Source organism: Pongo abelii, chromosome 3, assembly GCF_028885655.2.
Source record: "Pongo abelii isolate AG06213 chromosome 3, NHGRI_mPonAbe1-v2.0_pri, whole genome shotgun sequence".
NCBI classification, from domain to species: Eukaryota; Metazoa; Chordata; class Mammalia; order Primates; family Hominidae; genus Pongo; species Pongo abelii.
In genome coordinates this window covers 180,483,555-180,727,347 of record NC_071988.2, presented here as the reverse complement: position 1 = coordinate 180,727,347, position 243,793 = coordinate 180,483,555, and the positions used below count along the sequence as shown (strand labels likewise).

Below are 243,793 nucleotides of genomic sequence, written 5' to 3'. Positions count from 1 at the left end.
GACTATAGAGGAATTCTGTTTTCCAAGATCAAATTTCAAATTAATTTCATAATAAATAATTGTGATCTAAATTGCCCATTTTAAGCTGAAATGATTGATATGTGTGTGTGTTTGTGTGTGTGTGTGTGTGTGTGTGTGTGTGTATGAGCTGAACATGTAGCCTCCTTCTGACAACATGGTCCCATGATCACTTTTAAGGAAATGTTCAAGAAGTAATTGACCCTGTTGGCTAATTTTTCTCAGGAGCAACAACTCATATCACTAATGATCAAAACAAAATTGTCATTTTTTGACAGTTGTCCCCAAACATCTAGACAGACTGTTAGATTAATGCTTTTAGTGATCTAGGAGGGCATGTTTTACAGTCTGCTGTAGAAACAAGAGTAGCTGTGACAATTTGGCTATGCGGTAACTTCTTTCCTTCTTTGTGAAATAGGAGTGTAACATCAGCCTCACAGTTATGTTTTTATTTTTTATATATATGAAATGTTTATTTTAGCTTTATTTGTATTGTCAAAAACTTAAACCAAACTGAGGTCAACCTGGAAAGAATTAGTTGAATAAAACTGGTACATTCCTGCAATGGAACTATGCATCTATTAAAAACAAATGATCATATCTATGTCAGTTGAACTGGATATATGTCCATCATATAGTAAGTGAGAAAACATATCACAGGATAAATAATTGCATTTTTGTAAAAAAACAAAAACAAAAACAAAAACAAAAAACAAAAACAAAACAAGCCACAAGTCATAATTCCCAATTTCTGTTTATATAGCATTTTGTTTATGCTTAAAAGGAATGGAGGAATAACTTTCTCTCCATACCTTTTTGGTAGAGTCACTTGAGCATGTTTGTTGTTTTTTCCCGCCTCACAGGTTTAGTAGCCAAGGTCACCTTTTTTAAATTGACAAATAAAATTTTATATATTTATGGTATACAATATAGTGTTTTGATATATGTATACATTGTGGAATGATGGTCAACTTTTTTTATGATGCTTTGCACAGATTTCTGGAGCTCCAACAGAGTTCCACAATTTAAACAGATCCATTGCTGCAATTTGAGAAATGTCATAACCCTCACTGAAACCCTCCTTAGTGAAGTGAGATATTCTTTTCAGTGGGCAACAATACAAACCCTTTTTTTTTTTGCTCCTCACTAGTATCCAGGGCACATAAATTACTCTTTAGTCAACAGCATAGAAATCCTGAATTTCTTATTGTCACTAGTGATCTCAATTATGACATAATCCCAGCACTTTCGGAGGCCGAGGCAGGTGGATCACTTGAGGTTAGGAGTTCGAGACCAGCCTTGCCAACATGGTGAAACCCCATTTCTACTAAAAATACAAAAATTAGCCAGATGTGGTGGCATGCACCTGTAATCCCAGCTACTTGGGAGGCTGAGGTGGAAGAATCGCTTGAATCCAGGAGGCAGAGGTTGCAGTGAGCCAAGATTGCGCCATTGTACTCCAGGGTGGGCAACGGAGCAAGACTCTGTCTCAAAAAAAAAAAAAAGGCTCAGCTGATACAGGTAAAAGTCAGGGAGAATTGCATAAGCAATCTGGTAGCCATTAAGCCCTGTGGCTTTACTAAACTTATTCATCCTTCAAATTTGAATTCTAGAAATCTATACAACTAGACAGTATTATTTGGCCACTTGCAAAAATAGTATGTATTCATTTGTTTGTTTTTGATGGTTAATACAAGAAAATACCTTGGGGAGGAGCAATTCTCTGTTTTGGTTTTATCAAGAATGGTACCCATTATATTATTTAATGTTTCTCTTATAATGTAGAGAAACCATAGAGATGGAAAACCATTAATAGACTATTTTGTTTATGTACGGAATTTCCTGAACAGAAGGGAGATAAATTGGAGAGACATTATACAAGAAGAATTGACAGATTGTGACAGTGAACGTTCCTGAGATCTACTGTGTGCAGAAGTAGAGTGAGATCTTAAGGGTTTCTAGACCAAGGTACCTTTAAAAAAAAATAGAGAGGGTAACAGGAGAAGGTAATTTGAGTGTAAGGTATAGATAAGAGTTCACTTTGGGATATATCAAGTTTGGTGGGATATGATATTGGAAAGAGGACTAAAAAATTCCCATGTGCCAATCCATCTTCTTTGAAATTCAAACCAATCAAATTCAAACTGTTAGTAATCAAACTGCTACAAAATTCAAACTGTTAGTAATCAATATGTATCTAGGATGGTTAATATTGGCATTAGGATACAGAAGGTACCTATATGTGAAAGCATCTGGCACACAGTAGGTATGGAGTAATGTTTGTTTTTGTATCTTTAATTCCCAGAAATCATTCTGCCAAAGAAACAGAATCTCAAGGAATAAAACTCTCTATTATTAAGAAGAAATTATTATGTTTATAGGATTTTTAAATTCTATGCATCATTTTCAATAAATTTTAATGGTATTACAATAGTAAGATTACTAGGAATAAATGTTAAGACTAGGAATATAAAAAATGAAAAATCACAGGTTATTTTATTTGAGATATAATACCACACATTTTTAACGTCTCAGCAAGCTCATTAATTGCCTCCATGTCACTACATTCAGTGGATATCTATCAGTCTTCTTTTTGCTTAATTTCCTAGTCAACTTGTTTATCACTCTCTCCTTGAAACACTCTTTTTTCCCGTCAATGTCATAATGCCACATTTTCTTCCTGGCTTGTCTTTCTACTCTTCTTCTCTGCCTCCATTGCAGACTCATTCTTCTCTCCTCTTGGCCTTTAAAAAGTGCAGTTTCTCAAGGCTCTGTCCTAGGATCTTTTCTCTATTCACCCTCTACTCCCCTTGTCCAACTATTACACCTTTCCCCACTAAATTATCATCTGTATACCATGATACCTAAATTTATGTCTTAGTGTTAGATCTTTCCCTTTATATGTCCAACTAACTACTCAGTATCTCTATTTGGATGTCTCAAAGGTACCTCAAATTCAACATGTCTGAGACCAAAGTGATGATATTCCACTCAAACACTATCTTTTTCTTCCAGTGTTCCTCATCTCAGTAAACAGCCTCACCATCCATCCAATTGTGTATCTCAGGAAGCCAAGTGTCATCCTTTTTCCATTCTTCAGTCATATCCCACATCCAGTCCAACACTTGTTACTGTTGATCACCCCTGTACCTTTCCCATCCACCCATTTTAATCCATCTTTACTATCACAACTTTAGTACAAGTGGAGTCATCGCTCACCAATAGTAAACTGCTCAGTGTCCTCTTTAAATCCATTATGGCTCCCCTCCATTTTGTTCTCCATGCTAGAACCAGAACAGTCTTTTTTTTTTTTTTTTTTTTTTTTTTTTTTTAAGACAGAGTCTTGTTCTGTTACCCAGGCTAGAGTGCAGTGGCATGATCTCAGCTCACTGCAGCCTCCGCCTCCTGGGTTCAAGTGATTCTCCTGTCTCAGCCCCTCAAGTAGCTGGGATTACAGGCACCCACCACCACGCCCAACTAATTTTTGTATTTTTTGTAGAGATGGGGTTTTGCCATGTTGGCCAGGCTGGTCTTGAACTCCTGACTTTGGGTGAGGTGATCCCCCTGCCTCAGCCTCCCAAAGTGCTGGGATTACAGGTGTGGGCCATGGTGCTTGGTCCAGAATAGTCTTTTAAACATGCAAATCTTTTCATGTCAACCCTGCTGAAAATCCTTTTCATTCATTGGTTTACTGTTGCTGTTGGGAAAATATCTTAAATCCTCAACAGGTCACAAAAGTCAAGTCAATCAATAAGCCCTAACAGATCCTCTCTATATAAACTCTTCTACTTAGCATAACCCTTTTTCAGAGACACCAGCGTCTGTTAGTTGCACATCTATTTGTTTCTTTTGGCTTCTATCTCTGCCCAGAATTAGGGAAGTTCATGGAGATGCCAAAAGATTGGCACTAATTCTCTAACCTTTCTCACTCCATGCAAAGTGATTTGGTGGAAATTTTATTATTGTTTTTATTTCCTGTGGAAAAAATGTTTTATTTGCCTCTATTCACATTCTATAAATACAGAATATCTTACAAAAGGTATAAAAACCTAAACCATTTTATTATGAGATCTCAAAACCAAATTATATAGGGATAAAACAACTCCAGCATTAATGTCAGAAGGAGCTCAGGGGCCCTTTATATATCATGGTATTTTAAAACAAATATTTAAACCTATCAAGATTGTTAGATTATATTTTTCTAGTATATGGTAGAAGTGGTTTTAGAATCATATTGGGCAACATTTTTTTACCTCTCTAACCCGTATTTGCCTTGTAAGGATTAGAGAGGTAAAATGGGATAATAAAGTTACCTACATTTCCAAGTTATTTTAAGGACTAACTAAGATAAAGTATGTAAAGTACCTAGCACAAGTGTGGCGCATAGTAATGATCGATAGGTGCTAATTATTACTATTTTTGTTTATGATAGTCACGAAGTCATTGTTTTAAAAGTTCTTTTAGGTTCATGTAACTTTTTTTTTCTCCAGAGAAAAGAAATACTGAGGATTTGAACAAGTCTATCATTGGTTTTGTTCTATCAAATACGGGTAAATATACTTTTTCAACTGAAAACAGTAAACATTAATCCTATTACTCTGCAGAGAAGAAAATAATCTTACTGCTCTTCAGAAAGATTTTACTATTACTCCTTATTGCACATAAGCCCTGTCTATTGTGCTATTGTGAACTGATAATCAATATCCTTTTTTTGCCATTGTCACTTCCAGCTCCTAGATGAAGAAGCTTGTCCCGTTGGGAGTCCTCAGGCACAAAGTCCACTGCACCACTTCTGTCTGTGCAATGATTTCTGCCAGTGGTGGAGACTTTGCTGTCCCCTGGTGGCATTTGCTGTCTTTCATTTATTCAATGTTCTGGCTCAGAAGACCTACGGTTATCCTTAGATATTCGTAAATTTAGCAGGCAAAACCTGAGAGTTGCTATCTCATTCTGATCTGTAATCATGACCCTTGTAGTGGAAGCATCACTTTCTCTATGTGGTTCAGAGCAGGAATTCTTGGTTAGGAAACTCTCCCACATGTTACTGTCTCATCAACACCAGTGCTTCCTCTAGGAAGGAGCAGAATCATTTCGTCTCCTCTTTAAGGAGTTACATGCTAAACTGTTCTTTGGAGTTCTATCTTTGGTTTCAGAGTCTGATTCTACAGACAGGATCCTGAAATTTCCTCTTCTAACTCTACTATCCTTCCTGATTTCTTATCTTTGACAAAGAGGTTGGATGTTACTTCAAAATTGTCCAGGATCCTAGTAAGGACTTCAGTGATCTACAACCTAACCTATGCCCATGTAAAGGAATAAAGTTAGATCTGTATGAAATACAACTTTATTTTTCTATAACTCTGCTGAAATTCAATTTTGAATTGCCTGTTTCAAAGGGCTGGTAATATCATAATCCGTGTCTATTTCTGGCATTCCTCCTTTTTCTCACTTGGGGTTGGATCTAAATTCAAAAAGGCCTAATATAACAGCACATTTGGGGGTTTGGAGCCTCTGGTTCTCAATGTGATCTGTCTACACAGGCATCCAGTGAGAAATTCATGATCCTAACTCAGTTATCAGTTCTACAAACCTCTAATGAGTTCAGAGTTCCCTTCTGCAAGCTCCCTTTAAATGTGGAGGCTGCCTTTCTTTTCCGTGTCAAACATGGGTGTACAGGGATATTGTTTTGTTTCCACTTCAAGTTAGGGCATACAAAATCTCTGCGACCCTGTCTAGTTCCCATCTACCTACTCACACCATGAGTCTTGTTCTCTTTCTGGGGCCTGTTGCCTTCCTGGGACAGTTCAGGAATCAAGGAACACGTCCCTCTGCTCCTGGATTTCACAAATCCATCTATGGAGGTTTGGTGGCTTCCCAGGTATGTGACGGGGACCATGGTAAGATCCCTGTCTCTGGACTGTGGAAATCTGCCTTGCCATTGCCTCCTCTCTCACTTTCCCCTGTGCACCATCCACAATCTTGTCATCTCCCAACACAGAAAGTGGATTTTTTGTTTGATTTTTTTTTTCTGAGAATGGAAAGCCATGATCTTATAAAAGATGTTTTGTCCAAATCTTTTGCTATAGCCAAGAGTCTTATCTGTTTCTGTAAAGCCAAGCCTTTTGCAACACCAAAGTCAGGAAGAGACTCCCTTTGTTCCCTCTGCTTTCTTTGCTGTCACTTCTTTCTTTAAAAGCAAAGAGCACAGAATGCCTAGCTGTTTGTTTGGGGTGATGGGCAATGAGATTGAGAGAAGAGAATATTGGGGAGGAAGGCAATCTATTAGTATTATTCTACCACATTTATGAGCAACAGACAGAAATTATAACAACAAAGCTATAAGGAAAACTCCCCACTCCATCTGGATGAAACTGTGCTCTCAACCCTAAGAAACGGGGCATGCTTTTGCCTCTTCTGTTCTTTTCCTTGCTAAGCACAGACAAGATGTCAGAACTCAGAAGTCCTGTTCCATGTAAGCAGACTGACAGTAGGACAAGTGTTTTCTAGGAAAAGGTTTATCTTTTCACTGGAGATCCAGTTCTGAGTGGTTTTGAAAGGTACAATTCTTTTATTTGGTTTGGTTCTAGGAACATGACAGTTTATATAAAGCTGTTGCTTTACTGTGAAAAACCTAGACATAGTGAGAGTAACATCTGAATTAATCTTTTACACCCAGGAACCTGTAGAGCAGAAAGAGTCACTTTTTTTCCTTGTAAGAATGCAAAGGAATCCTCAAAACTCCTTTGCAGTTTTAACATTCATTTTGAAATATGTTGATGTAACTATTATAATGAAGTATTAGGAACTTATGGTTAGTAATTGCTTAGACTTATTGAGTACTTACTATGTGTCAGATACTAAAACACTTTTATTTAATCTTTTTCATTTCATCTTCATAATAACCTTAGGAGATACATATTATTATTCTGATTTATAGGTGAGGAAAGTGAGGCACAAAGAGGCTAAGTAACTCGTCCAAAGGCACAAACTATGATCTGTTACAGACTGAATGTGAACCCCAGAATTCTGATGGCAGAGAAGATATGCTTACCTAAGTATATTCATCATGATAATAATGGTTGAGAGGCTATGGCATATGAGTATCAATTCTTGTAATAAAATGTTAAATTTAAGCTAGTAGATCAAAATAAAAATGTTAATGTGAACTTATTGTGATATATGTGAGACAAAGTTACCAGTTTGCAGCCAAGACATGAAACTGGATTAGTGAATGATTTTGATGCTCTAGTTTATCAAGGGATACAGAAGTTTTGTTCTGAGCCATCCTGGGTCTTCAGGGAACCACCATGAATAAATACCATGAATAAACACCAGGAATTGGAGAACATAAGAAATTAACATTTTATATTTATGTTAATGTGCTGGAATTTGGAAGGATCAGCATGAAAATCTGATACAGAGAATCATTTTGAATTACACTTAAAGGCATGGAAATAAAATTTCTTGTTAACATTGTTTTATAAAATTCTCAAAGCCATTAGTATTTTGTATAATCCATTCATTCAAAAATATTTACTGAGCACCTACTATGTGTCAGGCACTGTTAGAAGTGCTGGGGATAGAGTAATGAAAAAAACAAAGGTTCTTGTCCTTGTGGAGCTAAATTTTGTTTTTTTAAACTCCTCTTACTATCTATCATTCCCAAGGAGCTGATTTTTAATGAGTAAGTGAAATAAATAAGGAAACAGTATATTACAAAGTTATAAGTGCTATGGAAAGATAAATTAGGGGTCTCTTTGAGTTTGTTCCTTTTAGTGTTTCTTTTCCTTTCTATTTCAGGGATAAAATGGGCTAGGTTATAAAACTGTTACTCATTCTGAAAACTCAATCTGAAGGAGCTGAACGAAAATACAAACCAAAGTATGACTTCTGATTTCAACGTTGAAACCAGTTAATACGGTTAGGCTTTGTGTCCCAACCGAAATCTCATCTTGAATTGTAATCCCCATAATCCCCATGTGTCTAGGGAGAGACTCCATGTGTCTAGGGAGGTCGGATCATGGAGGTGGTTTCCCCCATGCTGTTCTTGTGATAGTGAGTGAGTTCTCATGAGATCTGATGGTTTTATAAGAGGCTGTTCCCCCTTCGCTCCTCACTCTTCTATCTTGTGCCACCACATGAGAAGGTCCAAGTGTGCTTCCCCTTCACCTTCTGCCATGATTGTAAGTTTCCTGAGGCCTCCTTAGCCATGTGGAACTGTGAGTCAATTAAACCTCTTTCCTTTATGAATTATCCAGTCTCGGGTATTCCTTTATAGCAGTGTGAAAATGGACTAATACACAAGAGGTCCAGACCCACCTGAAGTAGCAGCACTATCTGAAAAACTGGCTTCTCATGGAGAAATAACATTCTTTTTGCCCATTTTCACTTTACAAGTATATATAGTTCCCCTCCTTTGAAGATGCTCTTTACCTGTTCCCTCCTTAACTGTCTTCCTTGCCACATATGCTCCTGTGACTGATCTTACTCATATTTCTGACCTTAGAAAAGGCTACTGTGTTCACTGCCCCTGCTGTGTGCTGAATGTGATTGTCTTTTTCCTATTAAAACACTAATTATATTGCATTGTAGAGGTTTATTCAATAGTCTTTCTCCCCCATAAGACCGTATAATTTGTGTAGTTAAGGATAAGGGGCCAGGCGTGGTGGCTCATGCCTGCAACACTCTTGGAGGACAAGGTGGGCAGATTGCTCCAACCCAGGAGTTCAAGACCAGCCTGGGCAACATGGTGAAACCCCGTCTCTACTAAATTGTTAAATTTAAGCTAGTAGATCAGAATAAAAATGTTAATGTGAACTTATTGTGATATATATGAGACAAAGTATAAGTTACCAGTTTGCAGCCCAGACAAGAGACTGGATTAATGAATGATTTTGATGCTCTTGTTTATCAAGGGACACAGAAGTTTTGTTCTGAGCCGTCCTGGGTCTTCAGGGAACCACCATGAATAAATACAATGAATAAACACCAGGAATTGGAGAACATAAGAAATTAACATTTTGTATTAATTTTAATGTGCTGGAATTTGAAAGGATCAGCAAGGAAATCTGAGAGGAAATCATTTTGAATTACACTTAAAAATTTAAAAAAAATTACCCGGGCATGGTGGCATGTGCCTGTAGTCCCAGCTACTCAAGAGGCTGAGGTGGGAAGATCACTTGGGTTCAGGACGTTGAGGCTACAGTGAGCTGTGATTGCACCACTGCACTCCAGCCTGGGTGATAGCACAAGACTCTGTCTCAAAAAAAAAAAAAAAAAAAGGATAAGGAATATGTTTTTTTCATCATTGTATCATCAGCACTCAGAATGGAGGTTGGCATACAGTAATAGTAAGAGCTAAATATTTGTCATATAATTGAATCAACTTTTGCTGAGTATCTATGTGGACATGCCTATGTATGCATGCATTTTGTTAATGAGGCAAATTTGTGATTACACAGAAAAATTCAATCAATATAATATCCTTACTGATTTGTCCTAAAATTTCACTGACACCTATTATTTATTTTTTCACAAAAGGTAGGTTGGTATTTTAATTAAAAACGACTCTATAAATTGGTTTTATTATTTATTTATTTATTGTTTAGAAAATATTTTTTGTAGAGATGAGGTTTCACCATGTTGTCTGGGCTGGTCTTGAACTCCTGGGCTCAAGCCTTCCACCCACCTTGGCCTCCCAAAGTGCTGGGATTACAGGCGTGAGCCATCACACCTGGCCAACAAATTGGTTTTATTATGAGTAGCTAGTAATACATGTAATTTCTCTTTTACTTTTTAAAATATTATGAAAAAATTTAAATGTGCAAAATAAAGAAGAGTAGTATAATAAACTCCCATTCACCAATCATCTGCCTGGCCCTTATGTTTCATCCACAGCCCAACCCACTTACCTGACTCCAGGTTATTTTAAAACAACTTCAGGCACCATAGCATCTAATTTTCAGTAATTTAAAAAAAGAATGTATAAGAACGCTTTAGAGATTACAAGGCAAATGCTTACACATTATCTTTTTCCATTCTCATACCCTGTTCTTTGGCACTTTACCGAAAAGGAAATGAGAAGGGTTCAGAGAAATTAAATGACTTTTCTTTGATAACATTCCTAGTATATGTATAGTCAGAACTTGAAGCTTTTGTTTTTTTTTTTCTTTTTTAACATCAACTTTCGTGCTTAGTCCAGTGTATAACATCACAGGCAAATTCAAACTGAGAATAGGAACCAGTTGTTCTTCAACCGTAACCCTTCTTTTACATATCCTAAGACTGGGTAGCAAGTAGGGCAGGAGCCTTCATCTAGAGGGATGCTGGCAGCTCTGATAGGGGAAAATTAGCACTGGTCTTTCCTTCCAAAAAGCCACTCTGGCTGCTGCTGTTGACACAAGGCTCCTGGCTTTTGAGACATTATTTGAGTGCTGGATTCCAATACTTTTTACTTTCTCGTAAGAAAAAAAAATGTTAAGCATCTAAGGATATCTCATGCCTTATTGATAAAGTAAGCCTCAGGCTGAATCCAAATTGCTGAGCTCCAACAGAACTACAGGGCAAAGCATCTACACAGGGAATTGCCACTCTTCTCCAAAATTAGGCTTTATTAAGAGGAAAGGCTATGTTCTCCTCATATATATGTGTGTGTGTGTGTGTGTAAAAAGTAAATGTTTTACACAGATCCCCATAAGGGAAAAGTGGGCTATAGTAATACAGTATTTTTTTGTTTTTCTTTTTTTCGAGGGGGGGACAGTTTCGCTATGTCACCCAGTCTGGAGTACAGTGGCGCGATCTCGGTTCACTGCAACCGCCGCCTCCCAGGTTCAAGCGATTCTCCTGCCTCAGCCTCCCGAGTAGCTGGGACTACAGACAAGCACCACTACGCCCGGGTGATTTTTTTTTTTAAATTTTTTAGTAGAGACGGATTTCATCATGTTGGTCAGGCTGATCTCGAACTCCTGACCTCAACTGATCCGCCCGCCTCGGCCTCCCAAAGTGCTGGGATTACAGGCGTGAGCCACCGCGCCCTGCCAAACACAGTTTTATCAGGAATCAAAACTGTGCTCTCTTCTGGACTCTCAGCTTTAGCTGTTTGGAGCATTTAGTCTAACCCTTACCACTTACATTGTAATGTGAAGATCAAATTGTAACGACATGGCAATAATAAGGCTCCTATTGGTTGGGTACCACCAGTTTATGCCAGGCATTGTACTGATTCATGTCTTTAATCCTCAAAACGACCTTCCGAGGTCAGCCTTTTTATTCTCTTTTTCCAGACGAGCAAACTGAGTTTCTGAGAAGTCACACCCAAGTTGGTGGCAGGGCTGACGCTGGCATGGGGCTGACTCCAAAGCTCTCTACGCCACGAGGGTAGGAAAGACAATGAAACACAAGCAGAATAATGAGAACTGGGATCGTAACTTCATTAAATGAGAAGCCAGGGAACAGGTGGCGGACGGCACGCGGTTCGCTGCACGGAGTCGCTCGGGCGCTTTGAAACACCGCGCGGGGGAGCGGGGCGGTGCCGGAAGTCAGGCCATAGCTTCCGGTTCTTGCGCCGGAAGTGGCCGGTCAGCGTCGTTGCCGGTCTCCGGCGGAGACTGGCGCTCTGAAGTTTGAGCTGACGGGGCGGCCACGAGGTACACTGATCTTCCGTCCTAAACACGTCTGCAAGTCGAGATGTCGCACCCGTCCCCCCAAGCCAAGCCCTCCAACCCCAGTAACCCTCGAGTCTTCTTTGACGTGGACATCGGAGGGGAGCGAGGTGAGCGGAGTCTGACGCTCGCGAAAAAGCCCCTAGGAGGCGGGGGTTCCCGGGATTTGGGGGATTCCAAGGGCGGAATGCGGCTCCGGCCGGTGGCTGCTCGGTTTCGCGGAGGGGATGGCTGCCTAGGCTGGTCCGCCGGAGCAAGCCCGGTGATCTAGGGCTAGATCGATCCAGCGCCCTTGTATCAATGCCATCGGTCGTGCGGAAGTTTCTGGAAATTTCTAGTTCGGGAATTGTGGCGTCCTTTAGGTTTGCCTCCCGATTTGGTTGCACTTCCACGCCACCTTTGCACTACCAAGTTAGCATGAAATAAGATTATTTTATGTTGGCAATGGGACAGTTCAGAAAGCATATCCTGGGATATGCGTCTGCTGGGCCCCAGGAAACTATATTTGCCACGAGATAATATATCAGCACGTGCTGTGTTATTTATACGTTAAAGGGACTTGTTTGCTCATTGCTTTTGCCTTATTACTGATTCTTAACTTAGAGGTCCGTTCAGATGAGCAAACATTTTCTCTTAATTTGCCATTGGGAAAATGCGCTCAACGTAGTGATGGTGTTGCCTAGGTTACATAGCCGCTCAGAAGTTCCTAAGGCCTGGTGAATTAGGGAGCGTGTTGCTTTGTAACTGGATTGGCCTTGTTCTGGAACATGTTGGAATTGCTGGCCAGGCAATGTGTTTGAATGCATGTACAGGACACACACACGTTTACACGTACATTCAGTTTGTTGCAACTAGCTAGGGCTAGGTTTAATTTCACCTGTCTTAGCTGCTGTCTAGAGGAGGAACTTTCACAGCTTTTGCTTCAGAGGCTGCACGAGGCAGCCTCTGAAGCCTCTGAGCCTTTGTGTTCAGAGCACAAAGGCTGCAGGTATACGTAACACGTGGCCAGTCCGCCCACCCAAAGACTGTTTAATTTTCTCCTGTTGGTTGCTTGGTGATTGGAAATTCTCAGTACCTCTTGAAGAAATTACTCAGGATTTAAAACTATTTATATTTAATGATATCTCTTACATGGTGCTAATCTTTTGGCTACTATAATTGGTTATGATCCTTGGTGTGATGTTTCAAATCTGTTTATATACATACATGACAGTAGGTAGACTAAATTTGAATATTAGAATAAAATAAGATTCACTAATTCTAGTGAGTATATTCAAAGGAAATGAAGTTTGTATGTCAAAGAGGTATCTGCACTCCCATGTTCATTGCAACATTATTCATGATAGCCAAGATAATGGAATCAAACTAGGTTTCCATCTACAGATGGATTTTTTTTTAAATGTGGTATATGTGCACAATGGAGTACTATTCACCCATAAAAAATAATGAAATCTTGTCACTTTTGACAACATGAATTAATATGGAGGACATTATGTTACATGAAATAAGCTGGGCACAGGAAGACAAGGCATGATCTCACTTATATGTGGTTTCTAAAAAAGTTGACCTTGAAGTAGAGAATGGAATGGTGGATTTCAGGGATTGAGTAGATGTTGATCACAAGAGACCTAATTTCAGTTAGAAAGGGGGAATAAATTCAAGAGATCTATTGTATAACATAATGACTATAGTTAGTAGCAACGTGTTGTGTTCTTGAAATTGCAAAAAAAGAGAAAAATTACAATAAAGGGGAACTTGGTAATTCATGATTGATCTGCCACCATAATTATACCAACCTTCTTTTTATCATTTGTCTATTTGGTTGTTTTGCATACTGACAAGATTTTCTTTTCTTTTAGTTGGTCGAATTGTCTTAGAATTGTTTGCAGATATCGTACCCAAAACTGCGGAAAATTTTCGTGCACTGTGTACAGGAGAAAAAGGCATTGGACACACGACTGGGAAACCTCTCCATTTCAAAGGATGCCCTTTTCATCGAAGTATGTGTAAATTTTCTGAATCTTGTTATTCTTCATATAGACAAGTCCTGTTCTTTAGGAGTTGGGTAAGAAAACACTTAAGTAGGAAGTGAAGCTTAAAAAGTACTATTAGCTTCCACGTCTGAGGCAGTAACTCAGTTTCATAAAGGTTAGGCTGTGCGAGGTGGAATTACTTGTGGTACTAAGGTTTATCTATAGAGAAATGGACTCCCCTAGCTTTACCCATCCTCTCATTCTCCTTCACTCTAAGATGATTTGATTGAGAAAGGAAGGCCATAGTCAACCAACCTTAGGTAGCTTCATTGCCTGGTGACAAAAAAGTTATGCGTAATTTTTGGGCGTGAGTGCTTGGAAAGGCAGCAGGTTTGAAGATTCAGTGTTTTGGGCACACGGGTGATAATGTGGTCAAAATATGCCATTTCATACTGCTTATCACACTTTGTAATGAATCATTCTTTTGTTTAGTGATAATGGTTCTCCCAATAGACTGCAGGCTCTATGAGTTCAAGAACTGTATGTTTTCACCATTTTGTTTTTGGCATCTAATACAGTTATTGAGTAGGAACTCAGTAAGTATTTGTTTAATAGGCGAATAAGCAGTAATCACATGAGCAACTTTTTTTTAACGATTTATTAAGAAAAAATTAACTTTTTAAAAAGTATTTAAACTGTTTACTTTCATGTTTAATAAAAACTTGAAGTATGCTAATAAACTATATGCAGAAAATATTTAACATAGCAAGTGTGAGACTGCTATCTTTAGAAAGGTCTGCCTGCAAGAGTAGCACTTGTTTGGAGTCTGGGAACTTGACACTTGTACCATTTCCTAAATAGTAACGGTGATTTACTATGCCTAGTCTGTTTGTACAAATATGAATGTGTGCTTTCTTTTGGGGAGTCTGGAATTTTGGTATATGCTAGGTAGAGTGTGCCCAATAAATACCTTGGGTGCTGAGTCTCTGATTGGCTCTCCTGGGCAGAAATACTGTGTACATGTTGCTGCATTTTTGTTTCTGGGGGAAGTGTGTGTTCTGTGGCACTTCATGGGACGGAGAAAGCATAAGGAAGCCTGCACATGGATTTTTCCAGACTCTGCCTGTGTCTTTCCGCTCGTCATCTTGCTGTGTATCCTTACCACTGTGATCCAACCAATTACTGATTTGTGTGAGCTCTAGGGTTCTCTGAACATGAAAGTAGTCTTGGTAACCTTTGACACAAAGTGATATATTTGCTGAAAATTTTCCATTAGGGTAGGACAAATCTACTGGGAATCATTGGTCTTTATTCAGCAGACATTATTGAGTAACTAATATGTGTATATGCACATAGTTACAAGGATGTAAAACAAGGATGTAAAAGGAGGTCATTGTTTGCTGGAAGGGGCAGGTCATAATGCCATATGTTATGTAGGCAGAGTCAAGATACTATGGGAGAAAAATTAGGACATACAGCTTTGGGATTTCAGTGACAGTTTTATAGGGGAGGTATCATTTGAACCGATTTTCTGAATGTTAGCAGGGATCAGGCAGTGAAAGTAGGTTGGATTCAGATGGTGAAAAGCCTGAAGCGTTTGGAGTTGCGGAGACGGGTGGGGAGGGACAAACAGGAGAGTGACATGACTAGAGTCATGCACTACAAAGTTGTCTTACGTACATATCCATTAGTAAGCATTGCTAAAGGCATCCATGTCTCAGTCACTAATAGCCATTTTCTTTTTTTGTAGTTATTAAGAAATTTATGATTCAGGGTGGAGACTTCTCAAATCAGAATGGGACAGGTGGAGAAAGTATTTATGGTGAAAAATTTGAAGATGAAAATTTCCATTACAAGGTAAAGTAGAGAAAATGCATGTTATTGCTGATAAAAAGATTGTTATATATCTGGAATACTTGTTGGATGAAGACACCAAAAAATGTTTCAAGTGTGCTTAGATTCTTCATTTCTTGTAATAGGAATCACTTTTGTAAATAATGGTTCTTTAATATGGAAAAGTTTTCATTCAGTAATGATTTTATTTAGCATTATTTCATTGTGATCCAGTTTTTATATGCTTCTTCAGTTAAGCCAATGAGTTTTTAAATGCAACCAGCATCTAGCAAAATTGTTTCCAGGAAAAATGTTTTCATTGTTGGAAGAATGGTAACTTGTGCATCCTTATCCTTGAATTTGAAGAGCAACAAAACCATCAGTAATATCCAGGATGTCAGGGGATTTGCACACTAGCAGATACAGTTAAATGTCCAAGCTCCTAAAGGACTTTAGTGGTGCCTTTGCCTTCTTGTCTTTGTTGTCCCAAGATGTAATTGGGGTATATTGCATCATTCAAGTTATAAGAATGGACATGTAAGTACAAAAGTAAAGTGATATTTTTGGAAATAAGGAATATGAGCAAGGTTATTACGATAATTTGAAAAAATGTCATCAGTCTTCCAGCCAGTGTTTATTGAGCCACTGTCACTGGCACCAAAGGGTTTATAAAAATGAAAGGCCTTGATGACAAAGAATTTAGAATCCTACCTCAGAGACAAGATTAAGATACATGGGACTACTGGAGAATAATAGTATATAAATAAATGCTAAATTGATTGAATATCCTTGCTTGTATAACATTGCTAATACATACTGTCTGTATACTGCAGGAGAAAGATGTGATTTATGCAGTCTGAATTATTATGGAAGTCATTGAGGAGGAATGGCTACTTGGGCTGTTCAGACTGGGTCTTGCAAGGCGGCAACACGTCTGAAATTTGGTTAGGCAGGAACTGTAGTATTGATGCAGAATTTAAAAAGGGACGTCGTTGAGGAAAGACAAAGGCAAGAGACGTTGAGGAAATAAAGTTCTAGTTACTGTTGTATCAAAGGAAGCTACCAGAAGGATGAAAACTAAAGGTGATGTGATGATCACATTAATATAGAGAAAAGGGGCCTATAGACAAGACACATGGTTCTTGCTTTCTATAAACTTGGTGGCCTTAAAATCTGTATTTGATTTAGATTGAGGGGAGTAAAAGGCACTTCGGTGGGGTGGGGGGTGTCATGAAACATTATATAACATGAGAGTTACGGTGCATGCACCAACAAGGAATACATTTAGAAAGCCCAGGAGATAAAGTGAAAAGGTTAAGAAATTGCGTTTCATAGATCCTTTGACAGGATTATGCCTAGGTAGAATTTTGATTTCAACATGTACGCAGCAGTTTCTTTTGAGCACTCTCCGAAGAGGTGATTCATCTGGGATGAAAACCTAATCCAAATCCTGTATGATTTGGATTCTTTTGAGATTAGGAAAGTACCAAACTGAATGTCTTGGGTAAATTCAGTATCCCATTATTGTTCTCATTTTATTGATGTTGTATAAAGGAAGACTCATACTGTAGGCATATTTATGAATTTGGAAGACCGTTCAGGTCTTCCCAGAAAAAAAGAGCATTCATCATAAAAAGGGCAAAATATATGACAAGAGTTTCATAATGCTGCATCTTCATTTTAAAGGTGAAGTGTAAGTATCTTCTCATGGCCAATTTAGAAATAACCCTCCCCCCAACTATTGTTTCTGTTACTATTTACTTTGATAAGGTTTTTTAAAGTTTAAAAAGTGATTAAGTGCCCCATGTTTTGTGAATTAAAGGTTGCAGTTTATAAAAAAATAAAAAGTAATTAAAAAATTTTATAAGTGAAAAGCAAAAAAAAGTAGTTTGATCTAAATGGTAGTATAGTGCACCCCAGTTTTATGTTCAGTAAAAGAACGGTTCAGACTAACACAATTCAGAAAGAACACATCTAACCTTGGTTTTCTTTTAATTTTTATTTCTACAGCATGATCAGGAGGGTTTACTGAGCATGGCAAATGCAGGCCGCAACACAAATGGTTCTCAGTTTTTTATCACAACAGTTCCAACTCCTCATTTGGATGGGAAACATGTGGTGTTTGGCCAAGTAATTAAAGGAATAGGAGTGGCAAGGATATTGGAAAATGTGGAAGTGAAAGGTGAAAAACCTGCTAAAGTAAGTAAAAAGTTACAGTGAAATACACTTATTATCTTAGTTGCTATCTTTTTTTTTTTTTTTTTTTTTTTTTTGAGATGGAGTCTCACTCTGTTCCAGGCTGGAGTGCAGTGGTGCAGTCTCGGCTCACTGCAGCCTCTGCCTCCTGGGTTCAAGCTATTCTGCCTCAGCCTCCCGAGTAGCAGGGATTACAGGCGCGCGCTACCACACCCGGCTAATTTTTTTTGTATTTTTAATAGAGACGGGGTTTCACCATGTTGGCCAGGCTGGTCTCAAACTCCTGACCTTGTGATCCGCCCACCTCGGCCTCCTAAAGTGCTGGGATTACAGGCATGAGCCACTGCACCCAGCCTCTTAGTTGCTATCTTAAAGAAATATAAGTAAAAGGATCAGGTGATTATTAGCTGGAAAAATGTTATAATAATTTTGCGTATAGTAGCCTGGATCTGCTACTTTTTTTTTTTTTTTTTTTTAAACTTTTCTACAATGGGAAAGACAATTAGGGTAGTTTTAAAGGAGATTTTTAGTATTTCAGCTTTCATTTGGTGATCTTTGCTAGTTTACATTGTCTTCCTATACCTGCAAAACTGTTCAGTTGGTATGTATAGCAGTACATAGTAGAATGAGGGTAGTAAACCTAAAATCTTGTCTGGATTGTAGCATTAACTAGAGGCTTGGCCTTGACCTTGTTACTTAACTTTTCCACACGTGTTTTCTCCTGTCTAAATTACTTATGGGTTTAGACTAGATTATCTCTGAAGACCCTTGTGTACTTAATGTCTGTGAATCAAAATGACCTTAATATTGGCTGGGCATGATAGCTCATGCTCGTAATCCCAGCACTTTGGGAGGCTGAGGTGGGAGGATCACTTGAGACGAGGAGTTGGAAACCAGCTTTGGCAACATAGTGAGACGCTGTCTCTATTAAAAAAAAAAAAAAAAAAAAGAAAAACCCCTAAATGACCGTAATACTACCCAGCCTAAGTGACAGGGTTGTGAGAGAGAGTTGGAAGCTCAGTTACTTGTAGGAGGTAGGCTATCACTCAGTGTATGACAAGAATAGTAGTAAACCAGAAGCTCATACCCCACCTAACGCCACTTACATAGACAGTGATAAAATTGCCAACTTATTCTGTGTTTATTGAGCTCCTGAATAGCAATAAAATGCTTATGTAAATACTAACATTGTCGTATTAGTTGGAATGTATAAAAACAGCATTATAGTACATAAATGAGCCTCCTCACATAAATCTGTGAATTGGACAGTGTTGCATATGACTTCAGCTGTATAGCTTTTATCTCTCATTATTACGATAGTGCACTTCTACAATTTAGGGTTATTTTTACAGTTGTGCGTTATTGCAGAATGTGGAGAATTGAAGGAAGGAGATGATTGGGGAATATTCCCAAAAGATGGCTCTGGCGACAGTCATCCAGATTTCCCTGAGGATGCGGATATAGATTTAAAAGACGTGAGTATTTTCAGATTAGTCAAACTTTAATTAATTTAGTAAGTGAAAATATTTAGTACTAAAAGTTTGAGCTTTTGTTTCAGTCTCTCATATGATAGAATCTAGTATTAAACCACATTACTTACTAAAATCCAACATATTTATATTTTTTTATACAGGTAGATAAAATTTTATTAATAACAGAAGACTTAAAAAACATTGGAAATACTTTTTTCAAATCCCAGAACTGGGAGATGGCCATTAAAAAATATGCAAAAGTTTTAAGGTAATATTGTTTCTAACAAATTATTTTTAAGAAATTATAAATTATAAACTAAAATTAAGAATTGCTCACTATATTTTTGCAAATTACTTGTGGAATAACCAGGTGTGTTGAAATAGTTGCATTTCCTTTTTTTCCCCCTCAGCTTATTTTGAGAAATTTCAAAAGACAGAAGTTGAACGAGTAGTACATAATTACTCATATGTTTTACTTACGTTGACCAATTTTTAAATTTTGCTGTTTGTTTTTACAGAACTATTTTGATAGGAAGTTGTTGATACTGTGATACTTCCCCCTAAGTATTTCAGCCTGTATTTCCTAAGAAACAAAGACATTCTATATAAGTTCAATACCATTAAAACACCCCAAAGTAATATTGATAGATAATATCAGTCCATATTTAGGCTGGGCATAGTAGCTCATGCCTATAATCCCAGCACTTTGGGAGGCCAAGGTGGGCGGATCACCTGAGGTCAGGAGTTTGAGACCAGCCTGGCCAATATGGTGAAACCCTATCTCTACTAAAAATACAAAAATTAGTTGGGCATGGTGGCGCACGCCTGTAATCCCAGCTACTCGGGAGGCTGAGGCACAAGAACTACTTGAACCCAGGAGGCAGAGGTTGCAGCAAGCCGAGATTATGCCACTGCACTCCAGCCTGGGCAACAGAGTGAGATTCTGTCTCAAAAAAAAAAAAAAAAAAAAATCCATATTCCAACTTCCCCCAGTTGTTTCCATTTCTTAGAAAAATCCAGGGTCCAAACTAAGATTATGTGTTGTATTCAGTGGTAGTATCTCTTATGTTCCTACCTCCTCTGGTTTTTTATTCATTTGAATTTTTGTGGAGTCCCAAGTCAGTTTTTATAGACTTCCATCTGTATGTGTGTGTTTCCTTAAGATTAGTTTGAGGTGAAATATGTTGGCAAGAAGACTTAGGTAGGTGTTGTTTTGTATTACCTGTGATATCACATCCTGAAGACACATTTCGCTTTGGCCTGTTTGAGTTGACACACGTGGTTAAAGTCGTGTCAGCCAGAAGCATTTGTTAGTCTGAGGTGGTATCGTGAAATTGTGTGAATATCTAGTCCCCAACAACCTTTCACACAGTGGATCTTAGCATCATTGAAAATCCATGTCTGAATCTGTTATTATACTGATCTTCTAATTTTATCATCATACAGTTATTAACTAGCATTCTTCTGTTTGCAAGAGCCTCCCACATATTTTTTAGGTATCACTATAGACCTGTGGATATTTTTCTTTTCTTTTTTTTTCCTTTTATAGAAACAAGGCCTCCTTTATATTGCCCAGGCTGGTCTGGAACTTTTGGGCCCAAGCAGTCCTCCCTCCTCACCCTCCCAAGTAGCAGGGACTAGAGGATATCTTATAGGTAGTTTTCAATTCCGTTTGTTAGTACACTATTACTGTCATTGTTTTTCATGCTCAAAGGGTTCCAAATTTGTTCAGTGGAAGGCCCCTTTCCTTTGGCATGTTCTTATTAGTCTGCGAGCACTTGCTTGCTTTTTTGCCCAGGATGTTCTAAGCTCATCTTACCTTGCTTTCAGATCTGATATGGCAGTTTCTCCAAGGACCTCTGATTTCTTTCAGAGAAAGGAAACTTCAGAAACTAAATTCTAGGGGCCAGGTGTGCTCAGTTTCTGGGCCCTTTTCAGGGACAATGCAAAATCAACGCAATAGAGTTCTCCATCTCTCCCCTATTGAATTCCCTTCTATTATGAGAATCCTGGTTCCAAACATAATTATGTTAGAAAGTACATAGTGGGGACCTGAGTTTTAAAAATAGACAAGTGTTACTAGTGCATAATTAGATTTGGGAATTGGTCTTAAATTGTCCTCTTTGAACACTTTGGGGAAGAAAAACAATTTTTTTTAAGCCTTAAAAATTTTAAAAAGTGTGATCATTAAGATTATTAATAGCAGTTTTAGAGCTTTTTATATCAGAAATGACATAACACTTCTGGACATACAGAAGAAGAGTAATTCCTGTTTATGTGGCCTTTCATACTGCTTTTATTAATGCATTCTGCAGATACGTGGACAGTTCAAAGGCTGTTATTGAGACAGCAGATAGAGCCAAGCTGCAACCTATAGCTTTAAGCTGTGTACTGAATATTGGTGCTTGTAAACTGAAGATGTCAAATTGGCAGGGAGCAATTGACAATTGTTTAGAGGTAAGTCTGTTTGATTTTGAACTTTTTGAATAAGTTGGATTAAGACTTAGTTTGAATAGTAGCAATTTTTATGTACGTTAATATATCTTATTGCATAGGACCTAATGAGGCTTAAGAAAACATTTTGTTTCTAAATATTTTGGACCCTCAGTTCTTTCTCTACATTCATTTTGTTTATAACTCTGTGTCACTTAACAGCTATGAAGATCCTTGCCTTTTTTTCTCAAAGCACATATATCAGCTCATGTATTCACTTAAGAGCACCTATTATGTGTTAGGCATTGGAAGACAAAGTCAGGAATGATTAAGAATGTGGGTTATGGAGTCAGTCAGGCATGGCTTCTTTCTTTTTTTTTTTTTTTTTTGAGATGGAGTTTTACTCTGTTATTGCCCAGGCTGGAGTGCAGTGGCGCAATCTCGGCTTACTGCAACCTCTGCCTCCCGGGTTCAAGTGATTCTCCTGCCTCATCCTCCCGAGTAGCTGGGATTACAGGCGTGTGCCACCATGCCCAGATAATTTTTGTATTTTTAGTAGAGACAGGGTTTCACCATGTTGGCCAGGCTGGTCTCAAACTCCTGATCTCAGGTGATCCACGCACCTCAGCCTCCCAAAGTGCTGAGATTACAGGTGTGACCAGCGTCAAGTAGTTATAGAGAGTTATATAACAGAATGTAAGGCATTTATTGTAGTGCCTGGCACATTTTAAGCACCTAACAGAGACGAGTTATTTTAATTAAAAGATCCATACCCTCAAGAAGCTTAATAAGTGCTTCAGGATAGGAGGGGTCAGTTTCAATTTAGGTTCATCAGGACTTGTGTATGGAGAATGGGTTCTATTGGAACAGGTCATTTATCTTTAGGAGGGCCATCCAGGTATGCTAACTGATAAAGCTAGAAAGATGGCAGTTTTACCTTCCTCAAATAGAGCAATTATGACTCTCTTCCTTGTTGTATAGTTTGAAAAGTTTTCCAAATTAAACATTTTAAGAATTTTACATATTAGGCCATGCACCTAGACTAGCTATGCTCAGAGCAAGTAGAACTAAAATGAGATCCTAATTTTGTAGGGTAGATGGAATAAGGGATAGGAATATATTTAGAAAGGGAGCATACAACAGAGGAAAAACTTATCAAAAGAAAAGATGGGTTTTCACTCTGGGTTTCTTTTTTTTTTTTTTGCTCTGTCACCCATGCTGGAGTGCAGTGATGCAATCAAAGGTCACTGCAGCCTCAACCTCCTGGGCTCGGGTGATCCTCCCACCTCAGCCTCCTAAGTAGCTGGGACTACAGGTGCTCGCCACCACACCCAGCTAATTTTTAAATTTTTTGTAGAGATGGGTTTTCGCCATGTTGCCCAGGCTGGTCTCTTAACTCCTGGGCTCAAGCTGTCCACCTGCCTTGGCCTCCCAAAGTGCTGGGATTACAGTTAAGAGCCTCTGTGCCCAGCCTGGATCTCTTTTTGACCTGTGAGGCAGATAATAAAATCTGAGTACTGGCCGTTAAAAGATGTTACATAAACAAAAGATAATTTTAAAATGTTTGTTCTAGGGGAGAGACCTGATGCATAAAGTCTCTTAGGTTAAAAGACCTTTTGTAAGAAAAAACCTAGGTTAGGTATGGTGGTTCATGCCTGTAATTCCAGCAGTTAGGGAGGCCACGGCGGGCGGATCGCTTGATCCCAGGAGTTTGAAACCAGCCTGGGCAACATGGTGAAACCCTGTCTCTAAAAAAAAAAATTAATCTGGTGTGGTGGCACATACCTGTAGCTGTAGTCCAGCTACGCGGAGGCTGAGGTGGGAGAAGCACTTGAGCCTGGGAGGTTGAGGCAGCAGTGAGCTGTGATCAGGCCACTGCACTCCAGCCTGGGCCACAGAGTGAGCCCTTGTCTTAAAAAAAAAAAAAAAAAAAAAAAAACAAACTTAAGAGTTTATAGCTTAAGAGTTATTAAGTTATTAATGTTCCTAAAAAACTTATAATTCAAGTAAAAAGTGTATACCCATTTTTCTTCAAAATGATTTTCTCTTAAAAGTGTTAGTTCAGGCCCATTCGGGAGATTGACACCACAGTGGGGAGCATTTTGGAAACTAGAGAAATGTCTTTCTCCTCCATGTCCATTCAGTGCCCTCTGCTGACAAAACTTAGTGCCCACTGGCAGAGGAGAGCTATTTGCAGGTTTCAGCTCCATTTTCACAGAGCAGTGAAGGATGGGTTTGGAGTTGATAGGAAATGAATTGAAATCTGGCATATATGCTTAATACTTAATACTTTGATATAAATACTAGCTTTATACTTTTTTGTAGGCTCTTGAAATAGACCCATCAAATACCAAAGCATTGTACCGCAGAGCTCAAGGATGGCAAGGATTAAAAGAATATGATCAAGCATTGGTAAATTTTGTTCCAAATGTTTAATTTTTTAAAATAGACAAGTACCTTTATAAATCATACACCTAACTTAAATGTTTTTTTCAATTAAAGGCTGATCTTAAGAAAGCTCAGGAGATAGCACCAGAAGATAAAGGTAAGTTGGCAGCTTTTGTATGAAAGTTAATTTTGTTATTTAAAAATTTATCCTCAGGAACCATTGTTCACTTTGCCAGATTTTAGATGTTTGTTCAACAGATATTACAGAATGCCTGCTGTTGGGCCAGGCATTATCATATAGCAATGAACAAGACAGTCAAAGTCCCTGCCCTCAAAGAGCTTACATTCTACTCCCGCTCAAGAATATACTAGTTTTTCACGTTATTTATTCTTCAAGTTATCATCTCTGTAGTTTTTTATATGTCTAAATACTGTTTGTCTTATGGTATCCTTTGAGACTCTGTTCCTATTCTGGTTATTCTAGTTGAGAGCTCAGCATTGTAAGACACAGTATTCATGGTAAATTTAACATTTGGGACCATTCTTCAAGTTGAATGTGGCCATAACCTTAGTATTGAAGTACTGGTTATATGTTTTAGGAAACTATGACAAAAATAAGCTTTTTTTTAAATAAACCAACTATGAATAGTGACACTAGATCTGGGTATTACAAATGTCTTTGGTCTCTTATTACTAAAATGAAACAAGGGAAGCAATTACTATTCTCTAATGTAGAGGGAGAAGGCAAATCTTGATGTATTTGAGTTCTCTCAGTTGACAGTCCTCTAAAATTACGTTTTATTTCTGTGTTTATGTGATTGCTCAGATTTTCTGTTACTAGGGCTTAGTTACTTTATGGAGAAGTTTTTTCAAGGGGTAGTTAACATTAAAATAGTTTGTTAGTCACCATAATTTTTTGGATATTTTGAGAAATAACTCACATTGCATATTTATTTTACAGCTATCCAGGCAGAATTGCTGAAAGTCAAACAAAAAATAAAGGCACAGAAAGATAAAGAGAAGGCAGTATATGCAAAAATGTTTGCTTAGAAAGGATTCAGTTTTGCTTATTGTGTGTTGATTGTATAAATGCAATAAGAAAATGTAAAGGTTTTTGTCTAGTAATATGATCCCTAATGTGTTTCTTTTGACACCTTAGTTCCTTACTGTTTACAGTTTAGGAGTACTGATAGGGGTTCATGCTTAATAAACATGTCACAATACAGTAAGTAAAGTGGTTTTGTTTGTTTCTTTGAGATGGAGTCTTGCAGTGTCACCCAGGCTGGAGTGCAGTGGTGCAATCTCGGCTCACTGCATCCTCTGCCTCCCGGGTTCAAGCAATTCTCCTGCCTCAGCTTCCCAAGTAGCTGGGATTACAGGCACGTGCCACCATGCCCGGCTAATTTTTGTATTTTTAGTAGAGACGGGGTTTCACCATATTGGTCACGTCACGCTGGTCTTGAACTCCAGACCTCATGATCAGCCCCCGCCTTGGCCTCCCAAAGTGCTGGGATTACAGGTGTGAGCCACCGTGCCCGGCCAAGTAAAATGTTTTTTAAAATGGTTATGTGCATTATTCATAAAGAATAATGGTGTCCAGTCTTTTTAAACTTGTAAAAACACATCTTATTGAATAAAGAGATGAGAGCTTAAGTTTGTATATTGTTTCCTTCAATTCTTTGATGTATCCATGGTTGGATGATGCTAGGTTTTCATACTTATAGATAATACACACACACACACACACACACACACACACACACAAACTTGTTCAGGGATGGGCATACTTTTTCTGCAAGGGCCAGATCATAAAGTTTTTAGGCTTCGTGGACCATGTAATGTCACACCCACTCAACTGTGCAGTTGTAACTCAAAATTAGCCATAGACAATGTGTAACCAATGGGTATGGCTGTGTTTCAATAAAACTTTGGTCTAGAATATATATTCATTTTTATATTTGATTACTTAACTTTGGCAAGTCAAACGTAAAGTCCAGTAGTGAATTTTGCTCTTGGTACTGAATCTCTGAAGAACTGAAGAGGTAGGAAGATGCTGCATTCTTTTAAAGGTTATTTAAAAGCAATACTCCTAAGTTTTTTATGGGACAATCTTAGATATAGTATAAAATTTTTATTTGATAATCATTTTGTGACTATTCTGTTCAGTAATATGCAGAAAGACATTTTGACATCTGTTAATCTCTAAACATTTTAAAGTTAGCTTGCCATACTTTAAAGAAACTGGCTAGCTGCAGTTTACATTCCATTGTAAGCAGGTCCTCCTCCACCTTCAGGTACTACCCAGTTAATATTCTGACTTGGATCTTTAATATCACATGTTTTACAATGTACACAGTTCTGAGCATTTATCTGTAACCGAAATCCATCACCTTGTTCCACAGGTACAAATTCATAAACTCCTGAAAAGTAAAAATAAATAATATTGAAGTGCCTAACTTTAAAAAATTTTTAAATTCAAAAGTAAAAATTAAGGTAACAGTAGCCACAGAAACCTTAAAGGTTGCTTTCTGAATGCTTACCCATAGAGAATATTATGAAGACCTTGGTGCATTGCTATTGATATGAGTATAAATTACATGTACATAATAAAAGGAGGTACAGCAGTATTCAGCTGAGTTGTCTCACTATCAAGGGTACTCGACACTCAGTGTTTGAGTTCCACACAACCTCGAAGTACTCCCTTATTCACAGGGGACAAGTTCCAAGATCCCCAGTGGATGCCTGAAACCTCAGGTAGTACTCAACTTACGCTGTCAGTCAGAACACGTTTCTGTTAATGTACTTCATCCACAAATGTGATGCCTTTTCCATCTTAAGGAAGCACTTGCCACACTCTGGCTATAACTTCTACAGTTCGAGGTCCAACAGCAAAATGCACAAATTTCTTTTTCCTCTTTCACAGAAGATACAGTCTTACTGTAGACCTTAGCAACCTCAGCATAGGATTTTTTTCTCTTTATAGAGAACTTTCTCCTTTCACTTAAAGGAAGCACTTTATGGCATCTCTGAATTGTCAGCATCACAGCATCTTGCGTTGTGGGGATATTTTTAAGTAAAATAAAGGTTACTGGACACAAGCATGATAATGTGACAGTAAATCTGATAACTTAGATGGCTACCAAGTGATGTAACGAATGTTATGCGTGAATATGCTGGACAAAGGGATAATTCACATCCAGGGTGGGACAAGCCAGAATGGTACACAATTGAAAACTTAACATGCACAATTTAGGACTCAAGAATTATTTGTTTCTGGAATTTTCTTGTTTTCAGACCGTGGGTGACTGGGGGTAAGAGGAGCCTAACGGTACAGCTAAAAAACCAAATTAGATCCAGTCCTTAGTAACCTCAGGGAGTTTTCAACCCACTGTAATGACAAAAGACGAAGTCACACTGTATCTTCTTTTGTGAATGTACTAGTTTTCAAGTATTGGAATACTATTTTGTTCTACCATATCATCTGAGACGTGGTTCCTACTACTGCAATTTCAGTTGAAAGCTCAGCTCTAAAAGAATATTCATGGTGAATTTAAAGTTTCAGAGCATTCCTTGGACTGAATGTAACCATAATGTGCTATTCTAGTACATGCACCCAAATACATACAGATGAGCTGCCATGACAAATGACTTCAAATAGTCACACGAACATGCAAAGAGAGGTATTTCATTTTCAAGAATCTTCATCTTAGTCTGAGCATAGACAAAGGGCTTTTTTTTTTTTTTTGAGAAATGTCTGAACTAGGCTTAACAAAACCAGTAGTTAAAAGTATGTTTCCTAAAGGAAGCTGGATGAAGTCATTTGCAATTTCTAAGGAATGGAAGGAGATACAGAAATCATTTTTTAAAAGAACAAAATCACATTCCTAAAATGTTTAAAGCAAATATTTAGGAATAGATGGAAATTATTACCTGCAGGACAGAATCGCTGCTCAGGCCCATCATATATCGACAGATTTCTATTTACAGGTATACTGTCATCCCTTAAGGTTAAATGTGCCGGCTGGTCATGTTCATGATTAGTACCACTCAGAGCCACAGATGACAAGAGGTCAAAACTGATCTGTCCGTCGGGTTTTGGATACTCAATAGGTGTGCAATCCTTGGCTGGCTTGAGCCGTTCAAAGTCAGAACCTTCAACAATTTTGAGGGAAATGCTTAACAAAATATGATTTTGAAGTACTTTTTCTTAAGCCTATTTGTATAAAAACTTCAAAATATTGTTACACCAAAGAAATATGACTAGCCCTCAAGTAATAATATACTGTTTTTAGACACTAAATTTATAATTTCTCCAAGCAAGTTTAAAACATTAAAACGATCACTTTCTCTAATTAATGGATCCCATTCATGAATTTTTAATGATCATGTCACTCATACTCTTGTTTGAATTACCTTTATGTTTCAGAGTCCATGGCTCCATTCCTCTCAATATCCAGTAAAAGATTCCAGTGTAAATCATCCCTCCATATACACCCAGTACTCCATGGCAGGACGGTCTTATATTTCTGACAGAATATAGCTCTTTCCATACCCATGAATTCTTCAAATTGTCCTCATATTCAGTTACATGGAGTCCTTTTATTAAAAACATGAAATGTTAAGTGTGAAACTGCCCAAATGTGCATAAAATATGCTAAAGTATTTTGCTACTTATCTGATGAGTGAAGTTTTTTTTTTCGAGACAAGGTCTTGCTCTGTCACCCAGGTTGGAGTACAGTGGTGTGATCACGGCTCACTGCAACCTCCACCTCCCAGATTCAAGCCATCCTCCCACCTCAGCCTCCTGAGTAGGTGGGACCAGAGGCACATGCCACCACGCCCTACTAGTTTTTGTATTTTTGGTAGAAAGAGGGTTTCGCCATGTTGCCGAGGCTGGTCTTGAACTCCTGGGTTCAAGTGATATGCCTGCCTCAGCCTCCCAAAGTGCTGGGATCACAGGCATGAGCCACCGCACCTGGCTGATGAGTGAATCTTAAGTAATTTTTTAAAACATGGTCCACAGTGAAGGCTCTTTCATGTACAAATGTTGGCATCTTCCAAAAAGACAACCATTAGATATAGATATGTTAGTAGGCAGTAAGGCATTTGATTTCTTACATTGGTAGCATGGAAAATTAGTTTCAAATTTTAGTGAAACCGAGAAAGAAGCTTTAAGATAAAAAGTTCATGCTACCTGTAGGAGTGAAAAAATTTCATAATTTACAACTCAAACTATTTCTACCTGCTATGGGTTGAAATATGTCCCCCCCAAAATAGGTTTTGAAGTCCTAACTTCCAGTACCTTAGACTGTGACCTTGTTAGTGGCTGTAGATATAATTAGTTAAGAAGAGGTCTACTACAGTACAGTGGGTCTCTAATCCAATATGACTGGTATCCTTAGAAGAAGGGACAGAACTGGGCACGGTGGCTCTAGCCTGTAATTTCCAGCTACTTGGGAGGCCAAAGTGGGAGGACTGCTTGAGCCAAGGAATTTGAGATTACAGAGACCAAAGACTGCACCACTGCACTCCAGCTTGGGCAACAGAGAGAGACCCTGTCTCTAAAAACAAAAACCCACCACTTCATAGAGAAAACTCGGTGCATGCACTTAATATTTAAGAGGACAAATTGGTTCCCTTATGGCCTTTGGTGGACTTCACATGACTTCTTCCAGTCATTGTTTCCTGTTCTGACTCCACTCCCCTTTTCTTTAGGCTTTAACCCTCAATCTAGTCTTTGGTGATATACTGGCTCCAGTATTATCTATGTGTGGTACTATATGCACATGATACAGCAAGTATGGCTGGTGGTCCAACAAGGAATGATACTTGACAAGAAAATTAGAAAAAAACTTCTACCCAGCCACTGCACTCCATCTTGGCTATTCCATTCTCCCTGAAGTGCCCTTTGCCCTTTCTGTTTTCCACTTCATCTCCCCATGCTAGGCCTCCATTCCTACAAAGATTTGAAGGCATAACCTAGTTACATACCTCTAACTAGAGGAACATTTACTGGGGATTCTAAGAATTAAGACTCACTTATCAAATATCTATGGAGTCGCTACCGTGTGCCAGGTGTGTAGGATTCACACTAAGCAACACCTCTAGTCTCTTGGAGTTTTCACCCAAGTGGCAGAAGACAAAAAGTTGATAAGTAAATAATATAATGTGCCAAAAGGTGGAAAATGTGCTAGAAAAGGCCTTGCAGGGGGAACTGGTTGTGTGCTTTGTGTTGTGCGTTAATTGGTGTGGTCAAGGCAGGGCCACTATGAGTGCTATTTAAACAAAGGGAAAGTGAACAAAGGAGCCAGCCGTGAGCAAAGACCATGAGGTGGGAGTGCTTGGCATGTTCCGGGAACTGTAAAGAAGCCAGTGTGGCTGAAGTTGGTAAAGGGTCTTTTTAGATTAAAGCTTTACGGAGGTATAAGTGCTGGCTGTTTCTCTCTACCACAGCAGAACAGTCATAGGCCTACACTTACAAAGCTTGCTAAAGAACAGGTAGCTAATTCTGCCTTTTGTAAAGGTGTTCGTTCTATTGATACTTAAGTATTTGGGAGGTATCTTAATTGTGTGTATTACATGTATGCAATATAAATGCAGTACTGTCATATTTGTAATAGTTTCTAACTAGGTGGGACACCACTGGTTCTTTTCTTTTTTGTGTGTGGGGGATGGAGTTTTGCTCTTGTTGCCCAGGCTGGAGTGCAATGGCACGATCTTAGCTCACTGCAACCTCCACCTCCCGGGTTCAAGTGATTCTTCTGCCTCAGCATCCCAAGTAGCTGGGATTACAGGCACCTGCCACCACACCCAGCTAATTTTTTTGTATTTTTAGTAGAGACGGGGTTTCACCATGTGGGCCAGGCTAGTCTCGAGCTCCTGATTTCAGATGATCCACCCGCCTCAGCCTACCAAAGTGCTGGGATTACAGGCATGAGCCACCGTGCCTGGCTACCACTGGTCCTTTTCTACTTTTTTGATGTGAATAAAACAGAACATATAGTAAAAAATCACTGACTGTAATTATTGAGAATAAGTCATGTAGTTTTCTTTGCATAGCATGCTTCTTAATACTTTCTATAAAGTGACAGATGCAATACAAATCTTTTAATGTCAATTGAAATACACATAACCCAGCAATTTTCTCTTTTATACTTTACACAGGAATTTCTTACCCATTGTCTTTGATTGGAGATTTTCACTAGTTAGTTGATTAAAAATAGATTCTGCTGCTAAAATTCCACTTTTCATTGCTGTGTGAGTACCTTTGATCTTGGGAACATTCATAAAACCAGGACTACAACCAATTAGTAAACCACCAGGAAAGGTGAGTTTTGGTATAGACTGAGGAAAGAAAGATTCAGAATACATTTGTTAGCTCAAATTAAACAAGAACAACAGAATACTCCAAATCAGTCTTAAAGTATTCTAGAGCTGTAGGGAAAGGTTGAAAAATAAATACATGAAAATGAATTGAGCAAAGGAATAAAACAGAGCAAGGGCAGTTTTCTTCTTCCTGCCCTAAGAGTGAGGATTAGGACTATTACTATCTTTCTGTGAGAGTTTTTCTTTTTCCATCCTTATAACTGATCTACATGGGACAGATTTAGGACTGAAGCATCAATATGTTTTAAATAGAATGTTTTATTTATGCATATCCATGTCATAGTTAAAATATTCTCTAAACCTGAATGCTGTTATCTAAATGGTGATTTGCTTGCAAATCAAAACCACAATGAGATATCATTTCATCCTAGTTAGAATGGCTATTATCAAAAAGACAAAAAATATACTGGTGAGGATGTGGGAAAAAGAAAACTCACACATTGTTGGTGGGAATGTAAATTAGTACAACCATTATGGAAAACAGTATAGAGGTTCCTAAAATAGCTACAAATAGAACTACCCATATGACCCAGCAATCCCACTATTGGGTATATATCCAAAAGAAAGCAAGTCAGTATGTGGAAGAGATATCTGCACTCTCATATTTATTGCAGCGCTATTCACAATAATTGCCAAGATACAGAATCAAACTAAGTGTCCATCAACAGGTGAATGGATCAAGAAAACATGGTATATATATATACACAATGGAATACTATTCAGCCGGAAGAACAAATGAAATATTGTCATCTGTGACAACATGGATGAGCCTGGAAGACATGTTAAGTCAGTCAAGCACAGAAAGATAAACACCCTATGTTCTCACTAATATATGGAAACTTAAAAAGTTGATCTTATGGAAGTGGAGAGTAGAACAGTGGCTACTAGAGGATGGGAGTGGTAGAAAGGGATGAGGGGCATGGGGGTGGGATACGGAGAGATTGGTTAATGTATACAGAAATACAGCTAGATAGGAAGAATAAGTTCTATTTTTCTATAGCACTGTAGAGTGACTATAATAAAGAATAATTTGTTATTTTTTTCAAATAGCTAGAATAAAAGATTTTAAATATAACCAACACAAAGAAATGATAAAGGTTTGAGGTGATGGGTATACTAATTACCCTGATTTGATCATTAAACATTATACACATGTATGGAAATATCACATTGTATCCTCTCTCCCCTCAAAATTAAGTGGGCCTGAAAATTTCAAAGGGCATATATAAAAAAAAAACTGTAATTTGCTTTTACATATATTCAGGGTAATACAAGACTTACAAAGGATACTATACACCCTCTTTATTTTACTTTGACAGCTAGGGATAGAAACCTATGCTCTAATCATGGCACCACTGCAACTAGCTACTACCCTAAACAATAGATTTTGATTAAGGACAAGCTGAATTTCCAAAATAAAATAGATAAAGACAATTCTTAGGACCTTAGTATACATTTCTGATTAAAAAAACAATGTAATAAAGGGTGGGATATTTTTCAGCTTACACAATAAATGTCTATATGTAGCTCACAATATAATAACTGAACTGTAGATTGTTTGCATGGGAAAATGTACTCTATAGTTTGAAAAGAAGAGCCAAGCAGCATTGTTCTTTCCACATTCTGTACTTTTTTCTTCTCTGAGGATTTCCTAAAGTAAGCCATGGGGTCTTTGTTGAGAAAATGGTGAGTGGTACATTTGGTTGATGGTATTAAGAGGGACTCAGAGGAGGGAGCTAACAAGAAAACTATTGACATCAACTGCAAAAGAGACATGGTGAGCACTCTGTTGCCACAGCTCTCATCAATGATAGAATTCTGTGAGGGAATAGTGAAAAGCAAAACTAGGGGGCAGAAGGAATGCTGGTAAGAGAGAAGGATCAGGGCCCAGGTCCTTTCATAGTATATGTGGGGAATGAATTTATGACTGTGGTTCTCAGACCAAACTCAGGATTAGGACCACTTAGATAAAAGAGCATTAAATCAGGACCACAGAGCAGACAATGGGGAGGAGGTACTATCTGGAGTGCTACTAGCTGAAAACAGATAAAGACTAGGGACTTAGATGCTTTTCTCAAATAAGGCTGTGGCTTTGTTGACACCAAGTTTGATTCAAGAACCAGAAGAATGTGAAATTTAATAAAAGGATATAAACTATGAGTGCAAGTTCTTCCAAAATAGGTGCTTAAATCCTAAGAATAAAAATATTACACCCAAGGAAAATGTATGTTTTTAAGTTCTAGGAGGATCCTACCTTGGGTGGGCTGGGTTATTAGCAGCTACGCACCTTGTTTGGGACATTCATGAAACTAGGGCTACAAGTAATTAGAAATCCACTAGGGGAAGATGAGTTTTGGTATAGTCAGCTGAAGAAGGAGAAAAAAGTTAGACAGTATTTGTTAGCTCAAAATAAATAAAATTGAATGTTTCGAATTGTTGCCTCTTCTTTTTCTTTACCTAACCGGGAGCCACTTGGACTGCATCCTTTCCCTCTCACTCTCCCTAAGGAAGGATAAAACAATCATCAATGCCGAATGGCAGCTGAGCAAAGCAATATCAAGAGCCGGGCGGCATCATGCTTGGGAGAAAATACTGCGCTCTCCTCGAGGGTTCTGGTGCTTGCTACACCTTCAGAGAAACTTCTCTAGTATTGAACTACAGAAATGATCCCTGAAAGTATAGTCTTTGTTGCCTCTTAAGGTCTTCAAGACCTTAACTGGAAATAAGTTTCTGAATCTCTGGCCAATGAAATCAGAAAATTCAGGTGAAAAGTGTGCGTGTGCATGTGTGTGTGTGCGTGTGTGTGTGTGTGTGTGTGTGTGTGTGTTGTGGGGGGAGGGGAGAGTCATCTGTCGATTTGCAAATCATTTGACATGTTTGACATGCTTAAGTATACAAGGTAGATGGTTTTCAATAAAAATCTGTGTACTATTGAATATACTGAAACCTTTATAAATTACAGAGTAGGGTTAGATTGACAGTAACTAGTATGGACATTATTTTTAAAAGTTTAATAGGCTTGAATACAATTATGTAATTCAATACATATTTCTACCAAAGGAATTACTACTCTAGAAACAAAAACAATCTCATGAGAAGTAATCTCATGACAGACTTTGGGGACAGCATTATTTTAAGATTCTAGTGATTATGTTTATAATATAGCTATGGTTTTGAGTTTATGAAATACTATTACAGTAATAAAGTAGAACCTCACTTTTAAAGATAAGTCAATTTCTCCTCCCCAAATTTTCCTATTATCTGTTACTTTTATAATAAGTTTTTTAAAAGAAATCCAATTTCTAAGATAGTCCTAGATTCCTAGAATATTAGAGACAGAGGGATCATCTTTATTTTACAGATGATCTCTTAAGGCCAAAGTTAAAGAACTTGCTCCAAATAATTTGGTACAAGCTTTAGAGCAGATTTTTAGATCATCTTACCTGTATGATAACATTTCTACAACAGTATTAACAGCTTTTATGACAATTAGCTACTAGGTCTTATTTCATGGTTTAATACATACTGAATACATTATATTTGAGAAGAGTTTGAATGTATATAAAAATAGGACAATTAAGGTAAAAGCTTAACAGAGGTAACCTAAAAGGCATGAATGTTACTAGGTAGTTGGAATGAATGATGTTTGCTGAAAACTAAATTTGCCTTTGAGTTTCCTGGCAGTTAAGGAATAAAGAGAAATATTATGGATTACGGTTTTTATTTTCTGGTTAAAACAACTAACAAAATGTCCAAGAATTTATCTCTAGAGATCAATATATTATTTTTTCTTTTTGTTTTTGAGATGGAGTCTTATTCTGCTGCTCAGTCTGGAGTGCAGTGGCACAATTTTGGCTCACTGCAACCTCCACCTCCTAGGCTCAAGTGATTCTCCTGTCTCAACCTCCTGAGTAGCTGGGACCACAGGCGCTCGTCACCACGCCTGGCTAATCTTTCTATTTTTTGTAGAGATGGGGTTTCGCCATGTTGCCCAGGCAGACTGTCCAACTCGGCCTTCCAAAGTGCTGGGATTACAGGTATGAGCCACTGTGCCCAGCCTAATATAGTCTTAAAACTAAATTCATGGTGTAATTGAAGTACTGTGTGACACCGTTTTATAAACGCTACATACTTTTCTTGTTCCAATATTGTTTTTATTCTTTATCTAAATTTGTTACATTGTATGTTCAATTCTGAATTTATAATACAGAAATAAGGAAAATAAAAGTTGGAAGAGTTACCTGAAAGCCACCTTCATTGAGAGCTCTGGCTCCATATGCAATCCTTTTTCCACCTTCCAAGGTTGGCCGAATGCTAGGATGGTGTTTCCACCTCTGGAACTCTCTAAATGGACTCAGGTATGGATTCTGATAGTCTAGACCAACCTTAAAAATTTACATTTATATTAAATTAGACATTTTTATTTCAAATTAAATCAAGCTAAAATGTGAGCCATGTTTATCAGAAAACAAGTATGTTAAATTTCTTGTACTCAAAAGTATTCGGAGCACTATGTGCAGTAATCCAAATGTAAATTAAAAATTGTATAAAATCTGTTTGGAAAAGAAAAGGTAAAAGGATAGCATGTGTTTATTATCATCAAAATTATGAAAATTTAGAACATATTAACAAATCCTTGTGCTCTGGAACTCAAAGTCCAAATTAGAAAAACATAATCTATCATGAGATTAGAAAATAAAAATGAACAACAAAAAAAACAAATTAGAACAATATCTGTAGGTAAGCATCTCAGATTATGTTTCTATGAAAGGAGCTGTAATGATTTATTATACATTAATCAATACCAATTTGAAAGAAACTAATAATCTATACTACAGTACAACTGGGGCAAAAATAAAAAGGATGTAAACTACACTTAGAAAAAAAGAGGCAAAGAAATATAGAAGGTTACATTTTAGAATGCATTACCAAAGTGTTAAAATTAACCACATCTTTTTCCTTTGATACAATTAAGTCACAGGAATAAATATCCAAAGGTGATGGGATGAACATTTGACTGGGGGGTCAAAAAACACCAGTAACACATAAATTTAACAATGTATCATATGGAGGTCTAATCATGACACTAAACTATAAAGCTGCCACCAATTGCAAGGTACAGAAACTAATTTTTCCATTCTTTGTAATGTTCAACATGTAATTTACTGCAAAGATGTGTAGGAGGCCAAAAAAGGAGAAACTGCTGGTATTGTTAAAAAGTTCTAAGTTCAAACCTAGTACTGATTTCATTTTCAGTGGTAGCATGCCACAGTGGAAATGGGATTTGAGGTCAGACAAGGTCAGGCATTTCTGCCTGTTATTTAATGGGTGTATATGGGTAAGTTGTTTAACTTATTTCAGTTTTCTCATCTGTAAAATAAAGATATACCTATTTCACAGTTATTATGAAACTTACTTAGAAATCTCAGAAAAGCATCCAGCACAGTGCCTGGAGTGTAGCAGCTACTATTACTATTGCTACGTGTGTTTAGTAGACTTAATGACACAGCAGCCATAAGCACTTTACATATTGATAAAATTAGAAAGTAAGCTTTAAATAAAAAGCATTTTACAGTCTTCAGATTCAAAACCCTTATTTTATAACACTGATGGTAATATAACTCTAGCAGTAGAATTTTCCCTAATGGGAATATAACTTACCACAAGACCAAGAGCTACTAGGGGTTCACCTTCATTCAAATGATAGAGGAAAGATCCTCCATAGGTATGTCTGTCCAAGGGCCAACCAACAGTGTGATCTACTCTCCCAGGTTTCCAGTTCTTTTCATCAATAACCCATAACTAAAAAACCAAAAACAAACAAAAAAATAAGTCCTGCAGTATTTTAAAAATGTTTTTATGTCACCACAATGCATAAAACTTGCCAGGTTTAATGTCTTATTTATGAAAATTATAAGTGAAAAACTGTAATATAAGAATACAACAAAATTACTTCAAATATCAAAGAAGGCTGGGCACGGTGGCTCACACCTGCAATCCTAGCACTTTGGGAGGCTGAGGTGGGCAGATCACTTGAGGTCAGGAGTTCGAGACCATCCTGGCCAACATGGTAAAACCCCGTCTCTACTAAAACTACAAAAATCAGCTGGGCATGGTGGCGGACGCCTGTAATCCCAGCTACTCAGGAGGCTGAGGCATGAGAACTGCTTGAACCCGGGAGGCAGAGGTTGCGGTGAGCCAAGATCATGCCACTGCACTCCAGCCTGGGTGAGAGAGCATGACTCAGTCTCAAAAAAAAATAAATAAATAAAAAAGAATACAGGTGGATCACCTTGAATATCCGAGAAAATTATATCAAACTGCAGCATGAGTCAGAGTAAAGAAACAGATCAGAAAACTTATGAACTCTTTAAGACATTAAATAGATTCTCAAATTGGTAAAGACTTTTATACAATTACAGGAAATTAGGAAACCCTACTGAAAGGCTGAGGGAAAGTTCTGCGGTACTAGTAGTGTTCTCTATCTTCATCTGGGTGACAGCCACATGGGTATGTTCACCATGTAAAAATTAATGTAGCTGTACACTTAAGGTCTCTTCATAATAGACGTGTCTTCTCCAACAAAGTAATTTATTCGCGCTACCCTGCCCCCCACAATTGAAATAAATTGTTCACCCTCTTTTCAGACTGGTACATTTTAAATTCTGAACAATTTCTATCTGAAATGTTATCTAAGTCAGATAATATTATGTGCAATCAGACACATGCAATCTATCAAAACAAACCCTTATTCACAATATAATGAATCTAGTTTTATATAGACTTTGAACCCTTCTGAGATTTAACCTAAAATAAATTTTTTGTTGTTAATTACTATATTTTTTATTTTTTTAGAGATAGGATCTTACTCTGTCACCCAGGCTAGGGTGCAGTGGTATGATCACAGGTCACTGCAGTCTTGATCTCTTGGAGTGAAGTGGTTCTCCTGCTTCAGCCTCCAGAGTAGCTGGGACTACAGGTGTGCACCACCACACCTGGCTAATTTTTAAATTTTTAGTAGAGATGAGGTCTCACTACATTGCCCAGACAGGTCTTGAACTCCTGGACCCAAGCAATCATCTTGCCTTGGCGTCTCAAAATGCTGGAGTTATGGGTGTGGGCCACCATTGCTAGCTCCACAAAAATATTTAAGCAAAAGGGTTATAATGAAAATTTTACATTTACATTCTAATAAGCCTAGGATTTGGGAAAATAAGACTAGAGAATGGATAAATTGAGAAAATGTACAATACACAACCTAATTAAATTTTAGGTTGCAGATTAATATACTATGGCTGAGTGTATCTTTCATAAAGAAAATTATCTTCACATTACAATTTTGAAAAAATAATTCTTTGTAGGATGTGGTCATCCTACAAACAGCATATGGATCACAAGAACAATCCTAACAGGGCAGATGGCATTACAATGAAAATAAAAAAGATTCAAATATTCACAAGTTCAAGATTCACTTCAAGCAACACTTGATACAACAATTCCAACATGTAAAACTAACTTAACCAGTAATAGAATTTGATCAGTAATATCTTCTAGCCCCTTGAAAAATATCCCAAATAGTTTTAGTCATAATGAACATTTCAAGACAATGAAAAAATATAACTAAAATTAAATCAGTATTATAAACTACCTGATAATACAAATAAATTTAAATTCCATCTTTCAAAATTAAAATTACAGAGACAAACCAGGATACCTCCTTCAGTCCAATCCCGTAGGTTTGAGGTTCACAATTTGCTCTCAAATCAAACTTCTTATATAGTTGCTTGGCTAGATGTCCATGGCAACCTTCTGCAAAAATTGTGACTTTAGCATGTAGTTCCAGTCCTCTCTCAAATGTTGCCTAAAAAGCAAAAACATGTTAAATGGCAACATTTGACAATTTAAAATACATTCACATTCTGGTTAGATTTAAATTGAACTATGATTCAGATGTAGAAGAGACAGTGCAAATGTATAATATTATAAAGAATCACATAGTAAATATATAATATATAGAATCATATAATCTTACTCTTCTCACTTAAAATACCTCATGGAAATCTTTTCAAGTCACTGTATAGCTCAAATCTTTCTCTTTAATGGCTAGGTAGTAGTCCATGTAGAGAGACAGGATAGATTATCCAGCTCCTCTGCCAATGGATAATAGCCATTCACTGTTTCCAGCTTATGCATGAACATAAACAATGTTATAAGATATAAACACTCTTGAATATATATTTAATATAGAGCTGACCCTTGAACAAGATGGGTTTGAACTGTGTGGGTTCACATATACAAGGATTTATTTTTAACCAAATAAGGATTGAAAATACAATATTCACCAGATGTGAAACCCGAGTATATGGAAGACCGATTTTTCATACATGCAAGTTCTGCAGGGCTAACCTTGGGACTTGAGTATGCATGAATTTTGGTATACTTGGGGGGTTCCTGGAGCCAGTCTACCGTGCACACCAAGGGACACCCGTATACACGTACCATATTGGTGCTTTTATTCCTATAAGATAGATTCCCAGGAGTGGCCCTCTTAGATCAAAGGGTACATCTATTTTTTTAAAATTGATATTATCATATTACTTTCCAAAAAGCCTGAAGCAATGAATGTATTTCCATCAGTAGTATATAAGACCCTTTCCCTATAGTACAGTTAGTGACAGATATAATTGTTCCTTTTACATTTTTGCTAGTGTGTCAAGTGTGATAACTCACTACTATTTTAATGTTTTAATTTTTTTTTTTTTTGAGACAGAGTTGTGCTCTTGTTGCCCAGGCTGGAGTGCAATGGCACGATCTCGGCTCACTGAAACCTCTGCCTCCAGGGTTCAAGCGATGCTCCTGCCTCAGCCTCCTGAGTAGCTGGGATTACAGGCACTCGCCACCAAGCCCAGCTAATTTTTTGTATTTTTAGTAGAGATGGGGTTTCACCATGTTGGCCAGGCTGGTCTCGAACTCCTGACCTCAGATGATCCACCCACCTCCGCCTCCCAAAGTGCTGGGATTACAGGCGTGAGCCACAGTGCCTGGCCCTCAATACTATTTTAATTTGCACTTCCCTGATTACTATTTTGAGCATCTTTTCTTTTTGGTTCAAGAAATAGTGAATGAATATCTACAATGTGCCAGGTTCTGTGCTAGGCATTGGGAATACATGGATGAATTAAAAAAAAGATATGTTCCTTTTCTTTGGACTAGCCATAGAGACAGACGTTAAATAAATACATGAGTATATAATTACAAATTGTTTAAGTGCTATGAAAGAGAGCAGAGGGTATTACAAGGGAGAATAATAGAAGCCAGCTATTCTAGATTGAGTGAACAGGAAAGTCCTCTTTGAAGAAATGACATTTAACCTCTGGACTCTGAAAAAAACTTATTTAAGTATCTTTACTTATGATTAGTGGTCATTGGAGTTGTTCCTCTATGAATTGTTAATTTTTTAGACTCTACCCATTTTTCCAATGTGTTGTCTTTTTTCTTGTCGATGTTTAAGTGCTCCTTGATATTACAGATAGTCAAACATTTACAGACTTTACAGTATATTTTGGTATAAAGAAGTGTTTAACTTTTATATATTAAGTTAAAAAAGGTTTGGTTTTTTTACAGGTTTTTAGTATCTTGTCGCTGTAGGGTGGCTTACCCTACCCCTAGATTGTTAACTGTCATCTCTTAGATTTCTGATTTGTATTGTTTTAGATCTTTAAATCACCAGAAAGAAACAACCAGCAAACCGGGGTCCAACTCTATTTGCTTCCAGATGGATATAGTTTCCCCAGCACCACTTATAAAATAATTCAATCTGTATGAACTAAAATATTAATTAACATATTTCTGTTTCTTCTTAGAGGTAACATGCCCTTTAGTGTTCAAGGGAAAGGCCGTGGAACCACACAGCCTGTATTCAAATCCCAGCCCCACTACTTACCAGGTGTCTGACCCCAGCCAAGTTACTTAACCTCTGTAACTTAAAAATGTCCAAATCAGAATTCTTATAATAAGATGCATATTGGATATAGGAACCAAGAGAAGGCTGTAAGAGAGCCAAGTCAAAAAAGTGTTTCAAGAAGGAAAACATAATCCAACTGTGTCAAGTGCTACCCACTAGAAGATCAAGTAAGGGAAAACAGAGACCTGTCCAGCAGATTGGCAAAATGGAGGTATTTGTGACTCTAACAAGAGCTGTTTCAGTGAAATGGCAGGGAGAAAGTCTAGCTACAGTGGGTTAAATAGAGAATGGAACAACACATTAAACAGAATCTTTGATTTTCCCCACTCTAATCTTGTGGTAGTACTATCTTTAAAAACTTAGATTTTGGGGCTCAAATTACTAAGACTCCATTGTACTCTTCTATGCTATTAGATCTCTATAAATACAACATACAAAATATAAACGTTTTTACAAATGCAAAGCATAAAGTTAAAAACCATATATATGTCTATTTATTTATTTATTTATTTATTTTATTTATTATTATTTTTTTTTTAGACGGAGTCTCACGCTGTCGCCCAGGCTGGAGTGCAGTGGTGCGATTGTGGCTCACTGCAACCTCTGCCACCTGAAATAAGCCCATATTTGAACAAATGAGAACACACAAAAATGAAATGTCAGAATGGTAGAAATTGAGTACTTCAATTTTGTTATAATATAAAATACAAAAATATTTAGACTAAAATATAATTTATAATTAGTCATAATATAGAAAAGAACCATAATATATGAAAAACCATATTCTTTTACTGAGAGGCAGTATGAGACAACAGTTCTTTACAAACCTGGCTATGCATCGGAATCCCTGGAGGCTTGTTAAAAAACAGCTTCTTAGGCCTTACTGCAGGACAGGCTGAGCCCCAAGATGTCACATGATTCTGATGTGGCCAGTTAAACCACTAGGATTCCCAAACAGGATTTGCCATTTGCCTTTTTTTTTTTTTTGAGACGGAGTCTCGCTCTGTTGCCCAGGCTGGAGTGCAGTGGTGTGATCTCGGCTCACTGCAAGCTCCGCCTCCTGGGTTCACGCCATTCTCCTGCCTCAGCCTCCCGAATAGCTGGGATTACAGGCGTGCGCCACTACGCCCAGCTAATTTTTTTGTATTTTTTTTTTTAGTAGGGACATGGTTTCACCGTGTTAGCCAGGATGGTCTCTATCTCCTGACCTCGTGATCTGCCTGCCTCAGCCTCCCAAAGTGCTGGGATTACAGGCGTGAGCCACTGCGACGGGCCGCTATTTGCTTTTAAAGCAGGAAATGTGAGAAGGAGAAAGTCTGCTGGAAGAGACTCTAGATTCCTAATTCCATTCCAAGAGTGGCAGAGAGGAGGATAAACTATCAGTTGACAAATATTTACTGAGACCTAATATGTACCTGGCATTATGCCAGGCACTGGAATAACCCCAGGATCTCCATCCTTAGGGAGCTTATAATCTAGTTGGGAAATTGGATAATAAATAAACCTGAATAGACAGGTTAGTTGATTGAGATGTTAATTTGTGTTTTGTTCATATTATAGGACAGCAAGCTATTTTTTTCCTTATCTTTTCCAAAGAGTGAGAATTCTACGTTCTAATGGTTTTGCTTTCAGATTCAAAAATACAAGATGTGAAAACCTGAAAATTATCCAGGTTTATATTTTGAATGGGAGGTGAAGAATCAGTTTTATATCTACCAAAAGATGTTAAAATCATGTCAAAGTGCTTAAGAATATTGTGATGAAGGCCGGCCACCGTGGCTCATGCCTGTAATCCCAGTACTTTGGGAGGCCGAGGTGGGTGGATTACTAGGTCAGGAGTTCAAGACCAGCCTGGCCAACATGCAAAACCCTGTCTCTACTAAAAATACAAAAAGTAGCCAGGCATGGTGGCGCATGCCTGTAATCCCAGCTACTCGGGAGGCCGAGGCGAGAGAACTACTTGAACCTGGAAGGCAGAGGTTGCAGTAAGCCAAGGTCACGCCACTGCACTCCAGCCTGGGCAACAGAATGAGACTCCATCTCAAAACACAAACAAACAAACAAACAAGTCAAAGTATATCACTATTTACCTACTGATAGTAATGCAAAATGATTCTTGTCCAAAGAAATTAAAATTGTGGAGAAATAAAAACTGCGGAAATTATTTTCATCTGATGTACTTGGTTAATGCAGTGGATTGATGGCCTATAAATGTGTATATGTTTGAATTCTCCTTGCACTGGCTGTAACATCTTACTGATTCTCTCCTTAACTAAATGAAATAAAATCTTTGACATGTGTTTGACTTATGTTTGTATATTTGTATGTCATTATCTTTAAAAAAAATTTTAAATATAACTACTTGCCTAAATCATTGTTAGCTCAGAGTTGCTTCTATATTTTTTAATGAGACAAAAATTCCATATTAATTACTGTATTCTAACACCCACATTTTTTGACATTTTTAAAATTTTTATTTATTTATTTATTTATTTATTTATTTATTTATTTTGAGACCAGGTTATAAGACTGGCTAATTTTGTATTTTTGGTAGAGACAGGGTCTCACCATGTTGCTCAGGAAGTTCTCAAACTCCTGGGTTCAAGTGATCCACCTGCCTTGGCCTCCCAACATCCATATAATTAATGTATAGTTTGTAGCAAGACCTTTATTGAATCTAAGTTGGTTCTTTCTTCTTCTTCTTCTTCTCCTTCTTTTTTTTTTAAGACAGGGTTTTGCTCTGTCACTCACCCAAGCTGAAATGAAGTGGTGTGATTATGACTCACTGCAGCCTCGAACTCCTGGGCTCAAGTGATCCTCCTGTTTCAGCCTCCAAAGTAGCTAGGACTACAGGTGTATACCACGAAGCCCAGCTAATTTTGTTTTCTTTTTTTGGAGAGATGGGGTTTCACTTTGATGCCCACACAGTTCTTTCTGTTGTTTGTCGCTTTGTTAAGCACGTAACTATTAAAAAGGTTTACCTTTGGTGCACCATCCTTTTGTATCCCTACATCGTTAGTGGCAATTCCTTTTACACTACCATCATCATGAAAAAGGACCTAAAAACAATAAAAACAAATTTATTCATACCTTACAATTCATAATAATCTTGAAAAAACAGTAAATAGCCTTAGGTTTCTTAGAAGGTGAATATCTTCTCTAGATTATAGAAATACAGAGTTTAAAATGTTCAAGTAATAAAGAGACATGTATTAAGGTACTCCCTTCTAGAGTATTAAAGAACAGAGCTCGCACAATGGGAAATGAAAACAATGCCACAACCTTGATGAGAAAGAAAAGGGGGAGACTACTAGAGAGATTACTAGGGAAACCAGTAAGATTAAACAAGAAGTGCCCTTCAGATGTCAAATCATGTGTAAAGAATCTGAAATGGAGGCCTGTAACACATGAAGAACATGAAGGTGGAGAGGAAGAAACTGTCAGAAAAGCTTACATCTCAAATGAGTGAAGACTTCAATAAACAAGAACTAAAGAAAACAAAACAGGGAGAAGCTGAAGACAAACCAAGGATGATAAAAGTTTATTTTTGGAGCAAGAAAAAGGGGGAAAATAGGTCAAAAGTGTAATTCTGATGAGGAGAAATAGCAATAGTCTGTAACTCTTGGTTTCTGTTTTCTCTGTGGAGGAAAATGTTCGTTGGATAGTAAAGTACAAAATGTGCAATGCAATTACACAGCAGATTATAAGAAAGCATGGGTGTGGAGAAGTACAAGAAAAGATTAGCAGCAATGGATATGAACCCACCACCCCGCAAAAAAAAAAAAAAAAAAAAAAAAAAAAAAAATATATATATATATATATATATATATATATATATATAAAGGTTTTATTTGATATCCTGAAAACGAACAAATCAACAGCAAAATATGGCTACAGACTAAACTGAAGTTTGGCTCAGAGTACCCTCAAAATCCCTGGCAAAGAGATCAATAATCTGTTGATGATAATCATTAAGGACCTGAGAAAAAGAAGAGTGATACAAGTGACTATAAGTGTTCGTGTATGTATTCCAAAAGTGAAAATCATGGATTCTACAAACCACCTACCCGTGACTTTGACACTGATTCCAGTCAACAATGTTTAACAAGGAGAAATGCAAAATCCCACACTTGGGTCCAAAAACCCAAATGCATGTATATGGGTTAGGAAAACACAAATTTATAGCAGCAAGTATAATACAGGGACCTATGTGTTTTATTTGACTTACAAACTGTAAGGGTAAAAACAAATAGAAAAAAACTGAATTTTTCTTGCTGCCAATAACTTTTCTTTCAGCATTTCCTTTAGCAAACTTCCAACTGCAAATCCTCTATTTGTCTCTCTGAGATACATGGCAGTCTTTTTAAACTGCATTCCAGGAATGTCTTTTTTAGGGCTTTGGAGCCATTGCTTTGAAATGGACCAACAAGAAGGATGCCTCCTGTCTTCCTGTCTGTGGGAATTTGGGTAGGTGTTTGGCTCTAAGTTGTAACTTCCTGCTTATCAAAAAACAAAACAAACAAACAAAAAAACCAACAACAAAAAAAACATTTTATTTTTCCTTAGAGTAAAAAAGAGTTAACATGTATGTAATGAATGGATTGTATCTGCCTGGCTATTTAAAAGGGTGAGATTTCTGTCTTGGCCTGTAATATGCATCATAGTTTTGGTTTAAGGCTAATTCAAGAATAAAACTGTTTCGTTCTTTTTTTTTTTTTTTTGAGACGGAGTCTTGCTCTGTCGCCCAGGCTGGAGTGCAGTGGCGCGATCTCGGCTTACTGCAAGCTCTGCCTCCCGGGTTCACGACATTCTCCTGCCTCAGCCTCCCAAGTAGCTGGGACTACAGGCGCCCACCACCACGCCCAGCTAATCTTTTGTATTTTTAGTAGAGGCGGGGTTTCCCCGTGGTCTCGATCTCCTGATCTCATGATCCGCCCGCCTCAGCCTTCCAAAATGCTGGGATTACAGGCGTGAGCCACTGTGCCCAGTCTTTTTTTTTTTTTTTTTTTTTGAGACAGAGTCTCACTCTGTTGCCAGGCTGGAGTGCAGTGGCACCATCTCGGCTCACTGCAACCTCTGTCTCCTGGGTTCAAGTGATTCTCCTGCCTCAGCCTCCTGAGTAGATGGGATGACAGGCGCCTGCCACCACGCCCAGCTAATTTTTGTATTTTTAGTAGAGACGGTGTTTCACCGTGTTGGCCAGGATGGTCTCGATCTCTTGACCTCGTGATCCGCCCACCTCGGCCTCCCAAAGTGCTGGGATAACAGGCATGAGCCACTGCGCCTGGCCTGTTTCATTCTTTTTTATAATTTATGAAGGGAATTTTTCTGGGTCCTCAGGCGATTTTATTTTTTATTTTTTGAGATGGAATCTTGCTCTGTCGCCCAGGCTGGGGTGCAGTGGCATGATCTTGGCCCACTGCAACCTCTGCCTTCTGGGTTCAAGCGATTCTTCTGCCTCAGCCTCCCAAGTAGCTAGGATTACAGGCACGTGCCGCCATGCCCGGCTAATTTTTTGTATTTTTAGTAGAGACGGGGTTTCACCATGTTAGCCAGGATGGTCTTGATCTCCTGACCTCGTGACCTGCCCGCCTTGGCCTCCCAAAGTGCTGGGATTACAGGCGTGAGCCACCACGCCCAGCCAAGATTTTATTTTTAATAATTTCCCCAGTAATGCATAATGAGAATCAATAGTGTGATGTGGTTGCCAAAAAAGTAATTACTTTGAGGGAATTAATGTAAGACCAGTTTCTAGAATGGAGAAGATAACAGTTCTACACTAGACATGAAGTGGTTTATTCATTCTGGGTGCCACTTTGTAAAGGGGATAAAAAGAGGATCCATTCAGAAGTGGGCAGCAAGAATACTGAAACAACTCAAAACTCAAATTATGTACCGTCATGGCTGAAAGAACTGAGAATATTTAAGCTAGTGCTGGGGCTCAGAAGATAATACCCTAAAAAGTATGTTCCTGGCATGCTGATGTTGAGGCTCAGAAACTGATATCCCAAAATATGGTGCTTTGACATGCTGAACTGAAGAAGCTTCAATGTCTCTCTGACCTTCCCCGGCCAGCTGTCCCTGTGTCTTAATCGTCTGTCTCTCCCAAAGCACAGGATGAAGTTGTTCTCTGAAGTTCCCTTATCTTCCTAAAATATGGGCCTACCAAAGAAGCAAACAATTACTTCTGGTCCCTTTCCTGAGTTTTCATGAACTGAACTCATATTGCAGGAAGAATGACTGAAGTCTGTCAATAAACTTGGACAGGCTTCTGTCAGAAACCATTGTCTCCTCTGCAGGCTCAAGAGACTTTGTCCCAGGTCGTTGTATGTTCTTCAAGCCCACTGAATTTCCCTAAAAATCATTTACTATGCCCCTAAAGACATCCATACTTCCCCATCTCCATTTTCCCTACCAAGGAAGGCCCATAACTGTACCCCATTGCGTGTCAGGGTCATCACTCTGAAATATTCCCTTCATGCACGCTGATAAACCTGTATGCCTTTTCTCCTACTAACCTGCCTCTTGTGAGCCGATTTTTCTATGAACCTTAAGAGGGTGAGGAGGAAGTCTTCCCTTGGCACTCAGCCCCTATGCTGAGTACCTGGAACTGAAGAAAGACTGGAAGGCCTCAGAAACAAGGTCTTTCTTACATTCTCCCATCCCTCTTTCTCCCCTAAAGCAAGTCACAGAAACCAGGATTCCTCTTCCTCAAGGTGAGTCATAGAAACCAGAAATCCTCTCCCTTAATACAGGCCATAAAACCTAGAAAGGTTATTTTCTTACTTCTCCCTTTCCCCTTGAAAACTCTCATTCCAGAGGAGTTCTGCTCCAGCCATACCTCAGAGGAAGAAATGCTACACAAAAAGGCCAAAGAGAATGTGAACAGACAGGCCTTGCTTGGCTTCCTCTCTCAGTCTACTACCGTTAGATCATACCCTTCTGTCTAATCACATTTCAACATGGCTGTCCATTCTTATTGTACCTAAGCATAAAAATGGTTTCCCCTGGGTCTTTAGGGCCTTTATTTCTGGAGGATTTCATATCATGTAAAACTTTGATTAAATAAATGTGTTATGTTATTCTTGTTACCCTGTCTTTTGTTATAGGAGTGTCAGCTGTGACCCTTATGATGGGCGAGAAGGGTCACACCTTTCTGCTATTGGGGCTCAGAAAATGATAGGCTAAAATATGGCACTCTGGCATGCTAAACCAAAGCAGCAGCTTCAAGGTCTCTCTGACCTTCCCCCCCTCCTGTCTTTCAATCCTATCTCTTCTAAAGCACTGGATGCGGCTCTTCTCTGATATTCCATTCTCTACCTTAAGACCAGACCTGTCAAAGAGAACACAATGGTCTTCCATCCCATTCCCGAAATCTTATTATTAACATCTATTGCAGAAAAGAAAACAGAAAAAAGCAACTACACCTAGACAAACACTTTTTCATAAGATCATGCCTGCCTCTCAGGCTCATTCAAATTCCAAAGAGAATCATTTACAAGTTAATTTCTGTGTCTTGGGTGCATTCATTTTCCCTAAAAATCATTCACTTCCTTTCAAGATTGCTAAACACCCAATTTCCCCTTCCCTTCAAGCGTTTGGACCTCACTGGGTTATTGGATCATCATTCTCTTGTGCTTATGCATGTTAAATAAATCTGTATGCTTCTTCTCCTATTACTCTGTCTATTGTCAGTTCATTTCTGGTGAACCTTCAGAGGGCAGAGACAAACCTTTCCCTTAACTTCTATACCACCCCTATACTGGGAAATAAAAAAACATTCCAGAGTAAAGATAGGGAGGAAGAGAGAGCAGGGAATAATTATAATTAGAAAGTTGTCCTTGGAAGAGGGCATAGATTTGTTCTGGATAGTATAAAACTATAGGTAAGTTCTGTTCAAAATAAGGAAGAGATTACCAACAATCCACAATTTTTCATCCCTTATGGTGATCACTCATAAGTTGGACAATCACTTGAGGGGGTACAACATGAAGAATTCAAGTACTCTTTGGATTAGATACTTTAAAGATTCCTTCTAATCTTATAATTCTAAAATCCCATGGCTTTTAAAAATATTTATTTCTTCAACTTTATAAAATTCTCCACTTATTAAAAAAAGAGAGTTCCTATAAATATTAAAACAAAACAAAACTATACAAACCTCAGCAGCTGCATAACCAGGGTATACTTCAACACCAAGGGCTTCTGCTTGTTCGCCCATCCAGCTCACTAAATGTCCCAAGCGTACAATGTAATTGCCATGATTATTCATTGGAAGCCCTATAAATATATGCTTAATTTATAATTCTGACTTTTCATTGATAAGACATTACAAAAACATAAATACTTTAAAATTTCAAATCAATATATATTTCTACATAAGTGCTATATTGATGGTCACACTTTCAACTTATTTTCTACAATTTTGGTCTAGAGTTCTAATTTATTACATTACAAACAACACTAAAGCACTAAGTTAGAAATTCCGGCTTGGCTTACAAGGCTGTCTCAATTCTTCTAGACTGGAAGACAAAAGAACTGAGTTCTAGTCCTGCTTTCCCACCAGCTAGCTGTATAGCTTTGAGTAAGTCCTTCAAATATCTGGGCCTCAGTTCTCATCTGTGAAAGGAGGAAATTTCGCCAGATGAAATGTAGTTCCTTCCAGCTATGGAATTCCATAGTTCTATGAATATTCACTATACCTTACCTGGAAGAATTGGCACAGGAATTCTATATTTCTCTGTTAAAATTCCAAATCTGTCTTCTGTTACAGGAGTGTTAAGTGGAGCCTAGAAATAAAAGAAGAAAAAGAAACGTTTTTAGTTTATATTTGCAAGTGTAAATATAAATACAAAAAACTATAAAATGTACTCTGATGACAAAAAAAAACTCCCCCCTAATTTTCTTTCGGCATTTCCTTTATAAAACTTGTCACTGTGAACTGTGAATCCTTTCTCTGTCTGAGATGTATTGGAATTTTTTTTTTTTTTTTTGAGACAGTGTCTCTTTCTGTCACCCAGGCTGAAGTGCAGTGGTGCAATCTCAGCTCACTGCAGCCTCTGCCTCCTGGGTTCAAGTGTTTCTCCTGCCTCAGCCTCCCAAGTGGCTGGGCTTATAGGCACCTGACGCCATGCCGGGCTGATTTTTGTATTTTTAGTAGAGAGGGGGTTTCACTATGTTGGCCATGTATTTTTAGTAGAGAGGGGGTTTCACTATGTTGGCCATGTATTTTTAGTAGAGAGGGGGTTTCACCATGTTGGCCAGGCTGGTCTCGAACTCCTGACCTCAAGTCATCCACCCCCCGCCTTGGCCTCCCAAAGTGTTTGGATTACCCGCCTGGCCAGCTGGGAATCTTTTAAAAATCTAAATAAACCTCTTGCCAGTTTTGCATCCCAGGAATATATTTCTTGGGAGTCTTGGAAACACCTTTGAAACGTGACCATCATGTCTTTTTGTCTCTGTGGAGAGGTTAGCCAAGGTGCTTGGCTCTAAGTTGAAACTTCCTGGTTGGTGAAAGGTAAGAGAAGTTTTATTTTCCTTTTGGATAAAGACAATTAACATGTTGTTACACTGTACCTGCTGGCTATACATATTAAAAGGCACCAAAGTCTGTGTGGTGGCTCACAAGCCTGTAGTCCCAGCATTTTGGGAGGCTGAAGCTAGTGGATTTGAGCCAACATGGCAAAAATCCCGTCTGTACTAAAAAAATACAAAAATTAGCTGTGTGTGGTGGCGCACGCCTATAATTCCAGCTACTAAGGGGGCTGAGGTGGGAGGATTACTTGAGCCCCGGAGGTTGAGGCTGCAGAGAGCCATGATTGTGCCACTGTACTCCAGCCTAGGTGACAGAGTGAGACCCTGTCTCAAAAAAAAGGTGCCAAAGCAATAAAGGGCTTCAACACGAAAAACATTTTCTATTAGAATTGATATTATGTCAATGTTAATTCAATAATATCCATTTCTGATATAATATCAAAGGGATAAATTCAACTAGGCCCAATTAAAGTATTTCTAGTTTAAGGGAGCTTGATATTTCAGAAAGGAGAGCACAGATGAAATTTTTGGAATGCAACTTATTCCACATGGAAAGAATACAGATATTTATATAATTTTTGATCTTTGCAAGTATATTCACAACCACTGAATAATCTAATCTAGGAGGTAGGACAGGTATAATATAACCCATTAGAGAAGAAAAAATTGACAATCTAAGATTTTAACCAAATTCATACAAATTTTATTTAAGACAATACAACTTGGACTTGCTCCTCTGTATATCACACCTGTGGTTTTTCTGCTTAGGTTATGGGAAGCCATATTAATATGTTTCTTCAGAAAATCAGGTTATCCTCTTTGGCCTTAGATATTGCATTGTCCCAGAAATTATTACTTTATTAAGAACAATCATACAAAGACTTAAAGTTTAAAAATACCCTCAAAATACAAAATGCCTCCCAAGAAATATTCAAAGGTCTTCTCAAGTTATTATCTTCTCATATACCCATTACATAAATACATGTAGAAAGCATTACACAAAAATATTTGTTAATATCATAAATTAAAATTCTGATATAAATTTTTTTTTAATTTAAAAAGTATATAATTATTCTCTTAGAGTTACATGGGCTGGGTGTGGTGGCTCATGCCTGTAATCCCAGTGCTCTGGGAGGCCAAGGCGGGTGGATTGCCTGAGGTCAGGAGTTCGAGACCAGCCTGGCCAATACAGTGAAACCCTGTCTCTATTAAAAATACAAAAAATTAGCTGGGCATGGTGGCAGGTGCCTGTAATCCCAGCTACTAGGGAGACTGAGGCAGGAGAATCACTTGAACCTGGGAGGTGGAGGTTGCAGTGAGCTGAGATCGCACCACTGCACTCCAGCCTGGGCAACAAGAGTGAAAATCCATCTCAAAAAAGAAAAAAAAAAAAAAAAGAGTTACATGAAAAGGGTTTCCTATATTCCAGTAATTTGGGAACAATTACTGAAATACAATTACAAAAGATTAGACTTTGTATAAAAAACAATTTTTCATACCCCCTTCTCTTTCCAGTCTGGGAAGAGTTCTTTAAAAGCACCTGGATCAAGGCAAGCCCCTGAGAGAGTATGAGCTCCTATCTGGGCAGCTTTCTCCACTAGACACACACGGATGTCCTTTTCATGTGCCGCAGCCAATTGTTTTAGACGAACAGCTGCAGAGAGCCCTGCAGGGCCTGCACCAACTATTACAACATCTGCTTCTTCTGCAAACCTTTCCATGTTCACTCCTGGGAGAAATAAAAATTCTGGGATTAATATGACCCAATAATCACATGATAAATCACATGACAGTTAAAAAATATCCACTGTGCTTTAGAGTATTATTTATGGAAATTCTCCCTGTGTTTTGCACAATAATTATATTAAGCATATTACTGTATTAGTATGATTATATTCTTAGGTTCTGTTCCAGTACATACTTTATTTCAGTTTCCATAAACTAATTCTTGGCTTTGAGATTTATTATTATACATTTAGCAAATATTTACTTGTGTAAAATACAGTCACAAGTCGCTTAATGACAGAAATGGTTTCTGAGAAATGCATCGTTAGGCAATTTTGCCCTTTTGCAAACATCATAGAGTATACTTACACAAACTAGACTGTACAGCCTATGATACACCTAGGCAACAGGGTATAGACTATTGCTCCTAGGCTACAAAGCTATATAGCATGTGACTATACTGAATACTGTAGACAACTGTAACATAATAGTATGTATGTAACTAAACACATCTAAACACAGAAAAAGTACAGCAAAAATACAGTATAAAATATTTTAAAATGGTATATCTGTACAGGGTACTTACCATGAAGAGAACTTACAGGACTGGAAGCTGTTCTTGGTGAGTGACTGAGTGAGCAGTGAGAATGTGAAGGACAAGGACATTACACTACTATAAACTTCATAAACACTATACACTTAGGTTACACTCAATTTATAAAAAAATTTTTTCGTCAGTAAATTAAACTTAGCTTACAGTGATGTTTTTATTTTATAAGCTTTTAAATGTTTTAAACTTTTTGACTCTCTTGTAATAACACTTAGCTAAAACAAACACGTTGTACAGCTGTACAAAAAATGGTTTTTATATCATTTTTCTTTAAGTTTCTTTCTCTTTAAAATTTTTTTCCTTTTACCTTTTAAACTGTTTTATTAAAATTTAAGACACAAACACACACATTAGTTAGGCCTACACAGGGTCAGGATCATCAATATCTTCCACCTCCACATCTTCTCCCACTGGAAGGTCATCAAAGACAGTAACACGCATGGAGCTGTCATCTCCTATGCAAATAGTAGCTTCTTCCAGAATACCTCCTGAAGGACCTGCCTGTGTCTGTTTTACAGTTAACTTTTTAAAAAAATTAAGTAAGAGTACACTCTAAAATAATGATAAAAGTATAATACAGTAAATACATAAACCAGTAATAGTCGTTTATTATCAAGTATTATTTACTGTACATAATTGTATATGGTAGACTTTTAAAGAACTGGCAGTAGAGTATGTTTGTTTACATCAGACTCACCACAAATAATTGAGTAATGTGTTGAGCTACGATGGTCTGGAAGCTATGTTCTAAAAGATGTCACTAGGTGATAGGAATTTTTCAGCTCCATTATAATGTCAAGGGATTACCATCATAAATGTTGTCATGTTGTTGACTGAAGGGTCATTATGCAGCATGTGACTTGGTAAAGCCATAAAATATTATTAGATGTTTTTAAGTTATGAAAAATATAATACTCTCCTCCACAAAATGAAACAAAGTATCCAGAAAAGTCTCAGGAATTGTACACAAATTATTACTTACCTTCCCATCTCTTGTCCTTATCCCGGGGATAAATAGTATAATGGGTAGTAATTCGAGGCACAGTAGAAGTTGAAGACCATCTTGTAGCACATAGAGGTAGATAATTTTTCTTAATTTTTAAGGCATGAAAGCACTGATATGCTGCACAAAAATTATGAAAATTATTATCTTCCTTAAAATTAGTTTTCCTCAGTAGACTGAAAAAATATAAATGAATGACTATACTCAATGAGTATAGTGAAATAGACTATAATCTTTCCTAGGTGAACAATTTGAATAGCTTTTTCTCATAAAGCAATGTTTTCAATCTTAAATATTTTAAAACTAATAAGCAAATTTATTCAATTTAGCTCATATCAGGCTTAACTATGGATTAGTCATGAAAGCTGAACACTTTGAGAGTAATATGGAGTAGTATAATAACTGTGTTAGGTCAATGGCTTTAAGCACAAACTTGGTTTTATAGTCAGGTTCTTAAGACAATATCTTCTTCTTTTTCTTCCTCTTTTTTTTTTTTTTTTGAGACAGAGTCTCATTCTGTCACCCAGGCTGGAGTGCAGTGGTGCAATCTCGGCTCACCACAACCTCTGCCTCCTGGTTTCAAGCGATTCTCACGCCTCAGCCTCCAGAGTATCTGGGACTATGGGTGTGCACCACCACACCCAGCTAATTTTTGATTTTTTTTTTTTTTTTTTTTTTAGTAGAGATGGGGTTTTGCCATGTTGGCCAGGCTGGTCTCGAACTCCTGGCCTCAAGTGATCTGCCTGCCTCAGCCTCTAAAATTGCTGGGATTATAGGTGTGAGCCACTGTGCCTGGCCACAGTATCTTCTGATATCCTTAAAAACCTTAAAAATGTATAAATTTTTGAGTTAGCAAAAAGTATTTTATGGAAATGAACAGAAATGTGCAAAGATTTATCTGCAAAAATGTTCACTGAACCTTCTCTGTTGTCCTCAAACCTTCAACTCCACCTCTTCTTTCCCTTATCCAGGGCAGGTACCCTAGCATCAAACCTCATAAAGATAGAAGCAATTAGATGGGAATTTTCTCAACTCCTTGGCAGTAACTTCTAATATAATCTGTATTTGTGCCCATACTTTGTTCATTATCTCAGTTTATAGCAGAAGAGATGTCTTTTCTCCCATTGATTGTACTCAATGAATATAGTGAAACAGGCTATATTCTCCTCCACTGGGATTAATCTTTCTAGCTGGATGACAAGGCTTATGTCTCCCGTTGTCTAGAGACATTCCTCCATCTGATACCATCCCTTCTGAGCTTCAATTTTGACACCCTTCTCAGCCTCTGTTCATCTTGATAATTGTCCCTATCATTAAAAAAAGACAAAGAATCCTCCCATTAAACCACTCTTGACAGATATAAAAACTTGTATTTGAAGTTATATTCATTAGAAGTCTGTCATAGGAGAAGGGATAGAATAATTAAAAAAAGAATAAAGAGTTCAGAAATAGAGTACACATAGGTATATGGTATATAATAAAGATACCATTTCAAATTAGGGAGAAGAAATGGTTACTCATTAAATGGTGCAGAGATAGCTAGAAAGCCATTCATAAAAAAGTATACTCTGCTCCCTAGGTCAAAATGAATTATATTTGATCAAAGATTTTATTAGGGAAAGTTCAAAGTATAGAAGACTATGGTGGGCTGGACACAGTGGCTCATGACTGTAAATCTCAGCTATGGTGGGAGGACTGCATGAGGCCAGAAGTTCAAGATCAGCCTAGGGAATATAGCAAGACCTCTTCTCTACAGAAATAAAAAATAAAAAGTAAAAAGATTAGCTAGGTGTGGTGGTATGCACCTGCAGTCCCACCTACTCAGGAGGCTGAGGTATGATGATCACTAGAGCCCAGTAATTCGAGGCTACAGTGAGCTAGGACCACATCACTGTACTCCAACCTGGGCAACAAGCACCTTGTCTCAAAAAAAAAGATGGTGATACATCCATAAATTCTTCAATTCTCTCCTCCCTTTGAGTGATGTGGGATGAACTTATTGAGTAGCTTCTAAAAAGTAGAGAACGGAAAGTGAAAAATGTTAACTTTACAGTAGAGAAATATGGCAGATACCACTTTAAGCAAGTGATCAAGTTTAATGTTACCAGCAATAAGACATACTGATACCATGTATCCCTGATATGATGTGGTGAAAAGGGTTCTTTACGTCTGTGGTATTTATCCCCCAAAATCTTTAACCTCAGTATAATCATAAGAAATGATCAGACAAACTCAGATTGAGGGACATTCTACAAAATGCTCGACCAGTACATATCAAAAGTGTAAAGGTCTTGGGACACAAGAAAAGACAGAGGAACTGTCAAATTGAAGTAGACTATGGGGACCTGCCAACTAAAGGCAACCTTGTGCCCTGGACTGGATCCTGGAACAGAAAAAGAAGATCTGAATAAAATCTGTAGTTTAATTAACTTTATTTCATCAATGTTAATTTCTTAGTTTTGATAATTATACTATGGTTACATAAGACATGAAGCTCAGCAAAGGGCATATGGGAACGCTCAGTACTATCTTTGCAACTCATCTGTAAATCTAAAACTATTTCAAGATAAAAAGTTAAAAAAAAAGATTATGGTGATAAAAAAGTTAACTCAAGAAGATCAAACCCAAATATAAGAGCTAAAACCATAAAACTCTTTGAAGACATGAGTGTAAATCGTTGTGACCTTGTGTAAACCAAAAATAAAATTCTAAGGCCCCCAACCAACTGAATGGACTCTCTTCTTGGCCAAGGGGATTCCAAAGAAACCCAAAAAAGTAGTTCATGCCATGATGGTAAGTGGGGGGTCAGACATGCCTCATTATACCCTCTCCCTTTTGGAGTTTAGACATAACTGACCAGCATTAACATTAATATTGAAATCCTAAGACTGACAGAACAGACTCTTTGTAGCAATAAGATACCAACTCCAACCTGACTCTGGTATAACATCACATGACAACAGGCCCTAGAGGAAATCAAAGTATTGTACCCCAAAATATATTTCTTGGACATAGTTTTTGGATTGGCCCTGCAAAGCTGTCTCTTGTGAGGAACATTTACATTCTGTGGAGAATTCTCTTCCCTTTCTAGGCCTTTTCCTGATCTAGGAGAGATTTAACTAAGAGTCTGATACCTTTTAAGGCAAGCTTGTTCAACCTGCAGCCTATGGGCCACATGTTGCCCTGGATGCCTTTAAATGTGGCCCAACACAAATTCGTGAACTTTGAGATGTCCTGCCTTTCCAGGCCAAGCCAATGTAAACCTTACACGTATTGATTAATGTCTTTGCCTGTAACTTCTCTCCCTAAAATGTATAAAATCAAGCTGTAACCCAACCACCTTGGGTACATGTTCTCAGGACCTCCTGAGGCTGTATCGTGGGTCATGGTCCTCACATTTGGCTCAGAATTAATCTCTTCAAATAGTTTACGGAGTTTGGCTTTTTCGTCAACACTTGGGTTAGGCAATGATTTCTTTGATAGAACAACCAAAAACACAAGCAACAACAAAAAATACAGTTAAATTGCACTTCATCAAAATTAAAACCTTTTGTGCATCAAAGGATACCATCAAGAAAGTGAAAAGACAGCCCGTGGAATGGAAGAAAATATTTTCAAATCACATATCTGATAATGGACTTATATTTAGAATATATAAAGAACTCTTGTATCTAGTAATAAAAAGACAAATAACCCAATTAAAAAGTGGGCAAAGGATCTGGATAGACTTTTGTTCAAAGATGATATACAAATGGCCAATAAGTACATGAAAAGATGCTCAGCAGCATTAGCCATCAGGGAAATGCAAACCAAAGCCACATGAGATACTACTTTACATCCACTAGCATGGCTATAGTCAAGAAGTCAAGCAATAATAAAACCACCTTTGCAAAAATTATAACTGAGAAAATTATTACAGTGAAAGAGATCTGACCTAACTGACTCCATCTTGCTTCTAACCTCCAAGTAGTCCTTGTTCATTCCTGGGAGTAGGCTGAACTAACTTTGGGAGTTTATAGTTTAATTTTGAAACAAAGACAATCACAGCCCTTTCCCAGAACAAACCCCCTTCCTTCCTGGGGACCAGACTGTCTTTGCAGGACTAATAAATTAGCTACAAGGTTAGAAATTATGGTTTAAGAGTCATGCAGCTGGAGGTGGCAAGATTCTGAACCTTACCAAATTGCTGCTGGGGATAACATCACAACTGTAAAATCTAGGATCACTACTTGAGATATTTTGCAGATCCTGCACTTGATGGATCAGCTGGCACCACCCAGATCGATGAACTGGCTCATGTGGTTGTTTGGCTCCCACCCCGGAACTGACTCAGTGCAAGAGGACAAACTCACCTCCCTATGATTTCACCTCTGACCTGACCAATTGGCACTCCCCACTTTCTGACCCCCCAACTCATCAAATGATCCTTAAAATCCCCAGTCTCCAAGTTTCGGGGAGACTGATTTGAGTAATAATAAAACTATGGTCTCCTGTACAGCTGCCTCTGTGTGAATTAACTCTTTCTCCATTCTAATTCTCCTGTTTTGATAATTGGCTCTGTCTGGGTAGTGGGCAAGGAGAACCCGTTGGGCAGTTTCAATAACAAGAGTTAGCAAGGATGTGGAAAAACTGGAACCCTCATACACTCCTGGGGGAATGTAAAAATGATGCAGTCTCTTTGAAAAACAGTCTGGCAGTTCCTCAAAAGGTTGAACATAGAGTTTTCATATGACCCATTCCTAAGTCTATCCCTAAGATAATGAAAACACACTTCCACACAAAAACTTGCACAGGAATGTTCCTAGCTGACTTTTTTTTTTTTTTTTTTTTTTTTTGAGACAGGGTCTCACTCTGTCACCAAGGGTGGAATGCAGTGATGTGATCATGGCTCACTGAAGCCTTGACTTTCCAGGCTTAAGTGATCCTCCCACCTCAGCCTCCTGAGTAGCTAGGGCTACAGGTGTATGCCACCATGCCCGGATAATTGTTTCTATTTTTTCGTAGACAAGCAGTCTCACTGGGTTGTGTAAGCTGGTCTCGAAATCCTGGGCTCGAGCAATCTGCCCGTCTCAGCCTCCCAAAGTGCTGGGATTCCACGTGTGAGCCACCACACCTGGCCAACAGCTGAATTATTTATAACAGCCAAAAAGTAGAAACAACCCAAATGTTGATCAATAAATGGTAAGAAGTGATATATCCAAATAATGAAATATTTAGCAATAAGAAGAAATTGAATACTGATATATGCTACCACATAGAACTTTGAAAACAATATGCTATGTGAAAGAAGCCAGTCACAAAAAGATAACATAGTATATGCTTCCATGTACAGGAAATATTCAGAATAGGCTAGTCTATAGAGACAGAAAGTAGATTAACTGTTGTCTAAGGTTGGAAGGGGCTTGGGAATGAATAGTTTCTTTTTGGGGTGATGAAAATGTTCTAAAATAGACTGCAGTGATGGTTTCACAACTCTGACTATACTAAAAACCATTGAATTGTACATTTTAAATAGTATATATTGTATGATTTGTGACATATCTTATTAAAGTTTATTAAAGCTGTTATAAAAAAGCATTTATAGCCACACACAAAAATATTATGAAGAAAACAGGTAATTTTTTTTTTAGAATCTAGGATTTTCAAAGTTATTTTCTAAGAATGATAAAAATCTAAAAAGTTACAATATCACTAGACTAAAAATTTAAACCATTTATGTGACCAAAAAAGGGTAAAGATATAAATGTCTTTAGTTGTCTGTATTCTCCAGCAGATAGCATGCTCCAAAAGCACTGACCTTGTTGTATGTGAAAACCTAATATTAGGTATACGTATTTGTTGACTAAATATTAGATAGTCCTTGACACATGGTACTATAAAAGATTAATGCTTTTCAGAGTCATTTTCTGTGAAAAGGCAAATCTTTTAGGCAATAAAAATCTGTGTTTGGTCATTTTTTTTTAAGTGGCAAAGAAATGAACTTACTTATGCATACTGAAAACTATAGCACTGGGGCCAGGCATGGTGGCTTATGCCTATAATCCCAGCACTTTGGGAGGCTGAGGTAGGAGGGTCACTTGAGGCCAGGAGTTTGAGACCAGCCTGGCCAACATGGCAAAACCCCGTCTTTACTAAAAATACAAAAATTAGCCAGGCATGGTGGTGGGCGCCTGTGATCCCAGGTACTACGGAGGCTCAGGCACGAGAATCACTTGAACCCAGGAGGCAGAGGTTGCAGTGAGCTGAGATTACATCACTGCACTCCAGCCTGGTCGACAGAGCAAGACTGTCAAAAAAACCCCTAAAAATAAAAAAACTATAATATTGGGAACATTTTTAAGCCTTAGATAACTATTCACCTATCCTAAATTTTGAAAAAAAAAGTATATTAAATACATAAAGATATTCTAGAACTCAGTTCAAGAGTTCAAATACACTATAATGAATATTTAAAATATTTAGTTTTCAATGCATTGTAGTTTAGTGCATAGAAGTTATTTACTTCTGAAAACTGATGACTGACATATGACAAACTGTTTCTACTGCTTGTATAGCTACTGATTTTCTTGAGAATATTTGGAACTGTGTAGTCTGAATTTCTCCAAAGGATTGGAAAAAAAAGTCACAACCTTTACTCCTTTTCTGAAAACACTTCCGATATGTCACTTTAGAGATGTGAATATTCAGTCTCCGTGGTTGAGAAGAGAGGTCACAAAGTCCACTGAACTCATAGCATCACCATATCAAAGTCACACTGATGGCACATTGGTGTCTACCTCTTTCATACCAGCAGGCTATGAAAATGGCAATGAATTGCCATCCAAAGAAAACAGAAATGGTAGTGGAATTTGGTTAGCACTGTGCCCAAGGCTGATTGCATCTAAATTAGGTTCTAAGGCAGATAGCATCTGACTACTTTAATGTTCCAAGCACCATCTTATCCATACATTAAGTGCAGCAAAAAATGCATGGGTGACGTGAAATTTAAACAAAGTTCTAATATCTTAATATATGGAAGCCAAATTTAGCAAAATTCTACTTTCATGAAATTTCATAAGAATATCCTTGAATTTGTAATATTTATACTTAGTGATTCTATCACCAAAACCTAAGTAAACTAAAGATTTAAAAAAATTAAGCCAGTTATGACAGAATATGAGATCCTTTAGGGAACTTTTCTGTTTGAATTAACAACAACAACAAAAATTTAAGTAAAACTTTAAAAAGACCATCCAACTTCATCTGTCATGATGGTTCAAAGAATACCCGTAACACGATAAAGCCCTTAGAGTTAATTTAATTTTTTTTTTTTTGAGACAGAGTCTGGCTCTGTCACCTAGGCTGGAGTGCAGTGGTGAGATCTCAGCTCACGGCAACCTCCACCTCCGGGGTTCAAGTGATTCTCCTACCTAAGCCTCCTGAGTAGCTGGGATTACAGGAGTGGGCCACCACGCCCAGCTAATTTTTGTATTTTTAGTAGAGATGGGGTTTCAAAATGTTGGCCAGGCTGGTCTCGAACTCCTGACCTCAGGTGATCCATCCGCCTCAGCCTCCCAGAGTGCTGGGATTACAGGCGTGAGCCACCACGCCCAGCCCTTAGAGTTAATTTTAGACAACGCAAAAAAACTCCTGGCTCCAGATACACTCGGGTGACTTGGTCAACATATGAATGTTAACCAGGATGTGACAGATCAGACTTCAATTTCTTTAGACTTGAACCAGGATGGCTGAGAAGACGAAAGTCAGGTCAGGACCAGGGAGAAAAACTGGGCAAATACGATTTTTTTTTTTTCCATTTCCAACAAAGGTTTGAGGATTAGAACCAGGATTTGGGAAGCCTCAGTTCAGGAGTCCACCGACCTGTGTGTTGACAGGTGGTGGGATGCCGAGGGCGTGTTGACAAGTTTTCCCCGCCCTTGACCTTTAGCCTAGATATTAATTCTACCAACTGGGGCAACCCCAGAGGGAGGAAGCCAGGGTCCACCACCCGGCTGATAGAGCGTGACCTTTGCCCTAGATAGCCTGAGAAAGCTGATGAGAGACGGGGAGAGAGGTGCCTACAGCCCCTAGGACCGGCCTTGTCCCTTTTGCCCTAACTCCTCCACTTATCCCCACCGCCCGTTCCCTCTCACCCGGGCAGGACAGCTTGGCTAGCGGCACCAGCATGTTCAAAGTCACCAGGACTCTTGGTCGGACACAACAGGAGGACTGTCCGCTGCTCGCGGCGAGCGCTGGACCTCTAGGCCGCGGGGGGCGCCATCACCTGCCGGAAAGCAAGAACTCTGCGGCAGTTCGCCTCCCCGCTCTGCCGACCGCTCTTGCTTCACGGCGTTCCCACCTCCTTCTCGCTCTGCGCCGGCGCCATGGATGACGCGGCGGCCAGCCGAGGCTTCCGGGTCATGTACCAAACCGGGGAAAGATAACGGACTCCAAGTCCCAGCCGGGGCGCGGTGAAACAGCCAGAGCGCGGCCAGAGAGGTCCGCGAATCCCACAGCACAACGCACGCGCAGTGAAAGGCAGTAGAAGGCGGGGCGACGCACACGGCTTCCTGGGAGGTGTAGTTTTCTCTACCAGCGCCCTTTGAGATCGACTGGAGGCTCGCGCAGGAGCCGTGAGCTGCCTAAGGTGAATTGACTCATATGATTGGCTGTCCCGAAAAATGAAACGTCTTTGTGGTCCAGGGCTCAGACCCACGAGGAGACGGGGCGGGATTTCTGGCGTTAGGAGGCGGGGCCTCTCGGCTTTAGGCGCGAGTGGTTAAAAGATAGTTGGTGTCGGTTCGGCTTCTTGGGTCGGATTCCGCGGTCCCAACCCTTCCCCATGGCCGACCCTGAGGAGTTGCAGGTTTCTTCGCCGCCCCCGCCGCCTCCCTCTTCTCCCTCCTCTTCAGACGCCTCTGCAACATCTTCCCCGGGCGGCCCAGTGAGTTTGGGCTGGCCAGTTCCGAGCAGGAGCAGCGGCCCAACGGTGGACCCGCTGGAGAAAGTGGAGCTGCAGATCGGAGACGTGAGTGTGGTGTCGGGACCGTGTCCCCCCTCGGCGCCTCTGGGAAGACCGGTGGCGGCGGGGCTCACGAGGCTAGGGAGTCGGTCCCGCAACCCCCACGACCCGGGACGACCGGCCCTTCTGCGCCCCAGAGCGTGCGGGCGGGAAGCGGGGGGGATGCCAGCAGCTAAAGTGCCACCCCTCTCTGAGGGTTCCCCCTTTAGATTTAGTGGTGAGGAGTCTTAAGGGGTTATCCCTCCACCCGCCCCACCCCTCACTGGTTTCTTTTTGTCTCGCCTTCTGGTTTCAATCATCCGCAGTAACCCGAAGCCACGCAGCTCTGCGCTGCCTGTTGCTGGCTCTCTTTGCCTCCTCCTTTCCCATCGGAGAATAGTTTTCACTGCATGGGTTTGCTGGCTGTCTGTGGGTACTTAGGATCAGGTTGTGATTTCTTTCCATGGGACTTAGAGCCTGCTGTTCTAGTTGGCCACCTGCCCAGGGACAGCTGATAATGCCATTGTCTGCCCCAGGCCTGCTTAGCGCTGGACCCAGCTTGAAGGGTTTAGGTCACGTGGATTGGTTTCTTTGACGGTTTAGTTCAGGACTCCTCCCTTTGTATGATTGCTAGAATGCATACTTAGGATAGTTTCTGTTAAATCTCGAATCCCCAGAAACTAGCACCCCACCTTCCAACCCTAACTCACACACCACTGGAGGAGAGAAGACAGGGAAGGGGAGTTTTATGTTCTCTTGAGTGAGTCAAGTGGAATGAGGTATGTAGGGTGTAACCTTCTGGGAGAGTTCTGTGGCCTGACCTTTCCTGCAGATTGGAAACTAGGGGATGAACTAGATTATCTCATTGCTCCGCAAGTATTTTCTTTTAAGGATGACTAGAGTGCTTATCCAGCTTTTATTTTTGCAGAACAAACTGATTGCAAGTAAATATGTAGAATGAAGTGCTAATGTGTTATTGAGGAACACTGTTTTATTTTATATCATCGGTGAAGAAAACGTTTGGCTGAAAAGTGAATTTTCCACCAGAAGCTGAGTGTTCTGCATTTGTGTCTGATTTTTTAATGTTATTTGTCAGAGCTCAGAGTTTCTGTTCTTTGATCTATACATTTTCATTGCTTAAAGTGTTCACAGGTCAATGCCCATGTTACCCAAATAGCAGTAAGAATTATTTATGATGAAATCTCTAAGATACATCTGGCACTTAGTGTCAAGGGGTCCAAGTCATCTTGTTGAGCTGAGACTCTAGTGTATTTTCATAGGAAACAGCAATACTGGGCCAAGCACTGTGGCTCACGCCTGTAATCCCAGCACTTTGGGAGGCTGAGGCGGGCGGATCACCTGAGGTCAGGAGTTCGAGACCAGCCTGACCAACATGGAGAAACCCTGTTTCTACTAAAAATACAAAATTAGCCATGCGTGGTGGCGCATGACTGTAATCCCAGCTACTAAGGAGGCTGAGGCAGGAGAATCGCTTGAACCCGGGAGGCAGAGGTTGCAGTGAACCGAGATTGCGCCATTGCACTCCAGCCTGGGAAACAAGAGTGATACTCCGTCTCAAAAAAAAAAAAGAAAAAAAAAGAAAACAACTATACTGATTTGTCATGTCTCAGACATAATGGATATTTTTCTAGCAGACCTGTTTCTTCAGTCTACTCAATATTAAAGAATTTCTTAGGTTCCCTGAAAGAGCCAGTGCTTTAGTTTGAAAATTGATTACTTTTAAAGAAAATAACATGGGCATTGGATTCAAAGCCTTAAGCTATTTTTAGACTGCTTACAAAATGAGATGAGAATTTTAAAAATAAAATTATGTTTGACTTTTTTTTTTAGGCAGCCTTTTCATTAACCAAACTTCTTGAAGCCACATCTGCAGTATCAGCTCAAGTGGAAGAACTTGCCTTCAAATGTACAGAAAATGCACGTTTCCTTAAAACATGGCGGGACCTCTTGAAAGAAGGCTATGATTCTTTGAAACCTGATGACTAATTTGGCATACTTCGTTGTTTAATAATGACTGCAATAATTCGTACTTCTTATGTCATATTTTGTACATGTACCACACATATAGGATGACCTCTGTCCAGCAGTTCTGTATATACTCAGAATGAAATTTTTCTTGGTTTTCTTGGTTTTTGTGAAAGCAGAATACCGATGCTATTTTTGTTGCGGACCAGTACTTGTTTGTCCTTAAATATTTTATGCCTCTGAACTTTCATAGAATCCTTTATGAAAGTTAACTTCATCAATAGACGGTTAATATTAATAGAGCCACAGTGCTACCAGTAGCAAACTAGGTAGACCATTATTTGTTTTGCAACAAGTTGCTAAGCATGGCAGAGTTTGAAGTTGCGTTTCATCTTAAGGACCAAGGGAGATAACTTTAAGGTTGCCAGTGGTGGATCCAGCTCCGTTAGGCTAAGTTGTCTACAGCTAATGATTGTGTCTTTATTCTATATCCCCAGCACCTAAAACAGGGTCACACAACACTCACTAAATGTTTGTTGAATAAAAGAGTTAACAAACATAATTAAAAGCTTTTTTTTCTTCCTATATTTAGCATGAAGACTGTCATTGTTTCTCTAGGAAATGTATGAATCTGAACTTTCTTGACTTGAAGAAAAACATTCTTTTTTTTTTTTACAGAGATTTGGACTTTGATGATAGGTTTTAAAAATATGTGATAAATATTTTTTGTACTTCTTTGATTTTTTTTTTAAAGACTTTACTTCAGAAAAGGAAAGACTGTCTAGAAAGAATGCATATTTTTTCCCTATTTATTTCTGTGGTTACTGCTTTTGCAGTTTAACAGTGTTTGTATTTGATATTTGTATATGTTTGATTGCTATCTTTAAAGTGCCTTATCAGATTTATGGCTCTGTGCTATTACTTTTTGAGCTTTGCAAGTTGTGTACATAATAATTCTAAAGAAGTTACTTTGTTTGCAATGCATCAAATTTAAATGATGTGATTTTTTTGTATTATTTGATCTTAGTGACAGTGTTCTATTTTGCATCCTGTATCTTATGTTGCTTTTGGTGTTTTATGTTGTGTGTCAACAATTAAGCCAACTAATTCTCTACCATATATAACTTCTAGACATTTTTGATACAACATCTTAATTCTTTGTAGATATGGAGATAGGTACAGAACTATATTCTAATGCCCCACAATGGGGCTATGAGAGGGGACAGATGGATGGGCAAAGAACAGTTTTGTTTAACATATTAGGTCATAGTTCTTGATTAGTTTTTTTAGTTAAATATAGACACATAGGGTATGATTTCTATACCGAAGATATGCTTATTTCAGTATTAGAAAAATATTCTTCTTACATGTCCTGAAAATTGCAATTTTAAAATGTGTAAAAATAAATTATTATTAAAAGCACATTTTATTTCCATTTCTTTGGATTCATTACCTTAAAACTTTTTACTGACATATTTCAAAGACATAGGAAAGGTAAATGATTTTAAGAAAATCCATGTATTTCTACCATGCAGATGTAATAAATGTTAGCATTTGGCTATATTTTCTTCAGACACACATATGTATGTAATTGCAAATGTTAGATACATTTGAAGTTTGCTTTGTTACCTCTTTGATCCTGTCCCATTCCTCCCTCCCCAGAGTCCCCAGAGGTAACCACTAGAAGGGGCATATATTCTAGCATGTGTTTTTATATTTTTAATACAAATATATTTTTTTAAAGTGCTACAAAATATTGTTTCATATATGTGGTAGCCAGCCTCCAGATGGCCCCAGTGATCCCTGGCCTCCTGGTGTTCATGCCCCAGTATAGCCTTCTCCTGCATTTTACAGTGCTGACTTTTGTAACTACCAGGATATTGAGCAAATGCAGTGTGTGATTTCTGAGGCCATATCTTTTACTCTTTTTTTTTTTTTTTTAAGAGACAAGATCTCTATTGCTCAGGCTGGAGTGTGGTGGCAGGATCATAGCTCACTGTAACCTTAAACTTGGACTCAAACAATCCTCCCATCTCGCCTCCTCCTAAAGCACTGGGATTACAGGCATTTTTGCTCATTTTTCTATGTTGTTTTTTTACTTGTCAGTTTTTAGATATTACATATTTTGAATACTAATGATCTGTTATGTATGTTTCAATTATCTTTTTTAGTCTGGTTTGTCTTCATATTTTGGTTATGAAATCTTGAATTTTTAAAAACGTAATTTTACCAATCTTTCATAATGATTTGCTTTTTCTGGTTTTTATATAGGAAATGTCATAAAAATAGTCCTATTCAGCCTTCCAAAAGTTACAAAATTTTTGTTTTTAACATTTAGATGTTTAGTCCAACTGAAATTTGTTTTATGGCATGATTTTGGAATCTTGTTTTAATTATTTTTACATATTTATAGCTGTTCCTCCAAGTATCAATTTTTCAAGTGCAACATCTGTCATGCAGTTACTCTGTAAGGGCCAGATTCTGACCTTTCTGTTCTTTTTATCTGAAGGAAATTTGAACATGCCACCCCCAAATATGCCGATTTGGCATACTGATTATTTTGAGCTAAAGGTACTTGAGAAACAGTGGTTGCAGAAATGGCTATCTTAACTGTCCTTTCCTACCTGTAGCAAGCCATACAAACTTCTTTGAGAAAGATGCTTTCCTGATACCAAGATGAGAAGATGGCTCTAATCAGCTGAGACAGCACCAGAGGAATCTACAAACAAGAAACTATTAGTTTCTTAACATATATTTACCTTCCCATAGTTTCTGCCTCTGGAAGCCTAAAACTGCTTTCCTTCGTCTTGTCACACTTCTCTGAAATGTATTCTTTGTGGAAGATGCTATATAATCCAGAGTTGTAAGCCACTACTTGTGTTTACCTTTTCATTGAGTTTTCTTCTGTGTGATGTACACTGCATATATTAATAAAATTACTTGTTTTTCTCTTGTTAATCTGTCTTTTGTTATAGGGATTTGTCCCAACTATGAACTTACGAGGCTTGAGGAGAAATTGTATTTCCTCCACTACAGATTTATTTGCTTAACTCCATGCTAAAACTCAATTTGTCTTTCCCTGTAAGAAAAGAAAAAACATGTTACTGATTTCTAATTCTACTGAGTTACGGTCAGCTTAGGACAACTGCTGGTGTCAGGTAGTGAGCTTTCTATGGGCACTTTAAGAGTTTACAAAGTGACCTTTTTACGTTTCTGTTTGCTTTATGGGAGAGGTTGGGGAAGAGCTGAAAGCGTAAGTATTTCCTCAAAGACTTAAGAATTTTTTTTAAACTTAGTAAACAGTCCATTACCAGCCCTACAAAAACCCCAAAGGAATGATGTAAATTTTTTTTTGAGACAAATTCTCACTCTGATGCCCAGGCTGGAGTGCAGTGGTGTGATCTTGGCTCACTGCAACCTCTACTTCCCGGTTCAAGCAATTCTCCTGCCTCAGCCTCCCTCGCTGGGATTACAGGTGCACGCCACCACATCCGGCTGATTTTTGTATTTTTAGTAGAGATGGGGTTTCACCATGTTGGCCAGGCTGGTCTTGAACCCCTGACCTCAGGTGATCCATCTGCCTTGGCCTCTCAAGGTGCTGAGATTACAGGCGTGAGCCACTGCGCCCAGCTGATGTAAATTTTTTAAAGCCTCAAGAGACTAAAGTCAGTAAGATGAAATTGTTAACATAAAAAAAAGTGTTAACGTTTCAAACATTCTGAGTTTGAAAGATGTGCCAGGTACTATGTTAAGAGCTTTATGATGGGGCATGGTGGCTCACGCTTGTAATCCCTGTGTGTCCGGAATTGGTGGGTTCTTGGTCTTGCTGACTTCAAGAATGAAGCTGCGGACGCTCGCAGTGAACATTACAGTGCTTAAAGATGGTGTGTCCGGAGTTTGTTCATTCAGATGTTCAGATGTGTCCGGAGTTTCTTCCTTCTGGTGGGTTCATGGTCTCACTGACTTCAGGAGTGAAGCTGCAGACCTTCATGGTGAGTGTTACAGCTCTTAAAGGCGGCACATGTGGAATTGTCCGTTCCTTCCGGTGGGCTCGTGGTCTCACTGGCTTCAGGAGTGAAGCTGCAGACCTTTGCGGTGAGTGTTAACAGCTCATAAAGGGGGCACGGACCCAAAGAGTGACCAGCAGCAAGATTTATTGTGAAGAGCAAAACAACAAAGTTTCCACAGCATGGAAGGGGACCCTACCAGATTGCCACTGCTGGCTCAGGTGGCCTGCTTTTATTCCCTTATCTGGCCCCACCCACATCCTACTGATTAGTCCATTTTACAGAGAGCTGATTGGTCTGTTTTGACAGAGCGCTGATTGGTGAGTTTACAAACCTTTAGCTAGACACAGAGTGCTGATTGGTGCCTTTATAATCCTTTAGCTAGACAGAAAAGTTCTCTAAGTCCCCACCTGACCCAGAAGCCTAGCCAGCTTCACGTCTCAATGGCACTTGCCATGGGACTTTGTGGCACCTAGCCCAGGCACTCCAGCAGCCCAGAGGGAGCTCGTCCCTCGATCAAGCCCACCTGGAACCCACATCGGCCCGCAAGCACCATGTGCAGCCCTGACTCCCACGCCTCTCCCTCCACACCTCCCTGTGAACAGAGGGAGCCGGCTCTGGCCTCGGCCACCCCCATGGTGCAGCGGCAGGCTGAAGGTTCCTCCAGTGCATCCAGAGTGGACACTGAGGCCGTGGAGGTGCCAAGAGCAAGCCAGGGCTGCTAGCACATTGTCACCTCTCAATCCCCCCTTCTAAATAGGATACTTTAACTGCTGTTGGGAATTTGGCTGATGACTGCTCTAGCTACTTCCTGCTGGATAGGGGTGAAGAAGTGGCCCTGCAGTTGTAGTGTCCTCCAGAGGGGAACTCTTTAGGCCAGTGGAAGGGCCAGCAGGTCGGTCCAGGGGTCCTCAGTAGAAGTTGTTAGTTGAGCTCATTTGGGGTTCCATTTGTAAGACCATCTGTAGCTTGATGGCCTCGATTCTAGAGGAAACAAATTTGACAAGAAGGTTAAAAATACAGGGTCCAAAGGCGAGTAACAGCAAGATGGCTGCCACAGGACCTAGAAAGGGGAGAAGCCATGTTGCCCAACTCTAGAAGTTGGTATAAGAGTTTGAAAGGCATTGTCTGATTTCAGAAGCCTTTTCCTGAAACACCAGGCAGCATCTCGTACTATCCCTGACTGGTTAGTGTAAAAACAACACTCTTCCCCTAAGAAGGTGCAGAGTCCTCCTTTCTCAGCAGTGAGGAGGTCTAGGCCTTGGCAGTTTTGGAGAGTCACTGCTGCTAAAGAGTCTATTTGGGATTGTAGATTAAGAATAGATTTCATCACTTCCTGTAAACTGAGAAATCCTTTGAGAGTGTGTGGCAGTAGGATAATGCATGTTACACTACTAACTTTTAGCAAACTTTACTTTAGTTGAAAACCTTGTAAGTTTGGGATTTCAATTATTCTTTGCTATTAATAAGACCTTGTTCAGTCCATATTATAGATGGCTCCTTCCTGATTCTGTAAGTACGTTAAGGTTTGGATGAGTGCAAACAGCTCGCATGTTTAAGCAGACCAATTATTGGGCAATTTTCCTAACTCTGCTTCTATAAGAGTTTCCTTATTACTTACTGAATACCCATTGTGTCTTTTTTCCTAATTGCCTGGGAGGAAACATCTATCATCCTGTCCTGAAGGGAGTTCCTCCTATGTGTGGTCGGACCTTCAGATTTAGATCTCCTGTTAGGAAACCTGCTGGGTTAAGGATTTTTGATAGGAAGGCTACGGGTTGTCAGTGGCCTCAGTGCTTTCAGGCTATGCCATTGTTTACACTGACAACAAGGTGGTATTGGAGTGTTATAGGGTTATAGAGAAGACCTTAAATAATCAATTATAGGTTTTAAATTTGCCCTGGCTTTTAAAGGAATAGGGTACACTGTTTTTCTTTACTACTTCCATCTCTCTTTCTCTTTGAATTCTTTGTCTCTCTCTTCCTTCTGTCTCTCTCTTTGACTCCTTCTTTGTCTGTCTCTTCCTCTCTCTCTCCTTCTTTCTTTGACTTTTTGTATCTCTTCCTCTCTGTCTCTCTCTTTGACTCCTTCTTTGTCTGTCTCTTCCTCTCTCTCCTTCTTTCTTTGACTTTTTGTCTCTCTTTCCTTTCTATCTCTTTCTCTCTTTCCTTCTTTGACTTTGTATCTCTCTTTCTCTCTGCTGATCTTTCTCTGCCTCTGCCAGCTGCTTATGCTGCTGTTCTCCCCTCGCCTTCCCCTTTTTGATGGCTTCGGCAGTGTAAGACTGCCACCTCTTTGGGTTTTTGCACTGCGTGCAATAACTCCATGGTTTCCTTGTGGTATTTAATGGGAGTTCCCCCAGAGGTTAGGAACTCCCTTTCTTTCTATATTGCAGCATGGGCATGTAGGATTAGATAAGCATACTTGCTATCTGTATACACACTTATTCTTTTTCCCTTTCCCAGTTCTAAGGCTTGGGTAAGTGCTACTATTTCTGCTAACTGGGCACTGGTCCCTGGGGGAAGAGCTTACTTTCAAGTACGGTTACATCACTAACTATGGCATAACCTGCCCTTCATATCCCATTACTCACAAATGAGCTTCCATCGGTATACAGGTTAAGGTCAGGATTAGCTAAGGGAACTTCTAAGAGATCATCTCGGGCGGCATAAGTCTGGACTATAATTTGTTGGCAGTCATGCTCAATTGGTTCCCCATCCTCTGGGAGAAAAGTGGCAGGGTTGAGGACCACGCACGTACATATTTGAAGCACAGATACCTCAAGGAGTAGTGCCTGGTATCTAAGTAGGCGGTTGTCTGATAGCCATAAACTTCCTTTGGCACCTAGTATGCCATTTACATCATGAGTAGTCCAGACAGTGAGATCCTTTCCTTGTATTATCTTGATAGCCTCTGACACTAAGACGGCCACCGCCACAACTACCTGTAAACAGTGAAGCCAGCCTTTTGCTACTATATCAATTCCTTACTTAGGTAGGCCACTGGTTGTGGGGTTGTCCCACAAGTCTGAGTAAGGACTCCAAGAGCTATCCCTGCTCTCTCTGTGATGTATAAAGAGAAATTTTGTCCTGTGGGAAGGCTTAAAGCTGGAGCTTGTACTATGGCCTGCTTTAAGGGTTTGAAGGCTGTTTCTGCCCCTGGTTCCCATTCTACTGGATGAGTATTTGCCCTCTGGGTCTCCTTGATTATAGTATAGAGGGGCCTGGCTATCTCACTGTATCCGGGGATCCATAGTCGGCAAAAGCCGGTGATTCCAAGGAATCCCTGAACTGTTTTAATGTCTTAGGGTGAGGATAAGCCAGTATAGGCTGTATTTGTTCCTTGCTGAGGGCCCTGGTCCCTCTGGCTAAGATTAGGCCCAGATATTTGGCCTGCTGTAGGCAAAGCTGGGCCTTTGACCTAGAGACCTTGCACCCTTGATTAGCTAGAAAGTTCAAGAGATCTAGAGTAGCCTGCTGGCATGAGGCTTCCGAACTGACAGCCAAAAGTAAATCATCCACATACTGAAAGACCAGAGTGACTGGACTTGAGAAGTGGCCTACATCTTGGGCCAGTGCCTGAGCAAATAGATGAGGGCTATCCCTAAACCCTTTGGCCAAGACTGTCCATGTAAGTTGGGGTGTGTGGTCTGTGGGATCCTGAAAGGCAAAGAGAAACTGGGAGTCAGAGTGCAGGGGAATACAGAAGAAGGCATCCTTGAGGTCCAGAACAGTGAACCATTCTGCTTCCTCTGGTATTTGAGAGAGCAGGGTATAGGGGTTGGGTACAACTGGATATAGAGGAATTACTGCCTCATTGATGAGTCTAAGATCTTGCACTAGTCTTCACTGACCGTTTGGTTTTTGTACTCCTAGAAATAGGGTGTTGCAAGGACTGCTGCATTTCCTTACTAAGCCTTGAGCTTTTAAATGTTTAAAAATATCCTGTAAACCTTTATGAGCTTCAGGCCTTAAGGGATATTGCCTTTGATAAGGAAAAGTGTTGGGGTCTTTTAGCCTGATTTGGACTGCATGGGCATTTTTTGCCCTTCGAAATTGTCCTTCCAATGCCCAGACTTCAGGGTTGAGTCCCTCTTCAAGTAGGGCACAAAAAATGGGTAACTTGTTCTCCATATTCATGTAGATAATAGCTCCAGCCTTGGCTAACATATCCCTCCCAAATAAGGGTGTGGGACTTTCAGGCATAACAAGAAAGGCATGTGAAAAGAGCAAAGTCTCCCAATTACAACTGAGGAGGTGGGAGAAATACCTGGTTACAGGCTGTCCCAGGATTCCTCGGATGGTAACGGACCTTGAGGACAGTCGTCCAGGATAGGAGATTAACACTGAGAAGGCCATGCCAGTGTCCAGGAGGAAGTCAATTTCCTGGCCTTCAATGGTTAAACATACCTGGGGCTCAGGGAGGGTGATGACATGAGCTGGTGCTTGCCCTGGGAACCCTTAATCCTGTTGTTGGATCATCTGGTTGGGGGCTTCTGTCCCAAAGAATCTTCATCCTCTGGAGCAGTGCATCCTCCAGTGATTGCCTCAGCATAGCAGACATGGAGGAGGGGGTGGCTTGTTTCTCACTGGACAATCTTTTTTAAAGAGTCCTTGTAAACCACACTGATAACAAGCCCTACTAGGTGATTGGCCTGCTCCATTTTCTGTCTTCTCTGAACCACCAAGGTTTGTTTGTCCGAGGGCCATGACTAAGGCTGTGGCCTTTCTCTGATCTCGCTTTTCCTTTTGGGCCTGTTCCTCTTGGTCCCTATTATAGAACACTGAGGTTGCCAGGTTTAATAACGCCTTCAAATTTTGTTCAGGGCCCAGGGCTTGCTTTTGGAGCTTTCTTCTGATATCTGCTGCTGATTGGGTAATAAACTTATCTTTTAGAATCAATTGACCCTCAAGTGATTCAGGTGACAGGGGAGTATATTTTCTTAAGGCCTCCCATAGCCGCTCAAGGAAGGCAGAAGGATTTTCTTCCTTTCCCTGAGTTATGGTGGACATCATTGAATAATTCATGAATTCATGGGCTTTTTCCTAATTCTCCTTAGTCCTTCTAGAACACAGGTCAACAGATGTTTACGACTCCAGTCCCCATGATCTGAGTCAGGGTCCCAGTGGGGATCCATACTGGGGATTGCTTGCTGACCAGTAGGGAATTTATCCCTTTCTTTGGCTGTCATTATTCTATCATTTACTTGACTGAGATACCAAGTATCTCCAAACTCTCAGGCTGCAGCTAAAGCTGCATTCTTTTCATTAAAGGCCAGGGTTTGATCTAACAGCATCATGACATCTCTCCAAGCGAGGTCGAGGTTTGCCCTAGACCTGGTAGGACATCTATATACCTATCAGGATCATCTGAAAACTTTCCCAGGTCTGCCTTGATCTGCTTTAAATCAGAGAGGGAGAAGGGGACATGTACCCAGGTTGGGCCAAATTCCCCTCCCCCTACAGCTCGAAGGGGACATAACCGATGGTCCGGGGAGATTTGTGGTTCTTTGGAGATTTCTTTGCTTATTTCCTTCTGTGCAGGGGAGATTAGAGGAGGATTATCATTAACAGTAAGGGAAGCTATAGGGAGGCTAGGATATGGGGGTAAACTGAGAGGTCCTCCTGTGGGATGTAAATTGAAAGCTTTGCATAGTTGTGTATTCTCCTTCAATGAAAAGAAAGCTTGGACATAAGGTATTTCTCTCCATTTGCCTTCCCTCTTACAGAAAAGGTCAAGCTGCAGGATAGTATTGTAATTTGTACTTCCCTCAGGTGGCCATTTTTCTCCATCAGAGAGAGAATATTGGGGCCAGGCTGTAGTGCAGAAAAAAATGAGCTGCCTCTTTTTCAGGGTTTGTGGGTCAAATTGGTCCCAATGGCTTAGGATGCATTTCAAGGGTGAGCCTGTTGATACCTGAGTGTTTCCCATCTGAAAGACAAAACCACCCACAGTTTTGGTTTGTTTTGTTTCTCCCTCTGCCTAAGAACCTGCAATGGTCCCTGGACCCTGCTAATCAGAATAGTTGTGCTTACCGATGCAGCAGCAGAAACAACCCCTGCCCAAGAACCTGCAACCATCCCTGGACCCTGCTGATTGGAATAGTTGCACTCACTGACACAGCAGCAGAAATGCAAGTTTTCCTCCAAGACCACAAAGAGGACTGAGGAAGGTTGGATTTAGTGGCCCTTACTGACACATTCTCAAAAACCTGCACCCTTGCCTGTCCTCCTAGACCACAAAGAGGACCGAGAAAAATCGGATTTAGTGGCCCTTACCAACACATTCTCGAAAAACTGTTAGAGTCCTAAGCATTCTCCCGTTAGTATTGTGACCTTACCTGTGTCCTATAAAGATGTTATACCCCAAAAATGAAGTGGAGAGCCATACCCTGAGGAAAGGAAGGGATCTCCAGAGTTGGAAGAGTGATGCCTTTTGTCCTCACTTATATGAATAGGAAGGATACAATTTCTGAGGCTCCCAATATCCTAGCTTCAGGAATAGCTTTTGTTAGGCCTGCTTGTCTGAGGAGGTATCCTAAAATTCCAGATAGTTCCCCCTATGATGGGGCTTTGGGCAAAAATTATGTCTTTCTGATTGGTGAGCCTGGGTGCCTAAAGAAGATAACAGAGTCCTGAAGTTTATACTAGAAATCATTGTTATAGGAGAAACTAGAAAAGCACCAGTGATACGGAGTGGTTTTTAGAAGGGGGGCTAGCCTCAGAGAAAAGAGGCAAGAGGAAGTTTGTCTGGCAAGCATTAGGACCCAGGGAACAAGGGTCAGGATAGATAGGATAGACAGGCGAGTCTCACTTGGGTGACATGCCTTTGAGAGTTCCGCTCATGGCTGCGGGGTCAACCAACTTGTTGTTGGCACCCCGGAGCTGAATGGCTTTCCTCTCTGTCGACGCTCGGCTCAGCCCAGAAGTACAGGAAAAGCGGAAGCTGGTTCCAGGCAAACCAACGCTCCCAACTCTGAAGAGCTGGAGATTGTTAGAGAGCTCTTTCCCAGAAAGCCTGACACCCATGTCTTTAGTCCAGTGGCCATGCTAGTCGCTTTTAACTGGCTGACAGGTGCCCGGTATTTAGCCCCCGAATTCTAAGAAAAAATAGGGCAGAATAGCAAGCGAAAGGGGTTCGATGAGACTCTCCATTTGGCGATAGGCAATGGTCTCAACAATAGGCGATGGTCTCACTGCTTGACGATAGTCTCACTGCTTGACGATAGTCTCACCACTTGATGGTAGGCGATAGTCCCCTCGTGGTCGCCAAAATGTGTCCGGAATTGGTGGGTTCTTGGTCTCGCTGACTTCAAGAATGAAGCCGCGGACACTCGCAGTGAGTGTTACAGTTCTTAAAGATGGTGTGTCTGGAGTATGTTCCTTCACATGTTCAGATGTGTCCGGAGTTTCTTCCTTCTGGTGGGTTCGTGGTCTCACTGACTTCAGGAGTGAAGCTGCAGACCTTCACGGTGAGTGTTACAGCTCTTAAAGGCAGCACGTCTGGAGTTGTCCATTCCTTCCCATGGGTTTGTGGTCTCGCTGGCTTCAGGAGTGAAGCTGCAGACCTTCGTGGTGAGTGTTATAGCTCATAAAGGCGGCGCGGACCCAAAGAGTGAGCAGCAGCAAGATTTATTGTAAAGAGCGAAAGAACAAAGCTTCCACAGCGTGGAAGGGGACCTGAGCGGGTTGCCACTGCTGGCTCAGGTGGTCTGCTTTTATTCCCTTATCTGGCCCCACCCACATCCTACTGATTGGTCCATTTTACAGAGAGCTGATTGGTCCGTTTTACAGAGAGCTGATGGTTCCATTTTAAAAGAGCACTGATTGGTGAGTTTACAAACCTTTAGCTAGATGCAGAATGCTGATTGCTGCCTTTACAATCGCTTAGCTAGACAGAAAAGTTCTCCAAGTCCCCACCTGACCCAGAAGCCTAGCCGGCTTCACCTCTCAATGGCACTCGCCGTGGGACTTTGCGGCACCTAGCCCAGACAGTCCGGCAGCCCAGAGGGAGCTCGTCCCCCAGATCAAGCCCAGTAGGTGCCAGCTGGCCACACCTAGTGCAGGGCCTACCGAGCCCGCACCCATCCGGAACCCACACCGGCCCACAAGCGCTGCGCACAGCCCCAGCTCCCTCCCGCATCTCTCCCTCCACACCTCCCTGCGAGGAGAGGGAGCCAGCTCCGGCCTCAGCCAGCCCCAGAGACGGGCCCCCACAGCGCAGTGGTGGGCTGAAGGGCTCCTCCAGTGCAGCCAGAGTGGACACCGAGGCCAAGGAGGCACCAAGAGCGAGCCAGGGCTGCTAGCATGTTGTCACCTCTCACCTGCACTTTGGGAGGCTGGGGGCGTTGTGGGGGAGCAGATCACCTGAGGTCTGGAGTTTGAGACCAGCCTGGCCAACATGATGAAACCTCATCTCTACTAAAAATACAAAAAATTAGTCAAGCATGGTGGCAGGCGCCTGTAATCCCAGCTACTCGGGAGGCTGAAGCGGAATAATCGCTTGAACCCAGGAGGCGGAGGTTGCAGTGAGCTGAGATTGCACCACTGTACTCCAGCCTGGGCAACAAGAACAAAATTCCATCTCAAGAAAAAAAAAGCTTTTTTCATGTAACCATATCAGTTTTTTGAGGAAAGTGTCATTACTGTTTACCAAAAGGAAACAGGCTGAGATAAAATATGCCTGTGAGTCTTGACACCAAAACTAGTACGCTTGTCTACACCACGCCTAGCCACCTAGCTAGACTTATTAATACTCAGGCTTATTATATTATTTACTCTCCCCATATGTGATGGTTAATTTTATGTTTCAACTTGTCTGGGCTACAGATCCCGAGATATTTGTTTAGATAATATTCTCACTTTTTCAGTCAGGATGTTTTTGGATGAAGGCAACATGTAAATCAGTGGACTAAGTAAAGTGGATTGCCCTTTCTAGTGTGTGTTGTGATCATCCTATCCCTAGAAGACCTGACTAGAACAAAGGGCTGACCCTCCCCCAGCAAGGGAGGATTCTGCCTGAAGGCCTGGTCTTCCAAAATCAGCTCTTCCTGACAGCCTTTGGCACTGGCTCTTCCTGGTTCTAAACAGCCTGTGTGTCTTTCAATTGGGACATTGGCCCTGCAGATGTTTAGAGTTGCCAGTCTCCATAATCATATGAGACAATTCCTTAGAATCTCTCTCTCTGTTTCTATGGCAAACCCAAAATAATACAACATCCAAAAGCAGAATATTTGTGCTAGTAAATGTATAACACTCAATTTTTTTTCTAAGATTATTTTAAATTTTTTTCATAAGCTCTAAAAACCTATAAAAATCAACCGACCAAATTAGAACTGGAGGTATGGAGGCTTGTTAAAAGGTTATTGCAAATATCGCAATGAGACATAATGTTGGCCCAAACTAAGGTGCTGGGAATTGGGATGAAGAGAGTGGATGGATTTAAGAGATGTGTATGAGGTAGAATCAAGGCAGGACTGGGTGATTTGATATTGTGGATAAAGGAGAAGGAAGAGTCAAGGATGACTCCCAGATTTTGAGCTTGGCCCATTGGGTGCAATTCAGCAAGACAGGGTCTATAGGAGAAGAATCAGATGTCAGATTCTAGTCTATTATTTAATGCATAATAATGACATTAAAAAGCCAGTGAGATACTCAAGTGGAAATGTCAAGTGGGCAGTTGTATACACAAGTGGGCAGTTTCAGGGAGAGAATAAGCTAAAGGCAAAAATATGGGAATCATTAGTATATCCATGGTATCTGAGGACATATTAAAGTGGATGAGATTGCCCTAGTCTGTAGATAAGAAAAAGGCTTAAAACAAGAGTGAATGAGGCTTCCAGTGAAAGATTTTCTCTAAAAGAGGAGCAATTTTATAAAAATTAAACCACTTTTTGTATTTTTGAGGTCTCTTACCTAGAGCAATTCACTTGACAGTTTGTCAAGTAAAATGCATGGCTTTACAATTCCAGCTGTGTCTTCCTTCCACTTTGCTCTTTGCCTTCTACTTTATCCACATCTAAATTGCCAAGGTTTACCCAGTCATTTAGGAGAGATGATGTGTTAGTATGATGAATTAGTAATTCTTAAAAAATGTAAAAAATAAAAGTTGAGGTTTTCCTGATATAAACTTTAGATTTTTAAAACAACTTAGGCTCGCTTGATTTAGAGGATTGATTTGACCTAGATCATGGTTATAAGCTACATTTCTAAGCAAACCTTGATACAAATCGTAGTTAACTGAGTGCTTCTGTTTCATTATCTGTGGAAGTTTCTAAGGAGATAGTTATGTAGTATGTTAATAATTACTTATCAAATTAAATTAAATTGAAGTTACTCTATTTCAGGAGGTCGAAGGGTGGAAGAGTGAATGGGTTGAGCAGACAGGAAGTCAAATGGCCTCTAGAAAGTTGTTTAAAAATATGTTAAATGCTAAAGGAAGTTTCAGATGTGTATTTCGTAAATTTAATGCATTTCTAAGACTCTTAAACAGGTTAAGACCATGATTTTTGTTGGACTAAATTTCTTGTATCCATGAGTATTGCTTTTATTCTTTTTTGGTTATTCTAATAAAAATATTTGGCTGGGTGCGGTGGCTCACACCTATAATCCCAGCACTTTGGGAGGCTGAGGTGGGTGGATCACCTGAGGTCAGGAGTTTGAGATCGGCCTGACTAACATGGTGAAACCACGTCTCTACTAAAAATACAAAAATTAGCTGGGCATAGCAGTGGACGCCTGCAATCCCAGCTATTCAGTAGGCTGAGGCAGGAGAATCACCTGAACCCTGGAGGTGGAGGGTGCAGTGAGCTGAGATCATGCCACTGCACTCCAGCCTGCAGTGAGCTGACATCATGCCACTGCACTACAGCCTGGGCGACAAGAGAGACTCCATCTTAAAAAAAAAAAGGCTGGGCGTGGTGGCTCACATCTGTAATCCCAGCACTTTGGTTTCAGAGGCCGAGGCGGGTGGATCATGAAATCAGGAGTTTGAAACCAGCCTGGCCAACATGGTGAAACCCCATCTCTACTAAAAATACAAAAATTACCCAGGCGTGGAGGCATGCACCTGTATTCCCAGCTACTTGGGAGGCTGAGGCAGGAGAATTGCTTGAACCCAGGAGGCGTAGGTTGCAGTGAGCTGAAATTGCACCACTGCACTCCAGCCTGTGTGACAGAGCAAGACTCCGTCTCGGAAAAAATAAAAATAAAAATAAAAAATAAAAAAATAAAAATAAAATTTCCTATTCTATTACTTGGAATTAGTAGTAATAGGACTTCTAAGGAATTAATCCTAAAATAATCTTAAGAAAGAATTAGGCCGGGCACGGTGGCTCATGCCTGTAATCTCAGCACTTTGGGAGGCCGAGGTGGGCAGATCATGAGGTCAGGAGTTCGAGACCAGCCTGGCCAACATATGAAACCCTGTCTCCACTAAGAATACAAAAATTAGCCAGGTGTGGTAGCACGTGCCTGTAGTCCCAGTTACCTGGGAGGCTGAGACAGGAGAATTGCTTGAACCTCAAAGGCAGAGATTGCAGTGAGCCGAGATTGCACTACTGCACTCCAGCCTGGGCAACAGAGCAAGGCTGTCTCAAAAAAAAAAACAAAAAAAAAACAACAAAGAATTAAAAAAAAATTTTTTTAGAGACAATGTCTTGCTCTGTCACCCAAGCTGGAGTGCAGTGGCACAATCACAGAACACTGCAGCCTCCAACTCCTGGGCTCAAGCAGTCCTCCCACCTCAGCCTCCCTATTAACTAGGACTATAAGCATGTGCCACCATGCCCAGCTAATTTATTTTTTAATTTCGGGTCTCGTTCTTTAGGCTGGTCTTGAACTCCTGGCCTCAATGATCTTCCTGCCTTGGCCTTCTAAAGCACTGAGATGATAGGTGTGAGCCACTGCACTTGGCCTGTTTTCATTTTGTATAAGCTTTTTTAAATTTACTTTTTGTAGGCTATTTTTAAATTTAAAAATTGTAGCCTATTTTATTTATTTATTTCTTTATATTTTAAAGACAGTGTCTCACTAGGGTGCCCAGATTGGACACAGCCTCTCATGTAGCTGGGACTACAGTTGCATGTCACTGCACCTGGCTATTTTATTTATTATAGAACTATCAGTAGTTATATTATTGAATATTATAAACAGAACTATAGTTTTCTATTATGCTCTGAGTTACATTGAAATTATACCATGTTCTTCATGTAGAAAACTTATTGAGATTATTCCAAGTAAGCAGAGAAAAAAACCCAAAGCAATCCATTTTTAATAGAGTTAAATTTCAGATAATTTATTTTCAAAACAAATCTATACAACTATATATTCAATAAGTGCATTATGGTTTGATTCCAGTATTTTTGTGTTTCAAACATTTTTGGTGTATTTGAAACTATCTGAAAACATTCTCTTCTCCTGCTTAAAGTTTTCAAATTATGAAAGCAAAAAATTCTAATAACGTAGAGACTAGAGAAGAACAACTAGTTAAAAAGTTAGTATCTCACATGCTGGCAGTGCAAAGAGAAGGTAGTCATTTCTTGAAGAAAGATTTTCTGCTTAAAGTGAAACATGTACATACAGACCTTTCCCTCCTGAAATTAAGTTCCTGAATCAGTGCATTCCAGCTCTTTTTCCTTTTAACTGCTTTATTGAGATATTTCACACACCATAACATTCACCCATCTAAAGTGGGTGAATTAAACCACTTAAGTCTGTTCTTAAAACAGCACAGTTTGTTGAAAGCCTTTTTGTCTTGGTATCCTTGTTGAAAATCAGTTAACTGACAATACAAGGATTTATTTCAGGAGTTTCCACTGATCTAAATGTTTATCCTCATTCTAGCTTTTGTGATCCACTTCTCTGCAGTACTCATACTCTCCTATTCCAATCCCATATGATGATGTTCATTTAAAGCAAAGAGAAAACTGGGCAGGAAGTGCCAAAAGAAGTGCTGTTTTTGAGTTTCTAGCAAAGCATCTTTTTAGTAATAAATATGTTGTGTTTGCTCTCAAGTGTATGGAAACTTAAAGAGAGGTAAGATGGATTCTTAAAACAGAATATTATTTTGCAAACAGTCAGACATTTTCTATGATGCAATTACACTGAGTATTCCAAAACTTTAAACCTTTATTTAAAAGTGCCTATGATTCTTGCTGATGCACATGACAGGCAAAGCTCTACTTTAAACTAGGAACTGCAGATGGACTTTGTATAGTCTTTTGTAATTAAACACCATCTACAGATTGAAAGGTTCTGTACTGTCTATTTCCAGGAATATATTGCAATGCTATGCACATAGTAGTGGGTACTCAATAAATGCATGTTAGAAAAATGAATGAATGTTACTGAAGTAGATTTCTCTTAATTTCTTATGCAAAATGTCTACTAATATATATATATTATTGATATAATTACTTCCCTTTGTAAGAGCATTAGTCATTTTTATTTTTCCTCATGTCCTTGTAAACTATTTATCTTAGCCATTATTATAAATTAATTTTGTGGTATTCATTTCATACCAGTAAATCCCTCATGAAGCACCCCCACAGTATTCTCTGTGAAGAAATTAATTTCAGAGTCAGTCATGAATAGGAATTGAGTCTCGTTGATTGAGAAATCAGTGACATTTCACAGGGGTATGTGAAAAGGTCCGGCTTCATTAACTCAGGTGGCATCTCCTGCAGTGGCCACATTTCCACCCAGATGAATGATGGAGCATAGGTTTTCTGACCTTTGCTGTCCATAGATTTTCTTTGTCTGTAGTTATACCAAAACCGATGAATCATTTCTTTAAACGGTCTTGTGGTCAGAGTATAGAGAATTGGGTTCAAAGCACTGTTAATGGGCAGAATAAAAATTACTACCCAAGAGGTTATGGTACCTAGAAAAGAAAAATGAAATAGTTTTAGTGTTTATAGATGTTTACAAGGTATAGAAACCCAATTTCCCTGTTTCTTTCATCCCAACCCCTTTTTGAGTTTTGATTTTTTTCCTTTGATGTCACATAATTAAATACCAAGTCTATATTTGTTTCCAAGATATCTTTCCAGAGTGCCAGTGTGTGAGGGGAATGCTAGTGCTGAAAAAGAATGGCATTCTTTGCTAAGTAGCTATTCTTGAATGCACTAACAAAAATATTCCTTTAGGTAGAAATATTTTTCACAAAGTGATTACATATTATGATTACATTTTAGGAAAAAACATATTGTTTAGTATTTAAGTCATAAATTTAAGTGCCTAATAATTAAAACACTTTTCGAGTATTTTAATAGTGCATATAGTATTTGCCAGAATATGTAAGCTTGTATTTAATAGATTTCTTTTTTGCCATTTGATGCCAAAGTGTGCATTTTTTTAGCTTTTGTCCAGATATTTATTTCTGTAAAAAATAACTTTGGCTAAACCCATCTTAAAAATCACTCTAATATATATAGAAATACCAAAATACTCTGATTTTATTATAATTTAATTGATGCTGTCATTACTCTTTGTTTTCATGTTTTTGTTTTTGAGACAGGGTCTCATGCTGTCGCTCAGGCTGGAGTACAGTGGCATGAACATGGCTCACTGCAGTCTCGACCTCCTGGGCCCAAGTGATCCTTGTACCTCACCCTCTTGAGTAGCTGGGACCACAGGCATGTGCCACCATGCCTGGTTAATTTTTAATTTTTTTATTTTTTGAAGAGTTGGGGTCTCAGAGTCTCCCTGTTGTCCAGGTTGGTTTCAATCTCCTGGGTTCAATCAGTCTTCCCCACTTGGCCTTCTTTTTGTTGTTCATAAAATGTAAGATACTATCACCATCATCCATGGTACAGAACACAATTAAAATTACGTATTAATATATACAATTGTTTTTTTTTCCTGAGATAGAGTCTCGCTCTATTACCCAGGTTGTAGTACAATGGCACAATCTCCGCTCACTGCAGTCTCTGCCTCCCAGGTTCAAGCATTCTCATGCCTCAGCCTCCCAAGTAGGTGGGACTACAAGTGCCTGCCACCAGGTCCAGCTAAATTTTTGTATTTTGAGTAGAGACGGGGTTTCACCATGCTGGCCAGGCTGGTCTCCAACTGCTGACCTCAAGTGATCTGCCCACCTCAGCCTCCCAAAGTGCTGGGATTTCAGGTGTGAGCCACTGTGTCCTGCTACATGAAAATTTTAAAATGTGAATACAAACTGCATTTTATATATATATATATATTTATATATGTATTTTTATATATTTATATATATATTTATATATATTTAACAGGATATATGCACTTTTCATTGTGGTAAAATATGCATAACATAAAATTTACCATGTAACCATTTTAAGTGGACAGCTCAGTGGCATTAAGTACGTTCACATCATTGTACCATAACCACCATCCATCTCCAGAATGATTTCATCTCCCAAACTGAAACTCTATGCCTATTAAACAATCACTCTCCATTCTCCCTTCCTCCAACCCCTAGAAAACACCGTTCTATGTTCTATGAATCTGACTATATCAGAAACATCATGTAAGTGAAATAAAATATTTGTCCTTTTGTGTCTAACTTATTTCACTTAGCACAGTATCTTCAAGGTTCATCTATATTGCAGCATTTGTCAAAATCTCCTTCCTTTACAGGACTAAATACTAATCCATTGTGCGTATGTACCACATTTTGTTTATCCATTTACCAATCTATGGACATCTGTAATGCTTCTAAATTTTGGCTATTGTGAATAATGCTGCAATGAACATGGGCGTACAAATATCTGTTTGAGTCCCTGCTTTCAATTGTTTTGGTTTTTTTCTTAGAAGGAGAATTTCCACATTGGATGGTAACTGGACCATTTCCACACTGGATGGTAACTAAACCATTGGATGGTTTACATTTTTGAGGTACTGCCATATTGTCTTCCATAGCAGCTGTATCATTTTATTTTTCTACCAGCAATTCACAAGGATTCTAATTTCTCCACATCTTTACCAACTCTTAATTTTTTTTGTATGTGTGTTTTTTTAAAATAGTAGTCATCCTAATGGATGTAAAGCACATTGTTTATTTTTTATTTCTTATTTTTATTTTTTTGAGACAGGATCTTGCTCTGTCACCCAGACTGGAGTGCAGTGGTGCAATCATGGCTCACTGCAGCTTTGAACTCCTGGGCCCAAGTGATCCTCCCACATTGGCCTTCCAAAGTGCCAGATTACAGGCGTGAGCCAACATGCCAGCCTACATTCTTTCTAAATGCCAAGAATGTTTGCTTCTATTATCTCTCACACTCTGGCATGATCTTCTCTAAATTGCATGTATTACAGGAAGAAAATTTTCTTATATTCTGAAAAAAAATGCAGTAATTATTTAATAATTGTTTTGGCCTGTTTTCCTTTCTAGTCACCTTAAGCACGTGATGATTAGAATTTCAACAATGTGGAATTTATTTTGGTCACTCATTGCTTGTTTCATAGTAATTGTATTATTAGGCATTTATGGAAAAAAATAAACAGTTCTTCCCCAGTAAATGTTATACTGATGAGCAGAGCCAAAAGTACCTACAACTCTGACTTACAATTTAAAAAAAATTTTTTTTTTGGCTCTGTCACCCAGGCTGGAGTGTAGTAGCGCAATTTCAGCTCACTGCAACCTCTGCCTCCCGAGTTTAAGCAATTCTCATGCCTTAGCCTCCTGAGTAGCTAGGACTACAGCAGTGCACCACCATGCCCAGCTAGTTTTTGTACTTTTAGTAGAGATGGGGTTTCCCCATGTTGGCCAGGCTGGTCTCAAACTCCTGACCTCAAGTGAGCCGCCTGTCTTGGCCTCCCAGAGTGCTGGGATTACAGGCATGGGCCACTGTGCTCAGATCTGATGTACAATTCTTTAAATTGTTTAGTGTTAAGAATTTTAATGTTTTCCTTAAAAGAACACTGTGAAAACAGATTTATTATTTCTTTAAGGAGATTTAAAAATATTGTACCTGGTATTTCTACCTGAAGCAGTGAAAGAAATTTCACTACAAAGATGGGTATCCAGCATAATGCATCAGTAAATACTATAAAGAAAAAACGTTTGGCAAGGATCATCTCTTTTTTAACTTGATTCCGTATTTCAGTTGCTGTTATGGCACTTTGATGAACACTATAAAACATGCTTCCATAGGAAAAAACTATGATGATAAATGCGGCCAAATTAATACCTATTTGGAATACAAACAGTATTATTAATGCATAGAAATATTTCTTTCAAAATGAACAAACAGAAATAAAACATTTTTATTATTAAAGATACAAAGATGTTATTACTAAAGATACAAAGACTATAATGTGTGGGTTTTTTTCTTCACAAAGAATTACTAAAGTCCACAAAAATCATGAATTTTTTTGAGATGAGGTTTTGTGGAAGTAGTGAAGAATGATAAAATGTTTACTTTTAAAATGAGATATTGAAATTGCAGTAATTCAATGAATATCTTGGGTTTTTAAGCTTTCTAGTATTAGTGATGTTTTATTTTTAATTTTTTTAGAGATGGGTTCTTGCTCTGTCCCTGACTGAAGTGCAGTGGTACAATCATAGCTCACTGCAGCTTCAAACTCCTAGGCTGAAGCAATCCTCCTGCCTCAGCCTTCCAAGTAGCTGGGAGTACAGGTGCATGCCATCACACCAGCTAATTTTTTTTTTTTTTTGAGATGGAGTCTCGCTGTGTTGCTCGGGCTGGAGTGCAGTGGCACTATCTCGCCTCACTGCAACTCTGCCTTCCGTGTTCAAGCAATTCTCCTGCCTCAGCCTCCTGAGTAGCTGGGACTACAGGTGCGTGCCACCATGCCCGGCTAATTTTTCTATTTTTAGTAGAGACGGGGTTTTACCATATTGGTCAGGCTGGTCTTGAACTCCTGACCTCATGATTGGCCTGCCTCGGCCTCCCAAAGTGCTGGGATTACAGGTATGAGCCACCACCACGCCTGGCCTCACACCAGCTAATTTTTTAAAAATAATTTTGTAGAGATGGGGTCTTGCTATGTTGCCCAGGCTGGTCTCAACTACTGGCCTCAAGTGATCCTCCCACCTTGGCCTCCCAAAGTACTGAGATTATAGCACAAGCCATTGTGCCTGGCCTAGTGATTTTTTTCTAATTCAGTTACTTTTTGCTGTACTCTTGAGAATATTTTTACATTGCTGGTTTAGAACAGTTGTATGTATACTCACAAGCCAAAGATGTGTGTTGCCATGAATTTGAAAAGATAATAAATATCATTATGTTCATATTGTAAAGCAAAGAGCCAAAACATATGTTGCTTAGCATGTTTAGGGTGAATACATGAAATACAGGTGTTTAGTGTCTTTTATTAAGCTGTGTCAGGTTGGAATTTATATCAGAGTATAATTTGGGGAGGAAAATCCTTGCTGGGGATTCTGATAGAACTCACCCTCATTCTTACTAACAAAAACTGGTTGGAAGATTTGAAATAAAAACTTGTGAACATTAGTTTCTTAGTTTCTTACCAAGAAAAATTGCCACTGAATAAACCTGGGCTCCAATACTTTCTGTATCTTCTGAATGAAGAGGGAAGCATACTCCATTGGTACCATAGTAGTTTTTGAAAAATTCCTTATTGCTCAATGGAATGAAAGCCACTATAAAACCAGTAATCCAAATGAGAATCAGAACTGTAATTGTTCTGCATTTTCCAGGTCTCACACATCTAAAAGGATAGACAATGCAGATGTATTTTTCCAATGTCAGAAATGTTAACAGTAAAACTGATACTTCTGTGGACAGAATGGCCAAAGATCCTACAAGCTGACAATGAGTACTCTCCATCCACAGCTGCGCATGCTTATTGTATTCTCCACGAAACTTTAGGTCAAAGCCTCCGATCACGAATAAATATATTCCCATTAAGCAGTCGGCACCTAGAGGAGTCATAGTTTCACAAATTTAGAGAAATAAATAGGTATCATAAAATCATCAATAAGCAATAATATTTTTAATGCTAGAAAAAATAGTCAAGTTTCTTCCAACTTAGGAAGAGGTAACTTTTATTCTCCCAAGAGTTCATTTACAGATGAGGATCTATTCATAGACTCTCTTTGGTAAGCACTCTCAAAGGTACTCTCTACAGTTAATTATGCAATCATTTCTTCATTTTCCTTTAAAGTGCAATTCTCTAAGAGCAGAGATCTTGTCTATTGTATTATCTGTTCTAGACCCATCATGTAGAAGTGTCAAATAAATGTACAAAATGCAATCACGTAGAGCATTCAGTTAGGGACTTAGATGAGGATGGCATTATTTGGTTCAGCTCTTCCACTGAAATTCTCCCAACGCAACAAGCTCAAGGTGTCATATAAAATCTTGGAGAAAGTAATTCACAAGTTCCTATGATAGAATAATGACTGAATTTTGAAGCCTATAATTTAAGAGATATGAATAATTATGAACTGCTTTGCAGTCAGTACAATTTTAAGGGGCTTAAATTACTTACCAGAGTTGGTCTAAGCAAAACTGTTTTCTCTCTCTTTCAATTTTTACATCTTTTTCTGTCTCTTTTTAGGGTCTCCAATCCCAGGAATTAGCTCTCTTACACTACTTGGCATATTTCTTTTTAAGCAAACGTTACATATCAGAAAGTGGGTGAGATTTTTGGACTGCACAAGCATTCTACACAAAATCCCTAAAATCACATCACTGTATAAATCACAAGGCTGACCCTAAGCCTTTAACTCTGAAGTTACAGTCTAGGCTTCACCAAGGAAATTGAACTGACTAAAAATTTTGTAGCTAGCAATACAAAATAGTAAATGGCTTCTGAGTTCTGTTTCTTACATAGCTTGCAATAAAAAAAAATTTAGACATTAGACTTTGAATAAGGATGGAGACAGTACATGGGGGCAGCACACATATAAAAGTAGAACCTCATGTAGATTGATGCTTTACTTGCTTGAGGGAGCATGGATAAATTCTAGGCCACTTGACCTAGACTACAAACATTCTGAGGACTGGTTTCTTCCTTATTTTTCTTTGCAGTGTTCATTTAACATAATACCTTGCCATTACATTGCAACAACTTTTTGAAAAAATGAATACTCCCTAAAAACATTTTCTTATTTACACATTTCAGTTAGAGTGGAAAAAATTTCTAGTAGCTCAGAGATCAGGAAAGCATGTACTTGTTAAGTCAACATCTGTGAACTGGACATACACATAAAAAAGTAAGTATAGGTCTGCACGTAAAATTGTGACCATAGGAGGTTGCAATTTTATTTGTAGTGAAAGATTTTAGATGCGTCAACAAAATATTGTGCCTTCGGAGCCACTGTATGAGAGAGAACTAATAAATGAAAGCTTCCTTAATTTGTGTAAGGTGATTAAATTTCCTAGTTTAAAAAAACATACTTTTTCTTATTGCTAAAGTAATTCTATTTTCTTTGTAGAAAATGTGAAAAGAGCATACAAGCAAAAAGGAGAAAAATGTAAAATTCCATAATTCTACCACTCACACAACGTATTTTCTAATAATAATGCTTTTGTATATTTCAAAACTACAATTCCCCTTTAACCAGGAAATACTCACAGCAGAGAGAAATGATTGACATGGCATACAGCTTGTTTTCAGACCTGATATAAGGTCGCATGCAAATGACAAAAACGTTTCCAAAGCAGGTAACTGCAGATACAACCCAGACAAACACTCTCTGAATAATGCTTGCCAAGAGATTCTCTAGAGATGAAATTCCATCAGTGTTTGGTTTACAGCTGCGAACATGTGGTGCATACCCACAGTACTGGAATTTCTTAAAATATCTGGTATACAAAGAGAAGGTAAAATAAGATTTTCCATTTAATTCAGTGTCACCATACATTCATATTTATTTCCTACATTTTATTGGTAGAAAGAAAGTGTCTTAAGACGAAATTGAGAGGACTAAAACATTAGGGATTCTGAAACTTTAAACTTACATCCGATTATCACTAGCTTGATTTCACTGTTAAAGAATGTGTGGGTGAGAGTAGCAAATAGGCATAATAAATATAACAAGTGTTAGACATGTCTTAGAATACAAACTGTTAGATGTGATCAAGAGAATGAATCCCTCCAGAGAAACCTTTATCGTACTTGCAATGTTTAGTATATGTAAATGAAGTTACACAGCTCCTATTGTGCTGCAAGTGATTGCTTTCTATCCCTCAGGGGAAGAGTTAAGTGTTTTCTCTTCTGTGCTTCCTTGGCTTTTTGTTATTGAAGTTATGATGTTATTTCAACACCAACGAAAGAAAAAAAAAAGAAAAGAAAACATCCCATTAAAAAATAGGCAAATGATCTGAACAGATATTTCTCAAAAGAAGACATACAAGGCCCGGCACGGTGGCTCACGCCTGTAATCCCAGCACTTTGGGAGGCCGAGGCGGGCGGATCACGAGGTTAGGAGATTGAGACCATCCTGGCTAATACGGTAAAACCCCGTCTCTACTAAAAATACAAAAAATTAGCCAGGTGTGGGGGCGGGCTCCTGTAGTCCCAGCTACTCGGGAGGCTGAGGCAGGAGAATGGTGTGAACCTGGGAGGCGGAGCTTGCAGTGAGCCGAGATCGTGCCACTGCACTCCAGCCTGGGCGACAGAGCGAGACTCTGTCTCAAAAAAAAAAAAAAAAGAAGACATACAAATGGCCAATTATACTTGAAAAAATGCTCGACCTCACTAATGATCAAGGAAATGCGAATTAAAACCACAATGAGGTATCATCTTACTCCAACGTTGGATGGACGGCTATTATCAAAAAGACCAAAAAGAGAAAACAAATGCTGGTGAGAATCTGGAGAAAAGGGAACTCTTATTGGCGGGAATGTAAATTAGTATAGGCATTATGGAGAACGGAGAACAATATGGGGGTTCCTCAGAAAACTACAAATAGAACTAGCATATGTGCTGGGGGCAGTGGCTCATGCCTGTAATCCCAGCACTTTGGGAGGCCAAGGTCAGTGGATCACGCAGTCAGGAGATTGAGACCATCCTGGTTAAAATGGTGAAACCCTGTCTCTACTAAAAATACAAAAAATTAGCCAGGCATGGTGGTGCACACCTGTAGTCCCAGCTACTTGGGAGGCTGAGGCAGGAGAATCGCTTGAACCTGTGGGAGCAGAGGTTGCAGTGAGCTGAGATTGCGCCACTGCACTCCAGCCTGGGTGACAGAGTGAGACTCTGTCTCCAAAAAAAAAAAAAGAATTAGCATATGATCCAGGAATCCCATTCCTGAGAATCTATTCAAAGAAAAGAAAATCATATCAAAGAGATATCTGCACCCCCATGTTTATCACAGCACTGATACAGGAGCTAAAAAGGAAGTATTTAGGTAGTTAGTGAGGGTAAGAGAGTCCTCGGTAAGCTTTCTCTTTTAATAAAAAGCAGCCTCCAAATAATTTCTTTTCTAACAAAGAGCAGCCTGAAAAATCAAGCTGCCGACATAGAAAAGCAAACTAGAAGCTTGCACAGGTGAATGCTGGCAGCTGTGCCAATAGGAAAAGGCTACCTGGGGGCCAAGCATGTTCAACATGGAGGCTCCATCTTTCCTTTTCTTTGTCAACCACATGTACGATAAAGAAGCAGACAACATGGTGCCAAACAGGTAGAGAACCCATCTGCATAATGAAAGATTAGGGTGGGGCAGCCAGCTTCTTCGAATGCTATGCAAATGGCACACCTGGTCCAAGCAATCTTTTGGGCCCTATGTAAATCAAACATGGCCTCCTCAAGCTACTGTATAAAACCCTGTGCATTTCACCACAGAACTGGAAGACCTATTCAGGAGCCCCTCTCTCTCTGAAGGAGAGAGAGCTTTTCTCTTTTTCTCCCTTATTAAACCTCTGCTCTTAACCTCACTCCCTGTGTGTCCACGTCCTTAATTTCCTTGGTGTGAGGCAACAAACCTCAGGAATTACCCCATACAAACAATGCTACTTCAGCACTATTCACAATAGCCAAGATATGGAGTCAACCTAGGTGTTGATGAACAGATGAATGGATAAAAAAATGTGGTAGATATACACAATGGAATATTTGGCTATAGAAAAAGAATGAAATTCTGTCATTGTGGCAACAAGAGGGAAATGGAGGATATTACACTAAGTGGAATAAGCCAGGAATAATGTTAAACACCTCATGTTCTCACTCATATATGGAAGCTAAAAATGTTGATCTTACAGAAGTAAAAGTAGAACAGAGGATACTACAGGCTGGGGAGGGTAAGGAGAAGGAAGAGACAGGGAGACTTATTAAAGAATTCAAAGTTACAACCAGAAAGGAGAATAAGTTCTCATATTCTATACCATGGTAGGATGTCTATAGTTAACAATAATGTATGGTTTCAAATAGCTAGAAGGAGGATATTGAATATTCTAAACATAAAGAAATGATAAATGTTTGAGAGGATGGATATGCTAATTATCCTTTATCCTGATCTGATCACTATACATTGTATGTACCAAAACATCACTATGTACCCCACGAAGATGTGCAATTATTATTTGTCAATTAATAAAAATAACAAAATAATATTAAAGATTTTAAACATGGAAGTGCCACAGTAAAAGAAAAAAAAAAGAAGTTATGTTATCTGTAACTACTTGCTAACATGCCTATCTCTCACACTAGATTTTGGTACATAATAAAGTGTTCAATAAATATTTGTTGAGTGACTTCTTTCATCAATAGAGAGACTTTCCTTGTTGATAAATATACCATGTGGATAATTTATAATTACTATTGTGTTACCACCAACACCAACACCTTTTATTGAGCATTTCTTAAGTATCAGAAATAAGTTCTCAAATGAATTCCGTGAGGTAGGTGTTAGCATCATTAATAGGAATAGATGAATCTTCAATGGAGGCAAGTTATTTGCTAGGAAATTTTCTACTAAATACGCAAATTGAACTTCAAATTAGATCTATTTTTCTATAAAGCCATGTGTTCTGCCAAAAAATATAAAGGATCTTTAGTGTATAAAGAGCTACAGTAAGAAAAGATAAAAACCTGACGATTACAATTTGTCCTGTCAAGCTCAAGGTCAATTGCTGATATTTCCATTCGGTTATATCCATTTATTCTGTAAACCATGAAGGACAGGAGAGCAGAACATGAGGAAAGGAGGAGTGTTGATTGGTATTTTACTGTGTGTCTTAGGCTGAAGTTTTGCTTTTATCAACAGAATTATAGTAACTCTGTTTGCTACTTTGGCTGCCCAGCACTTAATCACTCTTCTGATAATAGTGTTCTGATTTCCTTTGAGAGAATTACTTCTCCCTTTTTGAGAAGTTATGGTGGGATCTTCAGTGGAGGCAATCCCTAGCCCAGAGTAGGTAAGTGCCCTAGACGTGATCAACTAGATTCTCTCTCCTGGAACTCTGAATCTGATTGAATGACACTTGGATGGATAATTCCAGTGGCTATAAATTATTCCTCAGATTTTGTGTTATACCATTTTCTTCCAATAAATTCTGTTCTATTTAATTTAGTCAGATTGCTTTATGTTGCGTACAAGAAAGGAATCTTTTACAAGCCATCTTTCTGAGGAACTATGGACAACAAAAACAGGGTTCTGTGTTAGACTTAAAATACAAGCAAGATTACAGAGTTGATGGTAGCTGACATTTTCTAAATTATTGAAAATTAATTTCCATGGCATGGATCATCCTAATAACTGCTATAAAATTGCATTCAATTAAAAAAATGTTTCTAAAGCATGTAATCACAGGTACAACCAGACATACTCTTTGAATAAAAGATTTTTCAAAGTTTACCATTTCATCCATGCACGCTTGCTTGAATCATGACGATATGTGGGGATATTTTCATTGAGAAAGACTTCTTCCTAACTACCTTCATTTGCAGCACTGATTTATTTATAATTATTTTATATTGCCTATATAAATTCCTTCCTCTTCATCTGGTTTGGATATTTGTCTACTCCAAATCTCATGTCAAAAATTGATTCCCAATGTTGGAGGTGGGGCCCAGTAGGAGGTGTCTGGGTCATGGGGTAGATGCCTCATGAATGGTGTGGTGTCCTTCCTGCAGTAATAAGTGAGTTCTCCTTCTATTATTTCACATGAGATCTGATTGTTAAAAAGAGCTGGCACCTCCTCTTCTCTCTCTGGCTTTCTCTCTCGCCATTTGACACACCTACTCCCTCTTTGCCCTCTGCCATGATTAAAAGCTTTCCTGACGACCTCACCAAAATTAGAGGTTGGTGCCATGTTTCTCTTACAACTTACAGAACTGTAAGCCAAAATAAACTCTTCCTTATAAACTACCCAGCCTCCGATATTCCTTTATAGTAATGCTAAATGGACTAACACACCCTATACACAAATTACTAGCTCATTAGGCAAACATCAATATCTGTGAACAGTTATTAGAGCTGAGGAGAACTTCTTACAAGACCAAGTGGATTTCCCTCACACTCATGTTTCCTGAGATTGAAAAAATCTCCTATGAGATTCTACCAGACTGTGGAAAACAAAAATCATCTCACCCAATGTCAAAGGTTTAAGAGTTTTTTTTCTTATTTATTTGTTTTTATTTTATTTTATTATTATCACACTTTAAGTTTTAGGGTACATGTGCACCATGTGCAGGTTAGTTACATATGTATACATGTGCCATGCTGGTGTGCTGCACCCATTAACTCGTCATTTAGCATTAGGTATATCTGTTAATGCTATCCCTCCCCCCTCCCCCCACCCCACAACAGTCCCCAGAGTGCGATGTTCCCCTTCCTGTGTCCATGTGTTCTCATTGTTCAATTCCTACCTATGAGTGGAACGTGCGGTGTTTGGTTTTTTGTCCTTGTGATAGTTTACTGAGAATGATGATTTCCAATTTCATCCATGTCCCTACAAAGGACATGAACTCATCATTTTTTATGGCTGCATAGTATTCCATGGTGTATATGTGCCACATTTTCTTAATCCAGTCTATCATTATTGTACATTTGGCTTGGTTCCAAGTCTTTGCTATTGTGAATAGTGCCACAATAAACATACGTGTGCATGTGTCTTTATAGCAGCATGATTTATAGTCCTTTGGGTATATACCCAGTAACGGGATGGCTGGGACAAATGGTATTTCTAGTTCTAGATCCCTGAGGAATTGCCACACTGACTTCCACAATGGTTGAACTAGTTTACAGTCCCACCAACAGTGTAAAAGTGTTCCTATTTCTCCACATCCTCTCCAGCACCTGTTGTTTCCTGACTTTTTAATGATCACCATTCTAACTGGTGTGAGATGGTATCTCATTGTGGTTTTGATTTGCATTTCTCTGATGGTCAGTGATGGTGAGCATTTTTTCATGTTTTTTGGCTGCATAAATGTCTTCTTTTGAGAAGTGTCTGTTCATGTCCTTCGCCCACTTTTTGATGGGGTTGTTTGTTTTTTTCTTGTAAATTTGTTTGAGTTCATTGTAGATTTTGGATATTAGCCCTTTGTCACATGAGTAGGTTGCGAAAATTTTCTCCCATTTTGTAGGTTGCCTGTTCACTCTGATGGTAGTTTCTTTTGCTGTGCAGAAGCTCTTGAGTTTAATTAGATCCCATTTGTCAATTTTGGCTTTTGTTGCCATTGCTTTTGGTGTTTTAGACATGAAGTCCTTGCCCATGCCTATGTCCTGAATGGTAATGCCTAGGTTTTCTTCTACGTTTTTCATGGTTTTAGGTCTAACGTTTAAGTCTTTAATCCATCTTGAATTAATCTTTGTATAAGGTGTAAGGAAGGGATCCAGTTTCAGCTTTCTACATATGGCTAGCCAGTTTTCCCAGCACCATTTATTAAATAGGGAATCCTTTCCCCATTTCTTGTTTTTCTGAGGTTTGTCAAAGATCAGATAGTTGTAGATATGCGGCATTATTTCTGAGGGCTCTGTTCTGTTCCATTGATCTATATCTCTGTTTTGGTACCAGTACCATGCTGTTTTGGTGACTGTAGCCTCGTAGTATAGTTTGAAGTCAGGTAGCATGATGCCTCCAGCTTTGTTCTTTTGGCTTAGGATTGACTTGGTGATGCGGGCTCTTTTTTGGTTCCATATGAACATTAAAGTAGTTTTTTCCAATTCTGTGAAGAAGGTCATTGGTAGCTGGATGGGGATGGCATTGAATCTGTAAATTACCTTGGGCAGTATGGCCATTTTCGCGATATTGATTCTTCCTACCCATGAGCATGTAATGTTCTTCCATTTGTTTGTATCCTCTTTTATTTCATTGAGCAGTGGTTTGTAGTTCTCCTTGAAGAGGTCTTTCACATCCCTTGTAAGTTGGATTCCTAGGTATTTTATTCTCTTTGAAGCAATTGTGAATGGGAGTTCACTCATGATTTGGCTCTCTGTTTATCTGCTATTGGTGTATAAGAATGTTTGTGATTTTTGTACATTGATTTTGTATCCTGAGACTTTGCTGAAGTTGCTTATCAGCTTAAGGAGATTTTGGGCTGGGACAATGGGGTTTTCTGGATATACAATCATGTCATCTGCAAACAAGGACAATTTGACTTCCTCTTTTCCTAATTGTATACCCTTTAGTTTCTTCTCCTGCCTAATTGCCCTGGCCAGAACTTCCAACACTATGTTGAATAGGAGTGGTGAGAGACGGCATCCCTGTCTTGTGCCAGTTTTCAAAGGGAATGCTTCCAGTTTTTGCCCATTCAGTATGATATTGGCTGTGGGTTTGTCATAGATAGCTCTTATTATTTTGAGATACGTCCCATCAATACCTAATTTATTGAGAGTTTTTAGCATGAAGGTTGTTGAATTTTGTCAAAGGCCTTTCCTGTGTCTATTGAGAAAATCATGTGGTTTTTGTCTTTGGTTCTGTTTATATGCTGGGTTACATTTATTGATTTGCATATATTGAACCAGCCTTGCATTCCAGGGATGAAGCCCACTTGATCATGGTGGATACCCACTGTCAACATTAGACAGATCAACGAGACAGAAAGTTAACAAGAATACCCAGGAATTGAACCCAGCTCTGCACCAAGCAGACCTAAGAGACATCTACAGAACTCTCCACCCCAAATAAACAGAATATACATTTTTTTCAGCACCACACCACACCTATTCCAAAATTGACCACATAGTTAGAAGTAAAGATCTCCTCAGCAAATGTAAAAGAACAGAAATTATAACAAACTGTCTCTCAGACCACAGTGCAATCAAACTAGAACTCAGGATTAAGAAACTCACTCAAAACTGCTCAACTACATGGAAACTGAACAACCTGCTCCTGAATGACTACTGGGTACATAACAAAATGAAGGCAGAAATAAAGATGTTCTTTGAAACCAACGAGAACAAAGACACAACACACCAGAATCTCTGGGACACATTCAAAGCAGTGTGTAGAGGGAAATTTATAGCACTAAATGCAAACAAGAGAAAGCAGGAAAGATTCAAAATTGACACCCTAACATCACAATTAAAAGAACTAGACAAGCAAGAGCAAACACATTCAAAAGCTAGCAGAAGGCAAGAAATAACTAAAATCAGAGCAGAACTGAAGGAAATAGAGACACAAAAAACCCTTCAAAAAATCAATGAATCCAGGAGCTGGTTTTTTGAAAGGATCAACAAAATTGATAGACTGCTAGCAAGACTAATAAAGAAGAAAAGAGAGAAGAATCAAATAGATGCAATAAAAAAATGATAAAGGGAATATCACCACTGATCCCACAGAAATACAAACTACCATCACAGAATACTACAAACACCTCTACGCAAATAAACTAGAAAATCTAGAAGAAATGGATAAATTCCTCTACACATACACCCTCCCAAAACTAAACCAGGAAGAAGTTGAATCTCTGAATAGACCAATAACAGGCTCTGAAATTGTGGCAAAAATTAATAGCTTACCAACCAAAAAGAGTCCAGGACCAGATGGATTCACAGCCGAATTCTACCAGAGGTAAAACGAGGAACTGGTACCATTCCTTCTGAAACTATTCCAATCAACAGAAAAAGAGGGAATCCTCCCTAACTCATTTTATGAGGCCAGCATCATCCTGATACCAAAGCCGGGCAGAGACACAACCAAAAAAGAGAATTTTAGACCAATATCCTTGATGAACAAGAGTTTTAATTATTGTTTAGACATGTCTCAGTCCATTTGGCTGCTGTTAACAAAAATACCATAGACTGACTTAGACAATGAATGTTTATTTCTCACAGTTCTGGAGGCTGGGAAGACCAAGATCAAGGTGCCAGCAGATTCAGTGTCTGGTAGGGGACCACATGTTTCATAGATGGCCATCTTCTCTCTCTGTCTTCACAAGGTGGAGGGGCAAGGGTGGTCTCCAGAGTCTCTTTTTTCCCTTTTCTTTTTTTTTTTTGAGATGGAGTCTCACTCTGTCGCCCAGGCTGGAGTGCAGTGGTGCCATCTTGGCTCACTGCAACCTCCACCTCCAGGGTTCAAGTGATTCTCCTGCCTCAGCCTCCTGAATAGCTGGAATCACCACCATGCCTGGCTAATTTTTGTATTTTTAGTAACGAGGTTTCACCATGTTGGCCAGGCTGGTCTTGAACTCTTGACCTCAGGTGATCCACCCACCTCGGCCGCCCAAAGTGCTGGGATTACAGGCATGAGCCACTGGCCTGGACCAGAGTCTGTTTTCTAAGGGCACTAATCCCACTCATGAAGGCTCTGTCCTCATGACCTAGTCACCTCCCAAAGGCCCTACCTCCTTGTACCATTGCAGTGGGGTTAGTATTTCAATATATACATTTTGGAGGAACACAAACATTCAGTTTATAGCTGGCAAATTAGTAGAAAATATTAATAGATTGGATGCATTATCATAATATACGTGGAAACAAATATTAAAATCACAGTGAAAAGCAATAAAATATCTACTTACATGTGAGAGAGATTCATAAGAGGTCTAAACATCCTTTGTTGGATATTTGAAATTTCAATCCCTTCTAGGCTGCTAAAAATATCAAATTAATAATCAATCAAAAGAACACATATTATACATGGTTTAATAAATTGAGTTTTAGTGAAGGACAATTTAATAAAATGCTTTTAGTTAACACTTACTCTGAACAAAATAATTATACTCAGCCCACCCACTTCCCCAAATCCTCCTCCTTCTGATTGTGTTATTTGTACACATATTATCTTCCTTATTTGATTTTTTTTAGATCCTCACAGATCATGGCACAATGCTTTGTGCGTTTTAACTAATCAATAAATATGTGTGGAATAAATGCACAAGCATTATCTTTTGTACAATATTACAATAGCAGAGATGTTTTACATCCTTAAAAATTTCCTAGTAATTTTTAATTAATAATTTTTTTCTAATAAAATGTCATTTTACTGAGGGCACACTCAAAATAAATGAAGTGAAGCTTACCTTTTTTTTTTTTTTTTTTTTTGCGACAGGGTCTTCCTCTGTTGCCCAGGCTGGTGTGGTGGTATAAACATGGCTTACTGCAGCCTCAACCTCCCAGCTTAAGCAATGTTCCCACCTCAGCCTCCCAAGTAGCTAGGACCACAGGTGCATGCTACCACGCTCAACTAATTTGCTTATTTTTATTTTTTTGTAGAGGCAGGGTCTCCCTATGTTGCCCAGGTTATTCTTGAACTCCTGATCTCAAGCAATCCTCCTGCCTCAGACTCCCAAAGTACTGAGTTTACAGGTGTGAACCACTGCACTCAGCCCTGAAGCTTATCTTTTAAGGCAATTCTTTGGCTCTAACAGAATTTTTGTCTTTTTTTGTGTGTGTGGTACAAGTAAGGATTTATATAATCTAGAATATTCTACCTTGGGGTAAAAACACTTATAATAAATTATAAAATATCCAGTGTTAAGAGAGTGAATATGCACAGATGTCTTTGAAGGGTCAAAGCAAACAAATCAACATAAGCTCCTAGTGACTTATAGAAAAATATAAAATAATTCATCATTTTTTTAATTTACAAATATATAAGATAAAACTAATAGTTGTCTGTTTATAGTTCAGCAAGCCCTTATATGTTTTTGTAGAGCTAAACTAATGTCTTGGAAATAAAGTTTATGATTTGAAATAAATATATAAAAATATACATTGTTAATATTTAAAAAACAATTTTATCATAGAACTATCCCCATATGTGAATACTTACAGAGACTTGAGTTTGACAAGATAATCAAATTGGTTTGCTTGAATTTTCTGGATTGGATTATAGGAAAGATTCCTGTTTTTTAAAAAAAGCAGCAATAGGTCATTTCTAAAAACTACATGAGTAAAGCAAGTGAATCTGTTTATTTTGGGTTACTTTAACATATTTATGAACAAAAGTATACAATAACTCATAATGGATGAAATACTTAAACTGTAAAATTACAAAATGACTAGAAGAAAACATGGGTGGAAAGCCCCAGGACATTAACCTGGGTGATGATTTTTTTGGATATTGCCCCAAAAATATAGGCAACAAAAGTGAAATAGATGAATGGGATTACGTAAAACTAAAAAGCCTCTGCACAGCTAAGGAAACAATCAACAGAGTGAGGAGACAACCTGTGTAATGGGGGACAATATTTGCAAATCATATATCTGGTAAGTGGTTAATATCCAAAATGTGTAAGGAACTCAAACAACTCAGCAAGAAAACAAATCAGCTGGTTAAAAATTAGGGAAAGGGCTTGAATAGACATTTTTCAAAATAAGACATATAAATGACTAACAGGTAAATGAAAAAGTGCTCAACATCCCTAATCATCAGAGAAATGCAAACTGAAACCACAATGAAATATTACCTCACACCTTTTAGAATAATTTTTAACAGAAAGATGAAAGATAAGTGCTGAGGATGATTTGAAGAAAAGGTTGCCCTTGCATACTGGTGATGGGAATATAAATTAGTACAACCATTATGGAAAATAGTATGGGGCTTCCTCAAAAATCAAAAATTGAACTACTACATGATCCAGAAATTCCACTACTGGATATATATCCAAAGGAAATAAAATCAGTATATTAAAGAGATTTCTGTACTCCCATATTCATTGCAGCATTATTCATAATAGCCAAGGTATGGATTCAACCCAAGTGTCCATCAAAGGATGACTTGATAAAAAAAATGTATACATACACAATAGAATACTATTCAGCCTTAAAAAACACAGAAAATCCTGTCATTTGCAACAACATAAATGAATCTGGAGGACATTATGCTACATGAAGTAAGTTAGGCATAGAAAGACAATTACCACATGATCTCATTTATATGTGGAATCTGAAAAAGTTGAACTTATGGAAGTAGAGAGTAGAATGTGGTCACGAGAGGCAGGTGGGAAAGGATTGGAATATATTGGTCAAAAGGCACAAAAATTTCAGTTAGAAAGGAGGAATAAGTTCAAGACTTCTATTGTATAACATGCTGACTATAGCTAATAACAATGTATTGTATTCTTGAAAATTGCTAAGAGAGCAGATGTTAAATGTTCTCACCACAAAAATAAGTATGTGAGATGATGCATATGTTAATTAGCCCAATTTAGGCATTCCACAATGTATACATATTTCAAAACATCATGTTGTACTGATAAATATATACAATTTTTGTTTGTCAATGAAATAAAGAGATAGTAATAGCACTGGCCTCACAGGGTTGATTATACATTTAAGTGAATTAATTAAGACAAAACACTTAGAACAGTGCCCAGCTTGTGGTAAATACTCTGTGATTATGATAGTGATAGAGTGACAGCTAATAAAACATGGGCATGAAGGTAGAGCTGTCAAGAAAGGGCTGCCAGCAGAGAAGTGGTAGGGGAACCGAGAAAGAGCCGCACCTACTTCACATTTTACCTAAGATCAGATATGGTTTAAATAAAATGAAATAAAATAATCTCATTTAGTCAAAATTTGAATTAATGAAATAATATATATCATATCTTTTACAATAAATCTTAAGTCATGAAACATGAAATGAAAAGCAGACTTTAAAGGGAATTTATTTTTATATTTTAATTTTTTAGAGATGGGGACTTGCTGTGTTGCTCAGGCTGTACTCAAACTCCTGGGTTCAAGGGATCCTCCTGCCCCAGCTTCTCAACTCACTGGGACTACAAGCACCTGCCTTCTTAAAGAGAACTGAAAGCTAAATTTAAATGGAGAAAATTTCAGAATCTTTGAAAAACAACACCTTGAAACAAGAATCATTGATTAAAGAAAACTTCTCAGGAAAATTTCTCTTTTTAAAATATTTAGACTGGGTGTGGTGGCTCATGCCTGTAATCCCAGCATTTTGGGAGGCCGAGGTGAGAGAATGGCATGAGCCTTGAAGTCCAATATGAGCAGCCTGGGCAACATAATGAGACCCCCATCTCTACAAAAACAAAATTAAAAAAAAAAAGAGGAAATAAACAAAAATATTTACTGAAGATTAGACCGTAAGTTACATGGGGGATGGAAGGAACTGCTGGGAGAGCCACAGTTACAGAAAGAAGGAAAGAGAGAAAGAATGACAATGACCAGTGGGTTGTATAAAAAAATGAAGTGGACTCAGCAAACTAGAAATAAAAGGAAACTACCTCACATAATAAACGATGTATATGAAATCCCACACTCAGTGGTAAAAGACCAAAAGCTTTCCCCTAAGAGTGGGAACAAGACAAGGATTCCTGCTTTTACCACTGTCATTCAACACAATGTTGGAAGTCCTAATCAGAAAAATTAGGCAAGAAAAAAAAATGAAGGGCAGGCATCCAAATTGTAAAAGAAGAAAAAAATTATCTCTGTTTACAGATGATGTAATCTTACATGTAGAATATCCTAAAGATTTAACTAAAAAGAAATCCATTTGAACTAAAACATTCATCAACATTGCTGGATATAAAATTAACACACAAAAATCAGCTGTGTTTCTATATGCAATGAATAATCACAAAAGAAAATGAGGAAAAGAATTCCATTTACAACAGCATCAAAAGAATAATATACTTAAATAAACTTAACCAAGGAGGTGAAAGATAAATACCCTGGCAACTGTGAAACATTGCTGAAAGAAAATAAGGAAGACACCAATGAAAGGAAAGACATGCTATGTTCACAGATCAGAAGACTTAATATTAAGATGTCAGTATTTCTCAAAGTGAGCTACAGATTCAAGGCAACCTGCCAAAATCCCATTGCCTTTTTTTTTTTGCAGAAATATAAAAATCCATCCTAAAATTCATATGGAAAACACAGGGAGCCCAAATAGCCAAACAATCTTGAAAAAAGCAGAATAAAATTGGAGATTTTACACTACTTAATTTCAAAACATACTACAAAACTACAGCAATCAGTGTGGTATTGGCTGAAATACAGACATGTAGACTAATGGAATAGAATAGAGAGCTCAGGAATAAACCCACAGATATATGGTCAAATGATTTTCAACAAGGGTGCCAAGGACATTCAATGGGGAAAGAGCAGTCTTTTCAATAAATTGTGTTGAGAAAACTGGACATCCACATGCAAAAGAGTGAAGTTGGATCCTTACCTTACACCCTGTACATAAGTTAACTCAAAATGGATTTAAGTTCTAAATGTTAAAGCTAAAAACTGTAAGACTCTTAGAAGAAATCATACAGGAAAAGCTTCATGACATGACACCAATGACATTTGGTGTCATTTTGGATATGACATCAAAAGCATAAGTAACAAAAAAAGAAATTTAAAAATTAGACTATACATAAATTAAAAACTTTTGTGCATCAAAGGACACCATAATAGAGTGAAAAGGCAGCCCATGCAATGGGAGAAAATATTTGAAAATTATGTATCTGAAAAGAAGTTAACATCCAGAATATATAAGAACTCCAACAATCTAACAACTACAGAAAACCTGAACAATCCAATTGAAAAATGAGTGAATGACTTGAACAGATTTTTCTGCAAGAAGGTATCCAAATGGCCAATAAGCACATGAAAAGTTGCTCAACATCACTAATCACTGGGAACCACAAAACAAAACCACAGTGAGATACCATTTCACATCCATTAGCATGCCTATTATCAAAAAAACAGAAAATACCAAGTGTTGGGAAGGATGTAGAGAAATGGAAACCCTAGTATACTACTAGCGGAAATGTAAAATGGTTAAACTCCTATGGAAAACAGAATGAAACATACATTAAAAATAAAATGACAGAAATGTATGAAACAGCAATTCTACTTTTGAGAGTAGGTACCTAAAAATTGAAAGCAGGGTCAACAGATATTTGTACACCCAGGTTCATAGCAACATTATCCACAATAGCCAAAAGATGGAAGCAACTAAAATGTCCATTGATGGGTGAATAAACACTGCAATACATATACACAATGAAATATCGTTCAGCCTTAAGAAGGAGGAAATTCATTTCTGCTACAACAGAAATGAAACTTGAAGACAGTATGCTAAGTAGAATAGGCCTGTCACAAAAAGATAAATATTCCATGATTTCACTTCTATGAGGTACCTAGAGTAGTCAAATTCACACAGACACAAAGTAGAATGGTGGTAGCCAGGGGATGGGGGAAGGGTGAGTGGGAAGTTAGTGTTTAGTGGCTAGAGTTTCAGTTTTGCAACATGAAAAACTTCTGGAGGTAGATGGTGGTGATGGTTGTGCAGCAATGTGAATGTAGCTAATGCTACTCAACTACACACTTAAAAATGGCTAATTTTATGTTATGCATATTTTACCACAATTAAAAAAATAATAAAATAAAGAAATGAGGTGGCAAAATTAACATCAGTCTTACAATTGTGACAGCTCCTTCAGGTCCTTGAATATAAGCGGTGGAAGATTTTCAATCTTATTACTTCCTAAATCCCTGGAGAAATAATTGCAAATATGTGATATTATTTTCTTAAGACTTTATTCATTGTTCTGAAATTCATTAGGAAACCACTAAACAACTTTTCAACAATGCCATTGGTAAGTTATATTAATTACCAGAAGTCTAAAAATTTAAAAAAGGAGCAAAATAGGAAAATATAAAAATATTTTATTCCATTTCATCATCCCCTGGAAGACAAATACTTGATGGTATTTGATCTTTTTTTTTTTTTTTTGAGACTGAGTATCACTCTGTCACCCAGGCTGGAGTGTAGTGGTGTGATTTTGGCACACCACACCACAACCTCCGTCTCCCAGGTTCAAGCGATTCTCCTGCCTCAGCCTCCCCAGTAGGTGAGATTACAGGTGTGTGCTACCACACCCGGCTAATTTTTGTATTTTTAGTAGAGACGGGGTTTCACTATGTTGGCCACGTTGGTCTTGAACTCCTAACCTCATGATCCAATAGCCTCAGCCTCCCAAAGTGCTGGGATTACAGGCGTGACCACTGCGCCTGGCCTGATCTGGTTTTAATCAATCGCATTTTCTAATTCTTTTAATTTTTGTGTTGTGCCCCTTCTTCCTTTGTTCTCTTTTTTTTGTGTTAGAATAGATATATGGTTTGTGATCTTAATTTTTTTCTTCTGCTTAGGATTGTTATGATTATTATGGAAGTGTATTATTTCAAATTCGAGTTTCTTTCACAGCTGATATACACAGGATCTCATATTATCCTGGGGTAGGATACTTTGCATGTCATCTCATGTATGTGTAGAGGGTCTGCTTAACATGGTATGACCTCGTACCTTAATCCTAAAAAGATGTTTGACAGCAGCACCTCTCGTAGTAGCTTTGACAGTGGCAGCTCTCATGTGAAAGGCCTCAGATTCTTTTATACAAGACAAAGTTTCAACAGACTTGAGCTCTGTAAGGTGATCAAGAGATACTAAGGGAAAGTCTAACCTTTTCTTCTATTCATCTCCAAATCATATTTGTTGCCACTGGGATAGGTAGGAGAATGAAGAGATGTATTTGTTATATATGCTGGTTTGCTTATAAGGCAAACGTTAGATTTTTTGACCTCGAAGGGTAGGACAATTTTAGACTGAGTTTTTAAGACTAAAAATAAGTGGCTAATATAATGTGATAAATATTATAAATGTCTTTGCTGTAAACTGAACCTGGAGACTATTGCTGTTATTTACATATCTATCGGTGAATTGTCAACAAAGATAGATTGTTCTGATTAGACAACTGAAGGAATTATTCTAAAATTCCATCTCTTTCATAAAGAGGTGGAATCTCCTTCAATAGCTTACTGTACCTTAGGAGATGAAATCAAAACCGCATTGTGTGAGTGCAGTGGCACAAACGGCTCACTGCAACCTCCACCTCCCGGGCTTAAGCCATGCTCCCACCTCAGCCTCCGGAGTAGCTGGGACTACAGCCATATGCCACCATACCCAGCTAATCTTTGTATTTTTGATAGAGACTGGGTTTCTTCATGTTCCCCAGGCTGGTCTCAAACTCCTGGGCACAAGTGATCGTCCCGTCTCAGCCTCCCAAAGTGCTGGGATTACAGGTGTGAGCCACTGTGCCTGGCCATAATGAACCTTTAAATATTCAAATGTCTTGTCATTGACTATGTTTCCAGTCTCCCTGCCTACCACTTTCTACCCAAAGTAACTTTTCACCATGGCCCAAATGCACTTCAGTATTTTAATCCCTATGCTCTTCTTTCCCTCCTTCTGATCTCATATTCATCCTTCTAGACTTCATTCAAACGTCATTCCTCTGTTTAACCTCTGAGCCCAGGGAGGTTAAGTGTTTTGTCCTTTGTTCTCCTATGCATTCCTCTTGCACACTTCTATTATAGCACGTATAACACATATAGCACATATAACATCATTGTACAACTGTTTCTGTACATATGTGCTTCCTTTCTGAAACATGTGAGTTCTTTGAGTACAAGAACGATATCTATTCATCTGGGCTACCCAGTGCCTAGCTCAGTTTTGGACTAGCTGTTTTCTCCATCCTCAGTTAGAAGACTATGAATAGATTGAGTCTATCTGCTTCATCTTTAGTAAAAGTGGGGCACAATTTCAGTTCCTTGTATAGGAAGCCAAGTAAAATATTGATCATATTAGTAAAGCAATGTGCAAAACGGATTTAAAATGGTGCACTGGGATATTAAAATTCCAAATGTCTTGTTCAACAATTACTGGTGGGAGTGTGGGTTTTTGTTATCAGAGCAAATCCTGGCATATAGTTCTAACAGCATGAATCATGTAATGGGAGAGTGTTGGCCCAGATCCCAAGTGACATTTGAAAGGGCCATTTTCTCAGCTTAAGTTTAGGAAAGTTAGGCTAAACTTAATTGGAGTCAAGGTCCATTTCTGAATGAACTCAGGAAACACCTTGTAAACTACAGTAGTTGACTTTAAAAGCTCAAATTAAGTCACCCACGTGGCAAAGATTTTCTGTCACTAGAGCTACTTATAGTCCTCTGTGACAAGTGAATCCTCTTTGTCCTCATTAACTCTGTTGGTGTGATGGAGCCTGGAGGGGCACAGAGTATAGTTCAACCCTCTCTCAAAAGGACAGTTTAGATATAGACTCATCCAATGAAAGCCATCGACTCTTAGAAAACATGCCATTTTTGTCCTGGTGAATCTGATTTTTCAGGTAAGTGTTTAATATGGGATTAGGAGCATTAAAGTCCACCTAATAATTAGCAAGACAAATTATTGGCCTTGGTTACCCTCTGCAGTTTGTATTATTCTTTCCTTTACTTCTGAATCTGGATTAGCATTGGTTATGCACTAAGCCCTTTGAGTTCATGTTCACTGTTGGTTATTGATATATAAAATCTGCACCTGACTGCCACCATGAAGGCTAGGATTTGAAGGAACCATCCCTTGATATTCAGGTGTGATTTCAAGTGGATGAAACAAGAAAAAGTATATAGTTAGTATCCCTTGACTAACTTGTATTCTAATGTCTAGATAATACTTTGGATCATCCAGCTGCATCTCCCCCTACTATTCAGACTACTTTCCTATGTGCTGATGATATGGTTCAATTGTCACGTACTAGGAGTTGCTACAACAGATGGTTGGTTCTATTTGTTTTTGAGATTTTCCTGCACATTTTGTGAATGATTGGTACTGACCACCAAAAAGTGTTTCAGGCTACAGATAAAATGTTGGGTTTTTAATGGCTCATTCCCTGATGTTTTGGGGCAGAATGCAGGATTGTTACCTGAGAAACGTTCCTGCTCCTGGCACACGTATTCCCTCTACCTAGCATAAGGAAAAACACATTGTAACTTCTTGAGTGCTCAGGTAAGGTGTCCTGGTGTTATTTTCATAACATTCTAATTGTATTCTTTAAGTTTTATGGAAAAGTTTTAATAAATCAATGTTCTGCTTAGCTAACTGTCAAAACATGTAGCTCTGTCCACATTCAAATTCTTTCCAGAAAATGGATACTACTTGGGCACAGTGGCTCATGTCTGTAATACGAATACTATGGGAAGCTGAGGCGGGAGGATTGCTTAAGGCCAGGAGTTCTAGGCCAGCCCCAGCAACACAGAGATCCTGTCTCTACAAAAAATAAAAAAAAATTGGCTGGGCATGGTGGTGTGCTAGCTACACAGGAGGCTGAGGTGGGAGGATCACTTGAGCCCAAGGAGTTCGAGGTTACAGTGAGCTATGATTGTACCATTGTACTTCAGCTTGGGCAATAGAGTGACACCCTGGTACTAGAAAAAAAGCAAACCAAAAAAGAAAAGAAAAAAAACTGACACTAAAATATAAAAAAATGGTCTGAAGGATAAGCACTTCATCCATTGTTCTACATCTATTTTATTCTGAAAATCAACTACAATGTGCTTAGACCACAGGCTTTGGTTCATCATAGAATTGTTACAGTGTCCTTTGGAATTATGTTGTTGGCATTAAAAAGGGGCATTATAAAAATAATTTATCTCTACCATTATTATAGGTAGGAATATTATCCACAGTAGTGTCTAATTTCCTTATGGATCCAAGATTATCCTTTGGTTTCAGATCAGCAAAGTGGTATCTTCTAATCTTATGGTCCCTGAATCCTAATCCTTTAGGAAACATAAAAACAAATTTACTAGCCTGGCCAGCATGGTGAAACCCATCTTTACTACAAATACAAAAATTAGCTGGGCATGGTGGGATGCACCTGTAATCCCAGCTACTCAGGAGGCTGAGGCAGGATATTTGCTTGAACCTGGGAGGCGGAGGTTGCAGTGAGCCGAGGTCGTGCCACTGCACTCCAGCCTGGGCGACAGAGTGAGACCCTGTCTCAAAACAAACAAAACAAAACACAAAAACAAAACAAAAAACCCCCCACAAATTTACCATCCTTCTTTAGGAGTAGAACAGAGTGGTGTAGAATGTATTTTATTTATTAATTTTATACTGGCTTTATTATTTCTTTACAGCTGTGTTTCCTTTAACTCACTTTCCTCAAATATTTATATTTTTATTTTCCATATTTTTTGTACGCCATCTGAATTCCTTTGTGGCTTGAGGTGTATATATGTAAATAATGCTTAGAAAGAGGAGATAAGTAATATTTCTTAAATGTATAAACACATGTAAGTACAAGTGTGAAAAATAAAACAGAAAGAAAATTCTTATCAGTATATGTTCAGTCATACTTACAATTCATCTAGTTTCTGGAGAGGTGCAAAAGTATTTTCATTTAAGTGATTAATTTTGTTTTTCCTCATCACTCTGAAAGTAAAAAGAAAAATACATTGTAACTTCTTTAGGTAACTGACAAGAATTACTAAAGAGAGGAACAGTATGCAGAAACAAAGATAATCAATATACAGTACATTTTTCACATAAAGACATTTTGAAGTAGTATAAATTATCCAATTTAATTTTAATCCTAAATTCCTCAAATGTTTTGATGATGATAATAATAGAAATTCAAAATTTTAAGTGAAATAGGGAGGGAAGAGCTTTGCACGAGAAATGGTGAAAACCCCAACTTTTGAGAATACAGACTGCATATCTTGCAACCAAGAGCATAGGAGCTGTTTTAGACTTGTCTCTTTAGTCTGCATAGCATGACTGTCTAACAGAATAGCCCACATACCACAGCACTCCTACTCATTTGTTACTTGATGTGATTTAGGGCGGATCTGCCTAAGGAAGTCCACTCTTAGCTGAACCCCTTTAGAAGAATCTCTAATTTGGGATGCTGAATCAGTCTGTTTAACTCTTGACATTTCTGACTGATCTCATGTGTTACCAGCTAGCCTAGAGGACCAACTCAGAACTAAGTTTTAAAGGGCTTTTAATTTTTTAAACATTGTATGACATGTCTTCAAATTGTCCTTTCCCATTTATTTCCTCACTGCACTTCAAACCATTACCACCATTTCCCAATATTCTTGGACCTTAAAAGCACAACACCTGCCAAGAGGAAATCCATAAATAATCTCTTAATACAAAGGTTTCCTTAAAAAATAAATACAAGTACAATAGAAAAGAAATTCTAAGTTTTTCAGATATCTATTTGTTCTGTGTCCTTCAGGTGCAATTTGGTTTCCTTTGGGCAATTACTATACACTATTTTGCATTATTTATATCAAGCACCCTGTACCAGAAGATTGCTGAACTCAGGAGGAGTTCAAACTGGAACTCGTCAGAACCCATTGGAATGGGGGGAATTGGAGAAAACATATGGTAATATCAGTGGGAGCTATTGTATAGCCTATATACAGGGGTCCTGTGTAGTCTAGGATAATGGTTTTCAAATCATTCCTGTGGTAACACACAGTAAAAAATGTGTTTTATATTGGATCATAAAACACACACACACACACACACACACACACACACACCCCCCAAGGCTCATGAAACAATACATTTATTATCTGCATTGCAGTCTGATATAATCTATTCAATTAAATTCTGTTTCCCTTAAAAATGCTGACAAGGGTATAATAAATTGTGCTTCATATTACTTTCATCACCTACTTATTAGTTGCAATCCATAGTTTGAAAAACATTCCGGTAAAATAAGCTGTGAATAGGAGAGTTGGATTTTTTTTTTACTGAAGGAAGACCTAACATCCTTTACTTTCAACAGAAAATGCCATGTGAATTTAAAATAGGCCAGAGATGCATAAGAAGGAATTACACTCATTAACACTTCAAGGTTTATCTTGATGTCCATAATTACATTCTCAAGGCTGTGAACATTCAGCGGTATTTTGTTTTTCATTTTGATTGTAACTATTTTTTCACAATTATAAAGAAAAACTTAATTTATGCCGTAATAATTTGCAAAGGATAAACATTCTTATAGGCTAAGACTTCAATTTAGCGTTTCTCAAACTGAGATCCAACAACAGACTCTTGATGTTCTTTGGGATTTTTTTTCCATAAAATGGGTGTTTTTAAATTTTATTTGTAAGAAAATATAATATTACTTCAAAAGCATAGCATATTACTTACAAAACAGTTAAATTACTGCAGGAAATAAAAGTCAAATTTCTTAAATTATGGATATGGTTGCCTTCAAGGTCCCTGGAACATAAAAATAAAACGATACAGCTAAATCTTAATCATGGAGAGAAATAAATTGGTTAAAATTATTTGCCTTCTAATAAAATATCTTTTCTTTACATACTGTTTATTTCATATAGACTCTCACTTGTGGCCATTTCTATTACAGCTGAAATTACATATATAAATATCTATATTATACACTTTTTTCTATGTTAAAGGTAAAAATGTTTTGCGTCCCATCTGTATCATGAGTGCATATGGGCATGTATATGAGAAATTGAAAAGAACAAGAAGTCAAATTGAAAACATTTGTTATGATAAATACCTAATTTATTAACCGATATTTCATAATGAACCATATGAAACATTTGTCCAAAGTTACCAATGGCATTTCCCTAAGTGGTGTGATTTTATTTTGCTAGTCTGCATCAGATTCTATTATTGTTGCAAAAGCTGCTGCTGCCAAAACAATATTTAGCTCCTACCTTTCCAGCCTAATCACTCCCCAGAAAAAATCCTTGATAATCTTTTACTATTGAGAATACCCTTATTTGCTTTTTATATTGCCTCAAAGGCCAGTGCAGACAGAGAGCAAACAGCAGACTGCCTTAGGTTCTGCATTTCCAATTCAGAGAGCTGCATATATCTTTATCTCTATCTCTACCTCTATCTGTCTGTCTATCTATCTATCTATCTATCTATCTATCTATCTATCTATCATCTATCTAGATATCTAGATATCTAAATATAATCCTCCTGGGGCTCCCTTGCTGTGTGATGCCTATAACCTCCTTATGGTCTAAGCATAAAAATGTATCAAAATTTTTATGTTTTACTGTGTCTTCATGGTTATCTTGAAGTTACTCTTTTATTGTTCCTCTTCTTTCATAAGTGAGTATATGGTGGAACTTTATAGAGCAGAGGAAGACAGCTGAGGTTTAGGGATAGATTTTCAAAAGTAAATGCTGGCCCTTAAATCTATTCAGTCTCTTCTAACACTCAGCTTACTGGTCACCACGTAACATAAAGCTGTTCAGGAATAACTGTGACTAAAACATGTGAGCAGAAGTGTGATACAGCTATTAAAATCTGAAAGGAAACATGGAAAGTATTAACAGAAGTGCCTATACTCCACTGTCTACATGTGAGTCAGTTTTATTTTTGGTGCTGCATTAAAAATAGATGCTGACAAATCAAATATATCTGGAAAATCTGGAAGACCAGGATGTAAGGTATCTAGAAATCAAGGCAATTGAAGAATATGGGGTGTATTTATAACAAACGAAAACAAAATGAGAGATATATTTGAAGTCAGGCTATAGAATATATCAGGGGTTTTCTACGTTGCATTGGATTTCAAAATTAGATTTACTGATTGAGGGACATAAAACGTTTCAAATTTAAACCCAATTTAAACCTATCTAGCAATCTATGATATCCAGAGAAGTTGTTTCTTTTTACTACAGATATTTAGCACAGACAATGTATCATATCTCTATAGTTTTATAGACAGGATTTTTGTACTACATGGGATATTGTATTAGAATCTTAAATGTGGATTCTAGATCACCCTTCCAAATTTCTGTTATTCTATTAAGTTGGAAGCTAATCACTTATAGTGCTACTTTTTTTGGTCTTAGTTTTGGCCAAGGCTTTTGGCCTCTCATAATGTATGTTATCCGTGACAGGGACTGGCCATTTCCTTCTATTTGGTTGCTAATCATTACCCTGAATCTACCACCAGGTGGTGATGCTCTCTTAAGTCTCACAAAATGCACTTAATGAGGTGAGTTGATGTTCCTATTTAGTTACTTATGTAACTGTTTTCTATTAAGCTGGCAAAAATATTTGTTAGTACTAATTTACTAATTTGTGAAAATCAAAAAGAAGCACATATTGGGGCACAAATTAAGGACATTTGATTAAGTTGGTAGTTTAATTTTGAGTTTATTTTAACCTTGGGTTGTATATTTACTGTTTTTCCCCCCTCCCGTGTTAATAATAAAAACATTTGGGGTCACATTTGTATGATGTGTTTCTATGGGCATGTATATGAGCATACATATGAATATGTATATTTTCTTCCTAAAGTTAGGGGTTTTAGTCCTTGATATGCAGGGATCTGGTTTGCAGCATACCTCTTAGCTGACGCAAAAACAACAAAATCAAAATAACAACAAAAAATCTGTTTCTTGCTCCCTAGCTGTAAGCTTAATGGAGTTAACAAAGGCGTGTTTTTTTATTTTTATTTTTTACTGTGTTTAAACCACCACCCTTCCTATCTAATGAGCCTCTGAGACTAACCATTTTATTTTTCCCTTTATACCTGGTAGAATTGGATAAAAATGAAAACTTTGGTGGTTCTTCAATCTGAATAACAACAATAACAAAAGACAAAAACTATAATCTTGTCTATTCTCCCTCAACTTGTCCCTTAGTGGCATTCAAAACATGCAAATCTTACTCTCTATCTGCTTCCTCCTCTACCTTTTAAACATTTCTGGCTCCTATTTCACAGAGAAAATTGAGGTGATGAAGAAGGGAAAAGCCCTTGACTTGCTGCCCAACATCTATAAACTTATCTGTATATGCACCTGGTCTCCTTCTAATCTCAGAGGAAGAGATGACCCTTCTCCTGTTTTAGGCTAATCCCTCCATCTGTTTTCTTGAGTTTGGTTTGTGTATGTGTATGTCCTAAAATATATGGTCAATTTTGGTGAATGTCCTTTGGGCATTCTTTGCTTTCAAGTTCATATCTATTAGGATTAGGTGCATGTACATATAACAGAGACCTATCTATAATAGCATAAATACACAGAGTTGTTGGGGTTTTTTCCCCCAGGAAAAAAAATCTAGAATTGGGCAGTTCAGGGCTGATATGGTGGTTTTACAAAGTTGTTAGAAACCCAGGATCTTTCATATTCACTGATCACATGCCCTTGTCTTCATGGTACAAGAGGTTGCTAAAGCTCAAGCCATCATATTCATTTTTTTTTTCCTGGATAAAGAAGGAAAAGAAAAGACTTGCATCTTTCTCTTTAAGGAGATTTTCCTGAAGTTCTACACTGTAATACTTAGACCTCTCTAGTCAGAACTTAAGACATATCCTATATGTGGATGCAGGGAAGTGTGGGAATGTAGTATTTTAGCTAGTTATGTTGCTGTCCCAAAGAAAGCAGTTCTGTTATTGAGAAGGGGCATTGCAGTTTGATATACACTGATTAGCATTAACTTACTAATTATGTTATTTATTTATTTTGGTTCTACTTGATCTTTTATGGAGTGTGCAGTGGTGGATTATCTTTTTTTTTTTTTTAATTCTTTTGAGATGGAGTTTCACTCTTGTTGCCCAGGCTGGAGTGCAATGGCACAATCTTGGCTCACTGCAACTTCTGCCTCTAGGATTCAAGTGATTCTCCTGCTTCAGCTTCCCGAGTAGCTGGCACCACACTTGGCTAATTTTTTTTTGTGTTAGTCAGGCTAGTCTCAAACTCCTGACCTCAGATGATCCACCTGCCTGGGCCTCCCAAAGTACTGGGTTTACAGGCATGTACCACTGCGCCTGACCCAGTAGTGGATTATCTCTTACTGCTTATGTATGTCTACATTTTCTTTTGTTTTGGTTGCTATATTAATTTCTTTGGTGTGTATAGACTTATAATGTGATATCTTTTATTGCAAATTGCAGTTATAGCATTAAAATGTCATTGTGTTATTTAATGCATATTGGCCAGAATTCTACCTACTTAGATAAAATATATGATGCCTGCTTTCTTTTGTTTGCAATTACATGACATACTTTTAAAAACTGTATATACTTAAGGTATATAGCCTGTTTTGATATACAGTACATAGTAAAATGATTACTACAATAAAGCAAATTAACATATCCATCACCTTACATAGTTAATTTCTTTTATGGTAAAGGTGCCTAAACTCTACCCTCTTAGCAAATTTCCACTATACAATACAGTGTTATTAAACTATAGTCCTCATGCCACACATTAGATCTGTATGCTTATTCATCTCATAACTGTAATTTGGTACCCTTGAACCTACATCTCCTCATTTCCCCTGCCATGACCCATAGCCACAATTCTACTCTCTGTTTCTATGTGTTCAACTTAAAAAAAAAATTTCACGTATAAATGAGATTATGCAGTATTTTTCTTTCTGTCTCTGGCTTATTTCACTCAGCATAATGTCCTCTAAGTTCACACATGTTGTCAAAATGGCAGGATCTCTGCTTTAAGGCTGACTAGTATTCCATTGTATATATCTACCACATTTTCTTTATCCATTCAACGGTCATTGGACACTAAGTTTGATTAATATCTTGGTTATTGTGACTAATGCTGCAATGAACATGGGAGTGAAGATATCTCTTTGACATACTAATGGAATTTCCTTTGGATATATACCCAGAAGTGGGACCGCTGGATCATATGGTAGCTCTAATTTTTTTTTTTTTTTTTTTGAGATGGAGTCTTGCTCTGTCACCCAGGCTGGAGTGCAGGGGTGTGATCTTGGCTCACTGCAACCTCCGCCTCCCGGGTTCAAGTGACTCTCCTGCCTCAGCTTCTTGTGTAGCTGGGATTACAGGTGCCCGCCACCATATGCCCGGCAAATTTTTGTATTTTTAGTAGAGATGGGGTTTCATCATGTTGGCCAGGCTGGCCTCGAACTCCTGACCTGAAGTGATCCACCCACCTTTGCCACCCACAGTGCTGGGATTACAGGCGTAAGCCACCGCCCCTGGTCCTATTTTTAATTTTTAGAGGAAGCTCCATATGTTTTCCATAACAGCTGTACTAATTTACATTCTCATCTACAGTGCACAAGAATTCCTTTCTAGCCACAACCTTGTCAACACTCGTCATCTCTTGTCTTTTTGATAATAGAGATTCTAACAGGTGTGAGGTGATACCTCATTGTGGTTTTGATTCTCATTTCTCTGATGATTAGTAATGTTGAACATTTTTGCATATGCCTGTTGGCCATTTTTAAGTATTTTTTGAGAAATATCTTCCCAGGTCTTCTTTCCCTGTCTTTTTTCTTTTAATAGGTGAGTTTAGCCTACTTATATTTATTGATATGATTAATATAGTTGGCCTTAGTCGGTTTTTTAAAAAATATTATTACATGATTCCACAGGTTTAAAAAACTTTCACCTCAGGTTTTTTTTTTTGTGTGTAATATTTATCTTAACTTAATGGTGTTTTAAAAAATTTATTTCTTACGATGTTTAGAAAGGTTTGTATATTCTATTGGCAATCTTTTTAACTTTACCTAATGCACTATACCTTCTTTCTTTTGATGATACTAAGAAATGATAAAACTTGTGCACATTGTCTTCCTCTCTGCTCCTCTGCCTCTCTTTACCATACAATATTGGTTAATTACATGCTTTTTATTAGTGTTCACCTTGGGAATACCACTGTCTATCTAATCTATGGATTTGTCCGTTGTTGTTGTTGCTTTTTCCTGAGACAGGTCTCCCTCTGTTGCCCAGACTGGAGTGTAGTGGCACAATCATAGCTCATTTAAGTCTTGATCTCTCAGGCTCACGCTATCCTCCCACTTCCGCCTCCTGAGTAGCTGGGACTGCCTACAGGTGCATGCTACCATGCTCAGGTAATTTTTATTTTTTATTTTTTATTTTTTTTTGAGACAGAGTCTCACTGTCGCCCAGGCGGGAGTGCAATGGCGTGATCTCAGTTCACTGCAACCTCCACCTCCAGGGTTCAAGTGATTCTCCTGCCTCAGCCTCCCGAGTAGCTGGGATTACAAGTGCCCGCCACCACGCCCAGCTAAACGCTCAGCTATTTTTTTTAAAAAGAATTTTAATAGAGACAGGGTCTCACTATGTTGCCCAGGCTGGTCTCAAACTCCTGAGTTCAAGGGATCCTCCTGCCTCGGTCTCCCAAAGTATTGGGATTATAGGTGTGAACCACCATGCCCAGCCAAAGATTCATCAGCTTTAAATGACATCCTTTGACTTTTAGCTATTTCTCTATACAGTTTCATTGTTTTCACTTTATGTATTTTGAAACTGTTGACTCATTTAGGATTATCACATATTTTTGCTTAATTGATCTTTTTATTATTATATGATATCCCTCTTTATCCCTGGTGATAGTCCTTGTTCTGAAATCTTTTTTGCCAATATTACCATAGTCCTTCTGGCTATTAAAAAAAAGTTGCTTTTCTTGTCTTTGTTTTACAGTGTATAATGTTTCTATTTTCTCTGATTGCCTTAAGATACTTTTCTTTATCTTTGGTTTTCAGCAGTTTGACTATAATTTATCTAGTTTTTCTTGACTTCTGCATGGATTTTTCTGAGGTTCTTAGATTTCTGGTTTGTTGCATTATATTAATGTAACAAAATTCTTGGCTATTATTTCTCCAGCTATGTCTTCTGTCCTGTTCTTCCTCTATTCTTTTTCTGTGAGTCCATTTACACATTTGTTAGACAATTGTATTATCCTGCAGCTTTTGGATTCTGTTTTGCCTTTATTTTTGTCTCTTTTTCTTTCTGTTTCAATTTGAAAGCTTTCTATGACCTATCTTCAAGGTTGTTGATTCTTTCCTTAGCTGTGTTCATTCTGTTGCTAAGGCTGTTGAAATAATTTTTTGTTTCTCTTTTGTAGTTTCCATCTTTTTGCTGACATTTTCTTTATGTTCGTGCATATTATTCATCTTTCCACTATATTACTTAACTTATTAATCATAAGCATTTTAATGTCTCTGTTTGGAAGTTGTAAAATCTGAGTTATTGCTGGTTCTGGTTCTGTTGATTGCTTTATAATTTGACATGAACTTCTTTTTCCTTACCCTTTTGGGGATGGGGCTGTCTCAGCTTTGCTGTTACCCCTTCTCCAGAAGCCAAACTCTCATAAGAGCATTTCCTGCCATGATACAAATGGGCACTACCCACTGCTTTGATCAGTGCAAGATCCTGGGCTGGAGTGGTTTTTTTTTTGTTGGTACCCTGGGGCAGAATGCTCTAGTTTCTATTCCTCCTATGGAAGTAATGGACCTTTGCCCGGTCCCCGGGTGCAAGAGGATTTTCTGTACCACTCCCAAAGTCTTGATGCTTTTGTTCCCTGAGACGGGTGAGTTTAGAGAAGAAGGTGGAATTTTGTGTTGTGCTACCAATGAGGGCTCTGTCTGGTTTCCTTACCTACTCCTAGTTTACTTGTGGTTGGTGGAGATCAGTGAAAAACAGCCTGTTAAAGATAGCTAAATCCTCTTGCATATGGGGTTCCCAGTTCTTCTAAAGCGCTATAGTAGCCCACACTTAAGCTTACAAGTTTATTAAAGTTTTAGCAGTTTTCTTTGTACCTGCTTTCATGCCAGCCAACTCTTCATCCTGTGCTCTGCCAAAGGTGAAATAGTATGTATGTCCCACATCTCCTTGTTGCTTCTTAGAATTCCATTTATTTGGCTACCTTATGACTGTAGCCTACTGATGGGCTCCACAAAATTATGACTTTGTAGATTATAAAGCTCTTTCTTATTGGTAGAGAGGAAGTACTGCTATCTTGTGGCTTTCTATATCTTAATCAGTATTATAGGAATGGAATTGTAATATATGTAGTCTTCTGTGACTTTTTCTTGAGTAATTCATATGTTCTTGAAATTGAGTCATGTTGATTGAAGTACTGATAGTTCATTCATTTTCACCACTGTGTGTATGTGTGTGTGTGTGTGATCACATTTTATTTTTCCATTCTTTTCCATGTCTTCTAGTACTTTGCACTATTATGTATTCCCATCATCTTCTATATTTTCAAGCTTTTCATATTGACTTCTTTGGCTAATAAGTAAACTTGCTTAATTTCATCTCAAAAGAAAAGTTTACTTTATTTCTTGACTTTTAGTTCACCTTTGGCTATTGCCATATCTGTCCTTATGCTTGCTTGTTACTTATATTTCTTTCTTTTTGAATTTTACAACTTTTAATGTGGCATTTACAGTTCCTCATTGCTTTGCAAGAACCAATATAGGTTTCAGTTTATTGTCTTGCAAATACCTTAGAAGCATAATTTCCTGGGCTGTCATCTGTCTCTTTATTTTGTATGTATCTTTCCCCTAAAGCAGAGTTAAAATGATGTTTGGCTAACAAATCTATCAGATTTTCTAGTTCATACTGTGCTAAATGAAAGTTCATGCAAGGTAAGAATAGTATGATTAGTTATAAAAAGGTGAATAATTATAAAGCAAAGTATTATTATTACTAGAATTAAAATCAGGATAATATTCACTGTCAGGAATTCAAATGGAATAAGTTGTTTTGGATAGCTAGAATTTACATATGAAAACTTTAGTAACAAAATTTTTAATTTTACATTTTTAATTTTAATTTTTTTTAGTAATACATCTTAATCATTTTGATGTTTATCTGAAGTATATTGTATATTTTCTTGCCTTTTTATAGACAAAGGCAAGGTTTATTATTGCTTGTGCATAATACTGCACACAGTCGCTTCTGGTCTAAATGCACACATTTTAATTGCTAATTATGTAAGTATTATTCAATTGTGCTTAATTACTAAGTTGGGATTACTGAGGCTGTAATAGATGCTAATGTATTCATTTGAACCAAAATTCAATTTTAATGAAGGATATTGAACTTAATTTGTCCTTTCCTTTATGGCTTTAGCTTGTTTTCAATGTGTAGTACAGTATTGTACTGTCATACCAAAATGCCTACTGGACTTAGTAACTTTTCAGGATGTTTGTTTTTTTCTGAGAGGTTGCAAATTAGTACAGTTTGAATTGCTGTCATTGCTTTTTATAGCATTTCTCACTTATGCTTTTTTATCAAGCTGATAGTTGTTACTTTTTTTTTAACTTTTATTTTTTTATTTTTATTTTTAATTTTTTTTAATTTTATTATTGTTATACTTTAAGTTTTAGGGTACATGTGCACAACGTGCAGGTTTGTTACATATGTATACATGTGCCATGTTGGTGTGCTGCACCCATTAACTCGTCATTTAGCATTAGGTATATCTCCTAATGCTATCCCTCCCCCCTCCCCCTACTTCTGACTACAATCAATGCTTCTGACTCTAACTTTTCCTCTTCCTTTTAATTTGACATTTGTAATCTGCTATGAGCTTAGAAATCAAACAATCAACTTGTGAGAATTTCTTATAAAATAAGAGACAGAGGGAGTTTTCATATGATAGAGCATATTGCAGTTTGTTGATTGAACTTGTTAATAGCTATTTTGGTTATTTCTTTCTTTTATTTTTTACTTGTGTTCTAAATAGGCAAATTTACTGGATGGTTGAGTTCTGAATGGTGGAGTGATACTTATTACTACAAGCAAAGCTACTGTGTAAAATATTCCATGGAACATATTTTATCATGATTAGTGTTTTAAAAATAAATGCTAAATATCATATTCTTATTATTCAGAATTCTAGAGTGAAATTAAAACGACTTAGTCTTTCTGTACCAAATTAGTAGGTAAGTATATCAGCAGGGAATATATATATATATAGAGAGAGTATATATATATATATAGAGTATATATATATATATAGAGAGAGAGAGTATATATATATAGAGAGAGAGTGTATATATATATAGAGAGAGAGAGTATATATATATATATAGAGAGAGATGTTTTATTTTGCTGAGAGTTTAGAGATGTTAGTTTAGATAATGTAGATGTTTAACATAAAAATCATGTTAAAGCAGTTTGAGGAAATGTGATATGATATTAAAACCCTTATCATTTTTAAGAAAAACTAAAACAATCTTATACCTGGAATGAATTAGGTAAAAACAGAAAATTTAGTTGAGTTCTTTAAAAAAAGATACAATCGCTTACAGCCAATGTAGTCTTGGCATGTGTTGACAGAGAGGTTTATCAGGTAAACGGGTGAGGACGTTATTCATCAGTACTCTGAAAAAGGAAAAGACAAAGAAGTCACATTTTTCTGGTTCTCTTCTCATCTTGGGTCAAACATGGTATTATGATTATTCTTACGAAACCACACAAATCCACTAAATTAGTTGTTTTTTCCTTCTAATTTTTTTTTTTTTTTGAGATGGAGTCACTCAGGCTGGAGTGGTGTGGCACGATCTTGGCTCATGGAAACCTCTGCTTCTCAGGTTCAAGTGATTTTCCTGCCTTGGCCTTCCGAGCAGCTGGGGTTACAGGCATGCGCCACCATACCCGGCTAATTTTTGCATTTTTAGTAGAGGCGGGGTTTCACCATGTTAGCCAGGCTGGTCTCGAACTCTTGACCTCAAATGATCCACCCACCTCGTACTCCCAAAGTGCTGGGATTACAGGCGTGAGACACCATGCTCAGCCTTCCCTCTAATTGTATTTAAATTATAATTTAATTATAATCTAATTATATGTAAATACTTGATAGTAATACAATTTTAACAAATATAAGTTATTATATGGAGGAAAGCAGTAATGTTAGTAACTAAAAAAAAAAAAAAAAAAGCCTAAACCCTTCAACAACAAATGGTGGAAAGGAAATGATTTAAAGGAATTTTTTTCTTTACCAAGATTAATGTAAGCACACCTTGTTTTATTTTTATTTATTTATTTATTTATTTCATTTGAGACAGAGTCTTGCTCTGTCTGCCCAGGCTGGAGTGCAGTGGTGCAATCTTGGCTCACTGCAACCTCCGCTTCCCAGGTTCAAGCAATTCTCCTGCCTCAGCCTCCTGAGTAGCTGGGATTACAGACACCTGCCACCATGCCCGGCTATTTTTTTCTTTTTATATTTTTAGTGGAGATGGGGTTTCACCATGTTGGCCAGGCTAGTCTTGAACTCCTGACCTCAGGTGATCTGCCCACCTTGGCCTCCCAAAGTGCTGTGATTACAGGTGTGAGCCACTGCACCTGGCCCACCTTGTTTTATTGTATTTTGCTTTATTGCACTTTGCAGATACTGCATTTTTTAAAATTGAAGGTTTGGGGCAACCTTGCATTGAGCAAGTCTATGAATGCCATTTCTCCAACAGCATGTGCCCACTTAGTGTGTCTGTGTCACATTTTAGTAATTCTCAGAGTATTTCAAACTTTTTCCTTTTTTTGAGTCAGGGTCTTGCCTTGTTGTCCAGGCTGAAGTGCAGTGGTGTGACCATGGTGTACTGCAGCCTCAAACTCCTGGGCTCAGGTGATTCTCCTGTCTCAGCCCCCTGAGTAGCTGGGACTACAGGCATGTGTCGCCATGCTCTGCTAACTAAAAACAATTTTTTTTTTTGGTAGAGATGGGGTCTTGCTATATTGCCCAGGCTGGTCTCAAACTCCTGGCCGTAAGCTATCCTCTCTCCTCGATCTCCCAAAGCATGAGATTACAGACGTGAGCCACCCTGCCCAGCCATCAAACTTTTTATTATTGTATTGTTTGTGGTGATCTGTGATCAGTGATCTTTGATGTTACTATCGCAGTACTTTTGTGGTGTCACAAACCATGCCCATAGAAGACAGCAATCTTTTTTGTTTTTGAGACAAAGTTTCGCTCTTGTTGCCCAGGCTGGAGTGCAATGGTGCAATCTCGGCTCACTGCAACCTCCACCTCCCAGGTTCAAGCAATTCTCCTGCCTCAGCCTCCTGAGTACCTGGGGATACAGGCATGTGCCACCACACCCAGCTAATTTTTTTTAGTAGAGATGGAGTTTCACCATGTTGGTCAGGCTGGTCTCGAACTCCTGACCTCAGATGATCTGCCCGCCTTGGCCTCCCAAAGTGCTGGGATTACAGGCGTGAGCCACCGCACCCAGCCAAGACAGCAATCTTAATCAATAAATGTTGTGTGTGTTCTGACTACTCCACCAATCAGCCATTCCCCCATATCTCTCTCCTCAGGCCTTTTTATTCCCTGAAACACAACAATAATGAAATTAAGCCAATTAATGACCTTACAATGGCTTCTAAGTGTTCAAATGAAAGGAAGAGTCCCACAAGAATTATGGGCCCTCAAGAATTATGCTAAATCTACTCTGCCTGTGCTCTACAATGGAAAAACAAAGTCTGAATGACAGCACATCTGTTTACAGCATGGTTAACTAAATATTTTAAACCCACTCTTGAGACCTATTGCTCAGAAAAAAAAAGATTTCCTTTCAAGATATACTGCTTGCATACCTCCTCACCTTAAATCAAAAGCTAGAAATGATCAAGCATAGTAAGGAAGGCATTTTGAAAGCTGAGATAAGTCAAAAAACCAGGCCTCATGCACCAGTCAGCCAAATTGTGAATGCAAAGGACAATTCTTGAAGGAAATTAGAAGTGCTACTCCAATGAACACACAAATGATAGGAAAGTAAGACAGCCTTATTGCTGATGGAAAAAGTTTTAGTGGTCTGGATAGAAGATCAAACCAGCCACAACATTCCTTCAAGCCAAAGCCTAATCCAGAGCAAGGCCTAACTCTACTTCATTCTATGAAGGCTGAGAGAGGTGAAGGAGCTGCAGAAAAAAAGTTTAAAGCTAGCAGATGTTGATTCATGAGGAAAGGAAAGAAGCTGTCTCTATAACAGAAAATTACAAGGTGAAGCAGGAAGTACTAATGGGGAAGCTGCGGCAAGTTATCCAGAAGATCTAGGTAAGATCATTCATGAAGGTGGTTCCACTAAACAACAGATTTTCAATGTAGATGAAACAACCTTCTACTGAAAAAAGATTCCATACGACACTTCCATAGCTAGAGAGGAGAAGTCAATGCCTGGCTTCAAAGCTTCAAAGGACAAGCTGACTGTCTTGTTGGAGGTGAATGCAGCTGGTGACTTTAAGTAGAAGTCGATGCTCATTTACTGTTCCAAAAATCCTAGGGCCCTCAAGAATTACGCTAAATCTACTCTGCCTGTGCTCCATCAATGGAACAACAAAGCCTGGATGGCAGCACATCTATTTACAGCATGGTTTACTAAATATTTTAAGCCCACTCATGGGGCCTACTGCTCAGAAAAAAAAGATTTCCTTTCAAGATACACTGCTCATTGACAATGCACCTGGTCACCCAAGAGCTCCAGTGGAGATCTACAAGGAGATTCATGTTGTTTTCATGCCTGCTAACACGACATCCATTCTATAGCCCATGGGTCAAAAACTAATTTTAACTTTCAAGTCTTATTATTTAAGATGTACATTTTGTAAGGCTATTGATGCCATAGATAGTGATTCCTCTGATGGATTTGGGCAAAGTCAATTAAAAACCTTCTAGAAAGCATTCACCATTCTAGATGCCATTAAGAAAATTTGTGATTCATGAAAGCAAGGTCAAAATATTCACATTAACAGGAGTTTGGAAGAAGTTGACTCCAACTCTCATGGGTGACTTTGAAGGGTTCAAGACTTCAGTGGAAGAAGTAACTGTAGATGTGGTGGAAATAGCAAGAGAACTAGAATTAGAAGTGGAGCCTGAAGATGTGACTGAATTGCCACAATCTCATGATAAAACTTCAACGGATGAGGAGTTGCTTCTTATGGATGAACAAAGAAAGTGGCTTCTTGAGATGGAATCTACTCCTGGTAAAGATGCTATAAACACTGTTGAAATGACAACAAAGTATTTAGAATATTACATAAACTTATTTGATAAAGCAATGGCAGGATTTGAGAGTACTGACTTCAATTTTGAAAGAAGTTCTCTTGTCGGTAAAATGCTAGCAAATAGCATTGCATACCGTAGAGAAATCTTTCATGAAATTAAGAGTCAATCAACGTAGCAAACTTCATTGTTATCTTATTTTAAGAAATTGCCACAGCCACCCCAGCCTTCAGCAACCACTACTGTGGTTAGTCAGCAGCTGTCAACATTGACATGAGACCCTTCACCAGCAAAAAGATTACGACTCGCTGAAAACTCAGATGATTGTTAGCACTTTTCAGCAATAAAGAATTTTAAAATTAAGGTATGCACATTTTTAAACATAATGTTATTGCACACTTAATTGACTAAGTATAGTGTAAACATAACTTTATTATGTGTACTGGGAAACCAAAAAAATTTGTGTGACTTGCTTTATTGTGACATTTGCTTTATTACAGTGGTCTGGAACCACACCCACAATATCATTGAGGTCTGCCTTTATAGACAGTAACGATGTGCTTAAGAATACCGTGATAAAGGCTGGGCGCGGTGGCTCATGCTTGTAATCCCAGCACTTTGGGAGGCCAAGGCAGGTGGATCATGAGGTCAGGAGTTCAAGACCAGCCTGGCCAACATGGTGAAACCCCGTCTCTACTCAAAATACAAAAATTAGCTGGGCGTGATGGCACACACCTGTAATCCCAGCTACTCGGGAGGCTGAGCCAGGAGAATGGCTTGAACCCAGGAGGCGGGGGTTGTGGTGAGCCAAGGTCACGCCACTGCACTCCAGCCTGGGTGATAGAGTGAGACTCCATGTCAAAAAAAAAAAAAAAGAATATTGTGATAAAATAATGAGTGAGAATGTATTCAGTTTTTATGGGCTGATATTCTAGAAGACAGAAAATCTTTTAAAATTGTTGGAACTATAATTAGCCTTATAGAATATGATTAAGAAAAGGTTTTTCATTGAAAAGGCCTCTTTGGGGTTTTAACAAATCCAAATTTAATGGTATTAAATTTAAGCATTAATTTTTATTCATGTCTTTGCCTTTGATTGAAATATTTGCTTTAGTTTAGTACTTACAAGAGAATAAGAGAATTTAGTCCATAAAATGTTGGTGGGGAAATTCGACTGAGGTGATTATCTTCAATTATCCTGCCAGCCAGAAGAAAAAGATTAATTCATTTATATATCTCTAGAATCTAAAAACTAGTGCTATAAAATGCCACATAAATTAAACATACAGCCATTCTAGTCTGTGAAGATCTTCAAAAACACCCGGCTTCAGGAAGGTTATTCTGTTATGACTAAGATACCTGGAAAAGGAGAAATGACTACAATAAATTTGTATCTTTTTGATGTCTTACAATAAGAAAAGTATAAACAATAATCACCCATCTTAAATTTTTTCATATAGCATTCTCATCATGCCAGTTCCCAGCCTTTGAATCTCTAAGAATTGCTATCACTTACCTTATCATACCTAGTTTTAAATTTCCCCATAATTAATCAATCTATTCATTCATCTATTCATGTATTCATTAACCTATTTTGAATACTTACCCCATGGCACTGTGCTAAGCATGCCATCCCTTTCTTTAAGGGGCTTTGAGTCTGGAGAGGCCACAGCATGTGAACAGATTACTTTGTAATGTCAGGGAAATAGAGGGAAGTGTATAATGCATGGTTGCTCTGCCATTGCAGAGGAGAAAGCACCCAGCTTTGCTAGGGGTAGGGACTTCAGAGTGTGGAGGAATGAGGAGACAGGAGAAGGCTTTGCTAAACAGAGGCACAATTGAGAAGAGTCTTGGATGAAGACATGCAATTCACAAAGCAAAGAATGGGCAGGAGCTATTCTAGGCAGAGGAAATAGCTTATGCAAAAGCAAGAGGTATGAGAGTCTGACAAGTTAAGAAATCACCAGGTAATTCAATGGGGCCTCACCATGAAGGGGCTATGAGGAGAGACAGGAGATAAACCTAGGAGGCAGGCAGGGGCCTGTTCTGGACAAAAGGGTATTGCATCCCTTGCTAAAGAGTTTGACTCTGCCTTACCCATCTTTACATCCCCCTCCTCTGTAAAGTGAAATAACTCTCTATTCTATTGTGTTGATCTCCTCTTCTTGCCATGTTCACTCATGTCTCAATCTCTCTAGTGTAGCAATTCACTGCACTAAATCTGCTATCGAACAGTTTGATTCCTGACTCCTCTACTTATTAACAGTGACCTTGAGCAAGCAATGAATTCCTGTAAGCCTCAGCTTCCCCAACACTAAAATGGGGATAATATCAGGATCTACTTCCTATGGTTTAATAGAGGCAATGCATGCCATAAACATTCAGTACACATTATGTTTTACAGCAGTGTCTCTGCTCACGCCTCTTACTCCAGTTTCTTCCCTCTTTCCTTTTTCTTTCTGCTTATGATTCACATGCAAGTAAGAGTTCAAGTTTCACTTCCACTAATACAGGATTCACACTGATTTCTCTCTCTTCTTCAGTCTTTCATATCTTGAGTAAACATCCTATAGAATTTCTCCTGCCAGGAATCTGTTCTCCCTTGCTGGGTTGCTCAGGGCTAGTGAGCAATGGCACCCCATGATAGAGCCTCTTCCTTCCCTCCTTTGCAAACCTGGAGCCCAGGTGGGCACAGTAAGGGGTAAGAAATGACTTACAACTTCAGGGGGTTCTCTTATACAAAAAACTTCCAGGTAAAAGACATTTGATCCACTATTGCTCCCTATGCTCACCTGTTTTGCCCAGTCCTCTTCATCTGTCAGAGCCATCCTTTACTGCTCTGGACCTGAGATAATCACTCCTTTCAGTGAACCATAATAGCAATTTTGGTTTCAGCAACACAGGTTTGGAACTTAAGTACTTTTAAAAAGTGGTTCTCTAATGTTGTATATATGTTGGCATTATTTTCCCATCTTAGATCATAAACTTCTAGAGAACAGGAGTCCTGCCTCTCCCCAGTGACAGCTCAGTGCTCTACCTGAAACACTAAGGTATAACTACTTAAAAGGAGCCAGCCTGAGTTATCTTTCTATGCCCTCATGGTGTCTACCTAAAATACGTGCACTCTATGAGGGTTAATGAATATTTATGGATCTAATCATTATTTAGATCCATAAATCATCAGGTATCTAATGATTATTATTATCATTTTTTGAGATGAAGTCTCACTCTGATGCCCAGGCTGGAATGCAGTGGCACGATCTTGGCTCACTGCAACCTCCGCCCCCCCAAGTTCAAGTTCAGTAAATTACTAGGTGCTCTTCTTGACTCAATCCCAAACTCTGATACCACAAGCTAAAAATCTGACTGGAATGGGTTTCTTGCATTAGGATAGAGAACAGGATAGGTAGAAAACAAGTGGACACAAATGGAAATACAGGGAGTTATGTATTCATGTGATTTTTGGTTATACTTCTTTCCAGTTACTTCTAGAATGCTGCATGGCAGAACTCAATAAAATGGAACATTGAGAAAGCCTGTTTTTTTAAAAAAAGAAGCACAATGAGATACCACTTCACACCCATTAGGATAGTTATTGTCAAAACAAGCAAATGAAACGAGAACACAAATGTTGGTGAGGATGTGGAGAAATCGGAACTCTTGTGCATCACTAGTTGGAAAGTAAAATGGTACAGTTGCTGTGGAAAACAGTATGGCAGTCCCTTAAAAAATCAAAATCAAATCAAATGGCAGTCCCTTAAAAATCAAAGAATTACCATCTGACTTAGCAATTCCACTTCTGGGTATATACCCAGAAAAAGTGAAAGTGAAAGTAGGGACCCAAACAGATATTTGTATTCCTGTGTTGATGGCAACATTATTCACAACAGCCAAAAGGTAGAAACAACCCAAATGTCCACTGACACATAAACAGTTAAACAAAATGTGGTATATAAATACAATGGACTATTACACAGCCCTAAAAAAAGTAATTCTGACAAATGCTACAACATGTGAACATTAAAGACATTGTGCTAAGTGAAATAAACCAGACACAAAAAACTACATATTTTATGATTCTCCTCATATGAGGTACTTAAAGTAGCCAATTAATAAATACAGGAAGTAGAATGATGGTTGCCAGGGGCTGGGGAGAGGGGGAAATGGGGAGAGACAGATATGAGGAGTTATTATTCAACAAATGTGGAGTTTCAGTTGGGGAAGATGAAAAAGTTTTGGAGGTGGATGGTGATGTTGGTTCCATAACAATGTGAATGTACTTAATGCCACTGAATGGTTTACTTAAAAACAGTTAAATGGTGAATTTTAGATTATGTATATTTTACCACAAAAAGCTTTCTTTCTTTAACCTTACAGTATTTCATGCATTTGTAAAAGTGGGATTAGTGAAAAAAGAATAATTGAATAACTAGGGAAGTCTTCGGGTTTTTTCTTCTTCATCACAAATATCATCATCAGGCTTTTTTTTTTTTTTTTTCCTCAGAGACAGGGTCTTGGTCTATGACTCATGCTGGATGCTGGAGTGCAGTAGTGCAATCCTAGCTCACTGCAGCCTCAAACTCTTGCTCAAGGGATCTTTGCGCCTTAGCCTCCCAAAGTGCTGGGACTGTAGGCATGAGCCACCCTGCTTGGCTGCATCAGGCTTTTACTTTGTCTAAGTTCATTCAGTCATCACTCCTGTCACCATGGCAAATGTACATTGAATTCTTAGTATGTGTCAGGCACGGTGTGCCTAATGCTTCCCATGGATTTTCTTGTTTCTTACAACATCCCTGAGGTAGGAACTATTATAATTTGTGTTTTATAGTAGAGGCAACTTATGCTTAGAAAGGAATATAAATTGGCTGGGCGTAGTGGCTTACACCTGCAATCCCAGCACTTCAGGAGGCTGAGGCGGGTAGATCATGAGGTCAGGAGTTCAAGACCAGACTGGACAAGATGGTGAAACCACATCTCTACTAAAAATACAAAATAAATTACCCAGGCGTGGTAGCGGGCAACTGTAATCCCAGCTATTCGGGAGGCTGAGGCAGAAAATTGCTTGAACTTGGAAGGCGGAGGCTGCAGTGAGCTGAGATTGCGCCACTGCACTGCAGTCTGGGTGACAGAGAGAGACTCTGTCTCAAACCAAAAAAAAAAAAAAAAAAAAAAAGAAAGGAATACAAATTGCTCAAGGTCACACACCTAGTAAATAAGGCAATCAGGACTCGGACTGATTGTCTAACTCACAATCCCACGCTCTTAGCCACGGTGCTCTACTGCCCCTTCAGCACCATTGGCGTGGCTCCTTGGTACTGTCATGGACAGGGAGGCTGGTCTGGATTGGAATAGTCTAGGCTGTCAGACTACCATGGAATGGGCAAATTAATTCGCACTGGTACTTACAGTTTAGTAAGGCTATTCAGTCCTCTGAAAGCATAGATGGAGATGGATGTAATCTTATTGTTTTGCAGGTACCTGTGAAAATGATTATTAAAAAGAAAAAAAAATGAAGCAGAGTTTCACTTTTGCAAGACAAAAAGAATTCTGTGGATGGATGATGGTGATGGTAGCATAGCAATATGAACGTGCTTAATGCCTCTGAAGGTACACTTAAAAAAGGTTAAGATGCTACATTTTATGTTATGTGTATTTGATGACAATTAAACATTTTAAAAATTGAAAAAGGTAAACATTACAAAATAATTTAGTGAAGCCGGATTATCATGTCACTTCATGTTTCTATTAAATTTATGTACAATTAGGCTGGTTTGTATTTAGAAATTCTAGTTATAAAGATGAATGAATAACAGCCAAAGCTTACTATTTGAATTTTCTAGAAATAAAATGTTAACACATAGTAAAGCCCTCATAAATCAGAAGTCTAGAAGCCAGACTTTTAATACAGGTCTTGTTATAATTCTTTAAATTTGTTAAGTGCTCAACACAGTGCTAGCCAACCTAAAAGTGTATGATGTTTTCAATGTCCCAAGCCATATTCTATGTTAATCACAAATCTGTCAACCAAGTCAATTTTGATCTCATTAATTTGACATCCAAACCTTGTTCCAAAGACTGTTTGGGGGAAATTTATAAGGAGTAGAAGTGGCAAAAGAGAAAAACATAAATAAAAATAATCAGGACTAGAAGAATATAAATTAGATTGGAATGTCAAGACAAGAATGCAGGCTTACATAGTTAACTAAAGTAATACTGAAAATACGACCTTGAGTTAACTGGAGGTCAAAGGAAATGGGTACCAGAGTATACGCTATTGCATCATTGCACCCACACAAAGTTTTGCACTTCTATGTGTACTTGCCCCAGATTGTGGGAATGATAAAGTAAGGATTTCAAGGCTGCCTTCATGTTCTGAGTGCAGGTCACCATTGTTCTTTAGAGTGTCCTGAAAGTTTATATGTAATTTGTTATAACTTTTAGGAGCAATAAGAAAGAAATCAATATGAGTGAACATTCAGTTAAATTAGAAATTTTGGCTGAAAAGTACCCTATTTCTCCAACATGCAAGAAAACCTAACTTTGATTGTGAAATGTTATTATAAAATTTATTATAGGCTGGATGAAGAGCGTTATGCCCATAATCCCAGAGCTTTGGGAGGCCAAGGCAGGAGGATCATTTGAAGCAGACCAGCCAGGCAGGGCAACATAGTGAGATCCTATTTCTAAAAAAAAAAAAAAGGAGCCAGGTGTGGTGGCACATGCCTGTAGTCCTAGCTACCTGGGAGTCTGAGGTGGGAGGATCACTTGAGCCCAGGAGTTTGAGGGTGCAATGAACTATGATCATACTACTGCACTCCAGCATGAGTGACAGAGTGAGACCCTGTCTCTTAAAAAAAAAATTATTATGCACCTGAACCTGACATGCTGTGGGCCCAATCGTGTAGTAGGTAATGAATGGTTCTCATTTATCATGCATTTATTTGTTTATTTCTAGTGTTATAATGATCTACTAAGGAATAGGCTGCATTGCCTGGAGGTATAAAGGTATAGACCTTTAATAACCAATTAGAAATTTTTAAATAATTAGGCTATTTTGATCATTTTGTTACATGGAACAAATTGGCCATTCAGGAATTAATTCACTCACATTAGTACGGTGGTTAGTTCAAAAAAGAGAATTAATTCAATGTTTATTGTGCAAAAATGCTAAGCCACTGCATTATATAAATCTGAATTTTGATATTTAGATTTGTAGTCTAGCTCCTTTAAATAAGTGGACACAAGGTGATGCTACAGAAAAATTCTTCAGTCTCCAGAAATCAGAAAATAGAATAAGTCAGTGTACTCCTGAAGTTTTGTCAAGCCTAATTGTGAAAAGTTCTTCTCTTTTGACTGATAAATGTTCAGAATGAAATTCCGAAAAGTTATTTTCATTAGAGTTTCTATTTTCAAATATGAAATAGATACTTCTGCAGACTATCTGGGTTTTTAGAACATTTCACTGAAGGAAGTGGGTTAATTTTTCTTCTGATTCCACTCAATTTCCATCTGTTATCTTTAAAAATGTGCATATATATATTAATTTATCAGGTTTCCCTATTGTAAAACCAAAATAAGAACTAATCTATATCGGTATAAAAATGAAACAATGAATCCTGAGATATTTCTTAGTGTGATTTAGGTACAGAGTATCTAAACCCAACAATTCACCATATGACAACATAATTTAGTCACAAAGTAGACCTAAATAACAGGTAAAGATCACGTGGGCCAGTATGGATTTTGAGAGTTCTGAATGGAAGCTAGCATGTCAGATACTACTCAAGGCCAAAATGAAATCCAACTCACAAGGCAGATGTGCAAATGGAATCAAGTCTCCAAGACAACATGCTCAGAGGTTTCAACCCACAGTGACTTGCTATTTTAGGTAGATAATGAATTTGAAAACACATGGAAGAAAGTTCTTCACTTTCTTGATGGTGGATCTGGCAAAAGAGTGTAACGTTTTTCTCTAAGATGAGCATTGAGGTATTCCATGCTAGAATAACGCAGAGGATAAAAGCTTCTAAGTATCTCCATTTTGGGGGAGTGTGGTAGGAGGATTCACAGCACACATGTTCCAGTTCCTTTGGAAATATGTGTCTGAGGTTTTTCTAGAATGGTTTCTAAAATTACTCAGAAAAAATAAGTGTTACCTGGAAGTCTTCAGTTAACAGCTAAATACTTCCCTGAACAGGGATTAGACATAAGCAGTGAATAGTGTTGGTGTTCACAGAAGTAGGAAGAAACAGATATGCCCAAAAATGCTAGTTAATTTTAATACCAGGAATTAAATATTTTCTTACAACTTCTGAAGATCATGATAATTCTTGAAGCAATCAGGGGGAAGCTTTCTTATTAAGTTCCACTGAAGTGACCTGAAATAAATGTAAATTTTGATTCTTAAAGTTGTTTTTTCTTTACTTTTAAATTACAACAATAGGTATAATTACAAACTATTTACTTTAGTACTAGCTTTCAGGAAACATTTTGCTTCATGATGTCTCTCTCATATATATCACTTAAACTAGATCTAGCTGTTAGTTTTGCACTATTAAAGCTATTCATATTTTCTTAAATTTTGGTTATAACTGTAATTCTGACAAAAAATGTTAAAAAATAAAATTGAAAAAATTGATTTTCAGTTATGTTTTTCTTTCCTATTTGTATTTAACAAACATCAGAAGGCATCTCAGTTTCTAAGTGACAATAAAAATAGTGTTTTCGGTTTAAAAAACACTCAAGAAATTAAATATTGTATTTCTCAATATTTCATTGCTCACATTCCACCACCTTAAAATCAGTTATGAAGGAAAACATCAATTGGTACCTATAATTGGATCATCTTTATTCAATAAGTGATTCCATTTCAACTTCTAAGAAGTTGTAAAGAAAGATTTTCTTTTGTATCACAATTTAATAAGCTGTTTGACACAGACGAGATCCACATAATTTTAGTTGTACTGGAAAGGTCCCAAGCCCTTAATTTTTTGTTTTAGAACAGCAATGTAATATAGTAAAAGCAAAATAAATGAAACAATAAAAAAACCAAAACCAGTGTAGCTGGGGTTCCTTGCATGAATCACACACAACTTTCCAAATCAGTCTCTTTAACTGTGCAAGGAGGGATTTGGATTAGATGGTATCTAATAATATGATGTTATTAGTACTATCATTATATAGTACCATGGAGCAGATACTAATAAGTGAGCAACAGACTGCATTGTCTGGAAGTTAACTTAACTCAGATTAAGACAGTTTTATACAATAAGCACTAACAATGTTTAGGTTTTGAAGCAGTGTTGCTTAAACTTGGTGATAAATCCTTCTTAAAAAAAACTTTCTTGGACTCTTTGGAACACATTTTTGGAATCTAATTTGAGAAACACTGTTCTAGAGTCTAGAAGACCATGCACTCTCAATGAAGGTGAGAATTGATTAAGAAAAAAAAATCTTACTTTTTAAATGTATAATGCAGATATACACAAGAACATATATAGTATATCTGTATTATTATTATTATTATTATTATTATTATTATTGAGATGGAGTCTTACTCTGTGGCCCAGGCAGGAGTGCAGTGACACGATCTCGGCTCACTGCAACCTCTGCCTCCTGGGTTCAAGAGATTCTCCTGCCTCAGCCTCCTGAGTAGCTGGGATTACAGGTGTGCGCCACCACACTTGGCTAATTTTTTAATTTTGAGTACAGACAGGGTTTCACCATGTTGGTCAGGCTGGTCTTGAACTCCTGACCTTGTGATCCACCTGCCTCAGCCGCCGAAAGTGCTGGGTTTACAGGCGTGAGCCACCGCGCCTGTCCACATATCTGTAGTATTAAAATTTCACAGGAGGGGACAAATAGAAAAAAAAAAGTCTAAAAAGGCTCCCTGGGGGAAGGGAAACAATGAAAGAAAAAAAGTTAAAAATCACTTTTCTAGACTACACATATGGGACACTTAATGGCTTTTTAAATAAATAATATCAAAGGCTGATTAACAAGTAATTCCCTTTCGAAACTACTCTCAGTTGCTGGCTGTCACCAAATATTATTTCCTTGTATATATTAACTAATTGAGGATCTCTTTTCTGCTAATGAGTCTGACTTGACTTAGATGCTAAATTCTGCTTATATCCTGTTTAAATGTTTATATTGTGTCAAGATAAATTGTTAAATATTTGGATTTGGCTGGGCACAGTGGATCACACCTATAATTCCAGTACTTTGGGAGACCGAGGTGTGAGGATCACTTGAGCCCAGGAGTTCAAGACCAGCTTGGCAACATAGTGAGACCCACCCCCTCCCCGCCATCTCTACAAACAATTAAAAAAATTAGCTGGCCATGGTGGTGCATGCCAGTAGTCTCAACTACTTGGGAGGCTAAGGCAGGAGGATCACCTGAGCCTCAGAGGTCAAGGCTGCAGTGAGCTGTGATTGCACCACTGCACTCCAGCCTGGGGGACACAGTGAGACCCTGTCTGTTTACAAACAAACAAACAAACAAACAAAAAAACCTGAGTTTGATTTAAGGATATAGATGAAAGTTTAGTGTGTCCTTAAAAATGTGTTTTGAGAATCGCTTGAACCTGGGAGGCAGAGGTTGCAGTAAGCCAAGATCGTGCCACTGCGATCCAGCCTGGGCGACAGAGTGAGACTCTGTCTCAAAAAAAAAAAAAAAAAAAATGTATTCATTCATTCATTATCTCAAAAAACGTGTTGAATGCCTGTCATTTGCACATGTTGAATACCTGCCTTTAAGAAGTTTATACTCTATTTGCACAAATTATACTTTATCTATAAATAGAGAATTTTCTTTGAATAATAACTTTAGTCTTACAGCCCAGGGCTAAAGAGGCAACCAACTTCTTTTTTTTTTGGTATTTATTTATAAATTCATTTCAATAACATTTATTTATGGATTATTAGACTCTATTAGGAACTTTGGAGGATATATAGGCCATGGCATTTTCCTTTTTCAGGTAGGTACTAGGACCTGAATCACTATAGTACAAGCAAGAATGTTTAGTATACATAAAAGAAACACAAGTGAAGTTCTATGAGAAAACCCAAGAGGAAGACGTTAACTGCACTTGAAGGAGGAGAGTTACTATAGAGGAAAGTGAGGCTCATTGAAAGACCTCTAAGTAATGTTACTTAAAAAGTTGAGTTTTTATTAATAGTGTCTAGGATTTATAGGTTACTTCTTTTTAAATGACATAAAATATTTTGACAAATAACATTCTCTATATTTCACAATATCCTATTGGGATAGAAAGAGGTAGATGCTGTCATTCTCATTGAATAGAACAACCCAAAATACTTTATAATATAACAAATCCTTATATTTCAAAATTTGACAGTCCAACTTTGATTGTTCACAGAGTCAAAGAGGGTGTGTGTTTGTGTGTGTGTGAGAGAGAAATGGTCTAGTTTAATCATTATTATCAAAGCTAGTTCTAGTTTTTATAAAGAAAGTTCTTAGTATTAGATCATATAGTTCTAGTGATTAAATTCCAGGATCTTAAAGCCAAGTCTCAAATAGTCAAAATCAGTGTTTATCAAGCTAGAAAAAAGTAAAAATAATCATATCTATCTCTGTTTGCCTGTTTTGTTCATTAGCATTTATGTGAAATGTCTTAAAAAATCCCAACTTCAATAAACATTACTTGGAGTATTAGCTTCTTTGATACTTACATATGGTTCAGTCCTCTTCTAACATTTCCCTATAATAGATCCAACTCAAAGTCTGGAAAGAACTGACTAATGAAATTTGATGTTTATTTTTTAATGTATTTGCTATAAAGCATAGAGTTCTTTTTCTGTATGGAACTGAACAGACTGGGACTAGGTATGAGTCTAAGCCAGTGTTCTGCAGAGAAAAGTATAAATGGACAACTGGAATCAAGTGGCTCAACCTAAAGCACAAGAGAATGCTATTTTTTGAACAAAAAATAAAATAAAAAATACCATAGACATAAACTCCTGAGCTTTATTCCTATATCTCCAAATGCCTGTCTGTTGGAGATTTCCACTGAGTGACCTGTTAATCTCACATTGGAAAAAACATCTAACATCGGAGTCCCCATCTTCCTCAGTTACTGCCACCAAGTCTCCTCATTCTCCGATCATACTGTTGCTTAGAATGGAAACCTTGGAGTCATCTCTGACTCCTTCTTTCTTGCCTTCTTGCAGACAATCATTTACAAGGACCTGGTCCCAGTTTTTTTGTTTATACCAGGGGTTGAAAACTGGTAGGTCACAGTTTTCTGCCCACATCTCTTTATGTATGTATGTATGTGTATACTAGATCACGACAATTTTTAAAATTGAATGGGAATTAATTCAATGATTCAACCTTTGTGTGGGGCATGCCCTCTCTAGTTAGCCATTGCCTTATTCCCCTCCATTCCCCCAGCTTTCTCTCTCTGTTCTTTATTTTACAAATGTTGGTTGAATTGTTAAAGAATGGATTCAAATCTTACTCATGGGAAAATGAAAAATGAAATTGGCTGCATCAGAATATCCTTTGATTTGGATTTTCTAGTAATTTGATACAAGCAGTGGAGAAGGATTATGATTTTTTTCTCTGAAAATAGAATGAAATCATCATAAATTCTTTTTTTTTGTTTGAGGCAGGGTCTCACTCTGTCATCCAGGCTGGAGTGCAGTGGCTTGATCATAGCTCACTGCAGCCTTGACCTCCCAGGCTCAAGTGATCCTCTTGCCTCAGCCTCCAAGTAGCTGAGACTTACAGGTGTGGGCCATCATACCTGGCTAATTTTTATTTTTTTTTGTAGTGATGGGCTCTCTCTGTGTTGCCCAGACTATTCATTAATTCTTATACCCAGAATTTCCAGTTAGAATTTAAATCAGAGAAGTGCTCCATAGGACCTCAGGTTCTTTTGGGGGATTATTACTTTTTTCTAGCAGGACTAATTGCTATGAGAAAGAGCCATGGTAAGGCAAGAAGAGGATAGAATGCTGAAGAGCTCTTCTTTTCCTTAGTTCAAGTGGAAATGTTCCCTCTTTTGGAAAACTCTGCTGATATTTTCAGTTCATATTGCCTGACCACCACAAATTGGGTAAACTTCTCAGATCTGTGAATTCAATGGAACCACTATGCACAGGAACTCTGAGTTGTAGCTCTTATCTCATATATCAAGTATTTCAATTGTTGTATTATGTGGTCTGGTTTGAAAATGGTAACACTTGTCAATATTCATAAACTCAAGAATTACTCTTATTTTGTCCTCATATACCCAAAAGTGAGAGCCACAAGGCACTCACTTTTTCATTTTTATCTAAATGAAAAAAGAAACTCAGCAAAAATATTGGATTAAAATAGCTGTCCTCCACTAATTTCTTTTAAAAAAGTTTCAATCAAATGTATATGTTTGTGTTGCTGAAGTTTGTTGAATTCAAATCAGTACTGGAAACTAACACTGCAGGTACTAGAAATCAACAAACCACTTATGGTGATAATTTTTTTTACATACGTAAGTTTGAATTCCTTAAGAAAACAACAACATTAACATCTATGACTCAAAATGTGATTCAGAACAGATTTTAAATATGACATTTTGTATCTTATCCAATTTATCTTATTTTCTTTTTTAACTTACACATCAGATTATATTAAAATTTGGGTCCAATAAATTCTAAAAGAGTTCTTTCAATAAATGTGAAGTGAAAATTCTATGTAATAGGAAAGCTCTATGTAATAGTTTAATTAGAAGCCATTTTTTCTTTAGTAGCACATGCAATTGATGACTTTTTTTGTTTAGATAAAATATGGTGATACTCCATACCTCACAGGATTATTATGAGGGGTTAATATAAAGAACAATTTAAGGTGGGGTCTAGCATTTAATAAATGCAAAATAAATATCAGTAATTATTATACCTGACCCAGGAAAAATGACATCATCTTTGAATAAAAATATATTATTAATAATGACATGGTCTTAATTATAATACAATTTTACAGGTGCTACCCAGCTGTCAGGATGAAGTCATTCTTTTCTACTTACATTGCAGTCACATTTGAAGAAACCGATGGAACAGCTCGTAAATTGGTTTCATCACAGTCAAGCTCCAGACCTCGGCAAAGACATTGCACTGGCACAGAACTGACCACTGAATCAAGGGGAAGTGGTAAGGCATGATGACAGTGAGGGACCAGGAAGAGGAGGGTAATGAAAAGAAAGAAATGAAAAGCTATGAGAAAATCATTTAGTACAAAAGCATATCATGTGCTACGTAGGCAATTTAGGCAATGCTTTAAATTAAGGCTCCAAAGTTTGCTTTTAATTTAACCTTAAAATGATGGTAGAGCATTAACATTTGGAAACACACACCAGCTCATGCATTTTTTAAAAAATAGCAGACTGTTCTCCATTCTTTGCAAAATGAATGAAATAATCTGCTCTTATTTCATTGATTTTGCAATGAATGGAGAACAGTCTGCTAAGGATTAACATGATAATGTGTGATGAGGCTTAATGTTCATACTACAACTGCCACTTAAAAATAAAGTATTTATTTAGCATAATCAAAACCTTTAAAGGAGGAATAAATCACTTTTAACTAGCAAGAACGAGGAGAACTAAAGGCAAATGACAGTGTCTATGGTTTTTTTTTTAATCAGGAGTTCTTCAAATAATTTTTTAAAAAATCTTTTGGCTTAAATAGGGGTAAAGGATGAATAAAAGTTTATTTATGGGAGTGAATGTTTTTTCTGCATAGGATTCTATTTTCACTGGTATTTGGTGTTGGAAAGAGAGGGAGAATGAGGTGTATGACCTTGGCCATTTTGTGGGGCTGTAGTGATAGTGTTAGGATGTGAGTCAATACATCTAAAGTCTATTAGAGATTTGCAATGATGTATTCATATAGCTAAACAGAATAATGAGATTATTATTTAGGATAATAAATATAGTTTGATTCCTGTTCTGATAGGGAATGGCGAATTCCTGAGAGCAATGAGAAATGTTTTCCCCCCATATTGACTTCTGGAGCCCTAACCTATACAGCAGGGATTACAGACTCCAGTGTCTCCAGCGGTCAGGCAATGTCACTGTAGACTGTGTGCAGATGTCCAACTGCAACAGCTTCTCTCATCTGTTGCCATATTAGAATAGGAACATGTGTAGCTACATCTACCAACTTCCTCAAAGAAGCCAGAAATACAATGTTTTATATATAACTATCTATTTAAAAACTGATATTAGCTAACTGAAAACATTTAAAAATATTATTGGACAAACAAAACCATCTATGAGAGTTTTCTGCTTGTAGGCTTCCTGTTTCTGACCTTTATGGTGAAACTTGCAGAGAGCAGGCAAGTGTCTCAGTGGCTAACCAGAGACCTCTGTAAATGACTGTTCATGAGGAGCTTTTTGGCTCAGATATGGGGTGACATGTGTTCTTCCTCTCCTCCCAAATATCTCCAGAGACTTCTTCACAGGGTTACAAGAGATCAGGACCATAACCTAGATTTAGTGTTTAATATAAACAGAGTATCTGCCAAGAACTTTAAAACAGTTTTATAGTTGCAAGTACCCACTTTGGTTGTGGATGTCTGAAAACTGATGTTGTCTCTTTAAGTTACAATCATATCTCATATGTGAGTCTGTGTGTATGCTGTGGGGATGGGATGGAAAAGGTTGGGAAGGAAGATGAAGGTCCTGAGAATGAAGTAGGAAGGGCAGAAACGGAGGGCAGTGAAATTAGTTTTAATCCCAGTGTGTTTTTTTCATATATAGAGACTAAATTAAGATAATTCATATATGTTGATTACAGGGTTATCTGCAATAGGGAAAAATGAAAAAACAACACATAAATATCCAACAGCCAAGGAATGATTAAGGAAATTATGTCACTTACAAAATATACTATTACATGGAATATTTTAAAAGATGTTGTTGTAATATGGATACCTGATTATGCCAAAATGCTAATTGAAAATTTGATAAAAATGGTTTGTATAGGAAATTTCAACTATGTTAAAATAAAAAAAGACGAGTAATGCAGTAGCAAGTTAATGCTGGTAGCTTCTGAATGGTCAAATTATGGTTGAGTAAGTAATTCTTTTCAAATCCTTTAAACTTAAATTTTGTTAATTTATTGGCTCACCATAGATATTATATTTTCCATGATATTGCCCTTGAGAGATGACTTTAATAATGTGAATTTCTCACATTATTCTAGTCAAAAATGATTATAAGCTTTGCTCAGTTTAATTTCCAATAAATCCCTATAATAATCTGCTTTAAATAAGGTGGGACACTAGGAACCTTAACTTAAATTTTAACCCCAAGTTTTACACTACACTTGCCATTCTATTTTTACACTGCTTTCAAGTTTGAAAAATATATTTAGTTATTAGCTGCACTCTCCCCCACAAATTGTCTTTAACTCTCAATGATATATTTGTTTTCGTTAAGTACTGATGAAAAAAATTACTTCTTTTTTTTAATACAGCATTTATTACATAGCCTCATTCCTTTTATGTAATTATACTTGTGACAAATGTCTTCCAGGGTGCAGGATCAGGCAAAAATATATTTCTCTTGCTGACTTATCTGGTTTTTCCCCATTTGTTTGTTTTGCTTTACAAACTATGAAAGTTATGTAACCCATTATTTTCTCTCTTGGACTTAACAGCTATGAAATTCATAACTAGGCTTCGGATGAAGTCACTGAACTTTTCTCAGGAAGGATTTTCTTAATTTTTCTTTGTCATTCGCTTTCCACTCACCACTGAACTTTTGTCTTTTATATCATGTTAATGGTTTAAGGCTTTTAGTAGCTGTATTTTAATTGCAAGTTGCTGAAAATCCTTTTGGGAATAAGGTGAGGTATTAAAAGATTCAATTAAAATTTAAGAAATAGACCGGGCGCAGTGGCTCATGCCTGTAATCCCAGCACTTCGGAAGGCTAAGGCAGGTAGATCACCTGAGGTTGGGAGTTCAAGACCAGCCTGACCAACGTGGAGAAATCTCGTTTCTACTAAAAATACATAATTAGCCAGGCATGGTAGCACATGTCTGTAATCCCTACTCAGGAGGCTGAGGCAGAAGAATCACTTGAATCTGGGAGGCAAAGGTTGCAGTGAGCCAAGATTGCGCCATTGCACTCCAGTCTGGGCAACAAGAGTGAAACTCCATCTCAAAAAAAAAAATAAAATAAAATAAAGAAATAAAAAGAAAACAATATATGATAAAAGAAAAAAAACTGTTTTGAGACAACATGGCTTAATTCATTATTTTAAACATTATATTATCAGTTAAATTATATCTATTAACTTTTTCCTTTCCCAAAAACTTTTAGCTGTTTTTTTTCCCCCTCTGAGAGAGGGTTTTGTTCTGTTGTCTAGGCTGGAGCACAGTGGCTCAATCACAGCTCACTGTAGCTTCAATCTCCTGGGCTCCTGAGTAGCACAGCTAAGTTTTAATTTATTTTTTTTGGAGAGATTGGGGTCTCACTATGTTGCCCAGGCTGGTCTTGAACTCCTGGTCTCAAGTGAGATCTTCCTACCTCAGCCTCCCAAAGTGCTGGGATTATAAGTGTGAGCCACTGTGCCCAGCCAATTTTTAGCTTTTTAATGGGCAAATTATTTGGTCTCCCTCTAAATAATGGCATGATGCTGAGACAGATTGCTGAGTACCCTGTGAATCTCACAAGAGTGACGTCTATCCCCTTAAACTAGGGATTGTTAGTAGTATTTTATCAACCTCATTTGAGTAGTGAAGATAAAAAATATTAAAAATTTAAAAAGCTAGACTTTACAATTTATGGTAGAACATAAAGAAAAAATATAGCAAAGGATTTCTTCCTCTATGCTTTGCTTTTTTTAAAATAATTTTTGCAAGAGAAAAAACTTTATATTTGCAACAGACAGGAAATCCCTACATTTTAATATTTCATATTTTGTTGATCTACTAATTCATAACACTAGTATTTGATATGTGGCCATTACCTATTCATTTTAAACGGTTTTATGAAAAGGATATGACCGGGAAGGCACTATATGGGAAAAAAAGAACAGAGGAGGAGCTGGTATTGCCAGGTGATATGAAGAAACTAAATATTTGATATAAAATTTGTCTAAAATAAACTCTTAGTCACCTATCCACCATTTTGTAGTGAATAGCCATTGATTGCTCATTCATGACTGTTTTCCATTCAAAGCTGCCCAGATAATGCTTTGGGAAGGTGGGAGTGATGTAAGTTGTACAAAACGGAGAGAATAGAAAACGTGATGATGAGTAAGAGAACTGAATAATTAGCATTTACTAGGATTAGCAAAAGGTAAACTGTGGCTGTATGTATAAACATGTATTTTCTAGAACTCATAGTGTAAAATTTTACTCTTTTAAATTATTGAACTCTACAATAGTTAAATCACTGCCTACATAATACATTGTGCTTATATCTATGACTAAAGACATAACTTAGGATAATGCAACTTTAGAAAACTAATGTTATAAAATAACTACCTAAGCATTTGTTATTAAAATGTAGTTATTATTATATAACATTTACATAAATAAAGCCTCAGTTATTCAGACATATTGTTAATCTGGCATGCTTCAGAATAAAAAAGGATAAAAATAAACCATGAATTTAAAACTCAGCAAAGAATTCTGTGAATGTTTTCATTGTTAGCTAAAAAACTAAAAGTTTTAGCTATAAGAAAAATTATTATAAAAAAATACATGTTTAAAAATATACTAATTCAACTGGGCTTAAAAAATTCAACTGGGTTTTACTGTAACCATAATCAATCCATGAAATATGTATGTTTCTGGGCAGATACAAAGAGGAAAAATAAAACAAAACATCGTATCTATAGCCTCCTATATAGACTTCAACAATAATTTATTGAGAGCTCACTATGTGCAAAGCACTATTTTAGGCACTAGAAGAGCAACAACAACGAAAAAAGTCAAACAAAGTACCTATTGTCATAGTCATTGTCATAGTGCTTAGGATCTGATGAGATAATTCATACACCACCACAACCAGCACCACTACCACCAGCAATTATGATAGTGCCACCCCAGAAAATAACACAGAGTAAGCTGATAGAGTAATGAGGGTAGGGCTGAGGACGCGGCTGTTTTATACAGTGGTATCAGTGCAGCCTTCTTTGATTTGAACAGGGCCCTGAATAAGGTGAGGGTCACCAACTAAGCAGATACATGGGAGAAAGTTTCTGAAAGAACAGTCTGTATAGAGGCTGTGATATAGAACCATGTCTGGAATGTCAGAGGAACAGCAAATATGCCTTGCTTTTAAACCAAGGTTTTGAAAAGCTAGGGTCAAAATGACAGCTCCAAGGTACAGATTTTCATTTGCATAATTTATTAGAACAGACAAAATTTATTTAAGAGGAGTTATTTTCATATATCTTTCTGATCTAAAATATTATAGTTAATCCTCAGGTTTATAACTTCCATACCCCTCCAGTGTTTTTGTAAGTTTTCAGTGTATGACTGAACATAGTAGGTTATAATGAATAAGGGTTTTGCAGCTCAGAAGAGTTTTTTCTGGCAAACATTAAAATCCAAACAGCTTTTCTGCCCTCTCTACTTTCTCTGTTTTCTTTACATCACATTTTATAGTGATTGTGAAAAGAGAACTCATATAAAATAACATCCTTGACTGACATTGATTTTGTTCATAACAATATCTGACACCATTTATTACTTCTACACTTAAGATCCCTGAGTCTTTTTTGAAATAAATTTTCCTAGTTAAAGTTGTATATTTAATAGAGTTTGCAATTAGAAAACTATAATTGACCTCTTACGAATTTTTAAGTTTCTTTAATTAAAACTGATTTCCAGATTGAGATGCAATCTTTTTTTTTAATGTTGAATCAAACTTTTAAAAATGGTGTCTTATGAACTCATGGAAAAGAAAATAACTGCTCGGATTACTTACAACATTCAGGTGTTTCTGCCTCAAAAGGATATTGGGAAGTCATTTTGTAGTAACTGGCAAAATATTTGTCAAATTGCAGAGACCATCCATTGTTGTCTCCTAAAATAAAAATCAGAGAACAAAAAAGTTCAAGGAACAGAAATATTCTGGTATATTGTGGGGAAATAGGTCCTCTCTTTAAAACAGTCCAGTGGTTCTCCAAATGTAGCGAGATAAACACATTATCTGGAAACTTGCTATAAATGTGAATTTATGGACCCCCACCTGGAGATTCTCATTTTATAGTCTGAGATGGGCTCCCTAGTCACCATTTTAAATTTAATTTAATTATTTCGATTAAAAACATTTTGGGGGAGTAAATTATGAAAAAGCCATTCTCCAGTTTTTTGTTGTTTTTTTTTTTTTTTGAGACAGAGTCTCGCCTGGTCGCCCAGGTGGAGTGCTGTGGCACGATCTCAGCTCACTTCAACCTCCACCTCCCTTGTTCAAGTGATTCTCCTGCCTCAGCCTCCCGAGTAGCTGCGACTACGGGAAACTGACACCACATCTGGTTAATTTTTTTTTTTTTTTTTTTTTTTTAGTAGAGATGGGGTTTCACCATGTTGGCCAGGCTGGTCTCTAACTCCTGGCCTCAAATCTGCCCACCTTAGCCCCCCAAAGTGTTGGGATTACAGGCGTGTGCCACCATGCCCTGACTATTCTCTGTTTTTAACAAGCACTATAGGTGTTCCTGAAGTAAGTAATATTTTGACATTTTAAGAAGCAGTATTTTAGTCATATCCAAATATGGCACACTGTTCTTAGCATTTTACAATAATTATGTTTCCCTACATCTTCTTCAATCTCTAAAACTGATGTTGGAGATGTATAAACATGGCTAGACAGCCATGATGATTAACTTTTTTTATGTTATTTTATTTATTTATTTTTTGAGATGGAGTTCTGCTCCCGTAGCCCAGGCTGGAGGGCAATGGCACTATCTTGGCTCACTGCAACCTCTGTGTCTCAGGCTCAAGTGATTCTCCTGCCTCAGCCTCCCAAGTAGCTACGATTCTAGGCACCCGCCACCACGCCTAGCAGATTTTTGTATTTCTAGTAGAGACGGGGTTTCACCATGTTGACCAGGCTGGTCTGGAACTCCTGACCTCAGGTGATCTGCCAGCCTTGGCCCCCCAGAGGGCTGGGATTACAGGCGTGAGCCACCGTGCCTGGCCGATTAACTTTTAAGAAAGAAAGAAAACATGACTGGCATGATCTCATTTCTTTTCTCTTTTTCTTTTTTGAAAGGCACCATGGTATCTAAAGTGATTATTCTCTGAGTGCTTATATATATATTTCGATATTTTCTTATTTATATTTTAAACCCCTATGTCACTTTTAAAAAAATAGAAGATTTTATTTGTGGGATAAAAGGAAGACAATTTTTCTCACAAAATTCCTAATGATCTTTTAGTTAGTTTTAAACATAAGAGACAGTGCAGTCAAGCATGTGATAGAGTGGACTAATGAATAGGGATGAAGAAGCAGTTTCTCTGGGGATCTCTGCACATGGTACAAGCCTTCATTCTCTTGGTAGGGGTTTGTATGTGATCTTCTCTAGAACTTCTAAATTTTTTTCTGAAAGCTGCCAGGACTCTCTAAGGATGCCCAAACATATAAACAGAGAGTGAAGTTATAAAAGTTTGTCCTATTTCTGTAAGTTAGTATTAAGTCTAGCATTTATTTCTTTAAAAATTTTTAAAATTAAAAAATTTTTTTGAGACAGCATCTTGCTCTGTCACCGAGGCTGGAGTGCAGTGGTGCAATCTCAGCTCACTGCAACCTCTCCCTCTTGGGCTCAAGTGGTCCTCCTCCCTCAGGCTCCTGAGTAGCTGGGATTATAGGTGTGCACCACCACGCCAAATTTTTTTTTTTTTTTGTAGAGATGGGGTTTTGCTATGTTGCCCAGGCTGGTCTTGAACTTCTAGGGTGAGGTGATCCACCTGCTTTGGCCTCGAAAAGTGCTAGGATTATTAGGCGTGAGCCACTGCAGACTTCTGTATGGGACTATAGAAGGCCATCAGTAACTTCGTGGACAAGGGACAATGCCCCAGAAACCAGCAAATACCAGCCCCTGAACACCCAGGAACAAGTTCAAGGTGGCTGCCCAACTCTTAACACATGCATCAGTTGATATGTTAGGCAGAGAAACAGGAGTAGGAAAAGCAGATTTGAAAGATTCGGCATATACAGCCAAATAGAGACTAAAACTTCCTGAGACTGTGGTGGCTTTTGTGAATGTTTGCTCCTCTTTTATTCTACCCCCACTTTAGCATGCTTTCGTATTCTTTAGAAGTTGGTTACTTAAATATATGTTTTCCAGACCTCAAGCAGCCAGGATTCTTGTTATAGATTATAGATAAGCTTCTACCAATTCGATGCACTCTTGTGAGACCTGAGGTTTATACACACCAGCGTCATGGATATCTAGTGGTAGTTGGGGCAGTTACTGCAGCCAGCCTCAGGGTCCCAGTTTCATGGATGTAGAGATGATTAGCAGTAGCAGTTGTGACAGAAGCAAATGCTTCTTGATCTTGGGCTTGCAACTATACAGTGGTGTATTCCCTACCTCTGACTCCTTCTGCAGCCTTTAAAATGATTCTACAAACACATTTTTCCTGTATAAAATATATTTTTTTCTTAGGCTTATCTTTCCCAAAAATATCTAGAGTGGTTTCTGTTTCCTCCTTCCAGAAGGGGTTACAGATAACAGACTCTCAGACATCTCAAGGATGGAAACATCGGATGGGTTATCTATTCCGATTCTTCTTACAGATAACGGCAATCATGTTATTATTAGAACATGGGACTCTCATAATTAATGGTACACAGTAACAAAAAGAAGTCACTTAAATTATTGCTATGGCTTCCTGGAATGATGTGTCTGTTAGAAGGCTAGACGCTGGCAAAGTTCTTGCTATGATAAATCATTAGAATGAGAATGAGAAATTTCAAGGGTTGTGAAGTGGGATTGCTAAAGAAATAGCTCTGGAGAGATTAAAGAAAGGAAACAGCTGGGCACGGTGGCGCATGCTTGGAATACCCACACTTTGGGAGGCCAAAGCCGGCAGATCACTTGAGGTCAGGATTTTGAGACCAGTCTGGCCAAGGTGGAGAAACCCGCATTAGAAATATAAAAATTAGCCAGCCATGGTGATACATGCCTGTAGTCCCAGCTACTCGGGAGGCTGAGGCGTGAGAATCGCTTGAACTGAGGGGGCAGAGGTTGCAGTGAGCCGAGATTGCACACTGCACTCCAGCCTGGGTGATAGAACTACCCTCAGATAATCTTTTATCTCTTGTAGCCTTAGCTCAGGACTGATGTATCCCTACATTATATAGAATCTGATCCTATGGGTTGTTAAGTTACAGTATAAGTTGAATTCATATTTTGTCATATCATTAAAAATTTTTTTTTTTTTTGAGACAGGGTCTCACTCTGTTGCCTAGGTTAGAGTGCAGTGGTGTGATCATAGCTCACTGCAGCCCCAAACTCTTGGGCGCAAGGGATCCTCCCACCTCAGCCTCCTGAGTAGCTGGGACTATAGATGCATACCACTATGCCCAGCTAATTTTTTATTTTTGTAGAGATGGGGGTCTCTCTGTGTTGCTAAGGCTGGTCTGAAGTGATCCTCTCACCTTGGCCTCCTAAAGTGCTGAGATTATAGGTGTGGACCACTGTGCTCAGTCTCTCGTATCTTTTAAGTGAACATTAGAACACTGATTGGTGAGACAGACCTTGTGAATTGCACTGGGACATTTGTGTGTGTTCAGTTGAATATGACCACTCTAAATCCCTTTCCCACAAAACCTCCCTTGCAAGCAAAAGCAGCTCCCCTTTCCTGTCTGATGAGGTTAGTTGCAGTTTGTTTGAAGACACATGAGTTACTTTACTTGAGGTAAATAAGTTGCCAACTCTCCTCAGGCCCTTTCATTACCAGGCTTCCTTGCTTCTCAACCTATTATAAATGGAGCCAGAGCCCAGCATGCTGCAGAACACAAACTGGACTTAGAGAAGACTGACATACCAGAAGATTTTGCTATTTTATATAAGCAGAAACCCAAGGAATTTGCATGAGAATGGTTTCTGCAAGCATTAGACCAGGAAGTAGAAATATAGCTTTAGGTTAGGCAAAGCTAATCGATCTGGGTATCTGATATGGTTTGGCTGTGTGTTCCCACTCAAATCTCACCTTGAATTGTAATAATACCCACTTGTTAAGTGTGGGACCAGATGGAGATAATTGAAACATGGGGGCGTGTTCCCCCATGCTGTTCTCCTACTAGTGAGTGAGTTTTCATGAGATCTGATGGTTTTATAAGGGGCTTCTCCCTTTGTTTGGCACTCATTCTCTCTCCTGCTGCTCTGTGAAGAGGTGCCTTTGGCCACGATTGTAAGTTTCCTGAGCCCTCCCAAGCCATGTGGAATTGTGAGTCAATTAAACCTCTTTTCTTTATAAATCACTCAGTCTCGTGTATTTCTTCGTAGCAGCGTGAGAACGAACTAATACAGTGACCTCCTGGAATTTCTGGATTCCATGTGTTAGCTCAAGCAGTAGTTTTGCTAGATTGTTGACTGAAATCTGAACCCAATGCTGGCCTACGTGAAATGAAATTGAGGAGCAAATGCATACAAATGTTGAGTCACCAATGGAACAGATCATGAGGAACAGCCATGGTATTGTACAACTGCAAGGAACCTGTTGTGGAATATGCTGTAGATTGACCCAACTTCATTGGTGTTTTCCTGTGCAGCAGAGACTGAAAAACTTCAGACAACATTTCACGCCTCCTGTAGAGCAGGATTTGGGATCCACTCACATGTATCTTGGTTAGAAGAGAGGTATAAGGTCATTTGTTTGCTGCTCTGTCTAAAACAGAGACAGGAGCAATTGTGGAAGGAGATTTCAGGTACTACCAGCCTTGTGGGTGTCGAGAGAGGCAGCTGTGTTGGGGGCGGGAGCAGCAGCTGTCTCCGTTGTCAGTCGCAGCCATGATGGATCCAACAGCACGGATGTCGACTTTGTTTACACCCACTCTTCCAGCCCTTCTGAGAAGATTCTGCTTACCTAATTTCTGTCTAATATACCCAGAGTAGTTTCCGTTTTTTTCCATTTAACAATGACAGATATGGGGAGGCTGACTGAATCATTGGATTAAAGTACGGCGGAACAATGATTAGACATTTAGTTAATTTGGGGAGCTCAAGTGGAATCTCATGAGGGTGAAAAAGCAGTGCATTTTTTCTGAACCCAAAATTTAGTGTAGTTTAGTTTTGTGGTTGCCTAAAAAAAAAAGTCACGTGGGTTCTGGGGATGGGGTCAGGAGCCTTACAAAATGTTCTGTTCTATTGGGCTCTGGAATCACCATATGTTTCCTTGGCTGTCAGGTTTTGAGATTTTGGAAATTTATGGCATTGGATTGTCTTCCTTTCCTAGTTTTGCAGAGTTTTTTGACCTTTTGGCAAGTTTACTTTTGTAAACTTGTTTCATATCTTTAGATAAGGAGAATTCTTTGAGAGACTTTCATTCATCCCTTTTAACAGAGAGGCTGAATGTTAGCATTTAGCCCTGAAAGAAGTCATATTTAGCAAGTACCCATTATGTTGTGCTAGGTACTCCATTTTATCCTCATAACTCTATTTGGTCATTATCATCATCTCCACTTACAGATATATATAAGCAGAAACCCAGATAGAAAAATTGATACTGCAGATAGAAAAATTGATACTGAAGAAGGTTAGCTGACTTGACTAAGAAACAGATTTATTAAAAATAACTAAATAATTAAAATAATAAATTATTATTGTATTTCTTTTTAGGCCAAAGAAATTATGTAATGTTTACATTCTATCTATAGAATTTCACCTTTTGTGGGACATCAGCTTTAAGTATTTAGCTATTACTATTTGCTGCTTACTTTTCTGTTGTCTGTTTCACTTCTGTTATTGAGGCTCTTACATCAGAATTGTGTGAATTATAAAAAAGTTTATTTAAATAATAACCAGAAGTTGTTATTAACTGGAATTTAAATTCATATTATTTTTCTTTATGAAATCAATGAAAGTATTGCAAATCAAGGTATTACTAAAAACAATTTACCAAAAACATAGTAGTGTTATGAGTGGTTATATGTTTATCGATGTTACAAATAAAGCATGTAAGTAGGTAGGTCAGAGTATGTTGAGGCTTTGAGTATTCATATAAACAGTCTTCGTGCATATCTGCAGAAGGTGAGTGAGAAGTGGGCTTGCGAAGGTTTGAAGGCTTCGACCTTGCAGGCTACCAGGGCCTCGCTTCACTCTGTGCACCACGTTCATGTTCCTGTTACTGCCACATCCACCTACCTCAGGATCAGTGATGGAAATTAGGTGAAGTGACAGCATCCCAGAACACGGGGCTGTTTTGTGGGTAATGATTCACTGCTGCTATGAAATTCATGAGACGTGGCTGGGTGACTGCCATAGATGCTGATTTTCTTTCACTCTGCTTCTTTAGCAGATCCTATATTTAACTGAGCTTTTACAAATAGACAACTTCAATTTGCTGCACTTTTTTTTTTTTTTTTTACCATTAATAGATAATGCCATGCTTAAAACCATGGGCTATGTGCCATTTCCTAATCCTTTGTCCTCACCATTGTGTTTATTAAATAGTAACATCATCAAACAAACAAGCCTTTTAGTAATCAGCTTTTACTTTTCTTTCTGCCTTTCCAAGGTATTTTCCTCTTTCTACCCATTACTTCCTCCCACCAGAAGGAAGAAGGCAGAAATACAGAACATGGGAAATGTTGCCAAAATTGCAAAGTTGGGGAGTTAGCATTTTAAAAAAACAGCTTTTGGTATATGTGTTTCTATATTTTAAATCCCGTGTCCTTCATATTTTAAGGATGTATAGGGCAGTGATCAGAATGGTTTTTCATACTTCAGTAATGATCCTGATGAAATTTATTCTCTGATTTATCTCGAGGCAGTCTAGGGTAGTGAAACAAGCACTGCATAGAAGAGAACATTGTGTTAGGGGATATGGTTTCCAGTATGTATTGGTAGTGTTGTAAAAACGGCACCAATAAAACAAATATTTTTACTAAAAAAGAGCTTTTCAGCTAAAAATGATATAGTCATGCTGTAAATAAAGTCTAAAAACATAGATTAAGAAAAATCTGATCTTGCATGCTGCATGAGCTTACTAAATATTTGTTGATTGAATGAATGAATGATCGGATTTCTGTCCTTAAAGACACTTGAGAGAAAGCTCAGTCTCCCTTATGCTAAAATAAAAACTGAGAGCTGGGGCATTTATCAAAAACACAAATTTACAGGCTTCTCCACTGGAGACTCATTTATTTGGTCAGCATGGAGTCTGCGAAATCTATATTTTTCATAAGTGGCCTAGGTTAGTCTTAAAGCAAATTTTGGAAGAACTGCATTATGGGATTTGCCATAGCCAACTTGGGTCCTTCTCACATTGCATTGGAGGACAGCTAGAATTTAGTCACAGAAAAATCCTGTGACTCGGAGTGTATTTCTTTTAAGCAAAGTTGCTGGATGTTGACCATCAAATAGTTTAAGACACTCAAATAAGATTAATGTGGGTGGTTCCCAACTTAAGGACATTTTGCTTATAACGGTCTTATTATACTTATTGTAATCTGCTTCATGCTATGCTTATTAATGTATATATTTTATCTCCTTATGAGAGTATAGTACAAACTCTTTTTTACCTATGTATTTTTGTATACCTCAGTGACTACTAAGGTACTTTTATCTTTTTTTTTCTTTTATCATCCAGCTCAAAATGTCATAAGGTACTTTTAATATCATTGAAATCTAGCTCTTACTAGCCCTCATAAAGTGTTTAAAGTACATAAAATGCATGAACATGATTTCATTTGTACCAAGTATTAGTTACAATTTAGTTTTATGGAAAAGTGGGTGAGGTATACCAATCTGAATTCTGGAGAAGGCATCTCTCTCCCCCCATGTTGTTAGATTCCCCTGGCATTGGCATTGGGGGATGAGGACAAAGGATGCGATTTGATTGGGGATAGGAAACTTCCAAGTTTCTTGGATGCATTAACTTGTCATAGTGCCTTATCAGGCTTTTCTGAAATAGTTTCTCAGGAGTATCCTTGAGAAGAGAGTTCTATGGTAACATATGTTTTGGAAATGCTGCATCCTCTATCCCCACTTGGAATTAGTAATACATGCTGGTATGATGAAACGAGAACTCAGGCAATAAAGAAATAGCTTTAATTTTGTTTAACTCTTTCTATATGACACCCATTAGTACATTTTGAAAAATGTTTGCTTTTGCATTTGCACAAGAAGACTATCTGTCTAGATCAGTGGTTTTCAAAAGTGTATATCTGGGACCAGCAGCAGCATCACCTGGGAGCTTGAAAGAAAAGCAAATTCTGGGCCTTACTTCAGATGAACCAAATTAGAAAGTCTGCAACCTGAGAGCCTAGCAATCTATGTTTTAACGAGCCTTCCAAGTGATTAGATGTCTGCCAACGTTAAAAACTTCTGATTTAGACTAATCATTTTCTAGGTGTTACGAATTGGATAATAAAATTGTCTCCATTGGTATGTGAATTATTTCAAAACTTAAACTGGTTTGATAGTCATCTGGGGTATTTGTTAAAAAATGCAGATTCCTGGGCTTTACTCCTACTTATTAGATTAGCATTTCTGGGGTGGGGGGTTAGGACTCAGCATCTTTCACAGCCCCCCAGGTGGCTCAGATGCAGGTAGTCCTCAGAAACGTTCCTGTCGATTTGCAGGGTCACTCCTGGGCTCCCTTGATGTTTGGTTGAGGGACTTATATCTCTGTCAGAGAAGAGGCCAGAACAGAGTGTGTGATGACGTCATGTTAAACGGTATGATCATTTATGAAAATGAAAGGCTAAATCTGATAGTTTAATAAGTATACATGCTTATTGATTAATGAATAAGTGGTTAATTTATAAGGCTTGGATTTATGCAAAGTGGAGCATTTCTTTTTTTTTTTTTGAGACAGAGTCTCACCCTGTTGCCCAGGCTGGAGTGCAGTGGCATGATCTTGGCTCACCGCAACCTCCACCTCCTGGGTTCAAGCGATTCTCCTGCCTCTGCCTCCTGAGAAGCTGGGATTACAGGCACGCACCACCATGCCTAGCTAATTTTTTGTATTTTAGTAGAGATGGGGTTTCACCATATTGGCCAGGCTGGTCTCGAACTCCTGACCTCGTGATCCACCCACCTCGGCCTCCCAAAGTGCTGGGATTACAGGCGTGAGCCACCATGTCTGGCCCTAAAGTGGAGCATTTCTGATTCTCACATATTTACTCAACTTTCAGTACTCATTCTTTGAACACAGTGGAACATCTTTTGCTCATAAAGTAAAATGAGGTTATTACCCCCAAGAGCAGAGGTGCCCTAGGCCACCAGAGTAAACCTTGGAATGCAGGCTGGCCAGGCAGAGCAATTCATCAAACTGTGTGAAGTTTCTTTGAATTTAATGACAACAGCAGTTTGTGGGACAGAATACATATACCTCTTTCTGGGGTCTTAATACCTTTTGGAGGCAACTGTTTATGGAAATCAAAGGATGTGACATTATCCTGGACATCCTTTAAAGGAAATTGAGGCCACTAACAAATTACCTTTTGTGTCCCATATAGAAGGAAGTGTTCTGAGAGGAAAATCTTTGTGGTGGTAACCCATACATAGTTTAAGTATCACAAAACACAAATAAACAAATTTGAGGTTAAAGCTAGGTCTGTATTTTCAGAGAAGCCTAGGGTTCAGCTACTTAAGTATTTGCAATGTTATTTTGAGAAAAATAAATAGAAAACCAGAAAATTTTGAAAATACAATGCAATGATTGTGCATTAATACACATATTTATGACTCACATCACTTTTCCTCCTGTGTTTTATTTACATTTTTAATTTTTATGGGTACATGGTCAGTCTATATATTTATGGGGTATATAAGATATTTTGATACAGGCATGTAATGTGTATCCTTCTGTATTTTTAACTTGAAAACAAGACAAACCACCAACTTTAGTGGAATATTCTAAAATGAGAACCGCTAACGTCTCCATCAAACCACCTGGCATTGCCATCATTCTGATAGCTGTATAATAAGTTGTACTTTGGAAATAATGGAATAATTAATGTTCCAGAACTTTAAAGGCAGGACCAATTGAAAATTTTAAAAGTGCTTGACATACTTCAAACTTCTTGTAATCTGATTTGAAAATATGTATCATCACCATCACACCCATAAATAAGTACTGTTTATCTAATTCTCTTGGATTAGTAAGTGCCAAGCCAGTGACAGGAAAAATACTCTGGGGCATTAACAAAGTTTTCCTTCTCTTAAATTCCTTGCACTTTCTGCCCCTTTTCCTATCCTAGGCAGCTAGAATTAACCACTTTCATTGCCTGAAAGGGATGAGACAGAAGTTTACAGATAATAAGGGAGTCAAATTTCTTGGTATTTGATTTTTAAATGCTTAAAATTTGATCACTGACAATAGATATGGAAAACCAAAAAAGAGAAGAGCTGAGCTTTGCTGTTCCCAGACTTAACAAGAGACTTGCACCAGAGAGAGTGGAGGGGTCTTTCTTCCTTCCCTCCTCCTTGGGCTGAATCTAGGGGAAACCACACATTTCCCACATTGGTTTCTGGGCTCTGGGAGCAGGGGTAGCCTGGTGTCCTTTGCTAAGTAGAGGCCATATGTATGGCAGGACCCACAGAATTATTGCACACTCTGGCTTGACACGGGAATAGTAGAGGAGAAATGGCCATGAGGGCCTAGGCAGATGGACCTAAATATAAGCATAAAAATTCTCCTGGGCTCAGCCTGGCTCAGGAGTACTAAATGTTTCCTGTGAGCCCCAGAGTGCCGCAGATGTAGGCAGGAGAGGCACTGGATGTGAAAGGGCCTAAAACAGGCAGGAGATGACAGAGTGGTGACTTATGGCAGAGGACCAGATAGATTTATGCACATCTGAGGGGATGCTGCCATCATCAGCTGACAACAGGCAACCAGACCCCCCACACAATGTCCTGGCACCACAGAGACTGCTGAGCTCAACTGCAATGCCAGGTGAAGGGAAATGAATCAGACCTTTAACTGCCTTGGTTTAGACTTCTACCACTTGGAAGAATGGAGACTTGTAGCAGAAATTACCTTTGGCCATAGAAAAATGAAGATTTACATTTCTTACTCACTTGAGAACTTGAATTGATTGTCATGTCTACTGCTATAGTTTGGCTGTTTGTTCCCACCCAACCCCATATTGAAATGTAATCCCCAATGTGGTAGTATTAGGAGTATTGGGAGGTGGGTCCTAAATTGGATCATGAATGTTGGTCACTCATGAATAGATTAATGCTGTCCCTTCAGGGTGAACGACTTCTCTTTCACTCTATTGGTTCAAAAGAGAGCTAGCTTAAAAAGAGCCTGGTACCTTCCCTCCTCTCTCTTGCTTCCTCTCTCGCCATGTAATCTTTGCACACACTGGCTCCCCTCTGCCTTCTGCCATGAGTGGAAGCAGCCTGAGCCCTCATCAGAAGCTGAGCAGATGCTGGCACCCTGATTTTTGGAAAGTCTGCAGAACCATGAGCCAAATAAACCTCTCTTCTTCATAAATTACCCAGCCACAACTATTCCTTTGTAACAATGCAAAACAGACATCCACCATGTGGATGAAATTGATGCAGTGCATCAATGTCTCCATCTTTAAAGGGAACAAAAACAGTCCATTTCTCCTGGGTTGTCATGAGGATTAAATGAGGTAAAATGTATAAAGCACTCAAAATGGAAAGTACTATAAAAATACTATTCATTATTCATACTATTATACTTGCAATTTTAGGTTTGGAAGTTCATCTAATCTCTTATATATTATATTTTAAAAAGAAAGTTAAAAAGAATTTACCTTTTTAAAACCAAAATCCTTAAAGGGAAGACTTCATAGAATTCAAATTTTATCAATAAGAGATTTGTTTGAAGGCCCTACTACACAATGATCAATATCATAAGCATGTTCTTTCCTCCCAATCAAAAAACAAAACAGAACAAGCCAAGCATTTGGTATGAATTCTGAGCAAACCATGATGTCAGAAGAGTTATGTAACTTCTCTATACTTCCATTTTCCTTCCCTGTGTAATGGAAATAGTCTATCACATCTAATTTATAGTGAGGAGGAATGAGATAATGTACTTAAAGGACTAGGACTATGTCTGAAACATAATAAATACTAAAAAAAATAGACACTATTAATTTTATTATTACAACTCTTATTAGACAAAACCAAATATTCCTAGGAGGGTTAGAAGATAGTGTCACAAATAGTCATGCACAGGCTGGGTATCGTGGCTCATGCCTGTAATCCCAGCACTTTGGGAGGCCAAGGCAGGTAGATCACTTGAGGTCAGGAGTTCGAGAGCAGCCTGGACCACATGGTGAAACCCTGTCTCTACTAAAAATTAGCCAGGTGTGGTTGCAGGTGCCTGTAATACCAGCTACTCAGAAGGCTGAGGCAGGAGAATCGGTTGAACCTGGGAGGCAGAGGTTGCAGTGAGCTGAGATCGCGCCATTGCACTCCAGCCTGGGTGATAGAGCAAGACTCAGTCTCAAAAATAATAATAAAAAAGTAGTCATGCATAGACAAACCTAGAAGATAAGACGTCTTTTCAAACCTAAAATACGCAGTGAATGGCAAAATTGCAAAGTAAACTATTACTAACAGACAACAAAGTCTAGTGCAGTGGGGAGGGAAGGCAAAGCATTTAAGATCACATTGGGAAGGAGCTGAAATAGAAAACTCTACGTGGGAAAATGTTCATACTTTCAAGGAGCTTCCCAGAGAAGCATTCATATGCAGAGGTCAGTTTTTGCTACATGGTAAAGGTGACTTTCTACTTACTGTTGTTTGTTCCTGCAACTTTCTGTGTACATTTGCAAAGTGGGAGGCAGGGAGGGAAGTGCTGGCAAAGTTGAACTTGAGAAAGACTTGGTATATTGTACATTTAAACACTTTTTTTCTGTATATTATGATATTTAACATCTTTTAAAAAAACTTTCTAGGCTAGTAAGAGATTGTCTTTCCTAGGGCTTGTCAGTTCTTAGAGAGTAAAGGGTGCTTAGAGCATGCCTTTGATATGCAAACCAATCCAGACCTAGAGCTCCTCTGATTAGCCCACACACCCTGGAGGCAATAGTCCTCCGCTTCATCATCCCAGGGCCAGGTAGCTGGGAAGCAAGGACCACTGCTAGTGTTTAGAGCCCTCCAAAATTATTCAATCCAGCACATCTTAAGCTGCTCACCCTGCACTGCCTTGCATTTCCCTCAGAAACCCCAATAAAGGCTCTGGCCTGATGCCTCCCCTCTCACCCCTGTCTTCTGCCTCCTGACTGACCATCCTGGTGTCTTTCCCATCTAGCCCTGTACGGTATGCCCTGCCTCCTGTCTCTAGAACCTGTGGGAATAATAAACTTTTGTGTTTCTGAGCCTCCCTGGTGTCTCTTGTAGCCATACCTGACTCGCCATAACATAAAAGAGTACAAAACACCTGGTAAAAACCATGTGGTTCAAGTTTAGCACAACCCAGAACTGCAAGTGAACAGTGAAGCAAAATCGTCTTTAGGAGGTTTTATACCACATACAATTATGCATAAGAACAGCTCATTGGAAATTCTGTCTAAAATTCACTAAGACTAAATTCTAAGGCTCGCTTTAATCTGGACCAGGACTTTATGCCGACCTTAATAATGTCTCTTTAGGCCCACAGAAGGTGACCCTTCTCCATGTCCTGTCCTAACGTGCATTGTTAGGCTGCTGTAACAAATTCCCACAAACTTGGTGACTTAAAACAAGAGAAGCTGGCCAGGCACGGTGGTTCACGCCTGTAATCCCAGCACTTTGGGAGGCAGAGATGCGCGGATCATGAGCTCAAGAGATCGAGACCATCCTGGACAACATGGTGAAACCCCATCTCTACTAAATACAAAAATTAGCTGGGTGTGGTGGCACGTGCCTATAGTTCCAGCTACTCAGGAGGCTGAGGCAGGAGAATTGCTTGAACCCGGTAGGCGGAGGATGCAGTGAGCCAAGATCACGCCACTACATTCCAGCCTGGGCTACAGAGTGAGACTCTGTCTCAAAACAAAAAATCAAAAACAAGAGAAGTTTGTTCTCTCACAGTTCTGGAGGCCAGACGTCTGCAACCAAGGTGTCAGCGGGGCCTCAGCATCTCAGAAGGTTTTGGGGGAGAATCTTTCCTTGCCTCTTTCAGCTTCTGATGGCTCCTGGTGTTCCTTGGCTTGTGGCAGCATCGCTCCAGTCTCTGCCTCTGTCTTCACATGGCCTTCTTTTCTCCAGCATCTCTGTATGCCATTTCCTGTCTCTTGTGAGGACACTGTCATTGGATCTAGGGCCCACCCTGATCTAGCATGATGTCACTCTTTACCTGCATTATATTTGCAAAGACCCTATTTCCAAATAAGGTCACATTATTTGCACGTTAATTTTTGGCAGATACTAACACACTAAATGACCCAAAATGTATTAGAAGAGGTTTTCCATTTCCCCTACGGGTTATAGAATTGGTAATATGTAAACAGACTGACAAAGGCCTTTATCCTTTTCCTGTAGACAAGGCTGCTAAAGTGCTAAAGAACAAGAGTACAGTGGAGAGGCACCAGAACGCCAGTCTTCCCAGTATAGTAATTCAACCTGTCTCTCGGATAAGGTTGGGTTAGTGTAACCATGAGGGGGAGCCCTCATTTAGCACAGCCTTCTGTTTATAACACAGAAGGAATGCTAGAGCAAATTCTAATCTAGAAATGCAAAGAGTTTCTTTTAAATACAAATCTAGAGGTAGTGAACTAATTTAATAGCATCTGAGAATTTGATGCTCCTTTAACATTTTTACTACTGAGCTTGCACTCATTTGAAAATGAACACAGATGATTCCTAAAGAAGAACCCTCAACTTTTTGTTATCAGGTTCCTTTATTATTTACCCAGACGTATTCTCTCAGGTATCATAGTTCTAGCTGAAAAAACTGAAAGGTCCCTCCTTTTGGGTTTGTCATTGTCATATCAAACACTGCTCTGATGACTTAAAAAAATTTTTTTGGTCCTTATGCTGTTTGATTGTGTCTGTGACAGTTCTGAGCAGAGATGAAGAATGGGTTAGTGACACATGGCAAAAAAATAAATGGAATTATATGGGAATTATATAAAATTGCATAACTCAGGAAACATCTATACATTTCTATACTGAAGTTTACCAGTAAGGATCAAAGTTATTATAAAAATAGTGTAATCAGTTTTTGATATACGTATGTCTGTATACATACATACATAAATTCCATATTGTGTAAATATTTTAGAAAAAAGGATTCATATGAATTCAACTGAAAAATTTTAAATCTATTGATTTTGCTTGCATTGTGTTCACAAAAAATCTTCACTGAGTTAATGTCAATGCTCTTTGTGCTGAAATATTTTATTTTTTATACTTAATAAGGTGTTTAATTATAGGGAAATTAATTATTTATGGGTTTTCTGAGAAAACTGGGACCTTAATATGTACTAAATAAGAGTACTTGTTTAAAGTGCCTGTGATAACACAAAAGTGACAGTTCTTTCTAAATATAATTAGTTCATATATTAGTTCAAATACAGGGACGCAATTTAGTTCATTTGGTGTTTCATTTTTTTCAGCGATCTCCCTAAATTTTATTTCTACAATTTCGATTTGACTTATTTTTCCATTTTAATAATTATTATTAGTGTCAAGGTTTAAATAGCTTGACAGAATAAGGGAGAGGTTTTTGGAGTTTAAGATATACCTTAAAAGGTCTGATTAAGAAAAAAGCCCTTTTATTAAAAGAAGGTATTTTATTTGACAATATATTATTAAGTTGTAAGTTATTACCTAAAAGTGATTTTTAATTATGGGGTTTTCTTATATTTGTATTTCTTATATTTGTATGTTAAGATATTGTATTTTACATGACTGAAAATATGCATGAAGTTTACATATTCTGAAATGAAGCAACTTTCTGACTTAATTTAATTAGTATTAAACAGAATTTACATATGGATGTAAAATGAACAGCTGATCAGGTGCGGTGGGCTCACGCCTGTAATCCCAGCACTTTAGGAGGCCGAGGCTGGTGGATCACGAGGTCAGGAGATCGAGACCATCCTGGCTAACATGGTGAAACCCCATCAATACTAAAAATGCAAAAAATTAGCTGAGCATGGTAACATGCACCTGTAGCCCCAGCTCTTGGGAGGCTGAGGCAGGAGAATCACTTGAATCCTGGAGGCAGAGGTTGCAGTGAGCTGAGATCATGCCACTGCACTCCAGCCTGGATGACAGAGTGAGACTGTCTCAAAAGAAAAAAAGAAGAAGAAGAAGACGAAGAAAAAAAGAACAGCCTTGGGAGCATAAATGATCCAGATACTATAAAATGAAGGAAAAAAACACTCAGTTCACAAGGGAAATTAAAGCAATTAGAGACAAACAGAAATAACTGCATCTCATAATTTTTCCATCACCTGGACTCTAAAGATGGTGATGAAATTCTGCCATCCTTCCTGGAAAGTTCCAGCCTATTTTTGCATGGACAGCAGCAGCATGCCAACTCGGCATCTCTGAGGTTTTGAACGGAATTAATTTTTTTTTTCTATTTCTAGATGACTGCCACTACTAGAGTACTGGTTTTCCTAGAGGAGCTAAAAATTGTAGATAATTGATAATAATGGAGTTTGTGAGCAAGTTAGAATGCTTGCGTACCATATTGAAAACTTGATTCTAATGCATCTCTGCTGTTGCTACCATTTTGTATGCATTCCTGATTTTCTGCTCATTGGGTTTAGGTTCGTGGTTCTCAAGACTTAGTGTGTATTAGAATGACATGAGGCTCTTATTAAAACAGAGCTTTTGATTCAATAGGTCTGGGATGGAGCCTAAGAATTTGAATTTCTTTTTTAAAATTTTTATATAAATATTTTAAAATAATTATTTTTTCTCTTTTAAAAAATATTGAGACAGGTTTTTGCCATGTTGCCTAGGCTGATCTCCAACTCCTGGACTCCAGCAATCCTCCCACTTTGGCCTCTCAAAGTGCTGGGATTACAGGTGTGAGTCGCCGGGCCTGGTCAAAATGTGTATTTCTAACCACTTCTTGGGTAATGTTGATGAATTTGGTCTCAGGACTACTTTTGGAGATCCAGTGGTCTAGGTGAATTTCAAGAAAGTTATGTGATTCTGGCATAAGAAGATCAGTAACAAATTGAAATAGTTATTTTTTACATAGAGATGTCTTTACAAGAGTGAATTATGATCTTTCCCAGATTTCCAAAACTGGACTTGAGAGTTTTCAAACACTGGCAATGGTGAATTAAGGACACAGACAAGGTCCCAGGCATCATGGCATAGCTGATCCACAGATGACTGCAGGTGCATGAGAAAATCCAGCTGAGAGCAGAACTGCCTAGCTTATCTCAGTGGAGTCCATCCAAAACTGCTGACCCCAAGAATCATAAGCTAAATAAATGGTTACTTTTTAGGCCACTATGTTTGTAATATAATTACAGCTAACTGATAACACTAGGTAACATTTATTGAGTGCTAATTTCATGTCCTACTGTCTTAGGTCAGGTTACTATAACTAAGTATCATAAATTGGGTGGCTTAAACATAAACATTTATTTTTCGTAGTTCTGGAGACTAGGAGGTCTAAGATCAAGGTGCTGGTAGAGTCATGTCTAGTGATGGCCCACTTTCTGGTTCACAGACAGCAGTCTTCTTGCTGTTTCCTTACATGGTGGAGAGATGAAGCAAGCTCCCTTAGGACTCATAAGGATACTAATCCACCCTTATGACCTCAAGTATTCCTAATTACATCCCCCAAATCCCACCTCCAAATCCTATCACACTGGGGGATAGGGCTTCAACATATGAACTTTATGGGGGACACAAGCATTCAGTCCATAGCACCTGTACTCTGCTAAGCATCTCGGATACATTATCTCATGGAATACTGTTAACAACCCATGAACATGGATATTTATTATTCCAGTTTTATAGAAAAGAAAACAAGCCATTTTTTGCCTCCCTTTATAGCTAGAGTTTAACTCTGATTACTGAACTTCTCTCTGAAACCCCAATGCCCTATTACCTCTGTCTAAATGTGCTTTTTGGTGAATCCTGAGAAACTTGCATGATTTTAAGGACTATTACTGTAAGGATTGCTACTTTTGCTACTTGGCCTCTTTAAACTTAGCCCTAAAGCTAGAGTTCCCAAGCTTTTTTTCCACTGAGAAGCTACACTTGCTGGTAAATTTGATACTCCCACCACGTTCCTTTCCTGCTTCCAGCTGCCATTTTAATTGGAGTGAAGTTTCCCTATTGCTCTGTCTAGAACTCTCTATTTGAACTGCCAGCAGGTCGAGGGGGAACTGGCTGGCAGTGGGCAAAACACTGCTTCATCTAATTAAAAAATTATGTAATATTAATTTATTTTAACAAGATGTTATTTTTTTTAAATAAATGAAAACATATTTATAGCCATCCAAATCAAATACAATTGCAACTTAAACTCACTATTTTAGATAGTGTGGTTATATCTGAGTTACTGCCATCACATAGAAATAGTGTTTCAAACTAAGAAGTGTCAAAATCAGATCGAGTTATAAAAATCTAAAAGTTTATTATCATACAGTAAGAGAAAGTACAGTTCAACATCAGGGAGATTTCAGCCCAGGCAGTAAGAAAGCTCAGAGGCGTGTATTATAGGATTGCTCATAAAGTGAAAATGAGGAAGTTCTTCAACCTTTTCCATGACTGGTTATTACAACGGGGTTTCCAGGTGATAGCGGATTGGTTAAAAGTGATTTACCTTATACCACTTTAGAAAGACGATTTAAGTTTTGTTTGTGATTATCAGAGGCATTTACAAGAAACAACCTAAGTTTCAGTTACATTCAAGAAATAAGCTCAGCTAAGGTTTGCTTGTGTGACCTAGCTGATTTTTTTCAGGTAGGAGGATTTTCAAGCCTGGTGTTCATCTTATTTTATGTTAACGGAAACTTAATTCCTTCAAGGTGGTTTCTTAGAAAGCCTGAAATACTTGGGGGACTGATCACAGGAAGGCCTCATTAACATATATTATTTATGTGACACTTTGCATAATAACATTGTTATGCATCTTTTAGTCCTCCCAAAATAGTGCCTTATTTCTTGACAGGTGAGAAATCTTACTACTTTACATTATTAACCGAAGTTTATTTTCCCAGTGACTCAGATCCAAACAATTCAGGTTCTAACTTTGTATTTTTAAGGCTTCAGAAGTTTGAACAAAATTCTAACTGAAAGCTATTTTCCCATATTCAAATTGGCCAGAAGCCCTACTTACAAGCTTTAAAAAACCGGAGGTATGGTTGTTGGTTAAGTAGGAAGTAAGTTGTATTTACATATTGTTTGTTTTGTCTCTTTTAGAAGGACTCACTTTTCTTCCCAAAAGATAAGAAAGGGCAACAGCATCCAACACTTAGACAGCACCTCCTAGATGTCCAGTACTCTTCTAATTCTGTACCCTTAATATTCCTGAATTCTTATAGTATAGGCACAATTACCACACCCTTTTATAAAATGAGGAAACTGAGGTACAGAGAGGCTAGGAAATGTTCTCAAGCTTACATAATTGGTTATCGTTATACCCAGGTTCAAACTTGGGCAGTCTGGCTCCAGAGCCCGTATTCTCAATTTCAACAGTATTCTGCCTCTAACACCTTACTTGGGCAGGTTTGTTGGGTTAAAACAGGGGTGTCCAGTCTTTGGGCTTCCCTGGGCCACACTGGAAGAAGAGTTGTCTTGGGCCACACATAAAATACACTTACATTAATGATAGCTGATGAGCTTAAAAAAAAATCACAAAAAAACTAATGCTTTCAAAAACCTCATGAATTTGTGTTGGGCTGCGTTCAAAGCCATCCTGGGCCACATGCAGCCTGCAGGCTGCGGGTTGGACAATCTTGGTTAAAACTTACTCTATGAGCAACCACCACTTGCCTGGAATATTGGCTGTGATACCATTACATAGAAAAGAGTGGATATTAAGGCTGGGCACAGTGGCTCATGCCTGTAATCCCAGCACAATGGGAGGAAGAGGCGGGCAGATCACGAGGTTAGGAGATTGAGACCATCCTGGCTAACACGGTGAAACCCTGTCTCTACTAAAAATACAAAAAATTAGTCAGGCGTGATGGTGGGCACCTGTAGTCCCAGCTACTCTGGAGGCTGAGGCAGGAGAATCACTTGAACCCGGGAGGCAGAGGTTGCAGTGAGCCAAGATCGCACCACTGCACTCCAGCCTGGCAACAGAGCGAGACTCCGTCTCAAAAACAAACAAACAAACAAAAAAAAAACACACACACCAAGAGAAGAGTGGATATTTTAAGCTACTGAAATACGTGTAAGATTTCCTTAAGCAACATATGTTTTGTATTTCAATTTAGTTTTGTCTTTTTGTTGAGAGAAGTCTCAGCGACTTCACCTTCAGTCCTTTCTGCTCCTTTCTCTCACCGTGACTGCAGGGGCTTCACTCACCACAGTTGTCCTCATCGGCCTGATTCCCGCAGTCGTCCACACCGTTACAGTGCAGGAGCTGAGGCAAGCACTTTGTGATGTTCCCACAGGGGAAATAGCCAAGGGAGCACTTGACATCCTGTCCACCCCCATGAGAAACTGAGGAAAAGGGGAGAAGACATAAAGTTTGAAGGCGGTTAATACAAAGGCATGGCAAAGAGCAGTTTCTCCCTGATATTTTATAATCATTTGTCTTTCTCATCATGGTTTCTACATACAACCCTGATGCCAGTTATTTTCTAGGAACCTTCACCTCTTAGGATGTTCTTTCCATGATTCCAGAAGATGCCAACATTTTCCTCTTTGCCTTTGTTCATGATGTTTCTCACCCGGAGTGCCTCTCCATTCCTCTCTTCTATGAAACATCTGCCCATACTTCACAGTTCAATCCAATTACCCTCTTCTACTAACAATTTTCAGCCAATAATTTTAAAAACAGAAATTTGTTATATTCTTACTATGGGCTCAGAATCAAGGCTGGTCTAGTATTGAAACGACTTCATTGTCTGTGGAAAACCTGTGGTTCATTGTCTCACCCTGAGATAATTAAGGACACGGACACAAACGTGGAGTAGGTTAAGGAGAGGAAAGTTTAATAGACAAAAAAGAAGACAGAGAAAGTTTCCTCATGATGAGAAAGCCAGTGGCCCAAGAGAGGGTTTCCGGGTTTTGGGGCAGAACACGATTGATTTTGTACAGAGGCTTGAGGAGGCGGTGATTGATTTACATAGAGCCCAGGGGATTGGTTTCACCAGGTGTTCATTTACATAGCCTGCGAAAAGACCTAAAAGACTGGCCCTCCACCCTAATCTTTTATTATGCAAATGTGGCTTCTACCTGGCTGTCACCCTGACACCTGCACATGTGGCTTTACCTGGCCAGTCCTGTGATACCCACACACATGGTGATAAGGAAAAGGGAGCGGGAATCGCCACATTGAATGTATCTGGCTTCCAGGTACAGCTGCTGACATTTACATACGAAAGCTTCCAGCTTGCATATCTGTGCTTGCAGCTTGACTTTTCAGGCTGCTTTCTGTTAGAAAAGAAATGGTTTGGGGCTGCTTTTTATTAAAGGAAAATTCCACCGAGGACTCTTTTACCCTTTCTTTTTTTTTTTTTTGAGACAGAGTTTCGCTCTTGTCGCCCAGGCTGGAGTGCCACGGCACAATCTTGGCTCACTGCAACCTCCGCCTCCCGGGTTCAAGTGGTTCTTCTGCCTCAGCCTCCTGAGTAGCTGAGATTACAGGCATGCACCACCACGCCTAATTTTTAGTAGAGACGGGGTTTTACCATGTTGCTCAGGCTGGTCTTGAACTCCTGACCTCAGTTGATCTGCCCATCTCGGCCTCCCAAAGTGCTGGGATTACAAGTGTGAGCCACTGCGCCCAGCCTCTTTTACCCTTTCTAACTGCCTAAAATAATTTCTTAATAACTCCTGTATTAGTATTAGAGAAAGAAGAAAACATAGAGGACAACAGGAAAGCAGGTGCCATGTGATCATTTCTATATAGGATAGTTGCTAAGTGTTAAGGCCCTGTGCAAGATTTTATGCATGCATCATTGAATGAAACAGAGTTCCTGCCCTAGGGAAGGTTACCGTCTCCCAGGGAGGATACATTGAACAAGTTAATAAATATTTACAATTTATGGAGACGTCCAAAAAGAAAGAAAACAGGTGATGTAATGGAAAATAACTGTGTGCTGGTGCTTTGTACAAGGGGTAGTTAGAGGGAGGCCTCTGTAAAATGGTGCCATTTAAGCTGAGATCTGGAGGAAGAAAAGGAAATCACCCATGAGATTAGGGGAGGTAGGAGTGGGGAAGTGGTGGTGGTAGTTAAAGTGGTGAGGAAGAGGCTTCAGGCTGAGGATTAGGGAACTCTGGGAAAGTTGTGGTGATGGAGCCCAGTGAGCAGGGACAAGTGACATGAGCTGAGGTTGATGAGGTAGAGAAGTATCCTTGGGCAAAGGGAAGAAGTTTGGGTTTTATTTAAAATGCAAAGGGGAATCAATGAAGAATTTGAAGCCAAGGGGCCACTTAGGAAACAGGTATGTTTTGGTCACATAATTTTGGCTACTGGGGTGGAGTGCCATTGGGTAGGAGACTTGAGGGGAGGGTAGGAGGGAAAGCTGGGCTGCTGATTAGGAAACTTTGCAGTGCTCCAGGTAATAGACAAATGAGGCTTAGGCTAGAATGGCTCCAGTGGAGAGGAGAGAAGTGAACATATTTGACATGTAATTTAGGGGTAGAATGGAAATGGACAGAATGTTCTGAACTGGCTTGACCAGCTGGAAGCATGGCAGTGCCACCACTGAGACTCTCTGGGGGAACGGTAGGGTGCAAGAATAAAGATAGCTCATTTGCCTTCATTTCCACCCTTACCCAAGAGCTTCACCATGTGAGTTTTCTAACTCAGCTCAACACTTTCTCACTCACTTCAACACTTCCAAACTCCATCTTCAATCCAGAAGTCCCATTCCGGTTTTTTATACCTTCCCCGATTCCTGGAACTCCTCCTCCATCACTACCATTCCCCCTCGTCACTATCACTTCCTCCTGAAATTTGGGCTCCAGCCTTGTTGGAATTCCTGACTCAGACTTTATTGGCTTGCATCTAGGTGAGATTCTAATCCTATTAGATAAATATTCTTTCACTTCCTTTATTGAAGAAAAATTAGTCATTATTTGCAATCGCGTTTCTAGGAAAGAATGTTTGAGTGTCCAAGCTAATTTAAAGATTAAAGTTTTGAAATATTATCTGATTTTCTGTATTTATACCCCTACAAATAAACATTTAATAGAATGAAGAACACTATAAGAACTTTAAAACTATCAATACTTCAAAAAGCAGTCCACTTTAACCTCTTTGCACCAGACACACTCATCAACCAATTAATTAAATTTCATCACATATTGGTTGTCCAATTGTTTCGAGTGCTTTAATCTTATCCCCACCCCCCACCAACAAAAAAGAACATTCATTGTAAACAAAGCCCATGTCGTTATTTGTTTGTATCTCTGGTTAGGGATGCTGAAAATTACTTGTTGAATAGTAAAATTAGAGGAGACAAACTTAAGGAGTAAAAATTGTTCCATAAACAATTGAAAGGTATGAATATTTGATAACGTTTCACATAACCATCCTATTCTGACTTTGAAGGGCAACAATGCCATTTTAAAAAGTAGAACTTATTTTTTATAGCTATTAGGTTCACAGCAAAATAGAGCAAAAGGTACAGAGAATGCCCATATAGTCCCTGCCTCCTCCACCATCAACACTCTCCCCAGTCCAGAGTGGTGCATTTGTTGCAGTTAATGAACCTACACTGACACATCATTGTCACTCAAAGTCCGTAGTTTACACTGGAGTTCACTCTTGATGTTATGCATTCTATGGATTTGGACAAATGTATAATGACACGTATCCACCATTATAGTATAATACAGAGTAGTTTCACTGCCCTGAAAGTCCTCTGGTAACCACTGAACTTTTTACTATCTCCATAGTTCTTCTTTTTCCAGAATGTTATGTCATTGGAATCATGCAGTATGTAGCCTTTTCAAACTGGCTTCTCACACTTAGTAATATATATTTATCCACTCACTTACTGAAAGACATCTTGGTTGCTTCTAAATTTTGGCAATTACGAATAAGCTGCTATAAACACCTGTGTGCAGGTTTTTGTGTCAGCCACATATTAACTATAACACTTTAAAATCTGAGATTCATATAATTTCAGAGATATCTGTAGACTCCCAGTACAGTTATGCACCCATTATCCTTACCAAGTTTGTAAATCTTTGGAACTTTCTAGAATACTCATAATTATGAAGAAATAAGAACAGTTTGAATAATCATTAAAAGCTTATTATGCAAAAACTTATTTGGGGTCAATGACCAAAGCATGAAAAAATGAAAGTACTACTTCCTTTGTGGAGTATGGCGGGACTTCTTAATAACAGGGCAATTAACATTCTCATAGAGAAGAATCCATGTATGACAGGCTTTGACTCTATGTAGTCATTTCAGAGCACATAGTTTGATAAAGGACATAGTCAAATGTAATAATGAGCTGTGCTAATTAATGTTCTCACTTGTGAAATTATTCAGAATTAATCTTTTTTCAACCAATTGTTTAAAACAAAGTCAAAAAAAGGGATTTGCATGCTGAAGGCCATTACTGGCAGAACATCACATATTTCAGAGATCTCAGGCATACATATAAATAAACCAACCTGTGTTGAGACTTTTTGTATCTTTATTTTTTAAGGACACTTTAAACACCAAGATTTTAAGAAAAATTCTTTGATGAATTAGCCTCCAGCTACTGATACTTTGAAGATGTTTTAACTGGCCATACCTGCCTGTGTTTTCATGCAGCTCTTTTGAATATTCTTCTCCACATAACTTCTTTTCTGAATATTATCTTTTTGTGTCCTGTCTTTAAAATTTATTTTTAGTGGCAAATATAGCTCCTCAATGATTGTATTGTGTCCAGAGTTGGTGGCTTCCTGGTCTCACTGACTTCAACAATGAAGCCATAGACCTTTGCGGTGAGTATTACAGTTCTTAAAAGCAGCGAGTCCGGAGTTTGTTCCTTCTGATGTTCAGATTTGTTCGGAGTTTCTTCCTTCTTGTGGGTTCGTGGTCTCACTGGCTCAGGAGTAAAGCTGAAGGCCTTTGCGGTGAGTGTTACAGCTCATAAACGCAGTGTATACGGAGTTGTTCAGTCCTCCCGGTGGGTTCGTGGTCTTGATGGCTTCAAAAGTGAGGCTGCAGACCTTCGCGGTGAGTGTTACAGCTCATAAAAGCAGTGTGAACCCAAAGAGTGAGCAGCACCAAGATTTATTGCAAAGAGCAAAAGAACAAACCTGCCACAGTGAGGAAGAAGACCCAAACGGGTTGCCACTGTGGGCTCGGGCAGCCTGCTTTTATTCTCTTATCTGGCCCCACCCACATCCTGCTGATTGGTCCGTTTTACAAAGAACCGATTGGTCTGTTTTACAGAGCGCTGATTGGTCCGTTTTGACAGGGTGCTGATTGGTGTGTTTACAATCCCTGAGCTAGACACAAAAGTTCTCCCCTTCCCCATTAGATTAGCTAGATACAGAGTGTCGACTGGTGTATTTACAAACTCTGAGCTAGACACAGAGTGCTGATTGGTGCATTCACAAACCTTGAGCTAGATACAGAGTGCCAATTGGTGCATTCACAATCCCTTAGCTAGACATAAAGGTTCTCCAAGTCCCCACCAGATTAACTAGATATGGAGTGCCGATTGGTGCATTCACAAACCCTGAGCTAGACACAGGGTGCTGACTGGTGTGTTTACAAACCTTGAGCTAGATACAGAGTGCTGATTGGTGTATTTACAATCCCTTAGCTAGACATAAAGATTCTCCAAGTCCCCACCAGACTCAGGAGCCCAGCTGGCTTCAGTCAGTGGATCCCCCACAGGGGCCGCAGGTGGAGCTGCCTGCCAGTCCCAGCCGTGCGCCCGCACTCCTCAACCCTTGGGCGGTCAGTGGGACTGGGCTCCGTGGAGCAGGGGGCGGCGGTTGTAGGGGAGGCTCGGGCTGCGCAGGATCCCAAGGCGGGGTGAGGGGGAGGCTCAGGCATGGCAGGCTGCAGGTCCTGAGCCCTGCCATGCGGGGAGGCAGCTAAGGCCAGGCAAGAAATCCAGCACAGCAGCTGCTGGCCCAGGTGCTAAGCCCTTCACTGCTGCTGACCTGCGGCCAGTAGGCCGCTCCGAGTGCGGCCCGCCGAGCCCACGCCCACCCAGAACTCACGCTGGCCTGCAAGTGCTGCATGCAGCCCCGGTTCCTGCCTGCACCTCTCCCTCCACACCTCCCTGCAAGCTGAGGGAGCCAGCTACGGCCTTGGCTAGCCCAGAAAGGGGCTCCCACAGTGCAGCAGCGGGCTGAAGGGCTCCTCAAGCATGGCCAGAATGGGTGCCAAGGCGAGGAGGTGCCGAGAGCCAGTGAGGGCTGCAAGGGCTGCCAGCACACTGTCACCTCTCAGTATCATGAAATTAGTTCTACATTTTCATAACATTATGATTCAACAGCTATATCAGAAATCTTAAATATTTTTAAGTGATATTTTAAAAGTAACTTTTGGGCCGGGTGTGGTGGCTTATGCCTGTAATCCCAGCACTTTGGGAGGTTGAGGTGGGCAGATATCTGAGGTCAGGAGTTGGAGACCAGCCTGGCCAATGTGGTGAAACCTCATCTCTACTAAAAATGCAAAAGGTTAGCCGGGTGTGATGGCGGGCGCCTGTAATCCCAGATACTCGGGAGGCTGAGGCAGGAGAATCACTTGAACCCTGAAGGTGGAGGTTGCAGTGAGCCGAGATTGCACCACTGCACTCCAGCCTTGGCAACAAGAGCAAAACTGTCTCAAAAAAAAGAGTAACTTTAAGATTTTGAGATAATCTCAAACTGAGAAGTTGCAAGTATCGGATAAAGAACATTTCCCCACCACCCCACCATTTGAAAGTAAGTTTTTGACCTGATGCTCTAGCACCCTTACTTTAGTATTTCCTACAAACAAGAATATTTTCCTATGTAAATAAAACCACTAAAATCAGGAATTTAACATGGAGTTGTTACTACCACTTAAACCTCAGAACCCATTAAAGTTTATATATTGTCCCCGCAAAATCTCCTTTGTAGTAAAAGGATCTGGTTTGGAATCGCTCCTTGCATTTAATTGTCACATTTCTTTAGCCTCTTTTCATTTTCATGGCCTTGACACTTGAAAAATGCAAGTCAATTATTTTGTAGAATGTTCCTGAATTTGGGTTGTCTGATGTCCATCATAATTAGATTCAGGTTGTGCATCTTTGGCATGAAATTCACACAAGTGATGCTCATTTCAACCTGTCAGGTAGTACAAGATGTTAATTTTTTCGATTAGTGATTTCACCCAAATTCCTTTGTAATTAATACACATTTTGTAGAGGGGTACTTTGAAACTGCAAAAGTCCCTTTTCTCATCAAAGTGTTAATTTATTCATTTACTTATTTTTATCAGGTAGACTTATGGCTTCTTATTTTGTTCAATGGGTTACAATCTGTTTATTATTATTATGTATTCTGATGTGCAAGTTGTCTCAAATTGGACCAGTAGGAACTCTTTTAACCTAGCTTTGGTGTCTTTGTAATATTTATGCATCATTTTTTGAGCACTCTTCCTTTCCTTCTGGCACTACAAGATGTTTCAGGATCATCTTGCATTTTCCCTGCTATAGCCGGGTAACCAGCCATTTCTCTAAGGAGCTCTGGGTCCTCTCTGGGTGGAATGGTATTTAGAAGCCAAGATGTAGACACAAGGTAAGCTCACTGATAGTGGGGTGTCACTGCCACCAGGTCTCTCAGTGGACAGACTAGGAAATATATGTATGGTTATTCATACATACACACATTTCCATCTATATTAATTTCTCTGTATATTTCTAGATACTGAAAACTATGAGTTCATCTCCTGTTCCTATCCAACACTACAGGCTCAGTCTAATTTTTTCTCTTTACATATCTGTTACTCCTTTTCCTGACAGTGAGAGAAGCTTGCTTTCTATTAACTTATTTATTATCTTGACAGATCCTCTTTCCTGCATGGATGCTGTCCTCGCCTTACTCAGTGCAGACTCTCACTCACATGAGCTCTCTCCCCACCCTGTTTAGGACCAGGCACCAGCCACCTCTAAGGATGCCCTTCTCACCCCAGTGGAACTCCGAAATTCTTCTCTGGACCACTACTCTATCACACTCAACACAGAAAAATACCTTCTTCTGATCCACCAAATGGCTTTAGAACTCAATCGTTTAGGAACAGAAGTAGAAAGGCAAGGAGCCATTAAGTGATGTTTATAGGGAAACGTTGGGAAAGTCAAAAACAAAAAGCATTTCCTTTTTAGCATGGAACCATATCCTTAAGAACAGCAATAATTCACAGTGCAATAACACAAATCAATAGAAAAAATGATATTGAATCCCTCTGGAAAAGTATGCCCAAAGAGTTACAGAAGTAATAGTTCCTAGAAGAGCAAGTAAACATGCCCTTGTTGTGTAACCCAGCTATCCATCTGCCCTGAATGCTGTTTTTGTCCTGAACCAGCCTAAATATTTCAGTGGTTGACAATTTTTTTAAGTGGTTGACAATTTTGAGGGGGTGAGAGACAACAGAGTTTATATTTCAGTACAAATTATCTTAACTATCCTCTTTAGACTGACAGTTGTCATGGAGTCTCTCTGGCTTGGAGGATGAAAGGGATTCAGCTTTTCCAGCACTGAGTTTCCAGCCTCCCTGGCTGCCACTGTTCTTAAGGTTTGGATCTGCCCTCAGCTCCTGTATCTTTTATTTATTTCTCATGCAGAGTAATTTAGTCTTCTTCCAAATATTTGCATAACCATAGGTAGGTGCTTAGATCTGCTTATAAGACAGTAGGGATTGTATATAACAATTTAAAAATGTCCCCCACTCCTGTACCCTGGTAGCTTTTCCAAAATATCTCTACATGTGGAACTGTCAGGATATGGGGTAAAATATGAAAACATACTGTTATTGGAATGTGAATGATCACCAGTTGCATTGAATAGGGTCCTTCAGGTATGGCTGGAATGCCAACTTTTGAATAGTTTAGTGTTGGAATTGTCATATTTATGACTCCTAAAGGCTGTAAATTGGGTAGCCCAATAACAAAATTTCTAAGATCAGATCTTACGTTTTTTTTTAAAGTAATTGTGCTTTTATAATGCTATAACAGTATATAATTATAATGTTTTATATACACATGTTATATAACATTTATATATAATGTTATACATTATATATTATGTTATATGTTATATATATGTTATATAATATATAATAATTATATAACATATAACATAATATAATGTTATAATGGCTACAATGTCACTAGGTGATAGGAATTTTTTGGCTCCATTGTAATCTTATGGGACCGCTGTCATATACAGGGTCTGTTCCATGGCTAACTGAAATGTTCTATGAGTGTATGTTACAACTCTGTAAGTTGTAGAATACTTATAGTAACACAAACAGTTTATTGTTCATGGAAATGCAGATTATGTGTGACAGATAGATGCAGATTGTGAGATACATTGATTATTGCCCCATAGATTATTGGTCTCTTTTGCCTGTGTTAATCAGATTTATTTCAGTATTCCTGTTGGCGTGTGTGTGTGTGTGTGTGTGTGTGCGTTGAATTCTCCTTTGAATTATTTGTAACATCTTACTGGTTCCCTCATTAGTAAATGAATTAAAGTCTTTGAGGTCTTTGAGACATTTTTATTTTATATTTATATGAATATCATGATTTTGCCTCCTCTTCCTTCTCCTTTCACTTCTACTTCTTTTTAAATTATCTTTTAACAGGTGTGGGGACCCACTCAGAACCCCAGAGTTGGTACAAAGATTATTTTAAGGTGAAGACATTTGAGAATCAACAGATGCCAGATGCAGAAAGAAGCTTTCTCAGAGTTTCCCCTTATCTGACTAAAATCTGAAACTTCTGGGAAATAATCCTTCCCTAAATTCCCTCTTTTGGGTGAGTCTACTCCCAGGAGAGAGACTGACAGTAAACCTGTCATAAATCCCTTCCCTGGGGAAATTCATATCCTTAAAGGATGGATAGGCTACATGCGCCTGCATAAACAAACATCATCACAAACTTTATCTCCTGTTTTTTCTTCTAAAAATCCCTTTGTGCTTCCTAAAGAAATGATTTTCTTCCCATGGAAGGCTTTTCTCCCTCTCCCTTTCCCCTACTTAGGAATATTAGCCTCTAACTTTAACTGTTTGGCAAGCTAGCTATTACTTTAGTTAGCTGCCATATGCATACAAATCAGCCTCTTGTTGGTTTAATTTGCAGGTTCCCAGTCCTTGAGCATAAGGGCAAAGAAAAAGTGCTTCCTCTGGGAAACTTGAACACAGGGGATGCGTACTTTAAGATCAGCTGCCCCGGATGGGTGTGTACTCGGGGTTCCTTTAACAAAAGCTTCAGGTGGAATCATCCCAGTTATAGGAAACTCAAGATATATATCTTGGTAAAAAAAATTGTTGGCTCAAAAGTAATCTCAGCTTGTTTGAGATGAAACTCTTGTTGATCTGTTATGATAAAATTCTCCCCTTAAGAAATATGTGTATTTTAAACTGTGATAAATTTTAGAATATAGAGACAATAAAATTAATCAAATGTATAGTATTGGCATTATATTTTAATGTGGGAATAATCTGTGCTTATTGGGGGGTTGGAGTGTTTTTTATGATTAAGAGAATTAGGCAATTAAGGAATAACAGATGAACCTACTAATTTCAACTTAAAACAGGTAATTAATTTCAAATTTGTGATTTTACATTGTAAGAGAATTTAAGTGTATAAGCAGCACTGGACTATTTAAGGTAACTTGACATTTACTATATTTAAAATACGTTTTATTGGATTTTCTAAAGTTTTTAAGCATGCATTTAAAATACAGGTTGAGGCCGGGTGCAGTGGCTCACACCTGTAATCCCACCACTTTGGGAGGCCAATGCAGGCAGATCACTTGAGGTCAGGAGTTCGAGACCAGCCTGGACAACATGGTGAAACCCTGTCCCTATTAATAATACGAAAATTAGCCGAGCATGGTAGCACACGCCTGTAATCCCGGCATCTCTACTAATAATACAAAAATTAGCCGAGCATGGTAGCACACGCTGTAATCCTGGCTACTCAGGAGACTGACGCACAAGAATCACTTGAACCCGGGAGGTGGAGGTTGCAGTGAGACGAGATCACACCACTGCACTCCAGCCTGGGTGACAGAGTGAGACTCTGTCTCAAAAAAAAAAAAAAAAAAAGAAAAAAGAAAAAAATACAGATTGTGTATTTCTTATTCAAAATGCTTGGAAACATAAGAGTTTTAGATTTCAGATTTTTTCAGATTTTGGAATATTTGCAAATTAATTCTCAGATATTTTGGAAATGAAACCCAAATCTAAACACAAAATTTATTTGTTTCATATATACTTTATACACATGGCCTGATAGTAAGTTTATATAATATTAAAATGATTTTATGCATGAAACAGTTTTGACTGCATTTTGGCTGCAACCAATTACATTAGGTCAGGTGTGGAATTTTCCACTATGTCATCTTGACAGTGCTCAAGAAGTTTCAGAGTTTGAAACATTTCGGATTTCAAAATTTCAGATTAGGGATAATCCACTTGTATTTCGAATAAAATTAATCATTACATTTAAGATGCTGTTTAAAACAGTTCATTATACGTTGTCTTGAATGAGACTGGTTAAAAGTTCAATTTTTTCAACTTGATTTAAACATTTATAAACTAAAAAGTGAAGGAGATTGGTTTTATTTTACAAGATTTATAAGTAGAAAATAGGTTTGTAAATTGAAGTTAAAGGCTGAAGGGAAACATGGTTTTTGAAGTTGTTACTATAATAAATGCATTATTAATTTTAAACCCAAGTATAATAGACACTGTTGGTTTGTTGATTCAACAGTGATTCCCAAAACTCTTCTCTCTTGCTGCCCTTCTGTTAAAGAAGTTGGAAAGCAAAATACTTTCTTCCCCAGCTGGCTGGCTTCTCGGTGTCTAAGGGGCACAGTTCCGGCCAGTGAGACATGGGCAGACATCTGCTGAGGAAGTCCTGGAGGTGCTAGCTTTCTTGACACAAGAGATGGATGGGGCTGTTGTCTTCCACTTTCTTTCTGTCTTGAACATGATGGGATGATTGTGTGAAACTGCAGCAACAGTTTTGCATCTATGAGGCAACACACGTGCTGGCAAGACCAAGAAAACCCACAGATACCTACAAAATGCCAACCCTGGAATCATCAGGCTACTCAGACTCCTCTTTAGGTGAGAAAAATAAACGCTTCTTTGTTTAGGCCATGCCGGGTCAGGTTTTCTTTTGTTGCAAGAAAGTGCATTCCTAACTGATACATCAAGAAACTCAAGAAACTCCAAAGTGTCCTTTCTGCAGAGTCATTCCAGACATGAAAAAGCTCATGTTGGCAATTTACTTGAAAGGGTGATTGAAGGAGTAAGTGAAAGACTGATGGGGCTTGTAGGGACAGCAATAGAAGGAGTCCATGCTATCTGAGCCTCAGGTGTGAACTGCAATACAAATTCCTTCAGGCTTGGTGGGATGAGTGGTCCGTGTTGGGCTGATTGGGAAAAAAATCATCCCTGAACGATCAAATCTTTCTCTGGGACTCAGTCTACTGGAAGCCCCAAGAGAAATGTCTGGGACTCAGTCTACTGGAAGCCCCAAGAGAAAGATGGCTTATGGTGTGGAGATATTGTTGGGACTGATATGTAGACAATACTTTATGTGATGTGCTCAGTGATGGTCTCAGGCAGCCTGCCAGCTTCATTACCTGCAGCTACCTGGGTTAGTTACATCCATGCAGCTGAAGGAGAAAAAGCCAGAGGAAAGCTTTCCATCCTTTTTCTTCCTGCAGACATTATGTAAACTTTCCTGGAATAGGAAAATAGAAGTTGTCTTTACTCTTTGGGAAAGAAGTCCTTACTGAGTAAAATAACTTGTAAACATTTTATAACTTGGTTTTACATGAATGTATATTCATAGTTCTGATGTTTCTCTGACCTAAGTTTAAATAGTTTGATTTCACCTATCAAGCTTATGGAAATTCACTAATATCAGTGCAACAGTCAGAAGTACTTAACAGAAAAATTATTGTAGAATTGTGTAAAGATACCAATTTGCCATTGAAAAGACAACTGCAATTCTATGAAGAATTTCTGCCTTCCTAGTTTGCATGATACCATCTTGTGCTTCACATTAAAGTAGAAAAAAGTGGCTTTTTTGTCATAAATACATCAACCATAAAATTATAATTCACAGCTGCTTGTCTTAATATTGGATATGTAACAGGTATATGAAAATTTTTTTTAAAGCACATCTATTCCTGGTATAGGGAAAAAAAGCTCAGTATTGGGAATCAATGCAGCGGGGCAGGGGGGTCTAGCCTTCATTTGTCACCTTTCTAGATCTGTGACCTTCAGTAAATTTTTTAAGCTTAAGTTTCATCATCTGGAAAATAAGAGGTAACATTCATCTAATGGTATTAAACATGGTTGGATAAAATTAGGGTTTCAGGAAGGTACATCAGTTTTTGCAAGTCTTTGACTAGAATTTTATTTTTATTTTTTTGGAGAAAGGGTCTTGCTGTTGCCCAGGCTGGAGTGCAGTGGCATGATCATAGCTCACTGCAGCCTCTAACTCCCGGCCTTAAGCAATCCTCCTGCCTTGTTCTCCCAAAGTGCTGGGATTACAGGCCCTAGCCACTGTGCCCAGCCAGAATTTTATTTTTCAAAATACATTTCAGACTAAAAATATGATAGTAAAGGCACATATAACTTTGTTAAATATGTAAAAATTTTAACACAGTGTAAATGGTCAACATTTTAACTTATGCAACCAGATTAACCTTTTTTTGTAAACACAGATCTTGAATAAGCATCTTTCCAGCTTTGTTTAAATGAAGAGTGAGATTTCAAAATCTGTTGAGGCTAATATTACGACAGCTGTCACTTAAAATTTTTGTGTTCATATTTGGTTGTATTATTCTTATTGACTGATTCTATAATAAATATATTTTGTGAATGTATTGAGTAGTTTTAAAAATACTGATCACTTAGCTTGCTTCTTCAATTACACTCTTTCATGTCTACAGCTTTTCTGTACCCAAAAGCTATTTTTTCTATACATGACCAGCAGCAGCCTCATTTAGAATTCATATCAATTCAGGATTTCTCAGGCCTTCAAAATCTATGTTCAGTTTTGATTATCAAATGTATTTTATACAACTTCCCTAAGGTTTTGATATATTTCTCATATGGGTGAATATATACCTTGCTTAAGACTATATATCTTTTGTGGCCCCCCCACCAACCAAGAAAATTTGGTTCAGCTTTATTTTTTTCCAGTTATTAAGGAAAGAATGAGGAATGGTTTTCCCAAAAATATATTTATATTAAAATATTGAATATGCTATGCCAAACCACGTGTGCCCTACTCTACCCATTGCTCAATTCCAATAGGCTACTCTCTACTGAGAATCTGTGTTTAGATGACTGTGTGTTGTTTGGCTATGAATAAGGAAGGCTCAATGATTTGTTGATATGAAGTTTAATTGGAGGAAGCAACTACCTGCCACTCTTTCTGTGTTCCTCCTGGCTGTGTGTGCATTTGCAAATGTATGCACCAAGCATTAGAGCACACAGAATGAGGACACCAATGAGGAAGGTGACGGCTTCATTTGAAGAATTTTTCCTGCTTATTTAGAAAGTAAACTTATTTACTCCTAAAGGTGAGAACCAGTTCCTTCTCAGATCAAGAACAAACAGGTGAGATAGAAAAGTTTAACAAAGTGGTATGTAATGCAGATATTAGTAGGCTTACCTTGTAGGAAAAATGTGTGGCTTAGGAGTAGATATATTTCTCAAGATGTTTTGAAGGCTTTCTGATCAAATCAATAAAGTATTTAATATATCTGAATATATCTATGCACTAGGAGTTTCTAAGGCACTGGGAGCAGGACATTAATAATTTTAACAGAGATCGAGCAGCAAAAGAAACTCAGAATGGAATTGAAACACCTACTGGAGCTCCAGTGAAGCAGTGGACAGTCAGTGAAGGTGACTCCACGACAATGATGAGGCATTTGGCTCTTTTAGCATGGATTAACTTAACACTTAATGTGGATATAAATGCATCTTGTTTTTAGTGGTACTTAAAATTAGACTTTTTTTGAATTACAGTTTTTAATTTGAATATTCTCATCTCGTGTAAAAACCATTCATAGGCTGGGCGCAGTGGCTTATGCCTGTAAACCCAGCTTTGGGAGTCTGAGGCTGGAGGATTCCTTGGAGCCCAGGAATTTAAGGCTGCAGTGAGCTCTGATGGTCACAACTGCACTACTGCCCTCCAGCCTAGGTGACAGAGGAGACCCTGCCTCCAAACAAACAAACACACTCATACTTAAAGGAATTTATCAATTAATTAAAAAATTTTCTAACTGAAAAACGACTCCAACTTAAGTGACAGAAGAGACTCTGTCTCTAAACAAACAAACAAACTGATACTTTAAGGAATTTATCAATTAAAAAAATTTCCTAACTGAAAAACTACTCCAACACATACAAACCTAAATTATTAGTTAAAAATTTGAGAGCAACTTGGAAACATGCTTAAACATTTAAATCCCAACAGCAGAAATATTGAAAAATTATTTACTTTAAAAATTGATACATACATATCAATTATACATATTGTAATTATACATATTTTAAGGATACAATTTTATTTTTCCATATATATCTATGTTATACAGTGATTCAGTTAGGGTAGTTAGTGTATCCATCATCTCATGTATTTATCATTTCTTTGTGGTGAGAACATTCAAAAGCCTCTCTTCTGGCTATTTCATAATGTATAATAATTTACTGTTAATCATAGTCACTCTACTGTGTAATAGAACACTATAATTTATTCCTTCTATGTAATTGTAACTTTGTGTCCTTTGACCAACCTCTCCCCATCCTTCTCTCTGCTCTGGTCACCACTGTTCTACTCTGTATCTATGATATTATGGTATCACCTTTTTAAAATATTTCACATATGAATGCGATCATGCAGAATTTGTCTTTCTGTGTCTGGCTTATTTTACTTATCATATTGTCCACTAGGTTCATCCATGTTGTCACAAATGATAAGATTTAATTCTTTTTTATGGCTGAATATATGTGTGGCTGAATTGTATATCTTTATATACATATACCACATTTTCTTTTATCCATTATTCTGTTGTCTGACACTTAGGTTGATTCCTCACCCTGGTTATTGCGAATGGTGCTGCAGTAAATATAAGAGTGCAGATATCTCTTCAACATACTGATTTTATTTCCTTTGGATATATACCCAGGAGTAGGATTGCTGGATCATATGGTAGTTTCATTTTTAATGTTTTGAGGAATCTCCACAGTTTTCCATAATGGCTGTACTAATTTCCTACCAGCAGCGTGTAAGGGTTCCCATTTCTCCACATCCTCGCCAGTACTAGTTTTCTTCTGGTTTTTTGATAATAGCCATTCTAACTGGAGTGAGATGATATCTCATTGTGATTTGATTTGCTTTTCCCTGATGATTAGTGATGTTGAGTATTTTTTCATATATCTGTTGGCCATTTGTAGGTCTTTCTTTGAGAAACATCCATTAAGGCCTTTTGTCCATTTTTCATTTTTTTTTTTTTTTTGCTGTTAAGTTTCTTATGTATTTTGGATATCAACTCCTTGTCAAATGTACGGTTTGCAAATATTTTCTCCCTTTCTGTAGGTTGTCTTTTCACTCTGTTAATAGTTTCCTTTGCTGTGCAAAAACTTTTCAGTTTGATATAATCCACTTGTCTATTTTTGCTTTTGTTGCCTGTATTTAAGAGGTGTTATTTAAAAAATCTTTGCCAAGCCCAATGTGGTGAAGTATTCCCCTTATGTTTTCTTCTAGTAGTTTCATAGTTTTGCATCTTACATTTAAGTCTTGAATTCATTTTGAGTTGGTTTTTGTATACTGCAAGAGGGAGGGGTGTAATCTCATTCTTCTACATGTGGATATTTTATTTTCCCAGAACCATTTATTGAAAAGGCTGCATTTTCTCCGATGTGTGGTCTTGGCACCTTTGTCAAAACTCAGAAATATTTGAAATGAAGCATTTAAATCTTCTTTTCCTTCTGGAAATCCTTTGAAATTAGGTAGATGGAAAAATAGAGGAACAGTCACGTATGCCAATTGCCAAGTGAGACACAAGTATTGAGTGGATATCAGTGGAATCTTTTTTCTAAAAATGAATCGTTCTCCTATGAGCATAAAATTGTGTGCATTGTATGCATTTTGTGGGGTCTCTGTGAGTGGTGCACAGAGAAGGAAAAAATGCTGTAACCTGTGCGCAGCTATTGCACCTTTCTCTTTGACATTATCTGGGTCCTAATGTAATTCAAAGACCAAAGCCAGAGAGCAAGTACAGTGAAATATTTTTATAATGTGCTTTTGAGGAAATTGCACCCTTTTCATACAGTAAGGTGACTATGCTACGGCTGGTTATCATTTTTGGGAGGAAACATAGTTTGACCTGAGTTATATTCAAATCATGAATTCCTGTCTCAGAACTAAAACCTTAAGCGTTTCAATACACATTTCTTGGGAACTAAGTTCTTAGTGACTTATTGGAGTGGAATAAACTAAGTTTTTTACTCTCTTACAGATTTTTGACAGAAATGCAAAAATACTTACAATTTGTGTCTAGGGAACTCATGTAAACAATAACTCAGTAAAATTATAACCCCCATTCTGTAACAACATTAAATGTTAATATGGAAAATTTTAATATCATTGCTCTGAAATCAATGCAGTCACTGCATTAAAGGTAGTTTTGTTTACTTAAATTTAAAATAAAGTAATAGAGTGTAATTGATAAATTTAATTAAAATATTTTCCACCAAGCATCAGATTTACTTTATTTTTTAAAAATATTGTGTTTATTTAAGCTTTACAACATGATATTATGAGATACATATAGCTAGTGACATGGTTACAATAGCGGAGCAGATTAAAATATCTATCATTTCTACTTAAAATGTTTATAGTGTTTCTGCACAGCTATGACTTTTTCAAGCACTAAGAGTTTAATTATACTCTATGACTTATTTCCAGCATTTGAAATCCTTTTACGATCCATGAAAAATATTCAATACACCTACTTTTTTTTTACATCATTGCCCCCAGTCTCAAAAGTGTGTAAATAATTTGCTAAAATGTCTGGTTAGGAAGTAAAATTGAACAACAAAACACAAAAGAAAACAAAAAAGGAAACCACACACAAACACAAACTTTCCCTATATTCGATTATTATTATTTTTTTGAGAAGAATCTTGCTCTGTTGCTCAGGCTGGAGTGCAGTGGTGTGATCTCGGCTCACTGCAACTTCCACCTCCTGGGTTCAAGTGATTCTCCTGCCTCAGCCTCCCGAGTAGCTGGGATTACAGGTGCACACCACCAGGCTCAGCTAATTTTTGTATTTTTAATAGAGACGGGGTTTCATCATGTTGCCCAGGCTGGTCTCGAACTCCTGGACTCAAGAGATCCACCCGCCTTGGCCTCCCAAAGTGCTGGGATTATAGGCATGAGGGACTGTGCCCAGCCTGATTCATTTATGTTTAATGATAATTTTTATCTTCAATCAGGTCTATCAATAATGATTTCAGAGATCCAGAAACAAATTAAACAAAAATATAATTATAAATACAGGATTTAAACATAAATTATATGGTGCAATTACAGAACTATAAATTCGTAGCACAGGTATATCCAGTTAAACAATTTGAAAGAATGAAGTAGATCTATATCCACTGATATAATAAGTTGTTCAAGGCATATCATTAAGTTACAGAAAGTATGTTGAAGAATATCTATATAGTTTGCTTTTATTTGTATAAGATAAAAGACATATATGCTTGTGTTTATAAAATTATGGTATGTTAACATGAAACTGCTAACAGTGGTCGTCTTTGGCAAGTTGGACCAAAAATGGCAGAAGAAAGTGGGGATTTTACTTTTCAGTTTATATACTTAGGAAAAACTTGACTTGCTTTTAAAAAGTGAGTATTCTTTCAATAATAAAAAAACTCTGACGTTATTTACAGATAATTCAAGAGTGTAAAAATATGGTTTCTTAGCTATAGAGAAAAGATTATTGAATTGTAATATTAGTTTTCTCTAGATATTTTGTAACAAGGTGGGACTAAGCTAGTGGTTCTTAATTGGGGATGATTTTGGACCCAGGGGACATTTGGCAATGTTTGGAGACATTTTTGATTGTCACAACTTGGGGGTTGCTACTGACATCTAGTAGGTAGAGTCCAAGGATGCTGCTAAGCTTTCCTCAATGCACAGGGCAGTTCCCCCAAACAAAGATTTATCTGTCTGAAAATGTCAACATTGCCCAGGATGAAAAACCTCGAACAAAGCATTGGTGAATAATCAATGGGAAACCATTCAATGCCATTTTTGGGGCTTAGAAAGCGATATCCCAAAGTACGGCACTTTAGCATGCCGAGTACTTTGAACTGGAGGACATTAGAAGGGGCTCAGAAGTAAAGTCTCTCTCTGACCTTCTCCTGCCCTTCTTTCTCCTATTCCCCTTCTTGCCCCAAGGCAGGCCATAGAAACTAGAATCCCTTTCCCCCTAAATCAGCCATGAAACCTAGAAATATGACTCTAACCTTCCCCTGCCTTTCTGCCTAAGAGCTAGCCATAAAGAAATGCTCTGACCTAACTTGTCTGAAAGTAGATAATAAGACATTCCAGAAGGTGGCCTACCCTGTACCTGCACAAATCCCCACAGTGAATCCCTCCACGGGTCACCCTCCTGTCTCTGCTTCCTTGCTGTTGTTATGGATGAGCTGTCTTTGCCTCTGTCCCGTATCAGTCCTTCACTTGAGCTTCCAGTTCCATCCCCTCTCTCCTACTCAGGACACATTTTAGCAATTCTCCCTTTCTCTCTTAAGCATCATCAATGTTTACCTCTTTTCTGGCTTAGTCCCTGAAAACATGCTGTTATGTATCCCTTCTTAAAACAGGACAAAATAAAACAAAAAATATTTTATTGATTCAGTTATCAATTATCCACCTATATTGCCATTTCTTCTCTCCTTTTTAGCAAAACTTGTCAAAAAATTTCCATACTGGTGTCTCTGATATTGTTATTTTTTAAGAGAAAGGATCTTGCTCTATTGTCCAGGCTGCAGTGCAGTGGCATGATCGGATCTCACTGCAGCCTCAAACCCCTGGGCTCAGGTGATCCTCCCACTCCAACCTCCCAAGTAGCTGGGACTTCAGCAGCATTCCACCACTTCTGGCTATTTTTTAATTTTCATTTTTGCAGAGGCAGGGTCTTGCTATGTTTTCTAGGCTGGTCTCAGACTTCTGGGTTCAAGTGATCCTCCTGCTTCAGCCTCCCAATATGCTGAGAATACAGATGTGAGCCATAGCACCTAGCCATCTGATATAATTTTTGTGTTTAGCTTTACTTTTGAAGTTTTGGAAATTTGTTGGACATAACATTAACCTTTAGTTGTAAATTGGGGTTCCCATATTGAACAATACAGTGATACCTTTAGGGCCATTTGAGGGTATTTTTGTCCTATAAATTTTATCACAGACTCTTGCCAACTTTTTATAGTTTTCATCACAATTTTCTACCAGCTGTCACTTCTACTATCATTGATTTGTCTGCCTCTGTAGTCTCACTATTCTAATTCCCATTTCTACTTTGTAACTTGAAACTGCTGTGGCCCGAAACACAGCTACTTGGACATATTAGATTTCTATGTGAAAGTAAGCAAATAAGCTCGGAATGAGGGCCTAAAACAACATAAGATGTTTTCCTTTTTTTTAATGCCTAGGTTTTGAAGAATCCAAGTTTTTGAGGGTCTAGGATAAGTAATTCTCAGATGAGTGGGATGTTGTCATAATCACGAGTTCACATTCAGTAAGCATTTATTGAATAAATGTACATATTTCCCAACACATAAATTGGCTGAGGTTTCATATTTATACATTTCTAGCCATGGATTTTGTACTTAGACATTTCTAGCATCTGTCTCAAACTATGACAAAACTCTTTTCTAGACTATCCAACTATCACATTTTATTCCTACTTACTGGTGTGATAACAGTCACTTTTATTGATTTATGCTGGTAGTGCAGCCAAGAAATAAAAATCCTAAATTAAGGGCAGTTGTATTTCTTCTTAATAGCATTTCCATTTCACACCTTATTTCCATTCCTACTGCCTCAACTGTGATTCTAATGTGTATTAGCTCACATCTAGATAACACATTTTTAATAACTTCCTTTGTGACACGTTAGCCTTATTGTCAAAGTATCCCCAGCTGGTCTCAATATACTTTTCTGTTTTTTGAGTGGGTCTTTATTTTTTAAAAATTTCTTTATATTTATTTATTTTTGTAACAAGGTCTCACTCTGTCACCCAGGCTGGAGTAACCAGTGGCGTGATCTCAGCTCACTGCAGCCTTGACCTCCTGGGCTCAAGCAATCCTCCTACCTCAGCCTCCTGAGTAGCTGGGACTACAGGCACATGCCACCACACCTGGCTAAATTTTTATATTTTTTGTAAAGACAGGGTTTCACTATGTTGCCCAGGCTGGTCTCGAATTCCTGGGATCAAGCAATCCATTCACCTTGGCCTCCCAAAGTGCTGGGATTACAGGCATGAGCCACAGTGCCTGGCCTATATTTATTTATTTATTTATTTTTAATTGAGAAAAGTTGTACATACTTATGGTGTATCATGTGGCATTTTGATATATGTATACATTGTGAAATGATTAAATCAAACCAATTAACATATTCATCATCTTACATGCTTATCATTTTTTTGTGGTGAGAACATTTAAAATCTACTATCTTAGCAATTTTCAAGTGTAAAACACATTATTACTAACTATAGTCACCATGCTGTATGACAGATCTCTGGAACTTATTTTTTTTATTTTTTATTTTTTATTTTTATTTTTGAGACGGAGTCTCGCTCTGTCACCCAGGCTGGAGTGCAGTGGCGCGATCTTGGCTCACTGCAAGCTCCGCCTCCCGGGTTCACGCCATTCTCCTGCCTCAGCCTCCCGAGTAGCTGGGACTACAGGTGCCCGCCACCACGCCCGGCTAACTTTTTTGTTATTTTTAGTAGAGACGGGGTTTCACCGTGTTAGCCAGGATGGTCTCGATCTCCTGACGTCGTGATCCGCCCGTCTGGGCCTCCCAAAGTGCTGGGATTACAGGCGTGAGCCATCGCACCTGGCCTGGAAGTTATTTTTTAATTCTTATTTGTTTCAGTCACTTGCTTGGTCCTTCTCTTTGTTGCACCTATGCAACAAAGAGAAGTGTAAGAAACCTCACATTTTTTGGCCAACATTTCTTCATTTTTCCCCAGACCCTGGTACTCATCGTTCAACTCTCTACTTGTATGAGTTTGGCTACTTCACATTCTACATATAAAAAGCGTCTTGCAGTAGTTGTCTCTCTGTGCCTGGCTTATTTCACATAGCATAATGTTCTCTAGGTTCATCCATGTTGTCACAAATGATAGTTTCTTTCTTTTAAAAGGCTGAATAATATTCCATTATGTATATATACCACATTTTCATTATCCATCATCTGTTGATGGACACTTAGGTCCACAACCTAGTTTTAAAACTTAATAGTCTGTTACATTGACTCCTTTCACTTTGGTCAGTAGTTGCTTTTTTTTTTTCTTCATGTTTTTGAGCAATTTAATATGCTTTAGGCACCAGGCTAAGCACTTTGCATGCCTTGTTTCACTTTATCTTCATAAAACTCCATTAAATAAGTTCTAATATTATCATGATTTTATAGTTTAGGAAGCTAAAGCATAGAGGAATAAATTGCTTGGAGATCATGGAACTGGTATGTGGTGGAAATGGGATTCAGATGCAGATCCGTCTGATTCCAGAACACGTGTTCTTAACCAATGTGCCTCTACTAATTCCCCATATAGACTTGCTTATGAGCCCTGAAAGGTTATTGATACTTCTATCTCCCTTTTTTGGACTTATGGCAGTGTTCCTGAATATCTTTTTTTTTCACCTATTTGGATCTTACCCTTTAAGATCAAGGTCAATTATAACTTCTAACTTACTTCCTCTATGACCACGTCCATTCTGGGTGATCTGTCCCTCTTTTGAAATCCTTCAGTGCAAGGATGAGATGCTGTCTCATCAGAGTATTTTATGTTTGTGTTGTTCAGGGCATTCCAAGTTATTGTCCCACAAGGTCAGAAACAAACATGATGTAGGTAAATAGACATATTTCTCAACAGAGATATTGGAGATGGCAGCTTTATAAACTCAGACTCGTGGTTCATTTGGAACAGTGATTTCCAATGAAGACAGTGGTTCTAGATTCTCCTTCATTTATATTTAGGAAGTAAATTAAAAAAATAAAAAGATGGTTCTCTTGTTAGTTCTTCTCTTTATAGACATCTCTAGAAATAAACAGCTGAATTGATCCAACCTCATGGGAATCTTTATATTTAAATGCCCAAGGTAGGGGCAAAATGGACCAAACAGGGCAGAATGCAAAAATATGCACCAAGAATCCTCAGAGGCAGATACTACTATATTGATATTCAGTGGAGTTTTGCTTTATTCTTGGATGTGCCATTAAATTGATGGGCAAATGTGGCATGCCACTCTGTCTTACTGGATTTTAGGTTTTCTTCAGTGTCAAAGGAAGAGGCAGTGCCACCTGTTGTAATATTATTTGATTCTAGGTGGGAGATGGAGTGTTAATAAAAAATAGTTTGAAAGTTCATTCTTCAGGAGGAAGTACTAGGGAGAGAAGATAAATGAAGAAAAACTGAGAAGAAATATGAAATGGAATAGAGAAGTGGGGAATAAATAAATATAAATACTGACTGGGAGGGCTCAGGGAAACTGTTAGTTGCCTACGGATTCTTCATTTCCCATTTTCCTCTGTTAACACGATCCCCATCTTGTTTGTGGCGACACTGTGTTCTGCACCATTAGATGAGGTGACTGCCCCAAGCAATAAGGTGACTCCTGTTTCTGGCTTTCCCTGTTTCCTTGTCAGCGAGGTGGGACTGTGTGACCCAATTCTGACCATGAGACCTAAAAACTAGAAATCTTCTTGGGAAATTTTTGGAAAAGCCATTGCTTTCCTGATAACTGGGGGAAAATCCAGCTTTACATCACTCTTCCCATTCTTCCTGCTTTGAACATGAACTTGATGTCTGAAGCGACAGTAGCCATCTTTCCATCTATTAGGAGTCAATGTAACATAAAAACCAGTGCCTGAAGAATGGAGGAACGGGAAAGGTAGGAAGAAACTAGGAGCCTCAGGGCATGACTGAATAGCTGCTGCAATGCCAGCAAGCACTTACTTCTGGAGTGTGTGTGTGTGTGTGTGTGTGTGTGTGTGTTAAACTTTTATTTTAGGTTCAGGGGTACATGTTCAGGTTTGTTATATAAGTAAACTCATGTTATGGGGGTTTGTTTTCAGATTATTTTGTCACCCAGTTACCAAACCTAGTACCCAATAGTTATTTTTTTTCTGCTCCTCTCCCTCCTCCCAGCCTCCACCCTCAAGTAGGCCCCAGTGTCTGTAGTTCCCTTCTTAGTGTCCATATGGACTTTGTTTATGTGAAAAAAAAATTCTTAAGTTCTTATTTGTTTAAGTCACTGTTGCTTGGTCCTTCTCTTTGTTGCACCTATGATGCATTTCTAACTGATACAGAAGGGACTGATGAAAATAGCAGTACAGACTCTCTACTATGGAAAGGAGCAAAAGAACTGAAATTAAGTAAAGGAACTCTGCAATGATTGCCAAAAGGTGAAGGCAAGGTGTGGGGTTTAGGGTTATGGCTTTCGAAATGACTTGGAAAATTAGTCAGGATAGATAAATGTGATGTTTTTGTTTGAAGACTGGCTGACAACAATTAGAGGAACAAGGGAGATACAAAAGCAGGAAGTCCTGTGAGTCATAATTTTAAAGAAAAATTGATGCAAATCTAAGGAGGCACTTTAACAGGAGACCAGTCCCTGAACTTAACATGTAGCTTTCTTTCCTTGCTGTATTTTTATGGTAAGTTTTTTAACAGCCTTGGGTTTGCAAAAGGCCTACTTTAGGTATATACAAGTATGCTTGCATCAGACACACCTGAATTGAAGAATATTCTATGGAAAAACTTGTCCATATTCTTCAAATCTCACAATGTCATTGTTTCCTGATTAAAAAAGATTATACAGCTGCGGCCGCTGAATGTAATGTGTGATCCTGGATTGGAGCCTGGATTAGAAAACCATCATTCTGGGCTGGGTGCGGTGATTCATGCCTGTAATCCCAGCACTTTGGGAGGCCGAGGCAGGCAAATCACGAGGTCAGGAGTTCGAGACCAGCCTGGTCAATGTGGTGAAACCCTGTCTCTCCTTAAAAAAAAAAAAAAAAAAAAAAAAAAAAAAAAAAAAAGCCATGGTGGCGCCTGCCTGTAGTACCAGCTACTCGGGAGGCTGAGGCAGAAGAATCGCTTGAATCCAGGAGGTGGAGGTTGCAGTGAGCCGAGCTCGCACCACTGCACTCCAGCCTGGGTGACAGAGTGAGATTCCATCTCAAAAAAACAAAAACAAAAAAGAAAAGCATCATTTCCCCCGCCACTCCGATCGAGACGATTGCTGAAATATAGACTTTATGTTAAATAATATTATTTTTCAATGTTAATTGTATTTAGTAATTATATGGGGGCTAAGAGATTGTAACTCTTTGGAGATACATGCTGAAGTGCTTGCAAAGGGTCATAATGTTGCCAGTGAGTCTCAAATGATTCAGCAAGAAAAAATATATATGTATGTTTGGTAAAGGAGATATAGTAAATGGGGAAAAGTGTTAACTATGAGTGAATCCAGGTGAAAGGCGTATGGATGTGATTGTACTACTTTTGTAATTTTTGTGTATGTTTGAAATTTTTCAAAATAAAATGTTTTTAAAAAATAAGTTTAGGAAATATTTTTATATTTTAAACTTGGAGCTGAAATGGTTTCCAAGTTTTGAAATTTCCACTATTTTTAGAATATATGACTCTCCCTCTACCTAGAATTTGGGCATATACTCATACAGTTTTTGAGTAAATATGAAATTACCCTGGACACTGTGTGTGTGTGTGTGTGTGTGTGTGTGTGTGTGAAGCTCTCTAAGAATTCTGGGTATAAGTCACAAAGAATTTTAATTGCCAGTAACATTATTTATGAGATTTTAATTCCACTTCTCCTGTGTGTTTATAACTTGGAATCTGTGATTTTTTCTTCCATCTTTAACCAAAAGGACAATTTCAAAGGCATTTAGAGACTTTGAGAGTTTGACAAGGATTTTCTGGACATGATGCACAGCGGGGATCTAACCTTTTGTGGGAAAATAACAAAAAGCATGACTCTGAATGCCATCAAGGGCAGCCCAGGGCAGTGACTGTTGGCTGACTGCTGTCTGCAGACTACAGAAAAGTGGCCACTGCTTCTCTGTTTTTAGGATTGCCATGGTGGCTATTATATTGTTAATGACATCTACTTGCCGGTGAGTTTAATTTTAATGCATTTCCGTACAACTACTTATTATTCAGCAAAATCAAAGAGGCTTATTTAAATTTGAATAGTGTGTTTTCCTGCTTTTGCCTTTTTTTGGAATTGTCACAACGTCAGACAACAGCCATCCCTAGTGTGTGCTCCCCACACCTGTACGGCATGTTTACAGCACAGGCTAAAGTGTGGCTGCTGCGGGGCAGGGAGGGTCATTCTTAGACGTTCCCAGATGTGCTGTTGTGTGCTTTGTACAGCTTTCTTAAACTTCAGTTTCTTCTTCTGGAATATGAGAATTAGTAATGTCAGAGGCATTGGGGTGGGTAAAATAAGGTGGAGACCTAGTGGACTGCATTCCCAGGAGGTTAGGCATTCTTAGTCACAGGATGAGATAGGAGGTTGGTACAAGATACAGGTCATAAAGACCTTGCTGATAAAACAGGTTGCAGTACAGAAGCCAGCCAAAACCCTCCAAAACCAAGATGGTGATGAGAGTGACCTCTGGCTTCTCACTGCTCATTATATGCTAATTATAATGTATTAGATTGCTAAAAGATACTCCCACCAGTGCCATGACAGTTTACAGATGCCATGGCAATGTCAGTTACCCTATATGGTCCCAAAAGGGGAAGAATCTCAGTTTTGGGAATTGCCTGCCCCTTTCCCAGAAAACTCATGAGTAATCCCCACCCTTTGTCTAGCATAGAATCAAGAAATAAGTATAAGCTGCTGAGCAGCCCATGCCGCTGCTCTGCCTATGGAGTGGCCATTCTTTCTTCCTTTACTTTCTTAATCATCTTGCTTTCACTTTATGGACTCCCCCCAAATTCTTTCTTGCGTGAGATGCAAGAACCCTATCTTGGGGTCTAGATCGGGACCCCTTTCTGGTAACAGTAACTACCCCCTGCCAGGTTGTTTGGTATGATTAGATAAAATTAATGGATGTACAAAATCTCCTCATTGTTACCTTTCACAGAAGTCTCAGTACTAGATGACAACTCCCTTTTTTCTAAACCCATTGCTCTTAACTTCCAGTTTAAGGTATTTCCAGATATTTCATTCCACTCCACCTGTGTGTTTATGACTTGAAATCTGTGATTTTTTTTTTCCATCTTTAGCCAAAAGGACAATTTCAAAGGCATTTAGAGGCTGTTAGAGTCTGAGACAAGGTTTTACTGGACATGGTTAGCTCTATTGTAATGACTGTACTAAAAATATACTTCCTAGATTCCACACCACTCAATCATCAATCCATGAAATTGTAAGCACCATGGGCCAAACACTATCTGAAATGCTAAGCAGCACATGTGGTCTAATTTGATGCTAAGACCTCTCTGATATCAAGTAGGTATTACATATGCCTTTTTTCTTTTATTATAAGTGTCTATCAGGAACTAGTTAATACTCTTCATCTTTTGTAGAGCACCCTCATCTCCAAACCTTTCCAGTTTGTCCTTTTTTTAAAAATTTTATTATTATTATACTTTTAGGGTACATGTGCACAACGTGCAGGTTTGTTACATATGTATATATGTGCCATGTTGGTGTGCTGCACCCATTAACTCGTCATTTAGCATTAGGTATATCTCCTAATACTATCCCTCCCCCCTCCCCCCACTCCACAACAGTACCCGGTGTGTGATGTTCCCCTTCCTGTGTCCATGTGTTCTCATTGGTCAATTCCCACCTATGAGTGAGAACATGCGGTGTTTGGTTTTTTGTCCTTGCGATAGTTTGCTGAGAATGATGGTTTCCAGCTTCATTCCAGTTTGTCTTTTAATGAACAGAGCAAGTAGTTTCTGTTGCCAACTGCCTAACTTCCTCTTTCTGTCCACGATGCCATCTCAATGTAATGCTTCCTATGATGAGAGGTGGTTGCTAATTCAGGTCACTGGGTTAAGTAGTGAGGAAGGAGTCATTTTCTCCCTCTTCCATCATACTCACTTATTGCTGTTGCCACCTGGGCGTGTTTTGAATGGCCCTTGCTCACCTGCCCATCTGTACTCATCTCATTAGAATAATACATGGGTTGGATGCACATCTGTGGAATGTGTAAGAAAGCACCCTTCTTTTAGAATTGAATTATTTCATACAGAAGTCATAGATTATATGACCATTTTTCTACCTATTCCTTTTTTTTTTTTGAGACAGAGTTTTGCTCTTGTTGCCCAGGCTGGAGTGCAATGGCACGAACTCAGCTTACTGCAACCTCCGCCTCCCGAATTGAAGTGCCTCAGCCTCCCCAGTAGCTGGGATTACAGGCATGTGCCATGACACCCAGTTAATTTTGTATTTTTAGCAGAAACGGGGTTTCTCCATGTTGGTCAGGCTGGTCTCGAACTCTTGACCTCAGGTGATCTGCCCGCCTCGGCCTCCCAAAGTGTTGGGATTACAGGTGTGAGCCACTGTGCCTGGCCCCTATTCTTTCTCCCCATAAAAAAAATGCCTTTGGCTTCTCTCTGACTCACAATTCATTTTGCATTCTCTCATCTTTTAGGAATAAAGAATTCTTTTCTCTTAGCCCATCACCTCCCACTTGCAATCCTTCAGCACTTGACTATCTGAAATGAGTCAACTTCTCGTCTCTGCTTCTTTCCCCAGAGTGCAAGCCATCGAGTCTAATTGCAGCTGTCTCTCACTTGGACTTCCTGCTTCCATGCCTGCCTCTTTTCATCCTGTTCTCCACACAGCAGCCAGAGGGATCTTTCAAAATTAAAGTAGATCATTAATGTGTCCTCTTCTAACACTTCTACTGACACGCCATTGTTCTTGGAATAAAATCCAAACTTTTAACCTTTACCTTTTACCTTACATAAATGGGCCAATCCTATTCACCAACTTGGTTTCTTTCCACATTTCTTCCCTCACTTAATTTGACTTACAAACACTGTCCTCTCTTGATGTGCTAGGTTTGGTCTGACTTTAGAGTCTTGAGTTGGCTGTTCTATCTATCTGAGTGCCTGCATTGTTCTTCCCTCAGATCATTACAAGCCTGGCTGTTCCTCATTCTTCAAGCCTCAGCTTAAGTATCCCTCCCTTACGGAAACTGCTTGGGATCCCTCTATCTATCCCTCTATCCCTTTAAATTCCTTGCTAGTTACTATCCTATTCCACTACATTTTCCTTCTTCACAATACTTACTACTCTTTTAGATATCTTGTTTATCAGTTTACTTTTTGTTATTTAAATATCACCGCCAGATTATAAATTCCCATAGGTGAGGGATCTTTCTGGAGTTGTCCATCATTTATTTCTGATGCCTGTATTGGTGCTTGGCATATTGTAGGAAGTAAAACAAAATTAGCTTAAGGAAAGGAAGAATGAATAATTGTCCGTGTGTCTGAAATACTTAGAAGAGTATTTTAAAATAATGGTGTCATGAAGTTCTCTTTAATGCATACAGAAAGTAGTTCTTTTCTCCAGACTCTATTGTCAGCTAAGTAAGACCCAATTTCTATAAATATCCCCCAAGGGCATTTCAGGCCTGATGTTAACATAGTCTGCCACCAAGACCTTGTTTTCTCAAAGGACATAAGCCCTTTACCTGCCTCATAGAAACTCTAGGGACTACAGATTTTGTCTGTGAAACAACTAGACTAAGAAAATTTAGTTGTTTTTTGGGGGGATAAGGGAAGGAAAGGATGAAAGGAAGAGATAGTTAATGAAAGAAAGAGATAAAAAGAGAAATATTTCAAATGAAGACTAGCTCACCAGTAAACACAATGGTGGGGATAATGCTATATTTCCCACAGCTGTAGTTTGTTATCAAATATTGGTAAAATCATAAAGAGAGGTTTGATTTTAGATTTAGATTCTAGAGCATATACCTGTATTAATCAAGTGAACAAACCTATTTTTCTAGTTTAGCTAGGTTTCTATTAGGTTGGTGCAAAAGTAATTGCGGTTTTTGCCATTACTTAACGGCAAAAATCGCAATTACTTTTGCACCAGCCTAATATAAATTGACAAATTGGCATAGAAGTCACTTTTTTTGGAAACAGTAAACAAAACTTTGTGCATTCCACGTGTATGGAATTCTTTCAGCTCATAAGTGTAAACCCTATTTAGTACAATATTGCAACTCCAAAGTGTATATGATTTCCTATGTTATTTTGAAACAGTTAATACGAGTTTCCAAATATGCGTCTAATTTATGCCAGAAAATAATTTATCCTGTGGAAGAATATGACTTTGTTCAATTGAAGGTAACCACTAATCTTTTCATATGTGTTTTAAAACTATAGTTTTCTGTGACCTGTAGTTATAATATTTCTAGTCATGTTGGAAGGCATTAGCAATGATTTGCTCATACTGTATACAGTATTTGCAAAAAGAGCCTATTTTAAGTCAGGTATCTCTTACAGTTCAATACTTGGGTTAATAATTACCTGCAAGAATGACTGAATGTATTCTTACTTTAAAGATGTTCTGAGCAAGCTATTTCTCTAGATAGCATGACTATGATTCTGCAATTCTTAGGGAAATTAAAAGTCTGCTGAGGATATTTAAGTTATATCTGATTGATGCATTTCCCATAATGCACCTTAAACTTTCAGCACTGTCTCATCATACTCTTAAGGTGTCCTTTATAAAGGAAAATACAATGAGAAAAAGCAATGTATTTACACCCATGCATTAAACATATCATGGGTAGTACTATTAAAATGTAAATATATTAAAATAGAGAGTAAAATTGTATTCTTACAGGTATTAGGCCTTGGTCCTATAAACACAATATTTTAAATTGTCTATGTGCTGTTTTCTACTGCTGTGAGGTTATAGTTGCTGAATAAAATCTCTTAAATCTTTTGACTGATATTTTGAGTAACAACCTTTGTGTTGGAAAGTTACTGATTGATTAAAGAGTACAGATTGTATGTACTTCTAGATAATGAGTTCATTCCATTTGATTCAAATAACTGTGTATAAGCATTTTGTCCATCTATTGTCCATTATTGTATGAAACTTCGTTAGTATTTTCTGTTATGTTTTATTTATTGTCTTATTTGTAAACTGGATCAGAGGGCTTTCCAGAGTTAAAGAAAATAGTGAGTTGGAAAATAACACAAGGGAAATAGGAACTGTGGAAAACACACACAGACTAGATCAAACTCTTAAGAATGAGAAATAGGGATAATAGTTGGATATTTGTGGAGTGCAATATCAAAAAGACCAGTCCTATCACAGTCAGGGTATTCAACAAACATTCTGTAGTGTGTTCCACACATATTTTGTGTATTTTATAGATAGGAATAGGGAGAAAATATTTTAAAAATGTATTAAGATCCCAGGAAAACAATGTGAAAACCAGTATCTGATTTGACTTGGTCATAGCCTGTATCTTTCCAGTCACTCAAGTACAATGGCCACGCCCTCTCTAAGGATTGCTTTCAGTTTCTCACATTTTAGTCCATTTTTGGTAATTTGCCTGAGTTACTTCCTTGTGAAAACCAGTAGCTGATTCGACTTGTTCATAGCCTGTATCTTTCCAGTGACTCAAGTGCAAGGGCCACACCCTCTCTAAGGATTGCTTTCAGTTTCTCACATTTTAGTCCATTTTTGGTAATTTGCCCGAGTTACTTCCATTTTGTGCAAAACCTCAATTTGAATTACTAATATATTACCATCCTAACTCTGGCACGTGGCTTACAAAGACCTTCATGATCTGGTTCTGGTGATCTTCTCTAACTTACCTCCAAGCATCTGCTTCAGCCCTCCTCTTAAACTACCCCAGACTTCTCATCATATTCTGAGCCTGCCGTGTCCTTTGCTGTCTCCATGACCTTGCGCATGCTGTACCTGACCTTGCAGTGCCCTTCTTTCCTGTCCCTGGGAAATAAAACATGGTAAATCTGCAACCAGTTCAACTTGCTTGGCTAGCTTGTTCACCTGTTAATGGGAATAGGAATTCTCATCTTATAAAATGAGATATAATAAATGATAAAATATTATATACTTATAAATCATTTTATCATATATTATCTATAATAGTGATAATATTTTATCATATGTAATATATTAATATAACAATATAAATTATTTTATTATGTGTAATAAAAATTATGTATTATATGTAATAATATATAATAATAATAATAATAAAAATGAGAGAGAACATGATTTTGGTGTCTGTATGTGAGTGAAAAAACTCAGGCTTGGGAATCAGAGAAACTTGAGTTCGAGTTCTGGACTAAGCATTGATGTGCCCATGACCTTGACAAATTTCTAAATTTCTCTCTTCATTCTGGAAAGGTGAGAAAACATTACCTTTCAGGGTTCATGTGAGGATATAATCAGACAACATTTATGAGTGCTTATCATTTAACCAAAACATCAACAACTTAACGACTCTTACCTATAACTTTAGCAATGTAAATAATTCCTATTAATAATCAGAATAAGGCCCGGCGCGGTGGCTCATGCCTGTAATCCCAGCACTTTGGGAGGCCGAGGCAGGCAGATCACCTGAGGTTGGGAGTTCGAGACCAACCTGACCAACATGGAGAAACCCCTCTCTAATAAAAATACAAAGTTAGCCGGGCGTGGTGGCGCATGCCTGTAATCCCAGTTACTCGGGAGGCTGAGGCAGCAGAATCGTTTGAACCCAGGAGGCGGAGGTTGCAGTGAGCTGAGATTGCACCATTGCACTCCAGCCTGGGCAACAAGAGCGAAACTCTGTCTCAAAAAAAAAAAAAAAAAAATTCAGAATATTTTAACATTGATCTAGAACACTTTGTGTATCTAAGTACATGGAAAGAAGCACATTATAATATACATTAAATATCTGCCACAATTTCCCCAGAATAAATTTAAAAGTGGTGTAGGTCCCTGGGAGACTAATTACAGAAGAATGTGATCCAGTAGTTTCTAGGGGGTGAGAGTGTCATGTGAGGCTATTCCTTACTCCTTCCAATTATTTATTACACATTCTATTGTTTTAGACATTGCATCAGAAAGAATTTATGGGAGAAATTTAATAAATATGCCTAATGATTTGGGATTTTTCACACTTTGAATAATAACACTTTTATACATTGATGTTTTCATCTATAATATTGTGATTAGTGTTGAATAAAGCAATAGGAAAAAAAGCATATAGAAAAGTGTAGGGAAAAGAGATTAAAAGTAAAAGTTACATGAAAGGCAGGTGTAAGTGAAATATGAGAAACCATTGTGGGCAACAGAATAGAAGAGTAGGGAAAAGTGGTATCAGAAAGAGCACAGAATTTTGAGCCAAGATATTTGAGTTAGAATCCAAATAGGGCAAGCACATTTTTTGTGTGTGACTCAAAAAATAAATGACCAAATGAAGATAGACTAACCGTATCTATCATTAGGCAAGTTTTGAAAATTCCAATTCTCCTATAGAAGTTTCTTGAGAGTAAGGGTAAATATGCATATTCACTTGTGTCTATTTTACAGTGTTGGGAAATAGCTAAAAATCTGATATGATATGATTTGCAAATAAAAAGAGTGCATCTCTTACTAAGGTATTTCGTTATAATGATTATTTCTAATTACTGTGGCTTTGTGTTTATAATTACTGATTTTAGGGTATGTCCATGTATGCTTCCTTCAGGGTTATTCCTTTTTTATTCTTCCACCACTAAAACTAGAAATTTAGACTGTACTTTATTGCTCAGGGAAGGCAGAGCCCCAAAAACTTTCTAGAGTCCTCACCTTCTTGGCTTTAAATTCCACAGCTTTAGAGTCATGGCTTTCAATGGCAAAAGATAGGTGCTTGAGAGAGATAATATTTTTTCTTTCTTTTTATTCACTTGTTAGATTCTACCATACTGGCCTTGAACATTAAGACCCAGTAATGAAGGACACAGAACATCCAGTCTTTCCATAAGCTCTAGAGATAATTAAGGGTTAAGCATGTGTGATGCCCTCAAAGCAGTTTTCCTGAACCTGCTGAGAATGAAATGTGAGAAGGAAGCACCCTGTTCCTTTGGTATTAAAACTCTGTAGGGTGAGGGAGGAGGTGGAAATTACTAAGAGAATTTGGGGGACTGCCTAAGCAGAAGTGATTCTTGTCTCAAATCCTAATGTCCAGCTCAAAGAAAGGGCACATCTCTAGGAGAAGCAGGGTCTTGAAGTGAGGGAGGCAATGGTGAATGGGTGAGCTAGACACAGGGCCTTTGCCAGCCCCGAATCTGCCTGAGTTCCCAACAGGTGAGGAAGGACACTTGAGGGCTTCCTGTGGTCTCCTAAGAAGGCTATGAGCAGACGGTGGTGGTGATCTTTGGTGAGAAGCATGTGGATTAGCTGGAGAACAATGTGGAAGAGTGGTTGAATGCTTTGGTGGGTGCTGGTGTCACCCATTCTGGCCAGAGTGAGTTAACCCTCATGAGTAGCTGGCAAAGTGACGAGATGTTCACCTCCCTACCTGCCTCCTCAATTCTGATGTTTGCAAAACTGTCACTGAAATCAGATGCTGTTGGTCAGAAGGGAAAAAGGGTTGCGCAAGTAAGATTTCTTAAGCGATTGAGATTGTATTTTATACACAGTTCTACCAAAAAGACACCTCCACTCATATATATGTTTATCACAGCACTATTCACAATAGCAAAGACATGGAATCCATCTAGATGCCCACCAACGGTAGATCAGATAAAGAAAATATGGTACCATGGAATACTACCCAGTGATAAAAAAAAATGATATCCTGTCCTTTGCAGCAACAGGGATGCAGTGGGAGGAGATTATCCTAAGTAAATTCACACAGAGACAGAAAAACAAATGCTACATGTTCTCACTTATAAGTGGGAGCTGAACACTGGGTGCATGGGTAAACACACACAAAAGGATGGGGACAAGAGACACTGGGGATTCCAAAGGGGGGGGGGCAAATTCTGAAAAACTGCCTATCAGGTAGTATGTTCATTACTTGGGTGACAGGATCATTAGAAGCCTAAGCCTCAGCATCACACAATATACCCATGTAACAAACCTGTGCATACACCCCTTAAATGTAAAACAATCAAACAACAAAAAACCCAAACCAAAAGAAAACCCAGATTGCATTTTAAAGAAAAAGTGCCTGATTTTAAAACCAAGCTACTTTGAATTAGCAAATTTAAATGTTCTATTATTTTATGTAGGAGTCATGAGCTCTGAATTTCAGTCATAGAAATATAAAATATAATTTTTGCACATCTGAGGTTTGTGATCTATAAACATGAAAATGTTTATACTATATATCATACCTGGATTTGGTATGCTTAATGTTAATGATGGCATAAGATTTAAAGTGTGTGTGTAGTAGTAGTTTATAACATTTCCTTCTACCCTCAAACTTCATGTCAGAGAATGCTGGCATTACCTTTGTTAACATTCCCTGAACCCCTCCCCAACCCCATGCTCTCTGAGGAAAAAAAGGACAAAAACCGAAGGGTGGATTCTCCTGAAAAAATTAGAATAGAAGTAAATTTTGTGTTCAAGATGACCCTGTGCAGTAGTGGAATATGTGTGTCAGGAGAGGATCAGGAGTGAGGGGCTGAGTGATTGGAGGAAACAGAGGGGCAGAGAGTGAGGCCAAGGGCCTTGGATCAAAGAGAGAGAAATAGTGAAGAGTCAAAGGCAGACCAGGTGCAGTGGCTCAATCCCAGTACTTTGGGAGGCTGAGGTAGGCAGATGGCTTGAGCCCAGGCGTTTAGGACCAGCCTGGGCAATGTAGTGTGTCTTCCTCTCTATAAATTTTTTTTTTTTAAATAGGTAGGCATGGTGGCATGCACTTGGAGTGCCAGCAACTCGCGAGGCTTAGTTGGGAGGACTGCTTGAGCCAGGGGGCAGAGTTTGCAGTGAGCCAAGATTGCATTACTGCATTCCAGCCTGGGCCAGGAGAGCAAGACCCTGTCTCAAAAAAGACTCAAAGCCTCTAGGGGATTGAAGAACAGAAGAGGGCGTGGAGCTTTCAAATTGAACCTGCTATGTTTACTAGCATAGAAACTTTGAAAAAAGGTGCCCAAGAGCCAGATGCGCTACAAAAAGCTCTGTACAGATTTTTTCCATTAAAATGGATTTGATAGACAAATGACTTGCCACATTATTTTAGATCACCACTGAAGACGAATGTTCAGTGGTTGAGAAAATATCAACAAACAAAAACAATCCCTCTTTCCTTTCCAGGGAACTTAAACTGTGGTGCTGCAAGTTCACAGGATCAGGGGTAACGACTGCAATTAGAAGGGCAGAAATAAAAATCTAAATTTGACTTTGCTAAACTGGCCACCTCTCCTGATCTTAACACAAAAAGGGAGGTTAAATGGAGGTTAAGAAGCTAACAGAAAGCATGACTGATGATGTCATTGTGTCTAAGTTTGAAATGTGTGAGAAAGTAGAAACATTTATAAACCATGAGGCAGTTTTGCAATTTCCAGCAAATCAGCCACAATGAGAAAGTAAAAACGGCAAATCTTCTGGACCATTGAAAACGAATCAAACATTTCTAGCCTGCTCTGGGAAAAAACCATTAAAATATCAAAAGGCTAGGGTGAGCAACAGAGGGTGAGAGAAGAGGATAAAAAGAATCCGAGGTTTTATGAGTGAAGGTAATGGCAGAGTGGATTGTGCTGTATCTCAGAAGCCAATGCGTGATGCACCTGAGAAGAGTTATTTTCGTTAACTTATACTTGCAATATGTGCCTGGATAAAAGCTTCCAAAAAAGCTTCCTATGGCAGCTTATCTGATTTCTTTCACTAGGTCCAGGCACACACACATATAAATTTTGTTCAAAATTTGTCATTTCCTATCTATTTGCATGTTCTATTTTATAATGTTTTAATTTAAACTCTGTAAAGTAAGATTTATCTGTTTAAATGGCTGCAACTACAGGAAACTGCAGGGTCATAACTTGCTTGTATTATGAGGATCAGGTGTTGGAACCAATTTACACAACACTGAAAAAAACTGGCCAAAAATGTCCATGAACCCAGGTAACTGCAAAATGAGGGAGGCGTATAATCTGCAAGTAGTATGTTTAACAGGCAGCTGTTCTCTATGAAAGTCCTAATTCATGAGGAGGAGGTATTTATTAGGGAAATGAAATGAGTAGAAATCAGAATTTGGGTTGCAAGATTTGAGACCAAGACAGGAGAGTTTCTCTTTGTGGGTATTTTGTCAGAAGGTGTGGTGAGACTAAGGAATACAGAGAATCGTTAAGATAGGAAGGAGAAATTAAGCGCTGAGGGAGAAAGAGGAACTGGTTAATTAGAACTGGAAGCCAGTATCTAGGTTGCTTAGCCAGGAAAGGGAAAGCTGCAGGGAATCCACTTGGCACTAAATAGACAATCTGGGAGAGAAGCAAAGGAGGAGAAACCCAAGCATGTAGCAGGATCAAAACTTGAAGGAGTCTGGGAGCAGCGGCTCACGCCTGTAATCCCAGAGATTTGAGAGGCTGAGGTGGGCAGACGGCTTGAGCCCAAGAGTTCGAGACCAGTCTGGGCAACATGGTGAAACTCCCATCTCTACAAAAAATACAAAAATTAGCCGGGCGTGGTGGCATGCACCTGTGGTACCAGCTACTCAGGAGGCTGAGGTGGGAGGATCACTTGAGTCCAGGAGGTTGAGGCTGCAGTGAGTTGTGATCACACCACTGCACTCCAGCCTGGGCCACAGAGCAAAACCCTGTCTCATAAACAACAACAACAACAACAACAAAACAAGCAAGCGAAAAAAGAGATCAGACTTTCATGATAGCAGAGTTTATGACCACTGTGGGATTTATGTTTTACCATATCAGGAATGAATATCTTGGGGTCGTTTAACATAACAGTGAGGATGCTCTGTGTTGCTCTGTGAGTGTCCTTTCAATCCCCACAAAGGTGAGGATTGAAACATGTTACTCTATCTCAGGAAACTGTGTGTGCTGGGGTGGGGAGAGGGAAGAAAACAGTACATTTAGGGATATTCGACTCCCTACAACCAGGGCCTCCACTGTCTGCCCTCTCTGGCACCTGCATAGGCAGAAAGACAGAAGAGATGGCATTCTTTTTTGGTGGGAATGAAGAGGTTATAGGAGCGGTGAAGCACCCAGGTATTTGGTGCTTACATTATCTGGGGCACCCAGAAAAAAAGAGAGCATTTCTCTGGACACTAGAAGTGTCTGAGAGATTCTGATAGTCTATAAATTACTCCTGAGAAGTTGGCAAAGTTTCTTCTGCTGTAGCAATGCTCAGTCTCATTTTTCAACCTGTGGCACATGAAGCCTCTCTCACCTTAGAGGGGTGACCCCAGGGGCCAGATTCATGATTTGCGTGGCATGTGATGAAAAGGGCTGCATCTTTAGAGATGACTCTATTGTCTGGGGAATAGGATAGGAGCATGGACTGGAGAGGAGACATTAATAGTGAAGACATCCAGTGGGTTTTGACTTACTCTGAGCATTTTTTTTTTTTCTTTTTCTGACACAGGGTATTGCTCTGTTGCCTAGGCTGGAGTGCAGTGGCACCATCTTGGCTCACTGCAACCTCTGCCTCCCAGGCTCAAGCGATCCTCCCACCTCAGCTTCCCGAGTAGCTGGAACTACAGATGCTTGCCACCACGACTGGCTAAATTTTGTATTTTTTGTAGAGATGGGGGTCTTGCCATGTTGCCCAGGCTGGTCTTGAACTCCTAGGCTCAAGCAATCCACCTGCCTTGGCTTCCCAAAGTGCTGGGATTATAGGCATGAGCCACTGCCCCCTGCCTTACTCTAAGCATTTTTAAAGTCCCTTTCATTAAAGTTCCTCTGGGCCTGGCTGCAGACATGGTGATGGGCAGGTGCAATGAGAATCTTTCTCTCCTTGGTTGTGAGAATGATTTAAATGTTCTTCTACAAGGTAGGTATGTGAAGAGGGATTATACTAGCTTAGTGTATTGGCAAAGTCTTAATCATTGACACTAGGATTTTGGTAGATAATAAATTTATTTTAATAATTTCTGTCTAGGTTCTTTCTATTTTCAAGTGATATTTTACCCTTTTGATATTTCTTGCCCTTTTTGTCCTACATATGAAATTTGGAGACCCACTTTTAAAAGTGAGTTAAGAATAAGACAGCTGAAAACTAAAGGAAACACAGCTATATGGCCTTAGTTTCTATGTGAAAAATGAGGATGTTGTCCTTTATAGCTTTACCTTGCCTTCCAACTCAAAAAAGTCTGATTTTATGTAACTGAAATTAAAAATAGTACTTGAGCGACATTAAGTAGAAACTGTCTAAGTAATAGCAATTTACTCGAGGATCAGACTGTGGGAAGTGGAAAAAGAAACTTCATTTTTCCTTAAATGAATTAGATGAGAACCAAGGGAAAAGATTAGTAGGAGGCAACAGTATATATATATATATATATTTTTTTTTTTGGAAGATGGAGTCTCACTCTTGTCACCTAGTCTGGAGTGCAGTGGCATGATCTTGGCTGATTGCAACCTCTGCCTCCTGGGTTCAAGCGATTCTCCAGCCTCAGCCACCTGAGTAGCTGGGATTACAGGCGCCCACCACCATGCCCAGCTAACTTTTGTATTTTTAGCAGAGACGTGGTTTCGCCATGTTGGCCAGGCTGGTTTTGAACTCCTGACCTCAAGTGATCCTTCTGCCTCTGTCTCCCAAAGTGCTGGGATTACAGGCGTGAGCCACCACGCCTGGCCAACTATACGTTTTAATCAATGGAATAACTCATATAATTATATGACCTCTTAGTTCAAGTGGACACTCAATCCTCTAACAAAAAATTATTTAAAATCTCAACAACTTTTTGTTTTTTTAAGTGTGAATCTTACTATTAAAGAATGTATCAGATTATCTGCTGTTTCATTTGTAGCTAATCATGTGGGTAACATTTTGGTTCAAGTGAGCACCCTGTCTAAATGTAAACCTAGGATTGCATTTGGAAACAGGAGCTAAGGAGAGAGAGAGCTGTGTCCATCTGCATAGGAACTCAATGAGAACTTGAGTTCCTGGAGCAATATGGGAGGAGGAGTTGAGGAAGAATGATGGGGAGAGAGAGGTGGAGAGAGTTGCTGGCACAATGGCCAAAGGCAAGGGCTCCAGGTGGCCTAGACCAGCTGGTGAAAAGTCCCAAGAGTACCATTCCCAAAGATTAACTCTCAGAAATTTCTTGAAAACATTGATGATTTCCAAAAGGCATATTCATTATCATAAAAGATTGAAGAAATAAGGAGACCCAGTTAATTTAGGTAGTATTGAAATAACTATAAAATGAATCTATTTAACAACAAATCTAATAATATCCAGGTTGCTATAAAATACAGTTATTTAGTAGGAAAATACCAAGTTCTAACATGAACAATACGATATCTCACTTTACACTGTCCTTTTTCCATTTGACATTTATTTTTGTTGTGATAGAGAACAAAACCTAAATTTGAAATATTCACAACTTGCCCCTGCTTATCTCCAAAGAAGGAAAGAGCTTTTGGTTTAGTGTTGGGTCCTTGTTGTTCTGAACACAGAAGTAGATGAAGCTGTAGAATTTAAAAAGATGAAAGAGTATTGGATCACTACACATAGGCAGGAAATAGAGCTGTTGGGGTTGTGGGGTGAATAAAATATCCAGGAGGAGGGAGAGGTAAACTAATGTAGGAATTAAGTCAACATTTATTAGCACTTGCTGTATGTATAGCTAAGTTTCATGTGCTGCAAACAAAAGTGCTTCGTATATATTCAAATTATTTACATATACTAATTCATCAGTTGTTGGTGTACACTGAGGAATGTATACAAAGCAGATAGCACCAGCTCATTAGAGGAGATATATAAACTCCTAGCATGGATTTGTTAAACTTGCCTTGGATGGGGAGGCCCTCACCGTAGGTGGTGGAAGCCCTGGATTTACCAGCTTTGAGACCTTGGGCTGGTCAATATTTCTTTATGGATTAATATCTAAAATAGAGAAAGATCTAACTTGCTTGAAGGCCAGTGAGCTAGGTCAGGGGTCTGTTAAGTTCACTTTAAATTCTATATTATAATTTAAGAAAGTGTTAGAATTGAATCATGTTTAATAGCATAGGCTTTTTAAGGAGATAGACTTGGATTCAAATCTCCTTTGCAACATTACTAAGAAGTGGTGCCAGGAATGCTACCAAATATTTCTCACTCTCTGTTTCCTATTTTGTAAAGTAAGAATATCTCATAGGGTTATTATGGGAATAAAATAAGATCATGTTTGTAAAGCACTTACATTGTTCCTCATCCATGGAGACCTCTCAATAAATGGGAAATAGAAAAACAACTATACCCGTAAACTAAGGATTGAAATCAAATGGTCTAAATGCTTACAGTTTTTCAGACAGAAAGTTAAACCTAACTAGAATACTCAACTCCAGGCATTTTAGTTTAACAAGTTTGTACTGATGTGTGAAACTGTGCTTGAAAGACTATTTAGTTCACAAACATAATAATTTCCCTTTATGTAGATCAGGGTGCATTTGCACAGATTCATTAATTTTCCTTTCATTTGAAACTTAAAAATATGATTCAAAATATATAGTAAAAACAATACAAAATTGTCAGCAGCCTCCACAATACAAGGTGGTGAGAAGTTATTTAATTGGTACCATGCATGTTACCCTAAAAGTCCTGACTTGACTACTATGCAATCTAGGCATGTAACAAAATTGCACTCATGCCCCATAAATTTATACAAATTTAAAAAAAACCCAACCCCCTCCCCCACCAAAGTATAAGGTGGAACAAAGTATACCTCCGTGGTCTGCATATTGGTATGTTTATTCTCCCATCTTTTGGAATTGGATAAATATGCCAACTTTCTCTTTTTCCATGTACTAACCAAGCTAATGGTCTGTTCTGGAATTGTCTCTTCCTTTTCCCTTCTTCATAGTTACAGAAGAGAACTGTTACAAGTTATGCCAGTGCTGGGATCCAAAGCAAAGGCCAGGTAGCCTGGTAAGTGTCTCTAGGAGTCTGAAAGAGAAGACCTTACTAAGCTGGGCCAGTCCTGGGCAAAATACTAATGTGGATCAAGCTTATGTTTGAACTCCCTCTATTTCCTATATCTTCACTTGTTTCCTGCCTATCTAAAACATTAAGTAAAAGAATTGTTTTGCTTAGTGATATCATTTAAGAAATAATACAGCATTTTCTGATAAGAACTTATAATACAAGTTGTCCTGGGGATTGTTTTTTAACTACAGATTTTGAAATAATTCTATACTTACAAGAAGTTGAAAAAATAGTACAGAGAGGTCCCATATACCTTTCACCCAGCTTTCCTTAATCTTACATAAATTTAGTACATTGCAAAACTAAAAAATTAACATTGGCACAATACAATTAATTAGACTATGGACAGAAGGATTTTTAAAGAATGAAAAATTCTCAAGGCTAAAAGGAAATCTTTTCTAAGTCTTAATGTCACCTCTGTTTGTGTGGACCTCAATTTTTGCACTTGTCTTATTGAATTGAATTCTAGATCAACGTGCCGTCTTCTCCATTCTATCCCTTCAGAGCAGGGACCATGCTTACTTTAATAAGATAGGTGAATAAAGCATGGTCACTGCTCTGGCATGCATAGGTATTTTTGGTTGAAAGGATGACTAATAGTTGCTTACGTCTGTAACAGGCTTTATAGTTTTCAAAGCCCATTTATACATATTATGGCTACTGAGAATTATCATGGGCTAGGGGAGAGAGCACGGGCTTTGAAAGCATTCCAATCTTGGCATTTATTAGCTCGAGTCTTGTGACAAGGCACTGAATGTCCTACCTCGTGTGCTTAATTGTATCCACATAATAGAGTTGTTGTGAAGATTCAGGAGGTAATTTTTGTAATAAAGAACGGAACACAGGGTTTCTGAAAGGTAGACAGGGTAAAGGATTTGATTGCCATTTCACATGCCCAGAAGAGGTAAATCATTTGCTGAAAATCATAGAACCGGTACATGGTAGTGCAGCTAAGCATCTTAGGTTAGGTGTCTTCCATGATATCACATCACCTTTCCCGTAACAGGAAAGTGGATATAAAAACAAAATAAAACAAAGCAAACACACAAAGAAACAACAACCATGGGGCATTTACAGAGGTTTAAGAATTTGTCCTTATGTGTGGCTGTTGATTTCCATTGCTATGTGCCCAGGAAATTCTCACTTAGGTGGGGCCTGGGTGAGCGGCTAAACTCAAGGTGAGCCACGGCTGTGGGTGCTATTTCAGGAGGTCCCTGACAAGTGTTCCCCCACCCTAATATGCAGTTAATACCATGTAGCCAGGAATTGCCTTGCCAAACTTTGCTGCAAATGTTTATGCCCTCATTTCCTGGGGAAGGCGTGGAAGGATGAGAACTTGGAGCTCTCAACTTATACTACACTCCCAAATTTTCTTTTGAATCAAAAGAGAAGTTAAATTTAAAGAGACAGAGGGTTTTGGCATCATCATCACCACCATCATTATTATTTTCTGCTCATGAAAATAATTTATTAACAAAAGGGTACAGGTAAACATGGAATTTTTTTCCTAACCTGAAATGACTGGTAACACAGTGGCCAAAGTTGCTTCCCAACCTGCCCTAAACACCTTTTATATACCCTTAAATTCTTTATACTAGAAAGACTATTTTGGAAATATTCCTCTGGCTTATTTAATCTATTCATTTCACTGAAATGGAATAGGGATGGTAAAATATGGCATTAATTTTTGAAGCTGTTGGCCACAAATGTCAAAAGCTCTGGTAGTTTAAACATGCAATTATAATTAGAAACATTACATTTTTGATGGTGGTTTGCAATTTATTGTTTTCCCTTCAGTTAAAAAATAGGAATGTCAGTAATCAAGATTAGAGATGGAGAAGGCTAGGACTAGAATATTTCCCCAGGATTCTGAATAGTTTCTGTGGTTTTGATGCTGTCCTTTAACTTTAACTCTAGATGAGATGGAGTAGAGGGAAGGAGGAAAGAAGGAGAAAAAGGAAACATAATCACTTTGACACATTACAATTGGGAGAGTCAGGACTGAAAGTTACCGAGACATTCCTTAATAGAAGAGCTCAGAGTTAACAAAACTTATGCAAACTTTTAAGAGACACAGGACTATAAAAAGGCTTGTTAATTTCCAAATTAGTGAAAGCCCACATTCCCGGAATCATAAAGTATTAAAGATACCCAGAAAGTTTTGTTCTTGGTTTGGCTTTGACTTTTTCATCATTTATTACCTAAGAAACAAAAACACTTTATTTCTATCTACATACTATAATTCAAATGGAGCTTAACACACAACTGTTTCCCTTGAATTTAAAAAAGATTTTCTGAAAAATAAACCATAGCACACATAGAAAAAACAAAATTTGTCATTATAGTAAAAATAACATGCCCATTTGGAGCTTCTTTTGTGCCTATGTTTTTCATTGCTTTGTGCTTTCCCTTGTTTTTCTTTCAAGGAACAGTGATAAACCTTGCTAAATAAAAAGAGTTTTATGAATGCATCTCCCTGCCCAGAAGCACACCTATGATAGCAAATCACAAAGGATAAGGGCGATATAGCATTACAACTACACAGAAACTGGCACAAATGTGAGGACTTTCCTAGGATTTTTCAATGAATATATTCCTTGAATACAGTTTAAGAATTACTACTCTTTAAATATTATAATGTTGCTTATAATATCAATTATATGAATTGGTTATTATGAAGCCTAGGTTTACACGGCACATCAGTCTTGCTTCACTATTGACTATGATAAGATATTATGGTCTTTAATACAAATACCAGACATATACTAAGAAGAACAATTCTGAAGTGAGATTACAATTTTATCAGCAAGTGCATTTTATCTTAAAAGCATAAATATAAGGAATAAACATTTGTGCTTGTGGTTATTCCACAAAATACTAAGGTATACAAAATTAGACACTGAGCATACTTACAATATTTTCCAATAATTAAGATGTAGAAGAAGACAGAACCAGATGTCATTTCCTTCTCTCTGAGCAACTGATTAATGAAAGTGAGCAAAATTTGGTCTTGGTTTCTGAATCGCATACAGCTCACAGTGGTTGTGTGCTATTTCTGTCTGCAATCTTAGCAGCTACAAAGCAGTCCTCCCTCCTTCCACTCCCATTTCCTTTCTCTGTCTCTTTCCATTCCTCTTTTTTTCTTTCCTCCTTTCTATTCTCAGGATCACTCCTCCCCGCCCTCCTTCTCTAAATGTCCTAATCTCCTTCTTTACACACACACACGCGTGCACGCGCGCACACACACACACAGACAAAGCTGAAAAGCAATAAAAAGTTTCAGAGAACACATATGCTATCTACAAACGAGGGTGTATACGAAGTCTGAGAAATGTCTGAACTGATCAAAGACACACTACCAGAAAGAAATTGAGCTAGAGATATCTCACAAGCAAAAACATACTTTTTCCCCTTATGACACACGACTAGGAAAAGAATGGAATTACACAGGGCAAAATGCCTTTGTGGAATTAACTGTGGGACAGGAATTAAAGTGTAACTACAGCAATCGTTTATAAACTGTTTGAGTTTGGGAATTCGAACAATAGGATATTGTTGAAAGAAGAATACAAAGGAATAAAACAACTTAAAATCCTTTTGAACTTGTGAATTTTGTTACAATGGAGACCATGACATGTCACTGGATGTCCTGGAGCAAAGCTGGCCTGGGTTTGAATTGTAGGTCCCCTGTGACTTTAGAGTTATGCAGGTGCTGACTCTTGGCTGTGCCTTGCTTTTCTGGAGCAAAATATGTATGCAGCAAGGTAGCTGTGATGGCCAGCACAGGGCATAATGAGGGGGTGTAGATCCTACTGCATTATAGGTGATTACTAAGTGTCAGTCATTCATATGATGATTTTTATTATTGGACCAGTGGGGGGAAAAGTATGCAAATGCAATGAACATTTCTGTAGACTGCATTTTCTTTTAACCAGACTGGGTCATTCTTATTTTTCAACTTGCTAATGAATTTCTGGAACAAATGAGTAGTAGCCCTTTGACATGAGGAATTTATTTTTGAGGTTAATGCTCCCTACTTGTAGATATACAAGTAGAATCTGCTTGAATTACATATCTGTATATCATTGACTTCAATATAATAAGCCTATTTCTAAATAAGGGCTAAAAGGTTATACTAACACTGCTTCCTCCCCCCATAAATATAATTAATTCCATGAAAGAAGAATTTTAACATAGAAATCTTCACAAGTCCTTATTCATTTAGCAGTAGATTTAGTGAAGACACTGTTCTTTTGATGGACATGCTTATGGTTAACTGAATTTAGTCCCATAAATTGTTCACTATTTTTAATAATACTTGAAGTATTTTAAGATTATTATGTGAGTGGTTCATGGATTTTTTAAAATTTATTTAGAAATAGTAGTTTTTTGGAAGGATGCTGTGGAACATGTCAAGGGCAGTTTCAGAAGGGCGACCCATAAGAAGCTTCTTAATAGTAAAATTGAATAACTTGCTTTGGGAATTATCAACAAAAAGTAAGCTGTTGATACAGAGGTCTTCAAAATCATTCTGATGTTATTTTGCAAACTTTGAAAATTTTGCCTGAGCGAATATCACAGATACATACAATTAGTGGACGGGTAGCCAGGAAGTACTCGTTAACGATGTAGTTTTAATCTTCTCAAATTATCAGGGCAAAATTTCCAAATCACCTCTCATTTTATTAAGAATCTATTAGGTTTTACTAAAATAGATATTTATCTGAATGAATAATTTTCATTGTTTGTTTTCTCAGGGTGTCACTTCTGTTTTATTTTTGGCAAAGGCAGTGAATCTGGCATATTAGTTTTATAGAAATATTTTGGTGGCAAAACCCAAAAGTGAATATAGCATACCCTGGCCATACATTGAGGCAGGTACTGTTTCTACTATGGGCTGGAGAATTCCTTATTGTGAGAGGCTGTCCTTTACATTGTAGAACGTTTAGTGGCCTCCCTGGCCTCCATGTATTGGATGCCTGTAGCACTCTCCAGTTGCGACAATTAAAGGTGTCTCCAGCCATTGGCAAATGTTCCTGAAGGATAAAATCGCTCCTGGTTGAGAACCACTGCATTGTAGCAAAAGACTCCCCTAAGTAATGTTTAGGTATTATTATTATTTTTTTTACCAGATTACGGAAATAGAATTCTTCTTAAGATTTGAATTAAAGTGTGTTTTCTCATTCTCTTGTTTTGCAGTTTGAAGACACATATTAAAGAGTTTTAAAAACAAACAGATGGTGTATGTTCTTAGCCTTCACTTCCTGCCTACATTGTTCAATTATAAACTTGCACTCTGGACCCAATAGAATCTGTGATGTCAATGCCTCCACTTGGCTGAGCATGTCAGGGGTTTCTACCCTAGACATAGGCTAATAGAGGCTGATACCCTTTCTTATCTTTGAATCTCTTCTTGAAACCTCGTTGAGGCTCTTTGAATAACAAAACCTTCTATTTGAAAATTACTTCTCAAACCAACCTAGTGAGTCAAACCAAACAAGCATTGTTAACTTGTTTGCACTATACACATCCACAGTAATCTTGCAGCTTTTTCATCCTACCATGACGGAAATAATAAACCATGACTTTGTTTTTTTCATCATCATGTTTTAAAACTGGGTAATGACACTTGAGGGCTTCTGTCCACGTTTCTGAACCTATTCACAATCACCATTTTCAACAGTAGAAAAAGCCATTTTATTATGTGTTTTTTTTTTATTGTAGACCTGAGAAAGTCCCAGTGCGAGAGGCTGGTAAAACCTCAATAAGAGCTTCATCATGTAGAGATATTCAGATAATAGTAAACCAACCATACATTAAAAAATATTAAGTGCAATCTAAAGGCTAAAATGCATGCTGCCAAATTGTTCATTCTATGCATCCATTTCCAGTTGACAGCTGTCAGTCAGGCAAGACCCTTGAGGAATTCATCACCTCCGTGTCACACCAAACATACTAGCTGCTTGATTTAGCATTAAACAATTCTGAAATGAAATGACTTTTAGGGAGTGATAGATAGCTAGCAAAATGTGCAACTGGAGCAGACAGTTAGTAGGCATAGGTATTTCAGAAAATATTTTATATAAAATCTAAACAATTTCACCCTAGATGAAAACTGACGAGAAGCTATTGTCATTTTAGCAGAAAATCAACCATTACATTGTAAGCCAAGTGCCATGTGGATTTTTGTGTTGCCCCTTATCTATCCATCTCTGTATCATCTTACACGGTAAGTGCAAACTCTGGGCAGAGCTTAGCATTAACTTTATCTTACTTAGTTCCCTTAATTGAATATATTCAAGCTTTAGGTTCATTCTATCTAGACTATCTATCAAGACTGATGGGATAAAATAAGTGATATAGTCTGTTGACTGGGTTAGTGGGTGGGATCTGGAAATTAACCTTGCTGTTTCATGTCTGGTAACCTGTGTGCTCCCTAAGCAGCCATCTTTCTTTCTCTTCCATCACAATCTTAAGGCGCATGCTCAGTCACTGTGGTTAAGCCTCAGCTGCTTCAGATTTCTTGACTGCACTTCAGCCACTCTGCTATGATTGGAGCCTTGTCTCTAAGCCCACTCACTTGCCTATCATCTAGCCTGCTTTTCACCCCATGGGATCAATCCATTGGAGATCTGGTGCTCTTTGCCCTATCCTGATAATCTCAATGTTCTCTCCTTTGGGCTCTATCTCCTGCTGATGCTTCTTCATGCTTCATTTGAGACTACCTGATTTATACCGGGGTATTTCCTACATGCTGGAAGACAGAATAAATTAGAAAAGTAAAAGTGGCTTGTTCCAGGAATACCAGTAGAACATTGGGAGTTCTGGTCCCACTTTTGCTCCTAATTAGACATGTAAACTCTGATAAGTCACTTAAAAGCTTTAGTCTTGTTACCTCACTAGTAAAATAAACAGTCAATCTTTTAGCTGCATTATAGCCCTGTCATTTTATGAAATATGATACTCTGCTTTAAGATAATTTATGAATTATGGAAACAGAATGCACATAGCTGATTGTCTGAAATATATATTTTTCTACATCTATCAATAAATATAAATAGATGCCATGAACATAATGTATTAAAAGAGATATGAGAGATCATCAAGGAGCCTGGTTTGGAGGGCCGGGTAGGGTCAAGTATGGAAGGTTTTTTAGAGAAGAAGAGCTGTGTACTGAGTGTGGAAGACAAAGAAAGACATAGATTGAGAGAAAGTAATGGAAACAACATTTCATATCAAAGACAAGTGAGTGCAAATGCTCAGCATGGGCAAATAGCAGGTCTGGATGGGTTTATGGCCAGAAAATAACATAATTGGTATTGGAGAGCTATGGAATAATTCCTTGTTGGAAAGTGTCAAACATTAGGTTATTTTTTATTTTAAAATTTAAATTTAAATTCATAATCAACATATGGTAATTGTATATACTTATGTGATGTCTCAATGCTTGTATACATTTTATAATGTTCAAATTAGGGTAATTACCTTCTATCACTTTAAACATTTATCATTGCTTTGTCGTGATAACATTCAAAATCTTCTAGTCTCTTCAACTATATCTTTGACTATACACTGCATTGTTATTTGCTATAGTCACCCTACTGTGTAACAGAAACACCAGAAGTTATTCTCCCTGTCTAAATGTAACTTTGTACTTGTCAACCAACCTCTTCCCAGCCTCTGGTAACCACTGTTCTACTCTCTACTTCCGTGAAACAAGCTTCTTTACATTCCACATATAATATTATGCAGTGTTTGTCTTTCTGCATCTGCCTGATTTCACACGACATGTTCTCCAGCTTTATCCATTTTGCTGTAAACGACAGGATTTCATTCTGTTTTATGGCTGAATAGTATTCCATTGTATGTACGTATTTATGTATGTATGTATGTATGTATCTATCTATCTATCTAGTTTTCTTCAATCATCTGTAGATGGGCTTTTAGATTGAGTCTATACCTTGGCTATTGTGGATGGTGCTGCAATAAACATGGAAGAGCAGATATCTCTTTGACATACTGATTTCTTTTCCTTTGTGTATATCTCCAGTAACGGGACTGCTGGATCCTATGTTAGTTGCATTTTTAATTTCTTGAGGAAACTTCATTCTCTTTTCCACAGTAACTATATAACAATTCCTCATTTAATGCCATTGACAGGTTCTTGGAAACTGTGACTTTAAGTGAAATTGCAAACTGTAAGCCATAGGAAGTTAACTCCTGTTTATATATCAATTAGCCTATGATAAAATTGGTTCTGTTATACAGTATGTCCTTTAACGTAAAGTCACAGTTTCCAATAACTTATTGATGCTATTAAGTGAGGACTTGCTGTACTAATTTACATTCTCACCACCAGTGCCTAAGGCTTCCCTGTTCTTCAATTTCTGGGCAATGGAGTGATATGATCAAAACGAGACTAACTAAGAAAACTAGTTTCATGACCATATGACACAAAAGATGAGAAAGAGCAGAGACTCTAGGTAAATGAGGCTATTGAGTAACAGAAGTAAGTCAGCTATTATGATTTGTGTGACTGAGAAGGCATGCAAACACAATACATTACCAGAAAGAACATAATCTTAATAGTGGTTAATCATGAACACACTGACATTAGAACAGGGAGGTCCAATAGAAATACAATGTGAGCTACAGATGCAATTTAAAGTTTTCTAGAAGCCATACTTAAAAAGTAAAAAGAAACAGATGAATCAGTTTTAATAATAAATTTTATTTAACTCAAGATATTAAAAATATTACCACTTCAACATGTGATCAATATAAAAATTATTAATGAGATATTTTATTTCTTTTTTTAAACCTTTATTTTAGAATGAAGAGGTACATGTGCAGGTTTGTTACAAAAGTATATTGTGTGACGCTGATGTTTAGAGTGTGAATGAATCCATTGGGAATGTAAATTAGTTCAGCCACTAGAGAGCAGTTTGGAGATTTCTCAAATAACTAACAATTTATTATTTATCTTTAAAATTCAGTATGTATTTTACTATGCAGCACAATTTGGAGCAGCTATATTTCAAGAGCTCAGTAGCTACATGTGGCTGGTTGTTGCTCAGTAGCTACATGTGGCTGGTTGTTACTCCGTTGGATGGTGCAGCTCTAGAGGATGGGGCAAGAGGTTTCAAGATTCCATCAACTTACATTTTATCATATTAAACATAACCATACGTGTCCTACATATAAAGATTTATAGAGCTTCGGTAGTTTTTAAACCTGATGGTAGTGTAAAAATAATAGTTTCCATAATTAAGTCAAATTTTAATAAAAACAATGGGGACAACATAAGGTTACCAAACTTAATTTTATCAAATAAAAACAGCAATAGCAACAATAAAGGCCCTACCATTTATCTTTTACCATCATTTGATAAATGTAAAGACATTTTAATATCACAAAATTAGGAAAGCTATAATGTTCAAACACAGTCTTCTAAACAGAATATATTTAGTTTCACTAAAAATGACTAAATTGTCCTTATTTTTCTCATTTCATTGAAGATGAGTAAAAAGTCCCATAGACCCTGTCTGTGGACCGTGATTTGGGAACCACTGATCTAGTCCAGGCTCAGGGTCTCTCTGATAGCACAAGTCCTTTAAAATCATAGTAGGACACAGTAGCTTCAAACAGAATGCATTCTGTTAGCTATTAACCAATGTTTTGGGTCATGGTCAACAAATCTAGGTACTGCCTTTGTATGTCTCCCTGTTAGCATCTGTTGGAGGCCCTAAGCCTTAGTTTAAAGGCTGCTATCTTGGCTTCTGCTTCAAGACGAGAGGAATAACAGATGGTTTCATGTGCAGAGCTAATCTGCCACATGAATTCCAAGGTTGCCCTGTGGGGCATATTGGATAAAGACTGGGAAGTCAGGGTTTCCTCATTTCTTTGGCTCCTTCCAGGTAGCACTGACTTTTGATTTGGGTACAGATTTGGGTGCAGATTTGCAATGCTATGAGAAATACTTTCTTACCTATGGTGAACTTTGCAGAAGAGGCCTCGATTAACAAAGCTGTTTTCTTCCTTTTGCTTTTAGAAGGCTTATCAGTCAGTATAGGTTAGATGATCTGTGGAAAAAATACAACAACCACAGAACCTCAGTTGCTTAAGTCAACAGAAATTTATTTCTCATTTTACATGATCATCATGGTTATCACCAGTCAGTGGAGGGCTCTGATCACCATAGTCTCTCAGGTACCAGGCTGATGGAAATTCTATATTGACACACACATCCACGACTATCAAGGCAGGACACAGGAAACATGGCGAATTCTATCTGGAAGGGACCCACAGCATGTCTGTTTAAATTTCATTGGCCTAACTTCAAAGTGATAGGGAAAGGACAATCCATCCCTGAGCCTGGAAGGAGGAGAGCTAGAAGTATTTTGATGAACATTACTAAGGATAACTTCAGTCTGCCTTTCTGATCTCTAGGCATAATGCACTAACCTCTTTTTCAAGAGAGACATTCTAGAAGTTACACCTAGTCACAGTGTCAAGCTCACACTTCAGGATCTCTGGGTGATGCATAGTAGGTGGCTCCTACGTGACGTCTAGATGTGGATTCTCTTGATTTAATATGTGTGAACTAAAAAGATAAGCTATCTGCCCTGATCTATGTTTCACAGCACAATTTGGAGCAGCTATAAGAGTTACAAATAACTGTAATAACATTCTGGTTAGAAAGGAGAAGGCTAGCAAATCCTGCTGGGTAGAACAAGGTGAGGCTCCTTAACCTGAGGATAGGAAATATTCCTTAATTAGGCCCAGAGACTGTTCCCTAGCAGGGGCTGCCCAATTCATCTTTTATTATGGCCCTTTGTCTACACTCTGGAAGATCCTTCCCTTGCATTGATTTGAACTGGCCACATCTAAAGTGAATATTTCAGAATATGCCTCTTTTGGGTAACAGGATGGGTAAGTACTGAGAAAAAGAAAGATTGGCAAAGGAAAAGACAAATGGCAAGCAAATGGGTCATTAACTATTGTACGTTGAATGAGAATATTATTAGGCTTTATGAACTGGTGTATGTGAAGCTTGTGAAGAACATGAATTGTAACTGCTATTATCACAATAGTCATAAATGCACATATTAAAAAATAATTATGTAATTAAGTTTATAATTTTGCTTTGTGAAGACAGATCAATTTTGTCATCTTACTTTCCTCCTGGTGAGATAACACTCTTCAGGCTGTGCTACTGAAATAAAAAGGTGTCAGAATAAGAAATCCTAGTTGTGAAAACAAAAATGTGTCTCCTTTTTCTCATTTAATCTTCCTTTAGAATTACTGGAGTTCAAATTGGAGTTCCTGGAATTTCTAAATGATTTCCCGATAACTGACTATTGGTCATGTTTACATGTCATGCAATAGTTACAGGGAATTTCTCGGTGATTGTATTTTCCAGAGACCAACTAAACACAATACATAATTGGGTCTAGTTGTAAGAACCAAGTGGAGATAGGTTTTGGTAGTTCCTCATTCCTATCATGTTTACTGCTTGCTGTTCACCTTGTGAAATAGGTTTTCTCCACAACTTGCCCATCTATAAATATACTCAACAGTCACATATTTTTTAGGGTCAAATATCTTACCAGATCTGCTATAATGGTACATAAGAAAACATTTTCTGGGTGAAATATTGTAAGATGTGTGTAAGTGTTGGAACCAAAGGGAGTTGGTGAGGAGGACACAGCAGCTTCAGTCATGGTACAAAGCGCTGAACTATAGAATAAAGACAAGTAGAATCAGGGCAGTAAAAATCGGAAACACCAAGAATCAACAGGGACTTAACAAAGCTTAGTAGACTATTGGACATTATTGAGCAATAAAGAGAAAAGAAGGGCAGGTGGGAGGAGGATGGGTCTCTGGAAGTGGGTGCTAAATGGGCTGATTTCGTGTGCCAGACCACTGTGTTTGAGACTATTTTAACCAGCTGATGGGATACTTTAGACATTGTCTGGTATTGTACTGGGTATTATACTAGTACTGTTCTGGATGCCCAGTTATTGTCCTAGAAGAAAGGAGCCTTGGATGATGGTGATGCATTAAAAGATTAGAAAGAGCAGGGTTGGAAAGATGATGAATCTAGGTGCACTTTGTCAAATTAGTCAATTGATGGCAAACTCTATTTACTTGCATCTCCATCATGACCATTATTGGATTTGCCATTTTTTCCTTCTGTCCAGTAAACAGTAGCTATTTTTTACCTCCAGCAATTTTCTCATGTTTGTTCATTGTGCCCAACTGCTTCGCAAGTCTCCACATCACAGTACTAATTTACATCCTTCGGAAAGGCTGGGAGAATTACCACTCCTAGCATCATTAAAATGAGTTTCTGATCAGGGTTGTTATTAAAACTATGCTTGAACATTAAATAAACAATAAGAAAAAAACCCCTAAAGTCCTAAAAAGTAATCTTGTTACAACAGAATTGTCTTTATCTGTACTAGTCAGTATGCAGCAGAGGAGCTAGTTTTCAGAGAGTTGAACAGCGAGTGGCGGTAAACAAGCACGTGTTGTTCTTTTAAAAAAGTGCTTCAATGAACATAAAAATACACAGAGCCTAAAATCAGTTACAAATAGCTTCTTAGAACATATGTTTAATAATTTGTGGTTTCAAATCTTTGATGAATGAAAAGTATTTCCTTTGGACATTAATTTATACCATAACATTTAGGAAACTAATGTACAGTACTGTTTTTATTGCAATCATCATCTTAATTATTCTCTCATATAGTATGTGTATAGTTTTCCAAGGTAAATGTATTTTTCATTAGATGCTATTTATTAGATTATCGCATAAATGGTGATATAATAAATGGTGCCAAATTGGAAATTTTTTAGAATGTGGTCTTATTCTAATAAGAGGTATGCATAATTGATAGTAAACCATACCCATATACTCATGGATGAATTTAGAAAAAATTAACTTTCTATGCAGTTTGAGTTTGCCTTGGAATTTTTGGAAAATCTATAAATATATGTGAAGTAAATTTTAATTTAGTTGCTTTTTAAAGGTAAAACAGTGTCTTTAATCATATGTTATTCTAAAAAGAAAACCACATATGTTCTTTGGAAAATTGTCTACAAGCTAAAATAAAAAGTAGTAGTGCTTAAACTTCCCAATACGAAGGCAAAAGCAGATTCAGTGTAATGATGTTAGACAAATTTTTGACATTTAAAAAACGAATATAATACTATTGTTTTCTAAAATTCCTCTAAGAAACATTGTGAGGTTCTGATAAGATAAATTTTAGAGCTAGAAGTATGAATGTCTTAATTTTTTCTAATAGTGACTTAAAAGTTGTTTTTGTAAAAATTTTGGTTTTTTTGATTGGACCACTCAGATAGTCTAGACCAGTGGTTCTCATGGTGTGGTCCTGGGAACTGATCAGAAATACAGATTCTCAGGCTGCAACTCCAGGGGCTGAAGCGCAACCCTAGGGTTGGCCCAGGGACACATGGTTTAACAAGCCCTCTAGATGATTCTCATACACGTTCAAGTTTGGGAACCACTGGTCTAGAAGGAGTTGAGATCTTTCTTATCTCATTTATGAGATGAAAAAATAATAAAGAATGTTTGTCTTCAGGCATAGATCTCACTCCTTCTTTAAGTGGCTAAATCCAAGTTGCTAAAGAATAACCATCAGTACTGATCATCAGACAAAAACAATGAGAGTTCCTTCTACGGTGGCTTTTGAAGTTGCACTTTGGAGGAAAAACTACAATAGTAATGCAAGGGGGCTTTAGGGGAAAAATGTATTTATTTGATTTCCAGAAAAATGTACTTTGAAAGTCATTAAAAATTATCACTGGGTCATGTGCCAGATGCTAAAAAGAAATCAGCATGGTCTAGAAGAAGATGAATCAGTGACCCAAAATTAAGACTGTTTTATTTTTTTAATTGTTTATTGTGGGAAAACATATCCTAGGAATTGGTGAAGTAATTTTAAGAATAAATGTTGTCTTAAACCAGTAACACAGGGAGCAATGGAGGAAAATATGTATGTGTAGAAGAAGAAAATATGTGTTTTTGCATTGTCTACTTTAAGTGGGAACAAGCAGGTCTATTTTAAATAGAATAATTGAGGCCCAGTGATTTTAGAAAGTGGCGCTGGCAAGTCCTAAAGCCAAGCTCCATTGTTGGGACCAAACCTGGGCCTATTACATCTTTAACTCTAAATTAACACTTATTATTAGATTACATTCTCATTTTAATGTGTGAAGCAAACATAATTGTGAAAGTCTCTTGAACAGGACTTTATAGTTATAGGAGTAATGAATTTTGCAGAATGCCATATTGTGTCCGGTAAAATAGTTAACTGAACTAGTTTATATAAACTACTTTAATCCAGAAATACACATAGTTCTTAAAGAAGCTCTAAGTTAATGTATACCTTCTACTTAACTATTGAAAGTTATTTCAATTGTTTCAATAGACTGTGGTTACCAGCTGAACAGATTTTCTTTGTTTAGAAGCAAATTATAGAAGCACTAGTTAAGAATATCTAGTGTATAAGGAGGATTGTCTTTTCTGAGCTCTGAACTTTAAGTTAAATATTTCCCTATGTTATTTAAAAAAGGCTTCAGAATTTTGCAGTTAAAAGAAATTGTGTGACACGGAATTTAAGTTGAAATTGTCTACTTTGAAAAGGTAAGAACAAATAAACTGAGGTAGTTTTTTTTTTTAACCTTAGGTAAGAAATGGTTATGAGACAAATGCAAGAAATGTTATATTCCTTGATTTTTCCAAATTAAATTAAATCTGGTTCTCTGTCCATCCATATTCACTTGGCTTTATTCTTCCTTTCATTGTATGGTCCTGGATGTTCATGGTAGTTAACAGAGCTACCACTGCTACTGATTTTTGCTACATGATTGTTAGTGTCAGCATGCGGAGCTCCAGCAATTTCTGGATTGGCCTAGGCTTTTTTTTTTTTTTTTTTAAAGAGAAGTTTCTAAAACACAATGAAGTAATTTTTCTCCCTCCCCTAATCAAGTTGAGATGGAGAACAGAAAGGCTTAGTTACTCTTTAGGACAAGATGGAGGTGGGGAGAAGCTGAGGAGAGCATTTCACTCTGCCTTTTTTTAATGTGCAGACATTAAACTGGTTTCGGTGCAGACTGGCTGGAAGGAGAAATCTAAGCAGTAATGAGGCAGCGTTCTGAATATCCTTCCTCATTTATCCTAGTGGTTCTCAGGGGCAGTGATGGGTGTGCTCGTTAGCAGGCTCATTCCATCAACACAAGAACCAGACAAGATCAGAGGAGGACACAGATGAGTGGTCTCGCCCACCTGCAAGTGTGGGCTTGAATGGTGTTGCTATGGGACTCTGCGGCACTCCACTTGGCTATGCCTTGACTCTCTCTGCCTAATACTTCATGCCAAGGTACTGGTATGGTTTTTTAAAAAAAATACGCAATTCCAATAATCTGAATTGGCAAATATCTATGGTATAGCATGAAATTTCAGTTTGAGATACAAATTAAAATCTTCCATATCCATTGCCTTGAAAATATTCCACATATCTTTTTAGGGTTAAAATAAACTGCTGATCAGGAGAATTAACTGCCTTTTTAAATCTGAAAAGCAAATATATATTTTTAAATCACTTTATTGAGGTGTGATTGACATGTAAAAAGCTGTACATACTTAGTGTATACAACTCCATGAGTTTGAGTATAAATATATACCCATGAAACCATTACCACCATCACGTCCAAAGGCATATCCAACACCTCCTAAAGTTTTCTCCTATCCCCTTATTGTTATAATAATTATTAATTATTATTATTATTATTCTTGCGGTAATAACACTTAAGAACTAACCTCTTAGAAAATTTTAAGTATACAGTACAGTATTGTTAGCTATAGTTGCCATGCTGCACATTAAATCTCCAGAACTTATCTTGCATAACCGAAACGTTGTAATCTTTGGCCATCACCTCTCCATTTTCCTCACCTTTAGCCCCTGGCAACTACCATTCTACTCTCTGCCTCTATGAGTTTGCTTATTTTAGATTCAACATATAAGTAAAGTTTTACAGTATTTGTCTTTCTGTGTTTGGTTTATTTCACTTAGCATAATGTCCTCTAGGTCCATCCACGTGACAGCAAATGGCAGGATTTTTTTTCTTTTTCTTTTTCTTTTTTTTTTTTTAAGGCAGAGTCTTGCTCTGTTGCCTAGGCTGGAGTGCTGTGGCACGATCTCAGCTCACTGGTTCACTGCAACCTCTGCCTCCTGGGTTCAAGTGATTCTTGTGCCTCAGCCTTCCAAATAGCTGGGATTACAGGAGTTCATCACCATGCTTGGCTAATTTTTTTTTTTTTTTTGTATTTTTAGTAGAGATGGGGTTTTGCCATGTTGGCCAGGCTGGTCTTGAACTCCTGACCTCAAGTGATCTGTCCACCTCGCCTCCCAAAGAAGATTTTCTTCTTTTTTAAGTCTGAATAATATTCCATTACATGTATAGTCCATATTTTCTTTATTCATTCATTTGCCAATAGACATTTAGGTTGTTTTCATATCTTGGCTATTTGTGAATGATACTGTGACGAATATGGGAGTTCAGGTATCTCTTCTACATACTGATTTCATTTCTTTTGTATAAATATCCAGAAGTGCGATTGCTGGATCATATGGTAGTTCTATTTAAAAAGTTTTAGGGAACCTCCATACTGTTTTTTTGCAATGGCTGTGCCAATTTACATTTCCACCAACAGTGTGTCAGTGTTCCGTTTTCTTCACAATACTCTTCGACATTGATCTTTTATGGGTAAATAGTGGATGTATATTGTTATGGGTCACATGAGATACTTTGATACAAGCATATAATGTGTAATAGTCACATCAAGGTAAGTCAGGTATGCATCACCTCAAGCAATTACCCTTTCTTTGTGTTACAAACAATCCAGTTATACTCTTTTAGTTATTTAAAAATGTACAATAAGTTATTGTTGACTATGGTCACCCTGTTGTGCTATCAAATACTAGATCTTATTCCTTCTAATAATATTTTTGTATGCATTAACCATCCTCTCTTCCTCCTGTCCTCCTCCAATCTTCCCAGCCTCTGGTAACCATCATTCTACCTCTATCTCTATGAGTCCAGTTGTTTGAAATTTTTTAGTTCCCACAAATAAGTGAGAACATTCAAAGTTTCACTCTGTGCCTGGCTTATTTCACTTAACATAGTGATCTCCAGTTCTATCCATGTCGTTGCAAATGATAGGATCTCATTCTTTTTTATGACTGAATAGTACTCCATTTTATATATGTATATTTTCTTTATCCATTTGTCTGATGATGGGCACTCAGGTTGTTTCCAAATCTTGGCTATTATAAATAATGCTGCAATAAACATGGGAGTGCAGATATCTCTTTGATATACTTCTTTCTTTCTTTTGGGTATATACCCAGTAGTGGGATTGTTGGATCATATGATAGCTCTATTTTTAGTTTTTTTGAGTAATCCCCATGCATTCTCCATAGTGGCTGCACTAATTTAGCTTCCTACCAACAGTGGAAGAGAGTTCTCTTTTCTCCACATCCTCACCAGCATTCATTATTGCCTTTTGGGTAAAAGCCATTTTAACCAAGGTGATATGATATCTCATTGTAGTTTTGATTTACCTTTCTTTGATGATCAGTGATGCTGTGCACCTTTTCATATATGTGTTTGCTACTGGTACGTCTTCTTTTGAGAAATGTCTGTTCAGATCTTTTGCCCATTTTAAAATTGGATTATAAGATATTTTTTCCTAGAGAGTTATTTTAGCTCCTTATATATTCTGGTAATTAATCCCTTGTCAGGTAGGTAGTTTGCAAATACTTTCTCCCATTCTGTGGGCTGTCCCTTCATTTCCTTGATTGTTTTCTTCACTGTACAGACACGTTTTAAGTTGATGTGATTACATTTGTTCATTTTTGCTAGAGTTGTCAGTATTTTGTTGAGGATTTTTGCATCTATGTTTATCAGGGATATTCTTTCATTTTTTTTTTTCTTGTAGTGTCCGTGTCTGGCTTTGCTATCAGGGTAATGTTGGCCTCATAGTGACTTTGGAAGTGCTCTTTCTTCTTCACTTTTTTGGGAAGAGTTTGAGAAGGATTGGTTTAATTTTCCTCAAATATTTGGCAGAATTCACCAGTGAAGCCATCAGGTCCTTGGCTTTTCTTTGTTGGGAAGTTTTTAAGCACTGACTTAAAGTCCTTACTTATTATGGTCTGTTCAGATTTTCTATTTCTTCATGAGTCAGTCTTTGTAGGTGCTATGGTTTGAATATTTGTCCCTTTCAAAACTCATGTTGAAACTTTATCCCCAATGTGGCAATATTAAGAGGTTGGGCCTTAAAAAAGTGATTGGATGATGAGGACTCTGTCTTTGTGAATGGATTAATCTATTAATGGGTTAATGGATTAATGGGTTATCATGGGAGTGGGACTGGTGGCTTCATAAGAAGAGAGATTGGAGCTAGCATGCTCAGCACCCTGGTCATGTGATGCGCTGTACTGCTTCAGAATTCTGCAGAGTCCCCACCATGGAGACTTTCATCAGATGCACCCCCTTGACCCTGGACTTCTCAGCCTCCATAATTGTAGAAAATATATTCCTATTCTTTCTAAATTACCCAGTTTCAGATATTCTATTATAAACAACAGAAAACAAACTAAGATAGTCAGTTGTATGTTTCTAGGAATTTCTTCATTTCTTTTAGGTTATCCAACTTGTTGGAATATAATTTTCAAAGTAGTCTCTTATGATCCTTTGTATTTCTGTGATATCAGTTGTTATATCTCCCTTATCTATAATTTTATTTATGTGAGTCTTTTCTCTGTTTTTATTACTCTCAGTTTTGTTGATATTTTCTTTTGTTCTTCTAGTATCTATTTCATTTATTTCTGTTCTAATCTTTATTTTCTTCCTTCTGCTAACTTTGGGCTTAGGTGTAAAGTTAGGTTGTTCATTAGAGATCTTTCTTTTTTTCTGAATGTAGGTGTTTATTACTATAAACCTCCCTCTTAGATTTGCTTTAGCTGCATTCCATAAGTTTTGATATCTGTATATTTCCATTTTCATTTTTCTCAAGATATTTTTTATGTCCCTTTTGATTTCTTCTTTGATCCACTGGTTGTTTAAAAGTGCATTGTTTAATTTCCATATATTTGTGAATTTCCTGATTTTCCTCCTGGTATTGATTTCTAGTTTCATACTGTTGTGGTCATAAAAGGTACTTGATATTATTTCAGTCTTATTAAATTTGTTAAGACTTGTTTTGTGGCCTAAAGTATGATCTATCCTGGAGGATGCTCTGTGGGTGTCTGAAAAGAATGTGTATTCTACAGCTACTGGATGGAATGTTCTGAATATGTCTGTTAGGTCCATTTGGTCTACAGTTTGCTCATGTCTGCTGTTTCCTTATTGATTTTCTGTTAGATGATGTATCCACTGTTGAAAGTGAGGTACTAAAGTCCCCTACTATTATTGCATTGCTGTCTATATCTTTCAGTTACATTAATATTTGCTTTATATATTTGGGTGCTCTGATATTTGGTGCATAAATATTTATAATTGTTATATCCTCTTGATAAGAGGATACTTTTATAATTATATAATGACCCTCTTGTCTCTTGTGACAGTTTTTGATGTAGAGTCTATTTTGTCTGATGTATTGCCATCCTTGCTCTCTTCTGATTACAATTTGCATAGAATGTCTTTTTCCAGCCCTTCACTTTTAGCCCACATGTGTCCCTAAAGCCGAAGTGAGTTTCTTGAAAGGCAGCATATAGATGGATCTGAAATAAAATATTTTAAAATCTCTTTTGGCCCTAGAGAATCCATTAGCACACAGCCTCACCAATCCATTAGCACACAGCTTTTGCAGTGCTCCAGAGGCAGAGAATTCTAGCAGATGCACATGCATGGGAGTTCAGGGAGACCTACTGGTAGTATAAACTAAGCATGTCAAGGATTCCCTCTCTTACCACTCCTATTCAATGTAGTATTGGAAGTTCTAGCCAGGGCAATCAGGCAAGAGAAAGAAATAAAGCGTATTCAAATAGGAAGAGAGGAAGTCAAATTGTCTCTGTTTGCAGATGACATGATTGCACATTTAGAAAACCCCATCATCTCAGCCCAAAATCTCCTTAAGCTGATAAACAACTTCAGCAAAGTCTCAGGATACAAAATCAATGTGAGAAAATCACAAGCATTCCTATACACCAATAATAGACAAACAGAGAGCCAAATCATGAGTGAACTCCCACTCACAGTTGCTACAAAGAGAATAAAATACCTAGGAGCACAACTTACAAGGGATGTGAAGAACCTCTTCAAGGAGAACTACAAAACACTGCCCAAGGGAATAAGAGAGGACACAAACAAATGGAAGAACATTCCATGCTCATGGATAGGAAGAATCAATATTGTGAAAATGGCCATACTGCCCAAGTAATTTATAGATTCAGTGCTATCCCCATCAAGCTACCATGGACTTTCTTCACAGAATTAGAAAAAACTACTTTTTTTAATTTTTATTTTTAAACTACTTTAAATTTCATATAGAATCAAAAAAGAGCCCACATAGCCAAGACAATCCAAAGCAAAAAGAACAAAGCTGGAGGCATCACACTACTTGACTTCAAACTATATTACAAGGCTACAGTAACCAAAACAGCATGGTACTGGTACCAAAATAGATATATAGACCAATGGAACAGAGCAGAGGCCTCAGAAATAACACCACACATGTACAACCATCTGATCTTTGACAAACCTGACAAAAACAAGCAATGGGGAAAGGATTCCCTATTTAATAAATGGTGCTGGGAAAACTGGCTAGCCATATGCAGAAAATAGAAACTGGATCCCTTCCTCACACTTTATTCAAAATTAACTCAAGATGGATTAAAGGCTTAAACGTAAGACCTAAAACCGTAAAAACCCTGGAAGAAAACCTAGGCATTACCATTCTGGACATAGGGATGGACAAAGACTTCATGACTAAAACACCAAAAGCAATGGTAACAAAAGCCAAAATACACAAATGGAATCTAATCAACCTAAAGAACTTCTGCATAGCAAAAGAAACTATCATTAGAGTGAACAGGCAACCTACAGAATGGGAGAACATTTTTGCAGTCTATCCATCTGACAAAGGTCTAATATCCAGAATCTACAAAGAACTTAAACAAATTTACAAGAAAAAAACAAACAACCCCATCAAAAAGTGGGAGAGAAAGATATGAACAAACATTTCTCAAAAGAAGACATTTATGCAACCAACAAACATATGAAAAAAAGCTCATCATCACTGGTCATTAGAAAAATGCAAATCAAAACCACAATGAGATACCATCTCATTAGAATGGCAATCACTAAAAAGTCAGGAAACAACAGATGCTGGAGAGGATATGGAGAAATAGGAACACTTTTACACTGTTGCTGGGAGTGGAAATTAGTTCAACCAGTGTGGAAGACGGTGTGGCGATTCCTCAAGGATCTAGAACCAGAAATATCATTTGACCCAGCAGTCCCATTACTGGGCATATACCCAAAGGGTTATAAATCATTCTACTATAAAGACACATGCACACATATATTTGTTGCAGCACTATTTACAATAGAAAAGACTTGGAACCAACCGAAATGCCCATCAAGGATAGACTGGATAAAGAAAATGTGGCACATATACACCATGGAATACTATGCAGCCATAAAAAAGGATGAATTCATGTCCTTTGCAGGGACATGGATGGAGCTGGAAGCCATCATTCTCAGCAAACTCAAGACAGAAAACCAAACACCGCATGTTCTCACTCTTAAGTCAGAATTGAACAATGAGAACACGTGGACACAGGGAGGGGAACATCACACACTGGGGCCTGTCAGGGTGTGGGAGACTAGGGGAGGGATAGCAGGAGAAATACTTAATGTAGATGATGGGTCGATGGATGCAGCAAACCACCATGGAACATGTATACCTATGTAACAACCCTGCACGTTATGCACATGTACCCCAGAACTTAAAGTATAATAAAACAAAACAAAACAAAACAAAACAAATAAAAAACTAAGCAAGTTGAGTGTCAAACTAAGTGCAGTGCAAACAGGCTGAGAGGCTCACTTTCTATCTGAACAAGAATTGCTTTGAAAGTGGGCAGTGTCCTTCTAAACCAATGACATACATAGGTACCCTAGCATAATCCTTGTTACTCCTTTCTTTTTATACTAGCTAAACATTTACACTGAAAATGATGACAAAGAGGGAAAGTGAAAAGTAGGATTATTCATAGTTCCTTGTTTTTTCAAACCTTCCTTATTTATCCATAGAGAATATTGGTAGGATGTGATGTATTAAGAAGTGAAATAAGAACAGTTGAGTTAGTTTTGCATAGTGTTTCCATTGTTTTGCTAAGAACAAAATGTGTATTGATGTGTGAGCTATGAAATACAAATCAATTAATTGTGGTCATTTTGTATAAGTTAAATATTCCTATATTTGCATTTAAAATTTGCACTGTACAATACATAGATGAACAGCAAAATTCATTTTAATAATTTAAAATTTTAATTTTTCTTTACCTAGAACAACATTATAGTGCAAATAAAAAACACTGTGACAAGTTGAACAATGAGAACACACGGACACAGGGACAGGAACATCACACACTGGGGCCTATCAGGGGGTGGGGGACACTGTGAGGGAGAGCATTAGAACAAATACCTAATGCATGTGGGGCTTAAAAACCTAGAAGACGGGTTGATGAGTGCAGCAAACCACCATGGCACATGTATACCCATGTAACAAACCTGCAAGTTCTGCACATGTATCCCAGAACGTAAAGTAAAATAAAAGAAAAAAGAAAAAAAATTACCTCCAGTTTCTAATTCAATAAAAAAAAACCCACTGTGACAGAGAGAGAGAAAAAAAGAGAGAGAAGAAATGAAAAAGCTTTATATTTTCGTACCTTTAAAAAATGCTTTCCCCTGCTTTTTGAAAAAGGATTCCCAAATTTTCATTTTGCGCTGGACCCTGCAAATTATGTAGCTAGCCCTGCACCTGTACCAACATTAAGCTGTGCGCAGATGTCAATTTTCCTTTCTCCTTTCTTGGCTCTTACGAGTCAGTACAGGAATGAGGATACAACAGCCACTTTGAAAATCTTGCTCTCCCCAGCAGAATTCATTTAAGACAAATCTTTGAAAAATGCATCAGTTCACAAGCTATTTGATTTCAGAGACCATCTTCTACCTGAACTGTTTAATACACAGATGCTTTTCCCATTGTGAAATTGATGTACTTGTTATGTCTGCATCTCAGAAAGTAGAATTTAATATTTTAAAATGTAAATCAAGTGTTGTTATGAATCTCTGAAAGTGAAAGTATAAAATACTTTGTTTAGGGTTGAGGCATCATCTTGTCTGATAGTTTATTTATAGAAAGTATTAAACATGGCCTAAATATAAAAAGTAAGGAAACATGTCTATTTTCAATAATGTAATATCCTATAACTCTGAGAAATAATGTATTTTATTGGAGATGAGTGTGTAGCATTATGTTAAAATGTTTGAAATAACTTTTGTTGTTTTTATTCAAATTGGCTAGGAAAGAAGAGTTCATTTTCCTCAGTAAACATTTATTGCCTAACTGCCTTAGGACATTATGTTTTACAGCATTTGGCTTATAATAAAGACCTTTGAATTGTCCAGTGTGGTAGGGCTTTTAGCAATTATTGACAACTGCTGCATTTGCTCCTGTCTAGCATTATAGATTATAGAATAAAATACAATGCTTATACTACATAAATAATAACTTTTAGTCAGAAAACTCACTAATAAGTATAAATGTCAGTGACTAACCCTTTTAGTTACTTTACTGTTCAGTTACCTATTTTTTTTGCCTCCTCCTTTTTTTCTGCATTCTTCGATAGCACTCTGCCCTTATTATTATTGGTTGTACCAGGAAACAAATGGTAATATATTTGCTCACTTGTTCATTTAGTTATTAAATCAAAAATGTCTTTGAACTACTTGAATGTAATGTATTTTTGGAACAAGGAAAGGTAAAAATGAAATTTAAAAATTGCAGATTGTCTCCAATAGCAGTCAATCAGTTAATCATCTGACAATTACTTTATGTTCGTTATGTTGCAAGCACTGGGATTCAGGGTTCCTGCTCACAGCGAACTTTCTCTTTCATGTGGGAAATACACCTGTATGGGTGGTTGAGCTAAGTGATTAGAGAAGGCCCTTCTGAGGGTTAATATTTGATCTCTACCCTGAGTGACAAAACGGGGCATTCTCCTATTTGAAAATTTGCCTTCTCTTGCATCCAGTCTTGCGTCTTTCTGCTTCTGCTCTCTGACTGCCAGCTCTTTCTCAGGCTCCCTCTTGGCAACTAATTCTCTTTATGTGTATGAACATTTATATATTTTATGTGTATGGACATATTCTTTTTTTTTTTTTTTTTGAGACGGAGTGTCACTCTGTTGCCCAGGCTGGAGTGCAGTGGTGCAATCTTGGCTCTCTGCGACCTCCGCCTCCCGGGTTCAAGTGATTCTCCTGCCTCAGCCTCCTGAGTAGCTAGGATTACAGGTGTACGCCACCACACCTGGCTAATTTTTGTATTTTTAGTAGAGAAGGGGTTTCACCATGTTGGTCAGGCTGTTCTTGAACTCCTGACCTCATTGTCCGCCCGACTCGGCCTCCCAAAGTGCTGGGATTACAGGCGTGAGCCACCGCGCCCGGCCGTATGGATGGACATATTCTTTAGAGCATGTTTCCTGGATATTTTCATTTCTCAATCTAGATCTCTGGTTCAAAACCTTTTTGGGTAATGAATTTTTGAGAACATGGAGAAAGATACAGGCCTTCTCTCCTGAGGAAAAGAACAGGCTCACAAAAATCTCATGAAATTTCAGGGGATTAAAGGATGCTCCTGAAGATCACTCATGGTACCCACAGGAGTTTGTGGACTGCAAGTTGAGCACCTCTCTTTTACTTGCTCTTTTTGGTCATTTTCAACCATACCTGTGACATTGGCCACCCCGAGAACTCCAAAATCTGTGTTTCAACCTAGCTTTAGTTGTGTATACCTGACTGCATTCTAGACATTTCCACTGCAATTCCCAAAGGCACTTTGATTCAGTGTATCCAAAAGGAATACACATATTCCCCCAATCATCAGCATTCCTTCCTTTTCTTTCCATCTTCTGCCTTCTCCGATATGCCCAGTCTTGGTGAACAGCAGCACCCCTAACTGAGCTGCACAGTTCAGAGTCCTGGAGGTCAACCGGCACTTCTCCCTCTCTCTGTCCTTTTGGAATCCAACATCCTTTCTATTCCAAGAAGCTGCCACATCTTTCTTTCATTAGCAATGCCCTGCAATCCCACTCTCATTGCCTTTATTCGTGCCTTTTAGTTTCTTTTTTGGATATTCTCAGAGAGTTAAAGTGGGACAGAAATCTTGAAGAATATGGTAAATGCTTAGAAAGACTATTAAGAACAATGGGTGAGTCTGTTGATTTGGAATTGCTGACTAGCATTGTGGGTCTAGTCAGTTCTCATTAAGAGGAAATCTCTCCTTTTTGTAGCAAATCCCTCATGAAATAGCAAGGATCAAAAAGTCATTACTGCATAATAGTTTTTTCCTCCTAATTCAAAGACAGTAAGTTTCTCACTGCCTTTTCACTGACCAATTAAACAGGTTCACTTCCTTTATGTTCCATATATTTTCATCTGTATTGCTGTCTTTTGGAGCCTTTCAATATTTTCCTCATATATTTTAATGTTTAATTCAAACCAGATGTTGGATCCTGATAATTTAGTCAATTCAGCATTTATATATTCTTTTTGAGATCTTATGGTAGAAGGGAATTAGGGAATGCTGATTAGATTTATACATAACACAATTCAGCAAAGCAATTTAAAGCACTATAACAGAATGTAATAAAATGCTGAGATGCATATTTTTTTCATGCATCAATATCTGGCATTGAGAAGAGTAGAAAAAAATGAGACTATGCAGATCAGTGATTTTTGGAGTTTCAGGAAAGTCTTAATAAGAAACTATTATGGCAGCTGAAAGAATGTCCAGCCAAGGAGACTCCTTTTATGGTGATTCTTCCACCTGTGCTTTAGCCTTCAGCTGTGCTCTAAGGCACCCCCTTGAGGGAGAACCTGCGCTCGATTTTCCCCTAGGTGGAATGAAATCTGGGCTCCTACCTATCACGTCAACAAGAGCAGTTGTGGTTTCATTTGTTTTATATATATATGTCTTCTCTATAAGATTGTGTTTATATTATAAAGATTGTATTTATATATAAGATTTTATTTAACACAGCATTCCAGGAAAGAAAAATAAGAAAATTATCATTATGGACAATGAATAAAGTTACTCTCCACAGACACACAAAATATTTCTTTTGATGGTTTGAATTCTTTTGTCAAATGTCAAAATGTTAAAATTTCATTATAGATAGCATTATTTGTGTTTACTATATGACTGCATACTGTGCCTGTCTTCAAGTTCTAAGCTTACAAGATTTTGGGTATCAAGTGAAAAATTCATAGCTTTAATTTTGCAGAATCATATACATTGGTAGTGAAAGAAAACCCAAGGAGGTATCAGGCCAGCTTTCTGATTTTGGAGAGTGAGTTATGGATATTTATATTAATATTTTATGGATGTCATATGTGAGGCTCAAAAAAGTAACTTATCCAAGTTGTATTATGACAAGAAGTGATAGTAAAAATTAGATATTTCATGTAGATTTGTGTAGATTTTTCATTTCTCAGAACATATCCTCATCATCAAGTGAAGTATGACTGTATATGCATTTGTTGATCATTGGTAAATTTTGTTTCACAGTTTGATATTAGCAGCAATATTGGTATAACTATCTTTTTATTGTCTACATCAGGGATTATCTGTTTTTGCAGAAATCATATCATTGTTTTCCCCTAAATTTTTTGAATCATTGACCCATCAATTGCTAAGAAAGGAGTGTTAAAATCTCCAAGTATGATCCTGGAATTGTCTATTGCTCCAGTAATTCTCATTTTTTTCTTTATTTATTTTAAAGTCTGTATTAGGTACATACATATTTAGGATTGTTATATCTTCCTGATTTATTGGTTCTTTTAGCATTATGAAATGTCCCTCTTTATTCCAGTAATACTCTTTGTCTTGAAGTCTACCTTATCTCATACTAATATAAACACTCTAGCCTTTCTCATGCCTATAGTTTGCATGGCATTTTTCTCCCAGCTATTTAATTTCAATCTATCAGCATCTTTATATTTAAAGTGCATCTTCTTTTTTTGTTTTGTTTTGATTTTTTGAGACAGGATCACATACTGTCACCCAGGCTGAAGTGCAATGGTGCGAACATGGCTCACTGCAGCCTAAACCGACTGAGCTATGCAGTCTTCCCACCTCAGCCACCCAAATAGGTGGGACTACAGGTGTGTGCCACTACACCCAGCTAATTTATGTTTATTTTTATTTTTTAGAGACTAGGTCTCACTATGTTGCCCAGCCTGGTCTCGAACTCCTAAGCTCAAGTGATCTTTCCGCCTCAGTCTTCCCAAGTGCTAAGATTACCAGCATGAGCCACTGTGCCCAGCCTGCATCTTCTTGAGATAACATGTTTGGTGTTTAAAAAATTCATTCTGACAATCTCTATCTTTTAATTGGGGTGTTTAGTCCAACAACAGCTAATAGAATTACTGGCATGTTTACAATTAGGTCTACCATTTTACTGTTTTCTGTTGTCCCCTCTGCTTCTTTGCTCCTATATTCCACCTTTCTTGCTTCCTTTTAGATTAATTGAATATTTTTAAACTATATTTTATTAGATTTTCAGGGTTTTTTGCATTAGTTTCAATGGTTGCTCATGGAATTACAACACACATTCTTAACTTCTCAGTCTACTTAGAGTTAATATTGTATGGCTTCATGAAAAATGGAGAAACTTTGCGACTCCATAGGTCCATTTATTATAATTTTGATATGTATATGTATTTATTCTATAAACCACACAAAAGAATATTACAGTTTTTGCTTTGAAACCATATGCATTTAAAAAAAATTAGGAGAAAACAATATTCTCTTATATTGACCTAGATGTTTATAGATTCTCGTGCTTTTCATTCCATCTTGAAAATCTGGATTTTTATCAGGTATGATTTTTCTTCAGCCAAAAGAGCTTCTTTTTTTCTTTTTTTTTGAGACAGTCTCACGAAAGAGCTTCTTTAACATTTGTTTCATTGCAGAGCTGCTGGTGATGAACCCTGCTAATTTTATTTTTATCTGGACATGTCTTTATTTTCATTTTTAAAAAATATTGAATCATTGTTCAAATTTGTTCAAATAATTGTTCAAATATGCTGTTCTTTTCCTGGCTGTTTTCAAGATTTTCTCTTTACTTTTTGGTTCTGTGGTTTGAATATGGTATGCCTAGATGTGGTTATCTTAAATTCACACTGCTTAGGGTTTTCCGTGCTTCTTGAATCTGTAAACATGTTCTCCATAAAATTTGGGAGCTATTCATCCATTATGTCACCAAATATTTTTTTCTGTCCCATTTGCTGCTTCTAGGATCGATCATAATTTCCCATGTGTGAGATCTTTTGATATGTCCCTCACACTGTTTGAAAGTTCCCTGGGAAGTCTAGCTGGTTACCAACATCTTCAAATTAGAGCATTTATCTAGAAACACCAGTTGAAATTAATATTTCCCTTTTTGCTCTGGATATTAGAAAGCTGCAAAAACAATATTAAGGCTCAATCACAGAAAATATATGAAACATATTTGACTCCTTTCCACACTTAAATTTTCAGTCTCCATTTTATTAACCCTGTAATACTGTTTTGTTACTATTTTGCAAGCCATCTTTATTTTGGAAGAGCCATAGTATAAAAAGTATGTAACATACAGTAAATGCCTATGAAGAAAATGAAAGCCTCCCCTCAAAAACCTACAGAAAATAATTCCGAATTGCCCAATTAATAAAAATCCATGAGTGCTACAGTTCAGGTGTTTCTTCCCCTCCAAATCTCATGTTGAAATTTGATCCCCAATATAGGAGATCAAATGAGAGGTGTTTGGGGCATGGAGGTGGATCCCTTATGAATATTAATACCCTCTCTAAGGGTAGGGGTGAGTGAGTTCTCAGTCTATTAGCTCCTCCAAGAACTGATTGTTAAAAAGAATCAGACACCTCCCCACTCTCTCTCTTGCTTCCTCTCTTGCTTGGGATCTCTGTGCATTGCCCGTCACCCTCCGCCATAAGTGGAAGGAGCCTGAAGCGCTCGCCAGAAGCGATGCTTGTGCCATGCTTCTTGTTCCGCCTGCAGAACAATGAGCCAAATAAACCTCTTTTCTTTATAAATTACCCAGCTTCAGGTATTTCTTTAAAAGAACATACTAAATGAACTAAGACAGTGAGAATCTCACCAAAATTAAAATATAGTTAAATATTCATCTAAGGAGCATTATATGCATTAAAATATTACATTTACTATGTTAGATAAGAGATTAGCAAGCTTTAATCCTGGCCTTGAAAGAATTTAAAATTGAGAGAAACTTAAAATATACATATACAATAATTTTGTAATAAATTTATATAAACAACAAATTTGTAATATAAAGCACGGTGACCTTTGTTTTTATAAATAGGAAGCAAAGCTCTGTTGAGTGAAGAGAAGAAATGATGAGGAACTGGCATTTGAGGTGGATCTGAAATAATGTGTAAGATTTGGACAGATGGAGAAGTCAGCAAGTCACATGGTGACCTATATTATGAAGTTAGCAGAATCTGAGGATTGGGAGCTGACCAAGAATGTGGAGTGGGTTGTTAAGTTAGCAGAGAATATGACTAAAATAGAGAAAGAAGAACTAAAGAGCTATGCTGCACTGAATATCAGGAACAACCTCACAGTAGATGGGTAGCAGAGAGCTTAAAATCTTGGAATCTGAGCTAAGTTGAAGACCAAATGGCACCATCTCTTATGAATGTGTTGTTATAGTGGGTATTGTTGTTGGTGGGTTGTGTGTGTATGTGTACAGTTATAAGAAAGAAGACTAGACAAATGCTGTTGGTAGTATACTTAGTACTCCAGCTGGCTTTTATTTGCCCCTAGTACCACATAACGCTCCTCCAATGCACCAAATGGAACAGTCTCAGTAACTTCTGTTGGATAGACAATTTTGGTTGCAGCTAAGGTAAAGAAGAAAGGAGAAAGGAGAGAGAGAGAGAGAGAGACAGAGAGAGAGAGAGAGAGAAAGAGAAAGAAAGAAAGAAAGAAAGAAAGAAGAAATAAAGTTAGACAAATAGGTTGGGAGTAGACTGTTGCAGACTTCATTACTTTTTTAAAATATATTTTTAATTTATATAAAAAATAAAACGTGTATGGCTGATAATCAAAAAGTAGCTAAGGGCTTATGATGAAATGTTCTCAGTTATATCTCTTTTCTTTTTCTTTTTCTTTTTTTAGAGACGGAGTTTCACTCTTGTTGCCCAGGCTGGAGTGCAATGGCGCGATCTTGGCTCACTGCAACCTCCACCTTCTGAGTTTAAGTGATTCTCCTGTCTCAGCCTCCCAAGTAGCTGGGATTACAGGCGCCTGCCACCATGCCCAGCTAATTTTTGTATTTTTAGTAGAGACAGGGTTTCACCACATTGGCCAGGCTGGTCTCGAACTCTTGACCTCAGGTGATCCACCTGCTTCGGCCTCCCAAAGTGTTGGGATTACAGGTGTGAGCCACTGTGCCCGGCCTATATCTCTTTCAATTATCTACTTCCTCTATTGGAGAGGTAGCTGTTTTTATTTTTTAAATTTTATTTATTTTTTGAGATTGCTATTTTTAAACTTTTTCTTCTAGCAGTTTCAACCTACCACCATATACTATGCACATATTACTTAATTTAAACATGATCTATTAGTTTCTGCCATGATAGATAAAATTTAGCATACTTTTTCAAAACTTACTAAATTTCCTTTCCCCACACCAATATCATAATTACTATACTTCTATTCCTCTTAATAAATTTCAATAATTTTTAAAATTCTTGTTCCATGAACTATGTGCAATAAATCTTGAATCCTCACATTCTAATGTGACTTAACTTCACCTTTTCTTTCTTTCATTCACCAAAATTTGTACATTTTAACTTTCACTTTAAATTGTTAAGGTTGATAAGATATAAATTCTATTTGGTAATCCTATTTCTTTTGGATTTTTGTCTAGTAATTGATTATGAATTTTGCAAGTCAGTAAATATGCACTGTGCATTTTGTTATTGCTGTGCAATTACTTTTGCTCTGGCTATCAGTATTGTATGATTATGTTGTCTTTTTAAGCATCTTTTAATTTTTTTATGAAGATTTTATTTATATTTCAAATTTATTGCACTGACTTTTTATTACATTCTGAAGTTGTTGGTAACTTCTCAAGAATAATATCACATCTTTAATTTTTTTTCAGTTAGCTTCTTCCTGGAATCCTGAATCTTCCTGCTACAGGATTTAGAGTGAGTTTATACCTATTATACTCCTTCATATAATTTTAAGAGATCATGATAAAGAATGAAGATAAATACTTGTGGCTACTCTTCTGTTTTGACCTTTGTAATTCCTTGACTGTTACTGAAGTAAGAGGATGCTTGCTAGAAGCTAAATCCAACCTAGCTTCTTTTTGGATATCTCAGGCTTCTCAAACTTTGTATTTATGAAACAGATTTCATTTATCTACCCAGCTCCTAGCCCAACCTTCACCTCTTTAAAATGCAAATGTTTTGGAAGAGGCTGTATAGCCAAGACAATCCTAAGCAATAAGAACAAAGCTGGAGGCACCTCACTACCTGACTTCAAACTATATTACAAGGCTACAGTAACCAAAACAGCATGGTACTGGTACCAAAACAGATATATAGACCAATGGAACAGAACAGAGGCCTCAGAAATAACACCACACATCTACGACCATCTGATCTTTGACAAACCTACAAAAACAAGCAATGGGGAAAGAATTCCCTATCTAATAAATGGTGCTGGGAAAAATGCCTAGCCATATGCAGAGAATAGAAATTGGACCCCTTCCTTATACCTTATACAAAAATTAACTCAAGATGGATTAAAGACTTAAATGTAAAACTCAAAACCATAAAACCCTAGAAAAAAACCTAGGCAATACCATTCAGGACATAGGCATGGGGCAAAGACTTAACGACTAAAACACTAAAAGCAATTGCAACAAAAGCCAAAATTGACAAATGGGATCTAATTACACTAAAGAGCTTCTGCACAGCAAAAGAAACTATCATCAGAGTAAACAGGCAACCTACAGAATGGGAGAAAATTTTTGCAAGTTACTCATCTGACAAAGGTCTAATATCAAGAATCTATAAGGAAATTCAACAAATTTACAAGAAAAAAACAAACAACCTGATCAAAAAGTGGGCAAAGGATATGAACAGACACTTCTCAAAAGAAGACATTATTGCAACCAACAAACATATGAAAAAAAGCTCATCATCACTGGTCATTAGAGGAAAGCAAATCAGAACCACAATGAGATACCATCTCATTAGAATGGTGATTATTAAAAAGTCAGGAAACAACAGATGCTGGCAAGGCTGTGGAGGAATAGGAATGCTTTTACACTGTTGGTGGGAATGTAAATTAGTTCAACCATTGTGGAAGACAGTGTGGCAATTCCTCAAGGATCTAGAACCAGAAATATCATTTGACCCAGTAATCCCATTACTGAGTATATACCCAAAGGATTATAAATCATTCTACTATGAGGACATATGCACACATATATGTATTGCAGCACTATTTACGATAGCAAAGACTTGGAACCAACCAAAATGCCCATCAATCATAGACTGGATAAAGAAAATGTGGCACATATACACCACGGAATACTATGCAGCCATAAAAAAGAATGAGTTCATGTCCTTTGCAGAGACATGGATAAAGCTGGAAGCCATCATTCTCAGCAAACTAACACAGGAAGAGAAAACCAAACACTGCATGTTCTCACTCATAAGTGGGAGTTGAACAATGAGAACATATGAACACAGGGAGGGGAACGTCACACACCGGGGCCTGTCAGGGGTTGGGGAGCAAGGGGAGGGAGAACATTAGGACAAATATCTAATGCATGCAGGGCTTAAAACCTAGATGACGGTTGATAGATGCAGTAAACCACCGTGGCACATGTATATCTATGTAACAGACCTGAACATTCTGGACATGTATCCCAGAAGTTAAAGTAAAATTTAAAAAATAAATAAATAAAATATAAAAGAAAAAGAAAAAATGCAAATGTTTTGGAATGGATTAAATTTCTCTCAATGTCAAGCTGCTTTCTTTTTGTTTTGTGTTCTTTTCTTTTTTTTTTTTTCCTTTTTTTTTTCTTTTCTTTTCTTTTCTTTTTTTTTTTTTTGAGACAGAATCTCCCTCTGTCACCCAGGCTGGAGTGCAGGGGCTCCATCTTGGCTCACTGCAACCTCTGCCTCCTGGGTTCAAGTGATTCTCCTGCCTCAGCCTCCCAAGTACAGGTATGCACCACCACCTCTGGCTAATTTTTGTATTTTTCGTAGAGACGGGATTTCACCATGTTGCCCAGGCTAGTTTCAAATTCCTGGGCTCAAGTGATTTTCCTTGCCCTCCCAAGGTGCTGGGATCACAAGCATGAGCCACTGTACTGGCCTCAAACTGCTTTCTTAAGCCTTTTTCTCATCTTACTTTTATAAAGCCTTAGGTAAATCACATCAGTATCCTAGTTTCAGTTACCATCCATTTGTCATTAAGTCCTGAGTTTATATCTCCAGCTAAGATCTCTCTTTTGAGCTCCATACTTACCTACCAGAAAGATCCTCTCTCAGTCTCACCAGCACCCTGACATTAGCATGCATAGAGTGCATCATTGTCTTTCCTCCCAATTCTGCTCCTCTTGTGGTCCTTGCCACATGGCTTGCTCAAGCCAAGAATCTGGGAATCACTCTTGACTCCTTTCTTTTTCTCACTTTCTCCATCTCACCAATAGTTCATTGCTATCAAATCTATCCATAAAGCTTTCTCAATTTCATTCCATTTCCTAACCCCACTGTCAGTATGTTAGCTGATGCCACCATCTGAATTATTTCAGCACCTTCCCAACTAGTTTCTTTGACTCTCTTTACCTCTGCCATGGACACCTGGTTTTCTCCATTGCTCTGATCATCTTTTAGGAGATTTTCCTTTAGGAAAATAGAAAAGAGCCACAGATGCTCTTGCTATGTACTTTCACATCATCCCAAGCATTTCCTATTCATAACAGTATCTTATTTTGTTGAATAATGTTTTTCTGCATCCTATTCTATAAACTAATTAAAGCTGTGTCTCTCTTACCCAATGTTGTATTTCTGGTGCCTAGCACAATGTCTGAAGCATAGCAGAGGCTTAATATATGTTTTTGAGTGTTGAACAACTGAATGAATGTCATGCTTAGTACTTCTTTAGAAGCTCTTTTCCCATTTTGATCTTTCCGGCATATAAATATCAAATCAATTTAATCACATCCCAAGAGGCAGCTTTTGACTATACATGTCTCATTTGGTTATTAAAACATCTGTTTTCCTCAATTTCACTTTTTAATGGAATTTTGTCTTTCAATGCTTGTAAAACATTTTGTACTCTCATTTTTCTGCTTCCTACTTAGCATGTCTATGAATGTGTACCATTTGCTGTTCTCCAGGGCCTCTGGTTTCTCAGTACTCTTTTGTAGTAATTAAGCTATGTTTTTCAATTCATGGAGACAAGTGTTCAATTAGAAATATAATAAAAGGTTTTATCTCCTAAGGCAAATGTAATTGAATAGAGACAAAAATGTTGTAAATATACCTGACAATTCAGGATATACATTAGTGAGCCTCTTAACCCTTGAATAAGTATCCTAATCAAGCATATCCTAAACACTTACCATTTAAATTCTAAAACAGGAACTGCCTTGGCCATGAATTTAATACATTGAATCACAAATATGTGATGTCATAGTGACCAAGTCATTTAATGACTCTTTACATAGTGATAAAAGATTCAATTTTTTAGTGATAAAACATTCAATTTTTGAAGAGTTCATTTGAGCAACTAGCAATTAATGAATTAGATAGCTCCAGACCACAGGTGGTTTGGGGCTTCAGTGAAGGAGTGTGGGGGGAAGGCTTTTATAAGGTGAACGTAGAAGCAAGGCAAAGAAAATATTAGATTAAAGTGGAGCAGTTGCCTCAAAATCCCTAGTTAGAGGTTTGTTGGCAGTTTCTACTTGGTAAAACTCAGTTTCATTTTCCTAGGATAGGACTATTCATGCTGAATTGGGTTTTGGCTTGCTTAGTGGCCTAGTTTGCTCAGTAGGAAGGATGGAAGCACAAATAACACAAGAGAATATATGTGATAAAGAGGTAAAGAAGATGACAGTTGATGGAATTTCTACAAAATAAACCTTGTTTTTATTCCAAAGTAGGAGGCAAAGGCCTTTGGTTAGATCTAGGGATTGAAGAGAATGTCAGACAGGGTCTTTTATCTTTATTACTTAGTATTGTACTTGGCTATTATGAATTAAATTGTCCCTTGCACCCCAAATTAATTTGCTGAAGTCATAACCACCAGTCCCTCAACATGTTGCCCAGAATATTTGAAAATAGGTCATTGCAGAGGTAATTAGTTAAGATGAGGTCACACTGGAGTAGGGTGGGCCCTTAAACCAACATGTCTAGTGTAGTTATAAAAAAGGGAAGTTTGGACACAGACATACAAAAAAGAAAGATGGTATGAAGAA

General features: G+C 38.0%; 4 protein-coding genes, 2 long non-coding RNA genes and 1 other non-coding gene across 9 annotated transcripts; 3 read left to right on the top strand and 4 right to left on the bottom strand.

Moving 5' to 3' along the window:
* Positions 1 to 1,367: 1,367 nt before the first annotated feature.
* Positions 1,368 to 12,634, bottom strand: LOC129059122 (uncharacterized). 2 transcript variants are annotated; one of them, XR_010139812.1, is made up of 4 exons: positions 12,556 to 12,631; positions 11,149 to 12,082; positions 9,136 to 9,273; positions 1,368 to 1,502 (listed from the first exon to the last, which is right to left on the bottom strand). It is a non-coding gene; the product is annotated as an uncharacterized LOC129059122 (long non-coding RNA). The 2 variants fall into 2 exon arrangements; XR_008524836.1 differs by lacking the exon at positions 1,368 to 1,502 and having other exon boundaries at positions 8,029 to 9,273; positions 12,556 to 12,634.
* Positions 11,592 to 35,714, top strand: PPID (peptidylprolyl isomerase D). Of its 2 annotated transcripts, XM_054554647.1 has the most exons (11): positions 11,592 to 11,788; positions 13,538 to 13,678; positions 15,402 to 15,508; positions 17,495 to 17,683; positions 19,033 to 19,155; positions 19,314 to 19,420; positions 21,468 to 21,609; positions 23,911 to 23,997; positions 24,088 to 24,130; positions 35,329 to 35,396; positions 35,570 to 35,714. In XM_054554647.1, exons 1-11 carry the CDS (start codon positions 11,704 to 11,706, stop codon positions 35,573 to 35,575), a joined length of 1,098 nt encoding a protein of 365 aa, XP_054410622.1. In that variant the 5' UTR covers positions 11,592 to 11,703; the 3' UTR covers positions 35,576 to 35,714. The 2 variants fall into 2 exon arrangements, with proteins under 2 accessions (XP_054410622.1, XP_002815298.2); XM_002815252.4 differs by lacking the exons at positions 35,329 to 35,396; positions 35,570 to 35,714 and adding an exon at positions 24,935 to 25,626.
* ETFDH (electron transfer flavoprotein dehydrogenase) lies at positions 24,838 to 62,502 on the bottom strand. The gene is given in 13 exon segments (NM_001131619.1): positions 24,838 to 26,393; positions 27,904 to 28,125; positions 28,387 to 28,569; positions 31,149 to 31,317; positions 35,601 to 35,744; positions 37,021 to 37,161; positions 39,074 to 39,220; positions 44,305 to 44,382; positions 49,485 to 49,603; positions 50,031 to 50,112; positions 52,357 to 52,586; positions 54,175 to 54,315; positions 62,328 to 62,502. Coding segments are annotated over 13 exon segments (1,854 nt in total). The 5' UTR covers positions 62,362 to 62,502; the 3' UTR covers positions 24,838 to 26,229.
* On the bottom strand, positions 33,827 to 34,045 carry LOC112133331 (small nucleolar RNA U3). Its single transcript, XR_002914983.1, has one exon. It is a non-coding gene; the product is annotated as a small nucleolar RNA U3 (small nucleolar RNA).
* A 286-nt stretch (positions 62,503 to 62,788) lies between the features above and the next one.
* C3H4orf46 (chromosome 3 C4orf46 homolog) lies at positions 62,789 to 68,119 on the top strand. The gene is made up of 2 exons (XM_002815253.5): positions 62,789 to 63,202; positions 65,027 to 68,119. Exons 1-2 carry the CDS (start codon positions 63,017 to 63,019, stop codon positions 65,180 to 65,182), a joined length of 342 nt encoding a protein of 113 aa, XP_002815299.2. The 5' UTR covers positions 62,789 to 63,016; the 3' UTR covers positions 65,183 to 68,119.
* Positions 68,120 to 81,441: 13,322 nt separating this feature from the next.
* On the bottom strand, positions 81,442 to 210,955 carry RXFP1 (relaxin family peptide receptor 1; the record flags this gene model as incomplete). The annotated part of the gene is given in 18 exon segments (NM_001133200.1): positions 81,442 to 83,049; positions 86,117 to 86,335; positions 87,640 to 88,050; positions 89,712 to 89,941; positions 99,042 to 99,113; positions 100,295 to 100,366; positions 104,908 to 104,979; positions 109,688 to 109,759; positions 111,497 to 111,568; positions 121,398 to 121,472; positions 126,212 to 126,283; positions 126,373 to 126,444; positions 130,492 to 130,563; positions 133,392 to 133,463; positions 139,116 to 139,221; positions 145,036 to 145,134; positions 165,707 to 165,844; positions 210,858 to 210,955. Coding segments are annotated over 18 exon segments (2,274 nt in total). The 3' UTR covers positions 81,442 to 82,750.
* Positions 191,615 to 240,407, top strand: LOC134761313 (uncharacterized). Its single transcript, XR_010139811.1, has 2 exons — positions 191,615 to 191,976; positions 239,453 to 240,407. It is a non-coding gene; the product is annotated as an uncharacterized LOC134761313 (long non-coding RNA).
* Positions 240,408 to 243,793: the final 3,386 nt, after the last annotated feature.

Coding starts and splice junctions, on each gene's coding strand:
- C3H4orf46 (XM_002815253.5), top strand. CDS start 63,017: ATGGCCGACCCTGAGGAGTTGCAGGTTTCTTCGCCGCCCCCGCCGCCT. Junction 63,203..65,026: donor TGGAGCTGCAGATCGGAGAC/GTGAGTGTGGTG, acceptor TTTTTTTTTTAG/GCAGCCTTTTCATTAACCAA.
- PPID (XM_002815252.4), top strand. CDS start 11,704: ATGTCGCACCCGTCCCCCCAAGCCAAGCCCTCCAACCCCAGTAACCCT. Junction 17,684..19,032: donor AAGGTGAAAAACCTGCTAAA/GTAAGTAAAAAG, acceptor TTATTTTTACAG/TTGTGCGTTATTGCAGAATG. Junction 19,421..21,467: donor AAATATGCAAAAGTTTTAAG/GTAATATTGTTT, acceptor TGCATTCTGCAG/ATACGTGGACAGTTCAAAGG.